The sequence below is a fragment of the Leuciscus leuciscus genome (assembly GCF_965113295.1).
Source record: "Leuciscus leuciscus genome assembly, chromosome: 12".
Lineage (NCBI taxonomy): Eukaryota > Metazoa > Chordata > Actinopteri > Cypriniformes > Leuciscidae > Leuciscus > Leuciscus leuciscus.
In genome coordinates, this window is record NC_138736.1 from 9683155 (window position 1) to 9971512 (window position 288358).

Sequence of the window (288358 nt, forward strand, 5' to 3'; positions counted from 1 at the left end):
CACCAGTCCTGTCTGTTTCATGGATCACCTGCCCCTGGTTTTTGTTTTTCTTGTTCACACACACAAGCACACATTTTTGTTGTCTGTCATTGTTTAATAAAAAATATTTTATTTGAAAACCTTCATTTGTATCAGCCATGCTTAAATTCGTTTTTAATCTGTTATAGTTTTGATAATGTGTATGGCCTTAATCTTAAAATAATATTCTTAGTCTTAACATGATCATGTTTCACGTTATGGTCCTGGGGGTGGCCACTTTCATCAGAAGAAGTGAGCTAGCTTCTAAGCGAATTCTGAACGGACCGCCACGGCAGACCTCTTTGCGTGATCACGAAGGTAGGCTAATGGCTGAATCAAAATTTATAAGCAAAATCACGGGAATCAATAGCCTAATACAGCCCAGTTGTGCTAAAATAAATATCATGAGACGTCCATCATCAGATGAATGATATGGAAAAGTTAAGCCGCTAAAGCTAGTGCTACTACCCATGCGAACATGAACACTAAGCTTTTCCCTCCAAAAATATAGCTTAAAACTTATCTCCAAATGCAAAACTGACATTAACAAAATGCAATAATGCAATAACAGCTGAAAAAGTACTTGGGTGTGTGTTTTATTTTATATTTACCGTTCAATAATGCAATCGCTGCTGTCTGTCCCATAGAAGAACATGACAGCCAGCGTACGTTTTGGAACTATTGGGGCTTACATGAACCACGTGACAGCCATAGCGGCGACATCAAAGAGTGTCGCAACTCTCTCTCTCTATGGCTCTGCAATTGCCTAGTTCGCCTATATGGACGCGCCGGCCCTGGGTCTAATGCGTTTTCCACTACCTCTGGAAGTGGTCAAAAGAGGACAATCTCAAAATGTTTTAGAACCTGTTTAAACGTGTATTTAGCGTCGTCCACTTGTGATCCAATTGACCAAAATGCATCTTAATACCAGGTGTAAACAAAGCCTTAAATATATTATGTGTTTTATTAGACAGGTGAGAAACTGTTTAGAAACCTTTATCGACAGAAAACGAATCAGCGCGAGGAGGCCTATATATATAATTAGCCGACAATACTATAATTAGCTGACCTCTGTCCCATGACAGTTTCCCAGCATCTCTCCTCCACCTCAACTCCTCACTCGTATCTGTTCTTATCCCAGCCAGGGAAACGGGGGAAGTACTCTGGGATAAGGCCACATTCTGAGCTCAGAGCCCTCCCCCAGACAGCACGCCAAATACGCATACTCTACTATTTGATTATGCAAGTGTGAACTCATGAAATAATGTTTTCATAACTCAATGGGAACATTAGTGCATTCTTTGAGCATATGTGACAGATTAAAATATGTATTTTATAAATCCCTAAATTGATTAATAAAATTGAAACATTGACAGCACTATAGTCACGCTATTTTGAATGTGTGTAAAAAGGTTTATAAAACGTAAATAATTAATTTGTATGTAATTTTGGGTTCATCTGCGATCTATTAGTTTGGCACAATCCATATGGGCACAATGCGACGTGCAATCGATTACCCTTGTCTTGTTGAACACTAGGGGGAGAACTCGCGGGGTTTTTCTATTCCACAAAAAGTTTGCAGTGGGGAAACATCAGCGAGTTTTGTGTTTAATCTTCTTCCCCTCTATTCAGGGGTTCGACACATATATTTGTTATCTGGGAGAACAGTAATGAAGAACGTCATCTTCTGCAATGTTGTGAGCAAGCTTGTGCTCTTTTGTCAGTACTGATTGTTGTGTTGCAGAGTATTGCACATTGGTTCAGCATACTTGACCCAATTTTTTATTTCTTCTTGTTAAAGAAACCACAGAAGGGGTCAAGGGGATCGAAACAAAAGCAGTCCTCTCAGTGTGTTTCCCTCAACCATTGACCCCCCTAAACCCCTATCAAATACCACAGAAACCTGAACTCGGCATCCTGGCAACAGCCAGAACTGTTTATTTGTGCTGAATTATAGACAAAGGGTGAAAATGTAGATGGAATGAAGCATGACGATAAAAGGAAGCCTTGCTTCTGTGAATGAAGGACGCCATCTTGTTCTACTGAGAGACTATAAAGGGCTCCTGAGTTGCTCAACTGTCACATTCATTTTATTAATAATGATCATGATGCCAGAAATAATACATAAATAAAAAGGCTGTCAAGTGAAATAGGTAGTTGATTAAAATGAAAAGCAGTGACAGCAACATAACATGCTACACTTCTAACATGCTACACTTCTAATATATATATATATATATATATATATATATATATATATATATATATATATATATATATATGTATGTATGTATGTGTGTGTGTGGCCTGGTAAACCCTACATTTTGGGGACATTTTTGGTCCCCATGAGGACATAAAACAAAATCGGTTAAATTTAGGGTAAAAAAAACAGGCAGCTGTGGTTGCCAGAAATTTACAGTAAAGAATACGGTAGCAACATTTTAGGTTTTACAGACTTAGCTTAAATATACAGTATATTTCATAATATGATAAAATGTTACTCTACTGATCTATTAAAGTACTAGTATCTGTTTCGTACCATTGTATAACACTAAAAACCACCAAATCACAGTAGTGATGAGAGTTACATGATGAATCAAAGCTCATCACAGCTTTCCCAAGAAGCTGTACAGTGTCATTTACACAAACACAAAACACCATCATGGTAACACACATTCAATTTAAAAAATGCTACATTAATATAACAACATTGAATGTAACATAAAACCCTAATGTACATAACTGATTAGAAAAAAACTAAGAAAAACTATAAAGAAACATTTATTTCAACAAAAATACATCAAATGTGAAGTGTCATGCTGGGAATTGTGGGAAATGTACGTTTTTTCACTGTAAATTATACAATGATGTTCTTTTTCACCTCCAAAAACTGTACATTTAACGGTATTTTACAATAAAATTACATTAAATGTACAGTTAGATCAATCATAGTTATTCACCGTATATAGTGAAGAAACTTTCTGTTAACCAATTAACAGTTTTTCACCGTTTTACTGTTAAAATCATGATAATTGTTTACAGTGAGCTTATAAATCAAGTATTTTGAATGTGTAAAAATTCAGAAAGTTTTCTGTGATGGGTAGGTTTAGGGGTAGGGTTAATGTAAGGAGATAGAATATACAGTTTGTACAGAATAAAATCATAATGTCAATAGAAAGTCCCTATGAAACGTAAAAACAACGTGTGTGTGTGTTCATCTTAATCAACTACCTATATATAAAATGTCATAAACAGCTATTAGATTTAAGGGATGATAAGGAAAGAGCGAATGTGCTGCGATTAAATTGTGTCACTTGTCTTTATCAATAATAAGATGGCAGTCTAGGAGATGCTCTGGAGATTCGCCAGCTGAATGAGTCACGGCCTGTCCACGCTCATGGAGGAAGGCGAGTAACACGGCTGTGATCTCGTTCCTGCAGATGGGGACTGTGACTCTGCCTGTTTGCTCCTGATAACACTGCTGGAATTGTTCCTTGCTTCACTCCCCCTCACATTTATCAAAAGCGAGTACAATGACATCCTTCAGTGCTGCTGCATGCTGAGGTGCTTTCATGGCTGTTGGCCATCAAACGAACATCCCCAGCACTCACACAAATATCAGTCTGGAAAATGTGATGGGTTTACATGAGACGACAACATTCTGACTAAAACGGTTGTTTTGTGATCATCACCAGCAAAATGATTGTAACACATTTTCATCTAAGTGTCTGCCATAGCTTTGCTATCATGCAAGGCGTTAGTTCAACACAGGTGTTCTGAGTGGTTCTTAGGCATGCTGGAAAATCCAGGATTGTTGGTCACTAGCAGGTATGTTTTCCATGCTGAGTAAAGCATGGGATGCTGGTTTGCTGGTCCCCAGTATGGGAATCTGGAGTGCTGGTGGACCAACAACACCAGCTCAGATGACTATGCTGGTCAACCAGCTAGACCAGCCTGGACCGACATGGAATTCATGCTGGTTAAAGGCCCGTTCACACCAAGAACGATAACTATAAAGATTACTATAAAGATAACTATTAGTGTCCACACCTCTATGGTTCACACCAGTGGACGATATTGTTCTGTTTATTACGTGCATGCTTGTCTGCCGCTTTAAACGCTCAAGCTTATTACAGCAGGATAGATTCTGATTGGCTGTCAATAATGTTTTTTATCGTTCATCCGCTGGATAAAATCATTCTGAAAGTGATTCCAACGATATTGTTTCTCTGTGTCGTTATCGTTATAGCTGTGGTGTGAACTCTGCTATTCTTTAACATTGAGAAAGATTTTTAGAACTATATCTTTATCGTTATCTTTATAGTTATCGTCCTTGGTGTGAATGAGCCTTAATGCTGGAGTTTTCAGCAGGGGGGTGTTACTACATCCAGATGCTATAGGGCATTCCCAGCTAACAAAAAAATGTTCTAAGAACGTTTTACTAACATTCCCATGAAAATGTTATTTCTGAATGTTCTCTGAATGTTCAAAATGTCCAGGTTTTTTAATGTTTAAACAAAGGGAACTGTCATGTCTTGTTTTGGTTCATGTTTCATGTCAGTAATGTAATTCCCTTTCCCTCATGTAATCCTGCCCTGAACTACCCTCTTGTGTCATGTTGTCATGAGTTAATTGTCTATCATGTGTGTCTTGTTTAGTGATTATGTATTTAAGCCCTCATGTTTGCCATGTGTCTTTGTCAAGCATTGTTTGTGTAACCACTGTTTGGTAATGTTCACGATCATGTTCATGGTCTACCAAGCCAAGTCTATGTTTTTTTTATGTGTTGATCATGCTTTGGATCATCTGAATAAACTGAACTTGGGTTCTATGGACTCCCTTTACAGGAACATTCCATTTCATCATTCTGCAAGCATTTTGGGGACGTTACTTTTGAATATCCTCTGAACATTTTGAAACAAGTTGTAACATTTAAGGGGGCGGCACAGTGGCTCAGTGGTTAGCACTGTTGCCTCACAGCAAGAAGGTCCCCGGCTGAGCCAGGAGCCACTTTCTGTGAGGCGTTTGCATGTTCTCCCTGTGTCAGCTTGGGTTTCCTCCAGGTATGTTGGTTTAGGTGAATTGGACAGTCAAAAATTGCCCCTGTGATGGACTGGCCATCTGTCCAGGGTGCTTTTCCCTGCCTTTGGCCTAAGAAACTGGGATAGGCTCCAGCCTTATGACTTGGAAAGGTATAGAAAGAGAGAGAGAGAGTTACATTTAAACAATATCCTATAACTAAATATCTATTTCCTATAACTATATCCTGAAAACTAAACCATCTCCCTCTTTGGTTCATGCAATTAAAATAAATATATCACAACTTTTTCCGCTAAGCATGTTTATTTCATGACACGGCTGTTAGCAGAAGAGTTCCCTACCCTGGGGTGAGAAATGAATAAAACATGATGGAGAAGAGAGAGATCTAGTCAGCAATCTGAAAGAGACTGGCACAGATAGTCACCTTGTCTGGTTTCCCTGTCCTCCATTTCACCTCCCCGTGTTTCCGCTGCATCTCCCGCCGGCTCCTTTCCACTCCGCGTGTGTTTAATATTTTACGATGACAACGGGGACGATCAGTCGATATGAAAGCCTGTTTGCTATACGTTTAGGACAACAAAGTCACTTCATTATACCTCACAAAATAGCACATACTTTATTGCAATATTACTGCCTAGCTTATATTTCTTTGCATTGGTGACATTTGTATTGGCCTTGCTCATATGAGCGAGACAGTCCTTGTCTGTCCTTTATAAACTCACAGCATCTGGCTTTTATAACAGAATTTGTGTGCTAAAATTATACCGTTGAATAGCGTGTTGTTTAGCTAAATCAATGCCCATTATTTCTCCCATCATAGGCATAAGCCCCCATGCACTGAGGAGACCGCAGGGCGATGTTTGTGTGTTATCAAAGGCTGACTCAAGGGCTCTGCTTCAGTGTGCAGAGGTAGCAATAAAACTCTCTGTCTGTGCGTTGTGTCACAGCTGAATGCTTTAACAGAGACTCACCCACACATCTGAAATGCTCAGCACTTTGTCAAGGACATCCAGTCTTTCTTCCCATTTTCTCCACATGCTTTAGCCTTTTTTAGAGCACCAGAAGGTCTTAACACTATGACAAGATATAGAAACAAATGGAGTGACCTTTTTAATAACCCTCATGAGTCATGACTCTCTCCCACTGTTATTTAAAAATATTGTTTTTCCAGGCTGTTAAACTCCTAAAAACATGAAGTTATAGCCGTAAAGAAACAGTTCACCATTTTGTTCAGTTTTCTGTATGGGAAAGAGGGACCAGCACAATCTTAAAAATTTTAGTTGGAAGTTTGAAAGAACACAAGGGTGAGTGAATAGAGTGGCGCATGAATGACGTCACTTTGTAGGCCAAAACGCAGAGGCGAGATACAGTAGCATTTTAGCATTTCCGGTTCCATCGTCTCAAAGTCGAAGCAAACCAAAGTTTTTGGTTAAATGGCTTATATAAGGCCAATGGTGAACACAAGCTCAATACACTTTCACGTTTTATTCTATGACATTAAATACATCAGTATTACCCCACTCATGATTTTTTAAAGTTGTTACGTGCCTTGAAAAATCCGTAAGCTTAGTGATGGTGACGTTGAAGTTGTGGGACTGTGATGTAGTTCGTTTATAAACTAACTTTAGCTTTTTACTTCTGGTGATTGCATTTAGGCTTCAAAATTCATAAAAGTTGTGTTCATCTGTGAAAATTATTGTGATGGACAAAATGTAAAAGTATTAGAAACGTTTGTTGATCACAGAGCACAGAGGGAAAATCCTATTGGGTTTTTGTCGAGGGAACCAGTGTGATGCTAACTGCCGGTTGGCCTTCAAAGTGACGTCATACCTGCACCACTCTATGATGAAATAATTTTCATTTTTGTGTGACTGTTCCTTTAAGAAACATGTTGTACTCTTAGAGGGATAGTTCACCCAAAAAATTTACTTCTGTCATCATTTACTCACCCGATTTAAATCCGTTTAAAAATATTAAAAAGGTCATTGCAACATCAATTCTTTTAAACAAAAGTTTAAATCTCACATTTGACTTTTCCCCTCAGAATTGCGAGTTTATAACACAATTAGGAGCCATTAAAAGAGATTCCATGAAAAATTAAGTTAAAAAGTTATAATATAAAGTGTAATTCCAAAATAAATTAATAAATAAAGTTAAAAATCTAAATATAGAAATTAAAAACTCCAAACCTGTATGACTTTCTTCTGTGAAACATAAAAGACATTTCATGAAGAATTGTAACCAATGTATTCAGCTGGATTCAGTCATAATTAATATTTTTTTATTTGAATAAACCAGTTAGTATAAATGTTAACACAAAAAGCACATTTTAGGAAACTTAATTTATCACAAAGTAGAGATATATTGAGAAAGCAGAGCTCCTTCTGAAGGTTCCCAGCCTAACATGCAATATTGACCTTGAATATGTAAATAGATACGAATGAATATCGCTGATAAAGAGCTTGATTTATAGATCTGCTGAGCGGAGACTGTGTTTTGTGCATTCACACCAGCACCTGGACACAGTTTGATGAAATGCAGCTAGACTCAGGTTAAGTACAAATCTAAAGGGCATGGCGGTGAGCCAGCTAACTGACTCTACCAATGAGAGTGCTTGGTTTTCTAGTCCACGCTGCAAGGGTAATCAAGAGAACGGGCATGACAAAACCAACCGTTGTTGCCATTACTTACAGGATCTGTCACAGTAAATCATTCTGACTCTATACTGTCAACTGCCAGGTGCAAAGACGCGCATTCATGATTCACACTGAGCAGAAAAGTCTTTGATATGCAGATCACTGCTTGTCACATGTGGCTTTTGTCTCGGCTATATGGCTTGTCTTGAGCTTAATATGACGTTCTCCAAGCCGAGTGCTTGATGCAGACAGTGAGATAAATAAATAAACAAATGCAGTCAAAAATATGTCAACAAAAGCAATCATATATATATAGTAGTCAACATTTGAAGTGGATCAAAATCTTTTATCAAAGTTATACATGAATTTTGACAATTTTGTACATTCATTTTTATACATGAATTAGGACAACTTTTTTGATCCACTTCAAATGTTGTCTACTGTATATACTGTATTATGCAGCTCTTATTCTGATCGGCAATTGAATAATTGAATGCAGTCAAATATTTTTTTTTAAAAGACCTCTAAACTGAGCATCTCAAATTTATTTTGATACATTAACCCTTACATAAAAATATAATTCAAGATGTTATAGGCCTATATAATAAGAAAGGAGATGTTTTGCCTGTCTGTATTTGATCATCTCATAACATGTTAAGTGTTTAGTGTATATAGGTTACAGGTTTAGTGTATATAGGTTACAGAGAGAATTGTCTGTTGAAGACTCCTTATATGCCCATTCCACATAAAAGCTGCTGCATTCAGTCTTCAGACCATTACAATGTGTTTGACTTTGACACAAACAATTCTCTCTAAGCTACTGTTGGATTTAAATTCCAATCAAGTGGCACCCCTGACAGAAAACTACTTCATTTCACAAGTTTAAATTGGCAGCTCTGCTGCCTTTCTTCCGCTCTGGCGGGTCTCAGTTGGCAGAGCGGCAACATGATCCGAATATTTACACATGCCAGCAAATGGATCATCTGAGGCTGCTTTTCCCTCCTTTGTATGTGTGTTTGTGTATATATATATGTATATCTGTGCAGGATTCTTCATGTGTTATTCATGCATAACCTTGAAGGAGATAAAAGGCCATTAATAAAGCACCAGACAGCCAGTGTGCAACTTATGCTTTCCTAAACTAAACACAGGTGCATTAGTGTTGACATGGTCTCGCTCTGTCAATCTGAAATGTTTGCACTTAATGAAGTGGACGAAATTGCTATTTCAACTTGGGTCAATGACAAATAAGAATGTCTAAAATAGGAAGGTCTTCAAAATAAATTATGAATATCGGACATGATGGCTTTCTTGTCACATGATGACACATTCCTGCATGTTAGTTACACCCAACTGGCAATTAATTTGAAAGAAGTCTCTTATGCTCTGCAAGACTGCATTTATTTGATAAAAAAAAAACAAAAAAAAAACAATATTGCAATTAAAAATATCCATGTTCTATTTTAATATATTTTGTGATGATACCATGATACATGATTTTTCTTGATGAAAATCAAGTTTAAAAGAAAAGCATTTATTTGAAACTGAAATCTTTATGAAAATTATAAATGTCTTTACTGTCACATCAATTTAATCCATCATTGCTGCATAAAATTTTATTTTTAAAGAAAAAACCTTTCTGACTCCAAACCTTTGAACAATAGTGTAAATACAGTATAATATATGAATAATATAATAAAAGTCAGTTTAATGCAATTCAAGTTGATCCAAGTTGATTGTAGCAACTCTTTTTTACAGTGTAATATTTAATATTACTACTAGTAGTATATTACAACTAATAATTTACAAAACTGCATATTAAGAAATAATAATGAAATACTAGTATTACAAAGTACTTTTCCCTATGAATTCTGGCCAATTTATACAATTATTTTTCTTAGGAGATATTTTATTTTTGACTTTATGCCTTACAAAAATAAATATCTGCATGAATTTTATTTCAGAAATTAAAAACATGTTCATTATAGAAGAGATGCATTCAAGTCATTGTCTATATAAGTTGCATTTTTAATGTTTCTGAAAATAAATAAATACATCCAGTCACAAAAAAAGAGTATTCTTTCCATTGCACATATCCATTTATTTGCACATAGAGTAAGCGTTTAGGTCTTTTAATCAGAAACGTACACATCATTATTGACTCAGTGTTTTCCTTAGAAGAAGATGAGATGAGAAATGATTTCACAGGAAGCCACTGTAAGATGATGTAATGTTCCCAGAGCGTGATGGTCCCGTCCCGTCTCTGATGTGGACAGTGCAGCAGTTCCACTGGCTGCAACACAAGACACGAGCGGGAGTGAGAGGCAGCTCCCATGTCCTGTGTTGCAGCCCCTGGCCCAGCCACAGCTCACCTTCATCTCGACCACTTCTGCTGCCTAACTGCAAAAAAAGATAAAGAGGCACAGATTAAGTATAAAGGACAGAGAAATTGAGGGGGAGAGATATAGAATGGCGTGTATGTGAGAAGGAGAGAAAAAGAGAGAAAGAACGCTTCCGTGTCTTGAATACCACATCAATCCCAAACACTGAAAATAACTTCCCTGTTTCATCTCGTGTCGGACTAGCCCTGCCTCTCACACGCGCGTGCCCACGCCAGGGGAACGCAGACACTCTGGCCCATATTGCTTAAAGTGAGGTTAATGACATTGTAAGGCACCTTCCAGCAAAGACAGAGAATCTCTCGAGAGTCTTCCTCATATATCGAGCAAAGTCAGAGCAAACCGTTTCCATTTTTATCACAGGTATGTAAATCCCAGAGGAAGATGAAACAGAATGGCTGCTGGTGACAAATTTGTAATTCACAACACACAGATTATGCTTTGAATGCTTTGAAAAAGTGATCAAATTTTTTTAAAAATTCCATGTTTATATCGTGTTGTTTATATATACCATGGTATTCTTTGAAGTATATTGAAGTACCATGATCATTTATTACCTTTCATGTTGTGTGTAATGTAGCTGTTTGTGAATGTAAAAGTTCTGTAAAGTTTTAAAGATCCTCCTAAAAGAAAGAAGCGATTGCAAACAAGTCGCCAGCGATTCCAGTCTCACTTCCTGTTACGCACCTACGTGACAGTGTAACAAATTTGCATAATGCAGCCTATGGTCTTCATTGGCTCCAAATGAACAACGTCTACTTTGACCCGCTGAGCTGAGGCCTGGTTTGTGTTGTTGGGAAGACGTTGTTTTCAGTGCTGCGAATCCACTTTGCATGCACTTCCAAAGGATGGGGACTCGGGCTCAAATTGATATGGAAAAAAATTATGCCATCGTTACTGTTCGTATCACTGGCTATTCAAGCGCTGAGGAAGACCTGGAGCTGAAATTCAGATTTGTTTAGTTTCCAACAAAATGCTTTTTGGTAAACAGTCGACCAATCACAACAGACTGGGCCGTCTGACCAATCAGAGCAGAGTATGCTCGCGGAAAGGTGGGGTTTAGAGAGACTGAATCTTTGAACAAACAATTTTTAGACTCTTTGTGAAATTAGGTGATGTGCAATGTATAAAGTTTTAAAAATTGTTTTACCTTGGATCCATGTAAATCTATTGTAGGAGACCTCCAAAACAAAATTAGGAACCTTTAAAATAGCATAATAGGGACACTTTAAATTAACAGTTCACCCAAAAATTACATTTTTGTCATATTTGCTACATGGAAAACAGCTGCATGAACATCTTAAAAACTATAAAATAAAAAAATAATAATGATAATCTTGTTGGTATTAAGCTTTGATGGGTTTGAAATGACATGAAAGGGAATAAATAATGACAGAACATTATTTTTTGGGTGAACTGTTGAATTTAATTCTCTCGCCTTTATATTCCAAATTACAGCATACTTATTTCTCCCTCCCATTAAGGTGAAAGACGGCAATCAGTGAAATCTCGCAGCTCCTAGTGTGAAATTGGGTCCAACCTACTTCTGGAACTGCTGGGAGACGCACTACATGACACTTTAGCAGTCACTCCAAGGACGACCCGGCAAGGTGAACCGAAAGAAGAGCTGGTAGGAAAAACGTACGTGCTGACAAAATGGTGAAATTCAGTCTGGACCCGATCAGATAATGCGGACCTGAGAGTTTGGATGTGCTCTGTGATACGTGGTCTGGCATTGTAGAGGGAAAAGGACTCTAAAAAAGAAAAAGAGATGGTGCTTGAGTTAATCTGAGTGTGAATTACGGCACACAGGAAATAGGAAATGTCAAAAAGTGAATTAGTGATTTGAAATCATACTTTTGTCACACCATAAAGCAGAGTTATTTTAAGAAAAAGTAGGCCATCTATTTAAGCATTTATTCCTATGCTTACCTGAATTGCTTTTTATCAGTGCCTCAATGAAATGGATTTAAATGGGTCTTCGTGGTTTGCTGAGGGAGCTGCGGGCGATTAATGAAAATTGTAATTAAAGAATTGATGTAAGCTAATTAGAACCACTTACACAATGGCGGCACAGAATGAAACACATACGTGTTCAGCCTTGTAAATGCCTATTGTCTGCTTCAAAGACCACAATGGTGTACTGTACGCACCAAAACAATAGCCAAATCCCACAGAGAAGCGTTTAGGACGGAATCAATGTGAATGACTGTGCAGAGACGTGCTTTAAAGACCCTTTCCTGTATTATAAAGCTGATGTGGAGCTGTGCCCCGAAAGTGTGGGCAATGACCTTGGGGTCAGTATGAGGGTCCATTGTGCTTGGTTCCACAACACAGTTCTTCCTGTGTGCGAAACAATGGAGGTCCAGTTTTCAACAAGCCCACTGCAATCCACAGCCCAACAAACATCCTTCTTCTGTACCAGGCTCAGCCATCCTGCAATGTCTAGTGACAGGAACTGTACTTCTATCAGATCTATGAACAATCGGGCCAGGGGAAGCATATAGGGGTCGTCTGGGGAGAACACGGGGAGCCACTCGGCACACATTCTGTTTTAATCATAGTAAAAAGGGGCTTATTTAATCGATTTGATCACAGAAGCTCAATGAAACGCTGAGAAATGACACACTGCAACACAATGTGTCGGAACACTTTGTCAGATCTTGCTTTGCTTGTTTAGCTGATATGAATTGTGATCAAGTTTAGATTGGGAAAATAAGCATATTTGGCACCATAGTTCTTTCATCTTATTTCTGTAGAGCCAAGCTGACATCTGTATTCGCTACAAACTGATTATGCTGGACAACCTCATATGATTCGAGAAGGGTTGAAACCGATTTTGATGCAGTTTAATAGGTTTCGCTTGCTGCGGCGTATACCGTAAAATTAATTTCCTTCCTCAGCAATATACTAGTGGTTTTGAAGAGTCTACTTGAGTAAAAGGAAAATAAAAACAATATCATGAGTGTTGTTTCCCTTTTCAGAAGCCCATTACACCTCTCATAACACCCATAGAGCTGCTAAGATGTGCAGTTTTCTCTTCACTATCACAGTATAGCACTCTTTTCCCTTGAGATACACATTAGAAGAACTTCTTCACAAACAAATTGGTTCAGAGGTCAAGGCAACAGCAACATTTTGTTAAATGGTTAAGCACTCACAATTGTTTTAAGACAAAAACCTCCAGGAATGTTTGATTATATATAAATTTAAAACTTAATCAAATAAAGAATAAATCATCTCATAAACCAAGGTTATTCAGAAGAGATGGTGTAATAAAGCACATTGTCACGGGTGGTTGCAGGCAAACAAAAGAGCGTGTTAACAAAGGAGGAACTTAAATACTGACACAATTAAAGGTAATTAATGATACACCGCTGAAACAAACTAACTCATAATGACGGTGACCATGGAAACAAAGGAGTGGCGGGAAAATCAAACAAAGGAAGACATGTGACAAAGGAAAACAAACTGAGGGTACATTTATACGACAACGATATTAAAACTGAAAAATTGAGTTGTCCGCGTACAGACGTCATTGTCAAAATGACACACGGATCCGCGAAAACGACTAAAAACGCTGTTTTCTGACGACAGGCCATTAGATGGCGATGCAACACTATAGATTGAACATGTAATATGCATGTGCATGAAGTCATCGTTTTCCAAGATTCACGTTTTTTGTTGTTTACACAGAGACCATTTTCAAAAACTTGCAATTTGAAACCCGTTTTCAAAAGTTTGCGTTTTCAGGCACCCAAAACGCCGTTGTCGTGTAATTGAACGGCCAAAACGCAGTTTTAGTTGAAAACGGCGTTTTGTAAACAGCCCCTTAATGTCCATGAAACCTAAAGCAAACTGAACATGACTGTGACACACATATCCTCCAGTTGCGTTCCCTTTTCAATCCTTTCTCTCTTTTTGAGTCCTGTCTGCTTTCTTTTTCATGAAAAAATCAACTTTAACTGATTTCAATATTAAATATTAATTTTTCTTGTGAGTTTTATGTTACATTTTGAATGTAGCTATACTGTTTATTGCATAATTTTAGTGTTGTGTATAAACCTGATGATGTGTTTGTGTTTGTGGCTAACAGCCAGAAGCACCACGGCTCTTTTTACAGTGAACCTCTGGCAAACACAGCTACTGGGAGAGTTTTTTTTTTTTTTTTTTTTACAGTCTTATAATAATTTTCTTCAGAAAAAGTCTGTTCCAAAAACTATTCTAGAAAGAAATGATCTTTCCACACTAACTTTAATGCTGACATCTATTTTTGTCCTGCTGACAGATTGGAGAATCAAATTTCAATATGGATGGCTTAATGAATTGTTTATACTATATTTTCTTCATTGTCAAATGTAAGTGAGGAAGGAAAATCACTATGTTAAAAATAGAGGTTTTTTAAAATGTTTCTGCATGATATGACAAGTAAAACGGTGCCAATTCACTCCCTGCTTTCATATCCATCTGTCATTTGCGCCGCCGCAAATGTGTGCCTATGCTTTACATCTACATTTGGGTGCAGTGACAGAACTATAAGAGGACTGCAAGTTTTAACCGAGTGGCTCACACGGACCTCTGCACCTCCATTTGCAGGTCTCAGCAGAATCAGAGTTGGTGTTGCATTACATATTCGTTGAGAGACTCACTCAGCTCTCTGCCTCCTATAAGCCAGTTTAGCGTTTCCAGTATGCTGACAGCACACTTCATCCCCCTCAAGACTTTGGACCTGTGAAAGGGGAAAAGGCTTTATTCGCCAACACAAGCGGGTTCCTTCACTTAAAAAGGCACGGTTGATCGAGCCAGAACAACATTGGGGGCGGCACAAACCCTCTTGCATATAGTTTCGCATTCAATGACACTGACATGCAACATTTTAAGCTCCAATAAGCAAAGTCAAGAATGTCCCTGCCAAATCTCTGCATCATATGCAAATAACATGTTCAAGGACAGCAGGATAATCATGAAGTAAATACATAAATCTAATGTATATCTATTCTGGGTTGAAGTGAATTGAGAAATTAAGCTACAAAAGGAACCATTTTGCTGCAAATTAATGGAAAACGTTTGCTTGTTGCAGCCATTTACATAAATAACAGCCATTGCTTGTTACAAACACTCAGAAAGAATAATTTAAGAAATGGTGGTGGTGATAATAACACGCGGATGTTCGCAAGAGGAAAATAACCTGCAGTTTGTGGCAAAACAAATAAAATGTTTAGTAACGATAAAAAGTGCACCTACCTGCAGCTGGAGTTCAGCGACACGCGCTCTTCTGAAAGGTGACGCACTGGTAACGCGCGCGCTGAAGTGAGCGCTCGCGGTCATCCTCCTCCGTCCTCCTCTAAAAACGTGAGCTCAATCAGTACCTTGTACTCTTCACGGTCACGTTTTCAGATGCCTCGTTCACAACACAAGTCTCATTTTATTTGTTCAGGCAGTGACAGAGGCAGAGCGCGCGCCTACACCCCTCCGCCTCTCTGGCCGCGCGCCCGCTGAGAGTGAACGTGAACTGCTTTCTCCGCTGCCTTAAATATCCATTTGATCGACGCAGCGCCTCGGGCATCGAGTCCGTGTGATGATGAGTTCCTCTCTGTCATCTGCGAGAAGAGACGCAGCGAACGGTCCAGGAGGAGTCCGTTCTTGTGTAATGCTAAATGGGGTATTTAAGTCCCTCGACAGTAATTGCGGGGAAAACAAACAATTAGTCTTGCTTTCTCTCCAAACTGAATCTTGAAATCTTAAATCTTCTATCTTAGTTTATTTTTTGACAAATGATAATCATATTGCTAATGGCAACAAGCATGATATAGTATATTATAATATAAGCATATTATATTATATTATATTATATTATATTATATTATATTATATTATATTATAGCTATTATATTATTATATTATATAGGCTAATACATGATATAATAATATAATAGTATTATAGTAGGCTAGCTATAATATAATATAATATGCCTATAATATAATATATTATATCATGCTTGTTGCCATTTATATTTTTATATATATATATATATATATATATATATATATATATATATATATATATATATATATATGTGTGTGTGTATATATATATATATATATATAATTGGTCATAAATGCAGAATAATAATAAATAAGAATGAATTATTATAATGGGTTACTATTAATATCATATTATATTATTATTATGATTAAAATAATTTATTATTATTATTATTATTATTATAAGATCTTGACCTTGATATGTCCATGTAATCTAAAAAATATATAGTTTACTGAAATGATTTTATTGATACTGAATTTTGATGTTATTATATATTCTTGCAACTAAATAGACTATAGCTTTGGCAGACAAAGGTAACACTTTATTTTTCAGTTTTCATGTTACATGTTACAGGTAGCCTACTAACCTAGTAATTACAGTAAATTATGTATAATTACATGCAACTAACCCTCAGCCAAATCCTAATCCTACCCTAGCCCTACATGTTGTTAATTAATATCCTCAGTACTTAAATATAGGCTAATTACACTGTAACAATGACACCTTAAAATAAAGTCGGACCCTTTATTTTAAGGTGACGTAGTTGTAGGCCTACTTACTGAATAATATTAATTAACTACATGTAGGCTACTAACTACAGAGTTACGGTTATATAAGGTTTGGTTTAGGGTTAGTTAGGCCTACTTGTAATTATTCATAAAGTGTTTCTATATTTACATACATTTATATATATATATATAGGCCTATATATATATATAGGCCTATATATATATATATATATATATATATATATAGCCTATATATTAGGCTATTGAACCTATGATGGTCTGCAGTAGAAAAATCCTGAACACGATGAACACTAAAACGATAGAGTGCTGGTGTTGATGTAAATTGAAAATGTATAGCACTGGATTAAATAGCCTACACTCCCTTAGCAATAGCTACAGTGTAAGTAAACAACATTGCATCTTGTTATTAGGGCTTTATTGGAGCAGTAAATCACAGATGACCAGTGCACTGTAGGCTACGCGTCGCAAAAAAAAAAAAAAAAAAAAAAAAAAAAAAAAAACTCGCACTCCCAGAATTCCTCACACGCATTGCGGCATTGTGGGTAATTTTAAAGTAAAGACCTAAAGACTCGGGTGTTTCCTGTAGTCACGCTGGACCGAGAAAACATAATAAAAAATCCACATTCTTTTATTATACACCACAATTATATAATAAGTTAGCATTTGTAATACGTTTGGACGCTGGACTGTTATCAAAAATGGTTGGCTGTAAAAGCAAACGCGATGACAAAAAAACGAGGTTTTTAATCAAGGCTTCTCTTCTTTACAAAGACATTTGCCCCGAACAGTCGCGCTTTTTCATGTAAGTATTATGTAAATTTCTCATGCAAGTTCAGTTTTCATCAACTGTTCATATTTATACGTGGACACATGCTGTACTGTAAATGCTCCTCCTCGCCATGCTTTCTACTGTAATATCATGAAGTCACCAGAAGATGGCAGGCTACTCCTCATTTTCAATTCACAACGCACTGTTACAATTAAAGACATTTATATTAGAGATATTAGTTTTTATGACCATTGCATTACCGATTATTTTTATGTCAGATAACTGATAAGCAGAACCGTTTTTTCTGCTTTTTTGAAAATGTATAATGAAGTACAGCAATACAAATATAATATGCATGATCATCAGTATTTCAGTGACAGTAATAGCAAATAGCAATACAAGTCATTCTTGCTTTTTTAGAAATTAATAATAATAATAATTATTATTATTATTTATGCAACGTTGTTTTGCAATCTTAATGCTAACTGAAATGTATTTATGTATATTTTTTAAACCTAAAACGATACACTTTTCTAACTTTAGAATAAACAGTTGCTGATTAAAAGCACAGTTTATGCAGACATTGCAAAAATTGCAGTACCTGTGAGTGTGAACCCCATTATTTCCTGTTGAATAGTTGCATTAATATCATTGTTGGATAATTGTTCTATACTAAAGAATGACTCCATATTGAGAATTATAGTTGCTTTCTATGTGATTTCTTCAGTGAATGTTCAGTAAACCTTGTGGTATAGTTCAGAGTGTAAAAATGTTAGTGATGTGTTCAAAAGCACAAGTGCAGTCCAAGTCATCTTATTTTCATATTTGTGGATATAATTGCAATTGAAATGCACCATCAAGGTGATGAAATAAACACGTGCGCTCAAATCTCATCAGCTAAACAGTGTGTTAGTCATTTTAGAGTTTTTGTTCGGTGTGTAAAAGGTTAATCCCACGTGTAGCATCATAAACATCTGTTCTTTTAATATTGAAAGTGGATGGAGAATGTCTGATCTTTATTGAAAAATCCATATTGATTAACCAACACATAAATGCAACCTCAAATTCTTTTATCTGTGTTTTAGTCTAACAATCAAATAAAACGTCATCTTGAACAGTGCTACCGTTTCAGTTATAATAAGTGTAAATAATTTGTGTTATCAATATAGATTCCTTTTTTTTAACCTTTTTAACCCTTCTGTGTAACAGAAGCTAGGAAACTAATGATGAAAAGTCAAATAAAAATGAGCCCGGGAAAGATTTTCTGAAGATTCTTGCTTTATTTAAATATCTCAAGCTGCTGTGAATCACCTGGTTTATTGGCTAGTACTGACTGTGTTCTCACAGCAGAGTGAGTAAAGATAAATGACGCTAGCCTTGTGTTGTGGCATGTTTTTCTGAGATTAAATGTCTCCCATGTGCAGGGTCAGCATGCATGTTTTGAGTGTTAGTCGGCTTGTTGTGGTCGTCGAGTTCAGGGTACATCTGCACTGACTCACGACGTGCATGTACGTGAGTTACTGGAATCTGTTGTCTGAAAGTATGCGTGCCATGATGATGAGATATGTTCTTATTTATAAACCACTTGAGTTAAGCCCTTTTGAATGTAAGGTTCACTCTCAGTATCTTCCACTGGTGTGTTCGTAAGCCACGGGCTTTTGCAGCCTGGCTCGTCGATAGGGATAAGCTGTGTCTGCCAGAGTTATCAGTGGACTGTAATGGGGGCATTATTCTCTTTCTTGATTTTTATCACAGGTGATTTAGTTAGAGTAAGGTTTAGTTTTTGTTGATATAATCGTGCTGAGACAGTTCATTAATTGAAAAGGTTCTTTATCTTGGTTCTGAGAGCACTTAAAAGAAGCTGCATTATTAATAGGTAAATTATTTTTATTAGATTACCACAGAAAGAAGTCATGTTGTGATATTACATGCCAATGGCAGTGCTAGGTGGATTTTACTTTTTTTAATTCAAAAGGCAAATATAAAAATAAAAGAATGAAAATAGTCAAATCAAACAAAACTCTGAAATAATAATAATAGCCTAATTATAAAACAAATGAATAAAAGTAGTGCTGTGTGTGTGTGTGTGTGTGTGTGTGTGTGTGTGTGTGTGTGTGTGTGTGTGTGTGTGTGTGTGTCAGTCAAAAAATGTAAATGAAGCAAAACAATCTTTTGGAAATAAACAGGCTTACATGCAATTAAATAAAGCACTGAAATAAAACAAATAAATAAACATACAAATATTTTTTTCTTAAAAAATATCAGAAAAGCTTTAAAATTAAACAAAATAATAAAAACAAATAAATGAAAATAAAATAAAAGTCAAACGAAACTTTCAAATGAAAGAAAACAAACAATTAAATAAAAGGACTATTTGTTGTTTTGTTCTTATAGTAGAAAAACAATTAAATAATTCAAAATAAACAAGCTTTAATGCAATTAAACAAAGCAATGGAATTAAACAAAAATAAATAAGCAAATAAATATGTCTCAGAAAATGTCAGAAAAGCTTTAAAATAAACAAATAATTGCCGGGTGGATGTTTCCAAATTCTGCACATGTACAACTTTCAGTTAAAAAAAGCCAATAAAGAAATTAAAATAATAAAATTAAACATAAACAATGTAACAAACAAACCCAAAAGTTAAACCCTTAAGAATCCATTTATTTAAAAAGGGAAAAAGGGAAAATCCATTTAAGCCTGGACACAATCGACAGAGAATGTTTGTGACACAAATGAATGTGTCCCTGTTTGCAATGTGTGTTTGGAGGACATTTATCAGACTTCATGGCAGGCAGGAATTATTTCCCTCACACTTCATCACTACCCAGATAACAGCTCTATGTGTTCTCACTGAACAAGAGGTCTGCCCCGGCTCTATGGCATGCTGTGAAACATCCACTGTGGCATTACAAACAGTTGTGCATGGGACATTGGATGATTACAATAATAATACAAAAAAACCCTGCTTCCCTTAACATGCACGTGCCACACAATAACAAGAGGCAGCTTTTAGCAATGTGAACTAATTTTAGACAGGATTATGAAGCTTATATAAATGAGATAGGAAGAACAGCACCATGTCCAAAAATAGGATGTACACTCACAAAGTCTCAGGGGAAATTAAAGCCCCCGGGGAAGTCATGGCCACTGACAGCCTGTGTGTACAGCACTTTGACCTGAGTATTTGTGTTTTAAGGAAAACTCCTGAAAATACATATGTGGCGGGATATTGAATATTGTACCAGATAGCAACATTGGGTCAGAAGATTTTTTTGTTGTTGTTCATTCATAGTCTGTTGCAGAGATTTCACTTTGCATGTTAGAATCAATAGACCTTAAAGCCCCGCCCCTTTTTCTGTCTTCCGGATTATATTTCCACAGCATGAAGGTAAGAACTTACTGATTTATGAACCGCTCATTTTAAAGGAAGTTCACTTAAAAATAAAAATTCGGTCATCATTTACTCACCCTCAAGTTGTTTCAAACCTGTATGAATTTCTTTCTTCTGCTTTCTATTTTTGAAGAATGTCGGTAACCAAACTGTTGATGGACCCCATCGACTTCCATAGTATTTTTTTCCTACTATGGAAGTCAATGGGGTCCATCAACTGTCTGGTTACCGACATTCTTCAAAATGGAAAGCAGAAGAAAGAAATTCATACAGGTTTGAAACAACTTGAGGGTGAGTAAATGATGACCGAATATCTTTTTTTTTTTTAAGAGAACTATTCTTTAAAATCTTCCCGGTTTTGACACACTACTGACATTTGTTATGAAATCCGCTTCAAACATTACAATGCTCATGGTTACTTTAGTTAACTCTACAATAAGTAAATCTGCTTCATCACCAGCTAATAACTCTTCGACAGCGATGCCATAGAAATATACAGAGCTACAGCAAAAACGGAAGTTGAAACACTACATTTTAAAGATGGCTGCGTGCTTGTTTCTCTGGCGCATAAGGTCTATAAAATATAAAAAACTGGATTAGGGTGCAAGACCTCTACCAAGCTCATAAATTATGCATAAACTGCCATATTCCAGGCTAACTCTTTTAAAGTCTGAGATTTAAAGACTAAACTCTTTTACTGCTTTTTTTATTACAGGAGAAGGCATCAGAGCAACGGTAAGTTATGGCTTTGTTCTTTATATTAATAGACTTGTATGTCATTGTAAAGAGCTTTTAATGTACTCCCAAAGTCTATATAAGACCTTGTAGGCAACAGAACAGAAAGTTGGTTTTGAAAAGGAACGGTATCCCAAGTTAAACCCAGTAAGTCCAACCACATTTCCTGATGTAAAACATGAACCCATTTCTATGGCCTTCACAGACCTCAAAGGCCCGACAGCAGGGTAGGATGACCACATATTGGAAAAGCTGCTTTCCAAAGTCCAAAATGCCAAACTGTCCTCAGAATAGAGCATAGCATCACCTGTTTTATTTTAACCAGTTGCCATGTTAAAAACCCCATCTATGTTTCTCCCACCGTTCCAGCCGCTGCCCTGCCGGAGTCTGTGATCTGCCCCTTCTGTTTCCAGTGGCGACAACTGGGAAATTATCACGTGCGTCTGCGGCCCAAACGGAAGCCCACTGCGAGGATCAGGAAACTTCTGAAGAGGGATTCGGCGGGAAAGAGACTCAGCGCAGAACAGACTGTAGTCCTCCGAAAGTTTAAAAGGGCCTCCAATGCTCTGGTGAGGTCAAGTCCACATGTTTTATGTCCTCTTGAGTTCAGTATGTTTGCTGTCTCTATTTCTACTTTTCTGCCCTTTCCTGAGTGTTTTAAGAACAGGTGCTTGAGATTAGATTATTAGAGTTATAGAAATCAGAAAGAACAAACACCATGTTGCCATATGTGTATGCCACTGTTCAAAAGATTAGGGTCAGTAAGATGTTTTGAGAGAAATTAAAACTTTCATTCAGCAAGGATGCATTCAATTGATCAAAAGAGACAGTAAAGACATTTATAATGTTATGTAAGATTTATATTTCAAATAAATGCTGTTCTTTTGAACTTTCACGGTTTAAATAATAAATGAATATCACAGAAATAAATTACTTTTTAAAATATATTCAAATTAGTGCTGATAAGTCGTGATTAATCGATTCTAAAATGAAAGTTTGTGTTTAAATAATGTGTATATATAAGATTATATTTATATATTTGTGTGTATATATATGTAAATATACATATGTTTGTGCACACACACACACACACATATATTATGTATATATATATATATATATATATATATATATATATTATATAAACATATTTTGAACAGATTAATCGGTTTTACAACACTAATTCAAATAGAAAATAGTTATTTCTAATTGTAATAATTTTACAATATTACTGTAATTTCTATATTTTGATCAAATAAATGGAGCCTAAGTGAGCATAAGAGACTCCTTTCAAATGCATAAAAAAATCTCACAGACTCCAAACTTTTAACCAGTAATGTATTAATAGTAAAAAAAACTTTCAATAGTGGGCAAGAACACATCATAAATATACATTTAAAATATGCAACAAGCGTTTCTGAATTATAGAAACATTTTATGTGCAAGCTTAGCATTTTTGCTTTTTTTTTTTTTATAGGATAGTGGCAAAGAGAAAGGGAAGTATGGTTGAAAAAGGAGGCACAGAATTGGGACATGACCCAGGTCAGATTCAAACTGGGCTCTTCATGAGCCTGCAGCTCTTATGCATCCTGACCACAGTCCACTCTGGAATAGAAACTCAATAATAGAAAGGTAAAAGGTAATGCAAGTTTCAGACATAACTTAGAATAGTACAAGCTAGAACAGGGAGAGATTAAGAAACAGTGGAAGCATAGGCGAAGACATTTCTTTCTTTCTTTCTTTCTTTCTTTCTTTCTTTCTTTCTTTCTTTCTTTCTTTCTTTCTTTCTTTCTTTCTTTCTTTCTTTCTTTCTTTCTTTCTTTCTTTCTTTCTTTCTTTCTTTCTTTTCAGCAGGATATAGTTAAGTGCTGATGGAAGAGATGAGTTTTCAGCTGTTTCCTGAAGATTGTCAGGGATTCTGCGTTCCGGATAGGTTTGGGAAGATCATTTTGTGATCATTCTGTGTGTCTGCGTATACCTGTATATCTCTTTTTGTCTGCTCCTTTTTTGGGTGACACAGCCAGGATCGTTGATGTGGCTCTAAAAGTAGTTCCCATTGATTTTGGTTTATGGCCTATATGAGTGCACTTTACTGCTGATGCACACTTGGAAGACTGAATTCAACACTTTAAAATGTTTGGAAATTTCGCAAGGAGTATTTTTAAAGTTGTGGTTACAGACTATCACGTTAATTATCATTCATCTGGCAGAAAGACATTAATCAGACACTGAAAAGCTTCTTTTATAGTGATTTGTTTAGCGTCAGATGACTTCGATTTGAAACCAAGGAAGATGATTTAGAGCAGTAAAGTTCTCATTTTCTGAAGCTCTTCTGAAGTGTGGCTGGATCAGTGTGTGATTGGAGGTGTTTCTTTTTAAAAAGTGGTTATTTGTAGAAGTATTTAACCCTTAAAAGGTCACGGATGTTATGGAGGTGTACGTGCTGGTGCACACGGATGCATATCTCATGGTTCTGTGGGTGGAGTGGTTGGCGTTAGACTGCTAGATTCTGCATACATTGCTGGCATTTGTTTCTCTGCAGGAGAGGAAGATTTTGGCTTGACGAATAATGAACTTGATAGGGAGACAATGTCAGGAGAGTTCATTTATATTAACCGTTTCGTATTTTCCCACTGTACGGTAAAGAGGACAGAGTTAGCTTTGAGGGTCAGAGCATTTAGGGAACTTTCTAAGCAAAATTCTCTTTAGTGGAGGTCATGAAGATCATCTTTCTCTGTTTGTCTGCCTTGAATAGATGATGTCAGATTGAATAGAACATAAATTTAGCATCATTGTCACTATTAATAAGATCCTTCAAAAAAATAGTCAAAAGGTTGATGCTTGAAATTCATTTGCTGTGTATCCCAAAAAAGGATTACAAGGATCCTTCTTCACCGTCTCTTTGCATTAGACACATTTTACTGCTGCTGTCTGTCTTGTCAATCGTGTTGTATTATGAATGAGTGAGTGTGTATGTGTGTGTGTGTGTGTGTGGGGGGGGGGGGGGGGTCTCTTTGAACTTTTGAATTAGTCAGAGCCACACAGTCTCTTGCAGTGAAATGCTTGACATGCTGTGGCTAATGACAGCTCTGCCAGGTCTTTAGAAAGTTATTTCAAGTATCCTTTTATATATTTGTTGGCTAGTTGGATTAATGCACGTTTCATCTTCCCAAACACATGCAGTATAGCACACAGTTCACTAGCGTATTTTTAAGCAGTAAGACTCATTTTGGCACATATTACACCATGCAATAGTTTTTGATTACAGAAACCCTTGTTGCATACTGTATGGATGACCTATTATGTTTTTTGTTTGTTTTTAATTTTCAACTTTCTTTAGTGTGTAATGTTGCTGTTTAAGCTTGAAAAATATCTGCAAAGTTCCAAAGCACAAAGTCCCTCCTAAAGGATTTATTCTCTAAATCAGTAAACACTGATTCTGAAATCCCTGAAACACATTGATTGTAGTCTTGAGTTTTACTCCCTCATTTAAATAATTCCTGCTCATGGCATGCACAAAAAAGGGGATGAGGCCTGGTGTTGAAACTCACGGTTATGATGAGGGTCGTGACATTTCTGAAACACGCTTGAAGTGGTTGACCAATCACAACACACTAGTCCAGAAAACTAATCAGGGCACATTGTTCAGTTCAGTTCATTTCCGTTCAGTTCCTTTCAGTTCATTTCATTTAATTTCAGTTCAGTTTATTTCTTAAGCACATTTAATAACAGCAACAAGGCTGGCCAAAGTGCTGTACAATACAAAATAAAAAGACCATAAGATAACATATAAAAGGAAACTAAGAAGAACAAAACAAGCCAATGAAGACTAGATTTGAATGCAGATAGAAGCAGTGCTAATGTGGTTTGGAAGGCTGTTCCATAAGTGGGACCAGCCACAGAAAAAGCTCTTTCATGAAATTTGAAGTAAGTTTTGATCTTCAGACCTTAGGCTTCGTGAGGGATTACAGGGGTGTAGTAAATTAGACATATATCTTGGCATTTGATTATGTAAAGATTTATAGACAAGTAATAGGATTTTAAACTCAATTCTATAATTAACTGGCAACCAATGTAGATCTTTCAGAAGGGGAATGACATGCGTAAATATTTTACGTCCTTTCAGAAATCGTGCAGCTGCATTTTGAACCACTTGTAAATGAGAAATTTGAGACTTTGATATAATAGATGGATTTGCAATAATCCAGCCTTGTCATAAAAGCATGGATTGCAACTCCCAGAGACTTCTCGGATAGAAAAGACTTAATTTTACCAAGCAAGCGGAGATGAAAGAAACGAGAACCAATCACAGAGCTAATATTGAACTGTCAAACTGTCAAACTCCACACCCAAATTCCTCACAGAAGAAGAAACAAAAGGTTATAGATATTTAAGTTACTTCCTGGAGAAACAGAGGGTTTTTATCTGCATTAAAAAAAAATCCTCATCCAAACAGGCAAATAGGGGACATTGGAAGTAGTTCACCACCTGAGCGTCTTTGCCAAAAGATTATATGGCATGCTATTTTCAACATTCCATGATTTGTGATGCACTAATTGCATTTTTATGTCCTATATTTAGAATAGATAGATAGATAGATTTGTATGCAGCACCTGCGTTTCTAGTTCCTTTGTTGTTGTCACTTTTGAGTTGGAAAGTTTCCATACCTCCATCAGAAAGCTCAAATGTTGCATGTGCATCTTTCAACATTTGGGGAAGCATCTGTGCCAGCAACCTTGGCTTTTTCCAGCCTGTGTTTGATGCAGGTTATGCTTTGTGCATGTGACATCCTGTTTCCCCTCAGGGAAAGAATCAGCAATGCAGATTTTCCATGTTTGGTCAAGGGGGATGGGCGTATCGCAGATCGATCGCCATGGAAAGCAGATGGGTCTCCACATATCAATAGCTGAACACACACACATATTACTTGGCCAGGCTTGCATATCAAGGGCAGCTGTGGCATCTAGAATCTCAGCAGGAAGGTCAGAGCCGACAGTCTAGCCCGGCTTGTGGCTGCTGGGTTGAGGGTATTTCAGGAGCCTGGACTAATAATAGAACACAAAAAGCCCATCTGCTGGACTGATGTGTGTGTGTGTGTGTGTATGAGGCAAAGTGTCAGTAAATATTTAGAAGTTTAGGGATAGCTCTGTGAAAAGCTCAGTTAAACAGCTTGTCTATGACATTAATGAAACATCAACATGTAGATTGCAGAAAAAGGTTATGTATCCTGCATACATATATACTGTATGTATGTATATATGCAGGATACATAACCTTTTTCTGCAATCTACATGTTGATGTTTCATAATATACAGTACTGTGCAAAAGGCATGTTACTATCCCCCCCCAAAAAAATGGTTTTAAGTCAGTTATTTATATCTTTTGCTGTAGTGTGTCAGTAGGAAATATCAGTTTACATTTCCAAACACTTAGAACTGTATAATATATATTTCAGTTTTAATAATCATTATCCATAATGTATAGGTTATCTGTGACTGAAAAGTCTGAGACCACATTCAAAATCTTATATTAAACCTCAAAAGTAACATATATATATATATAAAAATTACACACACACACACATTTTATATAAAAAGTCGCAATTGCCTATTTTTTTTATTCTGTGGCAGAAACAAGCTTCCATAATGACTTCCTTTCTTCTGTGGAACACTAAAAAACATATTTTGAAGAGTGTTGGTAACCAAGAGTTTCATTTGTTTTTGTTTATTTTTACTGTCTGAGGTATGAATCAAAAATATTTCTTTGGTAATTTTAGTTGCCTCTGTTGGAAACATGTTTTTTTAGTTTTTTAGTCACATTCTGTATGTCTTGTTTTAGTTGCTGGTTTGTTGGTGTACCTTTCAGGCTTCTTAACTAGCTTATCCAGCAATAATTCCTTAATCTACAGGCTCCACCAACTCCTAAGCTGGCCTCTACAGCAGAATCATTTAACCCAGAACTTTCATTTTAGAAACATGGGAATAGATACTGGTTATGAATGACATCTCTGCTTTGTCTATATCTCTCATCTCCCTCTGATTCAATCCTTCTCTTTAACAGTGTTTATCCCAAGGATTCATTCCCAGCCTGGCTGTGTCGGATGTCTCTTTTTTGAGCATTGTGTTTATGACCCTGTTAAATGGGCAGATTTTGATCCTGGGGAATGATCTATTTTGGGATTGAGCTGTATGACGGAGATTAAAGGATGCGTTATGTCTGCTGTCTTTATATGGAAAACTGCTCAACTTTTAAAGCAGTGGTTAACTAGTATTTGGTGTTTTCTTTTTTAGCCGTAATCTTGCTATCATATTCTCCTAAAGCTCTTTGCATGGTTAGTGTGGTCAGTGTTTTAGTCTAATGCAAAAACATTGATTTATATATTTATTTAGCCTCGTAAGATGAAAAGATAAAATAGACTTTTGTGGCACATTTGAGTTTTAATGCTGAATTTTTTTTTTTATTGAAGTACAAATGAAAAGATTTCTCATACAAACCATCTGTACTTAGTCCACAGTTCCCATTCAAGATGTGCAGTACTAAATGTACAGAAGAATTAAAAGGAGAATTGTTTTCTTTATTGATAATAATTGTGTTACTTTTTAAAGACTTGGTTCAAGTTTCTGAGGAATTCCATTAAGGATTGTTCGGATACTACAGAGCATTCTTTCAGTAACCAATGAGAGACAAGAGTCAGTTAGGTAGTCTCCTCCCCCGCTGCAGCTGATTGGCTCGTCTTGCTCTTTATATCTCCACACATGAAGGGTACTGTAGTAAACATAGCTGTTCTCACATACATACCTGGATCATCTCAAATCATCTACACTTCAGCTTAGCCACCTGTTACCTCAACAAACAATGGCAGCCTTTGTGTCGGTGAGTTCAATTTCCACACAGAAGAATGCAAGTTTCATCATGTGCAGTTAACATAAATTACAATAATGCAACAATGTAACCATATGTTCAGGATTTATGAATCAACCACTGAAAGGTTTTTCTTGTGTATACTACCATTCAAAAGTATGGGGTCTGTAAGATTTTTTAATGTTTTGGAAAGTCTCTTATTTACTCCAAAACTGCATTTATTTGATCAAAATTACAGTAAAACTGTAATATTGTGAAATATTATTACAATTTTAACCACTGTATTATATTTAAAAATTTAACTGAAGTTTCAGTGTCACATGATGCTGATTTGTTGCTCAAGAAACATTTATTATTATCAATGTTGAAAACAGTTGTGCTGCTTGATATTTCTGTGGAAACTGATAATAATTTTTTTAAAGATTCTTTGATGAATAGAAAGTTCAAAAGAACAGTATTTTGAAAAGGAAATCTTTCGTAACATTATGAATGTCTTTACTGTAAATTTGAATCAATTTAATGCATCCTTGCTGAATAAAATAAATTGTACGTCAGTATACTGAAGTTTATAAAGTAGAAGATTGGAAATGCTAGGGGTTGGTCGGCTTAATTTAGTGCTGTCTCTGGCAGTTTCTGTCTGCGGATGGCCTGTGTGTGTAGTGTACTTTTGGCCTGTACCTTGCTGTATATAGAGCTCACGTTCATGTGCAATGTGTGAAATACCTGAGATAAGTGCTCACAAGTGCCTGCTAAACCTCGCAGACTCTCATGCTACAAAACCTGTTAGCACAACAGTATAACCATCTAAAAAAAACAAGATGTTTATTTTATACATTCGATTTAGTAACTTATTCATGTTAAAGCATTCATGTTGCAATATTGTTTGGGGTTCCAGTCAGCGTATGAAGATTGGGCAATCGACTTTTGTTTGTGAGACACTTGTCTATCAACATTATTAATGAATTAATTGTGCATATCAGTTGTTTTGCATTCCAATTGTAAGATCCACGAGTACATCTGATGTCAGACATCGTTTATCTTCTCTTCAGATTTTGTTTTGATAGATATTCTATTTTTCTATTACAAACAGGGTTTTGTGTATGTAGAGGATTTATATTTTAATCTATCCTTAATATGATAAAACATTTTATATACTCATTTTGTCATCAGGAAAAAAAGAAAAAAACTTATCATATTAGGCATTTTTAAAGTTGGGATATCCAGACATTTTCTCAGCAAAAAAAAAAAATATATATATATATATAATGTGTATGTACAGTATGTGTATGTATGTATGTGGAAACAGTAGGCTATGTGTATGTGTGTGTTTTTCAAATCATTTTGGCATGATTACTTAGGCAAAAACATATTTGATCATTTAACCATTATTTAACCAAGATACTTTGTTCTCTTAGATGGCAACGTGTTACACCTGTAATAAGATGTCCAGACAACCTGGAATGAACCGTGAGCTTTTGGCCACTCTGTCACAGAACCGAAGTACCCCAGGAAGTGCAGGCAAACAAAGAACTCCACAGTCTGTCAACAGGGCCACTCCAAAATCAGTAGCGGACAGAACACCAAGTGGCACACCAAGGTAAGCTACTCTTTGAACATTTATGCTGCAGGTCACAACTGCATCTCACAGAACTACTGAAACCATTTACTCAATGCTTTCTTCCCGCAGGTCAGTGTCTTCAAACACCAGCTCGACATCAAAGTCTGGCAGTGCAAAGTCGTCACCCTTCGCCCGCCTCAAAAAGATCCTTATGCTGGAAAACAAACATCAGAGTAAGAAAGGTGGTCTGAAGGACTTCCTCTCATCTCTCTGAAGACCTTCGGGATCGTTGAAAATGAAAGACTCTGGCCCACTTTGAAAGGAGCTACTGAAGTTCATGATGAGGATGATAATCACTTCTCCTCATGTGTTACAATGCCACCTAGTGGAGGAGTCATTATAGCCTGGTTTATATTGAGGGACTGGGTTAAATTGAACAAAACGTCTCATTTCCTTCTCTTAAGAATCTGTTTCTGGATCCTTCTGGACAAGTGGCATAAACATCTATTTTTGCAGGACAGTGTAACTTGTGCTACAGAACAATGCTGTGACTTTTTGTCGTTTTTTTTTAAATTTGCTATTATTTTCATGATACCACATATTGTTATTTTTTCAACAAGAAAGATAACTTTTATATATTGTGCGTTTAATGTTAATTTTGTACACTGAATTCACACATTTGAATCCACTGTTTGGATTACTGATATTAAAAGAAAGATATTGTCTTTACACTTGGCTTACACGTTGAATTAATTTTTATGCTTGAAAAAATTGTGTTGTGTTTACATTTGGTGGCATAGTTGCCTTCAGACTATATAGAAAAGACCAAAAATATGTCATAGTGGCTTCTTTTTTTCTGTCTCGATATATTTAAATTGTCTTGTTTGATCTTTGACAGAATTTTTTTTAAATAAAAAGTCAAATAATAAAGTTTGTGTGTTTATTTATTCCTCTTAAAAGAGATTAAAAGACCCATAATGTTTTTTCTAGGCCCCAAATTGTATTATAATAATTTTTAATTTGTATATTTTAAAAAAGCAACACAATTTGTGTCAAAAAATACTGTACTTGTAGAAAACTGGAATCACAAAATTAATTGTGGTTAAATCAACTTCTTAATATGTCAATCCTCCCAGTTTCTGTAAATAAAAAAAGTCATATCTTCATTTACTGTAACAGTGTGAGTACATAGAGTACTGGGCTTATTTTTCCAAATAATAGAAACTAAAAATAAGGTTCTTAAATGATATATTTGGTTTTTAGAAGTTTTATCTTTGACGCACTGTAGTTTTTTTTTTTAAATCTCAATGCACGTTTTAGGGGCCTTTTATTTTGAAAAAGCACTTTCACCCGGAAGTGGTCAAATAGACGCTCATATGTGCCTTTAGTTTACAATCATCATTACACTGAAGTATTAACTTTTTGAACATAAGATGTGATTATAGATATACCAGAAAATATCTCCAACGAATGTACAATGTCAGATCGCAAACGAAGCCGAGAGCATCACGAGGACAGACATGAACGAAAGAAACACAAGGAGTCAAAACAAGATGATGACAAATTCAAGAACCAAACCAGAAAACTGATTCAAGAGGTGCAGAAACTCAAGCATGTGGAGACTTTGTGAGTATTTGCATAACATCCGTTTGGTATTTATAATTCTTTTGTATAACTTAGAGTTTTTATTATCTGAACTGCTGTAGCATTCTGTTCCACTTTTGTCTTGCATATAACGTTATGTTATTACATTCTTTTTTATTTTTATTTTCAGCTATGAAAATCCTCCTCCTGGGTTAATCAAGGTTTGGTCATGGCTTGAAGTGTTACCATTAAATGCTGCGAATTTATCATGAGCTAGTTTGGTTGCACTTCATTTAAAGGTGCCATTGTTACAGTGTATTGTATACAATTAAGTACTCGGTAACATGAATTAACAATATGTATTTACTACAGAGTTAGGGTTTGGAATAGTTTCTGTTTTAGGGTTTTATACAATTATGCATAATATACTGTTATTAATACAGTAAGCAAGCACCTGTAATATATGTAACAAGGACACTGTAAAATAAAGTGTTACCTCTAGTCATCAGAGATTATGTAAAGGCATTAGAAATACGTTTTTGAGTGAGCATTTTGCAATACACGCATAACTGCTTTTGCAGGAAGATGATTACAAACCAGAGGACTGTATTCCTGATGACCCTGGTAATGAGGACGCCAGGAGCTTCTTGGCTCACGCTCCCACCAAAGGACTGTGGATGCCTCTGGGAAAAGAGGTGAAGGTCATGCAGTGTAAGCAAACTTTCAGATATACTTCGCTCTTAAAATAAAGATATATTTTTTTTGTGGTCTAATTTGAACTCCTGAATTTAATCGAGTAGGTGTTTCTTTTATGGAAGCTTCCTTCTGCCACGTAATAAAAAATAATAAAAGGTAATTGTGACTTTTTTTCCTCGCAATTCTAACTTTTTTTGCGATTCTGACTTTTTTCCCCTTACAATTCCAAGTTAATAGCTTGCGATTCTGACTTTTTCTTCTTCTCAGAATTGTGAAACATAGATTCAGATTTGGGAGAAAAAAGAATTATGATATAAAAACGTGAAATTTTTTAGGAAAAAATGTCAGAATTGAAAGACAAAGTCCCAATTAAAAAGTAATTGGGACTTTTTATCTCACAATTCTGACTTTTTTTCTTGAAATCATGAGTTATAAATTCAGACTTGTGAGAAATAAAGTACGAATTGCAAGATATAAATTCATAATTGTGAGATAAGTCATAATTGTGAGATATAAACTTGCAATTGGGAGATAAGTCATAATTGTGAGATATAAACTTGCAATTGTGAGAAAAGGTCAGAATTGTGAGAAACAGTTGCAATTACATTTATCTGACAGTTATGACTTTTTTCTTGCAGTTCCGAGTTTATATCTTACCATTCTGAGAAAAGTCAGAATTGTGAGTTATAAACTCGCAATTGTGAGAGAAAAAAAGTCTGAATTTCAAGTAATAAACTCAGAATTGCAAGAAAAAAAGTCAGAATTGCGAATTATAAACTTGCAATTGTGACAAAAAGTCAGATTTGAGAATTATAAACATGGAATTGCAAGATGAGACATAAGCTTTGAATTCTGAGAAAAAAAAGTCCCAACAAAACGTCAAAGTATCGTCATGTAATGTTTTCCACATGCTTTATTTTTCTCATAAAAAAAATAAAAAACATTATTAAACCCCATAGCAAAATCTCAAGGGAACCAGTGGCGAATTAATCTTCCGGATTTTGTCGTCATCCCTGCAGCACTCCATTGCGAGATAGTCACAATTGTGTTTATATCTCAGAATTTCGAGCTTATAACTCACAATTCATACTTTTCCCCCGTCAGAATTGTGAGATAAAAAGCCTTTATTTATTTTTTTATTACCTGGCGGAAACAAGCTTCCATAGTCTTTGACTGGTCGTGTATATAGAAAAGTTTTTGTGCAGTGTATAATTACATAACATGAGTTTGTGCTGTTTATTATAGTTATTTTTTTAATAGTAAATTGATGCCTGTTACTTTTAGCGACAAATGGTGTTTTAGATTTGACTGCGTGGATGAAGGTCATTGAGAAAACAAACTGTGTGTGTAGGCTGGAGATGTAAGAAGTACGGCCACAGAACAGGAGACAAAGAATGTCCGTTCTTCATTAAAGGCAACCAGAAACTGGAGCAGTTCAGAGTAGTAAGTGACACACACATGGCCTACTTTTTACACCGCTGCAGTTTAAGGGATTTATTTTAAACCATGTACAGTAACCTTGACTTAAAGCCTGATTAAAAACTTTGGCCTTACATATACAGGGTTTTTTAAGAACATTTTTAGAGATTGAAGTAGCAGATTACTGCTGATTATACAAAGTATTGATATATAACCAAGCTTCTTTTTTTCCCTTTTTTTTATCACATGCCATGTGGTTTTGATATATTTTTTTTATTGAATAAACATTAAAATGATACATGCACTTTCATTCAAATGCAAATATTAAACATTATACAACTATACATACAAAAATAAAAGTGCCAGGGAGGTAGTAATATAAAAATCTGAATAAAAGTACAGTTGGATATAAATATACCAAATAAATTATTTCTTATTCAAATAGTCTGTCTATGTACAGCTTATTTCAGGCGTCAAAACCATGAATTAAGAGTTTTTTATTAGTAAACTTGCATTTATGAATATGTAATTTGAATTTATGTCATCATGTGATTATGAGGTTTGGTCAATTGCACAGTTCGCTTGTGTCATTGTTTAGGTTTTCCATCCTTTCTCTGTCCATTAGAACTAAAACATAGTTTTTTTGTGTGTCCTTGTTTTTTCACAGTGTGTCTGTGCCTTTAAAACACGTATTACTGCACTTACGCACATGTTGCGGTTTTACTATTTTTAAATTATGCAATGTAGTTTTTAACTCCCACAACCTTCAATAACACAGCCACTTTGCAAAGCTCTGAAAGGTACACTCAGTATTATTTTCCTTATAAATAAATGAATAGTACTTTAAATAAATAAAATTAATTAATTATAAATGAATAGGCCTAATAAAAGTTGATTTATTTACATGGAGCGGTTTGCCTCATGGGGTCCAACATGTTGAAGTCACATGGTCAGCATAATATGAATGATCTCTGTATCCCCCTTATTATTGTCAGATGCTTTCGCTCGCACACAACCTAAACTTTTATTTTTGTGTGATGTTGCATCCACACCACTAGGTGTAAGTATAAGTCCACAATGTCTGCCATATTGACTGCACAACATAAAAAATGTACTATAACTGAAGCTATTAGTATAAAATATTTTACTTCCATTGCAAGTTTTTTTTTTTTATATGGTGAACCTTAACTGTTTAATGAATGTTCATACAATTCTTTCACAGGCACATGAGGATCCAATGTACGATATCATTCGAGAAAACAAACGCAATGAAAAGGAGACAAGGTACGTCAAGTTTTATAAATAGCTAAAATAAGCAATAAGGATAGACACAATTTACAATACAATATTCAAAAGTTTTTTTTTTATGTCTCTCGTGCTCACCAAGAATAGTTTAGTTGAATAGTTGTTTGATCAGTACAAACATTAATATTGTGAAATATTATTACAATTTAAAATAAAATATAAAATAACTGTTTTCTATTTTAATATATTAATGTAATTTATTCCTGTGATGCAAAGCTAAATTTTCAGCATCATTACTCCACTCTTCAGTGTCACATGATCCTTCAGAAATCATTCTAATATGCTGATTTGGCTCAAGAAACATTATTTTTGTGAAAACTAAAAAAAAAAAAAAAAAATCAGGATTCTTTGGTGAATGGAAAGTTCTAAAGAACAGCATTTATTTAAAATATAATATTTTGTAACATAATAAATGTCTTTAATGTAACTTTTGATCAATTTAATGCCTCTTACTAAGAAGAAAATCTTACTAACCCCAAACTTTTGAATGGTAGTGCGTGTCAATGAGATGAGGAGCTTTTAATAATGTTCAGCCTCTTCTGGATCTGCTTATTAATAAGTTATTTGGTATGTTGAGGTCTCTCAGAGGCCAGTGTTGATGAATTGTGTCAGTTTAACAAAAGAACCCTGTTGCAGACGATTACGTAACTCTTTACTCCACTGTGATTAACTTCTGTAATGTGGTGACAAGAGCTCCTGCTACATGGGAGTAATTAGAAACCGTTATGTGGGATGTAAACCCATTGTGGGCCGTTTTGACAGATTATTTTGTTCGTACATTGCTGAGCTCCACATTTATGCCACAGAACTGTTACTAAACATTCCCATGGGACTGGCAATTTGAATTTTTCAGCAGGATGTTGGAATACAAGGAGTAGCTTGTTAAAAAAAAGTTGAAAGTCAGAAATCAGCCACTGTAACATTGATGCAGACTTCACAGCATGTAGTGAATGAAAGCAAAGCTAAAACGGGGTTGTGCGGTTCTGTTAGAGGATGTGAACCCTCTGAACAGCGGTGATCTGATGAATTGTTAATAGTTTCAGGTCAGTGTGGCACAGGCTGTCAGAAGGTGCTTGTGTTTTCTGCTTCCTCTTATGTTGCCCAAATCAATAGCAATTGAATTTAGTTAAATTATTCTAAATAAATCCAATTGCTCAAAGGTGAAGTGTGTAATTTCTGTGCTTCTAGCGCCACCAAAAGGATTTTCAAATGTATAAATAAGTGTAAAATTAATGTTTTCTATACATTTTTGTAGGTTCTTATATATATAATATCAGTCTGATATTTCCTACTGACACACTACAGCAAAATATATAAATAACTGACTTTTTTACTGATAATTTTAACACGCCTAAGACTATATAAATCTTATATTTTACAATATTTAATATAATATTAAATATAAATATAATTTGTGTGTATTTGTGTGTAATATGTATATAAATATTTATTGAATATTATATATATATATATATATATATATATATATATATAATATACTTAATATTTATAATATGCTATGTATTTATACAAATATTTCATATATTTACACACATATTATATATATATATATGTACATTTTTTTTAAATATTTATATTTTATTTATATTTTTAATATTTAGATATACAGACACATACACACGTATGTTTATATATATATATACACACACACACACACACACACACATGTATGTGTATATATGTGTGTGTGTATAAATGTATATTAAATAATACTATTATAAATATGTTATAAATATTATTTGTAATATATATATTTTATAATATATTTATAATAATATTTAATATATATTTATCAATACACACACATGAAATTAATATTATTATTATAAGTGTGTTGTAAATATTATATATAAATATATATCATATGTAGTGTGTGTATATATATATATATATATATATATGCATGTATATATGTATGTATGTGTGTGTGTGTGTATATATATATATATATATATGTATGTATGTATAATATTAAATATTAATATTTTAATAAATAATTATTTTTAAACTGAATTTAATTTTACATTTTTAATCTGTAATAGGACTATTTTAAAGGAGATGCGTATATTTTTTCATGTTAAATGTTTTCATGAGGTCCATTATCTATAGTTTGATTATCTTTTTTGTCTGCGTATTACAAAATTGTGCATAGAAAATCATTTTGATGTGTCTTTTTTTCTCCTCACTGTAGGATCCAGCAGTTGAAACAGCTCCTTCAAGACACCACCTCCGACTCTGACTCCACCTCAACTTCTTCTGCCTCCTCGGATCACAACCGGAAGAAGAAGAAGAAGAAAAAGGAGAAGAAGAAGAAAGAAAAGAAGAAACACAAGAAGAAAAAGAAGAAGCACACGGCCAAGGATAGCGATGACTCAGACTGAAACAGGGGCCAGTGTCTGGGTGTCTCAGTGCTCATCATTAGAAGCTCTGCAATAGTGTATCAGCCCTATCAAGTATACACAGGAGGCTTCCCATCAGTTCTCCAGGCCATCTTCATATCTGCTTAATAATTCATGGATGCATTAATCCCCTCTGTCGCATGGAATGCTTAGGATAGGTGCATCTTTATCAGATTTCCAATAGCTGTTCCTTATCAGACTGTTTGTTCCTTGGGCTTATTGGACTGAAGTCTGAGGTGAACAGAGTTTCTGAATGTATGTTAATTTACATTTTGAGAATGCGTCATTGTGAAAAGAACTGACGAGAGCTTATGATACATGCCATCTGCTGTCATGAACAGTGACGTCCATAAATGTCATGCAAATAAATCAATGACTATTCAGCATTTACAGCTTCTTTTTATGGTAATCTGATATGTCCTAAAGAGATTTTGAGGATCTTGCAACTCAAATTACAAGTGTGAATTCACATCCTCTGTTTCCATCAGAGTGTTCGGGGCTTCTGCATCTGGCTGTAGTACGTAAGCGCAGCCAATTAGCACCTCTTGAATGGGTGACGGTGGTTTGCACATCATTCACATCACCGGAGAGGCTTATTGAGAGGGGAAAAGATGCTTTTCCTTTGATCTCGTCGCTGAAATCCGGAGTCCTGTGGTTGTCGTTGAAGTACATGTGCCATTTTGTATCAAGATAAATAATGCATCATATTTTATCAAAGGAGCTCTTCATAATGCTGATTCAATTTTGAGACTATTTAAACGTGCTTTTAAAAAAGAAAAGAAAACAATAATGAATTATTCTTAAATATTCATATTAATAACATATAAATCATCAAATCCACTTCAAAATACAGTCTTTGTCTGACTATCAGGGCTTTATTTGATTTTAAAGTCGTTAACTTGCGCTCATCTTCAGAATGAGTTTGTACTGGTAATAAAAGCATCATTCTCATGTTTCCTTTTTAGTTCCTCTCTTTTCATTGTGTCTCCCTTTGTTCTGATCTGGCCAGCGCCATTAGAAACGTTAGTATGTGAAATGTTCCCTTTTTATCAAGCCGTGAAGGTCACAAATGAGTTCCCCACTGTTTAAATATATTATACATTTTGGTTTACTCTGGAAAAGTGTTATTTAAAGTTCAATTGTGACAGAAAATTCCAGCACAACAATTTAGCCTACAAAAATATGTATTTTATTAAATACTACACAACTTCCTTACTCAAGAGACTTGTGAAGAGTTTTTATTATTTTTTACTCAAAAAATTGAGAAGATCAGAAGTGCAATTGTACCTTCACATTCCTGTTCATCAATTAATCCTGCGCTGTCTAACAATTTGACTAACTCTGAACCAGTTTCATCAGCGCAGCTGGCAGATATCGTCTCTAAAATGAATGGAGGTAGCTGCAGACTGGATATTCTCCCTACTCATCTTTTTAAATTTGTTTTTTCTACTGGGAGTTCTAGTCTAACAGCTATAATTAGCAGTTCCTTAATGAGTGGAGTAATACCAAACCGTTTCAAACATGCAATTGTTCATCCCTTGTTCAAAAAACCTAATTCGGATCATACAGTATATACCAACTATAGACCTATTTCTAAACTGCCTTTTATCTCCAAGATTTTAGAGAAAGTGGTCTACTCACAGCTATATTCATATTTGAATACTTTTGATATTTTAGACACATTCCAGTCGGGCTTTAGGACCTGTCACAGCACAGAAACTGCATTGCTCAAGGTCACTAATGATGATATATTATTATCGTTGGACTCAGGATCACATGTTGTTCTAGTTTTATCAGATCAAAGCGCTGCCTTCCATTCGATTGACCATGAGATTCTTCTCAACCGTCTGGAGTGGTGTCCAGGGTACAGCCCTTCAGTGGTTTGCCTCGTATTTTAAAGACAGGACAGTTGCTGTGAATCTGGGAGACTTCTTCCACATTGGCCCCTTTAGTTTGTGGTGTTCCTCAGGGGTCGATTTTCGGACCGTTGTTGTTCTCTCTGTATATGCTTCCTCTAAGCACTATTTTTGGGATGTATAGTATTGCGTACCATTGTTACCCCGACGATCTCCAGTTTTATTTTCCTGTGAGCTTAGATAAAACCTGTTCGCTGGACAAAGGAATGTTACAGTGATATTAAACTTTGGCTTTCTAGCAACTTTCTCCAATTAAATGAGAGTAAAACTGAGGTTTTGATTGTAGGTTCTCCCATCTCACCTAACTTTCCTGATCATTTAGGTTCCTTGTCCTTAAAGATTGAAGATCATGTAAAGAGTTTAGGGGTAATTATGGACTCATCACAAAATTTTAATAAACAGATTGGTGCCGTTGTTAAAGGTAACTTTTTTAACCTGAGATCAATCGCTAAAGTAAAGCATTTTCTAGTCAAGTCAAGTCACCTTTATTTATATAGCGCTTTTTACAATACAGGTTGCATCAAAGCAGCTTCACAGTGATAACATGAAAATAATACAACAAAGTTTGTTTCTAAAAGAAAATTGCGTCATCGTCCACCTTAAGTAAGGCAGATATATAATATTGTTGAATATTAAATGTCCCCAACTAAGCAAGCCAAAAGCCAAGGCAACAGTGGCAAGGAACCAAAACTCCATCAGGAGACAGAATGGAGAAAAAAAACCTTGGGAGAACCCAGGCTCAGTCGGGGACCAGTTCTCCTCTGGCCATTGAGCGAACAGTAGATTATGATCCAGACAGCATTACAGGTCAGAAGTCAGATTGGATCAGAACATTCAGAATATTTATCCAGTTCCATCTGATTGGAGGTCGGAGTCATCACGCCGGTATGGAGACGAGTTTGTTGAGGATCGGTGCCGATGGCTGTCGTGTCGATGAGGCCTTCACAGGGCTGATGAGGCAGGCACCTCAGGGATGTGTCATGGATGGGTCCAGGCGCAGGTCCACCATCTGATCTGGATATGGCCTGGATACGGCGGACTGCGGTAAACCTCGGATAAACAGAAAGACTAATATTAGTGTAAATGTCATCATTCTTATGATGTAACAAGTACATCAGGATTTATGGGAAGTGTTCCCGGTTCAGGCTGACCTAAACTATGCAGCCTAACATTGAATTATAGAAGTCTATAATGTATTATGTGTATGCTGGGCCAAAGAGATGTGTTTTTAGTCTAGATTTGAACTGACAGAGTGTGTCTGCTTCCCGGACAATGTTAGGAAGATTGTTCCAAAGTTTTGGTGCTAAATAGGAAAACGATCTACCGCCAGCAGTCGATTTTGATATTCTAAGTATTGTCAATTAGCTTTTCTATCCAGTAAGGATTTGGAAATTGTGGTTCACTTTTTTATCTCATCAAAGACTGACTATTGTAATTCTTTATATATTGGTCTCCCCCAGACTATGTTAGTTCTCAGGTCTTCAGATCAACGGCTTTTAGAGGTCCCTCGTTGTCATTTAAAATTGAAAGGAGATCATGCTTTTTCCGTGGTAGGTCCCAAACTCTGGAATAGTCTCCCATTCCACGTGAGGTCAACTCCATCAATTGCCACTTTTAAGTCTTATTTAAAAACGTATTTATTTTCTTTAGCTTTTGAATAAGTTATGTTTGTTTTGTAGTTTTTAATGTCATCAGTTTTGTAAAGCACTTTGGGGCAATGTCTGTTGTTTGAAAATGTGCTATATAAATTAAGTTGCTTGCTTGCTTACTTGAGTGAAAGTACAGATTCTACTGGTCAAATATTACTCCGTTACAAGTAAAAGTTGTAAGGACCAATTTTTACTTAAGTAAAAGTACAGAAGTACTAGTTTTTTAAAGTACTTAAGTAAAAAGTAAATATCAATGCATTGTTTTATTATTGTTGCATTGTTGTATGTAATACTTACAGTATTATGCCTCTGAATCTATGCCTACCTACCTACCCTCATGTCAATATAAAATGTATTTCTAGAACACAGTTCCAGTAGTGAGATTGAATAAGTGCACTCAATAATGTCCACAATGGTTCCCTCAAATAGTACCCTATTTAAAGTGTTTTGGCTTTTAGTATGAACATGTTAGCCAGCTTGGAGCTAGTGTGCTCCAAAACAATGACAAAATTCACATTTAGAAGATGAAAATCAGGTTGATGTCAGAATCCAACGTCACATTGACGTTAATCTCCCGTTAATGTGTGTGTGTGTGTGTGTTATTTACAGTAAAATAAATTTCCAAAACATTGCATTGTCATTTACACCAATGATGCAGAGTATGGGTTTGGTTTTCAGCAGTTTCATTTCCTGAAGATCTAGAGTTATTCATTTCGCAAAAATAAAAAATAAAAAATTCCAAAGAATGTCACAGCGTTCAGAGAAGAGCTGTTGCAGAGACTGACCCATGATGTGTATTTGCATAATGGTTTTTATAGAGAGAAAAACTAAAAGTAACATCACCTCTGCTGTCATGGACTGAAGCACAGTGGTATTGCATGTAGACTGGATTTTGGTTTACATAACGTTTTACATTATGTGCGTTTCTTAACAAAATTCTAGACATTCTTTAAAGGCTTTTAAAGAATTACATCCTCTCTCTAATCACCAAAATGGAGTAGGCAAATGATGTCAGCATGGGACGGTACATCACTTTGTGCGGGACAGATAATCAATCGGTGAGGACAGACATCTGATGGACAGATATTTACAAAATGCCAACTATGTCCTGAAGACAAATGGCCAGGCAATGATGTTCTGTTTTAATCATATTTTCTTATATAGACTTGCTGGCATTAATTCAAGCTTTTAAAATAAGGACATTTTTAGCTTTTTATGGAAGTCTCTATGTCTCTAACTATACTACGGTATGCACTTAAATCATGCCGAAAACTATTTTATATAAAGATGCAAAAGCAGACATCACAATCAATAGCCAATATCCACTAGACTAGATTGAAAAAGTACACTGATGCGCTTTTATCGGTCTTACTGTGCTGTTATTGGTGGATGACTGAAACAGCGGAGCCAATCAGCAGCCGGGAGGAGGAGGAAAGAGGAAGTGAAAACAACATCAGCACTATCATTCTAGTGCGCTAGAGAAAGGGAGGGAGCGCTCGCATGCAACAAACTCCCAAACATCAATCCCTGGAAGGAGGAAAAGTCGCCTCACCGCTTCAGGTTTGTACGTTTTATTACGCATTGCCCATTCCTCTGTTATCGGTGTGACCACAGGCCACTTCGTGCTGTTTCATTCTTGCTGGTTGAAGTTTAAGCGCTGTAGTGTGCAGTTGTGAGACATTCGTGATTCGAGGATAGCCCCTCTATTGAGCGCGAACAGACAGATCGCAGCGGGTGGAGAGTTTGACAGAGCTTAGTGCATGACTGACTGTGCTTTACTTCACTTCATGCGTACTTTATTCCACACACGTATTTAAACATGGACATGGGGTCAAAAGAGTGTTTCAAACAGTGGTTGTATTTTTACGATTGGTACAGTTTATGTCGACAAGGTGCATTAGAGAGTTCTGCACAATGACAACGACTTCTCTATTGTCTCTTTAGGGAAGACCAGCAATATAGACAAGCAAAAGCTTTAATGTTCTTTGATACTTATTTTATTTATTTAATGGAAGCCCCTCATGGACTTTGGAATGATACTTTGCTTGGCTTTGTATTGCACGCGACTGTGAGTGAAATAAATGTCCAGTTAAAGGGACAGATCACACAATTCTGTCATCTTGTACTCTATGGCGTTATTATAATGCATATTACTCGCCCTCATGTCGTTACAAACCCATACGACATTCTTTCTTCAGTTGAACACAAAAAGAGATGTGAGACAGAGGGACAGTCTCAGTCACCGTTTACTTACATTGTAGGCAAAAAATATGCAATGAAAGTGAATGGTGACTGAAGCTTGACAGTTTGTCTTTTGCCTAACATCTCCTTTTGTGTTCCACTAACGTGAATAAACGATGACAGATTTTACATTTTTGAACGAACGGTCCCTTTAAAATGTAAATGTATGAAAGGAAGTTGTGTGGCCTTTGTATTACTAAGATGACTCATACAAAAAATGGACAAAAAACATATCAAACAAAAACACTAGCCGACAGCAATACACAAAAAAACCAAAACAGAGATTCAGATATGAAGCATTTTATTAATATTATAGCCTATTTCATACTTGTTTTTATGCATTTTTGATAGTGCTTCATGCAGTCAACTTCAAAATGTAGTTATGCCCACATTTCCGTATTTCAAACATTCATAATATTCCCATATTTATCTTCTTCAAATTAAAGTAGCACACAGAATCTTAATTATGTTATAATGATTTCAGGATGGTGCTCATCCATAGAGATTCCCTTCTGTTTATTTTTTTTATTTTTTTTTTATCATTGTTGCCGTCCTAAATGAGACTTTTAATCTACCAACAACTCTTTACACACTGATATATTGTATTTATATATTGTGGTTTTTATTCTGAAGAGCTTTTTGAAGCGTGTCAAAATTGAGGAAGAAATGAGATCTGTAAGAAGTAGAGACTTCCATGCCCTCTGGGAAGTAAATAGTTCCTTGCTTTTCATTTGAAAAACTATCAGAAGCTTAACGTCTTCATCCTTTTCATGCATATATTTCCTTGACTTTGTAGTTGAGGGTATTTCTGATGCAGTCTTGTGGAGTCCAGATGAGAATGTGTTTTGTTGCAGTGACAGTCTTTATCCTCATGTCGTTGAGTCACTTTTGTGTCTTGAGGGAAGTGTGAGCTCAGCGTCTTGCCCCATTGGTCCTTTAGATCACATGCATGCGCTCTTGGTCAAACGTAAGCATGTTCAGTGTACGCTATGTGGCATGTAGCGTGTTTTCTGGGTCACAAATAATTGAGTCACATCCCAACATTAATGTCAAATGCATCTTTTTGGTTGTAGACATGATTCTGTCTGTTGGGTGCCACTGTGTAGATGTTAGTTTTTGTTATACACTCTTAAAATATCCTCCATGGAACCTTTCCATTGCACAAAATGTTCTTTACAGTGGAAAAAGGTCCTTTAGATAATTAGATTATTAAAATGTTCTTTGTTCGATGAAATATTTTTTTTGGGAACCTCTTCAGTGCCATTGAACCATTGTTTTTAAGTGAGAAATAGGACAGCATTTTCAGTGAGTAGAGCGTGAAAGGAGAAGTGCTGCGAGCCGGACTCGAACCCACAGAGCCCAAATGAGCACCATTGTGTAATGTGTCAGAGCTTGTACTGCTAAGCCTCAGCAGTTTGACTAATGTGTGCAATGCGTTCAAGTACTTATCCTATTTAAAATGTCTGCGACATAAACTCATGAGGGAAAGCATCTTAAGTCACATAAGAAATGCTTTTAGGCTTTTCATTGTTCTCAGTTCTGGGTTGGAGTCAGGGGGGTTTATCATTGTCTCTGTGTGCGGTAGAGGCAGTAACTAAGATCAGATGAGTTTTCTAAGAGAGTCAGAAGTTTACGGAGTCACTGTGTGAGCGGCTTATTGAAATTCATGTGCGGCATGCATATATAAATTACTTTCTGCCGTTTCTCAGTCTCTCACCTCTGAGTGCTACCTTGCCAATTTATGATGAGATCTTGACTGCAAGTGATTCTCTTTCACACTGTGAGGGGGGGAAGGGGAGGGGGGGGGAGGGAGGGGGAGGGGGGGGGGGGGGGTACATTCTTAACTGTTCCTTGTCTAATGTTCTCATCTCTGTCTTCTCTTATCTTCCTTACCACCAAAATAAGCAAAAAGTTTTGGCTTTTTCTTATTTTGGTGCCAAACATCTCTTCTACCAGCCGAGTGCATCTCCAGTGTGGTAATATAGAGAAACTATTGTACGTACCCATGCACATTTGTAAAAGGCAATTTCATCAGAGGTTGTTGTTATGTGAAAATTTTGTCATTTTGACAGAAAAAAATACTTGAATGATTAATGAAAGTACTTAAAAAAATACTATAATGCACGTATGGTTGGATTTATCCTTCATCAAAAGTAAGGAATAAAATTGGGGTTTATAAAGGCAGAAACTGACATGATATAAAATAATATGCAGACTAAAGAGCATGCAGGCAATTTTTAAAAAGTTTAGTAATTCAATTTATTGTTTTACTAAAAGTTTTTGCGGCTTTTAGCCCACGTCTGTTAGCTTTATTCGCTAAATGTTGCCAAAATAAATTGTTAGCAGACACGCACACACTACCATTCAAAAGTTTGGAGTCAGTGTGACTTTTAAATGTTTTTGAGAGAATTCTTTTTTTGTTCACAAAGGCTGTATTTATTTAATTGAAAAATACAGTAAAAACTGTAATATTGTGAAATGTTATTACAACTTAAAATAACGGTTTTCTATTTTAATGTATTTTTAAATGTAGTTTACTTTTTCAGTATTCTTGCTTGTACCATTATAAATATCTTTACTGTCACTCACTTTTAGTATCAGTTTAATGCGTCCCTGTTGAATAAACGTATTCGTTTAATTTCTTTCTTTCTTTCAAAAAATAAAATAAATTAGTCCATTTATCAACTCGACTCGACTTGACTCGCCTCGCCTCGTCTCGCTTTTTGCTCCGTTTTCCATTGCAGATAGTACCTCCACAATAGTACCTGGTCGTCATAGCGACGCCGCAGGAAACTGCCGTGACTTAATCTTCTACGCGACACCCACACACACAGGACAATGGAGGAAATCGAGCGTATGCTGTTTTTGGATGTTTTTGTTTTTGCTGTTTTTTATTCAGGATACTCCGTCTGGCGCGTGCAATGATGACGCAGTGAATAGTGACGATTCTCTCTGACCAATCAGCAGTCTGCCGTGTTTTCACGTCACATTTTAGTATCGCCTCAGCTCGCTCAGAACCTCGCCGGAGGTGATACGAAAAAAAGTACCTGGAAGCAGATACAGTTACAACTTTTACACAGTGGAAAACCAAACAAAGGCGAGTCGAGTCGAGGCGAGCTGGTACTGTGTAGTGGAAAAGCGCCATAAGGTCCGGTTCCACAGACAGGGCTTAGATTAAGCCAGGGTTATGCTTTGTTTCAATTAGGACATTTAGGTATCTTTTATAAAATTGCCTTAGAAAAAAGCATTACTGGTGAAACAAAACAGCTCAAACATGCATTTTAGTCTGGGACTAGGCTTAAAGGTAGGGTAGGTAATCCTTTTTCTAAAAAAAAAACATTCCAAATTTGTTTAAACTGTCTTTATATACCAATACATAATTAAAATGTAAGTACTCTGAAAAAGAAAATATAAAAATCGAGTGACTGTAGACCTTTTAATCTGCAATAAACACAGCTCATTATTTCCATTCACTCCACCCCCTCCCTTCTGAGCTCCTTCCAAAGCCACGCCCCCAAAACACATGAACGCGCGACGCCAAACGCTCAGGCTGGAACAAGACGCATTTATTACCTGAGACGAGTGGAGAGGAAGGAGCGCAGTACATACAGTGACATCATGTCAGAATCACATGTAATTAAATACCTAACTTTATCACTATGAATATAAACAAATAAGATTTCTAGCTAGCATATCGATAATGGTAAAGTTTCATTCGGTAACGAGCTATATTTATAAGGCAAAACTAAAAACAGGTTGCATTGATACACGTTTTTCCATTACCATCAGTTACACTGTGATGAAGATGAATTTCGTGTAAGATTCATAACATATACGGTGTTTTGCATGTAAGAGTTTCCATGATGAAAACATTGTTGACTCTAATGAAGACTAACGTACACTCCGAGTCCGGAGAAAAGTACCGCATTGTCGGCTCGAGGACAGGTCCGGGGTTGAGGGCGAAGCAGAGGAGGTCGTTCAAGAGTGCGGGCAGGGTCCGAGGAAGTAGTTTTTGCCTTGTTTGCCTTCGCTGACTGCATATGCAGGTGCTTTGAGCTGAATATTTCCGGGAACGGTGACATGTGATGAGTGCACGCAGGGCAGCGCGCGCAGTGGGGCTCGGGGCGGGCACGAGACATGAAGGCATCTGATTGGTTCTTTACATTCGCACCGAATGGGAGTGATTGGTCAGAGTTTTTACTGTCCTGCAGCTGCTACAGAGGTCTGATTTTTTTCATTCCTTTTTCTAAACACATAATGTATTGACTACTATCAGGATGGAAGGACCATTTCACCCAGTATAAAAAAAAGTATTTCTGAACAGGATTACCTACCCTACCTTTAAACCTGGTCTGTGAAACCGGGGGAATACTTTTGAACAGTAGTATATTTAAAATTCTCTTATTGAGTATTTCTCTTTCTGGAAAAATGTTGCTCTTGCACTTACATATAGTACAGTATACAAATTTTTGTCTAATAAAATCCTTTCTGGAATGAGACCTCCTGCTAACACCATCTGCCTGTTACTGTTGTTCCTTATGGATACAGATATCATCTGAAACCCCCGTTCGCCCCCAGCATTGCCTGCCTAGATCAATTTCCTGCTTTAGTAGATAATGTAGCAAGCAGTGCATTTAATTATTGCTTCTGGCATTACATTAATTAAAGAAGCAGACAGGTTTAAATGAAGGTGTTAAAGTCGCATAATACGTGTCGGTGGAAGTGTAAAGAGAATCTGTGATGCTGTCATAGCTTTTTGGGTTGAAGCTGTTCTGCTTACTTCCTTGCTTTGGATAAAACCAGTGGATGTGAGAGTAAAACCAGGTCATTAGAAAGCTTTGTTTTGACCACTTTCTTATATTCTGTAAAAATGGATCTAGTCCAGTCCCATGTCTGGACGTCCTCTGTGACTGGGTTGGGCCGGCGTCATCTCTAGACTGTGCCAGCAACACATTTTGAAGCTTTTCCTCGCACCTGTGCTCTTGAGAAGCCAGTGATCCTGTGGCGCCGCTTGTATGTACTAACATTTGGTTGAACTGGCCCGGCTGGTACTGATTTGGCACAGTCCGTTGTCTCTGAGCGGGCACAGATAGTCTTTGTGAGCCTCAGGTCATCGCAGCTGCACGCTCGTGATCGGTCCAGCTGTGTGCTCCAGCTGTGCTCTTGCCGTAAAAACTTTCTCTCTTGGAAAGCCGTGTGGCGGCTCACTCTCTATCCCTCTGGCGAGCATTTCAAACTGCATCATGGTGTTATCGTCACTTTGCCAAGACTTACTCCATTAAAAGAGCAAGAGGTTGGGATGACAATATTAACAGTGTTGACGTGTAGGGATCAACACAAATCCAGCTTTGATCCTCTCCACGTGGATCATGCGGCTTTAAAGTTGAGCACTAATGGCCCACATCTTGATCTACTTTGCCAGGACTTCATCTTGGGTTAAGATTTGTCTTTGTTGCTGTTGTGAGCTGTTGGATTTGCTGTGTTTGCTATAGCACTGAGTCACTGGCTCTCTGTAAACACATACAGACCTGAAGCATCATCTATGGAGTTTTGCTATTGTGTCAGCTCATGGGAATTCTGGGATCAAATAGGCAAGTGCAAATTCATGATTTTAAAGTCAATTAGTTTGCTGAGTAACTGGCATTGAGATGAGTGAGAATGGGTTGTTGATAATCTTTTCTTTTTTTTTTTTTGTCTGATCTATTAGTTTATTAAAAAATACATTAAAAGTACCATCCATAATGCCATACAATGACTTTCTACATTGACATTTTTGACATTTCTTCTATGATCAACATGTTTTTAATGTCTGAATTAAAAATAATCTAGATATTTTTGGGTGGCATAAAACATAATAATAGGGAAACAGCCTTTAAACTTTTTTTTCTTCATTATGTAACAATTTTATGTGAAAATGACTGTGGTGTAACTCCCCAAAGACTTAATGATATTTACAGTATAAATTAACCCTTTCCACGCCAGCGATTTAAACAAATAAATAAATAAAAATGACCATGCAGCCACCGCCAGGTTTTTCAAAAATAATTTTCACGAAATGTCATGGCCCCCAGAATATTTTGTTGTATGAATATTTGAACAGGCAATATATCAAAAGAATGAACAGACCTTCTTTCGACAGAAAAATTATCTTCTAGCTTCATGCATTCTTTTTCATCAACACTTGAATGGGGTAAGTTTAATAAAATAAAAAAAGCAACATTTTGAGCTAAAAGCTGAAAATCACATTTTTGTAAAAAAGCTACATCCAGATCGGATTCAGAATGATGATCAAAACATAAATGGAGTAGATCAAGTTCATCAACACCCCCAAAAGCTTCACAGTCCTATAGCTCGTCCTGGGCCGACTCAACATTTCATTCGGTAACATTAGGCAGTTCGCATGTGTTTTAATCAGGTGATTAAGTACTCCTTCAGAAGATGTGTCATAGCGCCTCCTACTGTATAATAGAGATAATACGGAAAGCTGGAAATTTCCTTCAATAGCGGGGAAGCGTTTTCTCACAAATGACGTACATTTCCGCCAATGGCGGGGAAAGAGTTAGTTGGTTAATAGAATGGGTAAAAAATAACTTTTACCTTGAAAAATATATTTAAACTTTTAAAGATAACTAAGATTTGTACACTCATATATTCAAGTTGTAAAGATAAGGTTATAACTTTTTACTTAATTATAATTTTTAATAATTTTATTATAATTATAATTACTTTTATGTGGTTATACACCACAAAAAAAAAATAAAAAAAAAATAGAATCACGATTTTTTTGTTTGTTTCAAACATATGATTCACCCACGATTCTGAAGACAACTAAACTAAATAACATGTAATTTAGAGGTGTTAACAAATAACATAATATAATATTTAAAAAATGGGTTGACAGGAGTGGGCAATTACATTGAAATGTCATGAAAATATATTCTGAACATATACATACCTGAATGTGTATGAAACCAACATGAAAACAATAGATTGACATTGACCCTCTAAGGAACGCATGCATTAATATGCCTCATTTCTATGACATATCTGTCTGCCAGATATGTAAATGTTGGACATATGGATGGGGAGAGGAAGTGGAAGTGAAAGTCTGGACGGGATGCTAAAGCATTGCACTATTGTCATGAAAGCTTGGTTTCTTTTTCTTTCTGTCTATCTCTTGTTCTCTCTCAGGTTTAGTGAGGTGGTCTAACAGCAGCACATGCCATTCCCAGAATGTTTGTTTGCATAAAGGGGAAAACACTGCACCCCCATTTTGCCTTTCTTCCAGTTGATGAGTGTCATTACGACTAATTACATCAAGCCCCAGTAGAGATGTTTGTGTTGGGTGTGTCAGACATGCGCTATATGAGTCGAGTGAATAGACTGTACGTTACTCTTTTATCCTTCACAAGGTTTCATTTAAAGACGGCTGATTCATCATAAAGATTTGCGTTTCGCCAAGAACAGTCTGTGTCTTTTGTGACAGTATCAGGCTGCATTTGGTTGCAATTTGAGTAGGGTGGACATAGACTAAATTTGTCATGGCTGTCTGGCTTTGACTTTAAGCTTTGTGGATAAAGATCTAGGATGCTGTAATGTGTTAGCAAGGATTTTGATTCTCTGTAGAAGTGCTTCTCTGAGATGATGAGACCCTTTTACTGTGTGATTGTGAATGTGCAGCAGTAAACAGCGGGTGTCTCTGTGTACACAAATGAAGCTGCTCTTTAGAGTTTGAGCATGCACTGCAGAAATTGAATTGAAGAGTGTACACTACAGTTTAAATACAGTCATATTTACACAGCTAGTGTGTTTTTACAGATATACAAGAAACTTTGTTGGTGCATTTTCTGGATTTTCAATTGCTTTGGGGATGATTTCTGTGGTGATACTTTGTCACTCTTAAATTTATTCCAGGGTGGACTGTAATTCAATGAAACAAAAGACATAACAAACTTTGTTCTGCTATTTATTTAAATAATTACACACTCTTAGTTTTATTCATCTGTTGAATGCCAGGTAATCACAGCATCAATTTTCATCACCCATTGCCCAGCAAACTTAATTTAATTGCCAAACCATTTTATTTATTTATTGTTTAATTTGAAATGATTAATATTAATCAGCATCACTGCATATTTTATTTTATTTTATTTTATTTTATTTTATTTTATTTTATTTTATTTTATTTTATTTTATTTTATTTTTTTTAATTTTTTTTTATTATTTTTTTTTATTATTTTTTTTATTTTTTTTATTTTTTATTTTTTTATTTTTTTTTATTTTTTTTTATTTTTTTTTATTTTTTTTTATTTTTTTTTATTTTTTTTTATTTTTTTTTATTTTATTTTTTTTTTAACTTTATTCAGTTAATCACAGGATCATTGACCACCCATTGCCCACCAATTGTAATATAAATTTAATTTATAATATTGTTGTCTTGTCAGTTAATTGCGGGATTAAATGCCCACCAATTTTTTTTTTTTACTTCTTATTTTTCTTTTCATTTAATTTAAAAATATGAAACTACTAGTAATACTACTACTATTATTTTTATTATTATACTAATAGTATAAAACTGTTGAATGCTTACGCCTCATTGGTTGACAATAGTTGACCTTGTCAGGAGTGCTTTTATTCTTAGTAATTCAATGGACCATCAGTAACTATGCATCTTGTACTCCAAGAATAATAACAAAAAGAAATGAACTTTTACCTGAAATCATCTAAATTTTGATTCATCATAGTGTGTCCCCCTCCCCTCCTCAGTGTGAAAGGCTCCAGCATTTTGTTGGTTAACCTGCATGCATCTGTGAATCTGATGGTGGGTGTCTTATCTAGTGCTATCCGTATGTGAGGATAAAGCGGGCAGCAGTGCTAGACCACTCCCTAGGGATAGTTCACCTAAAAATGAAAATTCTGTCATTTACTCACCCTAAAGTTGTTCAAGACCTGTATGAATTTATTTCTTCTGCTGAACACAAAAGAAGATATTTTGATGAATGTCGGTAACCAAACAGGTTGATGGACTCCATTGACTTCCATAGTATTTTTTTATTTTGTTTCCCATACTATGAGTAAACTGTTTGGTTATCGACATTCATCAATATATCTTCTTTGGTATTGAGCAGAAGAAAGAAATTCATACAGGTTTAGAACAACTAGAGGATGAGTAAATGATAGAATTTACATTTTTGGGTGAACTATCCCTTTAGTGCGCATAGAATAGTTATTTAGATTGTGGATGTCTAGAATTTCAGCCTAGGCATAACATACTGTAATTGTTGTCTAAATGCACTGGAGCTTGAAGTTTAGTGGTTTGCGCCTCCTGAATTTACAGCATACTGATCAAAATCTGAGGCTTGGGAAGAAGATATGCATGCACAGTTGCTGAATTTGGCCATACACTCCCGTCTGCAGGGCCTTAATCTGGAGAGACAAATGGCTGCTCTTTTTTTTTCCGAGGTGCTGGAATGTCTCCTCTGAAAACATTGTTGACCTGTGCTACTGTTCTGCTTGGAATGTTCTGCAGGTGGTTTTCTTCACTACTGTTCTGCTGTTTCTTTCTTTTTTCTCTCTCTCTCACTCTTCTCTGTATATCAATTTGTTTTACTCTCTGTCAGGCTGCTATGAACTCTGGCAGCCGGTGCATCTGTCTACTGACCACCTGCTGTAGACATTATCACAGAGTCTGACCCCTGACAGGCCTGTTTCTGTGAGGTGTGTGTGAGAGAAATCTACCTCTGTCCAGTATCATAATATAATATAATAAATGTAATAATTATTGAATCTACTGACAGACTTAGTTTTATTTCAACAGTCGCCTGAGACTTTTTATTGTTGCATTTTTGTCTGTGTTTGAATGATTGAAGTTGAGTCATGTTAGTGAAAAAAAAAGAAAAAAAGAAAAACACTCAACCAAAAACTGCACATCCGTCTTCAGCGGAGAGGAAGTCTGAGCTAAAGTCAGGTGAGCTGCTTCCTGTGTCGCCTACAGTGCACTGTCATCTATTTCCTGCACTAACGGACGTGTACAATGTTTTTCCAGAGATGAGTGTTATGTTCCTTCCTGTTCGAAGTTTGATCACATCATAATGAAATTCAAGAGGGTTATTACTCTCTCCATGGCCAGAACAGAACCCTGAGAATAACTTTTATCGCTGATGTAATGGATTTAATATGAACAATTGTGTAATAGAATCTTCAGGCATTTGAGTGGCAGACAGAGGAAGTTCATTTTCTGATGCTTATTGAAATTCATCTTAGACCGATAAGTGTCAATAACATGATGCTCTCTTTTTTGTCTGGATGTGGGTACATTTTTCAAAAATAAATTATTGTAATTCATACATACAATGACATGAATACACTTTTTCTATAAAATGCATTTTTTTAGTTTCTACATTTAAAATTAATTTAGAATATTATTTTTTTATTTTTTTAGTAAAAAGATCAGGATGATACAACCACTCTTTTACAACCACTGTTTTTGTTTTAGATCAGGGGTGTCCAAACTCAGCCCTGGAGTGGCACTGTCCTGCTGAGTTTAGCTCCAACTTGCCTCAACACACCTGCCAGGAAGTTTCTAGTAAGCCTAGTAAGACCTTGATTAGCTGGTTCAGGTGTGTTTAAGTGGGGTTGGAGCTAAACTTTGCAGGACAGTGTTGCTCCATGAGCAGGATTAGACATCCCAGTTTTTGTGTTATTTTAGTATATACAACCCAAAGTTGAAACTCAAGGAAGGAGGAGGCGGGAACCGGCGCACACTGCCGTAAATAAACATAACAAATGTAACTTGGTCCAAACATAACTTGGTCCTCACCTCCTCTTATCCTTCCTGGGTTCCTCCGTGGAACTCAAGACCGGTGTGTGGTGCCGGTGACGGTGTAGCTCATTAACGTTCGTCCCACCGGCCTCACTCCACTCCCATGGCTCTTGGCCACACCCTGCTTCTCGCCACATACAAAAAGCGAACAAAGAGTGATCCCTTTATCTTTTTACCCATGGTCCCTTGCCTATTGATTCCTAACCTACACCTGTACTGCTAGTGACAATGTAAATTCCACCCATGTATTTTAAAATAGATTTTTACTTTTCTTTATCATGGACATTCTTGTTTGTCATATTCCAAAACTCAAACAAAAAGGAAAAAACGGTAACCTTGCCTATAATAGATCTACATCAATTGAAGGACGTCCTGAGTAATGTAACCACCATGAAGAATAACAGCTCAAAGCAACCCCAATGAATGGGTAGAGCAGGGCTGAGGCCCAGAGATGAAAGCGCGTGTGGGCACACACACTCGTACACACACATAATGAAGGCTGGCATTGCGATGGGCGTTCCCAGTGAGGGCGGTTTGACTGAGAAGATCCTGAAAATGGACAGTGGAAAGGACTGTGTTTGGTCTTGGTCTGTGATGATGATGGGGGGATGGTTGGTGAAAGACCAGATACAGCTGGGCGTTAGTGCGGAGCAAGGGACAGCTGGCTTTGTGTATGTGTCTGTGTGTGTGTGTGTTAAGCACAGTGTCTCTTTGTTCCCCTCCCCATCCGCCTGGCACCGACCGGATCATTTAAGACCACAGCCGTTCATTGGCACCTCAGGTTCAGGAACAGCCTGGCGACTCTACAGAACGGCTGCACGCTACGGGGAAGATGCTTTGAAGGTTAGAAGGCCCAGCAGACAATAATCTATGCCAGCACTCCCACAGCCTACATTGTTTCCATAGCACGCTATTATTGCCCAAATTACAGTGTTTGGGATAATTATATATATATATATATATATATATATATATATATATATATATATATATATATATATGAATGATAATCCTTAGTTTGGAAGCTTAATCTTTACTGCCGCTGAATGATAGTTATTCGGGTTTGAGATCTTTAGAAAATCCAGCCTGTCATGGCTCAGTGCAGGTTAAGACATTGCTTTTGACCCTGAAACACTTTGTTTGTGTAACTTGGAGGGTTTATTTTCATTGCTCTCGAGTATATTTCTACCAGTGGTGGGATATTAGCGGAAAATTTCTCTCAAATTGTTGGGTAAAGCCATGTAGTTTTGTGCTGGGGATTACAGAGCGCGTCTCGTTTCTCGAAAAGACTTTCTGTACTTGTACTTAAATGGACCGTATATTTGAACCAGATCCTTGAAGTGGGGCGCGTAAAAATAGCATCAAATCAATCACGGAATGTTCTAGGTTCTTGCAGGTCTCAATTCAGGATAAATTAACCCATCAGGGATTGTGGTTACATGTTGCTCTATATTTTCAGTACGTAAGAACTAGAATCGCTGGTCTAAAATGGGTAGACCCGTAACCTCTTACACTGAGTTTAATATGTAATTTACTTTGTCATAGTGGCCTTGTTGGGTTTGCAGACTTATCCCTGCTAGATGTGCATGTGTGTTATTAGTGGGGCTTGCTAAGGCAATAATCACTATCCACTTTTCCCCTGTTGGACCAGAGCGTTCCGGGCGGGGCCAGTAGCCTCGGACCTCGAGCCACAAAAACCAAAATCAAGCTGCGTTTCCACTGGCGGACCAGTTGCCCCGCAGTAAAACACGCCCTTAACACTTAATCACGCCTTCATAGAACAACGTCACACAACCCCACTGTTTCACCAGCACAAGGAAGCTAGCGGAAAACTAACAAAGTGCACATCCAACATACTGAATCAAACCGCATAATATTATTTTACATATTTTACATAGAACATGCATACTTATTCAGTCGTGCCAGCTTTCAATGATTTGTGTTCACAGCAATGCACAAAAAAACTAAGTCAAAAGGCTTAAACATATAGAAAAGTACTATTACAATATCATATTTCATGTCACATTTCTTAAGAAAGAATATGCATTTCTATTAATTTTCCAGGAAATGATGCGATCTGAGGATGTTTGAGCGATCTCTCCTATCTCACTATACTGTTATCCCTTCAGTCAGAGCAATAGAGTGATACGAGTTAACCGGAGTATACATATTTTTGGGAGAAAGTAAATGAGTGTTGTCATTCAGACTAGATCATGGTATGCTGATGAATCAGACTGCAGATGTCAAGTATGCATACTTGCAGACCCCTCCAGCAGAGAGCCTGGGAACCCCCACATCATTAGCAAACTGACGGATGTCATTAATCTTTACGTCGTGTGATGGTTGCTCATGTTATGATACTGTGTGAAATGGAGCTGGTCCAGCTGCTGTTTATTTTCCATGTTGTCTGTGACTCCTGCTGTTATCCATGTCCTGAATTCACCGGTCGTCTGGTACATTACGCTGACTGCTCATAGCAGAATTCTCGTCATTCTCTGAGCAGAATAATCTAGAGCTGTTAAAGGTGCTCTAAGCGATGTTGGGTGACGTCACTTCTTGTTGATGTTCAAAGTATTGTCAAACAAAACGGAGGCTAGCTCGACCCTCCCTCCTCCCCTCCCTTCCGTGCTTCCTGAAACAGACATGAACCATTTAGAAAAACCAAACTGGATTTCCCCACCTGTCCAGCAAAAACAGAGCCACCAGAATTTCGGATTGGAAGCCCTTCTGCCGGCGGAGTTCTCGTCACCTTTTGAACGCTCTTTCGATGTAAATTCTGGACTTTGCACGTTCCTTCTCCTTTTCCCTATTCTTTGTTATTTGTTCATCGGAACGTCGTCTCTTTGGTCGTGTGTCGGCCATATCAAAATTCTCAAGAATATAACATTTTAACGTTAGTCGTTGTCTAGGACATCTCTCCTCTAGCTAACTTCCCTCTTCATGCTTCTCTCTCCTCCACTCCCCACACCCCCCTTCATGTGCACGTGCACTAACCACCCCCAACCCCCACCCCCACCCCCAAATCATTCTTTTCGGTTATTGGCTAGAACACTGTTTGTCGTGTCGTGGTCCAGGCTGGGCCAGTTTGTTTTTCTTGCCGTTTGTGGAGCCTGGGCTGTCTACAGAGATCGCGTTTTTTTTTACAGCGTGTTCAGGGGACAGGCAGCTAGCGGATTGTGAGGAGATGTTTGCTGTATGTGACAAAAAATGTTTTGGCCTAAAAAAACATGTGACATCGCTTAGAGCACCTTTAAGAGATGCGTCCTTCTCAGGTGTGAATCTCTGAATTCCTGCTCTGATGCATTATATATACACTTTCCCGTATCCCAGATTAATATACAGAGATTGTAGTTTTCGTCATGAAACGAAAGTAGCGAGAGATCTTTTTTTCCATATTGTGTTGTACATCCGTGTGAAACTTTTGGGAACGGAATATAAAATTTTGGCGTTTTTGCCTTTTTTTTCCGATTTTTAATATAGTATAGAGTAGACCGGAAGCGAAGTGAGAGAAAGAGAGGGGGACTGGATCGGGAGCTGTCATGCTACATACCCAGTTGCCCTATCGGCTTCAACCGTTAGCAAATTTAAAGGTTGGAAACATCATGGAAAATCATAGGAATTCATTGGTGGATTTTTTTTTATTTATTTTTTTACTTTGTTTATTAATGCTAATAGCAGAAGAATCGCACGTTTTTTACACAAAAGTTTGTGTTTGTAGAAGACTGGATTAGCCTAGTTTCTGGTGTTGTGATTTTCTTATAATAGTGAGGCAAGGTGTTTCTTATAATAGTGTAGCTCTAGCATTGTGTTTGCTCAGTCCTTTTCATCGACATGCTACACAGTACACACACAGTCTTTAAAATCATTTGTACAGAATGTTCAAGTTCATGTTGAAACCTGTCCAAATAATATCATCTTTTGTCCCGATTTTAGACTGGGTTTGTCCTCAACTGTCACTCTCATTGTGCAGATACTCAAGATGATCAAAGAATCATGACCAAACTGTTTGTAATGTTTCACTCATTCCAAGAGAGAAGAACGGCTGTGCTTATCTACGGCTGGCATGATGCATAATTGTCAGGTGTTTTTCTGTCAATTTTTTATTATTTTTTTGTTATTTTTATGAGTGGGAATTTGGAAGAAGGGATTTATGATCTCAACAGATGAGAATAGAGAGTTTTTGACATGACCCACCTCGACAGACACAAATAGAGCCATGATGATGGTGGATCCATCCTCACATTTATTTATGTGTCAGGGGAAACAAGTTCTTCCACTTCCCTTTTCTTTTGACTTGGAAACAAGTCTTTTGTTTTACTTCCACAATTGCTTAATCTCAGATATTGTGTTTTGGATGCCTGTTCTGGAAACTGTCCAAATGCATCGCAGATGCTAAGATACTATTACTAATTCTGTTGGGATTTAAACAAACCCTTAACCCTGAGGAATAAACTTTCATGTGTAACTTATCCCACACCGTTTGTGCGATATACATCAATGATGCCTTAGATTTAGGGGTAAGCTGAATAGTCCCAGTAAAAAATAAATAAATAAATTACATTTTCAAGTTGCTATGTGGTTTCTAGGGCGTACTATTTAATTGTTTATAGGTACCATGGCACTTTTGGCATTGTAATTTTTTATTAATATAAAATAATTATATGTAATGTAATCTAGTATAATACTATTGTTCAAAAGTTTGGGGTCGCTTATAAGTCATGCTCACCAAGGCTGCGTTTATTTGACCAAAATACAGTAAAAATAGTAATATTGTAAAATATTATTACAATTTAAAATAACTCTAAAATAAAACGTTATGTATTCCTGTGACGTCAAAGCTGAATTTTCAGCAGCCATTACTCCAGTCTTCAGTGTCACGTGATCCTTCAGAAATGATTCTAATATGCTGATTTGCTACATAACATAACATAACATAACATAACATAACATAACATAACATAACATAACATAACATAACATAACATAACATAACATAACATAACATAACATAACAAATGTCATGGTTGCACCATTACACATGTTGGTATTTAGTTTTAGAAGCATTGTTAAACAAGCTCTCCTTTACTCTGATTATCTAATGCTTGTTGTTCATTGAAGAGCATGTTTCATAACCCACGTGTTTGTGTAATTCAGCAGTTTATATATATAAATATAGCGCTCTCACTATTTCTGAAAGAACAGTTTATGAACAATGCCGCCCACTCCGTCCCACTCTATGGTAAGTGCTCCTGAGGGCAGCGCATCGCCTGCGTTTAACATTCATCAGTGGTTGTAACAGTTAGACTCTGCTGCTGCTAAATAAAGGTTTTGTGCTTATCCCTGGAGAGTCCCACACCTCTTCCATCTCCTCGGCCTGAGGCCATCTTTATGTGAGAGACTATACAAATGAACATGGTTCCCATGGTTTCCCAAACAGGGTCTATCTATCAGGGCTGGTGTCAAACGGTCAGAGACTGCCATTGTGTGATGCTTACAACAGCCAGGGGTCAGCGGCACATTTTCAGCATGGATTCGCCCATGGGCTGTTCCTCTTTCTGAGAAGAGAACTCATTCATGAGACATGTTCATTGATTGTATTCCATTAGCTCTTCCCCATTTAAGTGATCATTTTAAAGTTTTGTTTAGTTTCCTTTTTACTCATGTATTAAAGCTTTCATTGCTTTTATGTACTTTGTTTACATGTTCATGAATGATTTTCATGAGTAGATTAAGTACAAAAAAAGTTTACAATGCGATATTTGAAGGAATTTGATTATAGTTATTATTTATAAAGATTAATATTGCAAACAATAAGAAATGGACAATGAGTATGTGGTGAGAGGAATAAAAATTTAGTGGTGCTAACTTTTTACAGAATTTTAGGTAGGCCTATTAATCAAAACAAACCATTTTTTTTTAATTTGTTGACATCAAGATACATTTATGATCATATATTTGTGTGTGTGTGTGTGATAAATATTAATATTAATTATTCTAAAGATAAATTAATTTGTATAATTAACTCTTTCCCCTCCATCATTAGGGGCTTTCACACCGGAGGAACCTTTTCATAGTTCCTAGAACTAATGGCGGAAGTACGCGCTTTTTGACGTGTTCACACCACAGGAACTGAGAACGATTTTAGCTCTAGGAAAGCCTTTTTTTGGGGGACTAAATTAGCTTCTAGGGTCTAACCCAGCAGCACAATAGGAACTACCAGATTGGTCGAATGCACGTGAAACACCAGCACCCGCCATTTTTAAAAAGCCATGTACGCACAGTTTATAGTCTATATATTTACTCCATGAACTAACTCTATGAACATGGAAAACGGTGATAAATAGACCTATCAACCTTTACGCTAAGGAGAAAGTCAAATGCAACTTTGAGGGGACCAAGCGAAACATGATTATGTATTTCTGCTAAGCTAGCGACATTGGACATCAACCACATGGCAAACTCTAATACTTTTTCATATACGGTCTACTTTCTTTGTATAACAGCTCTATCTAATAACGTAGACAGGACTGTTAAACAGATCGTAAACTAATGAAGATGGAGAACGGTGTGCTCAGGCTCTGGCGTTCTCAGCACCGTCAAAATAAATGTCACAACAACAAGCGCAGCTTACGTCACTTCAGAATTTATACTGGTGGTGCGAATGCAACAAGGAAAATGGCCCTAGGGGAACATTTCGTTTTCGGGGAACCACCCTGGTGTGAAAGGGACTATTTATGACACAATGGTTCCTCGCCATTGACAAGTTTTTCTGGCAATCCGCATTTTCACTGTTATATGGTAGGAGGCGCTGTTACGGATTTTCTGAAATAGTACAGAATCCCCAGATCCAAAAACAAGCAAAGTAGAAAATCTGTGTAAATCAGGGCTGTGTTCGAAATCACCCCCTATTCCCTACATTAGTTCTCTAATATACTTCACTTGAAGAAGGGAATAAAAACGAGTGAGTGAATTCGGACACTGAGTCTGCCGGAAGAGCTGCTGCTTTTGCAGAGTTTTTGCTTGCTGTTTAAGAACTATTTGAAACTTAGCAAACTGTAGTAAGATGAAAAGTTATCTTGAGCTCTGTCATGGAAACTATGTATAAACCTTAATTAATCAATTTAATAATCAATTAAATAGGAATTTATACCTGTATGATATTATGTTGTACCCACATTGGACCAGCGGTTCGGTTGCGGGCACCATCTTCTGGTCAGACTCTGGGAATTCATCGGCTCGCGACTCTCACAGTGCATTATGGGTATTCTCTAGCCGTTGAGCGTACATGAGTTGTACACTCGTTATTGCGGTGCATTGTGGGATTGAATGAGTGCACTCGATAACGTCCACTATGATTTTGAACTCCACTACAAATGGCTCTCCCCTCAAATAGTGCCTGTTACGACCCTTCATGGTTTTAAAGTCTAGGAAGGTAGAAGGGGAACATTATGTCACCCGTCAACAATATTTACTATTAGAACACTGGAAAATGAATGAATTCAGGAAGCAGCAGAGCATTTGAACACATTTATTATGTGCAACTGGTCAAATGATCGCTCTCTATATATATATATATATATATATATATATATATATATATATATATATATAGATATAGATATATAGATATATATAGATATATATAGATAAAGAAACAATTAAAGTTGTTTACAATCAAAAGAAAGCAAACAAACCAGCAAATTATATTATCCCAAACCTGGGAGGGGAAAAGGGAATAACTGGACAGTGCCAACTCAAAAAAAAAAAGAATAAAACAAAAATAATCGTTCTATACCGTTTTAGACTAACCTAACTAATACAAAAGAAAAATGTAGAAAGGAAAAGTCTTCGACGTCCGAGACGTCGTATCCTTCCCTACTCTAACTACCAAACAAAAATACAACAAATGGCACATGCCCCTTAACCTAGTGTATTTAAACAGAAAATAAACATAAGTGCAATGTATGTCACGTGACATCTCTTACCTGTCCCTTTCCCTTTATCATTCCAAAAACACAGCGTTACCGCTCTCAAACATTAAGACAAGAAGAATAGGACGGCAAAACACACATAAACAGAGCTTGATAAATTCTCAACAAAAAAAAACAAGCAAAACCAAATCAAGCTTAACCGAAAAGAAATGCCAAGCGCACAAAGTCAAGTTCACAAACAAAAAGGGGGGGATTTCAGACACAGCCCAGAAAGAGCGGAAAGAAATTGTCGAAGACGACTGTACAAGCTTTGGAGTTGTTGATTGACGATGTATGTTTTGATAATCGTTCTGAATCGGATCCAGAAAAAGTCTTTGATTAAAATGTGATGTTCTCCGCCTTTTGTTTGAAATGTTTTTTTAAATAAATTTACCCACATTCAAGTGTTGATAAAAAATAATGAATGAAGCTAGAATGAAATGTTGTCGTTGTTTTTTTTTGTTAAAGCAGACTGTGTACAAAGTCATACAGCTAAATATTACGGGAGCCATGACATGACAAAAATGCTAAATAAAAATAAAATAAAATCCTGGCAGGGAAAGAGTGAAGTGCAAATATTAAAGTGCACAATAATTATAAAAAAAATTGAAAATTTGGATATATAGCTAGTACTGTATATATTGCAGGATACTGTTGTCACTCTGCTCCCACTACCCGGGTTCATACCTGTCATTATTTTTGCAATTCCGTTTATTGACACAAGAGGCACCGAAAACTGGCTGTGGTATTTGTGCACTTTGCTTCACTTGCAGTGAAATTTCCAGCCATCAGTATGAGATCCAAGTAGTGTTGGATGTTGAATTAATAACTGATGTTGCAATCCTGATGCAGAGCTTTTCCTCTTAAACTCTCTCTTAATCTCTCTGCTATGTCTGTTAGCCATCGATCAGATCCAAGAGCTGCACTGGCCAGGATCTTGTGGGGATGTTTGGGGAAATTGCTTGAATTTCTCTCATCCCATCCCATCATTACTAATTCATTTTAATTTAGCCAGAGAAACCAGTGTAATGAGGTGAGGGTTGATTTAAGAGTCCTTAAATGTTCCAGTTCACTTTGTGGGATGTGGTGTAGGGGGTGGGAGCTGGTCAACATGGTGATTTTTAGTGTTTGTGTGCATTGGCATGTGTGCACAAAGTGACTTACCAGAAGTGGTTCATGTTAGGGCACTAAGGCAATTCTTGTGGAAACTATAGTACACAAAATAATCACCTACAGTTTATTTGAATAATATCTATAGTTTGTCTAGTTGCTCATGATGACTTTACTTTTTGCAAAAAGTTTGACATTTTGGTTCAGTTTGAATCTGTATTTTTATTTTTTTCTAAAGTTTATTTTTAGTACTATTTTACATTGAACGGTAGGCTATAGTTTAATTCAATATAAACTATGGTTAAAAAGTTTGGGATCAGTAAGATGTATTATATTATATTATATTATATTATATTATATTATATTATATTATATTATATTATATTATATTATATTATATTATATTATATTATATTATATTATATTATATATTAATGAATACTTCTGTTCAGCAAAGACGTAAAAGTAAAGACATTTATAATGGTCTTTTTATTTTTTTTTTTTTTTTTTACTTTGTCCATCAAAGAATCCTGAAAACAAAACACGCATTGTAGTTTCCACAAATGTATTAAGCAGCACAATGTTTGTAACTAATAATTAGAAGAAACCAGCAAATCAGCATATATAATGATTTCTGAAGGATCATATGACACTGAAGACTGGAGTGATGATGCTGAAAATTCAGCTTTGCCATCACAGAAAAAAAGTAATTAAAAAATATATTCATTCAAAAATATATTTCATATTAATCAAGCGTAGCGTCAGTTCTGGCAGGACACATTAGTCAAGCTCGCATCAGCTGACTCTCAGCTGATCCACGTCTACCTATAGGAATACGACGCCTATCACTGTACACATACATAAGCTCCTTCAGTATTATCAGCAGCTATTGCGCTTCTCAGGAACAAATTACCCTTATCCATCCCCAGCTCCTCCTTGAATCAGAATAAATTCTTGAATTATGTTGTACTTAAAATCTTGATATCTGCATACATTCATGTTGGTTCTGTTCTATTTACCCTAAGGGGGGTTATTTCTGCTCTTATCCATGCTAGGCTGCTGGGAGTTCTTGCCCAGAACAGAACCATACCGCCAATCCAAACTGTATGCTAATTGTCAATCGTATTTGACGATAGTGGTCCTGACAGAATTACTGTTTTTATTGTATTTTTTTTATTATATAAATGCAGCCTTGGGGGGGCATAAGAGACTTCTTACAAAAACATTAAAAAAATCTTACCAACCCCAAACATTTTAATTGGTAGTGAATCTATTTTAAAATCTATCAGCTGATTATTAGAATTCAGTTTTTTTTGTTTTGGTTGCATAAAAAAAAAAAAAAATTGCAGTGTAATTGGGTTGCGAGAAAGACGTTTTTATTTGCAGGTAGATTTCTGGGTGTTTTCCTTTCTCTCAGTGTGGGAATGTGGTAACTGTGTCTCATGTATATTGACTGTCATGGGTCTGACCTGTTTAGAGAGTTTCACACTGGGTTGAGAAGTCTTTGAGCAGAAGGTCACACAGCCAGTGACTCTCCCCACCTCCATATCTGGGCTTGCGTCCACAAAGCCTTTTGTAGAGGCGAAAAGGTCTTTTTTTTTTAGATGCTCTAGTCTAGTCTTAGACCTGAAACAAGCCACTTCGCTTGACAATAAATGTCACCGTGACCAAACTCTCGGCTTACGCTGCATTATATTTAGACGTTAGTCATTCTCTCAGTGTTAACTCTAATATTCCAGGAAAGATTACTTATAACTACAGTTGGAAAATAGCATTATATCCTATTCACAGAATAATTTCATAGTGAGCTATTGGATTTCACATTGTTATTGGAATGGAAATGCAAAGAAGTAAAGTGAAGCTGCAAATTGATTTTCATGGTTTAAAAAGAGGGAAAAGGCATTAATGCGCATATCTTTTATAATCTTGCAGCATCTGTTACTGTCCTCTTTTAAAAGCTCTATTTCTCCATGTAGATTAAGGATGATTACAATTACTGCGGTAGTGTTTAGATGGGCGGCTGGGCTCTTTTCCCATCTGCACTGGTGCTTTTTAATTTGAATCTCTGTTGTATATCAAAAGATCTTTGAATGCTTCATTGATTTAATTGAAAAGTACTTTGCTATGCAGAATTTAGAAATGCATGCACAACACAACACAGGCATAAAAAAAAAAAAAAAGTGAGTTAAAGTTTGGAAGCAGCAAACCGGGTTAAATTACCAAAGTGAGATGAGCCTGAATAAATCCAGACCAAGTGTTTCCATGTGCAAAGGTGTTTGACAGCTCTGCTCATGAGTACCACCAGCCTGTGTCTGCTTTTGGCAAACTAACTCCCAAGGCTGGATTGGGTGACTTAATCAGGTTTGTCAGAGGCAGTACAGCGTGTAGGGGGTCTCTTTGCTCCTGGGGAGGGGTTTAGGTAGGAAGGGCTAATTGGAACACAGCGCATCATGCATGCATCTCCAAGGAGACAGCTGGCTCCTCGACCACCAAGACGGGAACATCGCTTCTAGGTCAATTGTGTTTGTTTCTCTAATCAGGAGACTTTTGATTTAAGGTGAGATGGGAAGTTTGTGTGCTTGTTTTTCACGGGTAACTATACATGGACTTGCGGACTATTTTTATGGTGCTTTTATTCATGACATTTTTGGAGCTTGACAGTATTGGGTTGTAATTTGCTTTTGTTGCGAAAGAGCAGCATGAACATTCCGGCAAAACCGTCAGTCATACAGGTTTAAACCAATAAGAAGGAGAGGAAATGATGCCTGAAGTTTCATCTTTAAAGTGTATTATTCTTTTACCAAACACTTTTGACAATCAAACAATTTGGCCAAAAGTAAATCATCCGTTTTTGGAGAGAAATGGTGGCGTTTAATTGGCTCTTCACCGATAGCACATTTTAACCCTGTCAGTGTCTACTTTGTGCAAGCATCTTAGATAAGCCAGAAGAGGTAAACATGTCGGCTGTGTGTGGACACTAGGGCTGCATCCGAAATCGCATACTTCCCTGCTATATAGTAGGTGAAAAACAGTATGTGACAAAAGGTCCAAAGTACACAAAATGACCTACTACTCCGGGGAGATTCTGAAGTGTGCATACGAAGGACACTTTACTATCCCATAAGGCCACTGGAAAGGATTTGTGAATGGCAGTGATGCGACGTAATTGGTGCTGGTAGGTCACATGATAATGACAACATGGCGAATGTAGTACTTTCAGATTACATTCATACTACACACATTCATACTATATAGAACATACTTTTTAGGGGTAGTGAAGTAATTAATTATAAAAAATAAGTACCTACTAAAGAAAGTATGCAATTTTTGGACGCAGCCTAGGGCTGGGTTGATGATATAATTTCTTGTATTGGTATTCATTTTGATGAACCAAGATCTTTTAGTCGAATTTGTTTTCGGTTGATGCGTGAACAACTTCTCTAAACATTACTTGTAGCACGCCTGCCACCCAATAATCAATTAAGCTTTATATTTTGTTCATTTTGATATGAAACAAAGTCTGAGCTTTCAAATTCTGTAAATTGTTCAATTTTGTCGCTCTTTAATGTGGTCAGAGCCAGTCATTGTCCATAACTTGTTAGTTTACAAGAAACGATGTCTCTAGAAAAGAGCATTTTGCTAAATATTTGCAATATATTACATTTTCATTATTTAATTGGAGTAGGAACATAATTATATAATTAAAAAAGTTGATATAAAAACATATGTGCAAATGTAAATGCTCGTTTTCGGCTGAATGAAACTTTGATTTCAGTTTTGTTGCATCATTACACTTTTAATAGGGAACATCTGAACACTTTGCACATTGTATTGAAAGTGGAGCTGCCATTCATTTATCACAGTAAAGGCCCCAAGAGGACACTGTTTAATTTTAGATGTGCTCATTTTCTGGAAAAATGTGTGGCTCTCTTTCTTCCTCCTCATTTGTCTCTCTCTCTCTCTCTAGCTGGTCTCAAAGACCCTGACCAATTTTACCAGTCAGTCTAAACAGCGATGGTTTGATGTACCCGACCACGCATGAATCTAGGCCAGACCCAGCATTTTTCATTGACCAGCTCTCCACTGATCTCTATTCATAGCTTGAGGGAACCCAGTGCCACTTCAACAGCTGTGAGAGCAGGGCCGGCCGGCCCTTAGGAGCCCACAATGGGTGGAACCGACATATGCTCCTTCTCGTTCACTAACATGAGCCAGTTTAGCCATCCTGAAGCTTTAATGGGAAACGAGATGTTAAGCAGTTCTTGAGTTTGCCACCCAGCTGCTGCTATTGCATCAGAAACAACAGAGCATGCTCCTTGAAATATGGTGAGAGGATGAGCAGATACGGGAAATGAGAGTAGCCGGCCCATGCTGTAATCAGCAGCCTTTGTGCTCGTTTCCTTTTTTAATCCTTTAAAATGTGCCATTGTGATAATTAGCACACTGATCATTAGAGCTATTTGTGAGTTGCACCAGGCATCAGTTTCCGGGAATGTCACTCTGCCCATGCAGCCAGTCATAATCTGAGCATGTTATTTTTCCACTTGATGGGTTGTTTTTTAATTTTGTTACCATGGCACTATGAGTCAGTGACAGTCGTGTCAACTTTGTTTATGTGGGCCGCACATGCATCACAGGGGGATCATTTGAAAAGACAAAGAAATTTCACACAGAAGTGGATTGCTTTGACACATTATTTGTACTCATCAAGATGCAGAAGTGTTTATTGAATGCCCAGCTGAGTTATTTGATATTACTGATATTATTTGTAATATTTTATTTTATTTTTTAATATTTTGTGTATATATATTTTTTTAAATAACCATATATATATATATATATATATATATATATATATACACAAAATATTAAAAATAAAATAAAATATTACAAATAATAATATTTTATTTTATTTTTAATATTTTGTGTATATATATATATATTTTTAAATAACCATATATATATATACACAAAATATTAAAAATAAAATAAAATATTACAAATAATATCAAATAACTCAGCTGGGCATTCAATAAACACTTCTGCATCTTGATGAGTACAAATAATGTGTCAAAGCAATCCACTTCTGTGTGAAATTTCTTTGTCTTTTCAAATGATTTGTCCCGTGAAAGTCGTTACTGTACAAAAACATCATAATAGTAGAAAAATAGGTTTCATAATCTTAACGTAAAGTATCATTTCTTTCTTTTTTTTTTTATATATATATAATTTTTTTTTAATAGAATTTTTTTTTTTATATATAATTATTATTTATTTTTTTAGGACCAGATTTCCACTTATTCTCATTACTGTAATGCAGAAAAAAAGAATATATATATATATATATATATATTTATATTTATATTTATAATCATGGTTTTAATCAGTATTCAGAAATCAAGCTAGTTTTATTCTGGAAAAAAGTTGGGTCAGGATGATTTTCATTACTGTATTAAAGGAATTTGTCTCAAAAATCTTTATAACAGTAATGAGAATTATGAATGAAAATTTGTCCCGTGAAAGTCGTTACTGTACAAAAACACCATAATAGTAGAAAAATAGGTTTCATAATCTTAACGTAAAGTATAATTTCTTTCATTTTCTTTTACACACATATGTATCATAAAAACTACTTCCTATCACCTAATGACCACACAGCTTTATTTTGACAGATTATTTGTCTTCTAAACACATGCACCAAATCATCGCTTTATCTCAAGCAATCAGTGCGTCTCCATATTTCCTGTTATTGTCCGACATGTTCAGATAAGCCGAGCCAGGACCCGTGTGGTCTGTTTCCTCCTCACGTCTTCAGTTGTGTTGCGTCTTTGAAATTTGCCGCCTTTTTGTGCAACTGTGGCCCAGCAGTTTCCTCTTCTCATGATGAACGCCTACTTCCTCCGTCTCTTTCACCTCTTTTTCTTTATCTCTCTGTCTTTCTCGCTGGTTAAGACAAAGTTTGTGTAAAGTCGTGCGATAAATACGGGCACAGTCTTTATTTTGAAGTCTTTTGTTTAATTATGCATCTCTGTGCGGAGACAGCATACTGTACTGCTGAAGAATAATCGGCTTAAAGAGCTGGAAACATTGACTTGTTCGACCAGCTTCTAGTTGCGGGGGTTTCCGGGTAAGTTTCTTTATGCTTTCGGATGAATCCGGGCCGCTTAGGGTGTGGCTTTGTCCACTGGGGTCAGCTCTGCGACCCCCCTAATATATCTTTACAGGTCTATGTGTGAACCAGGCTGCATTTTTCTTTTTGAAAATCTAAATGCAGTGTTGAAACTTTTCGTTTGGTCTGTTTGCTTCTTTGAGATGTCTCCATCTAGCAGACAAGGCAATTGGCCGGCTTAGACTTTCAGAATGTGCTTTTAAATTATATTCATATTTGATTTGAGATGTTTTTGACCTGTTGAGTGGCATTATCCACACTGTACTGCACTGTGTATACTAAATGCATTCATATTTTTAGTACAAACATATCTATTTTTTTTTTTTTTGTGGGTGAATGTTTGTATTAACATTATAACTTGAATCATTACAATTTCACTTGGGTAATTTTGTACTAGGAAGTGTAGTTTCCTTAGGTACTAGTGAGATTCAAATGCGAGGAGTTGGAGATGTGGAAACTGTTGCTTAGCTGTGACAGGATATCCTGGTTACTGAATGAGACTTAGAGGACCTGTTAGAGGACTTGTTTTTGACACTATAGACTCGTCTGCTGCGGCTCAAACTGAAAGAAAAGAGCACAGAATCTGTCTACACTAAAACTAAATATTTCCCTTTTTAACAGATCATTGTTAGTATTTAGGAGAGGAAACGGTTAGTTTGTGTAAAGTGTTTGATTGTAACATAAAATGCCTGTTTTATGTCAAAACATCATTCTTGGCTGATGTTCATCTCTCATTGTTTCCCAAACAGAGATTATACTATGAAAAAAGCACCTTTGTACTACCATATTGTTTTAGACATTGAATTATGGAATAACCATGGTTTTGGGCATGATTATGGTAATCATTCAAGTACCATGGTGTCAAAGTATCATTTTATTACCATGTAATACCATCACTGTAGTATTTTTGTAAGGGCATGTATTGGAAAAAAAAAAAAACTCTTCAAACTTTTCTTGTCTTAAATTGTACAAATCCCTCTCTAAGGCATTATTTAGACAGGCAGCAAAAACAACTCACATTTTCTTTAAAAAATATATACTTTTAGATGTACTTTAATACTTTTAGTATAAAAAAAAAAATGAAATCCAGTGATTAAAAATCCATGATGTGAATTCTGAATTAGTTTTCATTCATTGTTGTTGTTGTTGTTGTTATTATTATTAATATAATATTAAAATAATTATTTATTTATTCATTCATTTATTATTATTATTATTATTATTATTGCTGCTGCTACTACTACTACTACTACTACTACTACTACTACCAATAACAATTATTATAATCATTATAATCATTATAATTATTATAATTATATTATTATTAGTTATTACTACTACTACTACTACTACTACTACTACTACTACTACTACTACTAACAATTATTATAATCATTATAAACATTATAATCATTATAATTATATTATTATTAGTTATTACTACTACTACTACTACTACTACTAACAATTATTATAATCATTATAAACATTATAATCATTATAATTATATTATTATTATTATTATTACTACTACTACTACTACTACTACTACTACTACTACTAACAATTATTATAATCATTATAATTATATTATTATTATTATTAGTTATTACTACTACTACTACTACTACTACTACTACTACTACTAGTAACAATTATTATAATCATTATAAACATTATAATTATATTAATAATATAGCCAAATTCTTTATTTGATTTAATTTAATTTTGTATCTCAAGTCTGAATGGTCAGATCTGAGTAGTTTTGGTCTTTCAGGATATGACACGTATGTAACACAATGTGTGCAGTGTTGTCTGAAGCTGTGTCTGAATACACTCATTTTCACTCACACTTTCCTCATTTGAATAGTGAACGAGCCAGTGGTTTCGCACAATACATGCACGAATTCATGTGTAAAATGTCTATTGCGTATGTTCGTCATACTCTTGTGAGTTCAGCGCTGAGGGGAAGTGTCATGTTAGACGTGAGCAGAGTTCAAGTCTGCGATTTTCCCATTTTCTCCTTCCACACTGACATCTCCACTCCACTCAGAATGTCTCTTGGCACCATGCTGATATTTACATCATTACTATAGCAACCAATGGAAATACACCAGATATTAACTATGTATAGGCTATGTGTCTCAAAACGGGACGTGTCTTAGACTGAACCCACAGTTTTGTCTCTTCAGTCTCCACAAAGGATTTGTAGCAACATGGCACAGGTCAGACCTGCAGGGTAGAAATGAGAGCCGACTGGCTCAGTGAAAGAGAGCGAACGTGAGTAGCAATAACTCAGTAGCTGTCTCGCGTGTCTTTGTTTCTCAGCACAGATAAAGCTCGCTGCTCCTTTGTAGCGCCTGACGGTGTGGGCCCTCTGTGCTCTGGGACCCTTTGTAGAGGTGTCAGATGAATCACTGGAGGGCTCTTTTGAAATCTATACAGGACGTGGGCAATCCAGGGAAGGGAAACCTGGAGAAAGTGTGACCTTCTGAGAAGTCTTTCACTTTCTTCTCGCAACTGACAGACTGCAGCTGTTCAGATTGGTAATGTTGTTCTCTCTGCAGGAGTCAGGTCTTAACATTTAAACAGCACTGGGCATGTCACACTGACAACCACATGCTGTACCGTCCATGATACTCGGCATCTAATAAAGGTAGTCTTTGTTTGACCTCAAGGATGAACAGGCTGTTTTAGTTGGATCATGTACTAGTGTTTTCCTTTGGGTCATATGTTACATTACTGACCATTTTACAGTTCAGTTAGATCTTTACATAATGTCTGAGTACTACTAATGAAACATCATGTCGGCTGCTTGGTTTGTAATTATGCTTTAGAGTGGCCTGCAATTACTGCACTTGTTATTGCTAGAATTTGTCTCTAAGGCCCTGTTTCCACCTGATATTAAAGGGATAGTTCACTTTGAAATTTAATTTTGGTATGTTTTAGCTTACCTCAAGGGCATCCAAGATGTAGGTGTCAATTTTGATATTTTTAGGTCAAGCTGCGTCCAAATGATCTGAGAGCGCGGGCGGGTATAGATATATACACTAGATGTCGCATTGGCTACGGTTTCGCAGTAGCCAATGTATGCGACATCTAGTGTATATATCTATACCCGCCCGCGCTCTCAGATCATTTGGACGTGGCTGTGTTCAAGAGGTAAAAACGATATAGGCCTAAATACTGTTAGTTTTCTCACACAAACCGCTCGTTTCGTGTCTTAGGCCATCAATGTGTACTTACGATGGGGAATTGTTTAATTTGGACGACGGGGAATTGTTTTAATTTGGACTGTGCATGCTCTTTGAGACAGTGACCATCGACCTGCATTATATGACTGACAGACAAGAACGGTTTGACCTAAAAATATCAAAATTGAAACTACTGCGGAAAAAAAGACACCTACATCTTGGATGCCCTTGAGGTAAGCTAAAACATACCAAAATTTAGTTTCAAAGTGAACTATCCCTTTAAGATGTGTTTGTCGATCTGATCACAGGTGGATGATGCTAAATACAGGTGTAAATGGAGTCTAAAACATTTTGAGCTTGTCCACCTTCGACCACTTCCAGAGGTAGTCGAAAACGCATTCACCCGGATTGCTTTCGTAGTGTAGACGCTCATGTGGTGTTTGAACAGCCACAAAGACCAACTTCTGACTTGTTGCCATGGTTTGTCCAAAAACATGGTATTCCAAACGCATCCAAAATCATGGTATTGCCATGTTCCATGGGATTATCTTGAATTTAGGATATGTACCATTTCCTAAAACATTGTATTACCATGGCACATGTCCTAAAAACAGAAATACCATGGTACATGTCCTAGTCCTAAAGCATGGTATTGCCATGGTATGTGGGAATTGCCATAGTATATGTTCAAAAACATGTTATTGTCTTGGCACATCCTTGAAACATGGTATTGTAGTGGCATGTGTCCTAAACATGGTATTGCTATGGTACATGTCCTAGAACATGATAATAACATGGTACTACTGCTATTGAATATGTGGGTCCTTCCATGTCAACTTAACCAGAGCTATATATACATAATACATAAATGAAGAAAGCAGAAATATTAAATGCCAGCTGATTTTATTTTAAAGATGAATGTCTGAATAAGTAACGTTGAAACAGAAATGTATCTTGTTTCCCTCTATTAGAACATGCCTGGCCAAAATGTTCTTTTTGCAAGTTTTTTTTCAGCAATTGTAATTTTGACCCCAGTGTAAAAAATAGTTGATTATACATAGTAAATATTTATCTAAGATTTCAATATTTTCACTTTCATCACTATTTTTGTTTGTATTTCTGTAGATTTATACAATAAAAAAAATTACCTGCGGATATTTTAAAAATTTAGTTGATTTGACACCATGTCCAAAATCATTGTTGCATGTCTAGAAAACAATGTTATTTTAATGTGCAGTGTGAGAAAGACAATCTAGTGTAAAGTGTTCCTCAACTTCACGGTTACCCACAGTGAAGGTTGGAAGTTTCGCGGAAACTGTTGATTGATTAATTCGGCGGGTTTTACAGAAGGAAGTGGAATAGAAGAGCAGGCGATGCTGTGTGTGTGTGTGTGTGTGTGTGTGTGTGTGTGTCCCCATCAGAGAAACAGAGACATCTCTAGGCCTGCCTGTTTATCTGACGGGTCTATTAAGCTCTCTGAAGAAATCAAATCCCTTCTGTCAGTCTGTTTTCTTCCCGGTTTCTTTCATCAACATTATTGTGTAGGTTTAAGAAACCATGTCGATCAAAAATGTAAATTTGTTTCGCATCAATTGGGCTTTTGTTTTGTAGCACTTTTTGATAGACAAGAAATGTGAATGTTTTTAGCCTTACATCATGGCTGTTGCTTGTGTCCCGTGCACTGGCTTTGTGGTTGTATCCACATATCCAGCATTTCATGCTTTACTGTTATGTCAACATACAGTGTGGGATTAAACCACTTGTACTTGAATGTTGTAATAATATCTGCATGTGTTCTAACTTCTATTCTCTTGTAGTGCAGCCATACATGTGAAACCCAGAAAAAAAAAGAAAAAAAAGAAGAAAAAAGATACTTATTCTTAAAGCACTTTTATGACCCTATTTGTGTTTAAGTAGATGCTCAACACACTCTTTAAGGCATAGAAGGAATATTATCATTCAATCTTTCATTCTCATCTGTGAATTTTTTTTTTTTTTTTTTTTTTCACTGTGAAACACAAAAGAATATATACTTATGCTAAGCAAACCAGGACTAAATGCATAATTTTCTTTATATAATCGCTGTCTAGCAATTAAAATGGTTATGTTAATCGAATTATTTTCAAATTAATCGCACATCAAATTTTGCTGAGAAATCACCCCCAAAATCTAAAGTCATTATTGTGTTAAATGAGACGAGCATTAAAAAGACATTACAAAAAGAAGCTTTTGTTTGATTCAACATCAAATTTACATAATTTACACACAAACTTTTATAGGTTATAAATGGGCATGATTTTGTTCTTCATAATATTATCTTCTATGTTCTGCAAAAGAAAGTCATACAGGTTTGAAACAACATGAGGGTGAGTAAATGTAAATAAACTAAAAAATAAATATATTTTGGGCAAACTATCCCAAAATATGAAATAATTTGTTTAAATGAAATTAAACTCTAAATAAGATACTAAAACTGCCAGTAGGTGGCAGTAAATGTCTAAATGCACAAGTTATTGAGTCATTCATTCGTTCAAACGGCAGATTCATTCAGGAATTAAGTAAATAGGTGTGTTTGACTTGAAGTGGCGCTGCGCAGACCGATCGGCGAATGACATCAAAGTATCATGAGAGCAATTAGAGGACAGTCTGCTTTCGAGATGATTCTCGCGGTACTTCAGACCACTAAATACTACTAAAGAACTTCTAAGCAATGTAGTTCCTTATGACGAGAGGAACCAGGTATGCTTGAGTATTCTGTTCTTTTTATGGTGAACTCATGTCCTGTTTTGGGTTCGTTTAGATGTCTTTGGTCCGTGTTACGTTCATATTTCGGTCGAACTGCACCAGAGTTTGTTTGGAAGCAAAAAGGTGGGTCTCAGTCCGCTTGTTTGGTGCGCAGCGCACCATGGGTTCAGATGGAAACATTTACACTTGTTAAAATGAACCGCACTAACAGAGCAATCGCACCAGCAATCGTTTTAATCTAACCAAACCTGCCAAGTGTGAACATACCCTATTCATTTTTAGTATGCATTGTGGCGTGTTCGCACTTCGCAGTGTGATACAGACTCTACTGCAGTGGGAAGTAAAGAGTAGTTTGTGCTCTTGTGTAGAAAAGTTGCCTAGACTCTAGATTAAATGCAGCGTCTGTTTCTCTCAATTTATGTTTACAGTATCTCAAATCATATAAGAGCAATGGATTAAAAATTAAACTCAGTTTCAAATAGGAGTGCAGCTATTCTGTCCATTTGAACAACAGCTGAGAGCTTTACATAAAACCTGGTTATGAGATTTATTGACTTCTGTCAAATGAAATCATGCCATCTGTAATGGGGAAACTTCTTACAAGGAATGAAACATTTCCAAGCGAACCACCCTGGAAAGATGCAACTTCTGATGGAACAGCTGCCATAGCAACAGAGCCTGGGTAGTGTCTGTGGAGATTATTATGGGATGAGTCATGGCAGAGTGACATGGCAGCTTGTTTGAATGGGTTGAATGAATGCTTGTTTCACAGGCTGCGTGTGTTCTTGTTTTCTCTCCAAGAATCATCCCCATGCATTATGGAACGGGGGATTAAAAATGTAACTGGGTTTATCCACAAGGACCAAAGATGATCCGCACTGTCCCGACTGTCAGGAGTACTAAATAATTTACAAATTGCTTTTGTGTGGATGGATGTCACTTTCTCTTTATCGACTCGCCTAACCTTTTCTTTACTGTTTTATTGTGCTTCTACTGTACCTTTTATGAGACTTCAGACAATTATTTATCTTTAAATGCTTATGTTATTTAGTACATTTTGCTGGCAAGATACTTAAGGGAAATTGAGCTAGAATTAACATAGTTCAACTACCAGTTATAAAGAAAAAGCCTGTCTTTAAATGATTTGTTAATGTGCTTTAGAGAGAGAGATTTGCTTGTCACTGTCACTCACACTGATACTCTGTATTGCTGTCTGAAAATGGGCAAGAAAAGAAAATAGTCCACTCACTTCGGCCAATAGTATATCATGTCACTTGCTCTTTTGAAATAAAGAGTTCAGTATACTCTAATCACAATACAAAGCTCCCCTCAGCAATCCACCAAGACCAGAGAAACTAAACTGCAAAAATGAGCCATTTGTCAACATGTCAAGTTGTCATCATTATGATGTTACAACCATGAGCACATTAATATATGACAGTCTTTGTTTACATCAATGAATCAGCATCTTGGCCCACTGAACAACACTGTTGGCCTTTGAGGCAAGCCAATCATAACAGAAGTCTGTTACATATACTAGAAGTCTTAAAGGTACAGTTGCAAAAATGTCATGTTTAATTCTAAGAGTCAGAGATATTGTGTTAAGGTCCTGCATTAAAATATATATTTTTTAATTTTACATAAGAAGCAATTTAGTATGTTGTTGTTTGTTTGGATTGAAAATCACATTATGACCTACTATATATATATATATATGAAGAGTTCAGATGCAAAAGCCTCTAAATGCCATCTGAAATTTTCTTATAGAATGATCATTTTTATCAAGCTCGTATATTTAAGTTCAGTAATTCCACTTAAATGACAATTAATAGGTAATCTTCATTGCCATTTAAGTGAAATTATTGAATTTAAATATATGAGCTTGATAAAAATTATCATTCTATAAGAAAATTTCAGATGGCATTTAGAGGCTTTTGCATCTGAACTCTTCATATATACATATATATATATATATATATATATATATATATATATATGTATATATATATATATGTAATTAGTACTTTACTACAAGGCTATAACCATGACAAAGCAAACTTTAGTAGTGGATAAATTTAGCTTGTAGATGTGTCAATTTTTCACACTAAAACCACCAGGGTTTATTGAGATGAGTAGGTGCTATATACTGTATACACTGTCTGGTGTCAGTTGATCTCCATAGTTTTAGTTTAAAAGCAAAGTTCAGACCTAATATAATAAGTGTTTAAAAGACACAAGTATGTAGATCGTACTGCAGCAAATTGCAATTAAAATGTCAAGTATCAGACGTCACAAAGGAAGAATGTTCTTGTTCAGAGTGGATCTCTCACACGGCACCAGCCAAAGCTTTGCATTCCTGAAATTCATTTTCAAGGTTTTCCAGAAGAATTCCTCAGTGTCAGCTTTTGCGCAGTAGCAGCAAGTTATCCAGTGACAGAAAGAGCTCTCTGATCTGACCACGAGGTCAAACATGCTTTTTTACAAAATATGTGGAAGTCTGTTGAGTTGCTGTAACAGATAAGGTGGATGTTAAAAGATCATATATAATATTTATGACTATAAATGGTCATTTAAATTAATTGCACAGCAGAAATGTACTTAAGTGATAATTAAACTTTCACACTATTAATATAATTTAAAATAATATATTTTTTATTTGTATATGGAGTATAATCAGGAGAATGTTATATAATTGTTTACAATAAATGTGTGCTGTCTTATTCTTAAGCGATCTTGAGTGTTTATAGAATACAATTAGTCACAAAGCTGCAATCATTGGCTTTGTTAAAAGACAGCTGGAACCAAACCTAAAACATGGCTTCACACTTTTATCTGGGCTTTTAAATATTTTAAATACACAAATTTCAGCACACAACTATCAATGCCATTATATCTCTATATTGATAAAATGTATGATTTGCATGCAGTTTGTATAAAAAAAAAATGTTGAGCCGGAACTCTGTACTTTAAAAAACTGTAAAAATTCTGGTATTGTTACATTTTTAGACGCATTACCAAAGTACTGGTACTTTTGACATCCCTTATTGTACTAATCAGTTTTCTGAAAAAGAGATGTGTTTGATAAATTAGTATGCGTAATATGACCCCATGTCTCCCTCTACAGGCTTGGATGACAGCCAGGTATCAGTGAGCGGCCACATCCTCCATCAGCGCAGCCATGCCTCCCCCAGCAGACATCGTGAAGGTGGCCATCGAGTGGCCGGGGGCCTTCCCCAAACTTATGGAGATTGACCAGGTCAGTTCCTATAGCTGACTATATCTCCTTGTATATGCATGCTTGTATATCTTACAGAAGTGCATTCTTGTTTTTTTTTACCATTGTAAAAAAAGGTAAATTCTGTCAATATTTAACCCACTTCTTGTCGTTCTAAACCTGTTTCTTTCCATACAATGACATTTCATGACCACGGCTGTTGATATCAGAAAACAAAACACCAATAAGGGACAACCAGTCCCCAGTAATTGTTTGCTCCACAGAAGAATAAGTCGTAGGGGTTTGGAACAACATTGTGAATAAATAAAGACTATTCCTTTAACATGTGAGCGAAAATGCCCTGCAGTGCATGTGTGAATGAATGATGATGAATATGTGCTATAAAAACTATTGGGACTAACCTTGGATAAATCCCCCTAAAGTACTTTATTAATCATTCATCTTTATTCTGCAATTCTTTATTCATTCTTTGTTGCTTTTTTGTTTTCCCGACTTGACTCAACCAAATGTTTGCTCAAAAGTTGTAGAAACTGATGTGAATGCAGCAGTTTTATTGGGAATGAAGAATGTTTATTAGCCGTAAAGAAATAAGGTAAAATATCAGTTCTAAGACTGGAGGAAAAAAACAAACATTTTTCTTGTTTTGTTTTGTCTGCTGCAGAAAAAGCCTCTCTCAGCCATCATTAAAGAAGTGTGTGATGGGTAAGTAACAAACCAATTTTTTGTGCATTCATACCAAAGTTTGTGCAAACTTGACATTGAAATGGACAATTCACGTGATCCGTGCAAATCCGAGGGGAATGTATATCTGAAGGGAACTGTTTCGAAGGAATTTTCTTTTTATCTTACCTTTGTATGATGCCTAATATATCTTATTCAGAGCAGTGCCATAACAGGTATGAAAGCGAGGTTGTGAGGGATATTGTGTTTTCAATGGCATCCGCTGTGTAAGCTCCCAGATTACTTTGGCTTCTGAAATTTTTGCATTGTTTTTTTAGCAGAACAATCCAAAAACACATTAAATAACAGTACAACCCACTGAAGAGATGCATCTATCCCTCACAGCCTCGCTTTCATTCCCGTTAAAAATCTAAGATTTCATAGCGCTGCTCTATAAAGTAGTGTTCGATATCACTTCGCCAAATGATTTCAGTTATTTCAAAGGTCCTTACAGACTACAACAGCAAAAGAACCAAAACCCACAATGACACTGACCAAGCAAATAAATATAGTAATCAATAGGATAAAAATGTCAAATTACTTCCATGTTTTTTTGCCAAAAAATTTGGTTTTATGATGTACGGAAAGCACATACTCTCTTTCTCTCGCTCTCTCTCCCACTCAAACGCACACGCAATACAGTACAGACACACACTCTCATAGAAACGTGTTGTCAGCATTGCTCTGACCATTTTATCAGTAAGAGTTAGCAACTTAAAAGCTACATGACATTTCTCACTAAGGTAATGACAACGCTGTTCTTGAAGCAGATAAACGTACAGTTTCGCTATAAGTAGAGACAACTAATTTGACTTTTGAGAGACGCACCGACTAAGGTAATTACTCTTACGCTTAATCTCTCTCTCTCTCTCTCTCTCTCTCTCTCTCTCTCTCCCTCTCTCCCTCTCTCTCCCTCCCAATAACTGCATTAATAACTGCAGTCTGCTATCAGTGGCTTAAGTCTCCATTACTAGCTCTAAAATTACGTTTGGGAATCAGCAACGGAGGCTTGGGATTAGATGCGTAAGAAATTAGTCCTACACACAAGAGCGTTTAAGGACACAAACCTGACAAACATCTTGAAATACATCATCTAAACAATGTTTTGAGGTGTGGTAACCATAGTACAAACGGAATAATTGACTCCAGGTCATTGAATTATTGAAAGATTACGCACACCAGATGTGTAACGGCTTTACCTCCTAGAGTGTGCATTATTTTTCTAATAATTCAATGGCCCAGAGTCAATTATTCCTTTCATGATATATAGAATTTTCCGAAAACAGTTTCCACTGTTATTTCTAAGAAATCCTTTTTTTTGCCTGCCAAGAGTTTGCATTATGCTGATATTGTTTTTGTTACACAGCAACAAACATCACTGTATAGCAATCTCAGATGTTTATCTGAATCTTCTCTGACTAGATGGAACTTGCCAAACCCTGAAACCTATTCCCTGCAGAATGCTGACTCGACCAACTTCTACATCACCGAAAAGGTTCATTTCAAAATCTTGAAAAGAAGCTGTATTGCTAAGCTCATTCGTTTCTTATAACAATACCTCTTCTCCTCTTATTTTTCTTTTTCTTTTTAAACCCAGAATCGCAACAACATCAAAAACGGCTCCATTCTGCGGCTTACTACATCTGCTGTAAGTAGCACATTTGAGTTTACTGATGCCAGAAATACATACTGTATATAAAGGCTACATCAGCAGGAGGAACCTGCCTTTATCCTCTGAAGCCCTGTCCCATCCAGCTGGGGCCTGTAATCCTTCAAATGTGAGGGGTGAAAGGTTATATCACCAAAGCTTCCTAAAGTGTCAGGCAGCAGCTGAGAAACGGTCTTGCATGACCTGTCAATGCGTAAATGTGCCCAGCTGTCATTATTTTCACTTCTTTTCTCTCTGCCGGATACAGAAAATGTTGGGATTGGCTCTTTGTTATAAAAAAATACATTGTCGTTTTGGAAACCCATTACATTAGAATAGATCTTTCATTCAGAAACTGCTTTTCTTATGACCTATCTGAATTTGCAGCTTGGGGATGATGGTATTTAAAGCTGATGTCTGTGACATTTGAAACCGTCCCCTCCAGCATAATGACAGCAAGGGCTGTTTCTCTTCCTGTGATGTTTTGCACCAGCCACCATTGATATTTAACAGTCATCAGTCCTCTGTGTGGCTTCGATAGGTTTCATTGAAGAAAGCAATGGTGTTCATGATTAAGCGTATTATGATGCTGTGTTCAGTTTCATTGGTGCAATCACAGTGTTTTGTTTTTTAAGATGATCAAAGCATGCAAGTTGAGTTTGAAGGGAAGAAAGATGGAAACAGTTGCCCCAAAAAGTTTTTGGACTGATTCCACACTTTAGAAATATATGAATGTTATTGCATTAGATGCAAAATATCAAAACAATTGATCTGAAAACAAATAATGTTTTTGCTTTTCACAGAACTGACTATTTTTGTGGTTCAGGATATCTAGATATTCCACTTACATCAGAGGTGGCTTAAATCGAATTTTTTTACTGAATATTTACTGAATTTTAAAATCTGTGTCAGATCATTCAAACAGTTTGTCATTTTGACAAAAACATTAGAATTTTGCTTAGTTTAGAAACACTTCCATAGTAAAGGATGCTAATAAGGTATAGGAATGAAAATAAAATAAAGCATCCTCACAAGATTAGACATGGGAATATTGTTCATTAAATGGAGTGAACAGATCTGATAAAACGAAAGCATGTCAGAAAATGTACAACCCAATCTATCAAAGAGACTGATAATAGTTATTTGTAGCTAAATATAGTAGCTGCATGTAGTTTAATAATGGATAGTGAAACATATAATTAAAATCTTGTTGAATGTCGAAACCATAAAAAAAAAAAAAAATTGTTACTTGAAATAAAATAAACTTTAACTGAAATAAAATGAAATAAAACACTTCAACTTATTATATTTCAGCTAGTTGAAATAAAATAGTCAACATTTCTTGGCAACATTTCTCCTTTCTATTTGATTGACTAAAATAAACTATAAATGAAATAAAAAAAACTATATAGGCATATAAAAAAAAAAAAACTGACAAAAAAAACTTTAACTAAAATTGAAAAGAAAACATAAAATTTAAGAATAAAAACTAATTAAAATTATTACTAAAAACTATGATAGTATCACAGTTATACTTAAATAACTCTGGTTCTCAAATGCAGTGATATTCATAGATTTTTTTAAAAGTGTGTCTTAGTTTGCCTAAAAAATATTTTTAGGGCCATGACAAATGCGGAAATGTATACTAACTAAATTAGTTTTTAATTTATTTGATTATAACTTGCAGAATATTTTATAATTAGTAATCGTCGATATTGAACACACACTGACACGCTAAATACTGAATGAGGCAATCATTGTTGATTCAGCGAGACAGTGATTTAGAGAAGTATAGTCTCACCTTCTTCCTTGAGTTGTGTGACTGAAAGGCCTGACCTCTTACATGAGTATCCGTCACCCTCTCATTAACACGCCTCTTCTGTGGCCATGGTAACAGGCCCAGATGGCCCAGCAGCTGCACGAGCGCATCCAGTCGTCCAGCATGGACATGAAGCTGGACGCTCTGAAGGATCTGGCCAACTCTTCACGAGACATCACCTTTGCTCAGGAGTTCATCAACCTTGACGGCATCTCGCTGCTCACACAGATGGTGGAGAGCGGCACAGAGTAAGTAACTGTTTGTTCCTCTGGCTGCCTTTCCTCCTGTCTCTCTGTTTTCATTACAGTGCTCTTGATATCCACTCATTGGTTTGTTGCCTTAGCAGGGCTTAAGCAAATTTAAAACCCAAATAAAGACTTGGCCAGTGACTTGCACCGTACGCTGTCCATTCAAATGTCTCAGTGAGATTCTGAGATGTTGTTCAATAGGAGTCTTCAAATCCCAATGAACTAAAATAAAAGTTTGGGGTCAGTAAGATGTTTTTGTTAAAGTAAATAATAGTTTTATTCTGCAGGGATGCATTCAATTGATTAAAAGTGACAGAAATATTTTTTTAGTCAAGTCACCTTTGTTTAAATAGGACTTTATACAATACAGATTGCTTTACAGTCATAACAGGAAAATGATATATTTCAGCTGGTGTTTAGCTGAAGTCAGTTTTGTAACATTTATAAATGTTTTTACTATTTAAAATAAATGTTGTTTTGAACTCTCCATAAAATTGATCCTCATCCACAAAAATATTAAGCACTAAGCAGCAACCGATTTAACATACGATAATGATAAGAAATTAGCAAATAAAATAGAAAACAGTTATTTTAAATTGTAATAATATTTCACAATATTGCTGTTATTATTTTCATAAATAAATGTAGCCTTGGTGAGCATAAGGGACTTATAAAAATAAATACATAAAAACATACCGGCTCCAAACTTGTGAAAGCTAGTAGATTATTCTCAATGAGAACAAAAACACAATGATTTGGCATTGGTAATACACAGTGCCTTAAAACACAACACAGCGACTCGCCTTCAAACATAACGCAACATGCTGTAAAACACAAAACTTGTAACCCAACACAACAAAGTGTCCTCAATCACAACACAAATAACAATGTTCCCTCAAATACAAAATGTGCTTTTAATCACATAAGGACACAACAGTGTTCCCTCAAAAACAAGTGTCTTTAAACACAAAACAGCTTGCTCTCTGACACAATACAACACTGGCACGTTGTTGTCTTGTGTTTGAGGCTACAGTGTTGTGTCTGAGAGGGTGTGGTGTGGTGTTGTGTTTTCACACACTTTGTTGTGTTTGAGGCTACAATGTTGTGTCTGAGAGGGTGTGGTGTTGTGTTTTCACACACTTTGTTGTGTTCGAGGCTACAATGTTGTGTCTGAGAGGGTGTGGTGTTGTGTTTTCACACACTTTGTTGTGTTTGATGACTCTTTGAGAGCAAATGTTGACACTTGTAGTATTTTGTTTGAATCTGTCCAATACAACACAACTCAATCACATCAGAGCTGCATCGTCCAAATAAACTGAAGAATTTTTATATCACAGTGGTCTGTTAATAATAGATGAAGTGTATACATTTCACTCCCTCCTCCAGTCTCCTCTGCGATATAAAGCAGCCGCGTGACCTGACCATTTCAGTTGAAGGTTAAAGCGGAGATAGACTATCTGCTGAGCTGGCACTTTTTCAACTCCTATACGGACGGTCCCATGAGGAGGCCGAGCTCTGCCAGCAGACACAAACTGCCTAAGGAGAGAGAGAAACATGGAGGGAGAAAACTGGGACTAGAGAAACACACTTAGAGGCAGAGTCAAGGAATAATAATGTACTATAGAAAAACAAAGGCGGCTAGGAAGATACACTTTCAAGACAGCTGGAGGGTAGAAATTGTTTAAAAAAAAGACACGGTTGTCTGTCAAACTGGATGTCTCCTCTACGGCTGGTCAACTTCACAGGCCTGTCCTTTTGTTTTCCGTTACATGCTAACCTAATTATGCCTGTCCTTGCTCCATTTGTTAAGGTCATACTATTCCAATGGCTGTTTTCATGTAGTTGTGGAAGAACATTTATCTGAATTGCCGATACATTAATTTTCTTGCATGAGCAAAAGTGATTTCCCTCTGGTGCTCGGCCGGTTAAGGGAAATTATGCTGCCGTTGGGATGTTGGTTTTATTTCACTGAATCAATAGCTGCGTTTTTACTTATCGGAGCACTGCGCCACCAGCTGAGGTGTTTCAACATTTCGGTACGCTGAAGAGCTGACCATGGAAATGATTTCCATGGGTATGTTTTATATAAAGCAGCTCTGTGTCAACAGCTCCTGACCTCAAAGAGCCTATGTGTGGGTTTCTATGCAGTCCTTTCATACCGTTAAGAATCCAAGTGGACACGCACATGCACACAAGTACACACTGTTTCACATTCTTGCCGTGGATTCCCGTTAGCCGCTGACCAAGCAATGATTATTCAAAAGACTTAAGCATGACGGCACTCTTGAGGATACAGAGTGAGTACTCTTACATCATGGGGCATGAATGCAGCCGGTTGAAGAGTTAGTGGTGTAGTGGCTCCCTCTACTGGTCATGTGCCACAGTAGCACTCTGATTGAGGTTGTAGAAACCAGTTAAAGATTCAGAACGTAACTTTATGCTCCGTAAAATGTTTTGCATTTAAAACGAGTAGTACCACTGTTTTGATTTGCTAGAGAAATGTCAATTCAGAAATTGTTTTGGATGTCTTTATGCTTGTGCTATTAGTGAAGGTTTATGATATCAAACTATTATATTTGTCAGACACAAATATAAGCAGTTGATCATTATTATACCAGTTGATTATTAATCCTAAATTATTCCCAGCTAAGTGTACATATGTATTTTAGTCCTTGGATTGGCCAATGAAACAAACTGCATTAAAAAAAGGTCAGTTTAATAAATATTTTTTTTTTTTTTTACAATTGTAACCGTAGGAAAGTACATAATCAAAATTGGCACAGTTGCTCAATAAAATCCAACAGAAAGTTGAAAACAATAAAGTTTGTAGCTTCACATTTAGTGAAGCCAAGTCTAATTAAAAAGAAATGTATTATTTATTGTATTTATTGCATTAATATTTATTACTTTTAAGGTATTCATATACATACACACACACACATATACACACACACACATACATATACATGCACACACATATGTATATATGTGTGTGTGTGTGTGTATGATAAATATGTATGTGTGTATATGTATGTGTGTGTATGCATATATTAACAATTGTTTGTTTAAACAATTCCAGTTGTTTGGAAAAAAAAGAGATGATAAACCATGAATACATTTTAAATAAAGCAATACATTTATTTTTAATTTTAGTTTGCTTCACTTATTGTAACAGTACTTTGAAATCTGTAATTTTTATAAGCATTTACAAATGAGGCTATGTGTTTTCCCATAGTTGTGACCACTAACGTAAATGTAATATATTAAACTAATTATAGACCCTTTAAACATTATATCCACCAAATGTGATAAATGTGTCAGTTTTGTATTTTGGAGCTTTGACACCGACGTTATCTTCCAAGGGGGCAAACAGTCCACGTGAACGTATTTTCAAGACCGTCTGCACTTATATTTATAGTTGACAACTCTGCGTGAAATATATCAACAACCCCCTTTTTTCAGACCCTTCCATCTGTAAACACAAATTCCAATCGCAAATGTAACTTGTGAAATTAAATGCGTTTTAAAAGTACAGTGCAAGTCATTCGGTAAGAAATGACACGGCAAAAAAGGCAACATGCCTCATCTTTAATGATCATTCACGATGAGTAATATCTGTGGATTACAGCCCTGCTGCCAGGACCATGAGAGGAAACAAGAGCCACGTTTGAGTCATAGATAAAGGCAATATAATGCATGATGATTTGTAATGGATACTTTTGGGAATCCTTCACACTTGCTCATAACCACCACAGGGAGTTAAGCACACGTCGTGCATTAAATGCGTGTGTAGGCAGTATGCTTCTCCCACAGTTCTGCTTTGCATGCTTTGTGTCTCTCAGAAAGGTTTTTTAAATGTTCAGCTATTTTTTTATTTCCTCTCAACTCATGCTGCACTGGATGTTTAAGATATACTTTGTTTCAAACCTTGTGTAACAATGGGTTTTCCACAGATTTTCCTAATGTAAATGTCATAATGGGTTCATAAAGGAATATTTGGACCTTGACTATGTAAGTGTTTCTGTCTCCCTGACGTCCAAGTTTTTAAATCTTTTCAGACGGTATCAGAAACTACAGAAGATAATGAAGCCCTGGTAAGCTGGATAAACCCCCCTGTCACTTACCCTCTAATCTCTGGGCCGAGTCTCTGCATGATCGGGCTCTGGCCTCAGTGCTCAAAACCAATCAAAGCGATGGGAACACAACTGCTGCAGTCACTACCATTTTTCTGATGGTTTTGTTTGGATGATTAATTCCATGTAACCAAATCAGCTGTCTTTCTTTCTTTTGCATGTGGTATTGGGCAACATTGGTGCTTTTGGGGAAGCTCTGCACTAATCACTTTTGGGAAACATTTTCAAGTTTTTGTTTTGTTTTTTTGTTCCCCACTCATCGACAATAAACTGCGCTCACATTTCCATATAATTGTAACATCAACTATTCCTCTTAACTCTTAAACTTAATCAAAACACTGCTTGTTTTTTCAAAATCCTTTTGCCCAGGATCCCTCTAAAATTGATTGTCAACCAGAAACTACTTTACTCAACACTAAATATCCCCTTGTGATATTTGATCATCCCTCAGTGCCACTGTAGACTTTTTCTTTTTTTTTTGGTAGGGTTTTGCCCAATTCCAGCTGCAAATACTTCCTGCTCCCAGTGATACATTTATGATTTGCTGTTCAAACTAATGTATTTTGTTATTATGAGGTCTAACTTATGCTGTATTAACTCCCTGCTATATAAATACTCAACACCAAGCTAAGTGCAGGCTACTTAAAGGGTTAGTTCACCCAAAAATGAAAATTATCCCATAATTTACTCACCCTCAAGCCATCCTAGGTGTATATGACTTTCTTCTTTAATAATAATAATAATAATAATAGCTTTATAATGGGAGTGAATGGTAACTGAGATTTTGAAGCCCAAAAAAGCACATCCATCCATCATAAAAGTAATCCATATGGCTCCAGTGGGTCAATAAAGGTCTTCTGAAGCGAAGCGATGCATTTGTGTAAGAAAAATATCCATATTTATAACCTCACCTATCAACTTCACTTATTAGAACTTCAAAATCACTTGCTTCCGTACGCGAGTCGAGTTCCGGCCGAAGAGTGACCTCTGATCTGACGCATGATGTATTGACTTTATTAACCCCCTGGACCCGAATGGATTATTTTTTATGATGGATGGATGCGCTTTTTTGGGCTTCAAAAAATCTCAGTTACTATTCACTCCCATTGTAAAGCTTGGAAGAAAGAAGAAAGTCATATACATCTAGGATGGCTTGAGGGTGAGCAAATTATGGGATAATTTTCATTTTTGGGTGAACTAACCCTTTAAGTAATTCCTGTTTCATTTCTGCCTTTTATGTTCTGTTATTTAAAAAATGTTATGTGGATTTATGTTTTTGTAACTTCAGATTTCTTGGCCTGAAGTTTTTTTGATTTTTGATATTTTTTTTTTTTCTCATAAGCTGGCTTTTTTGTAACTTTTTGTTCCACCTGTATTTTCGTTATGAGAAATAATGAAAAGGCATGAACAGAGGTATTTGTGATGATAGGGGGCAGTGTTATCATTTAAAGCCAAAAATCGGTGAAAAAAGCTGTGGCACATAGGGTGCTTCTCAAACAGAAGGCATGTCCTTCCTAGTCCTTCTGAGGTTTGTAGGTAAAAGTCCTCCTTAGCATTAAAAGTTAGAATAAGACAGTCTAGTAAGTGCACATGGCTACATAAATGTTTCTATCCCTGGGGTCACAACAGGAAAATGCAATTAAAATAATTATTTTAAATGTATTGTATATTATAAAACTTTATATTCTATTATAATATATATCTATTAATGCAATGACAACCATCTGTGGTCTCCTAGTGGTTTACATTACGCACAGTTTAGCATTATATGATTAATTTACAACAAAACGTATGAAAACAATCGCTTTATCTCCAAAATATATATTTTTTTGTCTTGAGAAATTGGACAAGCTCAGTGCCGATTCATTTTCTGCCAATTCTTCATTGTAAATTGTAATGTGTGCAGAGGATTGTGGACTGAAGGACACGAAGGATCACTTGATGCATCCTTCAAAACAGGCCGAATGAAGGTCGCAAAACGAAGGTTGCCTTTAAAGGATCCTTTAAATTGAGACGTCCTTTGACGGAGCTTGATGACATGTCAGCCGAGATATGCAAACCTTACTAGGACGCAGCTTTCTGATTGAGAAGCACCCATAATGAGGATTATAATTAGTTTTTAGCTAGACAATAATTGATTTAAAATAGGTCTTTTTTAAATTATTTTTTTACTCTCAACTAAGTAATTAAGTCCCTGTCTTATTACTTAAAGGAATATTTGAGGTGTAATACAAATTACGCTATTATCAACAGCATCAGTGACATGGTAGTATGACTAGAAGTGATGTTATTGTTTACTAAAACTACTAAAAAACATTTTTGTTAACCGATATATAGCTAAAGTCAAATATAATTATAAGATGGAAAAGCTTAAGAATAGCTGAAATAAAGTTGAAGTACGAAAATGACTAAAACTGCAATCAAATAAATTAAAGCTATATAGATATATAAACTATGACAAAATAAAATGAAAGTTAATTCAGAATATTAATAAATACAATAATAGTAAAATAAATTATAAAATAACCTGCTGTTCCACAAAAGTAAGAAAGTAATTCAGGTTTGGAACAAATAATGGCATAATGTTCATCTCTGGATGAACTATTCCTTTAAGTTGTATTTAACCTACAATATTCATTTGAAGACTATAATATTCTATTGTGTGTCCATTCATCATTACTATAATGTCCCAAACAAACTGCTGCATGATACCACTGAACATTTCTGCTAGTGTAATGCTACTGCTGCTGTACCTGCTGCCCTTCTGAAGGACAGGGACATCAGCTCGGCTCACTCCATGTCCTCCAGCTTCTTCTCACTCACTCTCGCTCTGTAAGGCTGAAGCTTAGCTGTTCTTTCAGTGCAGGTGAGCGGTAGAGACGTGGCTAGTGGCTGTTGTCTTGTCTTTTATAGCTTTGGTGACCTGCTCTCCTTTACACTGACGGCCTTCGTGGAGCTCATGGACCATGGCATTGTCTCCTGGGACACCTTCTCCGTGGCCTTCATCAAGAAGGTGCGTGGTCTGTGTGGGTCCTAACGCCCCAATATAGTCATGGGGACACTATGCTGTCAAAAAAATCTCTATCCTTCGGATGAGACGTTAAACGAGGTCCTGACTATCTGTGGTCATTAAAAATCCCAGGATGTCCTTTGAAAATACAGTAGGGGTTTAACACTGGCATCATAGCCTTATTTGCCCATTGGCCTCTGTCCATTTATCATGGCCTCCTACTCATCTCCATATATACTGATTGGCTTCATCACTCTGTCTCTTCTTCACCAATAAGCTGGTATGTGGTGGGCGTTCTGGCACAAAATGGCTGCCGTCGCATCATCTAGGTGGATGCTGCACATTGGTGGTGTTTGAGGAGATTTCCCCCCATTCCATGTAAACGCTATATAAATGTAACAAATTATTATTATTATTATTATTTTAAAGTCACAAGGGAGTATAACTTATGTATTTTATGTCGTTGGATAAAAAGTAAAAACATCTTGAGCTTGTGATCTTCAGGCATTTAACCTGATGGAACCAGAAGTGCAATTAACATAATACATAAACATAAATGTACATTATAAAATAAATAAAATTCACTTAGTTGTCACTGAGTTGGGGCTTCAGCTGAATATAATGCTCTATTTTGATGGAACTCTAGCTTTTAAACATTTAAAATCCGCATTTCTGTGCATTCAATTCTTTTTAACTTGTCAATTCATCCTTAGATTGCCAGTTATGTGTGTAAATCTGCCATGGACACTGCTGTACTCCAGAGGTCTCTAGCCATCCTGGAATCAATGGTCCTCAACAGTCAAGATCTCTACCAGAAGGTGGCTCAAGAAATCACCATTGGCCAGCTCATCCCTCATCTGCAAGGGTATGGAGCAGGGATGATTGATATCTCTTTGGCATTGTAGTTCTCATATTGTATTCAGTTTATTTAAAGAAAAAGTTAATCCATTTATTCTTACCCATTTGTCATTTATTCTTCTCCATATAATGAAAGCATGACTGTCAGGCTCCAAAAATTACAAAAATGCACCATTATTAGTGCATACAGCCAAGTTTGAATATGCACATCCGGGCGTCAAGCTTTTGGGGCTTTACAACCCTTCGTTACTGTATGCTTTTTTTTGTAAATGATGATCATTTTTGGTGAACTATACCTTTAATTGTTGCTCTCTTCATTTTTTTTTCCCCTTCTCTCTCTGGCAACAGGACGGATCAGGACATTCAGACTTACACTATCGCAGTGATTAATGCGTTGTTCCTCAAAGCCCCTGAGGAGAAGAGACAGGTACAGCACACACAAACCCATTTTCTGCTTTTTCCATTTGTTTGTTGTTGTATAGACCAAATAATGATAGTTTCTTCGTCAGGCAAGACGTGAGAAAATGTCACCCGAATGTCTTCCATGTTTGTCTAAATTATTGTTCTAACAAGCCACAACTTTCAATAGTGTCATACAACATTATTTCATGACAACTCTCGATATTGAATGTTATTGAATATGGCATATATTAATGTAATTTGGTCTTGGCGGACTAGATCTGCTATGCTACTGCTTCTGCTAATGATAATTATTATTGCTGCAGCAGAGCAAATATGGACTTGCTACAGCTAATAGATACAGAGACACGTTTCTGTGAGCATGTAAGATATGCTGCTGCTGCATAAATAGACCATCCTGTAGTAGATCTAGGCAGGTGGAGCGGGGGAGGTGGAGCAAACACTGAACCAGACTATTTAAATGTTGAGCAAGCAATCTCATTGGCTGCAACATCAGCAGAGGCCCACCAGCTTGGGCCGTGCGGTAATGATGTGAGTGCTTGCAGATTGCATGTAAAGAACCTTTCAGCCTGCGCCCTCTAGTGGTTCATGACTGAACTAGATACATTTTGTCCGTCGTTCGGTATTATCTTGGGTAGCTCCGCACACTGAAATCTCATTTGTCCAAATTCTTACTCCACATCACTGCATGTTAAACATCAAATATATAGTGATTGGCTAACATTTTGTCACTTCATGCAGCATTTTGGTTTCAGTGCAAACATAAAAATTGCTAGACATTGGAAAATCGGTTTGGACAAAGTGTAAGAGGTGCTGTTTGTGTAGTCATGCAAGTATGTCACTTAATTTGGCATAATTTTGTTATTTTGTACCTGTATGTGTGTGAGTGTCCGTTTGTGTGTTCGTTTTTCACCTCAGATCATTTCCTTTTCCTTTCCTCCACCCTTATTAAATGCCTGTTATTCTTAATAGCCAACTGAGTGGAAAGACAACAATCCTTAAAGGCGTGGTCACATTTACAAAATTTCTGCGAGTTTTCGTGTGTAAAATCCAGTATTTTCAATAGGAATCCACACGATCATGAATTTTGTCTGTGAGCGAAAGATTTCGCCACACAGATTTTGACGCCACGTTAACTGTCAGAGAGCTGCTTAGTTAGAAGGTGACTTCTGTGTGATCTGTGCTTCATACATTGCTACACTATTGACAATAAACAATGGACCTTTTTTGGGCCGTGAAGCTAATGTGACCGCACCTTAATACTCCACTTTTCTTTTTTGTAATCAGTACTCACAATGATGTAGTTTTTTAATTTGATTAACTGAAGTGAAGGAAAAATATTTTGTGAAAAATCAAACGTTAATAGTTAAAGCTGTTGTAAGCAATGCTAACCACCTTGCTAACTTCCCTAAACTAAGCCACTGAATTAGATCGCCCCTCATTTCTACGACCATACGCCCGCTCTCCTAAGATACGTCGAAGTCCGGACGTTAGCAGAACCTGAACGTGCAAAATGATTGACAGACAGTCAGACAGCGACTCCCAGTGTTCTGATTGGCTAACACATGGTGCCTGTTTACAGAGCCCCGTGCTGTGTAGTTTCTCAGGACACCTATTTTTGTGATATTTGTCAGGCAGTTGGACATTTTTTGTGTAGTACTAAAAAAATTGCTTACAGCAGCTTTAAGTAAGTGAGTGACTTAGGAGTCACAGCGGGCTCATGTAACTGCCTCATATCCTAAATGTCAATTTACAGTTTCTCCAGGTCTGTTTTGCTGACCTCTCATTTCTGTGCTACTAACAAAATGCCTCTGCTTTCTCTCTCGCTTCTTTTCTCTTCTCTTTTTCTGTCTCATTCTCTCATTATTTCCTCCCCTTGCTGTGCTCGTAATGGTAGTTTGATGAGGAAAATGTGAACATCCTCGATTGTCCTCTAACAGTAAGTGCTCTCTAGTTAAGGTGAACCCTCTGTAGGTGATTTTAACTGATGTTTGACTGAGCTGTTTTGTATGTTTTGTAGAGCTATATTAAAGAGGTTATTGAAGATGTGTGTGTGAATGTGTGAGATTTAAGGTGACTCAATGTTTTGTTTGATTGTAGGAGATGGCTCACATTCTAGCACAGAAGCAACTGCGCTCAATCATCCTCAGTGTAAGTGCACAGTATGCATACTACAAAAATAGTACAAGTAGTATGGCAGTATGCCAATCTGAACATAAATATCTCTCTCTGGTTCTGTTTTCCTGTAATTGATGCAAAAAAACATACTGGTAAAGTAGTAATTTGTTGTTAGTATTTAGAAGTAGTATAGGTATTAGCAGTAATAATAATAATAATAGTAATAATATATTCTTTAACCCTAATCCTAAATGACTGGAAAAGTCATTATACCATCTCCACAGCAGTCAAACGTTCTCCATCTGTCTAACATTCTCTTTCTCTCTCTTTCTCATTTGTCAGAATGTGATCAGGAGTAACAAACCCATAAATGATGAGATGGCACACCAGCTCTATGTGCTACAAGTCTTGACCTTTAACCTTTTGGAGGACCGCATGATGACGAAGATGGACCCTCAAGACCAGGTGAAACTCTATCACTGAACAGTTTTTACAGATGTAGTCAGACAACGTTCAGCCCTGCTTATTATATTGTTGCTTGCCAAATAAACAAATGGACATTACATGATTTATCAGAGCTGTGCAATAATATGGTTTCATACCTGTGTTTATGAAGGCTCAGAGGGACATCATCTTCGAGCTGCGCAGGATTGCTTTTGACGTTGAGTGCGAGTCCAACAACAGCGGCAGCATTGAGAAGCGCAAGTCCATGTACACGCGAGACTACAAAAAACTGGGCTTTATTGTAAGTTTTCATACATTCCATTGTTATACTCTTTGCTAGCTCTAAATTGACAGAACTGGAAAAAGATCTAAATGTTTTTCACTGTAGTCCTCGCTCATTTAATAAAGTCTGTGGTGAAGATACATTTCAGTATGTGGGTGCAAGAAAAGTCTCATTTAGGTGCAATCTCCAAAAATGGAATAAAGCCTCAATCAAATAGCTGGATGAAGAAATTCATGAACAATGACCTGGAATTGTTTATCTGAAGCTGTTTGTCCCCAAATAACATCACTATAATTGCAGTTCAAAGCATTGTCTGAAGCCATTGAGGCTCGGCTAAGCTCAGAACATTCAGAGCTCTTTTATCAAATTTGTTTGACACATTTCACTGCAACAAAATATCCAGCGCTTTCTCCTTTGCACATCAAACAGGGCACCTCATCAGACATGCCCAGATGCCAGAGCATGCCTGTCAATCTGTCATATTTTGACACTGTATTATTTTTTTTTCTCATGTGAGTTTGTCAGCCAGGTTTCAAGCGGCGACATCAAGGCCTGGGCAATATGAAGGAAATATGTATTAATTATTATTTTGATGGCAAATATTCAGATGATTATTATTTCATGTTTTGCTAGTTTTTCCCTCAAACTGTAATGCTGAAAATATAATTTGTGATAAATAAAAATAAATAAATTAGTATATTCAATTAATATATCAATTAGTTTGCTGTTAGTGAGCTGTGCAGAATGTGTTAAGACAACAGTGTTGCTAATGAGGGCTGTGTTCCAACTCTCTCAGGGCATTGTCACGTTGATGGATGGGAAATTGGTCTCCAGTGCCCTCGCCACAGACGTGTTTTTAAGTACTGTGCGCTGCCAGTGGACTTTGCCTCTGGCTGACTGTGTTCAGAATGGAATATTAGCGTCTTGCATTCTCCATACTGTGCATTATATACTGTATGCTATGCACTGTATAACTTAAATAAACTACTGCTCAAAAGCTTAGGGTCGGTATATAACAATATAACAATATTTTGTAACATTTTAAATGTCTACTATTTCAAATAAATGCTGTTCTTTTGAATTTTGAATGATCATGGTTTCCTCAAGCAGTATGTATAAGTATAATAATATTATATAATAATAGGAAATATTTATTGAGCACCAAATCAGCATATTAGAATGATTTCTGAAGGATCATGAGATGCAGAAGACTGGAGTAATGACGCTGGAAATTCAGCTTTAAAGTAGAACACAGTAATTTCAAATTTCACAATATAAATGTTTTTACTATATTTTTGATTAAATAAATACAGTCTCGGTGAGCAGAAGTGACTTCTTTTAAAATCTGACCCCTTACCGAACTTTTGGCATCCCGCTGCTTCCATTGAATGGAAAAGAGTAGTGTGAACATCGTTCCAAATTGTTCTTTTTGTGTTCCATGGAAAAAAGAAAGTTAGTTTATAACAACATGACATCAGAGACTGTAAATTATAATTTTGGGATTAGCTATTCCTTTTGCTTCATTTAAAGTGCTATTAACTAATGATTTAAGAAGAGGGTGCAAAAAACATTGATGCTACTTGCAGTTCATTTGAAATGTAATATTGCATTGTGGGATACAGAATTTGGTTCTGGTTACATACTGATTTTTTTATTCCATACATGCAAAAATTGGCATTTTTGCACAGTACACATACTCCAAACTGTAAATCTACAAAGTTAGAATGCCCTTCCAAACGTTCCTTCTGTCTCTGTTTCACTGTCTGTGAGTAATCAACCATGTTTTTACTCTGTGGTTCCTCTATTCAGCGCCACAGACTCACCAGGGTCCATCCAAAAGCAAACACAGCATAATTGGCAAACCCTAAATCCAGTCAGGCAGCCACAGAGCCCTCATCCTCAAAGCCAGCCATCTCACATTCTCTGAAAAGCGCAGATTATTTTGAAGTAGACGGTCGAGCAGAGGGAGCCGATATCGCAGTCGTAGCATTTGCAGAGAGCTTGCTGGGCCTTTGTCATCCACCGGGGATATACAGGCCTGTTTCTGAATCACAGACTGGAACCAATGTAACACTTCTCTTATCTCGACTCAACTACTCAAAATGCAATACGAGACTCTGCGTGATTACGATGCGAGTCATGGAGTCAAGGCTAGTGTGTGTGTGTATCCTCTCGATCATGCTTGTGTTTGTGTGTGTTTGTGCAGAATCATGTGAATCCTGCGGTGGACTTCACTCAGATTCCTCCTGGGATGCTGGCTCTGGATAACATGCTCTATTTCGCCAGGCATCATCAGGATGCTTATATCAGGGTAAGACATGCTCACTTTACATAGGTGCGGAAACAATTTTCTTATTTTAAACGCATATTTATTTCTAATCTGTTTTATTTATAAACTGACTAGTGCTCAATTATCACCTCTAAAGCAAAGTGTTACCTCACCAATGCTGACCTGAGTCATGCATTTACATTAAGATTTTACTAATTTAAGACCTATTAAAATTATTAAGATTTTTGTTATACCAATTAATACATTTTAAGACTTTTTATGACCTTAAATATCATTAACTTGTTTTTTTAAGGACCTTCTAGAATTTTTTTTGTTGTTATTCGTACATGTGCTCTTAAATGCATTTTACAGTTTGCACCCATATTTTTAGTCGCAACTGATTGCACTTGCACTTTCGAGCCCTGTCTCCCCTAAAATCCATCATCCATCCCTCTATTCATACTCATAGACTCGGTAAGGAAAGTGAATTTGGGATTGAATGAGGACATTCCTTGTCTCCTCATATTACTCTTTAACTGAACTATTCCACTTCACTGCCCTCTGTAACAGCGTGCTGTGATTCTGCAGCTCATCGCTGTTTTCACACTCAAGCGATACCCTAAAATACACTCAGTACTCCATATACACCCCAGTGCCCAAACACTTAGCAGTATAAAGACCATTTTTGTGGGCCCCCCTCATCTGGGACTGACAGCAATTCCTCCCACACTGAAATACAGCTTAAAAACTTGCTTGGTGTTATTTTTGTTATTTCTAGCAATTAACAGTAAATAAACATCCAAATTAAAGAGAGAGTTCACCAAAAAATTTAAATCATGTACTCACTCTCATGTCGTTCTGAACCTGTAGGACTTTCTTGCTTCTGTCAAACAAAACAAGTTGTTTTCAAGAATTGTTTTGTCCGTACTTTGTCAGTGTGGTCCAAAACAACATAAAGAAAAATTAAGACTTTTTTTGGGGTGAACTATCCATTTAAATAGTCAAAATGTATAAATAAAATAAAAATAACTGTGTCAGAATGAGAAACAAGATTGTGTCTGGGGTTGCAAATTTAGCCTAAACTATTAGCTTACTTTAATCTATTACTCGGTAGGGTCTAGCATCATTCTGACCAAATGTTGGTTTGTAGTTATGGATGGATTAATGGATAAATGTGAATTTCCCATAAATTAAATATTAGTTTGATCATTTTTCTTATATTAACTCTTTCCCCCCCAGCGTTTCTTAAAGTTGCCAGCCAGCGCCAGCATTTTAGATAATTTTCACAAAACTTTCATTGCCCCCAGAATATTTAGTTGTATGAATATCTGAACATGCAATATATTAACAGAAAGAAAATAACATTTTCTTTAGAAAAAATACATGCATTCTTTTTTTTATTTTTTTTATTGAATGTGTATAACTTTTATTGAGGGGGAAAAAAGCAACATTTTGAACAAAAAGCTGAGAAAATCGCATTTTTGTCAAAGACTACTCGGATTCAGAGCGATGATCAAAACGTAGGCAGAGTAGATCGAGTCCATAAGTCCATCAACACCCCCCAAAAAACAGTAGCTGAAAAGTACCCAGTTGACTTACTATTTTCAGCGTGATTCTGAAGTGCACAGCTGATGGACACTTTACTATCCCATGAGGCCACAGGAGAGGATTTGTGAATGGCAGTGAAGCGACGCAACTGACGCTGTAGGTCATGTGGCAGCGATAATGGCGGATTTAATACGTCTGAATTTCATTAATAATACCTATATTTATAGTATATAGAAAGTACTTTTCTCAAAGTCTCAAAGTAAGTTCATATTCAAATGTAGTACCTACTCAAGACGGTATGCAATTTCAGACGCTGCTATGGATTGCCAGAAAATTCTATCAGTGGCGGGGAAGCATTGTGTCATAAATAACGGAAAATTCCGTCAATGGCGGGGAAAGAGTTAACTTGTTGTATAAAGGCGAGTGGCTACATAAAAAAGAATTACACGTTTTTTTTCATGGATGTCACAATTTTAATAAATATAAAAAAACAATTTAAATTGGGGAAATCATTGGTAACCAGGTTGCACACAAAAATGAAAAGTAATTTATGCAACTTTTTTCTACAAAGCATTTTGCTTTAACAAATTAAAAGACCAAATTGACATTGCTGCCCTTTAATTCTTTGTGTATATTACAGATTGTACTGGAAAACAGCAGTCGTGAGGATAAACACGAGTGTCCATTTGGTCGCAGTAGTATTGAACTGACGAAGATGCTGTGTGAGATTCTCAAAGTCGGAGAACTTCGTAAGTGTCTTCTTATTTACCATTGACACGTGCCAGATGTCTTTCAGTTTCTTTATTGAAAGAATCATTTTTGTCATTGTTTTGTCTTTGTCTTTATTCCGCACGTTGAGACTGAACATTTACAAGCAGTGAAGATAAAAGGCAACATTAGACTTTATAATTGTAGAGGAGTTCATAAATTAATGAAGTTAAGAGCCTAATGTCTGCCCTCTACCAGTGTCTGAGCTTTTAAGACTTGCTTTTATGTCTCAAGTTGAGGCTGCAACATGTTCAAGTTGACCTGAGCTAATGCATGAGGATTGAGTCTAGTCAGAGAGACAGAGAGAGAGACAGAGAGAGAGACAGAGAGAGAGACAGAGAGAGAGAGAGACAGAGAGAGAGACAGAGAGAGAGACAGAGAGAGAGACAGAGAGAGAGAGAGACAGAGAGAGAGAGAGAGAGAATATATGGAGGTGAACATTCTGCTTATCGATTCATGTGTGCGCATTTTGGTGTGGTTTTAAACCATTCAAGCGCAAGAAGAAGCGTAAGAACACAATTTGGGAATCTAATGGAAAATAAAACCATAAATCCACTCACTCTAAATACATTTATTTTCTAGTGATATTTTATTTGGATAAGAGTTTCTGCCCCCACATCCGTAAATTCTACCTCAGGGCCGGTATAAGACAAAGAGTCTCCTTTTCATCCTTCTCTGGAGTGGTTGAGAAATCACAAAGAATTGTAAATCCGTTGCTATATTCAGTCACGCACCATTTAATGTGGCACAGTTGGAGTGATCCATCACATTTATTAAGCACAATATTGAGAGAGTAATGAGCAGCCAGCAAAGCATTTTATTGTTTAAAAACTCCATTTGGTATTCTGATTCAAATTAGCAGAAAAGAGCACAACCTCACTGAGAGCTTTTGGGCGTTATTGAACGGTAAGTATATTCTCAGTGGAGATTGCTCCACCATCCTGTCATCGGAAACTTAATTAACTGAACTTGCTGAGAAAGCTTAATGTAACTCCTCATTTAAAAAGTAATGCGTGTCTTTTAAAGCAAGGGCTGTGGGAGGACACTGCTGTTTTAACTAGGAGAAGAACACTTTCACATAAGTGAAGTTCCCATTTGGCAGATACTTTTGTTCAAAGTAATTTATGATGCACTTACAGACTCAGGGTAGATTCTATGTTTGAGTTGACATGGCAGTGAAAGATGTAGAATTGCTTGTTTTGATTTTTGTGAATGTTAAAGGGATAGTTCACTTTGAAATAAAATTTTGGTATGTTTTAGCTTACCTCAAGGGCATCCAAGATGTAGGTGTCTTTTTCCGCAGTAGTTTCAATTTTGATATTTTGATATTGAACTGCAGTAGCCAAGGCGACATCTAGTGTATATATCTATACCCGCCCGCGCTCTCAGATCACTTGGACGTGGCTGTGTACAAGAGGTAACAACGATATAAATACTGTTCGTTTTCTCACACAAACCGCTCGTTTCGTGTCTTAGGCCATCAATGTCTACTTACGATGGGGAATTGTTTAATTTGGACGATGGGGAATTGTTTTAATTTGGACTCTGTGCATGCTCTTTGAGGCGGTGACCATAGACCTGCATTATATGACTGACAGACAAGAACGGTTTGACCTAAAAATATCAAAATTGAAACTACTGCGGAAAAAAAGACACCTACATCTTGGATGCCCTTGAGGTAAGCTAAAACATACCATAATTTAATTTCAAAGTGAACTATCCCTTTAAAGGGGCGCATATCTTTAACCACTATGCCATACTACTCACTATACTCTTCTCATTTGAAGTTTTATACAAATAGCAGATACTTATTTTGATGCATATGACTCACTTTGATGTCCTATCTTCAGCAGTGATGGGCCAGTTTGTGCACTCATCAATCCAGAAAGAGGTTTAAGCGATGTCACACCTTTGAAAGCTTTGGAGACCCCAATGGTCTTGCAGATGATTGCTAATTTTGTTTATGAGAGTTTCCCGACACTTGTTTTAGCTTTTAGGCTATCATATCCCTTCAATTATGCTGACACAGTACACTGTTGCGGGTAAACAATTATTCCTGAACCATCTCTCAATACCCTGTCAATTTGACCCTACCCATGATAGATTTTTTTAAATGGCATTTCCCACATCACATTTAAATATGTTTTATCTAGCTGTGGTATAAGAGTTTCTGTTCGACCAGCACTTCCTTCAGCAGTCATGAATTATTTATCAGGAATCCAGGTGTCCCTGCTTCACCTCCTCTCAGAGAAGTGTTGAAAGTTTTATAGCTGTCCATGTTTTTCCTGCAAAAGCTTTAATGGAATCTGCGGTGGTCAGACGCCATGCAATGGCTTCCAATTTCAGCCTTTAAAAAGGCGTATCTAATATTTATGAGGAGAATCAAAATGGCTACTGGCAGAAATGTCCTTGCTTATGGATTTATGGTGTTATTGTACTTTTACTGGGGGAAGAGAGTTTCCATCTTATGACTGAACTAACATACTAATGATGGCTCAGAACTGTGAATAATTTGGCCTATTATAGAGTTGAACTATAGGAACTATATTGAAAACTATATAGTAAATATATGCAAACCAGCACATTCATCATTTTTGTCAATAAAGATCTTACAAAAATCAATTTTACAATTACAGTAAACCATAAACATAGCAAAAATGTCTGGTGAATGCTGTTTTAACATCTCACCAGGGTTGTTTTAGCGATATTGATGTTGAGCAAATGCCCTAAAAATTTAATTTTACATTTATCTAAAGCCAACACCTAATCTATGAGGAGGAAGTATGAGGAATAATAATAATAATGATTCTTAGTTTATTTTATAATCTATTTACAATATTCTTCAAATAAAAAGTTTGGGCTCCGTACGATTTGTTTTGTGTGTTCACTGAGGCTAAATTTATTTGATTGAAAATACAAAAAATACAACAACAGTATTATTGCGAAATAGTATTGTAATTTAAAATAACTGTTTTCTACTTTAATATATTTTTTTAAAAGCTGAATTTTCAGCAGCCATTACTTAATCATTCTAATATGCTGATTTGGCGCAGAAGAAATATTAATATTATACATTTTGAAAACAGTTGTGCTATTTTTTTTGGAAACCATGATACATTTTTTCCCACCAGTATTTTTGGATGAATAGAAAGTTCAAAAGAAAAGCATTCATTTAAAATAAAAATCTTCTGTAACAGTTAATTTTTATCAATTTAAGGCATATTTGCTGAAGAAACGTATTCATTTCTTAAAAATACCTTTATAATCTTGAACCGAGATGTACTGGATATCAGACTTTGTATAAATCAATAAATATCAGAAAGAAATTGGGTACATTTTAATAATAATTATTTTTTAAAAACGTAAACATTATTACAGTTTTCTAAGATAAGTCATAATTCTTTTGTTCTATTTATCGCGCACATCAAATATGTCTTGACCACACATGTGCCATCAGGGATGAATTGCAAATTCAACTTTGTTTTCTATTATGATTTGTAAAACTATCACAATGAGCATGTCACAGTCAGATCCCCTGTGTTTGATCTTATTAATAAAACCACAAGCACCAGTGGTCCTCAGCGCCCTGCAGATAAAGTGTGGGTTAACAGCATCAGGAATAGGCTTGTCTGTAACTGTCCGTATTATCTCACACCTCCAAGATGATGTTCTTGACATCCCTGCTGCTCAATCATGAGCCCCCTACTGAGATATGGCACACTTTTAAGATGGGCACATGGTGCCATGCCTGGGCAAGCCTGTGTAATGCCTGAGGGATCAACTTTAAGTCTGTGGATGAAACCAGACCGCTCTTCTGTTCAGCTCTAGTTGCTACCAAAATGCAGCGGAAGATACAATGGGTAAAAAAAGTGCTCCTTTCTGCGTATTGACATGGAGCTCCCGCATGTCTTGTTAACCACTGAAGTGTATTTGTTTAGTGGGAAATGTTCTCCTAGGAACATCTTCTGCTTCAGTACTCACTGAGGCTCTTTTTTTCTCCCCTGTAGAGAAGTTAGTGGATATGGATGTCGGTTTTGACAGGCCGTACTATTGGAGTACTTCAGTTTAACTTCAGCTGAACTCTGTAATAAGACTGCTCATGGCACAACGCACAAATGCTGACAAAAATACACGCAGTGTGGGCAATTACATGGAGTGAACGATGGACGCTAGAGAGCTAAGTTGAGTTAAATATAAATTTACACTGCCTTTGAAGTGATCCCTGCGGCTGATTCATATTATAAGGTCCCATTAGCAGCTCAAAGAGGTTCAAAAGAACCATTTGCATGCAGTATTTTATCTAGTTGAAGTCAATAATAGTTGAAAACAGGGGTCTTGAATCTTTTTGAGGCCGAAGACCACTTTGTGAATGGAGAGCTGGTGCAGAGAACCCATTGTATTGGGTGTTGCTTTGTAAGCCTGGCCTATAATAATGTGTAGAGTACCATATCAGTGTGTTTACATACTTTGTTTTGATGTTTACATTACAATGTATTCATTTAAGTTAAAATGCACATCATTGATATTCTAATGGCTCTGCAATGTGGAAGGGACAATGAAAAACATTAATTTAGCTTTTAAAATGAATATTATTATAAAATGAACTTAAAGGCATAGTTAATCCAAACATTTTATTCTTTCATTCTTTTTATCACTTTCATGTGATTTTAAACCGGTGTTATATTTATTCTTTAGTGGAACACAAAAGAAGATTATTTGAAAAAAAAATGTGTCCATATAGTGAAAGTCAGTGGGGTCCAAAACAACATTGAACCCCATTGCATTTCATTGAATCGACAAAAAATGACACAATGATTTTTTTAATGTCGTACATACTTTATATTTTATACCCTAACCCTACCCATAAACTCAACCCTCACAGAAAACTTTCTGCATTTTTACATATTCAAAAAACATAATTTAGTATGATTTATAAGCAGTTTTCTTCATTGGGACCAAAACATGAGTGTGATATGTGGTTCAGGTATTCCCTACATTTTGTTCCACAAGGATAGTAATACCAGAAATCTTTGACCTTGACAAAACCACATATCACACTCTCACATGCACAATTTCTAAAATACCTTTTAAAAATCAAAATTTTCAAATCAAATTTTTCAAAATATCTATAAAGTCAATTTTACAATTACAGTACACCATGAACATAGCAAAAATGTCTGGTGAATGCTGTTTTAACATCTCACCGGGGTTGTTTTAGCGATATTGATGTTGCGCAAATGCCCTAAAAATAAGATTTTACATTTATCTAAAGCCAACGTGAGTTGAATTTGAAATGTAAAACAATGGATCAAACTCATAATCCTAAGTATGAGGAATAATAATAATAATAATAATAATAATAATAATGATTCTTAGATTATTTTATAATCTATATACATACACTACTCTTCAAATAAAAAGTTTGGGCTCCGTACAATTTTTTTTGTGTGTTCACTGAGGCTACATTTATTTGATTGAAAATACAAAAAACAAAAAAAACAGTAATATTGCGAAATAGTATTGTAATTTAAAATAACTGTTTTCTACTTTAATAATTTTTTTTAAAAGCTGAATTTTCAGCAGCCATTACTTAATCATTCTAATATGCTGATTTGCCGCTGAAGAAACATTTTTATTATTATCAATGTTGAAAACAGTTGTGCTATTTTTGTGGAAACCATGATACATTTTTTCCCCCAGTATTTTTTGATTAATAGAAAGTTCAAAAGATAAGCATTCATAAAAATCTTTATGAATTACAAGTAGTCTGCTAGTCTGCTTTGAATTACAAATTTTTCTAAATATCTATAAAGTCATACTTGTTTGGCTGAACTATTTATATTTAACTAATTTTGATTTAAATCCAGCAATAATAGGTGAACCTGCATTATTGCTGTAGATTCCCTGTAGAAGTTAAGCTTAAAGTTTTCCAATCTTGGAGACGACAGTTGGATGGTTAATTTCTGAACACTGTAATGTCAGACTGCTAGGAGGACTTTTCAGGATAGAATGAATGGATAATAATGAATAAAAAAAAAGAAGAAGATAAAACTGTGCCATTGGTGTGGTCAAGTTTTCTCATGCAAAATAGATGAGTGAACAGATGCAGCTACTGTCAGCATCTAACCCACATTCTAACACAGAGGTGCAGGTCCAGGAGAACATCTGCTGTGCTTATATTACATAGCAAAATAGATCCTGTGGCGTATGTAGATAAACATGACTAGCATCTATTTCATCACACTCAAAGGAAATCAATAGTCTGTGTATAAGTGTACGTGTGTATGTATGACAGTTTGTGGATTGACGAGCATTTATGATAGTGGATTGACATGCGTGTATTATAATTTGTTGACGTGTATTATAGTTTGTGGATTGAAGTGTTTATGAATGTTTGTGGATAAATGTTTGAGTATGAGATAAGTGAACAGATTGGTGGCGGTCTCATCTGCCATGCATCGTCAGTTGTTTGCATCATGTTGGCAAACCTGCCCCAAGTAAAACTGCTCCTTGATCTCCCTCAATTCTCCTGCCTCAATTCTCCTGCTTAAAGCCAACATTTGCTTAACAATGATTTAAAGTGATACATTTAAAAATATAAATTCTGTTATCATTCACTGACATATTGTTCCAAAACTGTATGACTGACCTTGTTGTACACAAAAAGAGAAATTTTGAAGAATGTAATTTTGGTTGATTGTAAATACTTTTTAGCACGTCTTTTTTTTTGTGTGTGTAATTCTAAAAATATATATTTTTTAAAACAATTCTGTGCAATCTTAACTGATTTTTATAAAGTAAACATGAGAATAACTTTTATATTGTTAGTAATAGTTCAAGATGAACACTTACTGGACTGAAGCAACTTTGTTATACTTGACTATCCATGCATCCACTTTTAGAAAAATCATGTTAAAATGTGATTACTAATTATGATACATCAGGGGAATGTTTATTTGTACATTGAATTGCATTGCATTATATGTTTTGCCCCCACACAATAAAGACTACATAGTTTTGATCATTAAACTAAGCTTTTAAATTTCATCTTACTAAGACATATTATTGGGAAATATAGAGAGACAACTGATATTTATATTTTTGCAAGTAGTCTGCTATACTGTTATAATAATCTCGTTAATATACATTACAAACCATCAGAATTGATTTCATCTTACTTTTTGGTCATATACATATCAGCAACAGCACCAAATTGTATATTTTTGCTCAGTTTGATCCTTAAAAATTAGGGTGTTTTTTCCTCCTAGAGTACGAGCTCCATATTTTCTTAACTTATGCTGTATGAGCCATAAAAGCCTGATATATCAGAGATGATCAAAAAAAAGAAGAAATAATTCTGACTACTATTCCATATGTCAGGCATTACAGGGTTAAAAGTAAATGCCCAGTCTTAAGAAGTCATTTGATAGTTGCTTTTTGGCCTAGTATAGCTTTCCAGATTTTTTTTAAAACTTGATTTCCCTCTGGAGATGTCACAGGGTGTACTTTGCCTAATGGCAATGATTATTTCATTCTCCATGTCTTGAAGAGTGTTCCCTCTGCATTGAAGAGCCAGGGTGGCATCTATCACTGTACATTCGTCAGTTCATCACAGCTCTTGCCTCGAAGATGACCTCTCGCAGCTGTCATCTCATCTTGACATCTCATTGTTCATTGTGTGATATTTGAATATCATCCTTGGGGCTTTCAGCCTTGTACTCGCTTGTTTAGTTTGTTTGTTGTTTTCTTCCCCTAAGATGCATCTTGTCTTCCATAATTATCTGTGGCAGAACATCAAGAAGTGAGATGATCATGTCAGATTTGGAGAGGTGGAGGGGTGGCCAAGGCATCTGCCAGTCCTATAATCCTATGACCTCTGTGTAGATGCACAAGGATATGGACATATGGGTGAAATTTCTGGGCAGATTCCCAGTATGTCGGAAGATCATATGTCTTATATAAAGACCACCCAGACAAGTCTCTGCAGAGCCTGTACTCTAGAGGATAAGGCTTCCTAGCTCAAGTTGTGGAAGCTCTTAGTGATGACCTCCAGATTCTCAAAGATGAACCATTGTTCAATCATCAAACTACTCAGAGTTCAGTCTACCTCATGCAACTTGTATGAACTAGCTACATGTGTCCTCCACAGCAGTGTCTTATCCAGAGTTCAGATCCCGTCTTGTCCTTTTTGTTGACCTGCTGTAGATGATTCACTTCTGCATATTGTGGCTCGTCATTTGCCTTGAGGGATCAGCAGATTGCCACACCATTACATCACTTCTCTATAAGCAATACACACGTAGAAGTCGAATCATTATCATGAAGAGTTTGTTGCAGTTAGTCTTCCATGTCTTGAAAAGCCTGCACGTACTGTTGGGATTGATGATTATATTAAATGATAGGAATTAAAAGTAACAATATATTGATTCTAAAGTTACTTTTGTAAAGCCAATTGTAAAATCAATTGGCAAGGCCTATCATGCACCAGGGGTGTTGAAATGAATCGTTTCTACGATGCATCGCAATGCGAACGTGGACGATTCTGCATCGATGCAGTAGTAGACCATAATCGATTATAGCCTACTGACGTTTCTCTGACGTCACTCCACTCGTCACATACACGCTTGTCACGCTAGCATATAAAAGGCGAATGGAGGCAAAACACAAAAGTGAGTAAAGAAATGCACCCACTATTTTAACATTTACAGAGTGCGTGCGAGTAGCCTGTGTGTGTGCTTGTGTGCGAGTGCCTGTGTGTGTGAGCGTTATTGTAACTTAAGTGCACTACTAGACAGCTTGTGTTTATTAGTTCTAAATGCTCCTGTCGTCGGCTGTGTTCAGACGTTTTTTTTATATTTTTTTTACTACATTCAAGAAGTATACTTTCTTGGACCAGATAAAATCAAAAGGAGTTCATCAAATAAAAAGGGAGTTCTGCTTGTATTCTTTGACGAAAATGTAGCCATGTGCAGTGATATTTTGCAATGCATCGGGATTTCGAATCGAATTGAATCGAATCGTTGACATGATAATTGTCATCTAATTGAATTGTGAGACCAGTGACGATTCACACCACTATCATGCACTTAACATCAAATGTTGAAGGATTCTATGAGAAAAGCCATGAGAGGAATCATAACTTCTTCTGCATTGAATGCGGGTATGATGCTGATTCATAGCTGGCTCATGGAGGGAGTACAGGAGGTCAGATGTGACTGTGCTGACGGATTAAGGGCATGAGACAGGTTTTAACACTTTTCTGACAGCCCCTCTGCTTACCCAGCTAACCAGTTGACATGTTGAATTGTAAGCTATTTACACTGCAGCTTTGCACTGTGCTGTGGTTGTTAGCCGGAGAGCATAAAGCCCATGTTAATACTCACACCATGCACATAATATCTTTGCCTCCGTTGTTATGTCAGTCACGAGAAACTGACTAATATGATATAATGATGTTACATGATGTAATCATGCTTTTGAGTGTGGACATAATGTATACAAGGTCTATAATAGCTGCACAAACATTTCCATGCATCTTAAGGGCTGTTGTTCATCAGGTGCAGGATCCCCAGAAGTATGTGACTGAATTCTGTCATTTTTGCTGATTTGCAAATGCCATGTGACTAATCACATTGAAGCTGCATTAAAATGAAATGAAATTCATTGTTGTTAAAATATTAAAATATAATAGATATATTGTCAAAATATTGTATATATATTTTCACCCCTAATGATCCCCTAGAGTATAATGGTGTATATTTGCAGAAAGTCTCTTGACTTCTGGATAAATAGGAAAGGATTGTGTTAATCACACTGCTTTGAAGATTAAAGGTCAGGAAGATCTTTGAGGATCCTTTAGTAACAATATGAGAGAACATCCTGGATTAATAAGATTCCTCCATTCAGTGTGACTGCCAGCTAGACTTTAAGAGTTGCATCAGACTGTAAATTCTGCCCAAACCTGTGAACTCAGGGCTTAGGCGAGAGCCAAAGTGACTCTGACATTTCATTCCTCAGCAGGTGGGTGCTGATAGTGCTGCCCTCCCCTTCAACACACCCTTGAACTCCTCTGACTTCTGAAGGAGAAAGAAACTATTACAATGAATCAGTTGGAGCCATCCCAAAGGGCCAGGCTCTGTGGCTTGGGCAGTCTGGTGGATTGAGCCTCAGATTGACCGGTCAGATGACGTCACTCTCAATGAAAGCCCCATTGCGCCTTCAGGCATCATTCATTATGCTGTGAAGTTTCAATTTTGACCAAGCCAATGCAATTACTGGCCCTCTGCTGGGGCTTTGGCAGGTTCTCTGAAACTTCAATTCCCCTAAATGAGAATCTCAAATAGTGGCTCTCATTCAAAGCACCATTCCACTCGAGTAGTGTTTGTATTAAAGTGGCTTAGCTGACATAGGTGTGTGCTGCCTCAGGGTGAAAGCCTCAGTTTCATTTTCACCTTGACTGCTTCTGTTTATAAACACAATAATGGCACCTTCAGTTTTTATAGCGCTCACCCAGACTTTAATTTCCCACGCAGGCATTCTGATTTGATTCAGGATTTTTTTTATGAAGCACTAATCTCACACGATAGATCATCACAGAGCTCTCGTTCCATAATCCTGCTTTAGTAATATCCCGGGGGGAAATCTTTGAGGATCATTTATGAAGTGGCGAGATGAAGAGCAAGTCTCTCTCTTATCGTTCTTATGAGGGTAATCAGCCAACATCACATCCATCTATATGCCATCTTCATGTTGCTGTTACGTAATGTGTGATGCGCTTGTAAGCCTAGTAAGAGGCTAGTTGGAGTCAAGAACTCCAAGACTCGGACTAAGATTAGACCCCTTTGAGATCCGTCTGTCCAAAAAGAATTTTCATGAACTGAAAAAGAGAAATGCTGAATTTATTGACTGTAAAATGAGACCCAGATTTGAATTCATTTAGCAAATGCTTTTATTCAAAGTGACTGAGACATAAGGGATACAAAAAAGCGAAGATAAGAAGTTTCAGAATTGCTCAGAAAAGTACAAAAGTATGGGATACCATGAGACAAAAGAAAAAGAGGGTTTCTTTACAAGAAAGTTTTAAAGAGTAAGTGCCTTAACAGTTGTAAGTCAAGTGTTCACAGAAGAGTCTTTAGTCAGTCTTTTGGAGAGGAACTTGGGATCCAGCGGTTCTGTTGAGAAGATCCAGACCTGAGACTGGAAAGGCGGTGACGAAAGCCAATTGTTGTCACCTCGCGTCCCTGCACCCTGCACATTGTAAAGACTACTCCCAAGCTAAATAGCACATTGTTCTGCATCTACATGAGAGGAAATAACTCTCCATAACAGTAAATGGCAGTAGTCTATATGCATCTTTCAAAAAAGGAAATCGGAATAGCTAGGAATGTTAATATACAAAAAAGAGTGATCTCTCTATCACCAACTAGTGCCATCGGTGCAGAACACACTGCAAAAACTAGTCAGAGAAATGCTCAACTACAATATTAAAGACCAGACCAGACCAAGAATCTAAGTAATGAAATCCAGAGAAGGTCCAAGTTTGTGTGATCTTGAGAGATCCCAAGACCAAGGCCACAAAATCAAGACCCTAAATCTGGAGTTTAATGCAACACTAGTACAGCATGATGTCAATCTTTTTTTTCTGTTTCTTTTTTTGTGGGGATTGGAAGAGGTTCTTGACAATCTCAAAGGGTTTTTTGAATTTCTGAATTAAGACCACTGACTAGTTGGCAGGCGAATGCATTGAAAGAAAACACGGCTATAAAAATGCCATTTTTATCCAACTATTCACAGTCACTTCAAATGTGTAGGTGTCCTGAGAGCCAAGCGCATGCTTCTAATGCTTGAAAATAATCGTCTGCTCTGCCAAGAGGCTCTTTCAGAGAGATGTGTCGTGATGTAGCACCATTCGTTCCCAGCCATATCTGATGCATCAATGCATGAGAAGCCCACGTGAGGGCTGAAGCTGGCTAAGAAAGCAGACACGTGAGCCTCCTTAAAAGTTCATGTTCAAAGTCCCTGTTGGAGAGTCAGAAGTTCTCTTGAGACGGCTTTACCTGATAAATCAACTTTCCTCAGGTGGATTGGGGTGCAACATTTGACAATGAACAAAACGCTGACTTTGTCCCAATTGTTTGTTTACAGCCAGCGAGAACTGCCATGACTTCCACCCCATGTTTTTCACCCATGACCGCTCTTTTGAGGAGTTCTTCTGCATCTGTATCCAGCTACTCAACAAAACCTGGAAAGAGATGAGAGCCACTTCTGAAGACTTCAATAAGGTGAGAGCAGCCCTTTTGATTGAGTCCCTGCACCTGTGTCTAATTCTACATCAGTCTCCCTCTTCTAGTGGTCAACCAATATGGGTTTTGATTGGCCGATGCTAGGGTTGTCATGATACAAAAATTTCAGGAATCAATAACAATATCAGTAAAATTACAAGACCATAGCTAAATCTAGTATGCTACTGAACACAGCCCTTTAATTTGTTAGTGATATTTCACTTTTTATTTTTTTTTATTAAATTAGAACAATGGGTTAAGGATTTCTGTTATTATTTAGTTAAGAAAACGTAATTTTTTTCAAGTAATTATTCAAGAAATTTTTAAATAATAAATATTATAATAATCCAAATAGAACTATTTACAAGACTTAAAATAAAGATACAAATTAAGTATCATGCATTTTCATTTCAACATAATTGACACTGTGCATTTGATGGTTCACATGCAATTTTAATTTAAATGTAGAATTATATTACGATTATTATTTACTCAATTAAATTTTTTTTAAATGTTCTATTCCATGTGCATTGGCAGGTCTGTCAATAGATTTTAAAGTAGTTTATCAGCCAATCATGTCCTTATGAGATATTTAGTCTATCACTACTTCACACTACTAGGACTTTTGCAGGGGACGATGGTTGTTTCAAGCTCTTGGCAGAGATGATTTTTTTTTTTTTTTTTTGTAAAAATTTTTTTTACCTCTTGGTGGTTGAGATTTGCTAGGATGTTGTTTGTGTAATTATGATAATCACACAGCAAACTTGTAACCAATTTATAGCATAGGATAAAAGACCATCTTGTGTAAGGCTGTATATTTGAGCTTAATAAAGATTCATGGACATGAAAAGTCATTTTTAAAATATCTCCCTGGAGCATGTCTCCCTGGACACTGTGATTAAATTCATCATCCTTTGTTTTCTTACATGAGCAGCACATCTGAGAAAACTTACTCGCTTTTGCCCCTCGTCTGTATTCCTGCCTTATTATAAATAGACTTTCTGAATATAGAGATAAAACTGCTGTTTAATCTGGTGATCAGAACTCCCTATTCTTTTTTTTCTGACAGTTGTCTGGCAGTGTGCACACGTGGAAATCTTAAACTTTACTGGAGGGATGAAAAGTTGCTGTCGGTAGATTGATTTGTTTCAGGTTCTTTTAAAGGTAGCGAGAAGGCTGAGGTGGTGAAATGCACTAATCAAAACTTGTTTCATAGAATGACTTTTGCGTGAGTGGCCTGTGATTCTTGCCTGTGTTCCATCCAAATAAAAATCCACATAGCCATCAATTCTGAGATGCATTGAATAATAAGACCATCATCACGTCATCAGCAGAACGACAGCATGTGATTTCTCCCACTAAATATGAAGTTATGCCAGTAGGAGTTCGATAGTTAATCCTTTTTCTTTTCACAGAAAGAACACCTAAGTCTCAACATCCCTGGGCTGTGTTTACTTGTCGTGTGCGGACACAATCCTGATTGAACTGAAGAAGATTAGACCCACCTCTCCGCCCACCTTTGTGGGAGCTTAATACAGACTTAGAGGAATAACTCTCGGCTTCATTGTTCAGATGTCGCCTTCTTAAGCACACTTAACTTTGGCATTGTTTTAAAATTAAAGTATTATAGTGCCTTAAAAGTTTGAGATAGTTGTTAATTACATGGTGGTCTTGGATCCCTCCATAATATATAAATAACTCTTTAAGCCTCTACTACTATAGAATCGTCACTTTAATAAAGTAGTATAAACTTTATTACACCTCGTTGCTCCAGTTTAATATACGTTTATAAAATATACGTATATAAAGTTTATATAAACTTTGGGACATCTGCCTTTACATGCACATGAACTTGGGAATTTATGGGAATTTTTTACCATTCTTCTAGAAGTGCATTTGTGAGGTCAGGCACTGATGTTGGACGAGAAGGCCTGGCTCGCAGTCTCCGCTCTAATTGATCCCAGAGGTGTTCTATTGGGTTGAGGTCAGGACTCGCTCAAACTCGCTCATCCATGTCTTTATGGACCTTGCTTTGTGCACTGGTGCGCAGTCATGTTGGGCCATCCCCAAACTGTTCCCACAAAGTTGGGAGCATGAAATTGTCCAAAATGTCTTGGTGAACTATGCTAACTATGAACTAACTGGGAACTAAGTGGCCAAGCCCAACCCCTGAAAAATTACCCCACACCATTTTCCCCCCCTCCACCAAACTTTACAAGTTGGCACAATGCAGTCAGGCAAGTACAATTCTCTTGGCAACCGCCAAACACAGACTCGTCCATCGGATTGGCAGACAGAGAAGCGTGATTCGTCACTCCACATAACACGTCTCCACTGCTCTAGAGTCCAGTGGCGGTGTACTTTACACCGCTGCATCCAACGCTTTGCATTGCACTTGGTGATGTAAGGCTTGGATGCAGCTGTTCGGCCATGGAAACCCATTCCATGAAGCTTTCTATGCACTGTTCTTGAGCTAATCTGAAGGCCACACGAAGTTTGGAGGTTTGTAGCTATTGAGACTGCTGAAAGTTGGCGACTTCTACGCACAGTGCGCCTCAGCATGAACTGACACCGCTCTGTGATTTTTTACATGACCTACCACTTCATGGCTGAGTTGCTGTTGTTCTCAATTGCTTCCATCTTTGTTATAGTACCACTAACAGTTGACCGTGGAATATTTAGTAGTGAGGAAATGTACCTGTTTACCTGCAACCTATCTCCGTACCACGCTTGAATTCACTGAGCTCCCATTCTTTCACAAATGTTTGTAGAAGCTGTCTGCATGCCTAGGTGCTTGATTTTATACAACTGTGGCCATGGAAGTGATTGGAACACCTGAATTCAATGATTTGGAGGCGTTTCCCAATACTTTTGGCAATATAGTGTGTGTGGGTGTGGGTGTGTATATATGTGAAATAGTGAGGATGAAATAATAATACAAGGATAATACAATTTAATAAAATGTATGTATGCAACTGTCTTCAGGCCATACTTTATAGCATTTAAAGCACATTTTATATCAGAAATGTGCTTTTAATGCAAGCTAAAGGTTGGGCTATATGTAAGTTCTGGCGTCCCTGAATCTGTGGATGTTTTTGTGGCTTTTTTTTTGGCATGTGAGCTGATTTTATTTATTATATCCTCCATTTTGTGCTTTTGTCTTGGTGGGTCCAGTCAGACATGCGTTAAAATGATTATGAGGCTTCACTGTCACTATACAGCATTGATGGACCTCCACCATTTTCGGATGACTGCACCTCACCATCCTCTGCCTCTTCTCACAGACACACAACCATCTAATTTTTAAACGCACATGCTATTTTTCTCCTCCCCCACTCTCTCATCGTGATTGGCCTGTCACATCCTGTAAATATTGTCTGTCCATCTGTGTGTGTGTGTGTGTGAGAGAGAGAGAGAGAGAGAGAGAGAGAGAGAGAGAGAGAGGTGTGGAGACGAGAAGCAGGAGGCAGGTCTGCTCTCAGCGATGCTTTGAGGGCTAAAAAAAACTGACGGGCAATGGTTTGCCTGTTTCCATGGCAACCACATTCTAATTACTCCCTCTCCCGCTTCACAATAACATAGAGCAGCTATTGTGTGCGTGTGTGTTTTGGTTCATAAACAGCTGTCTTCTCCACCCAATCAGCTCTGACGAAGGCAGCTATGACACCTGACTTTAAAATGGCCACTTCGGTGCATCCAAGCACAGTAGTAGTGATGTAGTGACTCTGTTTAAGCTATAGCACAACCCCCACCCCTCCCCCTTCCAATCTCCCCCTCTCCCTTGTATACAAACCACGTGATCCTTATTGCCGGAACTCCATTGGCTGAAGCAGCCATGGCGTCTGGCCAATCAGGCTTAAGCGCTGAAATGGACATAAACTGAGCTGCTTGGAGATGCTTTCAGACTTCAGAGTGTTGATGGGCAGAAGAAATCAACCTTTGGCTAAAACATGGTCCGTTTTCATTAGCAGCACACACACACACAAACAACCCAGGAACCATCTGCCACCACTGTTTATTTTCCTTCTGGCGATCCTTTCGTCCCTGCACCTGGTCAGGGTTCGTCTCTGCTACACTGGGTTGGACCAGCGTGGATCCGCGCTCCCAAACATGGAGGTGACAATGGCATGTGAGTACTGCTTAAGAGATCGCGTCAGGTGCATGGAGGAAAACGGGTGTAGACTGAATGAAAAGGATGATGGGTCATTTGCAATTTTGCCTGGATGCTGACGGGAAACGAGAGATAAAGCAGGCGCACAGATGGAGATGGCTTTGTGTGAAGCTGCTTGTAGTAATCAGGTTAGAGGCAGATTTCAGCTAGCGATTAAAGAGGAAGCGATCCAGCGAACGCTCCAACCAGTACGCTCCTCCGTTGCCCATCCCCTCCTTGGGGTACTTGTTATGAATGAGCGCTTTAATGTGTTTTCTCCATCACTCCTTTCTCCGTAGCACATTGACCTCTGCTGTGTGGCTGTTCATTAAGTTTGAATTATTTGTGCATGTATCCCACGTGTACATAGGCGTGTTGTAAGATCAGCACATTTTTTGTTATTCTTTTTACAGGGAAGGCTTTTATTGAGGTTAATCCCTTTTGTATACAGCCTTGTCCTTTGTGAATTCTTTGTTAGTCCAATGTTCACAAGAATTACGTTTTGTGATTAAAAAAGACAAAAAATCTCCCAACACTTCTGAATTCTGTGATGGGCTGTCGCTAACGTTGATTGATTATGGTAATATCGCAGGCAGGATTTTTTTCAGCGCATAAATCTGCAAGATCTCATAAAGTGAATGATGTCTCGAGGTGTTGTTTGGTCGTGCTCAGCATCCGCACCCAAGCCTCCGGTCCACAATTCCCTACTTCCCCTTTGCAGAGCAAGATTTTTTTTTCTTTGTTTCTTCTTTTCTTTCTTCACTCTTTCCTTTGTTCCTTTCTTTCTATCTCTTCTTCTTTATTTCTTCACTTTTCCTTTCTTCCATTTTTCCCTTCTCTCTTTTGTTCTCCTTCTTCCTCTCTTCCGTCCTTTCCTCCTTCATGTCTTCCTTCCTGTCTGTCCTTCCGTTCTCATTTTCCCTTCCTTTCATACTTTTCTTTCTTAATTTCCTTCCTCTTTTCTCATTTCCTTTCCTTTCTTGCTTCCACCATTTCTTTCTTTTCACTTTTCACTTCACGTTTTGTCCTTTTCATACTCGCACACAAACACAGTGCTACTTTGCGCTATGAGCTGAGTCTCCTGGGACCTTAAGTGACCCTAATGCATTGCATTCTTTCAGCATGCTTCATGCTGGCCCTTGGAGAAAGAGTTACTCCTGTCAGTGGAGTGGATGTGTGGCTGGATCCTGAGAGAGTTGAGTGCCACCTGCTAGAGTACAACATTTTTGGGGGGCTTTTTCAAAATCCTGTGTTATGAAATGTTTCCTTGTCAGAGAGCACTTGCGTGTTTAGACTGTGTCCTCTTTAGACCTGCTCCACGTAGGATTCGAACCGGGGTCTCCGGCATTGGAGGCGGGCGCTAACAAGAGCACTAAGAGGCAAGGGGAGTGAGGTTTACATGCACAGCTCTTTCTGGCCTATACATTCGTCACAATGACCCCCCTAAACCTCACTTCAATCTGGGTCATGGCACCAAATGTAAACGGTCCTACACGTGCCGCTCTGGGCGGGATTCAAACTGGGGTCTCCGGCGTGGGAGGTGGGCGTGCTAACAAGGACGCTAAAGACCGCAACCGCTAGCGTGCCTCTTGAAGCCAGGGGAACTGAGGTTTACACGCACAGCACTTACTGGCCTACGTCTGTTAACATCTGCACTTGACCATGTATATGTATGTTCAAGTGTCTTTCTCTGTGTGGTCATCCTCAATACTGCAACAACTATTGGAGGCTACATACTTATGATACACCCTAAAACATTGACTATTCTGTGAGAATGTACTACTATTTAAAAAAGGCACCCCGAGACAATCCGTTTCAGACAGGGAGCACTCAAAGGAGCCTGACAGATGTCATCACTCTGCAGATGACTGCAGGTTGTATGGCCAGGTGTAGATACTCAATATCCTGTGACATAAGTAAGTGCCAGGCCATTCGTCTCAACACCCCAGCAAGAATCCAGCAACCTTCTGCACAACTAACACACCAGGTTCTCCAAAGTAAGGCCAGGTCTGAGATTTATGGAAGAGAGTGGCAGAGCCTACCCATAGCATCCTATTGCATGCAAGACTGCAGGTCTCTCTCTTGGCATGCATATGCATGCACAGGTGTTTTATACTTGTCTACTCCACTTGTTATTCATAGACTTACCCCCAGCATTTATGAAAAAATGACTTCAGACTGTACTGCATCTAAATTCATCACATGGTCTTTGCCATGGTGTTTCCGGCAAATAATTTTTCCGTTAATGATATCTATTTATTTTCTTTGAAGCAATGCCCATTTCTTTGATTTGAATCATTATTAACTGTTATAAAAATCATTATGGGGGAGGAAACCGCATAATTAGCATGCCAATTGTGGAATGGATAAATGTCCCTTTGCTTTTTCATGCCTGATTACCCCATTGGGTCCACGGTCCATAAAAAGCTAAATGAATGCGAAGAGGTATGAGTGCAAGATATGCTTCCCAGCCTGTACAGCAAATTTGTTTTTTGTTCCTTTCCAGTTCAGATTTGAAGTTTCTTACGAAGTTTATTAAACACTATTTGAATGATTGATAAGTTGTAAATGATAATTATGAATGGTTTCAGTTGTGGCAAAGACTTCTGTTGATGTGACTTCCTGGGCTAACTGAGCAGCTTTGTCTTTGGAGAACTGTGCCAATTGAAAGGTTTTGGGTTTGATCCTAACACAGTGTCCTAACCAAATGTGACGCGACATTGTGACATTAGAAGAAAGTTATCTTTGCTGTGTTAATCAGTTTTGGTCCTTACCAGCCTCGACCCTGTCATCAGAGGATTCTATTTTAGAAACAGTTTCTATTTCTGTAACATTGCGCCTGGAACAACAACATACAAACTATGACAATGAATATATCAGGTTCTGAGTATATACTTTAAGTTAAAAGGGTCTGTGTGAGTTTGAATATCATTTTGCATGACCTTTATAGCCATACTGAAAGCAGCAATGGATAATTTACCTCAGATCTCGAAAATAAATTAATGTTATAACCGTGAACTCAATGACCATGACAAAGATTGTATCAGTCTCTCAGTATTCATTTTAATCATGTTAAAGGGGTTTAAAATGTATCATTTAGATTATGTAGGCTACTTATTCATTTAATTGAGATTGCATTGCATTTGCAGACAGAGCCCTCCCACATGCTCTTCTGATTGGCTGATTGTGATTTTTGATGGATTTTGTAGTCATGTCATGTCTGGTGTGGACAGACAAATTGCTTGTCGCTGAAATTTTACTGCATCAGGTCTGGTTAGGACACAGTCCTAAAATTTTACTAAGACAATCCTGTGGCGCTCACCGATGTTCGCTTCAGCTTCACATGCAGAATGTTTTAATATGGCATTTCCTGTGTATATTAGTCATACAAAATGTCAGGATCATGAATAAAGATAATCCTCTTCTAGGCTTTGTTTACAGCAAAGCTGCTCATAACATTATATGTGATTTATCTTCCTAAATCAATAAAAAAAGTCTTCTGATGTAACTGAATTACGGCCCTTGCATAATTACAGGTAGGAAAAAAATATGACTATTAATAATGTGCTGGTATGTAAAACAGAGAGGCATACCTATGAATTTATGATGGATAGCTGCGCAAAGTTGTAATTAAAATTGGACGGGAGCGATAAATCTTGCCTGCCCTGATTGGAGGCACAGCAGTGCTTTGATTGGCTGTTTGAATGAGGGAAGTATGCAAACAGTTGCAAAAAAAAAGGTGCTGGTAAACCAACGAGTGGACCACTAAATGCTACTGGGGGTAATGTGCTCTTCAATTGTCATATATGGAATAACACTGTCCCATGTCATGGTGGTTTTTGTATTTTAAATTGTCGGTTTGTGTATAGGCCAGACAGACGGAGTGTAAAGTTAAAGAGTTTTACCTTTAACAAACACCACTTTCATAATGGATTGGTTTCTCAGTTGTATGTGTTTGTTTCTGTAGGTGGTTGTTGTGCACTGCTTATAATCTGACTGGATAAAACAGGAAAACCCAATGCACATGTATCACTATTTGTCTTACTGATGCATATGATAGCCTAGTTAACTACATTTGGTTTGTTTATCTGTTTCTCATTAACATTTGGCTTGTGTGTCATAGCTGTGTGTTTGGAATTGGTTTGGACCCAAAAGAACAAATTTGTTTTAAACTTTAATCATCCAGAAAATCCATTTGTTATCTTTTTTCAGTTGTTCAGCAGCCAGTTTATCAGATATCAAAATGTATAAAGGAATACAAATATATTTTACAGCACTTGTCCGTAAGGGCCCTAAAATCTAGATTTGCTTACTTCTGTTTCCTCAGTATAATCAAAAGCTTGTATACGGCAGTATACGAAAGCTTGTTGTGTTTTATGATATTATTGTATTTTATATTATATATCATATTACTTTGTCATTGCACAACTCTCTTCATGGCCTTTAATGGCGCTGGCATGATCCCACAAACCCACTCACTTTCCAAAGATGATTCAGAAATACTTTAATATTAAGATTAATCCCTCATTTGTTGTGCCTAAGGGAAGCAATAGATTTGTTCAATGCCATTATAGCTTTGACATTCAAATATATTAAATAATGCAGGCGCATTAGAGATTTATAATAATAGCTCTGATGTATCAATATAAATCAAAATATATAGTCCAGTGCAGAATAACAGCCTTGGTCTTAAGAGTGCTTTCAATTTTTGAACTCACAAGCGCACAAACATGCACAAATACACACACATTCATTCTTCTGTATGTCACTCTGTATTATCTGCTGGCTGACACACAGTGGGCGAGTGTGTTCTGTGCATTTAGATGCTCGAGAGAGGAGAGGCGAGAGAAAGACAATAAGCATGGCAGGGCAGATGAAGACTGACACACTTCCTGCTGAGGCTGTGACACACTTGCATGCGTTTGTCAAAAAAAAAAAAAAAAGGGTCCATTTCCGCTTTATTCATAAATATCACCGCCCACCACATCACCAGCTGGAATTCCACTGTTCCCCCATATCACCTCGTCCTCAAATAAAAGGTCTGCTTCTATTTCAGCCATCACGACTTGATTTAAAGAGGCTGATAAAAGGAAGAGAGAGAGCTTTGGATTAATTTTTTAACTGTGAAAAATCTGCAAATGTGCTCAGAAAATTGCTTCCATAAGGGATAAGGGATTGTTTCAAGTGGAGATGTTCGCTTCTTCGTCCCCCACCTGCAGCTGTCAAAACCCCCTCCCCTTTAAACCTTCCTGTGCAGTTTGAATAGAGCCGTATCGGTTTATTCCTCCAGCAATCACTCCGCTCATTCTTCAAGCACGGACATATCAGCCTAGTGATTTGGGAGGGGGCCTTGACCTTGGCCCAATCTTATCACTAATTAAACCTCATCTAATCCTGCTGTGCGAGCCAGCGGCACCTGCTTCTCTGGGTGACTGGGAGGGGATGCATGCGTGAATAGCTACTGGACTCGTTTCCAGCTTCCCAACTCATGCGTCGCTGTGCTCCCTAGTTAATCACAGCATATGATCTGTAGCCCAAGGCTCGGTGCGTACACCAACCCTCTGTTTGTGATTTCGGGATGTGCATTATTCAAGCATTACCAGAAAAGCTGTGGCTTTATTTCAGCTGGCCGTTTCTGTATCTGAGGATAAAGGAAAGTTGTTGTCTTGTGCTGCATATGGGTGAATTCTTGTCATAGTCCATTGCTGGCTATTGCTTCTGTTTATTTGTATTTGATTCTTCATCAAACTGTAATCTCCAAGATGGCTTTCATGACTGTTCTTGGCTGGCCTCCACTTATCTCCACATGAAGCGTTTCTTCCGAGCAACTTCTTAATACGTGCTCTTCAATGGTGGAACCAATACCTGTGAGAACAAAGCCTTGAAACTGTTATCATTGGTGTTCCACAAGGCTCAGTCTTGGGCCCGCTTTTTATTTTTTATTTACTGCCCCTTGGACATATTTTTTAGGAAGTATGATATTAATTTCCATTACTATGCTGACGACACCCAGCTTTACCTGTCTTCCATGCCTGGAGCTTAATAAGTTTGTGAATGCCTGTCCAGGTATTTGCCAGTAATGTGATTTTGCACAATATATTTAGTAAGAAGTTGCTAATAACATAAATGTATAGAATTATCTGTGTGTGTGTGTGCAGTTCAGGTATACCCTACAGATTGTCCCCACAAAGATGTCCGAAATCCGAAAACAGCTTATAAATATTACTAAGTGATGTTTTTTGAAAACCTAAAAAGGAAGAAAGTTTTCTGTGATGGATAGGTTTAGGGTTAGAGTTTAGGGATAGAATATTTATTTATATATTTTTTTCCTTGTCTATTCAGAAACCTTGTCAACAAAACAAATTTCATGCATGTAAGCATTAGGTTTTTAAGATCATGATCATAATAAAAGTTGTCCTTTTATGTCAGTTATACTGACCTTGTGCTGTCATTATCATAATTAGTTTCAAGTTTCAATCAACGGTCTGATCTTTTGTCTTTGTTTAATTCAAAAGCTGTACTAAAGTAAAAGCAAGATTTAAGAATGAGAAGTTTGTCTGCCTGAATGCATAAAATGATGTCCTAATGATGAAATCTGTGTTTGTGTACTATAGGTGATGCAGGTGGTGAAGGAACAGATCACTCGTGCTCTCACGATCAAGCCTAACTCTCTGGATCAGTTTAAAAGTCGTCTGCAAAATCTGAGCTATACTGAGATCCTCAAATTGCGCCAGTCCGAAAGGATGAACCAGGAGGATTTCCAATCCCGGCCCATCCTGTGAGTCACTGGAAACTCTTTAATTATCTGAAGCACCCAGTTTTGGTCCATACTGCACCTGTGTCCCACTCATGATTGAAAACAAGCCTTTAAATGGTTCATAACTAATTAAACTAAGAGGAGACTCCATTAAATAAATTACCCACTGCATTACAGTAGTGTCATTTGAGCTGGAATGTACAATCGCAGAGAACATTCGTTTGTGCGTACATCAACATGCAATATAACAGTGAAATGTAAATGTCCGTGTTGAACTTTCAGAGCTTGTTTGAACTGAAACGCTGGTAATATCACTCATGATTTCATGTTCTATCAATGTGAAATATATAACATGGTTCAGTCAGTTCACTATAACAGAAATATCAATTTTTCAGCTTGGCTTATGACTGTGTACACAAGGTTCCCACATTTTTTACCACTGATTTTTCCATTAGCTTTTTCTTTTCTTTTTTTTTTTTACATGATATTGAGGATGGTTACTTTTTAATCCCTAACTAAATTAAACATAAAAATGATCAAATCTAGAATCAAAACCAGATAAGCCAACTCATTACCAAAGAATGTGATCAAAATGTTATTTTCTCATAAATTATTTAGCTAATGCTCAGGGCATTGCTTAAATTACATTAGAGAAGTCTTTATGGCTAATTAATATTGCAAATTCTCAGCTTTCGATCTAAACACAGTCCATTTGGCAGTAGTATTAGCAAAACCTCAAGATAAAAGGAAGTTTGCCTGGCTCTTCCTGACTTGTGGTACAAAGAAATGTCTAAAGACCAAGTCTGTATATCACAATTATGTTTTTTGAGTCTTTCTTTGTGTAAACTGCCAGGAAAGTGGTGGATCAGTACTTTAAACTGCATTTGTCTGATGTTTCTCCAGGGAGCTTAGGGAGAAAATCCAGCCAGAGATCATGGAGTTGATCAAACAGCAACGCCTCAATCGCCTGTGTGAGGGCACCTGTTTCAGGAAGATCAGCAGCCGAAGGAGACAGGGTAAGAAAAACACCATGTCATGAGGCAACAAAGTGACACAACAAAACTAAAAACGATACAAGCTGCCTCTTTCTTGTTAATCCAAGTTTCTGTCCAAACCAGCAGCTATGAACAACACTACATTTTGTCTGTTGCTTGATTTTGTTTTCAGCATTTCCCACCCACACAGTACATTCATTGAGCAACAATCCTGCACCTCATGTATGTTATCCATTAAGCATTGGCAAGCCTGAGAGAGATTGCATGTGGTAGTAGAGAAACATAGGATATTGCATGACAAATCCCTCAAGGTTCTCTGAGGAGAACCATTAAAAGGATGCCGTTTGCTGAAGCAGCACAGAAATGAATGAAAATACATGTGTTTTTAGCATTAAAATAATTTCAATATGCCCTCATTTTTCTTACTGTGTCTCTGTGGTGTAATGCAGCATTTTTGGCTTCAGTTTCCCCTAAAAAAATTAGCTTGTCGCTGGATTTGTCTGGTTAGTACACAGTATAAGATTTATGATATCTCCCCTAAAATGAATGTGCTTTCAGCTGAAATGTCTTAATGCATCATTTCTGAGTGAGCAGAGCTTCACTAGCTTTTTATGCCCGTCTTAAGTGTGTGAATTGATTCACTTAATGGGGTTCTGCCTTTTTTGGGGGACCTCTACTGGGCTGCTTCTTATTCGAAAACAGAACTTTGGAATTACAGGAATTTACAGACACTTTCATTGGTCACAATTTATTTATTTATTTTTTGCACATTAGCAATCTCTTATTATAGTAACGTAATGTTAGAATGTCTTACATGATAGTTTTTATCCAACTATTTTACATAAACACTTTGAAATGTATACGTCTTATGAATAATTTTTTTAGGAGTGCTATTATTAAACCGACAGCATGATTTAGCAAGTGTGAAAAATAGCCTTTTCCGTTGCTGAGAGAGTGGAAGTATGGAGCCAATTTCAAACAAACGCTGAGTGGTGGGAGTGATAAAGCTTACGGCACAGATTGGAGAGTTGAAGGATCGTCAAATGTAATACCGCTTTTTACGCGGGCTGGCTGAAGAGGAGGGCTGTCTGCTGAGCTCAGAGGGAGGCTTTATCAGTTAGCCTGGATAATTTAACACTCTTCACACTTCTACCGGATTAGATCATTCTAAGACTAGACACCTTGTCTATATCTTGCTATGCATTCGTCTGCCTGCCTCTCTTTCTCCTTTCTCTATTCATTTGAGAATTGTCACACTTTTCCTTTTTTATTGACATAATTTTCTTCAATTATGAACCTCATTTGTGTGAATGAAAAAAAAAAAATGTTTTGTTCACAATCAACTATTATATTATCTGCCAAAGGCTTGAGACACTTAATATGACTTACATGGCACCCTCTCATAATTTGACTGACATATGCATTACACATTTGATAAGTCGATATTTTTCCAGTGGTTTTCCTTAATGAGACAAAGTTGAGCAGAGTTCAGCTTTATGCAGAAAAATGAAGCGGTGACTACTAATGAGAGTGCAGACATAGAAGCTCATGTGAACAAACAAACAAACAAAAAAATCCAGGGTGGGAATATTTGAATGTTGAAATTTTTTGCCCCAAACTCAAAGTATTCCAGTCAACTTGCATTCGTGGACTCAAAATTTGATTTGGTTATTTTCACTTCCACTGAAAATAACCAAATGGAATGGCGCTTGATCGATCTGTCCCAACTTATTTTCAAGTAGGAGGTTGGAGAATTCCAAGTTCCAAGGTGTCCAGAATGAAGGATTGGATACAGCAGTAAAGGAGGAATGCCTACTAGTAACCAATATTTCAGTGACTTATTCTTATCCGTGTGAATGCACCACATGATATAGCATTGAATAGTTACCTTTGCACGTGTCCACGTGTTTGTGGTATGTGGCAGTATACAGTTTTTTTCCCATTAGACACAGATAGGTCCTTAATATATTTAATTTATTATTGTTATAGTAACCTTCGTGATAATGTAATTTACTTTGAATCACATTGAATGTATTTGCTCCATGACATTCAGGTATGTTCTACTTCCTAATATAATCTTTAGAATGAGGTTCCCCACAGGAGCGAGGTACTAACCACATGAAGCCACCAAAATTCCCAAGATAGCCCAATGTCAGACTATTGCTTTTGTCCATGAACAACTAACCTTTTCAGCAAGCGTTTAAGGACTGCTCTTAAACGACAGATTGAAGCGCACCTGTGGATTTTCACTGTGACAGGTGCTACATTGACATTTGTATTTCCTATTGTTCCCCCATAGCAAAGCTCTCTTCTCATGGTGGACAAAATGAGCTGTCCAGTTTCCACCTTGAATCTTAAGTATTGCAGAAGTTGCCTGAGGCTGAGCTTTCTGAATAATATTAAAATGTAATTCTTCTTTGCCTTCAATTTACTGAAATATTTTAGATTTTTGTTCTCTTTTAGACAGTGAACAATCCTGCTTCTGGAAGCCCACCTTCCTTAAGAATCTAGCTCCAACCCTAGTTAAAAATCGTGAGCCAGCTAATCTTCAGAATTATAGGTTTACATTGGGAGCAGGTTGAGTTCAACTCTGAGAGATTTGAATGAATTGTTTTTGCTTTGTTAGGCGTTTGTTCACTTTAGATTGCCATACACTAGTTTGTACATCTTTGCATTTGATAGATGTTGATTGGGTTGCAGTGTCATCTTAAGGTCAAGGAGATCTTATTTTCTTAGTCCCAGATGTAGGTTTAAGTGCATGCATGATGCCTGAGGAAAGGGCACCACAGCACTAACATTCAAGGTTCTCTTAAATAAAAATAACTTCTTTCCGCATCCACATCGCTCCCTCTGTCTCATGACTTGTGTACTGTATGTCATCAATTAGAATATAAATTCAGGAAAGCCATGTACAAAGGAAGCCCCCTTTTCATCATACACGTGGCACTGCATGCATATTAAACCATTCTGCACATATCTCTTCTGACATCTCAGAATGGGCTCACAGATGGCTGTTGGCTACAATATCCATTGGTTGTTCATTGTACATTTGTAGTGGTGGATAAACGGCCCATTGAGCTGGTTTGTTGGTAAGCTGAAGTTATAGAAAGAGATCACCCTAGATCAAGCTGTTTCCAGCACACTCCTTATCTCTTTGGGTGAGTTTATGCAGCCTGTGAAGTACCACCCTGCAGGTCTTTCATCCCACTCTTTCATCCCACAATGTTTTTTAATCTGCCAAACTGCTATTCCCAGCTATTAGGATTTGGATTCAGGCGCCAGGGTTGAGTGCCAGCTATGGCCTTCTAGGCTAAATGTGAGCAGTCCTGGCAGTGATCACTTTTGTCTGCTTTTGGCATGGCACAGGAAGCCTCGGGAAGTGATTTGGGGGGAAAATTGCCTGTCACGGCTACCCAATCTGCAATGAAAAGCCAAAGAATATTAAGCATTGTACTAGAATGAAAGACTACTTGTTAGCATTACATTGTGGAAGACTGACCTACTGCTCTGCTTCTTTACAGACAAGTTCTGGTACTGTCGATTGTCGCCCAATCATAAAGTTCTCCACTACGGGGATCTGGAGGAGAGCCCTCAGGGAGAGGTACCCCATGATTCCCTACAGGACAAGCGTGAGTACAGCCTGCGTTCTGATCGTGGTGTAGTGGCTTCACTCTATAAAGATGGGATTAAGATGGCCACACCCTGTCTTATTAATTATTCTTTGTTCCCTATGGCAGTTCCTGTGGCTGACATCAAAGCTGTTGTCACTGGTAAAGACTGTCCACACATGAAGGAAAAGGGAGCTCTGAAGCAGAACAAGGTGAGCAAAAATTCTCTTGAATATCCAAAGATCAAATTTTCCTTTAATGCAGTGGTGTGTGGCTTGGTGACAAAGGATGCATTAGTTATGCCTTGTATCTTTGTGAGTAATGATACATCAGCTCACTTCAGTTTCAAAGTCACCCTTTCTTCTTCCCACAGAACAAAGCAGACGATGTCAAATTTATGCCACAACTGTAAAAAATGACTCCCTGTTGACCAAATTGATTAAACTTGAGGACAGGATATCAAGTATAGTTGGAACCTTCTGGCACAGCCAAAAGGATCACCTTAGTCCTGATGACACTGACTGTAAAATAACAATGTGTATCAACGTTGTTTTTTTTTGTACTTTCTTTAAGCAACATTTATCTTAATAGGAATTTGACTTGAATAGGAAAAAACACTTCCCTCACTAACTGCTGAAAAGAGATGGAATTCTGATTGTCTTGATAGGGCAGATTTGATTAAGGCTTAGAAGCACTGCACCAGTAATGCCTGTGGTAAACTTAACGTTTGCCGCAGAAGTACGTCCATTTCTCTGCTTTTTTCGTTGTCTTATTAACCATTCTAAGAAATTATTATTCTGAAGAATTTGAAGGATTCCACTTTGATCACATATTATTTTCATGGTTTAGAAGTATCTAGACCTGCTCCTGGATGACCACATTGCTGCAGAGTTTAGCTCCAACCTGCATGGAAGTTTCTAATAATCCTGAAGACCTTAATTAGCTTGTTTTATTAGAGTTAGAGCCACACTCTGCAGAAAGGCCCACCACTGTACTAGAGCAGTAATTCCCTAGTGGGACCCGGCCCCCGGGTTGAAAACCACTGCCCTAGAGCATTTAACTCTAGTGCAGTTAGGGCGTGTCCGAATCCACTTTTGCTAGTTTAACGACGGGAAAAATGGTCGGCGTGCCCGGCGCATGGTCTAAAAGGGTTATCTCTATTCTCTTAATGAGTAATGGGTGTGTTTTGGGCTTTACGTGCAATAAACCAATCAGAGTCTCATCTCCCATTCCCTTTAAATGCCAGTTGCACTCACACCATGGCGGATTCGCTATTTACATGACAGAATTTGATAGTGGGAAGACCGAACGCGTCTCCAGAGTGCAAACGGATCTGCTCGTGCGCAAAGTTAAAGTGTGCGAGCAGACCATCTACGGAATAAGCCGAACTCCACCATATCTTTATGTACAGTACAATAATAATCTTTTACATTGTAATCCTTTTATTTTTTATATTTGGCAGTTTTTCACATCCCTGCGTGTTTAATTTTTGTTTAGTTGTTTAGTTTTTGTCGGTCAATGGCACAGTCCATTTCAGTTGCCTCAAAATAGCAACGAGCCAACAATGTGACTGAACACACCTCGTTTTCAGACCAGCACGCCCCTGGGCGCACAGATGGGCGCACAGATGGGAACAAATGCATTTGCTATTTAAACAACGTGGCGCAGGACGTGAAAATGATAACTGCGTCAGGCTGAAACTAGCAAAAAACACTGTAGGCTTGTAAGTAACTGCTGTTTAGTCTTTTTTTTTTTCTGCTCTAGACAGGCTAAGGGGTCTGAAAAGTGTTGATAAGATCTAGGTATAGACATTTCAAATGTGCCATAGAAAGGATTAGATTGTTGGCCAATTGAACAAGGTGTCCTCTTCTTACTTGAATTGGTGACTTCGCTGGCTTGTCCATAATTTTGACAGGGTTGTTACCAAATGCAATTACTCCAAAAACGACATGTATTTTCTGTGTAGATTTGAGTCCATGAGACTGAAGTATCTTGTTAAGGTAAAGCATTGATGCACTTCCTACTGCTTTCTCTTGGTGCCCGACAGGAGAAGCCGGTATACAATCACACACACACACACACACACACACACACACACACACACACACACACACACACACACACACACACAACAGATTGGACCATCTGCTGTCGTAATATGTTCGGAGAGGATCTGCAAGTCACGCAATAGGAGGCACACAAACACAGCAGCCCCATTAGCATTTGACAGACGGTGTCAATTCTCTTTCCTTCTTTAGGAGGTGCTGGAGCTGGCTTTCTCTGTCCTCTACGAATCTGATGAGTATCTAAACTTCATTGCCCCTGACAAGCACGAGGTGAGCAACCAGCAACTGCAAGCTACAAAGTGGTGTAGCACACCTCCTTTGTGTGATTTGAATTTTGTGCATGCTGTGGTTTAATGCCATGTTTTCTGGCTGTTTTTCAGTACTGTGTGTGGACAGATGGGCTGAATGCACTGCTGGGGAAGGAGATGACCAGTGAGTTCACTCGCTCAGACATGGACACTCTTCTCAACATGGAAATGAAGCTCCGCCTCCTGGACCTGGAGAACATCCAGATCCCTGAAGTTCCTCCCCCAATCCCCAAAGAGCCAAGCAATTATGACTTTGTTTATGACTGCAATTAATCCCCTTTCACTGGACTGACTGATTTTTCGTAAATGCATACTGGAAGAAAGACTCTTTCCTGCTAAAACTTGGCTCTCTAGTACGCCTCATCACAATGGATTTGCTGAACTTAATGGACTTGGCTTGCAAGGCCTATGAACCATCTGGTCTGGTTGAAGAACCACCACAAACTGGTCCTCAGGTCCTAAACCACTCTAGTCCTGTCGTAGTAATTTCCAGACATCTCTTCAAACAGTTACATTCCTCAAGCAGCCCACCTCCACCTGCTCTGGCTTAAAAATGGTTGTGTCAAGAATTTTTGTCCCATCATAATTTCTGGCTGTTTCGGAGTGGGATGCTCCCTGTAGAGTGTGCAAAAAGTCTAGGGGATTGTGGCATGTAGCACTCACTGTAGTATGTTTCTCACTCTAACAAGCGGCAGCTATATTGCTAGCAAAGTCCAAGTTTGTTCTTTCTCCAAGTATCCCATTCATGCCTCTTATACTGTAGACTGTTAAATTAAATAGGCAGCTTCATGCAAGAGGTTGCCTTTTTTGTCTTAAACCATACCTGCTTTGTGCGTACTTTGTTATCATTGTCTGACTATAATGCAGGCGTGTAGATATAGCTCTTTCCTTCACTTGACATCAACCAGACTCATGGCAGACTGCTGTAACATTCCAAAGCAATATTGAGCTTCTGTTTTTGTAAGCTGGTATAAACTTTTGTGATATTCGTGATTGCTGCCAAGTAGTCAGTATTATACATTTCTGTGTGTTAAGGAATTTCATTTTTCAGGGCCGTCAAATTTCATTTGAACTTTCATGATTAATTTAATTTAAGATTGTGGGTATTATAATTGTTATGATTTATGGTTTTTCTCCCCTCATGTTTGTTAGAACGCAACATCCTGCTGTTTACATTAAAGATGGATTCCAGTTCAGTTTTTAGCATTTCTTTAATCATGCTGTCTTGCATACTTTATATAAGGAGTGACCAATCCTGCTCCTAGAGGGCTACCTACCTGAAGAGTTAAGTTTTGAGTTTAACTTGCTTTAGGAGTGTTTAATTAAGGCTGGAACTTTACTCTGCTGGAAGGTGGCCCTCCAGAAACAGGAATGGACTCCCCTCATTTGTACATATTATACTTCATACTTGCTTGTATTTTACATTTTTATTAATATATTCTGTATGAATTTGTGGGAACCACCTTTGATTAGTAGTGGTCTCCAGGGGCCTCATTTATAGAACGTGAATTTACTAAAATCCACGGCAACGTTAATTTTTATAAAAATATACGTCTTTGACGTAGAAAAGTGCTTACTGCCACGTCAGGTTCTAAGCAGATGCACACACTTTTCCTTGTGGCAGAGAGTTGGACTACTGCAGGTAAATGGAAATATAAGTAATTCTTGCCGCCACCATTCTCAAGTAAAGGATTTTTGACAAAAAACCTGTGTACATTTGTTCTCTGAATCACACGTTTGCACATTTGAGAAATGATCATAAGATCAAATCTAGGATGGTTTCTACGCAACATTTTATAAATGAGGCCCCACAAGAAGTGTAAACACTTACCTTTCATATTACACAACTAGGAACATAGATTACTGTACTACCCACAAACACAAAAAAACACTGGCCATCACAGCCTGAGCGACTCGGGGTGTTCCAGGAATGTCCTTCACAGCTCTGTGTGGTAATAACAGGGCCATCTTGGCAATAATCTGCTGGTCTGTGTAACTCTAGCATTTCTAGTGACTTCCTCCTACTCACTGCCACCTCAACCTCCTTTAAACCTGGTGGCTGTATTATGAATGCCAAGCCAGTAGTTGGCAAGGTCACTTTGTAAAGAATGTCCCCTTTGTCACCTTTTTCACAAATTCATATTTTTAGTTTACACAGAGACGATAATAATATCATTTTCAAAAACATGCACTTTGAATCCCGTTTTCAGTCCCCCAAAACGCCATTGTCGTGTGAATGAACAGCCAAAACACAAGAAGTTTTCCATTTTTAGTTGAAAAAGATGTGGCGTAAACAGCCCCTTAATCTAATGGCATTTCTTAATCGAATGGCAGATTTTGTACTAAGCACACCCTTCAACCGTAGATAAGAATTGTGTCTCTCTTACGGGGAGTTGCATACTGTTTAGGTAAATGTGTAGAAATGATGCAGAAAGATGATCTCTGCATTATTGAAAATATTTTTGTTAAATCCTACATTCCTGCTGCAAGAATCTTAATTTCATTGGCTATTGAGAAATGTTTGTTGTATGTTCAAAAGTTTTTAACTGTTCCAAACCTGGTTTTTGTAAGAAATCAATGCTTCTGTTCACAAAGTAGCATTTAAATTATCAAAACAAATGTCAAAACATTAATGCTACTTCTCAAAGTGTTCCATTTGAACATACTTCCCTAAATAGTAAGTGAAGAACAGTATGTGACGAGCACTATTTTCGGCGAGATTCTGAAGTGCGCACATGATGAGATGGTCCTCACTGCAGAACACAAAATCCAGGGGGAGGAGTTGGATCCGGATCCAACTCCTCCCACCTTACATGTACCTAAACCTACCCATCTCCACCCCCTGATCCCTAAACCCACCCCTAAACCTACCAATCTCCACCCCTTAGATCTGGATCCAACTCCGCCCCCTGGATCTCGTGTACTGCAGTGATGTGCTACTGCACATGATGGACAATTTATTATCCCATGAGGCCACGGGAGAGGATTTGTGAATGGCAGTGAAGTGACGCAACTGACGAATGTAGTCCGGATTACATTCATAGTACACACATTTATAATCTATACCTTTTTTAAGTTGGTCATGAAGTAATTAGCCTACTTATTCAAAACAACTACCTACTCAAAGAGTATGAAATTTCGGATGCAGCCTCTTTCTGCAGTCTTGATTCATACTTTAATCTCTTCAGAATTGGTTTTAAAAATGGCAACAATGAAATCTCTCGATCTAGAATTTTAATTGTACTGCTCTTTGCTGACAGATGAAGGCTATTCCATGATTGTGTACACTGTCTTTATATGAAAGTAAACTGGATTCATCCAGGACAAAAGGGAGAAGTGGAAGGCTCATCTTGTCAACAGGCCCTCATCTGGCAGATTTATTAAACGTAACGTTACCATGTAATATATCATGCAGAAAGTTCATCTGCAACACTAAAGACCCTCTGATAATTTGAAATTCTTTCCACAAGACCATAATTTTAAAAAAGCCACTAACTGACAAAAAAGGAGAACCATAAACATTTAGAACAATATGTTTGGGAACATCTTAAATGTGAGAAGTGGGTTGAAAGCTTACCTGGATATATTAAATCGCTGCTTGTCTATTTAAATAAAATAAAGAATGCCAGGGTTTGTAAATGGGCAGAGAACATATGTCAGTGGATAATTAGGGGAAGCCCATTTTGAAATAGATCTACAAGATCAGACCAAATAAGTTGGTATTAACATTTGACATTATGCTCATATATGTAAATATATATTTATACGTAAACATACTGACTAATGTAGAATTTCGTGTAATTGATAGATGGGGAAAAACTAACGTGGCCCGTACGGGGATCGAACCCGCGACCTTGGCGTTATTAGCACCACGCTCTAACCAACTGAGCTAACCGGCCTCACGTGCTGTGGAAAAGACGTCATAGTTTCTGAAAATTGTGGAGCTCACTGAAATACTGTAAGGGTTGTCACGTCACGTCACGCGGATAAAGGAGTGATTGCAGTGATTCAATTCACTGTCTTTACTATAGTGACGTATAATGGCTCTGAAATAGTGTTATTTGGGAATAGATCATACAAAAATTAAAACACAATTATTTACTCACCTTTATTTACTGGCGTTTTTTTCCGAAACCCATTTGACTTTGTCTTCGATGGATATAAAGATTATTAAGAATGTTCTTTCCATTAAATTCCAACAAGTGGTGGTGTCTAACGTTAGGCCTCAGGAAAATCACCGTAAAAGCAACTTTAAAGTTGTCCACATCACTCGTGCGGTGTATTCAAAGTCTTCTTATGTCCAATGACAGCTTTGTGCAAGGAACGGATCCAAATTTAAGTCGTTATTCGCTGATCATCAAAGCTCTCCGAGTCCAAGGTAAAAGTAGCGTTGGCGAATTTGAACGAATGAGTCATTAGAGAATCATTTCTTTTTAATGAATCGGTTCATTCGGAATAATCCAGTTGCTAAAGACAGTTCACTCATTCATGTAAAGCTACTCTATGACTTCTGAAGAATTGGCACACGGGTTTGCATCATTTTGAAGGACTCTTCAGTCATAGGCTATACTGTCATTTAAAAGACATTCTTCAAAATGTCGTCTTTTGTGTTCGACAGAAGAAAGCCATCAGGTTTGGAACAACAAGAGGGTGAATGAATGATAATTTACATTTATTGGTAAACCAGTCATTTAATTATGTAAGGTGCAGCTTTCCAAAAGAGCCTTATTTTAACCAAAAGCGACATTTAACAATGTTTTCCACATTATCTCCAGCTTGGGTTTTTGTTTCAAAGTCTGTTTTCAAAAATGAAATACAACCCTCCTCACACCAAAGGCAGATTTTTACTGTTTGCTTCAATAAGCAGCTTGAGAACTGATAATCTACTGAGGAGGAATAGTTCTAGATTTCCTAATTCTTTTGATAGTCCACAAGGCACCTGAACTGTTTATCCTTTATGTTAATGTTGTATTTGAAGTGTGTTGTACTCGTGTACTTGTGTGTTGTTCTTGTTAATATACAGTAGATGTATACTTGATGATACTGATGTGAATGTGATACTATCCTGAGAGTATAATAAAGGCTGGATCATCAACAGACTGAACTGATGCACCCTGCTAAGAGCAATTTTGCTTGTATCATTTTGTTTTTTCCCCCCACGATGCCAACAGTGTCTTATTCTATTCTAGTCCTATGATGTCACTTGTTTTCATTCTGTTTTGGCTAAGATATAGTTCAGTGGGCCTTAGCGTAAGCCCACAATACTAACAGCAGGGGCCAGAACAAAGGATGGCTATATTTACCTCAGCAGAAGCTGCTGCATCAGACTTTACATGTATAGGCCATGGTGCATCTTGCAGCAACTTCATTTGTGAGAGGAAAATCCAACTCACATGAGCACAAAACTGAGAATGTGCTAGGATAATCAAAGGTGCAGAGACAGAGTAGCTCAGGTATGGCCTAAGGGAGACTAAAGACAATGAAAAATTGAAAAATCAATTTAGGAGAACTCCGATCCTGGGGGTCTGCAGATGTCATTTATTCACAGAATTAGCTGGAGGCCTTTACGGTTGATAAAATAGAAGATTCTACTCTTATACATAGAGAAAGACACACAGGTCTTCGAACACAGATTGAAAAGTATCTATGCAGGACTTTTTTAACACACCAATTGGCTTTTGGATAGTAGGAATATACTGCCACCAACTGGTTATGGTAAGTATCCCATGATATTGATGCTAGAGAAACAGCAACAACATTGTCACATAAAAACACTAACTAGCATTCAAATGAATTATTTATCTTTTTTCGATATACACCATTTTCAGTTATACTGAGGCATGTGCAATGTATCTGAGGCCCTGAAGAAATTAAACAGCCATCTTAATTCCAAGAAGAATTGTCATTTATTAAAAAGTTCATTAATTACATATTTAATATATACACACATTTGTTTTCTTTACATTATATTGCCTACAGCAGCTAAGCAAATTTAGCAAGCACATTACTTGATAAACTTCAAAATTAATTTTTAAATTATTTGTTCAGTTCTACTGAAATCAAGTCACGTTTTTGATACATCCCTCTAATTAACATTAAAACATTGAAAGTATGAAAGCATTTGCTCTTGAGGAGAAAAGTAGAAAAGCCCAGAATGTGTGATACAAACCGAGTCGATCGTATCACACAAAAATTCACCTTCTAATGCCCTGAGCTGTATTAATTTATGCGAGGCTCTCATTAAGCCAAGGTCACCCGCTGACCTGCTTTTAATGAAGCAGTTCTCTGAGACTTGCCTTCCTTGGATGCTCCGAAAGACTCATATCTGCATAACGGAAGGAGAAAACCAACACAAATAAGTGATTCAGCAATACAGTGGTGTGAATTGTGTAATTGAAATGTGTACAAACAGTGCACTCACAGTTCAGTGTATCTCCTCCAGTCTTCTCTGCTGACAGATGCTCTAGTGTTAGCCAAAGCGGTGGTCAGGTGAGTTTGGCATATGAGAGAGCCAGGCTTACTGGGGCCAGTCTGCACCAGAGAGGATTCATCCTATGAACACAAAAGAGCAGCAGATCTCATCTACTGAGCAGCTACACACTCTAACACACCCTTCTGTCTGGATGGATGGATGGGAAAACTATATAGAAAGAATAATGGATGGACAGGAAATCTATATAGGTAGAATCATAAATGGAAAGATGGATGGATGAGAAAACTTTATAGATAGAATCATAAATGGACAGATGGATGATGGATGGGAAAACTATATAGATAGAATCATAAATGGATGGATATATGGATGGACGGGAAAACTATATAGGATGGATGGATGGAAAACTAGAGGGATATAGCAATGGATAGGAAAATAGATGGATGGATGGGAAAACTATAGATAGAATCATGGATGGATGGATGGGAAAACTATAGATAGAATCATAAATGGATGGATGGATGGGAAAACTATAGATAGAATCATAAATGGACAAATGGATGATGGATGGGAAAACTATATAGATAGAATCATAAATGGATGGATATATGGATGGACGGGAAAACTATATAGGATGGATGGATGGATGGATGGAAAACTAGAGGGATATAGCAATGGATAGGAAAATAGATGGATGGATAGAATGATGGATGGGAAAACTATAGATAGAATCATGGATGGATGGATGGGAAAACTACATAGAATCATAAATGGATGGATGGATGCATGGGAAAACTATATAGATACAATCATAAATGGATGGATGGATGGGAAAACTAGAGGGATATAGCAATGGATGGGATCATGGAAAAACTCACTGAATGGATGGATTGATGGGAAAGTAGGGGAAAATTAGATGGATGGAGGAATGAATGGGAAAACTAGATAGAATGATGAATGGATAAATGGATGATGTTTTTGTTTTTATACCCATCCATCCATCATCCATAGATGGATGATGTATGAGGAAGGCAACTGACCGTGTTTTTGCGGTAACTGTTCTTAACGGTGCTGACTTCTGCTCGGAGGCGTTCCGACTGCTCATGGGTCAGTTCCTGAAAGCCCTCTTGCAGACAGGACATAAAAAAGGGGGCATGACAGGAGCTTGGATCCCTCATTGATGCCCCTGTCAGGTCGGGGGCAGTCGAATTGGCTCCAGACAGGTTCTGAGAATTCTGGGAGCAGAACAGAATGTGAGAGTCTCATAAGAAGCTCACAAGTATTAAATTATCATAGTAGTTGGAATGACATATAATCAATTATTTTGAAATATAACATTTGTAAATTTAGAGTCTCACCAATTCAGATAGAGACTGGTTATCCAGTTCAGACTCAAAGGAGCTGCCAAAGTAAAGGCGCCAGATGTTGTGACGTGGGTCCTCAGGTGGGAGTTCACTGGGGTCCAGCAGAACCATAGAGTGCTCCAGCCCTGCGTCCCCCTCTCCAGCTGAGTCATCTGACCCGCTGCTATGGTTCAGGAAGATCAGGGACGAGAGGCTGACATCACTGTCTGACCCTGAGCCCAGATCCTATAAAACAGCAGAGAGTCTGATTCACACACAAGCTGTAAATGTAGCACTGATGTACTGACTACTTTTGATATCATTTCTAAATCCAGTGTAGTTGCAGACTGACATGTCGACAAGGTCAATTATTGAACATTTTGAAATGATCAGCGTTGATCACTTGGACAATTGTATATTGTATTTATATAAATATTTTGAGTGAATTTTGTGTACATGTTAATTTCAACACAAATGAGCATGTCTTGATTGTATATGACACAACTCATATGTATTTCAACTATCACAGAAATAAATTACATTTTAAAATATATTAGAAACAGTTATTTTAACTGTAATTTGTACGAATATTTCGCAATATTACAGTTTTTACTGTATTTTTGATCAAATAAATGTAGACTTGGTAAGCAAGAGTCTTCAAAAACATCAAAGAAAATATTGAACATTAGTGTATATGTTGATCATTGGCCACTGGTCTTTAGATATAAACCCATGTAGGTCAACCACTGATCATGTGGTTAGAGTGATATATGTATGGGTCAATGTTTGAGTTTGTGTGTAACACACATGCAGAAGGTTGGGCCCCAGGCTGCTATGGATGGCCTCTAGCTGAGCGTTATAGAGCAGGGCCTTCAGGTCGGCTCCAGTGAACAGCTCTGTTGCCACAGCAATCTGCTCCAAGTCCACATCTGCAGCCAGCGGCACAGAATGAGTCAAAGCCCTCAGGATCTCCAGCCGTGCCTCCTGAAGGACAGATATGTATCAGTGAATTAATAGAGAAGATCTTTTAGGTGTGAAACCGATGTGTGCCAGACAACATGCTGACCCGATCAGGAGGAGGGCAATAGAGAGACTTGTCCAGTCGCCCAGGTCTCAAGAGAGCAGGATCAATCAGGTCAGGACGACTGGTGGCAGCCAACACATACACCCCTGGAAATAAAAAAACTCAAGTCACATAATTGGCTTTGCTCTACAGTCTCAGTCTTGGTGTTTTTGTGGCAAAACAAATTGTTTTTTAAATTTAGAATTAGATGGTAGCAAGATATCTTATCTAAGTTACTGATTTTGATGATGTTGCTACAGTATAAGCAATAACCACAGCAGAATTAAAGCATGAAACAAACTTCGCACAAGTGTCCTTGAATGAACACTACATGCTAACATGAGGCACTTGGGTAGTTGACATACAATTTCAAGCAGTTTCAACAGTGTAATGATGGTGTGCTACTGTATACAATAATTTTTTCCCAGTTGTAATATAATTATACAGTTTTTATTAGAATACCTTTTATGTTTTTAAAAATTAATTTGTCACACTACAGGACTACTGAGCAAAAGACTGATTTAAAATGTTGAAAAATTCGGTGACTTTACCATTACATACACTACCATTCAAAAGTTAGGGGTCAGTATGAGAAAAAAAGAAATGAATAATTTTATTCAGCAAGGATGCATTAAATTGATCAAGTGACAGTAAAGACATTTATAATGTTACATAAGATTTCTATTTCAAATAAATACTTTTGCACTTTCTATTCATCAAAGAGTCCTGAAAAAAATATTAAGCAGCACTTTTTTCAACTTTGAGAAAATTAGAAATGATTCATGAGTACCAAAATCAGCTTATTAGAATGATTTCTGAAGGATCATGTGACACTGAAGACTGGAGTAATGATGCTGAAAATTCAGCTCTGACATCAGATGAATGAATTACATTTTAACCTATATTAAAATAAATAAATAAATATTTTAAATTGTCAAATATTTTACAATATGACTGTTGTTACTGTTATTTTTGACTAAATAAATGCAGCCTTAATGCAAGAGAATTCTTTCAAAAAGATAATCTTACCAACCCCAGACTTTTGAACGGTAGTGTATATATAAACCTTAACCTAAAATCTGCTTTAAAAAAAAAAAAAAAAGCCATGGACATTTTATTTGTCAACTAACTGGGACCATGAAGCTGGTCAAAACGGAACAACCTCAGGTTGAACCCAGGTAAAAGTGTGAGCATTTGATCTTGATGTACCTGTCAGTCCTTCCACTCCATCCAGCTGAGTAAGTAGCTGATTAACCACACGGTCAGTGACCCCTGTGTTGTCATGGCCTCTTCGAGGGGCCAGAGAGTCAAACTCGTCAAAGAACAGTATGCACGGCTTAGCTTGTTGAGCCCTGCAGCAACACAGGCACACATTTGGTGATGACTTCAGTAAACTGCTACTATATTTCATATAGAAGAGCATTCAGACAGACCTCTGAAACACATCTCTAACAGCCTGCTCACTGGCACCAATATACTTGCTGAGGAGTTCGGGACCCTGGAGAAACACATAGGACATCGCAATACATCAGGACATTCAAATTTGATGTCAATACACATACTGTACACTTTCCCTTACCTTGATGCTGATGAAGTTCATGCCGCTCTCTTTGGCCACAGCTCCAGCTAGTAAAGTCTTGCCTGTACCAGGAGCGCCAAAGAGCAGCACACCAGAGCACTGACGCATGGGAAGACTGGAGAAGAGCAGCGGGTACTGGACACAACATGATTTAAACTATTATACTTGGTGTCTCGAATAACATTGAAAATATGACCTGAGCAGTGTTATTTTAGTATTGATGATATACTGTTTCAGTTTTTGTTCATTTTAGATTTTAGATTTAAATTTTCTGTTTTAACTTTAATTTTTGGGTAACACTTTATTTTACAGTGTCATTGTTACATAATGTTACATGTAGTTACTATAGGAATGACTATAAATTATGCATAATTACATGAAACTAACCCTAAAACCAAATCAAACCCTAATCCTAACCCTTTAGTAAGTACATGTAGTTACTTAATATTACTCATTCCTTATCAAATGTATAATTACAGTGTAACAACTGCACCTTAAAATAAAGTGTAACCAATTTTTGTCTATATAGTTTTTATTAATTTTAATTTACTAGTTTTACGTTTATTAAGATTGTTATTTTAGTGTTTGAAGTAAAACTAAATGAAAAAGAGAAACGTTTCCTTGGCATCTAGTTATTTAAAAACATTTTTTATTTCAGTTAGCGTTTATTTCGTTTTTATGGCTTTAGTATAAGTTAATGATAATGACACTGATTTGAGAACAGATAGACCAGTATTATCATCCTGACTTGTTAGGAACACAAGCACTCACAAAAAAATACTTTTACAGCAGAGCAAAACTCAAAATATTTTGATTCAAATCAATTCCATGAAAAAAATGTTAAAGTCAGTTCAGTTAGACACTTTTTAACACACTCTTTAACACAGATTTGTAAGCAGTCTAGTTGATTCACCAAATAGTCTTGCACATGAACTGGATTTTTTTATTTAGAAAAGCTGGTCTTACTGAAATGTCCACACACTGAAATTGAACCCCCAAAATGTATTTATAAACAGCGCAACGTTTCGACCAGTCAGGTCTTCATGAGGCACAAGCTACAATTTGAGCTGTAATTTCAGTGTTATTTTTATTTATTTATTGTTATCTTTTTGAACTGCACCTGAGCCAGATTTGGGTTTTAGATGTGCCCATCTTTTTTGTATTTTGATTCTTACACTGAAATGGACATTTTGTGCACAACAGCTACCATACCTTAGCTGGCAGCAGTATGATGTCCATCAGGAGCTGACGTGCCTGATGAAGTCCCCCAATGCGCTCCATGCCGGCCCCGGTGGGAGCCTGCAGCTGAGCCCCCCAGAGGGAGGGTGGGGTGAAGCCCTGAAGGGCCTGTCTGAAGTCCTTATAGCTCAAATCTGTACAACCAGAAAACTTAGATTTCAGAAAAACAGCTGAATCACAGAAATATATGAAATTAGATTTAGCACTGGCCTTCAGAGTTGCCATTGTTTCTGCTGTGTAGAGTGTTGGCATGGATGGCCCTCTCGAGCAGCAGGTTCAGGTCTCGTGGCATGAAGCCCTCGGTTTCTTTGGCAACACTGTCCAGGTCAAGAGTAGTTTGACAGTCCAGGAAGTTCTTTTTGACTGTCAAAGACCTCAGAATCTCAACCCTTTGAGCCTACAAAGAGAAAACATCCTTTTACAGTCATTTTCTTTTCTTTAAAAAAAAACACATGCAGGGATAAAACTAAAATAAAACTGAAATTCAACTAAAGATATACTTAAGTATATTTGATTGTGCTAAAGTGGAACTATTGCAAGTATACTTCGGGTACAAATATCTTGCATTTAAAGACTGATATTATATCATACTATCCTTACTAATAGTGATATTAAAACACATTTTAGGCTTAATATTTTTTAAAAAGTGCATTGTGCAATGAAGAAGTACCCCAAATAAAGTTTAATTATAATGTTTATATCATTAAATCTCAAGCGATATGTCAGTAAATATGTTAATGGTTTGTAGTATACTTTTTTTTCACTACGGTAGTCTTGAGTAGTCAGACTTTTTACTATAGGTATAAAGACTCGTCCACACTGTAGCTTGTTCTGGCAGGGATTCAATAACAGGAACATCACAAACTTTAGCAAATTCAGTGACTTTCTCATCTAAAAATGCCACCTTTGAAGTCCAAATGTTTTTGTTATATTGCGGTAGGACTGCATGATTAATCTAAATAAAACTGAAATCGTGATATGGCTAAGTATAAAAATTAAGAAATTAAGACAGTCATAAATATAAGTATTATAATTTTAAAAAGTTTCAAATTATTGTTATTATCATTATTATTGTGGTTGCTGAATATAATTATCATATATATAATTACTATAGTCATGTTGATATATAATCACAAAATTTTGGGCCAAGTTGTGCAGCCCTGGCACAGTAACAATCACAATTGCAATTTTTCCTTAGATTTTTTACCCAAATCATGTAGTCCTAGACTGCATTTTCATGAACCCACCTGATCTGGTGTTTGGATCTTGCAGAAGCTTTGGAAGAAGTGTGAACCCTGCACCGCAGTCAGAGTCTGATGAAGGGAATGTTCACTCTGTGCTGTGACCATCAGAGCTATGAGACTGGAGCGCACCACCATCTCATCCACCAAATCCCTCAGACCTGAGGAGAACACGCAAAGTAAAGACATCCATCAGATGATTCCTCACAGAGATTCATGTAGTGCCAGGCACGTCCGTTATGATGTCTTACTCTGTGCAATGTGCTGCCGCAGTACGGCCTCTGGCCCATGCTCGTGCTCAGGTGAGGTCGCAGCACCAGTCACGTGATCCAAGTCATCCAGCAGGATCACTGAAGGTTGTCTCCAAACTGCCTGCTCGAAAACCTCTTCCAACCTCTGTCTGATATTGTCTGCTCTCTTACCTAACAAATTCATTCATAATATTGAGAAATATGATTGATAAAAGACAAAAATGTAATTAAGTTGGAATCCACATCAAAACAGGTCAGCCTAATATTCTTGCCTACCTTTTAGTGTTTTGCAGTCCACAACTTGAATGTGGACGTCCAGCTCTTCACTGGCCTTTCGACACAGCGCTCTAGATAGAGAAGATTTTCCACTGCCCTGTGGAGAAAAGCAAGACATTTATCACATACATCCTCTTTTATTTTTTACCATACAAGTCAACACATATCCTTGATTGTTATCTGGATTTCCAAACAAAGTCACAAAATTTGACATCTTTTACATCTACATCTTTTAATGTAGAATTTCAAACTTTCTACTTAGAACGCCACCTGAAGTCAGACTAACAACATGCAGAGATGTTTAACCCTGAATTCTGATGCAAATGTACACTACCATTCAAAAGTTTGAAGTCAGTATTTTTTTTTTAAGACATTAATGCTTTTATTCAGTAAGGATGCATTAAATTGTAAATACAAATGACAGTAAATACAGTACATTTATGTATGTTACAAAAGATTTCTATTTGAAATAAATGCTGTTCTTTTAAAATATTCATCAAAGAATCCAATTTTTTTTTAATAATAATCATCACATTTCCACAAAAATATTAAATAGCAACTGTTTTCAATGTTGATAATAATCAGAAATGTTATTAGAGCAGCAAATCAGCATATTAGAATGATTTCTGAAGGATCATGTGACACTTGAGTAAGACTGGAGTAATGATGCTGAAAATTCAGCTTTGCCCTCATAGGAATAAATAACATTTTAAAATATATTAACATAGAAAACAGTTATTTTAAATTGCAATAGTATTTCACAACATTACTGTTTTTACTGTATTTTAGATCAAATAAATGCAGCCTTGTTGAGCAAAGACACTTATTTTAAAAACATAAAAAAAACATTACAGACCGCAAACTTTTGAACAGTAGGAAACCTGACCGGTATGATCTAAATTAATATTCTCGGTTGATAATCGCATACCTGCAAAAATAATTACTTGCATAATATTAAGTACAAATATCCCACATTGTACTTTGAAAGGGCCATAGCATAAGCGTGAAGGTTACCTTTGCACCTGTGATGAGCAGAGCTCCACTCCTCAGTCCACATCCTGTGGAGACCAGCTCACGTGACAGAGAACCTCCCATTAGAGCATGAGAGATGTGCTCGAAAGCAGACCTGCTGATGTCCTCTACCCCACTGAGAAAACAGATTCAACAGTCACATACAACAAAGACTCAACAGAAAGTAAATTCTGTTTGCTATGGATAATAAAAAATACATTGATATTAGAGCTGAACGATTCTGGGTAAATTGAGAATCACAATTTAAATTTTTATTTTTAAATAGAGATTGCGATTCTCCCACGATTCTGAACAGACAACTAAACAAAATAACATGTCATTTACTAGAGGTTCTGACAAAATCTAAATTGCTGCAGTCAATTTAAAAACGTTGAATTAATTAGTCTGAATTGAATGAATGATTCAATGACTCACTCATAAACACTTCACTTGTTCCATGACTGGTTGAATCAGCGTTTTTGAATGAATCTCTTTTAGCGAATGATTCAATGACAAATACATTTTTTTAACATTAACTCTTGCGATGTAATTGATCAGTGTTTTGCTCTATTTTGTCTACCATAGACATCAGTGTTTATATCCGAACTATAAACTTTAATCCCATCACTTCTGCAATAATTTGTAACACAGAAATATGATACTGTGTGGTTGAAAAGACTATTTGTGAAGCTGCTTCATACCTATGCCTTCTCTGGGTCAGTGGCGACGGCAATGCAGATCTGAATATTCTGGTGTGATGTTGTCAAAGGTTTAATAGACATTGTTGTGATTTAGAAATCAGATCACATGGGTGTTTGAATCGAGATCTTTTAGCGAAGAATCGTGCAGCTCTAATTGATATTTCCTCGTTTTAAAAAGAATACGAGCATACCCAAGAGAGCTGAGGGAGGGAAAGCCAAGATACAGATCTTCCTTATCATCATCAGCACCACTGTGGTCAGAATATTGTGGCTCTCTGACAATCTAAACAGAGATTGAGCTGGTTTGTTGAGCATGCATGAGAAGGAAAATTAATTTCCAAAAACGATATGTCTTTATACCTGCACGTCTGTTTTCTTTAGTAAACTGGATGATAGAAAGAACATCTCATTATTTTGCTGTTGCTCTGGTTTTAGCACAGTCAAGACAAACTCTTCTTTTCCTGAGAAGAGAAAAACACAGAATAGTCTGTAATAATTGTAAAATGATACTGTACATTTTTATGGTTCTTCCTCACACCTTCAGCACAGGGTAAGAGAATGACATTAGTGCGTCCGGTCAGACAGGTCAAAGGTTGATGGCTCTGAGCATGCAGCCAGTTGAGGAATGCAGACTGAATATCTTCTTCTTTTTCACTTTCTGCCTGCAGACAAAAAAGGGAATAACTTTACAATACAATATTTTCATTAATTGACAACATAAAGCACTAGTCTGAAAGAAAATATTACCAACGGTAGTAATGGTCGAACCATGACTGCTTCTGCTACTCTTGGCAATGATTTTAAAGGCTGAATCCTCACCGCCGAGTGAGGTTCAATCTTCAAATGCCTTTGCAGCACTTTTGGGATCTACAACAACAACAAATATTTAACACGATTTTTACTAGGGATGCACAATATATCTGTACTATATCGGTTATTAGCTTATATTAGTTTTTTTTCATGTGTTTGTATTGGTTGGATACAATATAACGAATATTTCTATTAGAGATGCACCGATTACAATTTTCTGGGCCGATTACGATTTACGATTTTTCATTAAGTTTGACCTGCCGATACCGATTTTAGCCGATTCCGATTTCATTTTTTCTAACCACTTTACAGCACACACAAATATTTATTTTATATCTTTTCTGTAATAGAACATTTTACAATTTGCATAGTACATATTTTTTTGAACAGATAAACGCTATAAAATAGAACTATATAAATTACTCCAGGTGTGGGTAATTCACACACATCTAAAGTGCAGTGTTATGGAAGAACCATTTCCTTTTCAATATCCAATAATTTTTTTATACATGTATTTAGCAAACTAAACGTCTGTATGAAAACAGGGAATGGCGATAAAATAATATATAAATAAAAAATTAAATAAATATAGCCTTGCAGTATAAAGATATTTCTCAAAGCACACACACACAGGCCTATTGCAATCACTTGTACAAACTGAATAATAAAACAAGTTTAAATGGGTACATTTTCTATAAATATTAGTCTTCGTTTTCTTTTCTGACATTGCCTACTCCAGTTCTTGTTAAAACACGCACATTCTGTGCATTTTGGGCACTTTTTGTGAAGCCCTATTTAGGCTATTTTGTCCATCAAAAGTGTGCTTTCCATTTAAAACACGCGCTTCACTGCTCGCGACGCTCCTGCTTGACGCTCACGCGCTGCTCCTGCTCCCGTTGTGAATGCACTCATTGAATAACATGCACGGCGAAAAAAAATATGCGCTTGCGGTCTGAACGGACGTAATTCACGAGGTTTCCTACATGTGTGTTCCGTGTGCACGTGTGATGCTGATGTTGCGCAATGTTAATCATGCGGCGCCCGAGTGCATTTTACCGGCATAACATCGGTATTTGTCAGACTGACCGGCCGGACGCTGGTCACGGCCGATCACGTGAAAATCGGCCAATTCCGATCACCAGCCGATCAATCGGTGCATCTCTAATTTCTATGAAACTTTATAACTGAACTGAAACTGTAATAACTTACCCAAACCTTCCCAGAGTAAATTTCTTCACATTTATGGAATTTCTGGTCTTCCTGCAGCCTTTTCATATTGTGACAAAGCATCCTGACCACAACGGCGTTCTCCTTACATTCCTCTGCGTCGTTCCCTTTGTGAGGTCCATCTCTGATTTTCTTCTTCTCCATGGCCTGCTTGATTTTCTCCCTGAGTTCTTTAGGAGAAAGGATCTTTGAAAGTCTACCGTATGTTAAGGCAGACTGCCCTGGATTCCAGTTCTCTTGTTCTTGCAGGTTCCATGGCAGTATATGGACATCTCCATGACATGAGCCTAAATGGCTGACAGAGCTAGGAGGAGTTCCACATGTTCTGAGGATACAGTCATTCAGGATGGTGGGAATTGTGGGAACTGTGAGATTCTCCTTTGCAGTCTCAAATCCTCTTGTAAACAAGTATCTAAACAAGCTTTTCAGATCAGCTATACCTCCCCAATGGCCTTCATTCTGACTCTCCAGATGATCACTGAGGGGTTGGACGATTGAGCTGGAGGAAGACGTGACATCAACATTCTGGTGTTGTAGATGCTGACTTGGCTCTACTGATGGAGTTTGGTGGAGTTTTTCATTTCCTGAATGTAGTTTTGGAGAGACAACGAGCTCAGTGAACTGCTCCAGTCGGCCATAAGGAACAGATGGAGATAGGGATGCTAAAAAAATATAAGAATCATTAGTGTACAAGAATCATTTCATACCCAATGACAACTTCGATATGACAGATGTTTAAAATAGGGCAGACTGACCTATCCTGATATAGATGACAGTGTGCTGGTCCACCCATACAGGGAACACACCGTCACTGAAGACCACTCGGATCTGATCCAGGAGTCGCTGTTCCAGAACAATGCTGTGCAGCTCCTGGAACAAAGTTTAATCAAATTTTCGACTGAAAAGGCATTCACAACCCATTTTACTTGATCTAATGTATTTGTATAAAGTAAAAAAAAGGTGTTCAATGAAAATACATTTTATTGACTGGGTCATGAAATGTGAGTGTTTCATACCAAAATTGAGCCAGATGCGAATGTTTGCAGTGGATTGTGAATGACCAACTTTGTTGTTCTTTTAGAATGATAAACACTGATGAATCGTGCACATTAAGACCAGTAATGTGTATCATGAAAGAAAATTGCATCCATTTAGATTTCAAGTGGGCTTTGAAAGATGTGTCATTTCGATTTATATGCATTATAATGGGCATATACCACTATATATCAACTAAACATCTCCTTGGGACTGAAGACAGAGATAAATGATACCACTGTGGCCTCACCAGGATCTCCCAGTCATCTGGAGACAGAGGCTCTACGAACACCTGCTGCACTGACTGCACCTGATGACATGGCCGCAGATACCCCTAAAACACATCACAACCATGTTACATGTATCTATATCAGTGCTTCTCAACCGTTTTGACTCCAAGGCCCCTTATTGTCCACAGCAATATTCAAAGGCCTCATGACTTTTATAGTTGTTCATGATTTAATTGATAAGGATTAAGGATAAGCAGCATTTATAATAATATTTTTACTCAAAATGTATACCTGTTAAAATATTTTAGAGCTTGGCATAACTAGAAAAATGTATATTCACAAAATGCATAAAAAATGCCAATGGAGTTAATTAATATGACTTTTCCCAGTCTGGAAATAACACTTTTAAAATGAGGCATATATCTAGGTTTTTTCCATACAAAACTGAAATAAAATATGAAATATCTTCAATTTTAGTTATTTTATTTTAATTCTTGTTTTGTCTTATTTTAAATCCTTTTGAGGCCCACTTGTATGCCCCGGTCCCTTGGTTGAGAACAACTTATCTACTACAGCCATGCTCCATCAGATCACTTCACAGTCATGCAACAACACATCTTAACCAGTGGCAAACCTGTTCTCCCTCCTTAAGCCCAAGTTTCTCTCCCAGCTGTCTGCTGATCTCAACTCTGTCCTCTGGACCTGAAGACCTGATCCAGCTGAGGAACACGGGTGCAGAAACACCCCATGACAGCTCCAGGATCTGGTTCTGACATCACATTGGAATGGAATGGAAATTGTTTTATTTGAAACAGGGACAATGCACAAATAAACATTAAACTTGTTAAACAAGAGAATATGTCTTGGGCCAGGTTATAGCAACAATTGCTAATTTCCACCTGTAGTCCCTGGGCAGGTATATGACAAAAAAAAAAAAAAAAAGATTTTAAAATAGAAATTTCACAGGATTATGGATTATGTGCATTGTAATTACAAACAAACAGGTTTGCAAAAAAACAGAAACAGGGAGGCCATCAGCCCATTTACTCTCTGTCTCCTCCCTCCCCAGCAAACACACTTAAACAGTTCAGTAGCATCTTAGGCACATTAAAGTACAATCCAACTCTAGACACTCATTCACACACATGCACACACACACGCGCACACACACACACACACACACACACACACACACACACACACACACACGCACACACACGCACGCACACGCACACGCACACGCACACAGATACATTATCTCAAAGATGTGTACAAACTTGCTTACTTAGCAACCAACTCTTTGTTAGGCATGAGAAAGTGTGAGAATCTGTACATAAGATATGTTCCGTGGGAAGGGTATTCCACTGCCTCATGGCCACACATGAGAAGGAGGAACTCCCAAATTGAGTTTTACGTTGTGGGAAGCTACACTCACAGTGACACTTCTAGTTGTTCGCACTGTATTTTCGGAGCAGAGTGTTACAAACTTTTTCAGAGGAGGAGCAGTAGCACTATATATGATTTTATGTAGCAAAGACACATTTGAGTGTTTTATTAGATTATCAAGACTAAATATATCATATTTGACGAGTATTTGACAGTGATGATAATGACGTGTTTTTTTGTCATGGATCTTGAGACAGTTTTTATACAAAGATTCTAAAGGTTTTATGACTGTTTTACATGCCTGAGACCAGGATGTAATGCAGTGCAAAAGGTGGGGGATGATCATTGCATTTAAATAACTACTGGATGCTTCAGTGGTGAGAGAGTTTCTTATGTATCTAAAATGTACTAAATTAAATTTCAATTTGTTGCACAATTTTTTAACATGACCTTTAAAGCTAAGTGTCGAATCTAGAGTTACCCCCAAAATATTTAAATGTATCTACATGTTTTATATATTGGCCATTTACTAAAATTTCCGGATAAGTTTTAAGTATAGACCAGTTTGTAAAGAACATAGTTACAGTTTTTTCAACATTTAATGTGAGGCATGAGTCATGTAACCAGTCACTGACCTTGCTCATGACACTTGATCATTTTTTGGCTATGTCTGTTGCACTTCTCCCATGGGTATATTATAATACTGGTCATCAGCATACATACCAATATTTATGCCCTTGCAGACCGAACGCAGGTCATTAATATATAAGCAAAAAAGCAGTGGCCCTAGAATTGACCCCTGTGGTACTCCCACAGTAGAGACCAGAGACGTAGACAATGTGCCATTTATTTGCACACATTGTTTTCGATTTATCAAGTAGGATTTTATCCAATTTTGGACATTTGTGGAGATGTCGTATTTGGCGGGTTTGTGTATCAGTACCTCATGGCTAACTGTATCAAAGGCTTTGCGTAAATCTAAGAAGACTGCTCCCACCACTCCTCCTTGATCTAAGCTAGTTTTAATCTCCTCAAGGAAGTAGCAGCATGCAGTTTCAGTGGAATGTTTTTTTCCTGAAACCAAATTGCATAGGATGGAAAAAGGACTTAGAGTCCAGAATGTGCTAGTTGTTCTGCCACAACCTTTTCGATAACCTTTGATGCAGCTGGGAGAATACTGATGGGTCGTAGTTAGAGACCACTTGAGTATCCCCAGATTTATGCACAGGGGTGACAATGGCAGGCTTAAGTACACTAGGAAAGATGTTTTCGTTAAAAGACTTGTTTATAATCATCACTAGAGATATCATAATATATGTCTTGTGTTGTTTGAGAAAAGCTGCATCACAACCATATCATTAATGATCATTAATGATACATGACTCCCAAAACATTCAGAACTTTACATATGATGGAAGGTAAACATACAGTACAGTGGCGGACTATAGCATGTATATTATTATAAAGCAACTAGCTAGACACGAACCTCATGAAGACAGAGATGAGTGGCGAAGTTTGATGACAGGTGAAGAAAGCAGTTCTTGGAGTTATTGAAGACCAGAGTGACAGGTTGAATCCCTTGGCTTCCCAACATTGCCTGCAAAGCTGCAGAAACCTCGCTCCTACTACAAAATTATACCTTATTGAAGTTAATCTGTGGTATTAAAGTCAGCATGCTAGAACTGTCAACATGAATTGCATGTCAGACATTAAAAGCCCACGGAGTGTGTCGATCAGTCGTGAAAGCGTCGTTTGAACGAACAGTTTCGATTAGCTGCGTCTGGCAGTATTGCCAGATTTCACTGGAAAACTAGCGATTTACCCCATCAAAAATGATTCTGAAAATAATCCCCCAAAAAACGTAACCCACGACTATCTATTTTTCTAAGTGACTTTATTAATAAAGAAGCGGCAACACTCTTGCAACTGGACATTGATTTCAAAATAATTGCATTTACTCAGAAATTTCGATGAATAAATAATTAGGATCAAAATAAAACACTGTTTTTAAGGTACTTTGTAAACTACTGGTTTAAGTTAGTGTAAATTACTGGTTATATATTCTGCCATTTTATCCCATTATATCAAAATATCGAAAGCTCTAGGTTACTAAGACTTTTATTTTGAAATGTTACATCCCGGATGTGTTGTGTTCAGTGTCTGTGTTCCCATTGAATCCATGCGTGTGACTTGCAGTCAGATCAATTGAACTGAAAAAAACCCCCACTGGTTTCTATGAGTTGAAAACCGCAATTCAGTCCTTGCTTTAAAATAAGTAAACCTGATGGACACGAATAATGTATTTATCGTTTAGATAATTTTTTGCACATATTTTATTGCTCTGAATATTAGTTAATTTTGACATGGAGGAAGTGGAGACAGCAGAGGAGCTGTTAGCCAAACAGCAACGCAAGGAAAAGAAAGACCTGCAAGGTAAGAAGACATGTCACGATTACATCTATAAATATTATAAGACTAATTTCTCAGAAATTTCCCTTTGAAATGCCTCAAAATGCATTGCATGACACTGTTTGGGTTAAGAAACGAAACATAAAAGTACACAATACTAAATATAGATGTATTTTTCATGTCATAGCTAAAATACAAACTATGAAAAATGCTGTTCCCAAAAATGATAAGAAGAGGAGGAAACAGCTGACAGAAGACATAGCCAAACTAGAGACTGAACTTGATCAAAAACACGAAAATGAGCTCAAACATCTTCAGAACTCTTCCTCGGTAAGTAAAAATGTTGTTAGAAGATGTTAAAACACCCTATTAGAAACCAGACACATCATCTAGACACATATGACTGCAGCTCACTCATTCTGATATCATGGATTGTTCCAAGGTGGAGGAGGTTTCAAATGCATTGGAATCTGTGAGTTTGGCAAATAATGAGGAAAAAACGGATCCAAGCAAGCCAAGTCGGACATCTAAAGCCCAGAAGAAGCGGGTGAGTTATTTTAATCATATAAGGTGACTGTACTTGCTTCTATTTTGAAAACACTGAAAATTCTTGGTGTTTTCTTTAGGACAAAAAGGCTGCTCTTGAGAAGGAGCGGGAGGTCCGGATTGCTGAAGCGGAAGTGGAGAATCTCACAGGCTCCCGTCATCAGGAGGGGCTGAAGCTGAGGCAGAAGCTGATGGAGAAGCACCTGCAGATCAAAGAGATCTCTTCTGACGGTCACTGCATGTACCGCGCTGTGGAGGATCAGCTGACGGAGAGAAGCACCACCCTCAGTCTCAAAGAGCTTCGGGCTCAAACAGCTCAGTACATGAGGAGCCACGCAGACGACTTCCTCCCGTTCCTCACTGACCCCAATTCAGGAGACATGTACACTGCAGGTGAATGCCAGACTCTGTGCCATACACATCGATAGATAGATTGTAACAATATTTAAATTTTTTACTATTTCTATTAAAAATAACTTTTCTATTTGAATATATTTTAAAATGTAATTTATTCATGTTATGTGAATTCTCAGCCTCATAACTCCAGTCACATGATCCTTCAGAAATCATTCTCATATTAAAATTTGGTGTTAAAGAAACATTTCTGATTATCCATGTAGCAAATAGCTGTGCTGCTTTTTTTTGTTTTGGTTTCTTTGATGAATAGAAAGTTATTTTGAAACCAAAATATTTTGTAATATTACAAAAAGAATTTGTGCCACTTTTGATTTCTGACACAATTTAAATGGTTAGTTCAACCAAAAATTCTGTCAGTAATTACTTTCCCTCATGTCATTTAAAACACCCAAGACATTCGTTCATCTTCGGAACACTAATGAAGATCTTTGTGTGTCATAAAGCTAAATGCTTGTTGTTACATGCTATGAATGGATTCTCTTGTTAACTGTAGATACATTTTTTACTTTAGATGAGTTTGAGAAATACTGCAATGATGTTGCAGACACGGCTGCTTGGGGTGGACAGTTAGAGGTAAGAATACCAGCCATTTATTCCAACAACAAACATTAAAAAGTCATAATCCATAATTTGCCTATTTTATTTCATATATTTTTATATTTTCTCCATGACAGTTAAAAGCCCTTTCACAGGTCCTCCAGCTACCGATAGAAGTCATTCAGGCAGAATCCCCCACTATTATTATTGGTGAAGAATATGACAAGCCACCAATCACATTAATGTAAGTTGTATTTTTATATATTTAAAATTATAAATACATAATGCCAAAATACATAAATGCAATCTCTACTGCTCGACTAAAGTTTGTTTCACTGTCTCTTTCAGTTATATGCGGCATGCTTATGGACTTGGTGAGCACTACAACTCTGTGGAGCCTTTGAAAGATTTGGCAAATGAGGAAGAGGGCTGACCCAGTCACTGACACACATTAGGATATGCATCTGTGCATAGTTACCCCGTAGAAATGGACCTTCTGGAGTTTGATTCCATTTTGCTAGGATGAGTGGAATTAAGGTGTTTCAGTCAGGATGCTCATAGAAGATGCTGAAATAACACATGCTGATGGTGACTTCAGTTGCACTGGACAAGTTTAATGAAATAGTCCATGCTTCACAGTGTTATTTATGAATAAACTGCTATGTGATTTGTGTTAATCATGGAAAGCTGCATATCTGCAAGGCATTTGCTCTAAGAGGTGCTGGATCATGGTCATGCTTACGTCATTGAATAAAAAGAACAGAACTTTCTATCAACGTCAACAAGCTTTTGTCTTAAAGGAGAAGTTCACTTTTAAAATGAAAATTCTGTCATCATATACTCACCCTCATGTTGTTTCAAAGCTGTATGAATTTCTTTCTTATGCTGAACAGAAAGGAAGATATTTAGAAGAATATCAGTAACCAGACAGTTTTTGGGTCCCAATGACTTCCATAGTATATTTTTTTCCTACTATGGAAGTCATTGGGACCCAAAAACTGTCTGGTTACTGATATTCTTCTAGATATCTTCCTTTCTGTTCAGCATAAGAAAGAAATTCATACAGCTTTGAAACAACATGAGGGTGAGTATATGATGACAGAATTTTCATTTTAAAAGTGAACTTCTCCTTTAACGGCACATTAGACAAATACAGTCTCCCTCTTTAAAATGGGGATTTTGGCCAACAGAAAAAAACCATTAGTGCCTGGTTTCACAGACAAGGTTTAAGACTAGTCCCAGACTAAAATGCATCTGTATTAACTGAAAGCAACTTGCACTAAGACATATCTTAAAATATGTCAGTGCCATTGTTTTGTCTCAAGATGCACACAGGTAATGTTTTTTTCTAAAGCACTTTTATAAAAGCTACTTAAATGTCCTAATTGAACTCAGGCCTAATCCTGGCTAAATCTAAACCCTGTCTGTGAAACCAGGCTTAGAGGTTAGACTGTATCCAACCATCAAAATCACATCTGAACTTCACAAGATCACATCACAACTTCATAATAATTTAGACATACTAATATTTTAAGTAAAAAAGCTTTTTCTGATAACAAAAATGTAAATTTTAATGACAAAATTTTTATATTTAGCTGTGTTTGCACATGTCTCTACATGATTTCCCCCATTTAAAAAAAAATAATGTAAAATCATGAAGAAATAACATTACTTGGAAACTTTCAAAAGCATGATGAAATGTCATTCCGTTAAATTTTGTTTAATGTTTACTGCTAAAATAAAAAATGCAGTAATGCTATCACACAAATTATGGATTTAACAGTCTTTAGACTTTTAGGTTGTACAAATCGCAAAGCCCATAGAAAATTAGTAAAAAATAAAAATGCCATCTTTGACCATCAAGATTTTCTGAAGGTTGACAACCTTTCACTGAGCATTTGCTGAAAGACAAAATGCGTTTTAAAACATTGAATGTCCTATATTTGGTATAATATTCAAAAATCTTGCTCATTTTCTGTGAGGCGCCAATGACAGCATGCCATACTCATATTAGGCCGTCAGGCGGCGCCAGTGGCTTCAGACAAGTTGCGTTGCATCTCCATAGAAACGTTGGGAAAGTCAAATCAAATGGCTAATGATTCAGTTATCAGAGCTTTAAAAACGAAATCAAAGTCGCTTAATTTGAGTTCCAGGAAAATTACATATCTTCCAGAAGTTTTTGCGAAGCTGCCATGGATTTCTGTATTAAAGTTGAATAATAATTATCTGTCGAGTCTGCCGTCTGAACTGATGTGTTTACAGAAGGTGAGTTCAGACACTTCTGTACAACAGCAATGATTCATTTAACAATAATATATCATTATTCTATGACAGAGCCCAAAAAATATGTTCATAACTTACCATTTTAGTAAAGTTTTCACTCATAATTGTGAGTGAGTCAATGCAATACTGTAGACGTTTAACCAACAATAAAACATTGTAATTAAAAAGACCATGACAACTTAATTATTGCAAAGCCAAAATCTAACGTTAGTATTTTAATCTAGATCATGTAATTCGTTGTAATGTTTTCATAGTTTGTACTGTACATTTATTAAGTTGACAGAGCTCAATCTGGGAAATAATGGCATGGCAAGGCAAGGCAAGTTTATTTATATAGCACATTTCATACACAATGGCAATTCAAAGTGCTTTACATAGAAGAAATTAAAATAATGAAAAGAAATAAGAATAATTAAAACAGTTTAGAAAAATAAAATAAAATACAGTATTTTTAAAAAATAAAAAAAGAATATTATTATAGATCTTTCCTTCAAAGGATTCCCTTAAGACTTAAATCTTTCAACCTTCTTTTAACCTTCAATCTTCTTACGACTTCCATCTATCAACTTTCCTTTAACTTTCTTTTCTCCCTCATTTACTCACACGTTCTTTTCACTTTCTTTAGCATTTTAGCACATTAATCTAGATCATGTCATTCGTTGTAATGTTTTCATAGTTTGTACTGTACATTTATTAAGTTGACAGAGCTCAATCTGGGAAATAATGTTCTTGAGGAGATTCCATCCGTGTTAAAACACCTCTGTTGTCTAAATAAACTTTATTTATATGGGAACAAAATCAGCCATTTGTCACCAGAGGTGCTGGGTAAGTTCAAACTCTTATTCAGGTTTATCGTAATTAGTTTATTGAACTGGGTTTTAGTATGTGTTATATATATTTTCAGAAGGCCTACCAAACCTCGAGCTTCTCAATTTGAACCACAATAGAATCAAAGTCATTCCCGCAGAAATTAAAAAGTAAGATGAATCAAGTTCACACACACACACACACACACACACACACACACACACACACACACACACACACACACACACACACACACACACACACACACACACACACACACACACACACACACACACTTTGCTAATTGATTATCATACATGCTATCTGGTTTTTAAAAAATGTCTTGTTTATTTGCAGACTGTGTAGTCTAAAGAGCATCAGTGTCACAGACAATCATTTGCAGCAGATTCCAGCTGAACTGGGCTTGATGAAGAGTTTGACTGAGATTAACTTCACTAATAATAAACTGACTCAAATACCACAGCAGCTATACAATTTATCACAGCTGAGGAAGCTGTTCTTGGCCCGAAACAACCTGACAGAACTACCAGAGGCAAGAGTGACGATTATCATCATACTTAACCCATTCGTATGTCTATTAGATTAATATGTGTCCATTCTTTGCTTAGGGGGCTCTTGGTTTGAAAAATCTGAAGATCTTAGATGTTGCGGGAAATTTTTTATCTGTGTTTCCAGTTGGTGTAAGTTATTTGGACAAAGTGCCAGCCATTTATGTTTTTGCTATTTATAATAATTTTGTCAATGTAAATGTATTTAGTTTTTAAATAAGCTGTATGATGCTAAATGCTAATTAGTAGGACCTCAGCCTCCCCTAAATAGCTACACAATTAACTTTATTGTTAACTTTGTATATATATTTTACTGATGTTTTTCTCTTTAATGTTTAGTTTCAGTTTTTCACATTGGATGAACTGTTCTTCGAAGGAAACAGTTTAGTTCAGTTCACACTGATGGAGTCCATTCAAGAGAAAGAAGTCCTCACATTAAAAGTAACATTCTATTATTTCACACTTGTTGCCCTTGTTGCGACCACCACCCTCGCACATTGACAGGGGAATATCCAATCTGTCCGATTACATGGCAGACGCAAATGCATGTATTCGATTAATTTCAGATTTATTTCCACATATGAATGAGGCCTGAAACTGATTGAGAATATTGAAATTCATGTGCTTTTTTCCTGCTTGCACGTTCGTTGATCATATCCGATCTGTGCCAAATGGGAGAAAAAAATCGGAATTGGGTCACTTGAACCATGTATTGTAAATGCGGCCTTAGTTAACTATAATAACCCTGGTGCCTTGTATGTGATTTCTTCCATTTTTTTCAAGAAAATCATTCAAATGAAATAAAAACTGTTCTTTTTTTAACCATAACATTTCCATACTGGTGTTGATTGTAGTTTAATGTGTTCAGGAACTCTCAGCCAGGCTCATCCTCCAGGAGAGCACTAACAATTTCTCAGTGGTGTCCAGAGCTCTGCCAATGTACCCAGATCTGCAGGACATGCTGTCTCATTGGGGCCAGTGTGACCTTTGCTCACAGCCCTTCCTCACCACCTGGCTGGAGTGTGTGCAGTTCATCAACACCAAGAAGGTACAGCATCAGTTCATTCTGCATATCACTTTACCAGAACACTTCAGTACCTGTGGCAATAAATGCAAAGAAAGTGGCGCTGTTGTAAAGACTGGCAGGATGTGCTTCACTCATATATGCATTTCATATGCATCAGGCGCATAAACGACATTTCTAATCAACAGATTAACAAGGTCACAGTTTAACTTAACTTTAACCAACAATGGCAATGTGTTATTTTCTTCTACTCTTTTTTTCTGCATGATCCACATTGCATGTCAATAAAGTGCAAGAGAATATTAGACTATCCTTTAGTAATTTGAGTTTGTTCTATTGTCTTTGAACAGCACATGGGGATGAAAAGCTCACAGTCTGTTCCAGTGAGAGTTTTGCTGTGCTCTTACGACTGCTTCAACAGAGATGACCACCAATACTATGGGCTTGCGTGATTATAAATGAAAAATGTATCATTTAATTTCCCCCAATGACTGATCATGATCTAAATCTCTTTATTATAAAGAATACATTTTTATGTTTTTGCAATACACCAGCAGATGGCAACATTTGATCACTGATGTTTTGACATTTTGATCTGGCTGTCAGATTGATATCTACTGTAGTGAATCAATCCAGTAATTTTATATATATATATATATATATATATAATAATGCACATCAGTATCCTTCTGTATTAGATTAAAATGTCATACACTTATTTTTCCTTTATCCTTTACATTTTAAAAAAAGATTTTTTTCATTACAGTAAAATGAAATAATCGATTTTATTCATTTTTAAGTGTACAATTTGACTTCTATTATAGTCATTATACATTTCCTCCTGAGTTGATTTTTTAAGTAATCTGAAGCACTCCGCCACAGGCTATTCCCAATTTTGATCTTTTTTCCATTAGTATTTTTGACCTTTCTATAGTCTAGCTTTACGCTTGCCATTATAATTCCCTACAATGAATGCACTCCATACCTCTGTTTGGTCCAATGGCATCTGTTCTAACCTGAGAGGAAACTTCATCTCTCCAAATTAATTTCTCATGCAGGCCTCCTGAGCTCAGAGCAGAGTCTACCGAGTTGGGCCTGATGAATAATGCAGCAGGTTTAATTGCAAAGCCAGAAACTAATGACTTAGGACTGGTTAACAGCAGGGGAACCATACATCTCTGCAAACTGAATGAAAAATCAGTTCAGAAAAAAAGAAGGGGGGAGAAAACGCTAATTGATGAATAATTAAGCTTGAGCTACAGGGCATAATTGTGACATTTTGTTTCAATCAATTTAGAAGTGCGGGGGAAAGTGCACTTAGGAAACTAATGGTGACTGTGTGGATGTCCACTGAAAAGTGCCACGAGACTCAGTCATTTATTATACAGCCCTCAGTCAAGCTCAGCCATTATTCTAGAGCAGTTGCCTCAATTTCCAAGTGATTGTGCACTTGGAGGGCGTCAATGCGCCTCACAAATGGTATATGGACTCCCCGTGAAAGGAGGAGAGGAGATAGTGTAAACAAGTCTGTTTCAGTCTGATGTTACTAAATTACTTTCTTTGAGGCAAATGAACCAACAAGCAGAAAGCTGTCAGGAGAGCCGGCCGCTCGGCCATGATAAGACTGTATTGTTTTCAGACATCAGCAAAATCAATCAACCAAAAGACAAGACTCAATATAACACTTCCCGAACCATCCCCTGTATTACGATCACAACTGTCTTTGTAAATCATCAAGAGTACATACAGATCTTTTGTTCATTGTTTGGCACATTGAGTCACATATACTCAAAAACGTGAATGACATTTGTTAGACCATCAATATTCCTAACTCAACTAGCCTTGGATTGTTATCTGAACCAACAATTCCATATTGAAGGAAGTTGCTGATTTCTTTCTGATTTCAGGCTCTCAACATGCATGACTAAATTAAGCAGTTACCATTAAAAAATGATTGTGTAGCTGTTGCTTTTTTCATGCCATTTAATCACAACAAGAGTGATGTTATCCAAATGTATGGCACGACGTCATAGGCAATCACAGCTATGCTGATATTCAGAACAGTAATTCAGTGTGATATGGATTTTATACAACAGTTCAACAAACAAGTTAAAGTTGAGTAAAGGTGCTATCACATTTACGGTTGTACGGCAAATTTTTGATTGCGAAATCCAGTCATTTCTATAGACCTTATGTAGCCCCCCTGCCCCTTTTCAGCACTGCTCTGTCTTCTGGTTTGTATTTCCACAGCATGAAGGTAAGATCTTACAGATTAATGAATGAACCGCTCGTTTTAAAATCTGACACTTGTTAAGACATCCGCTTCAAAGATAATGCTCATGATAACTTTCATTAACTCTACAATAAGTAAATCCACTTCACCAGCTAATTACTCTTCAAGTCTTTGACAGCGATGCCATAGAAATATACAAAGCTACTTCAAACACAAGATTCTAAAGATGGCTGTGCGCTTGTTTCTCTGGCGCTTGTACAGTAGGTCATGCTGGCTTAAATATAACATTACATAGAATAGGAAAACACCCCACTGGACTTTGCACCTGCTGCAATTCACAAGAGACGGTAAAACATATTCTATTAGATTGCAAAAGATATGAGGAAGAAATAATGGAGTTAGAGATGCAAATTTAAAAACAAAACATGACACTGGAGAATTTGCTGGGGAAAACATTTGGGAAAATGCACAGTCTCCTAATAAATGATCTGAAAAATACTGGGATAGTGAGAGGATTTAGTAGGAACATCTAGTTTATATTTATTTATTTATAATTATTACTATCAGTAGGTGGACGTAATGTGCCTTTAAGTTGGTTTGCCAACCGCCATTAAAACCAAAAGTTGTTGTTTCTCTGGAACATTGGACCAACAGAAGCTATTTTGTTTGAAAGCTACTTCTGTGTGAACGGCACTTAAAGGGATAGTTCACTTTGAAATTCATTTTTGGTATGTTTTAGCTTACCTCAAGGGCATCCAAGATGTAGGTGTCTTTTTTTCCACGGTAGTTTCAATTTTGATATTTTTAGGTCAAACCGTTCTTGTCTGTCAGTCATATAATGCAGGTCTATGGTCAAGGTCTCAAAACACAAGCACAGAGTCCAAATTAAAACAATTCCCCGTCGTCCAAATGAAACAATTCCCCATCGTAAGTACACATTGATGGCCTGAGACACGAAACGAGCGGTTTGTGTGAGAAAACGAACAGTATTTATATAGTTTTTAGCTCTTATACGCAGCCACGTCCAAGTGATCTGAGGGCGCTCGCGCATCCTGGTGTGTGACGTGTACGCAGACTGGTGCATAGATATATATACACTAGATGTCGCTTTGTCTACGGCAGTTCATTGGAACGAATGTCTTTAAGGTGACATCTAGTGTATATATCTATGCACCAGTCTGCGTACACGTCAGATCAGATCACTCGGACATGTCTGCGTATAAGAGGTAAAAACGATATAAATACTGTTCGTTTTCTCACACAAACTGCTCGTTTCGTGTCTTAGGCCATCAATGTGTACTTACGATGGGGAATTGTTTAATTTGGACGACGGGGAATTGTTTTAATTTGGACTCTGTGCTTGTGTTTTGAGACCGTGACCATAGACCTGCATTATATGACTGACAGACAAGAACGGTTTGACCTAAAAATATCAAAATTGAAACTACCGCGGAAAAAAAGACACCTACATCTTGGATGCCCTTGAGGTAAGCTAAAACATACCAAAAATGAATTTCAAAGTGAACTATCCCTTTAATACATTGCTACACCGACACAATAGAACATAGACCTTTTTGCCCACGAAATTTCGTTAATGTGACAGCAACTTACTAACTTGTTAGAAAATATATTTCTGTTTAGCTTGCCTACTTGTGCTCTTCCAACGAAGTTCCAAGCGAAGCGACAGCAGAATTAAATATTGCATGTCCGTGTAACACATTTCTAATTTCTGAATTAATCAGTGTTTTGAAAAAATCCTTGAGTGAATGATTCAGTGACTCACTCACTTGACGCCAGCTACAGGGGTACCGAGAAAGACAGACGCAGGCAAACATGGTGTGGTCGACAGATGCACACTTTCTCCTTCGCTGTGGTAATTATAAAAAGGTGGGAGAGAATCACTTCTATAAACTCTCAAACCTCATGTTTTCCAGTTCTTCAGAAATGGATAAAATACAGATGTTACTCTGGGAAGACCCTTTAATGTTTTTTGTGTGTGTGTGTGTGTGTGTGTGTGTGTGTGGCAATGTGTCAAGCTCATATTTTACATAATTTGGCAATTATTAAGGTAATTATTGAGAGAACTGAACTCAATGCAACAACATATTTTTATAGTGCATATTGTAAGATTAAAAATACATATAGGCCAGAGGGGTTTTTGTTAATTTGTTTGTGTTCATTTACATTTGTGTGTACATTAGGAAGCACACCAGCCTGAGTATTTCTTTGTGAGTCTAGACAGAAACAGTCTGCCTTTGTGGCAGAGCCCAGTGGCAGCCATTACTCAGTGCACTGGAAACAAATGGTGCACCAGTCTCCTCCATCTCTGTAGCTGGATTGTGAGCGCCCGAGGACAGCTTTGAGGCCACCAGAGCAGAGTTTACCGCATGATCTGTGGCCTTTGCATTACAGGCAGATCACCGCTCCATTTTAGAAAGAGAGGGAGCATCTGAAATGAAACATGCATTATTCCAGAGAGCAGATGTTGGGGTCCTGGAGCAGCAGGACCGCCTCGGGCCCTGTCTGGTGTCAGCGTGTGTGTGTTTGCGGATGTGTATATGTGCGTGAGCAGCTCTCTTCTGTCAGACCACTTTGTTAAAACGGAGCCCAGCCTTTCCTCTTGTTTTGCTAACCTCGGTTCACACAAACACTCCACTGTTGTTTTCATACATCACCGATGTGGGAATGTCACGACACGTCTGGTGTGCCCAGTCCCCTATTTGTGGGCATTTGTGCCGCCTGAATAGAGAGAATGTGTTTGATTGACATTAATAGCAATGCAGAATATCTGTCATTGGAGAAAATATCACACAGTGGGTGACGTTGTGGAGAACTGAGAGCATTATGCCTCTACACTCTAAAATGTATGCCATATGTTAATTAGGAAGTCTACACTCATATAATTACTGAAAGGGAATATTGCCTATGGTGAGAATATCTCGCTGCCACCTCATGGGGAACGTAAAGGAAGATAAAGTAGGTGTGCATAAATTTTAATTTACTAGCCTTGAATCGGGAAGAGTAATGTTGGCAAATTCACTCAGGATGATCTATTGGAAAGCCGGAGCTTTATTACATTTCTCCTTTGTCAGACTATTTAAGCTCCTATCAAGCCTCTACACACAAACATGAGCACATTAAGAATGCTTCAGTAGCTACGTTACAGATTAGATCTCTTTAATTGGGTTTCGTTTGACCCGTTTCAGAGATTTCTCCGTAATGCATCATGGCATCACTTATAATGTAAAATAGGGTTTTGCACATAGTGATAGATAACATATTCAGTTTATTTACCTGCATACATTTACTATATCGAGCTTACAGCCAAACCAGATTTTATTGCACCATATTGCTTTCATAATCTCTTACACGCAAGTAACCGGAATGAGATTGCTTTGATTGTGCTTTTGCCCGAGGCATCCCTGCTCATCTCTCCTACCCGTGCCCAGTCTCCCGGGTCCAGCTTTATACCCCTGAACGTCCTTGTGCGCTGCTCAGAAATTGTTTTATTGTAAGAATATGTATTAAAAGAGTGAAAAGAGACTTATATATTTGTTTATCTTTTTTTTTTAAACTCACCTTGTTTTTTATGTCACCTTGCCTCACAGAAAAGCACAAAAAGGGGGTTAATGGCATATTAAACAACAGCCCTTGTAAAAACAAAAGAAGTACACTTAAAAAGAGTACTTATTAATCATTAGGCCTACTTTATTAGAATATACTTAAGTGCAAGCTGAATGTAATGTTTTCAGAAACTTAAATGGGTTTTAAACTTAAGAGTTTTCATGTATTAATCATCTTTTTATTGCCAATGTGAGAACAACGGAACTTTAAAAATGAGACCTTCCCAGAATCCCTGACTTCCTAGGTTGTGTATGTAAGCCTGGCTGTAGAATGCTCTTTATGTGAAGGACTCTAGCCGTTTTTGCCGGGAAGATCAAAAGGATGTGACCTTATAAGACACATCATATGATACAGTGATAATATGATAATAATGCAGAAAGAGCTATTCTGTAATGTCAATGTGTCATGCAAAGAAAAGAAGTTAATTCAAACTATATTGTCATATAGCCAGATCTATAGTCTATCATTTCTAATATACTTTATAATAAAACTATCATAACAGATTTTAACTTCTCTGTCGACCTGATGTGAATTGCAGTTTTTGATTCACATCGCTATGATCAGATGCTGTCATCATTCATTTAAAGTGATGGCTTTATATATTTTATTTCTTGGCAAATCTGAATATTTTACATAATTGCATTCTGTAATGACCACATCATTACTTATATACATCAATGCTTGTCATTCATTTCTCCGATATGTCAAATAAATCCCTAGGGAGAATATGCCTACCCCTCTGAATATGACTGGTGGGTCGATTTTCAGTCCTTCAACCAGACCTGTTATCTTCTGTGTTCAAGTATTAAAATTAGCATCATTGATTGGTGTATTGGACTGCTTCTGAGAAGGGGAAAAACAGCTACTCAATACCACGCAGTGAACCACTGTCAAGCTACGAAGAGCACTCTCCAATCAGGGAAATCTATTGTCTGGCATCTTATGCTGAACGAGGGCTCTCCTATTGAGCTGCTGGCATGGCACCAAGGCGTTGTCAACATGATGGTTCCACAATCAATCTGCCACACTCCTTCTAGGCGCCAGTAGGGGCCACTGTGTCTCTCTGGTAAACGTCTCGACAGCGCTCAGGATTGAAAAGCGTTGAAGCAGAGCCTGTGAAAGCATCTATGAGGATGAGAATACCACACTAAACAAAATGGCTGAGGAGGACTGGAGATGTGCCAAAATGTAACCAGAAAATAATCAGGAACACTGACAATAGGATACTGCTTTAGCCCAAAAAGTGTCAAGCTTTGTAGATTCACACGTTTATAATTGTTCCCAAATCAAAGCCAAAACTTGGGGTTTAAAGAAAATGTGCATCCAATGTTTCATATTATTCCACTGCAACATTTTTCTTTTGATATATTGATTTCCTTAAAAGAAAAAAGACAGCATCCCAGCCATGTAAGCCTTTGTTTTTCTGCCTCGGCTCAGAACATATGAAAGTAAGTGTTAGACAGAGTGAAGCGCAGAGGCTTTGAGGTGAAGATGAGGCTTGTACCATCATTGGCCCTCTTCTCATTAGCTGGAGCGCCACAGAAAGACCCATTCGCTGTGGCAGTTTTGGGTCATTCGCCCCTTTTTCCAAGTGTAAAAACACCTCATGTTGTTAAGAGCAAGAAAACAGAAGAAGCAAAAAAACTTCAAAGAGCAAATAAGCTTTAATCTTGTTTCGTGCTCTTTGAGAGTTTCAGTAGTCACAATAATGACTGTAGACTATCCATAGGGGAATTATAAACCTGGGCCTTTTTCATACTTTTGAGAGGCTTTGTTTTTCTCGGAAAGTCGGTTTTCAAGTTTTGTAATTTGAGACGAACTACAGCGGATGCACTGAACCAAACAATCCTTTGATGCGCCTTGGTTGAAAGAAAAAGAAAAGAAAAAAAAGGTCAGCAAATTGTGAGCACAGACACTGAGGATGATATGAGCATTGGTTCTCTTCTAAAAGTCTTGCTATTTAAAGTAGACATGAAATCAAAACTGAAGACTTTAAACATTGTGCATAATTCTCAGTGCACATTATTCAAAACAATTCAAAATGTTGTCTTTGTAATCTTTTTATTACATAATGACTTGCTCCACCTCTGAATTTTTGGGGTTATTTATTGGTCACTTAAGCCCAATTCCACATGTCTATTTAGGCTATTTAGGCACTGCTTTAATGCTTATTAACATTAATGTGATAAACTATATGGTAGCAGCAAATAACGATAGATTTCGAAAAGAAGTGTTACCTCTGGGGAGCGTCATGATGCTCTTGAGGATGAACTTGACCTCCTCAAAGGTGGATGTCAGTGGTGTTTCAGGATGAAAGTAGTCCTCCAAGCCCTATTTTTTTCTCTCCTTGAAAATCCTTCATCTGGAAATATGTCTCATTAAAGTCAAAGCTAACAAAAAGTTCCATGGCAAGAGGTCTATATAATTATCAGGTACGTTTACTCACACTTATGTGCACCAAAAACTTTTTTTTTTAAAGATTTTTTGCTTGTCATCATGTAATATTCTTCTTCAAAGAATCATTGTCAATAGATCTAAAAAATCTTATTCTGTCACATTTTGTAAAATACATGACATAAAATTTGTTGCAAATGCTTTTGACTTTTACACTTATATAAGTTCCTTTAAAAAAATGTGTGTAAAAATAGCACTACATTTGTTATAAATGTTTCCTTTGCTTGTGAAGTGTTTGTATGTCATTTTTGCCAGTCTGCAGCATAATGTCTTGACCATCTGAGAGTAGGTGCCGTCTACTGTCTGTGTCTCAGTAATATGGGTCTGTTTTCCCCATTACTCGCTGATGGCTCACATGGCCCGAGGAGCATGCTCAATGTGAGAGGCAGCTGACACCAGCACGACCCAGGTAGAGGCATCTGCACACAGGATTTTTCTGGAACATGCCGCGCCTGTGGCATTCTACCTCCACTGGATCAACATCTGTTTCATATGGAGGGACAGGAGCAATGTCCTTGAGGAATATGTCCGCTGTGTTCATTAATCTCTCTCTCTCGCTCTTTATTGCAGTAACTCTCCACCACAGCATCAGTCATTGCCCTGTCATATGTTACATTTACCCTATCACATTGCCATATGTCTGGCTCATATGTCCACTCATGATTAGACTTAAAATGACAACAGGATTTTGACTACACGCATAACAGATCTATTAAAGGGGACCTATTATGTTTTTTATATTTTCAACTTTCTATAGTGTTTTGCAGTTTGAGCATGAAAACGTCTGCAAAGGGAGTTATTCCAATGCTATCTTTGAGGTATAGTGGCTAATTCGTACGACCTCACTAATACGAAGTCGTACGATTTGTCTAAACCCCAGTGATGGGTAAGTTTAGGGGCGGGGTCAGGGGTAGGTCATTCATACGAATTGGGCAACTCGTAAAATATGTATGATTTAGCAAAAATCGTACGAGTGCGGTCGTATGAATTAGTACGAATGAACCACCACATAAAATACATACGAAGTGCTGTGAGATCGGGTTGGTTATTCTCTATATCAGTTAGCACTGTTATTGAACTCCCTGAAACACCTCAATTATAGTTTTCAGTTTTCTTCCCGGAGTGAACACATACGATATTCCTCATTTAAATCATTTTTGCCCAAGGCATACACAAAAAAAAGGCGAGGCCTGGTTGAGAAGTGTAAGAGGTGCGTTAGAAGTGTGTTGAAACCAAGCGGCAACCTCCCTGTCTCTCTCTTGAAACCAACATGGAAGTGAATTAAACGGCAATTCATCAACTGGCCGCTTGAGGCTGGCTGCAAAAGTGAGTCAAATCTGCATCTCCCCCATGTTGAAATGACCAAATTTACAGCAGAAAAAAAACATGTTTACAGCCTGGAGTAAAAAGTGGCTTTGGTCTATACAGCTAATTTTGCCCTTCATGACAACTGTGAGGTGGGGGGGATTTTTACACCCACTTTAGGCTTCAGAAACCTACGGGTGACGTCACAGACACTACGTCCATAATTTTTTACAGTCTATGGTTGAAACTCACGGTTATAATAAGGGATGTGACATCTCTGAAACAAACTCGAAGCAGTTAACCAATCACTACACACTGGTCCAGCTGACCAATCAGAGCACACAGCCATGTTGGAAGGAGGGGCTTTATAGAGACAGGAACTAAACAGAGCGTTACTAACAGACTGGGAAGAGAGGTGCTGCAACAATGTAAAATCTGTGAAAAATAATGTGTGTTTTGAACATTCAAGAATGAAAACCTATTCTAGCAGAGTAGACCCACCCCCCATCCCCCCCACCCCAAAAGTTATTTTTTGTTTTCAATAATTCTGAATATAGAAAATGAATATTATGAATCTATTAGATGTTATGGTCCTGGTCTAGTGCAGCGTATGGAAAGGCTGAGTTTGCTCCAGCAGGTGTGTTTGAGGAAGGGAAAGCGCTCCGAATGCTGGTGTCGAGCGGCACTGCAGCCGTATGTGCTGGAACACAGCCAGCCTAATTGAAGCACCTGGCTTAAGTCAACCTCCTCAACCCAGCCATTAATGCTACCGCTCTGGTAATGCAAGGAACATTTCTAAAATGAGACGATGAAGACTGTGACCCATTGAGACTGATATTCAGACTGTCTAGTTAGGAACTAGTAGCTAAAAGAAATTCCAGTGAGATGAACTGGCCATATTTTTGAAGGCATAATATTAAAGAGAACTGATGATTACACATCTCTCATGATTACACCACACCACATTAGAATAGACGGGTCCTTTTTTCAATACTTTTTGTCACTTTAATTTATTACTTATCAACAGATGACATAATTATATACCATGACTTAATGTGACGTGCTCACCAGTAGGTCACTGCTCCGACATGGATTAATTGGAAACTTTTTGACTAATGAATCATTTGAATAATTTTTGCATTATTAGCCTGTCCTGAACAGTGGAGGGTTGAGCACCACTGAAGTGGTTTTGAAGTTCCTTCTTTAACAGCCAAAACATGCACTACAATTGAATACGTTCTTTGATGTATAACAGCATACTAAAGGTTGTGATGTGATTAATGATAGTAGGCCTACTCATGTTTTGTTTATGATTACAGCAGGTTATTTCAGATAATGTAGTTCTTGCACTGCAAAAGAAAATAGAAATCTTAGTAAAAAGAAAATGAAATGATCCCATTTGCAAATGTTTTTCTTGTTTTAAGCACTTGCGTCGCTTCATAAAATTGAAGTTAATCCACTGGTGTCACATGGATTACTTTATTGATGTCTTTACTACCTTTCTGGGGCTTGAAAGTGGTAGTTGCGTAGGCTGTCAATGGAGGGACAGAAAGCCCTCAAATTTTCTCAGAAATATCTTAATTTGTGTTTCGAAGATGAACGAAAGTCTTACGGGTTTGGAAGGACATGAGGGTGAGTAATTAATGACAGAATTTTCATTTTGGGGTGAACTAACCCTTTAAAGGGGTGGTTCGGGATTTTTGACATCGGACCTCATTTTTAAGTCAGCCTGGTTGTTATTCATCAGTGGAGTAAGTTTGATTTCTAACATTATTCACTCAACGGACATATACATCGATAGTCTAGTGTTATAATTGATTTGCGTTTGGTGCACTGTGGAGTGGGTAAAACGTTTTTTAATGGCTGGCTAACACATATACCATTGACTCGCGCTAGCCTAGCATCGGCTAACTATCCAAATATAAGGACTGGATAATTTTTTTTTTTAAAATGTCTCCACTGATGAAACAACCAGGCTGACTTAAAAATGAGGTCCGATGTCAAAAATCCCGAACCACCCCTTTAATATGTTGCACAATTTTTGTTTTAAGAAAAATGTTAAAGTGTATGTATTTATTTATTTTTATTAGTATTTTGTGTTTATTTAATTATTATTTATTTTATTTGTATTAATTATTATATATATATATTTTTAAATGTACAAACTACTCCACTACTCTACTTTTTCTTTTAATTTTTAAAAATGTACTGGAAGAGTAAATAAAAAAGTTCAGAAAGTGTTTCTTTTTGTCAGATGCTGCAGGGTCAATAAAGTCAAGTTTCAATGTGTGAAAAATGATCCTTATTCTAATCATCTCCATACAGCTGTCTTGAAATGCCAACTCGATGTGTGCCATGCAAATGATCAGCTGAAAATGATGCATTCAAGCCAGTCAAGGTGGCAGAAACCTCCTCGGCACATCCGAATAAATCACTCTCGCCGAGACAGACGAAAGACCGTCTGTAAATATTTATCTGGAATCTATATAATTAAACGGGCAAATGTCTTATGTCAAATGTGTCAGGTTCTTCGCACAGCTGAATAATACAGTTGAACAGCTTGGTCAAACATTTGTTTTAGATCTGGGTGGCATCAGTCATTGTAGATGGATGGCTGGGACAGAGGGTGAGGAAATCTCACTGCTGAGCCCAGCGACTCACTGCTGGAGGGAAGTGCAGGGTATGAAAAACAAAGATGTATAATGCTGAAGAAATTATAGAGGGTAGTAAATCTGCATGATTAAGGCAAGCATGACATTGAATGTGAGGGTGCAGCTACGATTCGCCCGAGGGGAGAGAACGGAACATGGTTTTGTTGGCACATAGAGTCTAATTTACATGGGCTAGTGTCACACATTTATCTTGTATCCGTAGGGCAAATGCTGAATACAGCTGCAGACCTAGATGCCTACAGGTATGTAGTAAGTATGCCACAGTATGTTCTGCATCCCTTCTTCACCAATGGGAATACAGCTTTTGATCTGTTACAATATCTCAAACATGCGATGAGAAATGATGATTACATTTTTATAATCCCTGACCTAAAAGTTGCGATGAAACATAACATCTTTTCTTTCGTAACGTGACGTATCCAAGAGTAATGGAATATTATGACATTTTGATAAAAAATTACAGGGGCAATTTATTTGACATTTGACGTTTTAATGAAACATATATAACATGCAGAGCGAATTTTCATTTCATGGCGACTTTAAGTATTAAATAATTTTTCTATCCAATCAGATGATTTCAACCAAAATGAAACAGAAATCTAATTAGATAGTTCCCATAATTCTCAACAAAAAAGCCATATCCATAGGCCATATGGGGTCTTTATTATTGGATTTTTTATTTTTATTTCAGTTTGTCCTTTTACAGCATTTTCACGTTTAATGCAGCTGATTTTTTAAAACTGGAAAAATTTTAAATTTTTTGTTAATTTGTAATGAAGTAATGAGTACCAGTTTTCCAATTTCACCTAGGTTCTACTTTTATTTCAGTTGAACGAAAACTGATTTAATAACATTTTTGTTTTGGTTAATGATAACACTGCCACTAAGCAGCCACTCTAGGATTGTTCCAATGAGTTCTGCACCAGTACCACTCACATTTCCATTAGAAAATGTAAAAATTCAGTAGTTTTTGCCTCTCTGAGGTTTTGGAGGATGAGATCATCCATCAATGTGCGTGAAGGTGAAGATGAAAGAGCCGTGGCATGCGAGACTGGCTCTGTCTCATGAGGGGTAAGAGGTGTCATCTCTGCCACTGGATTGATCAAGATGAGTGTGAATAGGGCGACACAGTGCCAATCTTGACATCTCTTGCTCATCTGCTCTCGATAATCTTGCAGCTTGAAATTTATCCCCCCCCCCCTTTTTTTAGAGGACCAAAGCTCAGATGCATATTTCAGTGTGATTTCAAATCATCTGAGGGTCTTGGGTGGGATTCCCATGTGAAGATAAGGTGCCTTTTAAGTCTCAACGCTATAAAAAAAATAATTTACTGAAAAATCAATTCCACATTTTGAGGCATCGGCCATCCATATAGATTCCCATTCCAACAGGGGCCACTTTTATCACATCTCATCAAAGTGTGACTGAGGGAGGCGAATTATTCGCTTCCCGGAGACTCTATAGGAATCTGAGCAATGACGCTTGTCAGCATGAAATATGATTTGGGGGCTTGATAAGCAGACTTTGAGAGCTTGCTAATCTTAAATGCGGCAGATGCATGATTGCTGCATTTCGCATTGAGACCCGAACAGCGTTTACCTGCAATGCTGTTTTGTTTCGTGTGTTTATGATGCTTTCTCTCCATCCTTACTCCATAGAGCACCTGCTGGGTCCTTGCGCTCTCTCACCCCTCCCTCTGTGGCCTGTGAGAGATGGATGGCTCGTCTCTCTCCCGGGCCCACGTCCAGGTGTGGAACAGCTGGGGAAGACCGTGGTGGGGGGACGGCAGAGATGAGGATGGGGGGAGAGCGCGGCAGGAGCTATAAATTGCGCAGGAACTCTGGGTACTTAACACCGGCGTGTCTCTCTAGCACTATTAATCATGCGCAGGAGCTCAGGTGTGTCCTGTCACTCCTCTGGCCGTCAGCTGCACTTATTCACCTCCAATCCTTCTCTTGCTTTTTCTCTCTTCTACGTTAGCTCTCTTTTGCTCTATATTTCTCATTTGCCACCCTCCTCCTTTCGCTCCTCATGCCGTTACTCTGTGTGTTCAGTAGGGAGAGGGATGGGGGTGGGGAGGCCAGACGGAGCCTCACTGATTTATGACCTCTCTCTGGTTGTTTATTTGGTGGAATGAAAGGCACATCACCAGCTTCGCCACACTGAATTTCTCACATCCTCCATTTCCTCAGTGATCAGTGCAGTCGTGTGTGTGAGAGAGGAAACTTGAATAAGCATCCGACGAGGATATAAGACAGACCAATTCACTCTACTTTTGAAGTAGACCCCAGGTTGACTTGCTCTCAAATTCAACCCAACAATCTATCCACCTATTTGCTCGACTATCGAATTTCCCTACAAAGCCACAGCAATGGTTGCACATCTCTGAGCATCATACAGCAGTGGTGCTTAGTTGCTGAATGAATCAGCCTTTTTTTTAACAAATTGATTGTATTAATGATTTCATGTGTCACACATTAAAACTGGTTTCTGTTTTTGAAGGAATCGTTTGGGTGAATGATTCAATGACACATTCAGTATGGCTGTGTTCGAAATCTTTTAGAGAGAACAGTCATTTGTAGTGGTGTCTGAAACCAAAGTGGACGTTATCGAGTGCACATCCATCCATTTTCCGTAATATCAAACATGCAAAAAAGCATTTAATTAAGGTTTGTACATTTTCAATGAAAGGGTACAAGATAAATGTTTTCATTACTACTGAAGCTGCCAGTTTGCAAAGTTTAAAATGATTATTAAACAGCGAGCACAAACTATGCAAAAGCGGCAGCCCTTCCGACAGACTCAGTGTCCGAATTCACTCACTTGTTTTCATTCACTCCTTCAAGTGGGCTATATTAGTGGAGTAATGTAGGGAATAATGAATGAGGGTTTAGTGGCGATTTTGAACAACAGCCAAAGAATTGTTTCATACCTAAATGATTCAGTGTTTTTGAAAAAAATCTTTTGAATGAACAATTCAATGACTCACTCATAAAGACAGTCACTTGTCAACACCCTGGAATAAAGGCCTGTTCACAAGTTAACTATAAAGTTTCAATAATCGTTCTAATTTTATGAATGAGAACAGCAAAATTCACACCGAAGCTATAACAGCAACAACACAGGAATCATATCAGAACAAAAAAATTAATTTCAGCTGATGAATGATAAAAACATTGACAGTCAATCAGAGTTCACCCAAATTTAAGAGCTCAAGCGTTTAAATCGTCAGATGGCATAACCAGAGCACACTTATAATAAACAGAATATTATCGTGTGCTGATGTGGGAGCTAAAATAGTTATCGTTCTTGGTGTGAAAGCTGTAAAGAGTCACTTCAGCAGTGTTGGAATGCCGCAGAACTAACTGTTTGTATAATAAATACGATAATTGTAACTGTATTCAAATCATATAAAAATATAATTTAAATTAATAAGCGAAGTAATAAATGCTTACTTCAAATATTACAAAAAAACTTACATTTGGCTCCAAAAGAGGAGGACACATATGTCGGGCAGCACCTGACCCAGCTGCTCCGCTGTTTCGCCTCTTGCTGGCAAACTGAAAGTCACATTTATTTGGAGCCATTTATCAACATAATAAGCACTTGGAGAAACACAGTGTAAGGCATCTCTGTTTACTCTGAAACTTGCCCGCTGTGATCTCTTTAGCAGTGTTTCTCAAAACAGTTTACAAAACAGATTACAAAAATGGATCAGCTGGCTGCAATATTTCCGACGATGGCAGCCTGGATCGTGTTGGTGTGATATCTCACATGAGAAATCCTCTGTGGAAGACTATATTAGCAGAATGATGGATAACACACAGTCCCACTGTGAATTCAGACGTTTCTAGTGCCAAAATCCTGGTGGGGAACTATGATGATTCAACTGCCCCAAAGTTGATCGAAACATTACTTCCAACATTTCTTCATTTTACATCGATTCTTCATCAAGGTCATAAGATGGGCCACGTGCCTGTTTTACAGCTGCATTAGTTTCAAGCCTAGCCAACTGACAGTGTGCAGAGCACATCCAGTGAGGTCTGAAAGTTGTGGGTTCCATATGCCTCCTAAAGTTTTATTGTGCAGTAGGCTGGCTCTCGTAAACACAAAGTTTGTATTTAAGTCAGCAAGTGCTGCCCTGTGTGCTTAGAGCAAGCTGTTCCTGTGAAGAGGGGGCTCGGGAGCCATGAAAAGCATCAATCACGCTTTAAACACACAGTGGGTAGCAGTCGGCCTGGGTCCTCACTCTACTCTCATTAGCCATCAGTCATCTCAGCTGGGTAAGACCCACAGCTCTGGGCTTCTGACGGTGTGCACGTCGGCACTTTTCTCTCAAACCAGCCCCAGTTTAGTTTCAGGGGGACTGCAGGTGATTCTCCTGTGCTGTCTCATCTCTGCATTTCTAGAGGTGCATTTCCACTCGACTGCGGTCTTTTGTGTCTTTGTTAGCGCTCCTGCCTCCCATGCCTGAAACGGCAGTTCGAATCCCGCTCGGAGTGGTGCAATTAGAACCGGAGGGGTTACATTGGTGCCCTGACCCAGATGAGAGTGAGGTTAAGGGGGATGAATAAAGGAGGCCAGCTAGTAAAGAGCTGTGCAAGTAAACCTCACTCCCCTAGCTTTAAGAGGCGCACTGGCGACTGATTCTAGAGGCTGCAGTCTTTGGCATCCTTGTTAGTGTGCCCGCCTCCCATGCCGGTGATGCTGGTTTGAATCCTGCTCGGAGCGGGTGCAAGTAGGACCAGTTACATTGGTGCCGTGACCCGGGTGGGAGTGAGGTTCAGGGGGTGAGTGTATTGGAGGTCAGCTAGTAAAGAGCTGGTCTGGTCTCAAGAGGCACACTGGCGAAGCTGCGGTCTTTAGCGTCTTTGTTAGCACGCCCACCTCTCACGCCGGATACGGCAGTTCGAATCCCGCTTGGAGCGGTGCAAGTAGAGCCGGAGGGGTTACATTTTCATATGTAACACCCCCTTAGAAGTATGCTCGGGCATATGGGTTAACCCTAGACTGATTACTGTTTATTTTTTATTTCAATATATTCCATACAATCTCTCAGTATTTACTGCAGTACACAAAAGTGTTCATGCGGTAAATCTGAATCACAATAAAATAAATAAATGGATTCATTAATTCGAAGCGCGTCCTCACGAGCTGCACATAAACAAACATTTGTGATGTCTTAACTTTTTAAATGACTTAATTGCAGCAAATTGTGTTATAAAAAAAACAATACAGCACAACCAGTAGTCCGCTTTACAAGTTAAATAACGGGCTCTTAAAGTCAGCATGAAACATAAGTTGCGATTGTCTTTTCTTCCCTATTGTGACATACATCTGAGTGAAACGGCATCTCAGACAAGAAAGAATTTAGGGAGAGACTTAATTTTGTCCATTGGGAATAGATTGGATCATTGTGGTTTGCTATTGCTGTGATCTCATGTGAGTGGCAGGTTGTCCCGCCTTCTAGCCAGTGAACGCATCATCAGGGAAGAGATGATGCTGCAAGACATATAAAAAAAAAAAAGTTAATTCCTTTATAAATACAGCAATATTCCATTAAAAAATAAGGATGTTCAATTTTGATTTCATGGTGACTTTAAGAATTATTTGTTGTGAATCATAACAAATGTCTCCCATGAGTCAGTTCTTTTAACAAATCAATCAGATAGACTCATGAACTGGTCTGACGAATCCTTCACTGAACGAACTGACTGAATGCATCACATATGTTCTGGATCAACAGCTGACTCACTCACTGAACTGCAAGTTATCATTCCTCTCCCTGGTAGCAAATTACATCACAACAAATGACAGTTATAAGCCGCTTCTTTTAACAAAATATTTTAATAGATTTGCAAGTTTAAATCGGTCAGATGAATCATTCACTGAACAAACTTCATGGTCTGTGAAACTTAAATCAGTATCACTGTTCATATCTTAAAAACACGCTCACACAGTATATATACTGTGTATATTAACCTCTGAGACGCCTAAATAAGAAATTGTTTGATTTTGCTTTACTGACTTGTACACATACCTTCCCGTAGATTTATAACCTAGATTTACAATTTATTTACTCAACCTAGATCCTAGATTTACACGTTTGAAACCAGGGTTTATATGTCCACTAAGAATAATGGATTACACATTTTCTCGGTGTAGCAGATGAGAAAGAGCAGTGTTGTTTTATTTTCCACAGGATAAATATAGGCTTGAGCTCTTCGGCCCCTGGAGATAAACGATAGATATCTTTCTGTTCTTTTTTTTCGTTCTTTTTTTGCCCTGTTCATCAGCAGGGTGCCGAGGAACCATTAGCTGACATTTAAGCAGTGCTTTTGTCACTGCCAAGCAGCCTCTCTCTCTCTCTTTCTTACTCCCTCATCTTCAGCTAGGATGATGGAGGGTCGGCTACATGCATCATTCAGGCCTGGGTGGAGATGCAGTACTCCACTTCCTTAATAATGTCATTTTGCTTGAATGGTATTAACAGATTATCCAGGCCTGGGGGCAGTGAGGCATGTGCTGGAGAAAGATAACCTTGTGTTCTGTAATTTAATCAAAAATGTTTTCTCCATAGAGTCACTTTGCCCACACCATAACAGGCCTAATATGCTCTCGTACCCCCTAGTTGTATTCCTCTGTGGTTGCAGAGCACACAAAAAAAAAAACCTATTACAAGAGAGTTTCGCGAAGATTCCTCAACGAGGTGTTTCGAATCACTCAGCGCCTCATCCGTGGACATGGGACTATAAACAGGCTTAGATGAAATCAGATTTAAATCCTCAAATTTAGCTCGGCTGCATATCAAAGAGACACTTTCGCCTGACTCTCAAAAGGCAGAGCGTTATTTTCTCCTCCGTCACTGTGGGCCTACAGTAATATTCCTCGCCGCATATCGGGTTCAAAAAAAGCACGGTGAAATTTTGCGACACAGTTTGATTTAGAGGCAAAAAATGTAAACCATTTAAAGGCGAACTCTTTATGGAGTTTAATCCTGCGTTCCATCCCTGGAAGCCGAATTTATATCCTGCATTAGCTCGTCGGAGTATTGCTCTTTTCCTCGCACGAGCGTTTTGGGGGCAGACGGAGGCCCTATCGCTCACGAGCACATGCACACACAGGCATTATGGGCTTATCTCATCTCGCGCAGCCCGCGCTAGGCCGCGACTCGGTCCTCCGGGCTACTTTACTAATAACCTTTTCCTTATCAGGCACTCTGCACCTCTGCCTGTGATCAAAGACCCAATTAATGGAGCGGGGAAAGGTGAAGCATTCAAATAATAGAGACAGCTGTTTTTCTCTGTTTGAGAGAATCCATTTGTATTGTTATCGGCAGAGAACAGTTCTCCGGACCTCGCTTAATTGAGGGTCTGTCAATTCTCGCCACTTGATAAAAAACGCGAGTTGAAACGCTAAAGGTGGTAAATGGCAGGAATATCAGTGTTTCAACTTATCCTTAGCTTTATGATCTCTTAAATGGTAATAAAAGCAGATAAGCGGCGTAAGAGGTTCACAAAAGCGTAGACCTCTTGGAAGAGTCGTGTGATTCTCTGAAGGTTTTGTAATGGCTAAGCGATCGCAGGGTTCATTTTGGCGTGGCTTGGGGGGCGGACGCATTTATAAAGCCTTTCGGCCGGGACGAAGGTAATTGCTGGACTAAATGTGTTGCCTTGTCAATGTTGCTGACACATTGCAGGACAAAGTGGGCTGAATATTTCACATTTTAACATTTCAACATTAGGTAAAATGTAAAACGGGGGACATGGGAATTAAGTGACACTTTAAATATAGACCTTCCACACTAATAGCTTCCCTTCAGAGAGCATTTACTCTTCAGTTCACAAGGCTACTTATGTTGGGGATAGCAGGCATTTCAAACGGCCTTTCAAAGGATAATTTCACTTCAAGCTTTTCTCGGTTCAAGTATACGTACATACCAAAACACAATTTACTCAACCTTTAACAGTACGTCTCTTACTTGCAGTATAGCTTTAGTTTTGGAGACATTTGTTGTAAAAAAAAAAAAAAAAAAAAAGGCCATTTGAACTGAGTTTAGAAATGCTTAGAAGTCTTTAATTCCCAGACCTTTTGACCAATAACCATGACTTTTCAAGTCACTCCAAATCATTTTTGGTAAATCATAATTATGACATAAAAAAGTCATAATTATGATAAAAAGGCAAAATGAAGAGATACTAAGATGTAATTATGAGATAAAATGTCAATGACAAGAAATTATGAGAAAAATTACATAAGTAATAATTATGACAAAAACAACTATAGGAAAAAAGTACAAAATTATGATGATAATTTGAATTGAATTGAAATTATGACAAAAACAATTATTTTACAAATTAAATTTTTTGTAAATACTCAATACTTAATTTTGACTTTTCATGTCACAATTATGTTTAACAAAGTTAAAAGTTATATCTTAATTTTGACTTTTCATGTCCTAATTATGATTTACATAACCGTGGGAACCCTGTAAAAAAAAAAAAAAATCTATGCTTTCATTATTACTTAGGTGTATCTCTATTCTAGTCTCTACTCCTCTGAACAAGCTTGGAACTTCTCATGTTACCGCATCTTTAGGATGAACCACTTTGTGGTATTTCTTATTTTCTAAATTGCTAAATGAATAAACGTTAATGTAAACGATGCATTCAAGCAGAATGCGCATTCTGTTCTGTAAACATGCAACAGGTACAAAGTACTTTAAACAAAGAGAAAAAAATAAACCCACAGCCTCCAATGCAGGTATGAACATATTTATTACACAGTAAAGAGTACAACAATACCAGAATCATACTGCAAAGATTCACAGACTGACAGACCATTTACTACAGCCCCCAAAAATGAGAGAATAAAATAAAGAAAACAGATTAAACAAGAAACCACAGTTCTGACATAGTAGACTCAAAAACCCTAGAGTATACTGAAACGGTGTGACGAGAGACCACACCCTCCCAGCCCACCTGTAACCTGTGGTTCATGTTTCCGTTAAGTATTGCACAACAACTTTCATGAGTTTTTTTTTTTTCTTTTTTTTTTTCACAATAAAGATTTTCGAAGAACCCTATGACTGCCCGTCCTGAACCCACCCCACCAATTCATTTCACTAAGTTTCCACGGTCCCTTTATTATCCCAAAAGTTTTATTAACTTTACAAACTGGAGGAAAAACAAAACAAAACGTAAGAACACCTGGCAAAAAAGGCATGCGCAAATTCACCAGCCGTTACTTTTCGCTCACGTTTGGTGCGAATCCCCAATAACACGAACCTAAATGACACTGAGCGGCCAAGCGTGTCTCACAACAGAAGACATAAACGGGGAAAAAGAGGGTGCAGGATAAGAGGAGGGCAATTGGAATATATCACATTTCTCATCTTTGACCATTTATTGAATAGTGTATATCAAATGGAGTCGACACATTTTTTAACTCTGAGCTGACTCAAAGTGATTTGTATGTGTGACAAACTTAAAATGAAATTTTTTTTTTTTTTGTTTGTTTTTTTGTTACGTATTCTATTTATTACGTTTTTTTTTTTTTTTTTTTCATGAGGTCTGCATTGTTACCAAGTAGTGATATGGTTTGCAGCTATATGAGCTTTTAACTTTGGGTTTAAGTCCTGTTCTCATGTGCCCATTTGGTTTGACTAGACCAGTGTCCGCTCGGCGACTGGTGCTCCTAACGTGCTGTCAGAGGTAGAGTGAGACTTTTTGCCACCGAGGAAAAAAGGTTGTAGCAAAACAGACGTACTAGAGTGGGAAGGAGGAGTTTCTTAATGCTTTGTCCGTGCTTAGTTTATTCAGGTCACCCTGATTGAAGATACTACACTAACTGTATGTATTTTTCAAAAATAGTACATTAGTGTTTCAAGACAGCTTAGCTGACAGGTTCTCTGGAGATGTGTACAGGTGTCTTACACCTTTGTTTTTTGGATTAGTTAACCGTAGCATGCCGGAGGAGGCCGGGAGTGCATCCAGGGCCAGCCCCTCCTCCAAAGAGGTCAAGTGCACAGCGTTTAGCACCATGGTTTGGCGGGGCGTGAAACATCAGAGTGCAGCTAAGTGCTGGTTTAGACCCCTCTTCCTCTTAAGCCATTGGCGAGGTTGTTTCGTTTAGTTTTAGTTTCTCACATGGCTTTTTATCTTGAGCTGAAACACTTAAAGGTTTGGTTATGCGCCGTTCGTGAACGAGAAGAGCTTCGCTTCGGTCGGGCAGGTAGCCGTTTGGGGTGACGTTCTTATGACAGATCCGTTTCGAGGAATGATACGGAAAGAAAAAGGACGACAATGAAACGGTTGTGAAAACCTAGCCCTGGAGGATCTAGATATGGGATCCACCTTTTCAGTTATTGCTCAATCATTCAGACCGCCTCATCCACACATGAAACCCTCTTTTCTTAGGACCTGCTACATGGTTTTGAGTGGCTCCTCCTCCCTACGATCTGAACAGGGCTGGTCTTGGCTCTGGACAGGGGAGAGTTAAAGGTTTTCGAATGGAAACATTGCTCAATGTGGCTTCCCCTGATAAACACGTCGAGAAAACAAAAATGCATTTAAGTGAGTCTCTTTTGTCATGTTTAAATCTTGGATAAAATCAGGTTTTGGTCCTTCATGTCTGTCTTTGGCTGTCTTCCATGTTAATTCTTTTGTAATACTGTGTATCCTGGTGCTCTGCAGTGTTAAAGCTGTCTGTTTTTCACCTCTGCATTTGGAAAGTTAGTTTCTTAGTGTCTTTTTTGTATTTTTTTTTCTTTTTTGTAGAAAACAAAAACAACATATACCATAGCGTTCAGTATGCATGTGCATGCACTGTCCTTAACTATTCAAAGCAAAATGTTTAGGAAAAAAATGTTAACAAAAGCAGATTGTGATACTTCTGTTTAGTCTTTTTTCCATTTTCTTTTTGCTCTTTTTTCATAATTTTTTTCTCCATTTTTTTTAACAAGAAAAGAAAAATCACAGATATGTAACGAAGCACTCCAAAGATAACCTATGAAGTGAGGCTCCCTATGAAAAAAAATAAAAAAACTGCCAAAAGAAGCATGCCGAGAGAAACCGTGACAGTGCAAATACATTTATGTACGTCCCATGTACAAAAACATTTATGTTAGCATTCCATGTAACATGCTAGTTCTCAGAAAAAACATCTGAATGAGACTGAAGTAGCAGCTCTGAGAGATAGCGTTTGTCTTTCGAGGACAATGGGAAAAGGGTTTTTTTTCTTTAGAGAACTACAAGGGGACTAGCACAAACACATACAAATAGAAAAGCAGCTTGCAAGAAAGAGGGAGAGAGCGAGAGAGACAGAGAAAAAAGAGAAAGTATGTTCTTCCTTTTTGCACCTAGAAAGACTAAAAAGTTGTGACCGTGGTTTAAACTATTAATGCGTCGTCACAATTGTCCAGCACATGTACAATAAATAACCATTGGAGACGGCACAGGACACAAGTGTTTAACACAATGAGATCTAGAAGGGCAAAAAGAAGCAGAACGAGGACTGATGGCGAGAGATAGGCAGGACAGGAGAGGGCTCTGGACTGGTTCCAATAGCCAGTGATTTATGGGTTATTTCTCAGCCCTTTTTTTCCCCAGCGGCTGTCACAGTGAGGTTCTGACAGTCCTGCTCTGGTGGGCCGATGACTTCACTTCCTGTTTTGGGAGCTGATGGGAGTGCATTTGGGATCAGGGCTCAGAGTGCATCCTTCATTACGCTGTGTAGTACTCAACATCCAGCACGGGCCCTCCTCGCCCCTACATTCCTCAGTGAAACAGCTTTTTATTTCTCGAACCATTGACCTGGATATTATCTTGCAGAAGAGGGACGAACATCTGCGTTCCTTCACAATCTGCTGCACATCTGCAGAGTTCAACGTACGAGCCAGAAAAGCCATCCGCCGTCTACTCCACCACGTCTGACACAGATGCCCTTCACGGCATGTTTTTTCCCCCTCAACATTTCGTTGTCTTCTTTACAAGGAACGCTGTCCTAATAATATTCAGAGTCTCTGCTTACATCAGCTATGAAATATTTCCTTGGTTTTTGTTATTTAAAGTGTCTTTTAATGAGGTCAAATAGTTTCATATCCCAGCTACTGGATAAAGAGCTTTGAGAACAGAACGGAGGAGGAAAAAAAAAACGACAAAAAAACAAAATGAAGAGGAGGTCAAATACACTCATCAAGAGGTCCCAGCTGTCTACTCCATTTGTCTTCTTATTTACAAGAATGCAAGAGAGCCACAACATCAATAAACGACATTACCAGCAGTAATCGATAATAGCTGTAGTAACAATAAAGAACAATGAGAATTTCAAACAAAGAATATCTTTGCGTTCTCTATCATGGCAAGTCAATATGACCCGAAATGGACCTCCTGTGGGTGATCGCCCTAAGTACAGTCTTCTTTCTTTGTTAGTGCGCTAGCTTTAGCATTTTGGAGCGAGCGAGTGAGGCAGGTGAGTCAGTCCCCAGTCTGCTGAGGCTTCAGGAAGGGTCCGCTTGGACTCTAGCGCGGCGTGTTCTCTATGGTGGAGGGCGTGCCGGGTGTGGCCGAGCGGGGAGTGGCGGCGGACGGCGTGTCCGCTGGGCTCCCGGCTCCGCTGCTGGGGGTGGCTGAGGAGCTGACGGTGGCCGGGGTCTCGCTTTGCTGCTGTGCCTGCAGAGTCTGGCCACATACGTGGTGGTGCTTTTCCCAGTCCTTGTGCTGGCAGAAGGAACCGCAGTAACGCGCTGTGTTGCAGCCGCTGCAGGTCTCGCTCGCCTTGCGCCCACAATTCCAGCAGCTCTGCATGGGAAAAGAGGGAAGGTTTAAACTTAGTGCTGGGCGGTTTGACCAAAAATTTATATTTATAAAATGTATAGTATATGACGGCCTTTATTTTTTATGATGACTGGGTGTTAACCACAGTTTCTACTAATTGAGAGAGGAAATACTGCATTAGATTGACTTAGAATGCCCTATTATACTGTCATGAGTGAATATTGTAGAAAATAATCCACACTCCAGGCTCCACAAAATGATGCTGTTTACAAAGAGGAGGCGCTTTAGGAGCGGCAGAAATAGCGGTTTCCCTGGTAACGGCTGTACACAAAGCAGCGCAGCGCTCATAAACGCTGCTTTATCAGGAAAGATAAAGTAAGATTAAATGAAAATGACATCGAAACTTTTCTAAAGACAGTCAGTTCCCTTCAAAGATACATTTATATAAAAACACCCACGCCGCGTTTTGACTTTGAAACGTGCAGTGCTCATGTTTATTCGATGATGTCAAAGCCTTTTGGAAAATCTATTTGTGGCGGGCAGTGTTGATATTGTGAACCAATGTACGGGAAACTCTGTAATATAATTTGACAGCTATTAATTATAGTTTAACCTATCCATCTTCACCATCACACATAGTAACACATACAGCTGTGCATCACCACAGTGCAAAAGTGAACACACCCCAAAGGGACCCTCTCGCGTTGCGCTGCGTTCCGAACGTTGTTTAAGCGACATACACCAGTATTGCGGTATATGAAAAATTCATATCACAACAAAAATAAACACCGGTATTCGGTATGAACCGGTATACCACCCAGCACTATTTAAACTGTAATATATTCAAAAAATTATATTTCTTTCCATGGGTATTATCCCAATTAGGAAATAATAGATGCACAGACCTTTGAGAAAAGTGTGCGAAAGTCTCGGCTCATTAGCAGCAAACATTTCCCATTTGAATTTAAGTGTAAATAGAGAATTCTATTCTCTTTATTTTTCTTTGGATCTCCCTGCTTTGAAAACATGGAAATAATGAGCTGGCTGGGGGAAAAAACCCAGTCATTTTACCCAGTTCCACATGGCGCTATGTGAGGACACATTTGTAACAGGTTAACTACAAAACGCTCAAAGATCACACAGAAACTCAGGTTACCACTGTGGCCTCGTTGTGTTTGTCTCCGGGCCAAATAAGAGCAATTATCACAAAGTCTCGAATGTGTCCCAGAGACGAGAAGCCGGAGTTATAAACGGCTACGGACGCAATCCTCCGGAGAGACGTGCATAAACATGGCTCGTGCAATTAAACTCAGATGCGTGCCGCCTTTCTCTGCTAACTGATTAAACGAGCCGTACCCCCGCTGTGCACAGACACTCGGCGCTCCCTTCCCAATTTCCCGCATCCAAATCAGTACCACCTTAACTGTCCACATGTTTCATTTAGTGGAGGAAACGCACCGCTCTGCCTGAGGTGATAAATGCAATGTTATATTCCTCGGCTCTGCGTGACACCAGCCTGCATGAGGAATTATCTGGGACACACTTTTCTCTTCCCCCTGTGCTTTTCATATGATATCTACTGTATGTTTCCCTACAGATTTCCATACTAAGGAGATCAAATGTAAGTCATGGAAATAAAACAACCCAACCAAGTAAATCAGGCATGTACAAATCATTTAAAATATAAGAAAATCCCCTAGATAATATCTAATGCAAAATTTAATAAATTATGGAATATATTACCATCCCAATGAATCATTGTGCAGTATGTGAATGCTGCAGCTGTTCGCTAATATAATAATGTGCGGTAGGCGTACAAGCTGTTACCTCACTAGAGTCCTCCTGCTGGTTGATGACTGACAGCGCGTCCTCCGCCGCTTGCCTCTTGGCCTCGGCCACCGTGCGCTCCATCTTGGCTCGCTCTGTGCTGATCATCTCGTGTGCCTTGCGCTCAGCTTCTGACACAGCTTTCTGCAGCTCAGACATAGCCTGCCTCTTCACCTCATTCACAGCCTCTTCTGAAAGAAAGAGCACAGTGCTTTACAGTGTCCATAGCACAGCAACAGAAACCCAAAAAATTGTGTAGAATGAATAACTGATGTATGGATAACATATAATCTGCAGCTCTGCTATGTGCAGAAAATCGGACAAACTTAAAATTAAATGTTTTTTTATTGAAGTCGAATATTATTTTAAATGTCTTAATCAACCTGTCTACATTGTGTTACATCAAGTACATTTTAAGGGTCAGACTAGGGCTGGACGATTTTGGCTAAAATCATAATCGCAATTAATCAAACAAGTTACCTCGATTACGATTATTGAACGATTATTTAAAAAAAAATTCCTATGTCACTGGCAAGGCTTATACTGTACGATCGCGGTTATTTTTTCTAATGAAAGAGTTAGGGATGTCCCGATACCACTTTTTCACTTCCGATACGATACCGATGCCGCAGCTTTGGCTATTTGCCGATACCGATATCAATCCGATATCTTTATTTTATTCTTGAACTAATACTACTAATAATAAAATATATGGAAGCACTTTCCTCAATTAGCCACATAAAAACATCTCACTCAAATGGAGAACAAATACTTCTCCAGTATATCCACAACAACAGTTGATAATGAAAGACTGCCACCCTTTATTCAAAAGGCCTTGAGATATGTTTGGTAACCTGAATGAATTTAAAATTAATTTGCTATATTTCAGATCAATATATTTGTTTCCTTAAAATTTAAATTAACTTTAACTTCTCATCTGAAATATAAATAATTTATTTCTGTATAAAATAATACTACCATTAAAAACATTTGATTTGATTTTTTAATCAATGTAGAATGTGTAACTTAAAAATAAAAAGATTAGTGCTCTGTTTTAGGACAAGAAATGAAAACCAATGCAATATGATGAATGTCCAAAAGATGAGATCATTTTTGCTTTTTGATAATTTGATTTTTAAAAAATGTACACAGTGTGTGTGTGTGATTTTGGTTGGGTGACAGTTGTAGGTTACAGTTTGACAAGAGTTTACAGTTTGACAAAAGCACAATGTTTTACACAAATATAAGTAGGCTGAACACTTTGCAGTTTTAATGATGTCCTGTATGAATAAATTGACGTTGATGTTATAATGACGAATGTTGTTTTTATGTTTCCACTGTTCGATCGCGCCCGTGCCTCTCTCTCTCTGACACACACATTCCAGCATTGCAATCTTGACATCGCAGCCTGTTCATTATGCTGCGTTCACAGCAAACACGAATAGAGCGTCAAATTCGCGTCTAGTTCTACGCTTAAACATTTTGAATCCATTCGCGCGTCCAAAGCGAATAGGAGTCGGACGCGCGTAAGCGAGCGTTTGAAGCGAAATAGACGCGCGTTCAGGGACGGGGCGGAGTCAAGTGACTACACACGCGGTAATATGTTTTAAGGGGAAAGTACACACACAGTAGGTGGAAATATTAATAGGATTAAAAAACCGAAATAACCGACTTCAGGTTACGTAAAAATTACGTCGGTTACAGGCTCTGAATTTCGGTTTCGATTACTTTTCGATTAATCATCCAGCCCTAGGTCAGACTAAGTAGAAATAGCTCATTAAGTTAAACAACTGCACATGTTGAACTGTTGACATGACATCTCACAGCTAAAGATTATGCCTTCTAAAATACTAGGGGTGTAACAATATATTGTGTCACAATATATCGCAATACAAAAATGCAACAATATGTATCGTGGATAGTGACAATCTGTATCAAGTGTCACCATTGTCCTGTGCATTGGGTTAACAGCATCAAGTCCAAGCCTATTCATTTCCACCCCCAATGTAATACCAAATTTAGCATTTTAATCAACAGTAAATTTTTTGTTAACCTTTTACCATACTTCTTAAAGTATCGCAATAATATTGTATCATGAGTTCAGTATCGTGATATGTATCGAATCGTGACATGAGAGTATCGTTACACCGCTATAAAATACACGTACCTAAAAATTCTAATTAATAGATACAAATTCTAATTTAAAAACAATAGTATCTGACATTTTGTATTCATTCAAAGTAACTCAGCTAATTAGTGTTCATTTTGAAAACTATTTTTTATGTTGTTTAATTGATCCTATTGGTTTGTTTTGTTCAAAAGCAGCTGAGAGATTAATCTGGGGATTAATTAGAAACATCAATTTTTATTTGAATGTGCTCAGATGACTTTCTGTGTTTGCTGAATACAAATAAACAAGAATGGAATGCTTTTCTTTAGCCTCAAACCAAAGACTCTACTGTAGTGCACAAGACAGATTACAGGTAATCCTTGATATTTTTCCCTATGAAGTATAAATGTATTTCCTTGAACTCGCACTTTATCTCTACTTTTACATTGTTATCCCATTAACCGTAAATACTTCTGGCAGGAAAACTCATCTCAAGAGCAGACTAGGGATTTTTTGTGTTTGTTTGTTTTCATTGTTCAAGGCTGCAGCCTGACTAATTGCATATGCAAATCGGGCAATTTATATTTAAATTATGCATTTCAATTGCGCCCCCAAAGGACCATGCAGATCAGGATATGGCACTGTGTGAGAAAAGGGTTTGAATATTCATCACCTACTGTACACAGTCTTTCTAAAGAAAAAGGCATTCACCTCTTACGTTTGTCAAGACCGCTTTAAGGCAGTTCTGACTCTTAACTCTTAAAGGGTTAGTTCTTGAGGGTGAGTAAATCATAGGGTAATTTTAATTTTTGGGTGAACTATCCCTCTAAGCCAGCAAGTTTCACGGCCCCTAGAATTTTTTGTTGTATGACAATCTGAACATGCAATATTTCAAAAGAAAGAAAGAACAGATCATCTGCTTTTAAAGAAAAGAAAATTAACGCAAGTAAATCCCAAAACACACCCATTACTCATTATGAGAATAGGGACAACCCTTTTAGACCACGACCATTTTTCCCGTCTTTAAACTAGCAAAAGTGGATTCGGACATGCCCTAAGTGAACTTGCGCCGTGCGCTTAAGACCATGCGCTTAGATCGTTAAAATAGGGCCCCACGTCTGGATCGGATTCAGAACGATGATCAAAACATAGATGGTATTGATCGCTTCCATCAACACCTCCAAAGCTTCACAGTCCTATACCTCGTCCTGGGTCGACATTTCATTCTGTAACATTAGGCAGTTTTGATTTATATGCTGTTTAATGTTGATGATTGCTTTATTTTTTTTTTACATACGCATCTGCTTACATATGCTATCGCTTGTTTCTGCTTCTTCTTCACATGTCTTTTGATCTGAAGATTCTGTACTCTTTCAGAAGATGTCTAATAGTGCCCCCTACCACATAACAGTGAAAACACGGAAAGCCGTACATTTTCGTCAATGGCGGGAAAGCGGTGTCTCATAAATGGCGGGAAATCCCATCAATGGCGGGGAAAGAGTTAAAAACTGTTAGCTTGTGTTAGGTTGCGTAACCATCACTAGAGGCGTACAATAGCTTAGAAAAATACTATTCTTAAGGAGTTTTAATAGACTAAACTGTCATGCCAGTCTCTTGTTTTGCAGAAATGGATGGCTGTGGTTAAGCAGACCCCAGTCTTAAATATGAAGGATTATAGAGCCAGGGACATTTTCATCAAGACTGGACTGAATTGTAAAACCATGGTGGTTTGGTGCACAGAGTCGTCCTCTTGATGGGCTGAGGTCACGGAAAATGCACCACATTCCCTGATATGTTTTACTGCATCTATACTTCACTATTCAGATGGAATTTCAATCTGCGGTGATTTGTTTAGGGTGTTACTACCGCCGTTGTGTTTCAAAGGCAGTGTGTTAGCTGAAATGAGCGGTCTTAGAGCGTCTTTTGTAATGTCATTTTCATGGCAAAGTTTGTTTGCTTTTATAAAGCCTTTGGTAAGACCACACAGTGAAGACAAACTGCTTTAGCAGATGCGTCTGTCGTGTATTAGAGAGCCGAAGCCAAGGTAAACAATCTGCTATTACAGAACCCATCACTTGTCATATTTCACACAGATCAACTGCTCTTTAAACAAAGCCTTTTAATATCTTTATCCGTCTTTTAACCAGCTCCTCTGCTGTGATAAAACAGAGTGCCGTGGAAAGCTGAGATCCTGTTGCACAGCTAATGGCAAGAGTGCTGAAGTGCTGTAAAGGCTGGGAGCACTTATGTGTCCTGTTCAGCCAGAGCAATAAAAGAGCTTTATGATCTGACATCACTGTTGGAATGTGTAGAGGTGCTTCCAGTGAAAGCCAATCACTGAACTGCCCAACACACGACTCAGGGACATCACAGGAGTCAAACAAAATGCCACAAAAACAGACAGACATTTCAAAATGCACTCTTGAGCTCCAAGACCTTCTTTTGAACATTTTTGTTAATGTTGGTTTTAAATGTAAATGCATGATAACAAAACCTTTTAATTTTTAATAAAATGCTATTTTTTAATAGAATATATATATATTTTTCTATATTTATTGACACAAGTGTGCATGAAAGGAAAACAATTATATGTTTATTTTCAAAAGCATTAAAGGAATTTAATGTAAAAAAAAATAAATTACTATATTTTATCATTTATTCACTTATTTATAAATGTAGGTTAATTTATTGTACTTTTTTTTATTTGTGCATTACTATTTTTATGATTTTGTCTAGAGCTGAAACTGCAATTATATGTACCTCATTTGTTGTGCATTAAATTTCCCCGCAGATTTTTTCCCCCCTGAGTTTGGTGTGAAATCGACCAGGTTTCTACCTGACTGCAGTTCTGCATACAGATAACTAACTCACTGACTGATTGAATTTCAGAGAGCTTTTAAATCACAGACAGGCTTTGAAAGAGCTCTGTGTGAATAATTTAGCTTTGATTTTCCACCTGTGCTTATGAGAAATGTGTACATGTTTAAAAAAAGTGACAAAGACAGCATGCTAACCGGCTTTCTTCCAGATTTCTTCAGGTACATATCCAGACACTGGCCTGTGAAGGAGCTCCCTATGGATATCTGTAAAAGAGAAAACAAAGGACACTTCATTTACAATGAACTCAATAGACAGCAATTTTTCCCAGTCAAAATAACAGATAAATTACCATATTGTCATCAAGACAATTGGTAAATCAACTGTAAATCTGTTCTTTTTAAAAGTCAGACATATCAAATAGATGTAGGAAATAGGACGTGATGCTTTCTGGGTGATACAGACGTCTCAGACACACATCTTGTGCTGAATATGTGTTACCTAAAGCATTGCTTTCTTGGCTGGCGGGGCTCTGCTGTCGGGACTGACTGCTGCTGGTGCTGCTGGTCTTCTTAAGGTCTTCAGCATCACTGTAACGACGGATCCAGTAGTTGAGCTCCTCCCGGTCGGCCTCCTGACACCTCCGCAACACCGTCAGTGAGCGACGTGTCTTCTCCACCATATCCATGATGCAGTTCAGGAGCTGTCGGGGAGATACAGGCAGAGTGTTACCAACACAACATCTTCTCTAAATAGAATTGACCAAATTTAGATATAAAAATATAATGTTAAAAAGCTTACATTGAACACTGACTCACACATCTTTATGTTTGAAGTCATTAAAACACTGATACCAACCACTGAGAAAAAGTTAATGCTTGGTGGTTGTTCTTTTTTTTCTTTCTTTTTTTTTTTTAGCTCAGGAGACATTACAACTTAAAGGGTTAGTTTACCTTTTTTTATTTATTTTGTCATTAATTACTCATCCTCATGTTGATTCAAACCCATAAGACTTTTGTTCAACTTCAGGAACACTAATGAAGATCTTTTTGATGAAATTTGAGATTTTTCTGTCCCTCCATTGACAGCTACGCAACTACCACTTTGATGCTTCAAAAAGTTAATAAAGACTGTATTATTGTAAAACTAATTCATATGAATTGAGCGGTTAAGTCCAAATTTTCTGAAGAGAGACAATCGCTTTATATGATGAAGATATATGTGGGAAATGGAAGCTCAAGCATGGTCGCTTGACGTGTGAGAACCAATGAGGTTCATTCTTGTGTTACGCAGCAATGTTTGAGCTTCTGCAAGAACCAATAAGGTTTGTTCTCACACATCAAGCAGGTTCGGGTGAGCTTCTGTTAATGTTCACTGATCAATGTTTATGTGAATAAAAGCCTAAATTAAATCTGTTCATTATATAAAGCGATCGAGTCTCTTCAGAAAATTTGGTCTAAACCGCTTGGTTGATATGGATTAGTTTTACAATCTCTTTATGAACTTTTTGAAGCGTCAAAGTGGTAGTTGCGTAGCCGTCAATGAAGGGCAAGTAATTGATCTAATTTTTTTAAAATTTTTGGGTGAACTATCCCTTTAAATAACAACTGTCTCATATGTTTCTCCTGAAACTCTTTAGAAACAAATAAGCAATTGTTCACAAAATTTTGATCATGGAATAACTTAAAAAAGTTTGCATTCATGTTAAACCAGACTTCAGGGTCTTGCTCATTTTGTGAAAGATATGAGAAACAGAAGAATCACCATTTGAGCTCAATATAATCTCATTGCTGTCTAGAAGTGCTTTTGTGATCAAGCAAAAACAAAACAAACAAACATGCAAACACACAGAAATGACTAGCAAACACACTTCTCATGTTCTCTCATTCTCATTCTCTCACACACATACACTTTGGATAGTAATAAAAAATGTTATTACTTTTCTTACATGGTCAAGGTGCTTCCACTCTTCTGCCCATTCTCTGTCTGTGAGCCTGTGATCTATGACTTCCTCCTGGCGTGTGCTGCCGTGCATCCCTGTCACAGAACGAGAGAAAGAGAGAAAGCGAGTGTTAAACGTGTTACTATTTGGGCCTTGGTTTTCCATTTCTCTTGCTTGCCCTCAGCGGCATGTCGTGCCCGTCTGTTTCACAGCCATAGCTCACCCGCTTCCTGACATCCTCCATCGCTCACACACTCTTCATTCCTCACATGCTCTCATCCCTCACTCCGCTCTCCCGTGCTGCCTGCAGGCACACTCTCTCCCTCTCTCCACACCGCACCAGAGCTGCCAGACTCATGCATATCTTGTGCATATATCACCGGCTAACATGCTTGAGTATTTTTAGCACATTTAAACCTGATATGGCGAGTTGGCTTTATGTGAATTTTAAAAGAGTTTATGTTCCTGATCCAACTGAGCCTCGCCTGGTTTAACTTCTAAGAGTCTGAACGGCATGCAGTGGACTTTTGAGGATTTGAGGCATTGGCAAACTCAGCCTAAGAGAATAGGGCTCATATTGTTTATATTGTCAATTAATTTGAGAAATTTATTTTAAATAATAAATGCACATTTTATTATTTTCTCAAATGGAGATATATATATATATATATATATGGTTTGTAAATTATCATTATTTTATTATTCTTACTATGTATTTAATTTACAGTTTAATAAGCACATTTTCCTCAAAAAAAAGCACTATTAAAGGCCATAAACTGAATTTGAGCCTCATTTTATTTGAAACTTGTTTTTTACCCTCAAAATTTATAGGCCTCTCACATGAAAATGGAATATTTTATTCATAAAGTTTGAGGATTGGAGGCAATGGTGACAGCAGCCGTGGAGAAGGTGGCTTAAATTGCATGTCTCAAGTTCAAACAATCTTTCACAGCACAGTAACGCTCTTATTAATGACTGTCCCCAGATGCTGCTGTAATCTGCCCTCTCTTACCCAGAGGCCGAGGGCGGTCGCGGAGCTCGCGGTGGTTTGGGTGGCGGTAGGAATCTCTGTAGTGGTGTGCGATGGCCATGTCGTCCAGACGGTAGTGCTGTGGAGGGGGCGGGGTGGGGTGTGGCAGGCCGTTGGGCGGGTAGGACAGCCCGTTGGAGGGGCTGAAACGCTGGCCGGGACTGATAGTGCAGGGCCTCTTGTTGGGGTGCTCGGGATGGAGCGGCTCCCGCTCAAAGCCGTTCTCTTTGGTTCTGGAATAAGAAAGAAGATTCCAGAGTGAGGAGTAAGAAAGAAGTAGAAGTGTTGCACTGACGTTATACTAATGTAGAAGTGTTGCACTGATGTTGGATGGATGGATGGATGGATGGATGAATAGACAGACAGAGACCTTTTCTTTCCTCTTCTACACAACTGGGCCCGTATTCATAAAGAATCTTAATGCAAAGAGTAGCTCCTAGTGACAAAATTCTAAGAAAATTCTTAGAAATGTGGGCGTTTACTCTTAAAATTAAAGAAAAAATCCTAGTAAGGATTTAAAGACGAAGAGGGAGAAGAAATGTGTTGCAGACAATGAATAACAGTGAGTTAATAAGACGCTATAGATTAGATCGTGCAGGGATCATGTTTGTGACAGATCTTATCAGAGACACGCTAATATCTCCGATACAGCGCATATGCCATAGCGCCAGAAATGAAAGTAATCACTACATTATGCTATTTGGCAACTGGGAAAATTCCATGTTTGATACATTAAAACCAACATTCAAACCACCACTTAAATAGACATGCCAGCAATCAGTGTAATTGGCTTAGAATGATAAAAATTGTTCCACTCTTTCCAATCAAATACCTTATAGGAAATTAACAGCATGGTAAATAAAAATTAAAAGGATTTATATACACATATATAATGTGTGTGTGTGTGAGTGTGTGTGTGTGTGTGTGAGAACGGTCAAATAGGAAAAATTACGCATGTAATTTCAAAGTGAAGGCTTAGAATAGACCCTATACTTAAAATCACTTTTTTTTCCCTTCTTGGACAACCAACCAATCACAGTCGTCAAAAGATTGTGTCATACATAGCAACGGGGTCAACCCCGCCTCCTTACTAAGATGAAAGTTTTTGTCTTTTCCTTACTCAGAGTTGCTCTCAGATCAGTCCCGAATTGCTCTTAAGCTAAGACTCCTACGTAAAAGTTTTTAAGCTAAATTAAGAGTTTTCTGAGAGGATTCTTAGAATCTTTATGAATACGGGCCCTGGATGTCTTTCCATGTCAGGGACAATGTTGACTCACTAGTTTGTTTTTGTTTTTACCACTCCAACGAGACAGACACTGTCTGACATTGAGATGTCTTCTGAGGACAGTGTGTTCCTTCATGTAATGTACTTTCCTATGATGTTAGTCGAGGGAGAATGTGAAACTGCTCCTGAGGCATTAAGAGTCTGTCATCTAATAATGTGCTAAGTAGAAAAGCAGCCACTATGCCTCCGTTGAGCACTTTGTTGTCCGTAAAAGGAGGTCTTGACAGAGCACACAAGGACCATAAGAGATGTGCACTTACAGGACTCACTCAGCGCACCTAAACCCTGGTCCTTTCACATTGCTCTGCCCTTCACTTTCATGTGTCACGGGTCCAGGTGTTCACAGATGCTGGTACTTCTGTGAGTCACAGTGTGTGTGTGTGTGTGTGTGTCGTGAGGCGGTCGTCCCTCGGTTACCTCTGAAAGAGACTGAATTTCCTAATGAGCTGCTTTTATGAGCTGCTAATGCGCATCCATCACCGTCCATATGCTCCTCAAAGCAACCTCTCTCCTCCACCCACACCTCCAAAACACAGCTGCATTTATTTTACCCCAGTCTCATACATTTTATTACCAATTCTAATTCTATCCATTCTTCATGAACTTGTGTCTCTGATTCAGGTACTGAATGTGATTTTCATGTGATTCTCCATGTTGTTTTTTTTACCATCTACAAAACATGTATTTTTGGATTTCTTTTTTTCATTTATTTATTTATTATTATAATTTTTTTTATCAAACAAATGAAGCATTGGTGAGCAAAAGGGACTTCTTTAAAAAAAAATGTTACCGACCCACAACTTTCTTTTTTTTTACGGTAGTGTATTCAAGTAAGATAGTCCTTGGGTGTAAGCATTTTAAAATCCAAGTTTGTGACACTCTTTTGTGGATCACTGAAAGCTGTGAACTGAATTTGAACCTCATTTTGAAAACACCATTTTATTTCTTTTCAAATATATAGGGGTCGTGCAGCACAATGGAATATTTTATTCAAATAAGTCTGCGTGCTAAGACTGCATTGTGGGATGCGCTCCTCTCCGTAGCTGTAGTTTCCTGATTCCTTTGATATTAATCAGACTGAAGTGACCGTATATTGTACTCCGTGATTAAGGACAGCATAGCTCTCTTTCAAATTCCAATATTGCTTTTCTCTCTCTTGCACCTCCTCATTCTGAGCGTGGAGAGTCGAGTCGAGCCGAGCCGAGCTAAGCAGAAACAGAAGCGCTTAGCCAGCCGTATCTGAGCTGAGTCTCATCTGTATGTGTTATCAGCCATGTCCCTAGGCTCACCTAGCCATACATTAGAGCTCACGCAAAAATGCAGGTATTACATAAAAAAAAAAGATAGAGGGAAAGAGAAAAAGAGAGCTGTACATTCTTTTCTAATATCCACAGGGACCTGAGCTGATATGTATTCATATAAGATAGCCTATTAAAAAAGTATCTTCACTTAAAAGTGGAAATAATTCTGAGCTCCTGGGAGTGAAGTGAACTGATACATAAAATATTTTTTATCTTTTCTCTCAGTCCACAGTCAGTAGATTTTCTTTACAGTGCTAATTCTCACTCATGTCCATCTCAACAGGAAGTCTCCAAAGAATCTACCTGCATTCTCCAGATGTGTCTGGTTTCTCAAGGTTCTGCTCCATTTAAGGACGAGAATCCAAATGACGCATGACAATATAGACACTCATAACCTCCAGCAACATTTCTACATCTCTCCAGCTGTTTTACAAGCATGTATTCCTAGTCTATATATTTAGGTGCCTAAAGTCCACTCACTACCAAACAAACGCGCTATTAAACATTTATCAATAACAAAAAATAACAAAAAATTAAATACTATGAGCTCTAAGAAAGTAAGAAAAGGCCCACTGACCTGAGGTCAACGTGAGAAAGTTTGCATTGTCATAACTACTTACTTTCATTGATTGTGTGTTTTTATTCCTTGCAAACCAAAAATATTTGGTTTTGTGTGATAAATTGAACATTATGTTTGTGAATTCTGATTTCAATTCTGACAGAAAATTGTCAGAATGACTTCTGTTAGCCCTGGAAACATTAATTAGTTTGTTGTAAATTTTCTGTCTTTTGATAAAGAATAATAGAAATAATTTTTTTCTAAAACTGTGTAAATTATAGAAAATTATAAATTGTATTTTTGTCTCAAAGCAAATAAAATTGTATATTTCTTAAAACATAGTGTGACTGGCTAAATACCAACAAAACTACAAGACTGATTGAGGATGTCAATTTACAGTTCAGCTCACCTGTCAGGCGTTCTTCTCTTGCCATTCTCATTGACATCCATCAAGAGTTCAGAAGAGTCGACGGGTGACGTGGTGCTTGTGTCCAGCAGGAGCTGCTCATGTTGGGCGAGATACTGAGCCGGGTTCTGCTTGGCCAGCCGTGCACAGTGCACCAACTCCCTCTGCAGTAGCGGCAGGTTGGCCTGTAGGGGGAGATAGCGGTCAGGTTGTGCTGAGCAGATGTGACACTATGAAGCTGTCCACAGCCAGAGGCTCTAAACACCGTTTTTTGTTTACTCATTATTATCATTACAGGTACATTCTTCCAAAATAAAGACACTCTCTCGTGCCGTTTCGAGCAGCACTCTATTGTGACCTGAAACATGCATTAGTGCCCTGGGCCTTCGATATGAGCAATAATGGTCAACACAGAAAGTGACATCTTCAAAGCAGATGGTTTGGAGGTTGGGGGGGGGGCAACGTTCGCTTTCTTTCTGTCTCATTTCCTCTGCATCTCCGTCATGATTACTAGCTGGCTTGGCTTTCTCCGAAAGCACTCGGAGGCCTCGCCACTTCAAAGACACACGGAGGAGCATTTTCACGGCAGATGAAAGGTTTTTGTGAATCCCCATCCAGCAACAGTTGGACTATTGCAGCATCTAAACAGCACAAGGTGTTAGTTGGAGGATGATGTCTATTTTCTTTCTTTCTTGCTTTCTTTCTCTCTGGCCTGTGACTCTGATCTAAGACTATAATCAAACATATTTTCAGCTCTGGAATATTTTTCAGTGTTCTCTCACAGTGTGCCTTTTCAGTGATGTAATGGCTAAAATTAGGAGTAGTGCGTTGATTGAATATTGAACGAAGCACAATGAAAGCATAGACTTTAAAGGAAGCATGGCAAAAAAATTAGCCGTTGGTAATGATACAGATAAAATCATGATACAGGTAAATAAATAAAAGTTATTTTGATTCATTTTAATTATGATAATGATTGGGATTGTTTATAAAGGACCTCTTGGTTGCCAGCTGTATGAGGTAATGGTCTGTTAGTAGTTTATGGTGATAATTACCAGAGGCAGTGAAATTGCTTTGACCCTAAATGACCTTAGACTTTTATTAAATGGAGGTCCTCATAGTTAGTGGCAGTTCACATATAGCAGGTGCTCACGGTAATTCATGTACACTGTAACAAAATAACATTTCTCAATATTTTCCCCTTGCTTTCCAGTATGAATATATACACATTCTTGTATCAAGATACATTTGCTTGAGGAGCAAAATGACAAAAGAAATAAAGTTTTCTGTTTAAAAAATAAATTAAAAAAATACAAAAAATAAGTGATTTTTCCCTTAGAATTATTAATTTTTTAAATCCCATTTGCAGATTTTTTAAAGTATAACCTAAAGTATAAATTCTAAACCAAGACCTAATATCATTTATATTTTAAAGAAAGTTAAGATATTGAACAAGACAAAATAGTGAGGAAGAAAATCATTTTTGCAGTGTATTTCCAGCCAATGAATGAGAAAAGCTTACTCTTCAGAAAACGTTAATGCAAGAGTCTAATTTTCGTTGAGTGCAACTCTATATAAAAGCATTTTGGATAATGACGGTAAAAACTATTTTATCAACATGTATTTTTTATTAAACAATCCTGTAGCTTTATAAGCATGCGATGATTTGACGTTTGCTCCGATTATGTCTGAGTGTGTTCTCCAGCTCCTGTGTGGTCCATTAGCACACAGCTATTTGGAAACCAGCATATCAAACACAAGCCACAAAGCAGTTTGCCGTGTATATGTAATCCTCACTTCCTCTGCACTGATAGCATGTGGTGAAGCGCCGACTATGTCACGCTGAGTACGTCTCTGAGCAATGAGGCACAGAGCCGCAGAGGAACACATGTGCTTACAGGCTTTATGGAGACTGCTGAACGAAACAACGGCTAAATATTACAAATTTATCTGATGAGGAATCCATTTGGAGAAATCATAAACAAAAGCCATCAGCACAAAGGCCGTCAGCTGGCGTCAAATTCGGATTATATCATTAGCGTGATGCACGCTGCCCTTCCTGTAAACACTTCCCCGCAAAACCCAACTCTGACGGGAGGGTCGCTAGACAACATTAGCCTAATGAAAAAATGCTGCTAATGCACATTGTTGCAGCTGCGCTTCTGCACGCTTATAAAAGCCCCTGTTCCCACAGCCATATGGTATTTGTCATTAAAGGCTCCTTTGAGGAAAACCACTAAAATTAGACGAGAGGGAGAGAGGGAGCGAGAAAAAAAACACAAGTTGCATCTTTGATACCACCCCTCCTGACTGGATGATACAGTAACCATATGGTGTGGAGTTGTGTGAAAGCGAACGAGTCAGGGAAGTGTCACTGTATGCTTCTCTGCATCCGTCAGCGACCGGCGCAACCCCTAATGGGACCAATTTCTGCACGACAGAGCCAGCCAGGACAAGCAGTGGACAAGATGAAATGCCTTCGAACAGCACGCCGCGAGAACAGAGGCCGCATCAAACCGACGGACCCCTTTCCATCATCATCTAATGGAGTAAACAACACAGATTTGATGCATCTCCACTGGTCGCTTATTTTATTATTATGGAAAGGAAGAGGGAGGAAAGCAGAGCGCGAGAGAAAGATGGGAGGAACAGGGGGAGGGGGTGAAGGTTAGACAAAGAGGGAGGGGAACGGGTAGGTTGGTGCGTAATAGCTGTCACTTACTAGCAGATGAAAACGAATGGCGAACGATTGAGGGTGGATGGATACAGCAGTCACCATATGGATCAAAGCTCATGAGAATTTAATCTCTATCAAGCGCTGATGTCTATTTGCTACATATGTCATAAATTAACAAATTATACATTCGCTCCGCAGGCTACAATCACTTTAATCTCGAACATGATAATGCGATACAAAAATGTGTCATGTGTAATTCAAATACTTCCCTTAGTCGAAAGAATAATATGCAGAGTGTTTATTTGAACGGTTCGTGTTAAGTGCTCCAACATAAACAGGCCCAGAGACACATTTAACTGTAATGAAATAAGGGCCGTAGTGACAAATGGGCGGCAGAGAGGGCAAAGGTTGATATTCTCCCAGACAACAGATCGTCTTACTGTGGTAATGGTTTCAGATGTGCCCTGCCCTACGAAACTCAGCGTGTGAGAAAAGCGACAGTCGAACAAGGGCGTCAATCGACACGTATGAATAAATAGAGACATTGTGCTGTGGGACGGTCCCGTATGGTGCTGTTACACTGAGTAATGCGAGTTCACATCATGTATTTCCAAAGAGAAATTAAAAAATAGGTCCCAGTGACCAAGAAACCTGATGCCTCTTTGCTCATGAGGAAACCATGTATCCATTCAGGCCATTTAAAAGTGAGGGATAAAAAAAAATAAAAAAAACAACAGCAGGGAGAATTATGTACATCTGTGCCTCAGTTGTTTAAATGTTTTCCAGATTTCTTGCTTGTGCAATACCTTCAGAAACGGGATGACAAAAGGTCGGAGTGGGAAGTTGGTCGCTTCTTGCAGTTTGGAGTGGAATTCCTCAATGGTTAGAGTGGAGTTCTGCAGGGAGAGAGGAAAAAAGACGGTGCACGCATGAATACATGTGGAAAACATTATGTGATAATATTACTTATTGGAGGCAAAACTATATCCTGCTGAAGATTGAATGATTTGAAGACTGTAATGGGAGGCATATGGATGGCTGTGGTGAAAGGCCTCATATGGGGAAGTTTGATCTGGTGGCTTTTACATGTGCACGCGCTGACCGCATCATCATTGCATCAACAAACACAAATACGTAGGCAAACACAACTACAGATGCAGTATTACACCATACAGCTTGCTCTGCGAGATAAAACATGGCATAAACATCATAACACACACAGAGGATATGCAGCTTTAAAAAAACGGGTCTTGTTCCCTACCGAACTGACATATATCTTATCCCTGTTAAACTTGGCAGTGTAAAAAAAAAAAAAAAAAGAGAAATGACTAATTTCTATCCCTCCTGCTCTCTGCTCTATCATCTTTTAACAGACTGATAGGACTGATAGGACACCATTTTCAATTTTCTAGACGTTATTTCCAAGAGAGCTAGCGGAAGGAAAGATGGGTAGCAGAGCGGGGAGTCATACATTTGAGAAAAATACACAGGCTTTTTTTTTTTTCTCCCCTCTTTTCCCAGACCTGAATTTTGTTACATTAAGCTTACATCTGTTCGGCCAGATTGCAGCGGCCTGTTTTGACAGCCAGAAAGCCTCCTGAGCTTTTCTCCAGCATCGGCGGCGCTAATTAAGTGTGTCACTCTTTTCAATAAGGCAGAGTGGGGAGCGAATTAAAAAGAGCCATGGAAGCCAAGGGGACACAAGGAAGCCTCTGCGTGTAGACACAGCGAAAAATAAACAAATGCCCGCCGAAAAAAAGAGCTTTCCTTTGGAATGGCTAATTAAAGCAGCCCTCCTCTAGTACAGGCAGCTATTTCACCATTGTTTAGTCCATAACTACATATTAATGAAAAAAATACTGTGGCACAGCTTATGGTGCACATCTAGTCAAGTGGATATTTTTTTTCCTCACAGTTATGTTGCTGTCCTTAGCAACAGATGTGTTTCATTTGATTAATCTCTGTTGGACAAGCCTTTATTTCCTATGATGAAAGGCAAATAAGACTTGGTGGCATAACCTTTTTGGTGACAAAAAAGCTAAACAAATAATTTTCGACTGTCCGTAAATTTTCAGGAGACAAAATGATCACTAGTAACCGTTTTATTTCTTAAAGACTTTTTGTCGCAATATACACTGTTGAAAATCCTCATTGAGGTCATGATGAAATAAAAGTAGTGGCAGATCTTTTCTTTTATTGTGACGTACATCCAAGTGTAATGGCTTATTGGAAAAAATGTAATTAGGGCACAGTTCAATTCATAAGTAGTTGATTGAGTTTTGAGATGTGGGCATTGCACTCATAAACAGAGGCAGATGAACATGAGCTTGCAGGGGCAGAGTTTAAGCAAAATACATCCCAAATACATGATTGGCATACATCACCACAGAAATGTTGTTTCACTGTAAGATCGAGTAAAAATAAAACAAATTCATGGATGAATCATTCACAATAAGATCAATAACATGCATTTACGCAATAGATTGGGTGAATTTAAATTTCATGCCGACTTTAGCCACCGAGTGTGTGATTTCAGACTTACCACAAGTCCTAACACCAGCGTACGCACTCGTTCTCCAATCTCAGGTGAGATGTCATTGCCAAACTGCTGCAGTGTCGTGAGGAAGCGTTTGAGTTTGCTGAGCTGCCTTGCACCACAGGCCGGCGGCAGCTGTTGATTGGCCAGTGAGGATGAAGATGACGATGAAGGCCCATTGCTGAAGCCATTGGGTGGAGATGGAGCTCCGTTCAGTGCAGTGGGAGAGTGACTGGTGCCATTCGTTACTGAAAAACAGAAACATATTATTTCCACATGCCACAAAGAGATCGTTGGCATTTATTTTTAACCAAAGCGTATTGAATGATCTAGACCCAAAAGATTCATATTAAACACTGCCAGGAACATTCCTCAAAAAGAAGCTGCAAGAGGATCCTTTGTCAAAAATGACATTGGTGTATGAACGCCTGTGACTGACGGTGCTTGAATGAGGCTCTTGTGACAGTGGAACATTTGTTTTGAATCAGCCACGGAAGCTTTGAGAAGGAAGCAGTGCGTTCTTGCTTCCATACATCAGACATATTAAGTCCAGAGGAGGAGAAGACATGTGGTCGAGTGCCCCCCCGTGCCACGATGAGAAACATACGCGGCGGAGGGATGCAGCTTGGAATCAACGTCTCTCTAATGAGATTAGGCTGCGTGATAGCCTCGTTTGCCTGGCCTCCTTCCAACAGAACAGAAACGAGATACTTGAGCTGCATCTGGTAACAATTACATGGAGGGGAAATCAAAGCGCTTGCTTTGTTAAACCTTCAGAATGTATAATTAGAGTCTGCCTTTAAAAAGGCTCCGGATTGCTTCAGACCCGGCTTGCTTTTTGTCTCTTTTTTTCATAAGCGCTAATTGCAGAGTCCAACTGATCTGTTTTTAGGGATGTAACATCAGAGAGAGGAATGTGTTACTGCTGTTGACGGCACACCACTGCTCAATTACACTGACATGGTGCTGGGAGGCTGCGGCACGGATGGCTTTGATAGTGAGCCACTCCAGCACTCCCCTGAGCTGCCATGTGTGATGCTCTTTGTGGCATCAGCCAGCGGGCAGATGCAAAAATCTGCAGGTCAGAAGACGAGGGGAACTCATGTCAGCTGTAATAAGGGGAGTGCAAAACTACATATTCTTTAAAAGATCATATGAATGGCTAGTCAACAAGTTGGCCTTAGAGCCTTGTATAATTTTACCACTTTACTTTTCAAATCTTTGTTCTGTGTTCTGTTTTTCTTGTTTCTGCATTTGTTTTGTATTGTCATTTTTTTCTACTTTTTTGTAACATTGAGCATTAGAAAGGAGTTACATAAATAAAACATATTAGCAGTAGTAAATGCATTAATTTGGACAATTTAAGTTGTCTTTCCACTATCTCTGACATTTGTGTATGATTATCGCATGTAAAGAATGATATTTCACAGCAAAAATATTGGAAATTCTCACCTCACACTCAGAGTTTTGATTAGAATACATTACGTCCAATCAAGTAGTTGCATATTGTCTAACCGTAAAAGTAGTGCTGTCAACTAATTTATGCACCCAAAGCACAAATCAAGATTCTACATATGCATATGATAGGAATTCCAAAGCTCCCGTACTTCTCTCCATTGGACACAAACCCAACTTATTTAGTATTTATTGACTATTGCTGTAAGAACATCTCCTTTAAACTAACTAGTCAACAATTCTGACATATCGCAAACTGTAAAATGTGGGAAAATGAAAACGGAAGTCCAAATATCATTATATTAAAATGAAATAATGCATCTCTATAAACGCCCTCTCCGTAAACCAAATGCAAAAAATCTGTACTGCAATGGTCTGCCTAGGCTGACTTGGTTAAAAGAGTTTGAATGCTGGAAATTTACTTAGGTATGCACACTTTTCAAGAAAGAACAGAATTGGATTCAGTATAAAAGGTTTGCTATGAAAATATATGTGACCATGAGGTGGTCAATATATGTGACTACGAATGTACGTAGTACTTTCAGATAACATTCATACTACACACATTAATACTATATAGAGCATACTTTTTTTAGTGGTCTTGAAGTAATTGTTCAAAATAAGTACCTACAGTACTCAAGAGAGTATGCGATTCTGGACGCAGACCTTTTGTACAAGTACTCACATGCAGTTGGGGTGAAAGAGCTGGTCCTGGGAGCTCCCTGTGTGGTGGGGGGAGGAGGCATGGTGGGCGGAGTTAACCTGGACTGTGTTTTCACATCAGCAGGTGAGTCGGGCATGGTGGAGCGCTTCTCAGTACGATCTGAAAAATAAAAAGTGGAACAGTTCTTGTGAGACCTCAATGATATCCCAACAGCTGCCTCTCCACAGCACCTGAGCTCCTGTAAGATATACACACATAGCTACATACACGATACATGCCTTTAGAGAGTTCATAGATAGTAACACCAGTCAAATTCCAGCTGTCATCCCCATTTCCCTAATGATCAAAGACACCGGCAATACTCTCATTAAAACGTTTCAGAAATCTGGAGGAACCCCACAGAGATCTCTAGCATCAACAGACATGTAATGTCTAAAGTACCCTGTTCTTCTAGATTAAAAAGTCAGTCAACCCATTCTACACTCGACTATGGTTAAGAATAATAGAAATAAGTATATTTTACACTGTATAATTGCTTGCATGTGCCAAACTCACAGTCACAATGCTCAGGTGTTATCATGTGTTGCTATGTGGTTACTAGGGTTTGTGAGTGGTTTCTAGATCATTGCTAGGTGGTTCAACTTCACATTTATTTTGTGTCAGTTAGTTGCCAAGGCATCCAAAAATAAAAATTCTGACTGCTTAGAAAAAAAATAGCATGCCTCAATAAACCGCATAATTTGCAGTATCATTCATGTCTTTAAGAATTTGAACAAACCCATAGCTCTGAGTATGCTCATAGCTCCTTAAAATGTGAATTTTATAGGAGTTTTTGCACCGGAGGAACCTTTTCATAGTTCCTATAACTATTTGCGGAAGTACTCAGTGTGTTCGCACTGGAAATGGGAACAACTTTAGCTATAGGAACTCCTTTTTGGGGATTAGCTCCTACTTAAGAGTAGGGTCTAACCTAGCACAATAGGAACTACCAGTGACACAAGTGTGCGTTGATTGGCCGAACGCACACGAAACACCAGCACCCGCCATTTAAAAAAAACACACACAGTTTATAGTCTTATTTACTTCACGAACATGGAAAACAGTGATAGATGGACCAACGCTGAAGTCCAGTGACTTCTAAACTATAAGACTTATCTGCATCTCTCTGTTTTGACAAAGAGGTCATTGGTATAGATGGAGAGGTCTGTAAGATGTTACTCATCTGTAACACTTTCTTCAAATTTGGTCTAACGCAGTGTCCTGCCTACTTCTCTATAATTGCTTAAAGCGTCAGTGCTGCTATTGTTAACTAAAACAAAAATTATAAAAAATAGTATTCCTTCATTGAAATAATGCTGAAATCTTTTTTTTATATTAAATGTAGGTGTAGGTGTACTATTAAATGTATTATAGGTGCTGAAATGACTACAACCAAAACTAAAATAATCTAAGAAAAATGACAAAAGCACATAACAAAATTACTAAAACTTAAAACTAAATTAAAATGAAAACTGAAAATATATAAATAAAAGCTATGAGTAGCAACACTGATGGGTTTTATGGCATGTGAACATGCTTTTTTTGTTCTTCAAAACCTTAGATATGACCGCACACAACATGACATCTAGATAGTGTTTACTTCAGAAGGTCATGACTAAAGCTGCGGTCACATGTCCTTTAGTTGCTATAGCAGTGAACCTTAAAAGTCTGCTTATCTATCAGACTTATGATAGCAAATTCATTCTCATTTTAGTTGTTTTACAATATCAGCATCTGTACTGACTCATCAGAACTCTCATACTCTCTCTTTCTTACATTTAGACAGACATGTACGTGCGCATTGTACCAGCTGTGGGAACATTGTGTGTCAGGGCGAGCAGACGCCCTACGTCTGGGACATGTAGCCTGACTTTCCTGATTACAACTGTCCTGTGTGTCCCCTAGACTCTGATAACAGCAGGGGCTCCTGTCTTTCCAATTTTCTTTCTCTAACCGCTCACTTTTCAGCACTTCTTACTCCACAGAAGAATATTAAATACAGCCTGTTAAAGGGGTGGTATAATGCCCTTTGCATAAGATGTAAAATAAGTCTTTGATGTCCCCAGAGTGTGTATGTGTAGTTTTAGCTCAAAATACCCAACAGATATTTTTTATTGCATGTTAAAATTTTCACTTTTTGAGGGTGAGCAAAAACACACTGTTTTTGTCTGTGCCTTTAAATGCAAATGAGCTGCTGCTCCCCGCACAGAGGGCGGAGCTTCAACAGCTTGTGTCCTTTTACCTCACACAGACATACACTGAAAATTTCAAAAACTTTTAGCCTTTTATGTTCAATCCAGAGTCAGACAAAGATGGAGAGACTCAAGAAGAAGTGACAACATGTAGAATGCAACAGGACATTTCTGAATGGTTAGTTGATGAATTTATGTAGCTTATGTGATCAATCTTCTAGTCATTGATTAGCATATTCTGTCATGATAATCTATAAAATATGTTCCCAGGGAACCCAGGGGTTTATGTACATTTTAGGGTTTATGTCACTACCCCAGGAGGAATGTCGTGTAGTCCCTACCAGCCGTTTGTTGTAGTCCTTAAAAAGCAATTTCTTTAAAAGAAAAAAAAGTCTCCCTTTGCTTTGAACTTTGAGCATTGTAACTTTGCAGATGTTGTTTATGCTCACAAACAGCAACATTACACACTAACTAAAGTTAGAAAAGTGAAATCATAATCAACCACCCCTTTAATAACGCCTATACATCCCTTTAAAAATGTTTCACAGCTAGAGATATCGGCTATTGTCTTACTGGCTATGTACACATTGCAGAATAATCTAAAAAGAAAGGTGGGTGCACTTAGACAACCATAGTCTGACCAGGAAAGCAGAAGAGATAAAAAGGGTGGGAATTTCAGCTACGAATGGCTCCCATTCCATAGGCACCTCTAGGGCTGTATGTGTGCGCCAGAACCTAAACATATGTGTCAGGCTTAATCTGCCCCATACTTGCTCCCCATGCACTCTCAATCCTTTCCCAAATTCATAAAAAGTCACTTGTGCTAAAAACAAAGCTCAAGCGTTATACATTACACGGGGACAGATCTATTTTTCCCAGCCTGAGCTAACCTTTTATGACAAAATAATAAGCAGGGGTCTTTATTCCATGCCTACACCTGTGCAGATAAACAGTTCTGTATCTGTATTGTCAAAAAATAAATAAATAAAATGAAAAAGAAAATAATATAAAGAATGAAGAGATGATGGACAGACTACTTAGAAAAACCAATGCTGGTAATGAAACATAATTATTTCTAATAAGGCAACTCTGCATTCGGCCTATGATATTCATTAAAAACACAATGATAGAAATGAAAGATTCTTGAGTCAGTGAAAGGGACAAGGCAAAGCAAAGTGGCTTGATTCAACATTCAAATCTCAGTATGGGGTTAGTTATTACCTTTAAATGTTAACAACGTGGCAAGTCCAGGCACTATAATTTATGAGAGCCACCGTACAAGTCTGAAATGAATAAAATAGCCCAAGCTCTAGTGCGAAATCTATTCTAAACCAATATGCCTGTCAGATTATTATAATTGGAAAATATCATATGAAATTGTGAAAAAATATATATTAATTGTCCAAGACAGATAAGGTCTACGGGAAAGGCTTTTATTCGGCTTTGGTCTCAGAAGCAGCCCAGGGCAACCTAAAAAGCAGCTTGTGGATCTACATGTGTAATTGAGGATTAACATCTGGGTCAAAGTTGGGATTGGATTGGGAATCGGGAAAAGAGAAACAACCCTGAGACATCTAAACCTCATCCTCTCTCCTTACCTGTCGAACAGAAATGGATGATAGGAGGTATAGAATAGGCAGTAATCTGCGTGCACACTTTTATGTGCATGTTCACAAGCATGCCGACCTGCACGCTAAGATTCTGACCCCTTGGAAGACACAGGAAGGAAGAAGAAATATGAAAAAGTGGTGTAAATGTGGAACGTCGTCCATTAGTCAGCACAACATATCCATTAGCCTAAGTTTCATATTTCCTTCACTATTTTCTGCTGAAATATTACACATCAGACAACTTAAAAGCATTGCACTTCCTATAGTATGTGTCACGCCGTGTTTGAGTGAAATAATAATCACCATAATACATCTCACTTTTATACTGGCAGGATGGATGAATTCCACATCAAGTACAATCAATGATTGTAAAAACCCATCTGAAGAAAAGGAAAAAAGCATATTCAGATGAAAGTGTTCTCTACTATTTATATTATAATCTCACTATTTCCATTAGACTAAGAGTGTTGGAATAAAATCTAGGTGTTACATACATAATATGGAATGCAATGCAGGGTGCATATGCACAATCTTTATATATTTGATCTCCTATTAGTCAAAGCTAAAAGGATAGGCAATAAAAATGCATTGTACAAGAGCAGCATTAAACCCACCGAAAAGTGGTTGACTGCGCAAATATGCTGTGGGAAAAAAGAGATGCATAACTCAATTCAAATGAGTTCCCTCTTGGAGTGGAAAAGAAGCAATTTTGCATTTTAAACAGGCTCAAAAACATACCAGAGTGCACATCTATCCTGCCTTGATTTCATAAAGTTAATCTGTGCAGAGTTAACGCACAGAGTGCATTTGTTTGGCAGTTACCTGGCTTTTCAAAACGGGAAATTGGCAGACGAGCGGCACAGATGAATATTAGGCGGGCCACCACGGATATTGATGCAGCAAGAGATTTAATGTGGCTCCCAGGAAGGACGATGAAGTGCTTTCCATTTTCCTGTTCGCCAAGGTCTTTTATTGCTTTTCAAAAGAGCTCTCGAGTAATATGGATCGCCATTAAACGGCACACCAAACTGAGCATTAGAAAGCACAGACTCGCTCATCTTCACTCCACGCCTGGTCATTTTTCATGACCCGACAGTGGCAGTGAATATCTTGCTAGGACGTGTCTAGGTTCTCCTAGCCGTTCTCCTTATATCTTTGTGCTTATATCACTAATTTGCATGCATAAACAACTACCAGAAGTCAAAGAGGAATTGCAAATGTTCACACTATTTTTAAGAGACCACTATTAAAGACCAGCATGATTTGGTGCAGAACTGAGTCACATCCTTCAGGGTCCGTTAGCCAGTTCGCCATGATGTAAACAGTCAGCTGTGCATGCTGTCTATTTCTACAGTCTTCTATGAAGGTGAATAAAAGAGCAACTCTTGGCAATTTAAAGCATTTCTAAGTATTTATATTGAATAATAATAATAATAATAAACATGTCTGAACAAATTACACTACATATGTCTTCTGTAAACACAGAATTATGGTTTACACATTTTCTTTACCTTTTTGAGTACAAAACAACTCTGTTTCATGGATATTATATAATCTGCACATAAAATTACACAGAAATACAAAAAGTACATTTCTGGTTTAAAATATTATGAACTTCAAGCTAATTTAAAGCCTGTACTTTTGTATTCTATCAATCAATATCAGTCTTCTTTTATCCATCAGTCTGTTCTGCTCCTTTCATACATGCACCCTGTATAAGATCCTTTCTTCTGATAACATGACCAGAAAAATCAGAGAAAAATCATATGTTTGACACACACAGCTCGACTTACATGTCTCTTACATCATCACTCACTGCACAAGTGGAAATGTTCGGCTCATTCCAGGGTGGGTAAAACAGCTATCTGTGTACACATCCACTATGTGAGGAAAAAGGAGGTCACGAATCATCTCATTCATTTTCTTGTTGCATATTAGAAACCCTAGGATGTTTTTTTGAAGCAGACCTCCCCATGTGCAAACACGTGATGAATTTAAAATCATAATCACATAGCCGCATCTCCACTTTTGTGTCACTGTGAAAACGGTAAAGCTGAAACTACATTCATCCTCCCACACGCCTGCTAAACTTGCTTATTCACTTAGCGACTTAGTTTAGAAGCTTTGTGAAACCTAATCTGCTGTGATGATTCAGCCTTATATTTCTGTAGTGCCTAAAGCAATGCATAAATCCCCACAGTTGTGTTTGCAGGAAGTTCAGGGAGGATTTCTCTCAATTGGAAAATTGTTTTTTTCTCTGAGAAAAGCTGTGACCAGTAATGTGTGGCATGACGTGCAAAAGCCACAGGAAGCCAATCAGCCGCATACTAATGCTGACAAGACGGCTGCTTTTAGTGGACTCGTGCTCATCAGATCAGGTTCACAAGGTGAGGGAGGCAAAGATAGAGAGCACCTTTCACAGGAGACATCTCGTGGGACAGATAGTGCCTTGAAAGGAGATGACGAAGGTGGCATTACAACCAGCTGCTGCGCTTTAGATCCACCGTGCATTAAAGATGATGCAGTCAGTAATGTGGTGAGAACGAGAGAGAGAGAGAGCGAGAACATCGACTCTTTGGATAATTGTAATTCAGACGACGTCTCAGGTATCCGAGGCCGAGGGTGAACTGGGAGAGCGCGTTGTGCGTCGGTATGAATACATTATGAACTTGTGCACGCCGATGCACCATGCAATCATCTCCGCCAGATGGAACGGCGCACAGAGCGTGGCCCATCAAACCCTGCCAGCTTGACAGGGAAGATGTATGGATGCCCCCACCTTCCTGGAACTCATTCCCATCACTTATTCCGCTCATTCTCCCTGCAACAAAGCCTGTCCCTTTGGATCTCCTTCTTCCTCTCCGTCTCATTCCCTCTCTCCCCGAGCCCTCACTTTTCAAGGCTTCTCCCCAGGCGCAGTTGTTTTCATGAGCCCCACTTGGCCGGCGCCAGGTGGTGTGCCAACGTTCCATTCCATCCCATCAAATGACGCGCGCTGAAGGGACCTGCATCAGTCTGTGCTCACTCAAGAGTTACCAACCCACCCAACCACCAACCGTAGCACACGGCAACCTGTGCACTCCGATATTTAAAGAGATTGTACTCTTCCGTCCGGCTCATTCCTCAGCACACCCAACCGAGATGTTATTTCTGGATTACAACAGACATATGAATCATTCCTCCTCTTAAACGCACCATAAATGCCATCATCAGTTACCGATGGCAGTAACCTTTAAAAGAAAGTGATTTCACACTATAGCTACCCACTTTGATGCCAGTCGTGCTGGCTTAAGTGGACACTGACGAGTGGGCACTGTTAGTTTTACAGTGTGGCTATAATGTGAGATAATGTGTTCCTGGAGCATTTCTGCAGTAAATAGGATGGGCCTGGAGCCATCTGCTGATCCATTTCAAAATATGGTCTTGCGTCAAAGGGAAAAAAAAGGACTGACCAATAAAACAGATGCAGCGTTTATATTGGAAGTCACTGTTTTTTCCTTTCGTCCTCTTCTTCAAAATGAATTTATCTTAACGTCTGTTTTAACCATCTGTTGAAATAAGGCCCCGTTGGCATGAAGCGCAGAGGAAGAAAACAAGTGTAGAGGAACAATAAAAGTGATTCACGGTTGCTGTTACGCATCCGTTGAAATCGCTGAGATTTGTGTGGTATCTTGTTGCCAGACTTTAAAAAAAAATGAGGAAAAGGATAATTCCTTAAAGGCTGTGAGAGTGTAAGACCTCACAGGGGAACTCGCATAAAAAACACTTGTAATCTCCTCTCGTGCCTCATCTACAAACAATCATAATTGAAATAGGAATAATGGAGGTTTTGCATTTACACGACGAGCCCGACTGCAATTTTCAGCATCTTTTGAACAAACAGTAAATAATTATTTACTGACTTCTTATCTAGAGAGGCAGAATTAGAGCATTTTTCAATAAAAGGCCTTTCATACTGAGATTAGTGCTCTCAAACGCTAGTATGAAGCCCGTCCAACTCTCAAGTCAATGACTCACTCAGCTTCCTGGCATGATCAGATGCCAGCTGAAAAGTGGGGAGAAAGAGAGAGAAACAGAGAAAGATGGCACATGCAATATGGCTCAGCACCTAGACACATGGCTTTAACTGGCTATCCACCAACACTGCTGTGTTTTTCACTGTGTCCCTCATTAGCAGCGTGTAGGTTAAAGTCACACACATCCTCAAGGGATTTACGCTTGGTCCACAAGCAACACTTGAGACGTTGAAGCCAGAAAAAGTAGACGTTCAAAACTTGTGATAGACCGATATATATATATGTATATATACATATTGACTGGTATTTGGCTATTTTGAGATTATAACTGTCCCTGCTTGGCGGATTATCAGAAGTGGTACTTTCTGCTTGCGTCTGTTCCAGAATCTACAGTCAGCCTTATCGGCATTTCGTTTTTGAGTGTTTTTGTGTAACCGGAAGAATGTTTAGACTTGACCTCTTCCTTACACTTTTTAATCAAAAGACAAAACCTTAATAATCCTCTAGAGATTCAGAAGAGATCTCAAGAATGTCTCAAACTGTGCTAAGATTTGTCAAGATACCAAAGCTGTGATGAAAAAGCTTTCAATTTGAAGCCAAACATTTCTCATCAGATTCTACTGTGATTAGATCATTAGATCAGATTTTTCATCACAGTCTTTGGTATACTGGCAAATCTGAGCACAGTTTGAGACATTGTTGAGATCTTTAAATCTCTAGAAGACTATTAAGGTTTTATTAATTTTGAGAAGAGAAAAACACAGAAAGATTTCATTTGCTTTTCATTTAATATTATCTAGCAGACCTAATTGCAATGTGCAAGAGACCTTACAGTATATTCCTTTGGGAAATACACTGCCAATTAAAAGTTTGGACACATTTTAGAATTAGTCATCAAAACTATGAAATTACACTTTTTTATAAAACTATGAAATAAATCTTAGTTTTGTAAAGAAACTTATATGTAAATGCATAAATGTAAATGTATTTATTTACAAAACTAACTTCAAACATTGAAGCATATACGCTTTTAGATTAAAAGTGTTTTTTAAGATCTCGAGAAACATAAACTTTGTGTCCAAAGCTTTGACTGGTCATATAAGTGGCCATATCATTTCTTGCAATTTAAATAGTACGCTGCCATTAAATAATACTATGAATATCTCAGCAACAGATCGGCCACCGAATAACCTGTCGATCAACAACATGCAACTACTGACAACCTAGCGGAAGTCTAGATTGAAAGAGCCCAGAGAACTTCATGAGGTTCCCTGGAAGTTTTCAAAATGCTAAGAAACATACGTCAGATGTTTCATCCATATCCGTATACAGCTCCCGTCCTCTCCTGCAGTTCAAACAGACTGCAATTACCTCTGCACTCTGCTCATTGCCCTCAGTACCACTCAAACCTGCAAATTGTAGGCCTCTATCCACTTATTCACTTTATTCATTTCAGCCACTTATTCTCACTGGCTGTGGCAGCTAAGAACGGACGTCTCTCCACGCTTGGCAACAAAAAGCGTGGCAAAGTCTCTGATGCTAGGACGAGTCGAGCCCACGGCGGTGGATGCCAAATCAATTTTCGACAGATAATAAAGAGGCTCATGTTTTACATTAACAAAACGCTATTTTACTACACTCAAAAATGTGAGCTAATAATATATTGCTCTCGCTAACTGAAAACACAGCTACGTGATAAAAGAATAACTGACAGGCACAGAGGAGGAGGAGGAGGAGGGGGGGAGAGATTGTAAGAAAAAAGAAAGACCCTGGCGGCAGAATGACGGTTTATTTCTGCTGGGACCTCTGTCTGCAAGTGTTTTGAAAATATCACATGACAGAAGCCATGTGTTCAAAATTAGAGTGAGTTAAGTCCGCTGTGCAGAAAAATATGTCGACAATTTATGAAACGCAGTCCTGGATGGAGATTTACTAAGTAGAAACAGATTCAGAAAACAACTACCCCCCCACCCCCGCCCAATTACTGCACGCGCACACACACACACACACATGCACAAACTGTCTCCTTCTCGATCTCTCCCTCCCTCCCTCCTTCTCCTCCTCTTTCCCTCCATGAGACCTTAAAAATGGTTCGAGTCACATCTGGCAGGCAGGAGACGCAGGAGATGGTGGAGTATGACCTAACGTCAGGGCACTTCCACCCTGAGCGCTTTTCTGTGTGTGTGCGCATGATTGTGGCACTGGCCACAGTTTGCTAATGGCTTTCAGTACAAGGAACTGAGGCGTAGCTCCAGGCAATGACTGCCCCTGAACCGATTGGCTGCCATCACTGAGTGGCTTCTTAATGACTAAATACACTCTGGAGAGGCTGTCTTTAATGCTCAAACTTCGGTCAAAAGCCTTGTTGCCATAAAAAAAATAAAAAAATAAAAAAAATCGGGAAATTGCATGGGAAACATGCATGGGAAAAACAGTGTCTCTAACAAAACAGTAACAAAGCTAGAGGAAGAGAAGAGATATGCTACTTGTTTTCATATTACCTAAGAGAACAACCTTCTCTACATTTACATCAAAATAGTGCAAGTAAAATAAAGTACTGACAAAAAAAAAACGGACAAAGTACATACAATTTTTTACAAAACACTGTCTCTATCAAAAAATCTACAAGACTACAGGACGAGAGACTTGTTTCCATACTGCTTTTTTTTTTTTTTTTTAAAGTACCTCAATGCACCATCAATATATGTCAAACTGACAAAGTGTTACATATATATCATTAAAAACACCTTGACTGACAAAAATACAGGCATTTAGGCCCTTAAAAAAAAGAAATTAGCGTTTTTTCACACGGCTGGGGTATTTTTCCAATTGTTTTCAATAGGAGCGCCACGTTTTTTTAAACGCCATGACTGAACAATCAACTGAACAAGGCACTGAGCGGTTTTTTCACGCTGAAGCGCTGAGCGCCCGCCGTTTTTTACTGGTCGCTGAGAGTTGAAGAATGTTCAACTTTGGGTAAAACGCAGCGCTCATCACTGTCACTTTTTACCCAAACGTCCAATCACAGTGGCGGAGGGGCGGGACTAATACCACACCGACCAACCGCCACATTCTGCTTGTACAACATCAACAGATGACAACAACAAGCATAATAATGGAACAAAATTATTTAAAACAAGAGCCAGAGAAAATACGTTACATTGTATCGACAATTTAACATAGAATCAACACAGAAACAAAATATGTGTGAAATGAGATACTAGTAACACTTTCGCAGATATTCCGTATCATAAAAGCAAAGCGTCTCAACTGAAAAAATGTCCTTACTGTTGTTTTCATACTTTCCAATACAATAGATTAGCCCACAAGCAAAATATTAAACAGTATTTAAAAAAAATATTGCATGACACTTTTGTGCACAAAAAAGCCACAAAACTACAGATGCTTAGCCTTGTTTCTATACTTCCCACGGAAACATTTTCTTTTGTTACAGAAGCAGAACTAAGAAAATGCATTGAAAACATAATATGAAAACTGCTCCTTGTTGGAGTAGCATAACTTGCAGCTGAAATACTGCAAAGTGAAAACTAAGAAATGTTATTAAACGTATACTGTACATAAACCCTGTAGGTAAGAAAAGAGCTACAAAAATACAGGGACTTAGTCATGTTTCTGTATTACCCAATAGAATGACCTTTCTCTAATTAAAGTAGCATATTCTTGCGAACTGAGAACATGCGTTATAAACAAACTGTACGAAAACACTCTCGCTAACAAAAAAAGCTATAAAACTACAAGCAGAGAGGAAGGAGCCAAGCTCTGCTCAGCACTGAGAGCTTCAGTCCCTGCCACAGATGGACGGCACTGTGTTTGGCACTCTGCCAGCGAGTGAACAGATTGTCTGTGGCGGCGGCCTGGAGGAACGGTAGCTCCAGTGCAGATGGGTGTCCGAAATAACCCAGTGTCAGTTCTGCTCAAGTGTCCCTGACCTGGCACACGCGCCTGCTTACAGCTGCTTCCTCCAGAGCTTCCCAGAACAATTCTACACATGCACACACTATTCACAAACACACTGTACACAAAGGCCAATGTTAACAAACACGTTTTAAGTGCTGCAACGTTCGGTAAGGAAACAACCCGAAAAAGACTCTTTTAAAATAAATACTTTTGCTCCATATTGTTCCACAGTTGAACTGAGCCAAATACACAGCCAACAATGTTACACTTGGAAGTTTAAACACAAACAGAAAGAGAATGGAGGCTGGGTAGATGGAGAGGGGGAGTCAGAGAGGTGGGCACCAGACGGGTTGGCTGGCAGAGAGGTAGTGGCCATGGCACACAGGAGAGCAGCAGTGCCAACAGAGCTTGTCTCACAACACCATCTGTGAAGAGCAGCACTGAGATCTCCCTGCAGCCTGCATACACACAGCACGCCAGCTGCCCTCTGCAACTCTCCTCTCTCATTTTCTTTCGTTCAGTCTGCTTTCTTCACTTTCATGCTCCTGCACTGTGATTTTACTGTTTCTATAGCAAATCTCTGATCTTCCTGAACAGGGCTCAAAAATAAGGATGTGAGCGACATTAAGCCCAGTTGATGTACTGTCAGGCCATTGCTGTATTGGTTCTACATCTTACATTTCTTAGGCTTGTATTTGAGATTTCATGTGTTGAGAACATAAACGTTTGAATTTCAGTGATAAATGAAATGTTGCAAATTGTGTTGATTTAAATCAGTGACCAAGGTAAAGTTATAAGGCTAGCATAGAGAATGACTTTAAGATAGTCTTGGAAGCCTTCTAAAAAGCACAAAATGTGTGTTTTTAAATAAATATGATCATTTTATAGGATTGGCAAATTAAAAACATTATGCACCGAAAACGTAATATTTAATGGAAATAAAAAGTGAACTACTGACCTTATTATTGAGCCCTGTATTATTCCCCCTGTTATATCTTCTTATGTTTATTGTTTACCAACATTCCCTTGCACAAGCAGACATAAAATTCATCTAAGCTAATCAAAAAAGGCATCAACTGCATGTAAAAAAAAAAAAACTCTTTCTCCAAAAACTCGATCAATAAATGCATTAGTTTTAACAAAAAAATATAAAGAACAGCGTCAAATTCATAAGGTTGTTTCTTCCAGATGCATTCAAAAAGGCAATATCAGCAGTAGAAGTTGCCTTAAATAGGCTAATTCTATATTTTACAAAATATTTACATTCAAAAATGCACATGCACAATTTCCCACCGACAGTCAAAACAATCAAAGCTTCCCAATCTCACCTGGCATCATAGATGGAGGCAATCTTATCAAATAATCCAGGGTATTTTTTCTATTTCTACCAGGTTCCCTGTAACCAAAGTCTCTTTGCGTCTTTCTGTGCTCTGCGAGGGGCACGGGGGTTGGCACAGGACCCCAAGGCCGGTACACCAGGTCCAAACGGGAGAGTGGAGCAGCCTGTACTCCTGCTTTCAGAGCCTTAGAGGGACAGATGGAGACCTGCCTCTCGTTCTGCTCTGCTTCCAGGGATGCCCTGCACTAACAAGGGCACGTGTGGCCGCTGGGGCCTCGCGCTATCCTGCACACGCTTGCTCCCTGAGCCCGCAGACTGAGACAATGACAGCTAGAGCGCACGCAAATGCGAGCACACACGCTCCCCGCCTCCTCCGCTGACCCCTCCCAACTGATGTGCAGCAGCCACACAAAACACAGCACGCGTATGAGAGAGGAGGGGGAGGGGGGGGAGAGGGGGGGGGGGGGGGGTTAGAGAGATAGATAGATAATAGATAATATATAATAGATAGATAAGATAGATAGATAGATAGATAGATAGATAGATATACAAAAGTAAGACAGAAAGATAGATTTGTGCTGTGAATCTGTCTTCTCATATGCTCTGAATTAAGTGCAGTCTTGCAAAAACAACCCTCTTCTGGTCAACTGGCCAATCTGAGTTCATTCACATCTGCTTCTGCTTAACCAGATTCACTTCATACTTTACTACTACATTCATAAGCAGATGAAAAATATAGATCTGAGGTGAACAGCGTGTTTGCTGATGTTTGTGAAGTCCAGACAATCAGATTCACTTATCAACCTTCTGATTCATCCGTCTAAAAATGTACTGTGTTGATGCTTAAATGCTTTAGATCCATCCAAAATACCAGCAAACTACCTGCATCAATCAGCCCCATCCACCATTTTTTCTTTTTGCAAGCCGTGGCAGGAACAACCTCATTAGAACCAAGAAAAATCAATTTGGAGAGTCCAAACAAAGGCATGCATCTGCCTCTACTGCTGTGTTTTAAGTCTCTAGAGTGGCGCTCTTCCCCCTCTCCCCCCACCCCTCGCACACGTTCTTTTTCTGCTCTCTTTCTCAGATTTGCCGTTTCTCTCTCTCCCCTCCCAGACTGCCATCACTGCATGTGATTAACATATGTCTGGGCTTTCAGCCCCTGTCAGCTTGAAGGCATTTCTCCCAGCCGCCTTAAACAGCAGATGAGCTCCATGTGGAGGAAACACTCAGGAGAGAGAGAGAGAGAGAGGAGAGAGAGAGAGAGAGAGAGAGAGAGAGAGAGAGAGAGAGAGAGAGAGAGAGAGAGAGAGAGAGGAGAGAGAGAGAGAGAGAGAGAGAGAGAGAGGAGAGAGAGAGAGAGGAGAGAGAGAGAGATAGAGAGAGAGGAGAGAGAAGAGAGAGAGAGAGAGAGAGAGAGAGAGAGAGAGAGATAGAGAGAGAGAGAGAGAGAGAGAGAGAGAGAGAAGAGAGAGAGAGAGAGAGAGAGAGAGAGAGATTTGTTCTTCTTGCACGTTTAGTGGCGGATCTACTCTTTTTGCACCTCCAACCTGTCTCTCCACTGTGGGGGTTGGACAGAATGTGACTTTGAGATAAACAGCACCGGCGAAGAAATATTTCAATCCCAATAGCAGTGAGATTCGCCACCCCAACTGTCTCAGAGTTGGGTAATAATACAGTATGGATAATTGTACCTTAAATGTTCAATCACCAGCAAAAACAGAATGACTTTTCTGAAAATTCTTACTGGCATAGCGTCAAACAATAGCGTTTTAATTGCCAGCGGTTGCATTCACTTGTAAATTACGAACATTACCAAATCTCCAACAATGCCAGAATTCCTCATTTGCTTTATCCTGCAGCTACAGTATAAAGTAAAATGCAGTGCAGTTATCATAAAGTCATAAAAGGCAAATTGTGCAACAAGGTATAAGAAGGAATTACACTGCTATACAGACAGAAACGCATTCAAACTTTGTGATTGACGCTTACAGCAGCTCTTTCAGAAAATGCAAACATAATCGAACAATTCTAGGATGATCACTTACCATGAGGTAAAAAACAATACTTTGCTGCATTTATATCCTGCAATGAGAAAATGTCCTTTCGACTTAATTTTTGTCAGCACTTACACACCTTCATGTCCACTCAGCACAAAGACAGATTCATCAATTCCCCTAGCCTCTGAACGAGTACATTTCTCAAAATTCGCTACATCTATGATTTTATTGAGAGGCAATATAGCAAACTAAATATTCAGGCTTTTCTGTGGGTCCCTTCCGTCCCCTCCCTCCCCTTAAACCAATTTGACAGCCCTTTCAGAGCCGGTAGGAAGAGAATATATTTCCAGCCCAGCTTTAAGAGTTGGCTGCATTAACAGACTGAAAGAGCAGGAACGAGACAATGCGAAATGAGGAAACTGTGAGCTGAAGGGATTCCACTTCTTTCGCGTTCCAAGGACCAATAGCGCCAGTTTTTTTGTGACTGGCTTAAGAGCTTCTTAAAAAGCCAGAGAGCATACAGATACCTCAACAGCAGAGTCTTTTCCTGCGAAGGTCCCAACTGGGAAAGCGGGAACGAGTTGCACACATGCAGTGTTCCCACACGTTCAGACCCTTGACCTGTGCTGCAGGCCAGGTTACATAGGGGGAACATGTTTTTAGTGGTCTGCTGATGCTGAAAAAAGATGCCCAAATAAGCTTTTTTTTTTATAGTCTACTTCTCGACTTAACCCAAAGGACTTTATCTTCCACACAGCTGGAAGTCATTAGAGCTCTCTTATGATCTGCTCATACGCAGGGTGGCTGAGCTGGAGAGGCTGCAATGAGACAGAAAAAGAGAAAGCAGAGGAAGGGAGGAACTGTGGAAAGAAAGACGCTCATTAGATCAGCCAGTATGATGTTGTCTCTCAGAGGAAACCCCAAAGGGCACGACCGAGGGTACGAATCACAGTGTAAATGTTTCTCAGCCACAACAGACAGCAGAAACCACATGAAGGGCTCCTTGCAGAAGCAAAACACTGGATACAAGAAGCAAACACAGCAAAAAAAAAAAAAAAGTACTCAGCTAACATCATATATAAACTGTGATAGGAATGCTTGTGTTTCATCTCATGCAGATCTGCTACAAATATGAAGACCCAAACGGTTGGAAATGCCTCTGTTGATCTAGTGCGGTCAATTCACACTTATTTTAATATAAAGCCTCAGAAAATTGTCTACATAATGCAGGGAATATTATTATGAATGGATGACCTATGCAGCAATCCCATAAATAATCCCAATCCCAATAACCCTCTCATTTCCTGTCAACCTAAACAGCACTATATGATAAAGGCAAAAAGCAATAAACAAAACATTAACAGTGATACTTTTTTTTATAGTGATGCACCGAGATTTCTGCAACCAAAATAATTGGTTGAAATACATTTGGAGGAGCCCAGTGAACCAGTGACGTTTCATAAGGACTTCTCTGATGATGCGTTTTGCACACAACATGGATAAGCTACAACAAGTACACACTTTCCTGTAACCACAAATTATGATAGAGTAGCAATGTACTGTAGAACCGCAGACATTTGCCAAAAACTTTACTATAACTTTCAATTTAGCACCTGAAAAAACAACACCCAGAACAGCATAAATTACCCAGTTACCTTAAATCAATTACCAAAACTTTATTTTTAGTTTCTTTTTCCAGCTAAATGGAAACTTTATTTTCAGTTTCGTAACTAAATTATTTCTGTGCATCACTATTGGTTTCTGTATGAATCTTGTGTGAATGAAGGCACCATAGCTTTCTTAGCCACCTTAGTGTTGAGGGTCTGCATGAAAAAATACGAGAAAAAGCCAAAGCAAGCATGTGTGTGTGTTTGTGTGTGCGTGTCCAGTCCTGAGCCATCTGTCCGTTCTGCTGTCCCTAAGTCCCAGAGCAAGCTGTGGCAGAGGGCCGGGGCCAGATCTGTGTTCCACAGCTATTCATGATTTTCCCACTCCACCTTTTCAGCATGACTGTGGCACACAGTGCACGCCAATCAAGTTGAACAACTGTCACCAGGTCCAAAGAGACCCTCCCTCCTCGTCCCCTGTGACGGCAGAATAATCCCGCTCTCCAGTCTTTATAATGTGTGCAAGTATCATCTGAATGTGGGGCTCACACTAGAAAGCGAAACAGGCAGTTGTGCTGATTCATGAAAAGCATGTCGTCAGTAACAAATCAGCCCCCTCATTCAGACCCGAGCCAGACTCTGCTCTCAGCCCAGTCATAGACACTTGCACCGTTTGACAGCTGAGTCGCTCTTTCTCATTGCGGAAAACATACCATGTTTCATTAGGCGATGAAATACATTTCTTTTGTCTGTATAATAACAGAGAAAGGGACGTGAAGGTAGAGATGCCTATAAGGCTCATCCTTTAGTGTTTACACACTAGGTGGTGCTATTAATACATACTTCAAAAATTACATTTTCACACATACACGCACACACAACACAATACAGTGTGACAGATTCATTGTGTCTGGTTCTGCATTTAGGTAACAAACAAAAACACCTACGTCTCATTTCTAAATCCTGATCACGAGCCGTTCGTTTTTCAGAGGCGAGTCCAGATGCGCACTGACAGATTCACCAGCAAATGCTGAAGAGAAAAAAAAAAAAGAGGTTTCTGCTTTAGAACGTTTTTGTCAACTTTTTCGAAAGTGAGGATACCAGCTGTCCCAGCTTATGTTTAGATTATGTAATGCAAACATATTGTGGAAAGAGGATAGAAACAGCACAATGCAGCCTCTTCTCAGTTCTGATTTTACTTTCAGTATCCTCATGAGTGACTAACACAAAAAGAGAGAGAGCAAAACAAAACAAGAGGAATCTGTCAGTGGGACCGGAGCTGCCTGAGCGAGAGATCGAGCCCAACAGGAACCAGTCATTCCTGGCCCAGCCCTTTTCCACACAATGGCCTTTAGAATGGAAGGAACCATGGGCCCGACAGAGATAGCCCACTGTCAGGAACCAGGACGGACAGGGCCCGCCCGGCCTTCCCGGGCAGGATGTCGCTGCTGCGGGACTGCGCGGCCCCGATATCCTACGTTCACACATTCTTCCCCCACCGGCAAGCCGGGATGTTTTGCTCCTCAGGTAATTAGAGTCGGAAGCCCTGAGGGCAGGCGAGCTCATGGCCTGACCTCCACTGTCCTGGTCGAGAGGTTGGTCCCGCTATCAGGCTTCCGCAAGCCACGGCTGGGGCATCAACAAGCTGCCGCTATCCGCCTCACTCTTGCCCTTCTTGAGGAACACCCAGCAGGCAGAAACTACGCAGATTTCCACAAAAATCGAATGCTCGTCATTCAGTAAGTCCTTTGTTCTTAGAGATTGTTCACCCAAAAGTGAAACTTGTCATAATTTCCTCACCCTCTTGTCTTTCTGTCTTCTAAACAATACTAAGTCCCTCGAAAAGGGGATGAGGTATGGATTTCATATATGCCCACACTCTATACTCACAGGTTATGATAAAACACTCTCCAGCATCCTCATGAAATATTCACTAGCCCCAGTAAAGGTGAGAACAGATAGAGCTGTGTTTCTGTGGCACACTGACCCCGGGTGTCCCGGGCAGACCCCGAGCATCCCTCTGGTCAGCACTGCTCTACTTCAGCACACCTCCGACCACATAGTACCGCCAGCAGCCCGCTGCAGTTGCCATGACAACGGGCACTGCAGATATGTTGTGAGGTGAGCAGCCTGTCAACTTGCAGAGGTGCTTTTGTGTGTGTAGTACATGCTAAATAAAGTCACCGCCACTACTACAAAGAGGGAAAAAAAAGAGAAAGAAACAGATACAGAGGACATAAAAAGAGAAACTCATTGCTATTATTAAAATATACGGTGATCAGCGCAGCAGTGGATGAGTTATGCTCGACCTCGCTTGAATCAAAACAGTATCATGTCACAGCCGTAAAACTAAATCAGTCCTCTGGCATATGTGTGCTATTAACATCACTTGTCCATTGCTCAGAAAGCCTCTTAGCTACTAAATCAAACCCACAGATGGCATGAAGTCTGAGACGGGAGAGGAAAAGCATTGAAGGAAAGAGGGGGCTAAACAACTGCTACACTCGGTTCAGGGTTTACATTCCTCTATCAGCCAAGAAAAGCCAGGGACATAACAGCCTCACCACCTGAAAAAAGAATTGCAAATAATTTGTTTTGTTAAAAAAAAAAAAATTCTCGTTCCCAAAGAACATCAGCAATTTACCGTCGTTTTTTTCTTATTGTGATATTTCCTACCAAATCTACCAACAGCCATATTTATGGATAAAGGATATTTTGTCCTTTTAAATATTATTACAGATGTAAACAAATTTTGTGTATATCTAATATGTTATGATTAAATTACATTTATCTTTATCATGATGAAGAAGATATCAATATCTCTCTGGACACAAATTTTTTATTTATACTTATTTAAATTTTAAAATGTAATCAACATTAGCTACAGACAAAGTCTGAAAAGAGCGGCATGCACAGAGGCAGACATCTTTGAAAAAGTAATATCTGCGAGAATGAGGACAGGAGTTAATCGAACTCTATAGCCTCCAGCTACATGCTTCTACTACAAATGCAACATTTCTACCACAAATGTTCAGTTCTACTGAAATATTGTGCATTGGTTTGCACCATCACGCTAATAAAAAATACATGAATCTGTAAAGTTATGTTGCTCTGTATAATAAGTTACCCATTACATTACAGCCTGCATTATCCATGAACGAGGCGATCTGATTATAACATTATTCCACAGCCCATCATAAATAAAGCTAGTGATTATTGGCGAACAAGCACAGCTTGCAAGAGTGAATCAAATCTGCACATTAAAACATGATACTATGTGATGCTTCTGGATGTGCCGCTGTACAGACCATCTCCTCCCGTTTCATTCCTCCCTCACTTCTTCCTGCTTCTATAGTTTGTGGCATCTGGCACAGTGACTCTACGTTTGTTCAATCGCTCTGAGCTCCACTCTCAATCTTCCCTCTCTCTGGTCTCTTACAGGGTTGCCTGATCTCCTCCTCCCTCTGGTTTCCTCTGCCACGTCCAGACTGGTCCTGCTCGGTGCTGATATAGTCCTGGCCCGCAGCCCTTCCCATCAATCTCCAGCCTGTGGCATCTTTGAACACAGGAAGGCCCCACCCTGACAAATGCCTGTGAAAACTTTATTCCATCCAGTCCTTCTCTCTTAATCTTTGCCGTTCCTTGTGTCCTACGGTCAGTTGTGGCCCTGGCCCCGTCTTTCCCATCCGTTTTGCTCTGTGCCGTCCGATTCCGTCAGATCAATGCCTCGCTCTCGCTGTATCCAATAATCATGTAGATCTGGACTTCTAGTCCGCTCTGAATCCGTTTTACTGTCCACTCTTCATCGACTCTCTGCGTTACCCATAATCCACTCTTTGGCTTAACTCCATTTTCATCTCATCATGTCTGATAGCATATTCCCAGAGGCCCTCTGGTTGTGTTAGAGAAAAAAAAAAAAATCACTTTTCTTTTCATGGTTCCAAATAACCCGCCACCCTCCCTTCACGATCGACACCCGCCTCCGTCACCCCCTTCCCCCCTCCCAGAATGTGGATAAATAATTGAAAACAAGTGCAGGGATTTGCCAGACTGTAAGCTTCCTTTCATATGTTAATTACTCACAAACAGTTGTTTTGAATAAAGGCATTCTCCTCTCTCCTCCTCCTCTTCGGGCTCCAAATCCTGCGTAAAGAAAAACGTGGTGCCAATCGCAGATAAATCCAACTTTCTGTTTATAGCATTAATCCATCTTGTGCACACACACACACACACACACACACACATCCAGGCGCCTCCAGCGCTCAGCTGATGCAAGGGGCCTTTTAAGAGAATCGTGTTTGGCGCGGAGCGACAGGGAGCACCAGACGGGAGCCAAAAGTGAGATCTGAATAAGCATGCTGTGAGTGTGCACGCTCTCTAATCAGCCGCCGACTTTTCCGTTTACACTGTCATTAAAAGCAATAGCCTGAGGCCGTGCATGACAAATCATCTCTTTGGCAATAAGTGCTCGGGGAGGCTGCGTCCAGAAGGACCCCCTTGTCAGTGACGAGCGCTGTCTTCCACGCTTCCATGCTGTGCACAATGATGGTGGCGTGAAATCACCCCAGGATATATCTGGATACCGAATTAAAAATAGAAACGGATCACAATGGTCGATTAGTTGTCTAAGAACTGACTAGATGATTTGGGAGGTAATCTTTTTCTATTAGCCTAGTTATTTTAGCATTCGTACTGTACTTTCATTTGCATGCTGCGCTTTAATTGTTTGATAAACTGTGCTTTAAACTGTTTGCACTGTAAGTTCCATCGGGTCAAGTGAACCTAAAACCAGCCTAATTGTAAAGTCCTTTTTAAAGGGATAGATATGTCCCCCCAATTACATGAAAAACGTAAACTTACAAAAGTCAAATAAGTTTAAGTTGAAATACTAAAACTAAAACTGAAATAAAAAACGAATTAAAGCAATATAGAAATATTATATATATATATATATATATATATATATATATATATATAAAAAAAGACAAAAGTACATAAAACGAACACGTAACAAAATGAATAAAACCAAAACCAAAATGAAAACTGAAAATCTTAATAAATACTGTAACAATATCACATAAATAACATGTTAATATCTTTAGCGTATTTTATTCCAAAATAAGAAAGTCATAGAGGTTTTTTTACATGAGAGTAAATGATGACAGTATCTAAAAATCTTGGGTGAACCATCTCTTTATAATCAATTACTCAACTAGTCATTCAGACAATCCTCCGACAAGTCAACTTAAAAATATATCGTTTTGCACATCGCTAACAAAAATACCGCAGGGGTAGCTGTAGGTAGCTATACATGGGTGAGCATTCAGACCGTAACCTGGCCAACGCAAATTCTAGATGCGATTAGGTCTCTGGAGGATGAAAATGTTCGGAATTAAGTGTCTCAGGGTGAATGAAACCATGACAAGCTCCTAATCCCTCTATTGAGATGGCACGCTACACTGCGCACAACTCCAACACAATCTAACCATCAATGTGGCTTCAACCACACATAACGCTGTGCCATATCGTACGCACAAACCCCCTTCATATGAGTGTAGCAGCATCTCCCATATGGTGCCGGGAGGAGGAGGGGCAGGAGGGAGACGTTGAGAGAGACAGAAAGAAAGAACAGTTAAAATTTGCAAACATAAAATTACAGCTGCACCATTAGATTTGATCCCAGTGCAGCTGTGAAATATTATGTGGACAATTTAATACTGCCAAAGAGGAAATAGCAGATTAAGATCATATCTTTGCATCGCTGCCAAAGTGTGCGCTTGTTTCTGAGCCCATGCTTCGGAGGAGGGGATAGGTTCGTAACAGACGCATCTCCTTTCACGTCTCTCTCGCTTTCTCTGTTGGTAAGGTATGCAGGGAGGTGCAGACAGGGCTGTGCTTAGAGGGATGAGCCATTCACGTTTCACTCAGGCAGCCCTAAATGCCCTGCGAGCCAGTAATTTGTCCAGTCACCGGGGGAACATTAAAACCAGACCAAAATAATTCTTTACAGTTATGGAAAAAGTGAAGAGAAGAAGAAAAACAGTCACATGCACACATCTTTCCCCTGAAAAGTTATTACATTTTGTCAATGGTATGGAGTAATGGCAATCATATGTGGAGCTGAACTCAGAGCAGTAGTCAAGGCTAGGCTAATCGCGCTAGCAGGACTGGGAACCCTTGACACATAACGGATACTTGTTACTGAAGTATAGCGTACAAAACCAGATGTTGATAAAGACACATTAAGACAGATGGGAGAACAATTACTGGCACACACAACTGTCCTGAAACAACTTAAAACATTTCTGACCTTATAAGGCAAGATGGATTTATAAGCTCTGCCATTTTATTGCTCCATGAGACCCCTTCCAATTCGGAAAGGGGTCTCGATTTTGCCATAGCTGCGCCATTCGCCGCACTTTGAGGCTATTTAAAACACTGGCGCTGAAGTGTATTTTGAAAGGAATAAATCAGAGAGAGACCACAGCGCAATGAAATACCACATAGTGCCATTCCAATCCATACGTACCCCTTTATATTCTTGGATACGTTGTTCAGAAACTTTTCATCCAAACTGAAAAAATATCCAAATATCACCACTTCATCGGGACTCATGCACACTCGTGCAATTACAAGTCTTAAAGTCAACATAAAATGGCATATGCAACATATGTGGAGTGCAGAATATCAAACAAGAAACCTCAAAAACATTTGAGTGGGACTCAAACAATGCCTAAATTGCTATTTACCTACTGGTTAACATAATTCAATAACCCGCATGGCCTTGGTGATGTCAGCAGGAAAGCAACATTGTCCCAGAGGCAGTCCAAGTTTTTACTTTTTGATGAAAGATTATTCCTTTGAAATAACATGCACTAATGAGTAACAATAAAACCAGGAATATTCATACAAATTTATTAACATTTTCATACTGTAAAACCAAATGCATCAATAGTCGATAAAATTGTCCACCCAAATACAAATTATCCGCTATTAGATGAAATTAGAGATGTTTAATTTATCAGTCGATATTGGATATTTGATTGTGCATGTTTCATCTTCATCTAACGTTCACTTAAAGTTAATCTTTAAAAATAATAATAATTTAATAAGACTGTTTAAAGTATTCCTTAACAAATCGCAAAATTAATATAAATTTGTTATACTGTACATTATAATGTTGTGATTGATTTTACTTTTTAGTGCATTACTTTTAATTTATTTAGACATAATAATACAGAATTCTAATATAAGCCATAACATGAAAATAATTGTCAGGAATTGGTGCATCCATCTCGTGTCCGTAGAGGCTGTGCCACACACACATAATCTGCACAAACTGAAGTGGCACGGCCATGGATCACTGCTCTCCTCTCCCGACCCCCTCAACTCAGACCCTATTGATCCATAATGAACCGCATAAATCATTTACCTGGACTCGATCTGCTTTGATAATCTTCTTCAATATCTTATTTCGGAGGAGTTTGAAATGTGACCGACATGTTGGAGGTCCGTGGCAGCCGAGACCAGTGCCCATCTGTGGGTTCATTCTGTGGTCATGTGCGTGCAATGGAGCCGTGTTGCTAATGGCGGAAGTTCTGAGTGACCAGGAATGGCTCCTGGCAGGGTGAATTCCTTCCCAGCTGTTTAAAAAAAACACACTCACATCCATACGGCCATAAACAGGATCTGAGACAAGGTTCATTCTCATTTCACAGCTTCTAAGAAGTCTGTATACAAGATTCCTATCAGAGGAACCTCGTTAGTCAGGAAACTTTGTACGGTCTTAGCTGCCATAGTTCAGCATGGAAAAATGCATTATATTTAAAAAAGCGATTGAGTAATAAAATGCATTACTGTCTTGTTCTTCAGTTTTTCATATAGTGCTATATTTTGTCTTTTGTGTTAAACGACTCCTTTAGACTCTTTCCAATGGCGATGATGGTAACATGGGGAGATAATGTCAAGTAATTCAGCCTAATTCTCTATTTGTTCTGCAGCTCCAAACACTTTTAATGTGCAAGGGGTGCCCCCTCCATTCATGGATAACAAAAGCTTAGATGCAACGACGTTTAACAAAATGACTCTTTTATGTGAAGCCGCATTGAAAACGAAGAGGTTCATCCACCGGGGCCCATGCTCCTCTTTACCTGCTCCCCCATGCTCTGTCTTCCTCTACTTCCACACTTCAGCCCCGTCTTATGAATCACCTCTTCTAGAAATAATTGACACAGAGCGTTTATCTCGAAGGCACCTGCTGATCGTTCAACTACAACACAATCTTCTAGTGTGCTACACCACAGAGCTTTTGTCCCACCACAGTGTCTGTGACACTAACTGCCAACAACAGGAAGCCCAAACTATAGCATCAATACAATTCGGACTAATTCAGAGACCACAACACACACACACACACACACACACAAAAACAAATCTTTTTTTTAAAGTCTGTATACTCCGTTTATGAAGAAGCTATTAAATCCCAGGTGTTATTTTCTCTAGCCGTGTAAGAATCTATAGACGTTATAATGAATGCACACCATATGGCATTGTGTGCTTTGGAAAATCACTGCATTACACAATTGCATACTACATTATTTTTCATTTATTCAGACCATACGAGCGTTGAGTACAATTCTACCGATCCATCTTGTTCTCGTCGTCTTTCTGCTCGCTTGCTCTCTCCTTTTCTCGGGAGCTCTAATTGACTGAGCGTGTCAATATGTGTAGTGAACACACAGGGGTCTACTGTCTCTGCCTATTGATCCATAGCTCTTGAAGGAGTTGAGCCTCTAGGCTCAAAACAAATCTTAATTACACTCCTCTTTACTGGGCCACAGAGGCTGCACTGGAGTGGGTGCCCTTTTCATAAATACATATCAGAATCCATAAATCAAAATTAATGGGCGTGAGCGGCCCATGAATCATACATTAGTGACTGAACAGATACAGCTGACAGATTCCCACTCTGATCCCATAAATTTCAGGAAAAAGGTAGTCCTTAATGCATCTGTGCTTCATGTAAACTGAGAATGCAGTAATAGCTGTAAGTAGGGCTGGGTATAGATACAGATTTCCCAAATTCAATTAGCTTTGGTTTGATTCAAATTTCGATTTGATTCCGATTCATTTGGGTGTATTTCAGACATAATGTATTTCTTTACAACAGCCCAGATGGTGGCTCATCTGATTTAGTCAGAATGATCTGATGTATAATGTTAGTATTTCTGTTTTGTGTCATGTGGAAAGCAAAATCTTGAATCTTATCTTTTGATTTGCATCAAGAAAACGAATCAAATAAGGTGAAGTGCCACTCATTTCTTAAGTAATTAAAGGTACACTGGAATCGATCAAATGAAAACATTTTTGCATCTAAGATGACTCCTGTATCGGCCATTGTAAAAAAAAAAATATATATATATTATTAAAAAAAATGCATTATCACATGGTTAATTAATTTATAAATATTTTTTGTTGTTTTTTAAATTTAAGCAAAATTACTATATTATGTTGTGACATGAAATGATAGTATGCAGGATTTTGGTCACACTGCCCAACCCTAGCAACTGTAAACGAAGCAAAAGGATAACTGAAAAGGATGTTTCTGATGTCTATTTGGCAGTTTGTCACTGACAAACACCCTTTTTTATAGAAGAGCTTTATAGACTTTCTGCAAGAGCCGAGTCCATCCCTTAGCAATTGTTACCTCATAAAAAGAAGTAAACCCTAATGAAGCCATTACACAGTCCATATTCTCCATCAATCATGCATTTACACTGATATGCCAAAGCGTAATGTTGGTCATGTGCCATTCTCACCTTCTCCTTGGCAAAAAGCAGCCCTTGAATCCACAGACAAAACCCAATTACAGATAACAATGTGCTAATCTCTGTTCCCAGGGAGCAGAGAGTCGGTCTGGAGAGAGATAGCGATGCCGCAAGGCTGAAACGCAGGCCAGATACAGCCTCTGTATGACAGGCCCTGTTTTTTTTGTCTCCTTCACTCCTTCCTGCTAAAGTCATGCTCCTTTCGATCACCCCCCTCCCCCTCCCAACCCCCTTGGACACTCACACATACACACACATCCTGACACCTTCACCACCCTGAATCTTTTACCCTTTTACAGCTAATCTTTAAATGTAAATTCTATGACGGGAAAATAGAGGAGGCACGAGCTAACAGGTTACATCTTCACTCCTGCACTGCTATCGTCTTCTGCATCGCTGAAAAGCACCTATTCAATAAGATTACCTTCTGGCAGAGTGCACGGCGACACACCGCGGCTTTGTATTCATTAAACACACATCCCCGGCTTATCTGAAATATAAAGGGGCTTGTCAGGATGGCACATTGTGTGTGTGTCTAAGGGGAAGGCAATGTGCATTAGGGCGATTACAATATCAGCCTGGTCCAGATGGAGGCAGGAAAATAAACAGAGGGGGAGAGAGAGCGTGAGAGAGAGACAGAGACAGAAGACAGAGAGGTAGTTTAGTGTGCGCGTGACTGCGTTTGTGTGTGTGAGTGAGTGCGGCTGATAGATGTGAGTGAAAGAGTATGTGTTGGAATAAGAGAGGAAGGAGATATAATAAAAGAGAAGTTAATTGGCAAGTGAATCTTGGATTAACAGAAAGAGAGAAAGAGAGAGTAAATGAGAGAGGAAGACAGATAGTGAGCAAGGCTGGGCAGCCTGGACACCTGTCAGCTGGAGCTGGGGTTTGTTTAGTTAACCCTGGTGTGGAACACAAAGACGGCTCAGGTTCAGATCGACCCCACTGCAAGTTCAGATCCAACTTTATAGGAATCCTTCAGTTGTTTTAAGACACCACAAAAGTATTTAGTTCTGCTATATATTCATCAGTTTCAAGGATTTGAATAATTCCCAGATCAGAAACATATGTTAATTATATATATATATATATATATATATATATATATATATATATATATATATATATATATTAAATTTAATATCTATTACATTTGTACTAATTAATATCTAATATCTAGGATGAAATTGTTTTGTAAAAAAGCCCCATGTAAATTCTTACACACCCCCCTTGACTTTATATTGCCTCGCTATATTGTACACTCCAGCCCTACGATACAATAAAAACCAATCATCCTCTTCTCTCACATTATGCTTTCATGTTTTATGAAATCCAATAACCACACGCTAAATTCCTCTCATTGAAAAATTTGTAGCCATTATGCCCCCTATCGATCCGAAGCAAAGATTCTGGGAGATGGCAGACGATTCTCAATCATTCATGGCCTGCTCTCCACAGAGACTCACATCGAGTCAAATCTAGAGCCCTCGCAAATAAGGGGTATTTCTCCCCCTGACAAATCCCAACATCTCACGTCGCTTATTTACTGCGCAAGATTGAGTGTGTCAGCAAGTCCAACAGTAGCCCTCAATGAATATAAAGAGCCTCATACATGATATAGCTCAATGGAAAGAGATGCGAGTGAAATACCGCTAATGCATTTTGGGAATGTTTCCCTTAAGAGCTGAAACATTAAGAGCGCATATAATGCACTCGGCTGATGTCGTGTAACTGAACTTGCTCGTTTTTCTTCTCTTTTGTTATTACAATTTTTATTCATCCAGAGAAATTATATGGGCTGTCAGATTAGGCTTTTTTGGACACTTTTTACAGTGTGTTTCTGTATCCTTATGCACAAAGAGCATGTTTTTGATTTAAATGTGCATGAAAGAGAAATTGTGAAGCAACGAGACATGCTGTGTATTTGTGCAAGTGTCTGGTGAGAATGTCTGCCAGTTTATGTATGGGGTTAATGACATCACTAATGAAATGAGTCACTGCAATGATAACACGCTCGGCTTTCAGCCAGAACGTCTGCTGTTCGTCATTTAAAATACATAGTAAGCACTTAACTACAAATGTTTTTACGCTGCTGTGTTTAAGGTAAATGAGAAGCACATTTATCAGTGGACGAACATTGTCTTTCATTATAAAAAATAATATTTTGCATTGTATGGTTAATTTCTAGTGATGCATGATGCATATTTATAGATAATTAATTCAGAATATATTTATTAAATAAAATATAAGCTTACGAGTAACCAATACGAGTAAACATCTCCCAGACATATTCGAAAATAATGGATGAGTATTTCCATATCTCTCTCTCTCACACACAGCTGTGCGTGTTGGTGTGGGCAGCCGAGTCATCTCTTCATTATGCTGTGGCAGTGTCTGGTTTCATGCGTTTGACCCGTGTGAGGCCAGTGGGAGTGGAGGAGAGGGAACAGGTGTGAGGCAGGCAGGCTGGTGGCTGTGCAGATGGCCTCAGCCAGAGGATGTTGCTGCCTGCAAATGCTGGCTTCAAACACAAACACACACACACACACACACACACACACACACACACACACACTGCTTATCGCTAACCGAACCCTAACCTCCAGCCACCATAGACCATGTTTGCCTTTAATCAAGGTACGTTCACTACCTGCACTGTCCCTTGGGCTATAGTTCGAATCTCATGTTGACAGGAGCAGGGGGCAATGACATTAATGAGTGGATGACCAAATCTTGCCATAGTTACATAGCCTCCATTTGACCAGCATAGCCTCCATTTTCTGAATCATACATAAAATCAATAAAGAATAACATATCTTCAAGAAACCAGTAGAGACGTCTTTAAGAAAATCAAATGTAAATCTACTTGAGATGGACAATCTATGATGAGAATGTGTACAAGACAACTGATTGTTTAAAAAAATGCATAAATCTGTGACATGAGCACCACGAGCTATGAGAACGAGCATCGTTCGTCAAAGAACAGGGTCTCCAAAGTCCCTATGGATTTTGTGTGTGTGTGTGTGTGTGTGTGTGTGTGTGTGTGTGTGTGTGTGTGTGTGTGTGTGTCTTAAATACACAAGGACTGCCTCTTAGAGCAATGGAAATAAAAATCTACCATTTAATTTTCATTTTAACCACCCAGCCTTAAACTTCAGAAACTCAACTTTTCAGTCAAGAGTGAGCTTAAGCGCTGAGAGTGGACTATTCACATCATGATGGATTTGAGAAGATGAGCTTGACAATTGTGACGGGAGAAGCTTTTAAAAAGCTGGCTCAGTCACAATTGATAAGCGCATCTTCTCAATCCATTGTGATGTCACAGTTGTCAATACAGCTTTTCAATCAAACTCATCTTGTCAAGTCACAAATGGATCTGTTCAATAAATTTGAAATCACAATTGTTAAAGACATTTTCTTAGCTTAATCTTAATCTGATGTGATATCACTCTTGTGAGATGCATTTTAATCCATGGCGACATCACAATTGTAAATTGATCTTCTCAAATTTTATCAATATTGTTAAAGACATCTTCTCAATAATTGTGATGTCACAATTAAACACAGCTTCTTAATCCAAAGTGATATCCCTATTGTCAAACGAGTCTTCTCACACTTGGTTTATCAACATTTTTAAATCCATTGTGGTGTCACAATTTTCTGCCTTTCTCACACCAGATGTTTAGCCTTCCTGTGTTTTTTAATCAAACATTTGATTTGATCAAATTTGCAGCGCGTGAGAATCTCGCAACAATCCTCAAGCTTATTAGAGCCCGTGTTTATAGACGGAGGTGATATTGCTTTCGGCCAACAGATGACATGCTGATCGACAGTTAATGTTTAACTGGTTGACTTCATTATTATGGATGATATTAAATGTGTGTAATAAAACATTCTTATGAAAAATAAAATGACGAATAATAAATATAAAAGCTGCATTAAAAGATGCATAAAGACCTACAGTGTTGTGTTGGATTTGTATGTAAGGCCATAAACTCCAAGATAATGAATTTACTGAGCACGTGAGATTGTAGACAGCACATATATTCTTAATATAGTAATACAATCTATAGCGCCATATAGTATTTTCCCCTCTTACACAATATGTTCCTTTAGTTCAATTCACATTATTTTGTAAAGCGCTTTTCAAAACGGGCAACATGTCGTTTTAAAGCAGCTTTACATAAAATGCATGTGTCTACATTACAAATAGTTACGGAAAAAATATAATGATCTCAAAACGAGCAAGATTTTTATTATGATATAAAATCCAGATGAAATTAATACGCGTAACATGAGCGTTGTTTATTTGTTGTTTACGAATAGAGTTAAACGCGATCAAACACTGTTAAACGTCAATTTTATTAAGATTTAGCCTTATACAGCGGTGAACAATTAGCCTATACTGTTGTAAGTGACCATTTAACTTTTTATGGGGAAATATGACAAACTGCATGTCAGTATTGTTGGTGATATACCCTTTACGTTGTGAATAATATTAAATAAAGCAATGTGGGCAAAACGAAACGAGTTATAACAATATTCTGCGAAAGAAAAATAAAGTGTTTGTCATTTACCCAAAACGCACAATAAAACATTCTAATAAAATTAATAAACGTGGCTAAAGTGCACAGACTAGTATTCATCTGAGATCACGAGAGAAACAAGATGAAGATAACTGCACGACTTACACTGAAAAGACGTAGAAATTCCCACCATGCGTAACGGCGTTGTGAGAGAAAAAATTAATTTCCTGTCCTCGACTCCGGTCGATATATTAGTGATGTTTGTTTCTCAGTCATAAACGTGTACTTCCCAAGACGAAGAAGAAAATGTGTCTGTCAAACTCCAGTGCACAGCTCTAGAACCGCTCCAGTGTGCTGAAGGGCAGTTGAGCTCGAGGCTCGGATGAAGCTCAACCTGACAAGCGGATGATGCTGTGTGTGTCTCGAGCTCAACTCATTTAGTGCGGCGTTTTCCTTCAACTGTCCGAGTGCATGAACACGAAACACGCGAAAACGTTTGATCCTGGTGTGCGACAAGAGTCAGAAATACTTCGAGAACAGCGAAGAAGTGATGAAAACGGCTTGTTCCGAAGAGCCTCTAACGCCCACCCGGCTGCTAGGAGAAGCTGTGGTACTTTGCCTCTAGTCGGCGAGCTTCGGCGGGAAACCCAGGTGCAGAGTGGGCGGGGCTTTCTCTGGCGGTGGGCGTGGCCTAACACAACAGGCATGGATATAAAATGTTTACAGGTTTATGGGATAAACAGCATATAGAGTGGGCCATATGAGATTATGAGATTATGAGAAAAGGATGGGATAATAATGGATAAGGCTTGTTGTGGTCTCTGTCACACAGCTTGCTGTAACTTTAAGCAAACACTTGCCTAGGGCCTGTTTACACCTGGTATGAACACCAAATACTAGTAGAGAGGCCATTTCCACTTTTGAGTTTTTTTTTTTTTTTAATTATGACAAAATTTAAACAAAGAAATAAAATCACACTGTGATATATTAGGTTGCAATTGTGAGATATAAAGAGGAATATAAAAAATTACTTTTTTACTCTGGTGGAAACTAGCTTCCAAAACATAGAAATTTAAAGGAAGTCATACGTGAAACGTGATATCAGACATACTATAAAGCCCATAGTATACTTTATATGCATACAATGCATGTTATGCAAATTTTGTCATCAGCACAGTACACACCTGAATTTTCTAACCAAGCGTAACAGTCTGTTACAAAACAAAGACATTTATCATTCATAACTTTTGGAGAGAAATAGCGCATAGACTGACAAAAGCACGCTAACGGTACTTGTAAAAAAAGAAGAAGTATACTTTGGGCTTAAATAATAAATGTTCTTCAGGACAGGTACTCTCAAAACGAAAGGAGACATGAAAACACATTGCAAAACAATGTTTCTCAGCTGTCCACTTGTGATCGGATCAACCGAGAATACCGAGATCTTACCAGGTGTAAACAGGGACATGGATATCCCCAACATCCCCCCCAAGCCAAAAAAAAGATAGACTTGTAGTCAATCCATATGAGTTTTTCAATGACCCCTTCTTCAACTTTTACATTTGGTCCCCCCTCAATCTGGAATATTTGGTTACATCCTTGGGCAAACACTTCCCCGACCATCTGGACTTCATCTCGGCCCGCCGAGCCAGGAAAAGCAGAAGCGCCGTTTACAGCCCGATGATAACAGCCTCTTTCACACAGACGCCGTTCATGAAGTTAATGCATCGCAGGCTCTCTCTCTCTCTCAAACCTTGCTTTTAACCCCAACCCGACCCATACGCTGTATGCTTCAAGTGAGATATGTATATTCTAGATGGGCTTATTTTGCAATAAGGTTCTGCAACAAGATTATGAAATCAGGCAGTTATACCATTAACTTGGCCACAGCCCAAAATGTGATGTCTTGTACTCATGTTAACAATGCTTTCCTCTTGATTCAGTTGCTCAATTGAGGATTTATTCATGTAATTGCAAGAATGAGCTTAATTCTGGCAATTTATTTCCTCATTTGAGTAGTTACGGTTTCTCAGAGATGATGAAAAGTCTGGAATTCTGACAAGGCTTCTCTCACCGGAGTTTGTGATGTGCAGGTTTGAGTCTTTGTTCCTCTCAGACAAAGACAACTCAGTGAGATGCCTCTCAATTTGGGAGCCCGCGAGCCGTCGGCTGAATGAAACACGCTTGTGTCAGATCAGCACAAACAGATCCGACCCTCTGTTATCACAAGGACTCAATCCGATCTTTTTTGTGCACAGCGTGCGTTAGAGAAAAGCTTCTTGTGGCAATCACAGGGCAACATCTTGACACCGGAGGCAAAAGGGATGGTGGTTTAGGAAACCTGCAGGGGCACGAGCGGGTGTCGTGTCCACTGATAACAGAACAAGAGACCAGGAAACACACAGTGCTGTTTTTGCCACTGGGGTTCCTGAAAGTTAGCCGCCCTGGGCGACGGGCCGCACACACACAGGATACCTCGCCTCTGCTGAGGGAAAAACATGCTGGGTCTGACACACACAAACGGCCACACAGGCTTCCTGCATTTCCCCACCTACCGGTCAGCCACCTGTGGCATGCATGCAAGCACGCTGAATCAAGCCACTGTCTGGGAACTCTAAGACAACAGTAAAAAAAAAAAAAGAAAAGATGCTAATGGTGTGTGTTGACATTGTGCAACTAATTTATATTTACTGATTAATTTAGCAGACACTTTTATACAAATGAGGAATACAACAAAGCAATTCATCTTAAGGAAGTAACTTGTATGAAGCTACCCTCCCTTTGACCCATTATGGTTGCAACACACATTTAGAAAGCACATCCTTAACAGCAAGAGAATTAACACCGTAAAGCCTGACATGAAATAATAGTAAAAAAAAAAATAAGCGTCATATTTTATATCTTTTTTACATCTTTTTTATATAGTATGATATTTGAAAATATAAAGCTCAAACTCATGGACAAAAAAAAAAAACAGTTTTATTCAGATGCCTAAACTGAGCAAAAATCTGCAATTTGTTGCAATTTTTTATTGATATGGGCAACCAGGGACTCACCGGACCTCAAAAAAAAAAAAAAAAAAAAAAAAAACGAAAAAAAAAAAATCCAAATGAGGATCTGCGAAAACTACTAAAAACCGTTGTATTATGCTGTGCCAGGCCAGTAGTTGGCGATGTCACTTTGTAAAGAAAAACTATGCACCTACAGACTGAACATGTAATACGCATGGGCATGGTCATCGTTTCAGAAATTAGCATTTTTGTAGTTTATAGAGAGATGATAAGGGTATCATTCTCAAAAACATGAATGAATGTTTGAACACTTTGAATCCCATTTTCAAAAGTTTTCCATTTTTTTTCAGGCCCCCAATATGCCGTTGTCATGTAAATGAACTGCCAAAACGCATAAAAAGTTTTCCGTTTTTAGTTGAAGGCGGTGATATAGTTTTATGATCAAAGCTCTGTAGTTTGTATTGTGGGGGGAAACATATAATGCAATGCAATACAATGATGATTGAGAGATGTACAAATAAAAAAAATATTTTCTCCATGTAGCATTTCTGCTGTGAACCCTTGAAAAAATAAATAAATATTTTTTTAAATGTAGGCATCTTCTTAGTCAATAAAGAGCACAAAACAAAATAACAGAATAAAAGTGGAGTGATGAAATATTGGATTTTTAAAACGTTTAAAACTCTAGAGTGCCTCATGCAGTTTAATCCTCCATTGGAGTTGCTATTATCCTTAATGGAAAATAACGTCAATATCAACTGAAAGTGCACACATACTTTTGTGTCCTATTTTCGCTCATTTAAAGTTTGCACATGTAACGGAGGCCAGCTAGTAGATGCTGTGCGTGTAAACCTCACTCCTCTGATCTCAATAAGTGCTCTAGCGACAGATTTTTTGTCTAAAGCTGCAGGCTTTAGCCTCCTTGTTAGAGCGCCTGATGCTCATGCCAGAGACCTGGGTTCGAGGCCGGCACAGAGCGGGGCGAGTAGGACCCGGGTGGAGGGGTTACACGCAACACTGTCCAATGTTTTGCAAAGCAAATTAAATTTATTATTGACAAGGATCTACAAGTTAACTCTACAGCTACAAAATTGTTTCTGCAAAAGTCATGACTTCAAAAGAGATTTTTTTTTCTTGCAAACAGAGAGTGCAGGATCTTTACGGCAGGCTGACGGTTCACTTGGCATATTATTGAATTCAAATTCCGTCTGGCAGCTCCTTTTTCCTGAGAGTGAAGGGGAAAATCTAAGTGGGAAGAAATTGACAAGCGCTTCTACCTCTGCGATAATGTAATTAGCGGGCCGTTCTCCAGAGCTTCACCTAATTCTCCAACCACGTTCTTGTCAGAAGGCTGCATATTACTAGATGATGTTTCACACCTTCCCTTTTCTCAACAAATCACACTTGCCTTTACATTTACTTTCTGTTTTTGTCTTTTTAAATCCCTCAGACAATTCCTCAGATAAATCAACCAACAGACCTCTCTTTGTGTAAATTCAAATATGGAGGGAAGCAATACAGTACAGTCCTGCTCTTGGGTATCTCATAAGGTGGCAGATATATAAGTCTCTCAATGCTGAAGTTTGGGGATCTGGGGGCGTCCTCTGGGTTCTGGGATCTGTACAGTTCTTTTTGAAGTGCACACATGTGAAAAACACATCTTAGTGCCTTCAACCAGCCCAGCTCCCAGCTCGGCAACAAAAGTTGACAGACAAGATATATGAAGTGTAATGTTGCCCTGACTGTCAGTCACAGATGTAAAAACACACATACACACTCACACACAGTCTTTCTGAACCCTGCTCCTTGAAATATGTCCTCGTCGTTGTGCCATGAGAATGAAAGACAGTGTATTGATTTGCCCAGACCTGTCTTGTTTCAACAACTGGAAGTGCTCTCAGTCAAATGGGTTTCCCACACATCACGAGAAGCCTGTCTGTGAAGCAGACAAATGAAGAAGCCAGAAAGAGAAAGCATAAACACACTCTGGCATACAGTACATATGAGGACACCCCATCCACACACACACACAGACATTAGACACACATGATTTAAGGAAGCTAAGGCCGCTTTTGGAATAGTGTTTGTTTGCATCGGGAGAAGACATCAACATACAAGAATCACCTCAGTGAAATGGGATTTAAACAAATATGTTTTTAACAAGGGAGAATTTTGAGCTTGTGTTTACAGGCTTGGCATACCTTAATTCACATAAACTAAACGAAGCAAATTGTTATGAGGTTCTCAACAGACACAAAACTTGGGGGTCAACATTGCAACCCATTTTAATTCTATAATTGACATATTTGAGAATGGAACAAGATATTTCAAGAGAAAAAAATAGACTTTATCCATAAATTCATTGTAACATGAAAAGTCGGTGTTACAGATTTGAAGAGAGGGGTTTAAAAAGGAGGGATTGGTGACAGAAGCTAAAAGAAAGTTAATACATTTTGAGCTATAATTCTAGTAAAATTTTGGCACTGTCCAACGGTTAGCATTGTCCAGTTAGCATCTTCCTCCTTTGACGGCCATTCAAAAGAATGTGCATTTTGCTGTAATAGTTTTGTCATAAATCGTGTATATGTTGCAAATATTTTATTTAGAATTTTACCAATTTGTTCTACTTTCTAAAGGCTCTTAAAAGTGTGAAATGGACTTACATTAATCCCTGTTTTCTGTCATTGATGCCCCAGTCCTTCAAGCCTAGTCACATGGTATTCATGGCTCAGGTTTGATTGGTTTGCATCCAGTGTGCCCACAACACAAAATGAGAAAATTTTGCCTTGTGCTGCAGTGCCAATGCATAGCTTTCTCCAGGTATTATAGACCTCCATGGTTCTAAAGGCTCCATGAGTCTGATTCTTATTCTAGTATTCCAAGTCACTTTGCTAAGAAAGCGTCTGCTAAGAACATAAATGGTAACTTAATACAAGCCTTTAGGCGGAACTTGCTTTGGCTGACTCTAACATGATGGTGGCTATGCACAGTAGCCATTGGAACAAATGAGCTCTGCAGACGATTTATATGTAGAGCACATCTGACTCTCAAACTGACTGCTGGAGTCTAGAGACTTCCCACACTCTACAATTAATGGAATAGTTCACCCAAAACTGAAAATACTCTCATTATTCGTTCATTCTTATGTGGTTCCTTACACGTTGGACTTTCTTTTCTTCCATGGAAAACTAAAGGTGAATTTTTTGAAGAATAGCCACTCTTGGCCACTCAGTATAATGAAAGTAAACAAGGACTGGGACTAGCAAACTTCAAAAAGCACCATAAAAATATAATTAAAGTGTCATAAAAAGTAGCCCAAATGAATTTCACACTATATCCCAAGTGTTCTGAAGTCATACGTTAGTTCTGTGTGAGGAAATAACTAAAATCCATTATTCTCTGATCATTTTTCAGTAGGCTGTTAACGGTTGAATCTGAACCATTTAGTCAGAGAACAAATTATTTCCATTATATTATAAAGAGTATCCAGGATATTTATCAAAAAGTGAACCATGACTGAAAGTCATTTAGGTTTGGGTCAACATGAGGGTGAGAAAACGATGCCTGAATTTTCATTTTTGGATGAACTCTCCCTTTAAACTTGCTATTATACTTTTTCCACTGGTAGACAGGATAAACCGAAAAAGAGAAGCAAAGAAAACAGAGACTTTGTTTGGGATGAGGAGAGCTGTCTCTGGCTGAGGAAAAGAGAAGAGAAAAGGAAAGGAGAGACCGACAGCAGAGGAGCGACACTGCCAAAGGTAGGCCTGATTGGCAGCATCACTTCTCACCATTCATCACACAGGAACTCCAGACTTCCCAAATCCTTCAGCAGATGGAGCGGCCACTCGGTTTAAACACCTGATATGAAGCCATCCGTCATGCTGTAATGCGGCAGTTGGGTCTGCAGCTGGGCCCTCGATACGGTGTGGGCTTGGAAAGTAGCCTGAGTGCACCCGTGATGGACTAGAGCCAGGCAGGCTGCACCGCACCACGCTCTCCCCTGATAGCATTCACAGCCCTCCACTGGACCATGGAACAGGTGGATGCGAGAGAGAGAGAGAGAGAGAGAGAGAGAGAGAGAGAGAGAGAGAGAGAGAGAGAGAGAGAGAGAGAGAGAGAGAGAGAGAGAGAGAGAGAGAGAGAGAGAGAGAGAGAGAGAGAGAGAGAGAGAGAGAGAGAGAGAGAAACGGAGTGACTTCATGCGTAGTAGAGTGGGGGGCAAGGTTGAGGCAGAGCGGTGGATAGAAAAATGCACACAACTTCCTGCGTTGAATACCAATGAATTGAGAACCCCAAGAGCTATACACCAACCCCACACAAATAAATAATCATTACTGTCCTTTAGTCAAGCACAGAAAAAGAACTGCAATTTATTTCAGCAAAATACCAGGCGCAGATGCTCTGTTCGAAAACCTAGTTAGCCGCCTACTGAGGCAGCATTTTAAGGCAACATATGTGAAAGCTGTTCAAAAAAAGGTAAGCAACTTAATTATGCAGCATTGGATACATATATATATACTTCTCTTCGGATGTTTGGGGCCTGTAAGATTTTTTATTTTATGTTTTTGATTTTAGTATATTTAAAAATGTCCATTTATTCCTGTAATGGCAAAGCATACATTTTCAGCAGCCATTATTACTCCAGTCTTTGGTGTCACATGGTCCTTCGGAAAACATTCTAATATGGTAATTTGGTGCTCAATAAATATTTATTAATATTATCAATGTTGAAAACAGTTGTGCTACCTAATATTTTGTAGAAACCACGAACAATCTTTAATATTATAAATGTCTTTGCTGTCTTTTTTTGATCAGTTTAATGCATCTTTGCAAAATAAAAGTAGTCATTGTTTTTTAAAAATGCAACGTCAAACTCTATTGAAATCTACTGCAATTTGAGTTCACCGCATTGTTCTCAAACTCTCACCATAAGATGCTCCATGATGGTTAGGATGCTCCCTTAGAAGGCAGCTGACTATGCTGGCAGTGAGTCAACTTTCTAGGTTTTGGAACAAAGCCAAGAAAGTATTTTTTTGTCGCTGTCTCTCTCTCTCTCTCTCTCTCTCTCTCTCTCTCTTACACACACACACACACACACACACACACACACACGGATTGTATAGTGGATCTCTCATTAGCTAGAGCTCTGCTGCAGGCTCTGTGGAAGCCTTGAGTCTGAGGACTAATTTGTCAACAAAAACAATTAGGGGGAATGATCCGTTACACTGGTTTTAATGAGTACAGTCAGGTCACAACACTAAAAGTGACAACGGAAAGGTCATCACAGCACCACTCAGATACCCACCCACACACACCCAACCATATCAGTCTGTGCTGAATGAGCTGCTTATGAAAACCGTAATTGTTCAATACTTAAACACAGCATGAACACGGATGTCTAAGCGTTCGTAAAGACACATTTTCAGCTATGAATTCAGCTAATAAAAAGAGTCAACACCGCTATCTGCAGTTTTTCATCACTGAGTTCACAAACATTTTATGTGAGGGTTTTGTTTATTTCTATGACCTTGGCGAGGCCTTAGTGGATATCTAATAGAGACAGTGGTTGCTGTAGCTATGGTAACCATGACTACCATTTGTGGAGGATTCTAACTTTTGTTTGATTTGAATGGGAATGTCTTTACCCAGTTAAGCTTGGCATTGCTTCAAGTATTCTGAGAGCAACAATGTCTACAAATCAAATGAGTGTCTTAACTACAGTTAATTAAAAACTCCAATTAAAAGCTTGTGTATTCCTACATGCACGGCAACCTTTTTGGTTAATGTGAATTGCTTCGAATAATAGCATATTTGATCAGCTTTGGTCTGCTTCTTTGAAAACAATATCATTAGTGTTTTAATCTATTACTGACGCATGTAGGCTAACAAACTTGTCTGAGCACATAACATCAAAGTGCCGATTGAAGTTGATCAATACTGCATTAATTACAGCGGCTGGCAAATTGGGTTCAGCCTGTGTAATTGTACAGATACCCTGTTTTTAATAATAATAAAAAAATCATGTTACATTAAAAGCGAATTTTGCTCTCAGAAATGAGGACACTTCCCCAGCTGCATTTTCCTCCCTGTCCTTGTCCCTCCATTATCAGATGTCAGGCTTTAACTATGTAGAAAAGAGCTTTTTTGTCACGGATCATTGCTTAACCTTTACAAATGCTTCATCTCCACCCCATCACAGACCTTTGTCGTCTGTCTGCTGTCTGATGGAGGAAATGGCTCACATTTGTGGACTCTCTACCTTCCCCCCACTTATATGAAATGCATTTGAAAGCAGGTGAAAAAGAGGGCAGATGGGCTGCAGGTAAGATACTGTATGCTACAAACTGTAGTAGTAGTCGCAGTTTTACGGGTGTTGTTTGTAGGCTGATGCTCAACAAAATGCTTTTTAAAAGCATATGATGGCTATGCTCAGAAAAGAACACCTTCCTATTGTGGCAGTATATAATTTCTACACATTAGATTTTCTGTATGCAAAAAATACATTGATATACCACAATGCCTCAACAGTCTGTCTCAACCTGACAGTCATTTTCCAGTGTGATGCATGAAATAGAAATAATATCAGTTGTGAATTCTAGCATCTTTCTTGACTAATCCTAACAAATTTGATCAGATTGCTAAATGTAAAAAATTGGATGAAAACCCCCAAATACCCAATACCAATTTTTATTTCCAAGATGATAACTGGATACCACATACCTCTTACTGAATTAACCAAAGCACCATACACTATACAAAGTGGTAACCTGCAACTCTTAACCTAAATAGCAGTTTATTTTTTATTTGATTTCTATCATGTACACTCAGAAGAGTTCAGCATGGTAATGGATATGACAACGTACTTGGTCTTGGCGGAATAGATCTGCTATGCTGCTGCTGAAGAGCAAGTACAGAGACTTGTTACTGCCAACATGTACTGCTGCTGCACAAATATATGAAATGACCTGTCGCAGATCTTTACAGGTGGAGGGTTTCAGAGGAACTTTGAACACACTTTGCAAACTGCTACAATAAACACTGACCAACTATTGAAATGTTGAACAGCAAGCTCATTGGCTGCAGATGCATCAGGAACCAATCAGCTAGTGCCATGTTTAACGGTGTAATTGTTAGCAGGTTGCGTTAAGGAACCATCAGCCTGTGCCATCTTAAGTTTCATGACAGAACTTGGTTCAGAGGTTGATTCAGTAATATCAAATTTTTTTAATAGAATAGAATTAGTTAATTTAGATGTTGCCATTTTTAAGTTATTTTTTCCAATGATAAACATAGCAAGGTCATATGATAAAAATATTGCATACTACCGTTTAAACTGCTTATTGTGCCATAAGGATTTCAGTTTCCCTTACCCGTTTTAAAACAGTAGGCAGTACACAGTGTTACCCCGCACATTCAGTAAGCATTAAGCTAGTATTCCATTCCAAACATATGGCATGGAAGTGAAAACACCTGTCCAACATCACAGTATATTTTAAACACACCATCATTTAAATGTTTGGTATTGTATTAATTGGACTGTGACTACAGTTATAAGTTTAATTTCTCAAGTTTGCTTTAAAAATCAAATTGCATTCATCCAATCAAAACGAAAGAAAAAATAGAAAGAGAAAAAGAGATCATAGTAGACAACAGGTAGAGATGATGGAGTGATAATGCTGTGAACAAAGTTGTACTGGGAGTGTGGCATGCTCAGGTTGTGTCAGTACGATAGTGTTGCAATTAAGGCATGGCTGATTTGTCTGATCAGGCATGTGAGCAGAGAGACTGGAGCTGTCAAAGACAGCCTGAGCAATTTATGGAGGTGCAGCCGCCTATGAAAGGAAATGTCATCAGAATCGGTGAAAAGCCATTATGTTAGAAGGGTGGAAACACTTTGAAGGTAATAATGCACTCGGTAATTAAATGAATATGAATGCCAATTGTCCATGCCACTTTGAGAGAGTCATTTTCACAAAGAGATCATTTTCTTATTGTCCAATCAATGGTGGAGGGTGGAAAAGACTGAAAAATGATCTCTTCACACCATCAAGTGATTCTCGTTGAGCGAGGACTTTCTGGTTGGTTGAGGGCCAAGGTTAAAATGACAATGCAAACACAACTCACATCTGACCATACCTATACAACCACATGTGGAGTATGTCAGACAATGCGGGAAAACATTGCTTTGCAGCACACGATGAATGAATTGATAGAGAACCATTCGGACTCTTATCAGATAGCTTTTATTCTCTGGTCTGGTGGCTCAGGCCATTTCATGCAGTGAGAGCTGTGCAATAGGGAGATAAGGAGAGAGCTTCTACAAAGAGCTCAATTTATGAATGCGGTCAATATCCGAGGCATGCAACACTTAGTCACATCATCATGCTTCTCCAGCTGGATGTTATCAGAGTCTGACTACGACAAAACACGAGAAAGAAAGAGGGAGCGTAGAGCGAGGAGAGAGAGAGATTGTATTAATGTGAACAGTACTCACAGTTGGACAATGCCACCCCCCCAGTGAGATAATTTCCTCTCAAAATTGCAATCAAAGCTGCCGAAACACTTCAGCAACAATATTAACTCAACGGCTCCTAGGGGGGAACTTTTTATCCCTCTGGTTTTTGCCAACCCATCCTTTCTTTTATTCTGTCGTGCAAAATTGCCCTGTTAATGTCATCAACATTGACGTTTAATCATAAATTTAAAGGATGCTGAACAGAGGGCGTTTTTTTATTTCGAGAACAATAAACGTCCTTCAAAGCCTCTTTGCACAAAAAAAAAAGAAGAACTTGAGCAGAAGTATTGAGCAGACCATCGAATCCTCATTCTGATCACATGAAAGATGTTAATTTATAACAGAAATTGTACATTTTGTATCAGTTATAAAAATAGCTGAACCTTTGTCTAGGCCCTAGGGCAAGGCATTCTGAATTGTAGGGTGCGTGAGGTTCATAACACAGTGTTTTCAAACTCACCAGAGGAATGTATTGCTCAGATGTTGCTCTTTTATAGCTAATCAGACTTAAGCTTTAAGTAAATGTTTTCACTAAAGGATTAAAAGATACAAACAGAAAGAAATGAGTTGTTGACATACAGACAGTATATAAAAGTATAGAAATTAATGTGATAGATAATTTGATCTTGAAAGAGTTTTTTGAGATACATTACGCTTTACTTTGCAATATTTGCAAATTTGGGTGACATATGTTCTGAAATGCACATGACTACTGAGGTCATTATCCATTTGCTTGCCATTTAATCTCATTGTTATATATGAGAAACAATTGAGATTTATTTATTTATTTATTTTTTACTTTAAAAGGACAGTCACACAACACGTTTCATTCCACTGACTTCCATTCATACACATGTAAATGTGGGAGATGGAAAAGCAATCTCATGCAAAGGAGTTTCACATATCGCTGTGTTTAAAGGTTCAAGTTTGGTGAAATTTGACCTGCAAATTTGTATCAATATCAGTATCAGTATCAATTTGTATCATTGTGATCAATAGCATATTGATACATCACAGCACAACCTCTTAGTTGAATTTAAAAAAGTACACACATTTTAAAGATGCAGGTTTGCAGCATTACAGAAATGTGTGGCAGATTGCACATTTTTATATTCAATGTTATTTGTATATGTTAAATTTACGATTTAAAAAAGGCACTTCAGTGCATGATCTTGGTATCAATCTTGTCCGTTGCAGTTTCTGAAGAAACTTTGCTCAAAGTCTAGTGTGACCTCGGCATGAGACAACGAAAAAAATGTTTACATTGAAAAACAGTTACAACAAGACATTGCAGTGAAAGTGGAACTTCATTTCAAACCTTTATGCAATGAAGTTTGGGCTGTTTTCATAAAAAAAAAATCTTAAAAATACTGCATTTATGGGGCCAAAGAATCAACCCAACAGTCACAGACACCAATCTAGCATTTGTTTACATAGAAGAACAAAATATTTACATGCAAAAAACCATTATTTTTTCCATACTGTACATTTATTGCAGCACCTCTATTCCCAGTCTGTCTGAAATGCTCTGATTGAGCCCCTCATTCTGAGGAACCGAGAGTGCTGTGATTGGCCATCCGACCCAGTGCAATGTGACTGGCCAAACACCTCAAGTGTGTCTAAGAAATGTAATGTCTCTCTTATCATAATCATGAGTTTCAGCTTCCAAAGCTTCTTAAGCAAATGTAAACACAAACTGTTAAAAATGTCATTGGTTTACAGTATCAGTTCAAGCCTGAGTCAGATTTTTAAAAAATGCAAATGGATCAGAACCAACATTGGAACACCACAACATGGTGACAACACTACAAAGTACTAAAGCCTTGCCTTCTTTCTTTACACATGCCTTTGGGCGTGCATTATACTATTATTTCAAACTAAGATGTAAACAAATCTGGACTTCAGTCGAAGCGTTTTATGCAGGTCTGGATCATTGTTCTCTGTTAGTTAGAATTCCTTTATTGAAGACTATGAGCTTTTTAACTTGCAGATCTTATACATGTACAATCAGATACACACTAAAGGAAACGGAAAACATTAAAAAGCATCTTTAACTAATTTTAACTTGAGTGCCGTTTTTTACTGTCATGCGCAAGATGCTGCAAAAGAGATGCGAGCACAACGGTCAAGATCATCCGTCTAGTGCATGTTTACATAGAAAAACAAAGCTAAAGCAGAACAGCAGAATGCAAAAACACATTTAGTGTGAACGGACCCCAACGACTGAGAGATTTCCATAATGTGACGTGCTTGTCTGGCTGTTTCCTCTGCAGTGGCACAAGTTGACACCAGGACTATTCCGTTATAGGAAAGAAGTCCTCAGACCCCGGAGTTTCAACTGCTCTATTTGTCATAATTACTTGATTGTGGGGAACGTCTAGGAAAGGTCTAATCAATCTGATTTAATTAAGTGCAGTCAGACAGTTGAAATGAGCAGAATGGAAGTAATAAGCACATTTAAATCTGCATATTTGAGCTCAACTAACAACGGCAATTCAAGGCACTTACCCATTTACCATTCTTTTGTCTCCAAAAAAAAAAAAAAAAAAAAAAAAAAACGTCTCTCACTTGCAATAAAGTGAAATTAGGGGCATTTTATTCACAAGATATATTAAAAACATATAATTTCAAATAGAAACTGATTTCAGTCTGATTCTTTTTGAAGGATATAAAGAAATAATGTTTCTTCTAATGTAACGTGCTATTATCTACTAAACTGAACTGCCCTGTTTTTCAAGGGCACAGGGAGGTCAGGCAAATTTGCAGCATTACAGCTGGAAATGGTGCAGGGAAAGCTTTGGGTTCTGGTGAAGCTAGGGAGGGGTGTAGACAACATGACAAACCAGAAGAGACAGAGGATCATTAGGTTTCCCTCAGGCCAAGCACAGGCACTCATGGAGAAAGGAAATGCTCACTAGCTCCTGAAAGAAAAGACAAGGTGACTTGTACAAAACTGTCCACTGTGTCCAGTGTATGACAGCCCCTCACACCAGCATCCGCCCCTCTGACATGGGCTTCAGCCAAAGGTGACATTGGGTGTATTCAAGGGGGAGTAGAGCTGATACACAGGCCTGTCAGTGCATTCCTGGACAACAACTTCAATATCTGCACGTGCTCCCATTTGATCAGTAACACTATATAAGTAGGGGTGGTGGTGGCGCAATGGATAAGACACATGCCTTTGGTGTGAGAGACCCGGGTTCGAATCCACTGTGAGACACCAATGTGTCCCTGAGCAAGACACTTAACCCCTAGTTGCTCCAGAGGCGTGCGACCTCTGACATATATAGCAATTGTAAGTCGCTTTGTATAAAAGCGTCAGCTAAATGAATAAATGTAAATGTAAATATAAATCTACATGTTGATACTAACCAAAAACAGAATCCCAGCGGGAACATTTTCAGAACTTTGGTTAACGTTTTGGCAAGGTTCTCTAATATTTAATAATGTTCTCAAAATAAAAATACAAATTATATTTCATTCATCATGTATAATTTCATTGTTTGCAAAATGATAAAATGGAATGTTCCCTTAACAAAGATTTTGAGACAACAACAGCGTCCTAATAAAGACATTTCTTCAAAGAAATCATTTTCTTGCTCATTAATGCTATTACTGGGTTTCGCATCTGATAATTGAAGTTAGCCTTCATGATATGTAGTGGAGTTTGGTAATGTGTTTTAGCAGATAGTAGGTGTTTCTTAACATCAACGCCCTGTCAGGATTTGAAGAGGCATTTAATAAAGCTGCATATGCCTTTTGTCTTGTCTCAGCCATGTGTTTACATGTGTCACTTTTAAAAAAAAGAACGGAAGATATATGTTCTTTGATGCATAATTCAAATAAAGAATGCCAACAAAGCACATATAGCTCAAGATCAAACGTTTCAGCGATCAGCCTTGTTCAGTGAATCATGATATGGGAGTTATAACTAATAATTAATTAAGAAGATACAAGCGAGTGCGGATCTTCCATTCTTTATTTGAAAGTATTGCAATTTCCACTGATATATGCACCTAAAAAAAAAAAAGAAAAAAAAAAGGGTCGAGCGCAGTTTTATCGCTTTTTATCTTTTACACATGTGTCAGCCAGCATCCTATAAGCCAGATTTAGTCTTGTATTTGAGTTAAAAATTTAAGCATGATGCTTAGCAATGATAAGCCTGAGGCAACTGATGCAGTTGATTTTCTTTTCATGCAACTGTAACGGCTTAAATACAAACTAGTGGTTGAGAAATATGAGTTTTTTAAGGGTCTAGAAAGCAGGGTGATCCTTTGATTATAGCAAATAAAATTAATTGAAATGAAGACTTACACTATATTAGCTCAAAATTCACTCATTTTTTAAAACAGGAGATGTTTCCTACCGTTGTTAAGGCTGTTGGGAGGGTTGTGCACCATTCAGAACTAAATGGAGAATGCTTTTTAAATTCTAATTAAATTCCAGTATTTCACCTGAGGTAGCAAACATGCAGAGGTGGACAGGGTATAAAATGTTCTACTCAAGTAAAAGTACCAATACTTCAATGAAATTTTACTTAAGTACAAGTAAAATTACCAGTCAAAAAATCAGGTTAAGTAACTTCAGTGTTTGAAGACAGGAAGGTTGCTGCTTGGTTGTAAAGGAATGAGATTTTCACAGTATGATAACCGTCTCAGAAAATATCACGGTTTACGGTATTAATAAATTATTAAATAAATAAACGGTATTAAATTATGATTGTCATTATTATAATCAGTTCAAATGAAAGTTAAATTAATGAAAACAGATTTTTTGGTTAAACATGCTTTTATTATTGCAAACTTTAAACCATTTGTTTGTTTTGTATATTTAAATTTCAGTAAAACATCTAAACAGTAAAACAATAATCAACTAAATTCAATAATTGATAATGAATTAGATTAACAACTTATTTTTTAACATTAATAATTTATTAAAATGTTTAAGAATAATATGAGTCCTATGAAATTTATTTTATTCAGAAAATTCATTTTCTTTTTATGATTTAATACAAATATTGTATCAAAAACGGTGGAAATCAAATGAATGTTTAAAATTTAATATTTTGAGAAGTAGGCCTACGTTTGAGCTGATTATATATTTATATATTTATTTATAGCAGTCTTTTGCGCTTTAATATTCACAGACCATGTCGGAATTTGATTTATTGCACAGCTCTACTTTCAAGTTATTCATCCATCCATTAGTTTGTGTAATTACATGACATCTGCATTCTAGGCTACTGTAAATTCCATTTTAAGGACTGGATTCCGGGATTCCCTCTGCATCATGGAAATCATTCGGCGGGGCATACCTTTATCTGCATGGATGGATGGTGTTTTATGAGCTTCCTCCTTTTGCAGCCACTTTGCGTCCACATTTTTTGCAAATTGGATATCTAGCCTATCCTCGAGGACAACCACGCATTTTTTCCACTTCCAAAGTATTCCCATACTGGCCGTTTCGCTTTCAGCTGGGTCTTCATAACTTTTTTTGCGCGTTTGTTCTCCCGCCCTTCAATTAATGCAGTAGTTTCCGGAGCGCTTCAAACAGTTCTTCCAAACAAGGCAGTCCAAGCTAACATTCAAAGTTTGCCAGGACAGATTTTACTTTTTCTTGTTTGGGTTACATGAATTTCAGTTAAATCTATTTTCATTTCTAATTCCTGTTTGCAGAGGTGGAAAGTAGGCTAACGAATTACATTTACTCGCGTTACGTAGGCTAATTGAGTAGTTTTGTGTGTGTGTGTGTAGGCTACTTCTAGTTTTTAATGTGGTTTATGTCTATTTGGTGATTTTTAATATGCTTTAAGACAAACCATGTGCAAATTCATAAGTCAACACAATTGCTGAGTATTTTCTCCTTAAAACTGCAGTGAACCAAAGACAGTCTCAAAAACGCCAATTGAAATCGCTGGTGTTTCTGACATCACAAACTACCTTGTAACCAATCAGGTCAATGTGTGATCATCAACGAGTGGATCTCTGAGCTGGTGTGAGTGAGTGGAGGCGGGGCTAATTTGCATATTCTTAGAACCGGGTATACTAAAAGAGGCAAGGTCAAGGGTGTAGAGTTGCATTTAAGCTATTTTTAAGGCATGAATATTTTTTTTTCAAGGAAAAAACATTTACATGAATTTTAAGGGATAAAATGATTAACTAGGGGGACTTTAAATTGAAAATCACAGAAAAAGATATTTGGAATAAGGGTCATATTTAAGAGGAATTACACCTCATTTTTGCCTGGTCGACAAGGACTGTCATGCAAAGAGGGGTCATATTGAGGATAACAATCCAGAGTTGACTGGGAGGTATGAGTGAAAGTGTGATGTATTGATTGTGTTTGACAGTTTTTGTTGTAAGAACTTAAGAGTCATGGGTTTCTTTCCATAAACCCTATATCCAGAAGGATACAACAAATCCCAGCTCCATAAAACAATTACAATTAAACCAAACACAAAGGCAACAATCTTCTCACTTATTTCTAAGAGAATTCTTTTAATGGATGATGAAATCTGATTAACAACATTTCTATAATTGACCATAAATAACTTCCTTCTACCAAAATCATAAAATATCCAATAACCTAAAGAGCTTGTTTCCTCCACCACAGGAGCTCACATTGACTCGCTCCTCCCTTCCAAAACCAGCCCAAGATGGATATGAGGTGATTACCCCCAAAGTCCTGCTGGGGAGGCCCAGCTCTGTGTGCTGCTTATTAAACATAAGTACCATGTAACCTCCCTGCACTAAATCAAGGGACATGTTATTGGTCCCCGGTGAGAACGCAGGGGTCAAAGGGTCCTGGAGATGGGTTGTGCTGTGCTGAGCTCATCCTGGGGAGACACCAGCTGACAGCTGCCACAAAACTCACTCACTCACACACACACAAACATTCATGCACCAACACACACTGATACACACACACACACACACACACACACACACACACACACACACACACACACACACACACACACACACACACACACACACACACACACACACACACACACACACACACACACACACACACACATCAGGAAGCCTGTCAGCATAAGGTGCACACTCCATGGCAAATGTGGCTCAATCAATACTCATTGGAATTGAGAGGATGAATAGAACAGTAATGAGGGAGAAGAATTGGGTGGAAGGCTCATTTCTCTCTCATCGAGCATTTTCCAGGGATTTCAAGCCTGTTTATGGTGGATAATAATGTAGGTTGAAATGAGGAATTGTTTTGCGTTATATTTTTACTTTTGCACTTTTTACTTCTCGCTTTGTTGTATTGAATGTCCTATAAGCCTATACACTTTTTTGGATAAACTTTGAAGCAAATGCAAAAGCAGATTTTAAATAAATATGTTTATAAAAATAATATAATAAAATAAATAAAATAAAACACACACCAACTTAAAAATGTAGGAAAGTGGTTGCACAATTTAGAGGAAATTGGATTATACCGTCTAGAGTCATTACTAAAATATCTGACCACAAAATGGCACAATTGACCAATCACTATCAGTTATTACAGATTTTTTTTGCCTGAAAGTTAATCAATAATTGAAACAAAGTCAGACACACATAAAAAACATAAGGCTCTGATATGTCATGTAGGGTAAAAAGTGCTAGTGCAAAATCAAATATATAATAAATATTTTCTATCCACAAAGTGATTTGTTTTGTCCTCTTTTAAACAATGATAAAACAAGATCATCTCTCCCTACTTTGAGGGCAAAACTCCCATGAACTCTGCCTATGCTGATAATAGAAACAAACTGGATTTTAATTCACAGCTTCAGTTATCGGAAAAATGCCAGTGCTGTACACCCTACGTACCTTTACCGTTCACACTCATTTCATTAACAATGAGTTCCCTGTCTGCACTGTCCCAGTCCACCAGGCCACTGCTTGTTATAATAATGGGCTTGGCTTGTAGCGTCTGAAGGAAAGGCATTAATATTTGAGAGCATTTAAACCCATTAGGCTGTTTGCGAGAGAGAGGCAAGCATGTTTTTAACTCTGTTGAGAGAGTATGTGGTAAGAGGTTATCATCTGCTAAGTAAATAAAGGAGCACACTGTATCTCTCATTCCTGTGATTCCTGGAAGCGGCTAAAATGTGGCGAGCAGGATCTGGTTGTAATGAGAGACTGACGCTCTTTATTAGACAGCAGTGCAGTGCTATTATCATTTCCTAAATGAATTATTCAAAATGAAGTATTGCCTCAGAGATGCTCCTTGCCTCGCCGTCTGTTCGTGAGGGTTTGCGAGTGTGTGTTTCCGAGGTCCTGAGATTAGCTTTTTCTTGGCCTCTAAGCGAGCACATCTGCAGTCAAGGCTTCACATCTGGTTCTCACATTTTCCCCTTGCGCTGCTGAGAGGGAGAAAAAGAGAAAAGAGAAAAGAGTAAAAGAGAGAGAGACGGAGACGAGCACTGAAGCAGCGAGAAACCAATCATTACACTTGAACAGAAGGGCGAATTCGGTTGTGTCATTTTTACGTATATTCACAAAGCAGTCACAATTTAGTTTAACCCTCAATTTGCCTTTTACATTTTTTTTGTTAGTTAAATGTTACTATAGTTTTCTAGTTTCATTTTATGGACATATACTGGTGTAATTTAATTTAAAATGTTTAACCATGTTCATTTTCTCATCATAGAGTTGTGTTATTGTCATCTAGTGCCATTTTAATGTTTGATGCACGTGGGTTACAAAGGTTTTATAGCTAAAAAAAAAAACTATTTTGTTTTATGAAAGGTATTTGTTTAATCATATTTTCTTTCCAGTTATGTTATGTTATGTTATGTTAAGTTTATATATATATATATATATATATAATTTAGATTCCTTGTGCACTAACAACACTGATTTAACCAGTCCGTATTAAAAATAAAAAAGCCATTCTTTTCAGTACAAACGTTTAATTTCTATGTAAATCACTCACCTTATGAACTATAAGGCACTACTTGACTGTCGCAATTAACGTTGCGCTATTATCGCCCACGGAAAGCAGGCAGTAAACAGAATTCCTTATTTTCTATCATGCTGATCATTCTATCAATTATATTCATGTGTGGTGTAGAAAAGCGCACCTTTGGTAATTGTAGCACTCAGATCTGAACCACAAGACTAGGAATTGTGCAGTGCAAATTGCATTTTTTGGGCATGTTTGCAGTGATACCTGCTAAATTAATTCTTGCTGAATTCCTCCAGAGTATCCTTTCCTTTGTTCCCACACCTCCCCCATTTCCTCCACCCTCCTTGTCTTTTTCTTCCTTTGTGTCCCCTCCCCATCTCACCTGGAATCAAAATCAGCCCGTTTTGTCATTACTTTGGCAAATCTTCCTCCGCTATGATTTATCAGTTAAAAAGTAAAGCATCTTCATATGGGTTGGCTGTTTAGCCAGGGAAAGCTTCCAGTTTCTATTCCACTCCTTACCCTCACAGCAGATGTTTTGAACTCCTTTAAGCACGGCCCGGCCCAGCCTGGATTCCGTGCTCCCTTCCAAGCTACGTTGACCCTGGCGACCCTGTAATTGGTGGAATAATTTGCCCTGGTTTACATAAACACTCCCTGAAAGGCCGATTCTGTGGAGCTCTCCCGGAGGCTGAGCTGCATCTCGGATACACGCAGTGGGAGAGTGATCGAGACTACAGGCCTCCAGTGACATACCGATACTCTCAGACTGATGCAATAACAACTGTGTCCATCAGCACACATGGCGTAATGGTCTTCAAGGAACATTACCGACAAAGAAAAAAGAGCCTGTTCTAATGAAACGCAGAATTTAGTTTCATGTTTTATGAGGTTTTGGATGCACTGATCGACTGGAGACACAATAGGCGCTCAAGAGGCTTGAGTGTGTTTGATGGCTAACACTGTTACATTTGGGCAAATGAAAAACTGAAGCATGGTTAGCATGCGCACAATCTCTTCTCGTAAAGATCCCATTATATCCCTTCATGAACCGTTTTTTATTTACGTTGTTGAGATATTGCCTATTGAGACATCACGTCTTTTTTAAACAACTATAAACAGCCTTTAGTTTACGTCAAAGCTGTGAACCAAAATGCATGATTGCTATTTGCTATCGCTAGCCATAAGCAGGCAGGATAAGCAACATTTTCATTCTATCAAGCATTTATAAGTCTAAGATGAGTACATTTTGTGTTCCATTAAATTTGAGTTCATACAACTCTTTCACAAGTGCCTTTTTCTTCATGTGCAAGTACTGCACACTTCCATTTATAACCCAGAGGATGATACTTGTATGGTTCAAAATGTCATACGGCTTTCATCCTTCAATGTCAAGAACGAACAACTCTAAAGTGTGCCCTGCTGTCCTGCCAGTGGCTACAATTACTAGCCAGCATTTAAACATGGATTAGCCGGTTGGATCTTTTGAACATGTGTTAACGTTTTAATCAATTTGATTCCATATTAGTTTTGACAAATTTCAGCAAATGGACGCAAGCGTTTGTGAAGCGTATACAGGCACGGCATACAAGGATAGAATGGGTTCCATGTGTAGACACGGGTCCTCGCCAGCACCTTGTTTGCTCTTTCTCTAATTGCAGCAGTTACATGTAAGAAAAAAAAAAGCCTGGCCGACTGAAAGCAATGACAGAAACATGGAAATTATTAGACTCTGGGAAAATAGAAATGGTCTCAAATCTTAGTTCAAACATTTTTATTCCCTGTGATATCTGTCATATATTTCTGGTGTACAACAAAACACACATATTTATCTTTCATATTAATGTATTTTAATCTGTGTGTGTATATATATATATATACACAATAAAAATAATACATAAAAAATATGATGCTAACGCCAATGGAAAATACACATATCTGTGCATAGCTGTGTTCTGTGTTTTATTTACCCCTCTCCCCTGTCAGGATTAAAAATGGATGACAAGACCACTCTCACTTCTCTATTACCTTTTTCTTGATTACCCTTTTCTTCTCGCCGTTGGATGGTCCAACCAGCCAGTTCATCAAATATTAAAGAACAGCAGTGTCTATTAATGCTGCCAGGGCAATTGAAATATGTGTGATGGATTTTTACTGAGGTAGTGCAGAATGTCTCTCTCAGTGGCCCCCTGGGATCCTGCTCCAGCTGTTTAATCCATAGCTCCATCACAAGCGTGTGAGGATGGGGTCGACCTCCACCAAATGTCTTCATTTCTCCCTGTACCTCCCCCCCCCTCCCCCCTCGGGATATTGGCTAACGAGGCCCTTTCGGTTATAACGTTGAAAGACTCATTCGGAGCAAAAACTCTCACAGGAAGGTCAGAGCCGATGTTGCCATGTTAGGGAGATGAGTGATTGATAGAAGTGCGTCTCGAGTCACGCCATTGGTTTTTCATCCACGTGTGCTCTGTAAAATCACATATGAATATTCCGTGCCGTTAGTGAGCCGGGCTAATGAGATGAGAGGTTTTTATGAGCGCTATAATGTCTCAAGGAGCATTTCATTTGATTGCTCTCTGATGTAACAGGATGCGGCAAATGAATGAATCATGGTCGCCTATGTGATGTTTATCAAACTGCGTGGATTCTAAGAATCATACAGGTAGGCTATACTATACGTTCTGTCAATCTTTGCTGATGATTCACACAGCAAGGTATGGCATGATCATCTGTTCACATATCCAGACTTCCTGTTGTGTTTCATTTTGAAACTCATAAATATTGTTGAAATTGTAGGTAGTACGTTCAAGGAAATTGTATCACTTAGCATTCAGACAAACTGGTAGGTAACATTTCTTTACTGAAAGTTAACTGCGGGTTTCTGGCTCTGGCTTTATTAAAGGGGACATATCATGAAAATCAGACTTTTTCTGTTTAAGTGCTATAATCAGGTCCCCGGAGCATCTACCAACCCAGAAAACATGATCAGTGACAACCCAGTAACTGTTTTGGTAAGCCTTTCTCTGCAAGCATGTAAAAAAATACTAACTTACTGGTTACTGTGAGTACTGCTACTGATTTTTTTTAATTTGTGGGTTTTGTTATTGCCGGAGTATCCGATGCTCCTGCCGGAGTATTTGATGCAAAAACGGCCCAAAAAGGGGCAACTTTGACTAGCTGTAATAAATGATCTGTTTTGAGCTGAAATTTTACAGGCAAATTCTGGGGATACCATAGATTTATATTACATCTTGTGAAAAGGGGCATAATATGTCACCTTTAAACTATTCTTGGCTCTGGGTGCGATGCGGATTGAACAAGGACAATTGATCATTAGACTAAATGACGGAGTGTCTCGGCCTTTCCAGGAAACTGATATGGAGTCACAGTTTCAGATGGTGACACTTCAATCATCTCAGAGCATGTTCTCGTGGTCCACTTCAATTCAAAGGATGTGAGGAGGGATATACTGACCGTAGACGATGGCGGCTCGGGCGTCGTGGCGTAATGCGGAAGGGCACTGCAATTAGCGCAGATTGATTTAGCACTGCCGCCGTGCCACCCACACTCGGGAGCAGAGGTGGCCAGCTGTGCATAGCATCAGGTTAATTATGGCCGCGTGTGCGTGCTAATAGAATTCCTCTTTCGCTGCGCGCCGCAGATGTGCGCACTAAATCACACACGGTATTAATTCCGCTCCTTCGTCCTCTCAGCCCAACCGAAGCCTCATAGAGCTCCGTGTCTCCCCCCGGGGTCATCCGTCCTATATGTGTGGAGGAGGGCAGACACAAACACACCTCATGCTCTCTAATCACAGGTGTGTGGATAGGAACATCACTCCTCTCCTTCATCTCACACTTTTCCCCAACAATTAAGACCCCATTTTAAATGTCATTAATCAGCGGGTTGCATGGCAAGATCCAATTCATATCTGTCAGATGCACTGGGCAGAAACTAATAGGGGAGCAATTACCTGAAAGGAACCCTACATGGCAGAGATGTCTATGACAGTGTGTTTTAGTACAATGAGCATACTGTATTGTATAGTTGTATAGACCAGTACCAGAATCCTGTTATTTGTGGGCCTCTGCCTCTCCCTCAAGAAAACACAATAGAAGTGAGCAAGAAACATCCACGGATACCAGAAGACTAAAACGGATCAAGATGTTTTTCCGAAAGGGAAAACAGCTGTGCTTCAGAGATTTGAATCCCGGCGCAAGTAGATAACACTCTTTCTTTGCCGTTCCCTGCAAAAGTAACAGATCTCTGAAAGGACAACTGCATTTGAGGGAGTCATCGGTGAAGTGTTAAAGTCGCAATGAAACAGAAGTAGTGACAGATCTTTTCATCTGTATGTGACACATCTGAGTGTAATGGAATGAAAAAAATTAGGGTGGGAACTGGATCTATGCATCGGTTGTTGACTGGATTTTGAGATGTGGGCGTTGCACTCGAAAGTGGAGGCAGAACAAGGCAACTTTGAAGGAACAGTGGTTTAATTGGAGAAGTCTGTCATTTCCCCACAAGGTCCATTTTGATTAAACATTATGTGGTCAAAACTTAAAAAGTAAAACCCACAAAATAGATGGGGAGAATTTTCATTCCATGCTTTAGTATTGAATAGCTACGCATGTTGCATACTGTGTCAGTGAACTCCTCAGATGAGCTGTGCGCTGGGAGTGATGAAATATAATACAGTGTTGAGAAAGGATCCCATTACAAATAAACAGGCAGCATGACTCAGGCCTCACACTGGTGAGTGCTGGTTTTCTTTGGAAAACAAATAAATAATCCTAAAGTTTCTTCCTCTCTTGGCAAGTACACAGATAGTAGTGAGTGGTTTTTATTAGTGTCACTGGAGAAACAGAAGAAAATGTTTCTCTTTATTTGTACAAGATGTGCCTGAAAAGAAAGGTTTGGTTAAAGGGGGTCAGCGTAGTTAAACGGATTTACAAACTGATGTTTTTTTGTAATACTATTTATCATTTGTTTTAATTTTTCCATTTGATTAAATTATTAAATTATTCTTAATTGAGACACCTTTTTCTAAACGTGGCTCATCCACCTTGAATGGATTTTATTTACCCAAGAGGTACTTTTGAGTATTTTAAGGCTATTGAAATATTTTTTTAAATGCGCGGTGATATTCGGCCTTCAGCTGGGTTTGTAGATACTTAGTTTGGTAGAACTTTTGTGCTGGTGATGTTTAATGATTTCAAAGCTTCATCCTTCACAGTTTTCTCCTCAGTGAGCACAATTGTCTACTCTAAAAGACCCGTCTTAATATATATAAAAACGGATAAATTCACAACAACATCCTCATTAAAATCGGCACTGATTCGTTTTGCTTAGCATTAGTTGAATTTAATAATAGAAAGTAAATTACAGTGATCCTTTGGAGGACGGACAGGTTAATGGTACTATGAAGAGTGGGAGTGGAAAATAGAAAAGCGAAAGAGGAAACAGATGAAAGGTCATTTGTACCACCTGTGGATGCTGGGCAAACAAATGGAGAGTGGACAGAGGCTGGACAGCTCTATCACACACACACACACACACACACACACACACACACACACACACACACACACACACACACACACACACACACACACACACACACACACACACACACACACACACACACACACAGACCTACCTTTTGTGCTGTGCAATAAAAAAAGATTTCAAAAGATTTCAATTTGAAATAAATGCTTCTTTTCTGTTCTTTCTACTTATCAAAGAGCAATGAAAATCATCACGGTTTCCACAACACATTAAGCAGCAAAAGTGTTTTAACACTGATAATAATTATCTTTAAAAATACTTTAATCATAATTAAGTTGAGTACCAAATCAGCATATTAGAATGATTTCTGAAGGATCATGTGACACTGAAGTTTGGAGTAATGTCAGCTTTGCCATCATAAGAATAAATAATGTTTTTCCTGCATTTGTGATCAAATAAATGTGTCCTTAATGAGAATAAGAGACTTCTTATTCAACCAAAACTGTGAATGGTATAGTCTGAATATGTTGTTCAATGAATTATGACTTGGTGACGTCAGCCGATCAATCGCTCATAATAAGGTCACAAATGAGTATTTAGGAAGCAAATTTGGCCAATTTGATTCCATGTTGATTTTAAAGCTAAAACAATTGCTTTTACTTAGATGAAATGAAAGCCAAATGATGTGATACAGTGTGTGTATTAATAAGAGGCTCACGTCCTCTACTGTGAACTTGACTTAATAATATCACAGTGCATTCTGTACATGTGAGTATGATGTTTCTTCCATATACATGCATAATATGCTCGTCTGCATGAGCCAACTGCTTCTCATATACAGCATAATGATTTATTGCATGTTTATCCATCAGCCTGTGCGTGTTTAGGCCATTTATGACATTCATTTGAGCTTTGTATTTATTTGCAGGTCAGGCCAGGTCAGTTCAGCCACTCAGTTTATAAAGGACAACACTGATCACAAAAGAAGGTTTATAGGAAGGAGCCTTGTAGATTCCAGTCGTTTTGTTAGTCCTACAGTGCAAGAGACAGAATGAGCAGAAAAGAATATCAAGGAGCCGTACGTTTCCCTGGCCTTGGGGGAGACGCTCCCCGCTTTGATCACATACCTCCAATCAGAGTGTTTCAGCAAAGCCACGGAGTCTACAGGACCTCAAACAGCTGCCAGACAATACAACCCTATTACCATGAAATACAAGTCAAATTCATGTAAGTCGCCAGGGTTACAAAGGCAAAAAGGTTTTGATAAAAGCGCTTCACACCAGGCTACGGAGTCTGAACAGCGTCTCCGTTTAGCCAGGAAACAAAATCAGTTGGAAAGGCTAAAGAAAACACGACATCAAAATTGAACAACACAAAAACATAATGCCTACTAAGATTGTGCCTTCTGATTTTGAGTGCAACAAAAAAAAAAAAAAAAATTGATGCATCTTTGATAAATGAAGTGGGAGACTCAGTGCAACTAAAAAATAATTTCCACTGACTTTTGGTCTGTGATTTTCAAGGCCTTGCTAATAAAATGGAATAGACATCATGCCTTCTAGTATATTCTGCATTACCAGATTCCCTTCCTGCTCTGGATTAAATTGTGATTCAGTGTGATTCCTCACTAAATAAATGCTGAATTCAGTATATACGGTAATATTATCAGATGTAAATATACATAAATATGTAGCCTAAATATAGAAGATTTCTTGTAAATCATAAATAGTAAGGAGCTTTTAGTAATACTGGAAGCACAGATTCCTGTTCTAAGATTCAATGTTTGGCTCTAAATTGTTAATATCTTTGAAAGGTTGATAGAAAAGCTGCAGTATGGTGAAAAGGAAAAGAAAAGCACAGTGTTTTTCTGCCACTATAGCAGTGAAGTCACAAATGCTTCAAATCAAAATCGCAATGACTCGACAGCCTGGCAATGCTTGTTCTACTGACAGGCCACAATTTTCGACTCAAAATCGCACCCTTCTACAAGGCGCATGAGGGCACTCCTCTCATTGGCTGATAGCTTCTACAGTAATACATTACAGTTGAAGATGGGCTAAGGTCTGCGTAAGCTGCCTTTTAGAATGGCAGCCACTTAGCCAGAAAGCTGGGGAATAATAAGCAGTCTTGATGGAAGAAGTGGCACGCATAACATTTGCTCAGCTAAACCATTTCAGCTGCGGTTTCTGGGCTTTTTTTTTTTTTTTTTACTTTGTCCTTTGAATGATATTACTGATAAGCAGTCTGATACATCTTGGCAAATGTGAGGATGTTAACAGAAAGGAAGAGGAAGACTTCCATGAGAACAAAGGTAAAAAATAAATAAAATAAAAACACTCAAATAATATAAAGGTAACATTTTACATAAAATACAACTTGAGTTCTAGTTTTGATTACTTCATTTTGATAAATGTAATTAATATACATAGGGGTTTCTTTGAATAAAACAATAATATAAAACAATAATAATATTATAATAACATGTATTTATTGTCCCAAAAATATCCCCTACATTACACAACCAGCATCCTGAACTATTAATGCAAGGAAGGATGGATCCATCAAAAAGTATATATGTCTAAAAATACATACAGTATGTAATTAAAAGGGATAGTTCACCCAAAAATGTACTCCCCCTCCAGATGTTCCAAAACTGTATTGGTATCTTTCTTCTGTTGAGCACAAAAGAAGATTTTTTAAAAGAATGTTGTTGGTAACCCGACAGTTGACAGCTCCCATTGACTTCCATAGTAAAAAATATTCTACTATGGAAGTCAATGGGTGCCGTCAACTGTTCGATTACCAACAACATTCTTTAAAATATCTTCTTTTGTGCTCAACAGAAGAAAGATACCAATACAGTTTTGGAACAACTTGAGGGTGAGTAAATGATGACGCAATTTTCATTTTTGGGTGAACTATCCCTTTAATACATTAATAACAGAACTCATTCTAAAATAACTATAATTTTTTTCATTCCTCCGTTTATTTTATTTATTAACTCCCTCAGCTTAGCATCAAAAGTACAGCAAAGAGAAAAAAAAGAAAAAAAAATACACAGTACACACACACACACACACACACACACACACACACACACACACACACACACACACACACACACACACACACACACACACACACACACACACACACACACACACACACACACACACACACACACACACACACACGCGCACACACACACAAAGATATGCAATTCATTAAATAGAGCTTAGCTCTGTAGACATAACCAAATAAACTTTTTTTATTATAATTTTTTATTGAATAATTAAAAGTAACAAAAATACACGCTTCCCATTTTGCTTGTAAGCCCCCTGGTACAACAGCAAGTTCTTTGTTTTATTTTTGTTTGTTTGTTTTAATAAACCACAGATTCTGTTCATAGATCTTAAGTTGTTTTTAACCCAGAATATCCCTTTATATGTTTTTAAACTTTGCATTGATGTTCACCCAAACCAATGTTGTACTTTGTGCAATTGTGAAGGAAGCAACATTTTCACAGTACCCAAGCAGAAGGGAAAATATAGCAGAGTGCATGAATAAACCTTAACCAGTGTGCATCTCCATTTAAGGCAGGCTAAGGAATTCATCAGCAAAGAGAACAATCTACGCCACAATCACTTTATTCAGAGGAAGTATACCTGCAGCTTTGTGCACGAGGTTGTCAAACACTTAAATGCCATGGAAACATTACAGCAGGTACCTTGATGACACATTCTTTAAAAACATCATGTCTACCCACATTCTCACAGAGCACTCTTTACTGATTCACACATACATACACACACACACACACCAGCTGCAGAACATATGGACCTTCAGGAAGAGAGAGAGAGTGCAGTCTAGGAGTGTGAACAGTAACATTTCAGCCTAGATTCAGCCGCAACCCCAAAAGAGATAGAGATAGAAGGGAAAAAAAGAGAACAGAAATAATACTCCATGCCTTCCTGTAAAACCTCTCCGATCAGGGCACACATGTTTGGCCTGGCACCAGCTCTCACAGCTATTTAAAGCAGCTTCTCTGCGTTTTTAGGCAGATAGCAACAGCCACTGACACAGATGTTGAAACAGGGATTTTTTTTTTCCCCTCGCGCTTTTGGTGCACCTGTGCACATTTAGTGCCAAATTCCTGTTGTGTCTAAATGGGAGGTCCAAACATTCCACCCGCTTAAAGCATGAAAGCAAATATCACATTATTACTTATTATGAGCAGGCTCTGGGGTGGGCGTTTTGGCTGCGGCCCAGTATCTGAATGATGAGTAGGGTTCATGAGCACTCACTCAGACACACACACACACACACACACACACATCAGAGACAGGGATTGTATATGCAGAGTATTCAAGAACACTTGACGTTTAACAAACTTCCAGTGCGTTTCAGTTTCAGCCCATTTATCTATCGGATAACATACAGGAGTGGAGGAGACCATGTTAACAACCATTCGTATCATTAAGGAAATAATAATAATAGAAAAAAACATTAAAACATTTTTTTTTTTAAGCAAACATCACTTTTGCTTGTATGTAGGGGTATGAAATTCTAACAAACCTCTAATATAAGTATTAAGCTTTGTCACGTATAACTCATCCGCCACTGTGTTATGGACATGAATGATACCTCGAATGAATGAATGAGGTATATATAGCGCATTTCCTATGAACTGCTGTACACCCAAAGCACTTTAAAATTATAAAACATCCACTTGCATGATGAGACAGCAGTCACAGCGACGCCAGTGTGCTATAGGTGGAGAGGAGAGAGAGAGATAGAGCCAATTCAGTGGATGGGGATTATTAGGAGGCCATGATTGATAAGGGCCAATGGAGGGAATGTGGCTGGGGATACACCTCTACTCTTTTACGAGAAGTGCCATGGGTGCCAAGTGCCAAATCATGCGGCTTATTGAGGAAAGGTGTGCTGTTACATTTCTAACTGATCGATTTCTGCCAGACGAAAAATGGGTATCAACTCATATATGACGCTGGACCACAAAACCAGTCACATGGGTACATTTTTTGAAATTTAGATTTATACATCATCTGAAAGTTGAATAAATACGCTGTCCATTTATGTATCGTTTGTTAGGATAGGACTATATTTGGCCATATTTGAAAATCTGGAGTTTTTTTTTTTTTTACAATTCATTACAGGCAGCTGGTTTAATGTAATGAGCATGTCAAAACCCAACTGTACAAGACATTCAGAGGGAATCAAGCCTGCACCAGGTTAAAGACTTTTCCCTCTACAGGGAAACACTGATCCACATTTTTCTGATAGACCAAACAACTAATCAATTAATCGAGGAAATATTCAACAGATTAATCGACTATGAAAATAACCCCAAATCCCTATCATTATGTTCAAGTGCATTGCATTGGAAGCCCTGGGTATAAGCCTCCCTCCCTCTCTATCTCTCTTAAATATTTTTGTTCTCTCTGTTTTGTCATTTAGTCAACTTTATAGATTTCAACCATATTATTCCTTCTTGAGTCTCTTTAACAAGAACTTCGATTAATGTATGAATTGAATAGTGATTTTGTGACCTATGATGAGGGAACAACCAGTGATACCCTTGGTAGTACCATCAAATGATAGCCTATAGCGATGTCATCAGGATACACATACGTAGGCAGTGGCCCACCTTACCGGGTGATCAAGTTGTGGTCCACCAGAATTGATAGTTTACCCACCTCTTTTTTTACCACTACACCACTGTATATCAGTATAGAGTGGTGCAGCGATGATGTATTTTTGAAGGCCAACCCAGAAGTTAGCATCACCCTGGTTCCATCGACAAAAAACAAATAGGATTTTTCTATTGGCTTTTGGATTATTGCCGAAAAAAAGGTCTGTGACTAACAAAATATTATGATTCTTAAATGCTTTGTTCATCATGATAATCACAAATGAACAACTTTTATGAATATTGAAGTGTGAAAACAATAGAAGTCAAAAGATAAACGTAGGCCATAAACGAACTACACCACGGTCACATGACTTCAACGTCACCAAACTCTTTCAGTCTTTGTTTAAAAACATTTAGATGAGTTTACCTGTTCGGCTGATGAAGTTTAATGTCCCAACAACCTCTGTAGTCCCATTTAGACAATTGTTAGCAACCGCCTTTTACAAGATGAGTAAAAGCTAAAAAAAAAAAAAAAAAAATGTATTACTTACCATTAAAAGTTACCATTAAAAATGATTACTGAAATTTTATATCATAGAATAAAATGTGAAAATATCTTGAGCTTGTGTTCACCACCGACCTTATTTCAAGCATATAAAAAAACTATATTGGTAAACGATAAATGATACCAATATATTGTGCATCCTTACATGCTTGCATAAATTATATATGGGATATTCTTGTCATTCAGTTTAGCAATTTAACACACGCACGCACGCACGCACGCACGCACGCACACACACACACACACACACACACACACACACACACACACACACTCTTATACACAGTATGCCACACATTTACACATACACAAAACACACGCGCACAGGCACCAGATGGACCTCCGAGCAATAAAGCAGAAAGAAAAAAATCCTTTGTTCTCCCAGCAGTGTATCTGCAAATCTATTAACATTGTCCCTTCTATCCTCCTTTCCTTCTCTCTCTCTCTCTCTGCGCAGATGTTACAGGCACATTCCATTACACCTACACGTCATTACACTTAATGGCTCGTTCAGATGAAAGCCGAGCGTGGACCTCATCTGTGACGGGACCCTAGAGCTGCATTTCCTGGTCCTTCTAACCATTCTCCCGTCCGCTCCTCAGACTTCCCACCTTAACTCCCAGATCAGGAAAGCGCCTAGGCTCCAAGAACTGGAATACAGGCAAATAATCCTAAAACATCAATGCCATTTGTCTTCTTTTTCCTCTCTAGTCTAAGCGATACATGAGTTTTATCTCTGACTCAAATATTCAAATCAAGTACTTTCATTATCTTTACCGTTATCGAAATATTCAATTTAAAGTGATAAGTACATTAGATAAAATCTAAATTCTGTCAATTTACTCATCTTCAAGTCATTCAAAACTTTCTTTCTTCTAAAGAACACTATTTTGAAGAATGTTTCAGCTGTTTTTGTCCATATTAGGAAAGTCAATGGGGTCAATAATGAACTGTTCAATCGCATCAATTCAGAAGACGTGGAATAAACTGAATTCATTGCATTCAAATGAATTTCAATACATTTTTGTGGAATTTATGATTTAATACAAATGCATTAAAAACTGTGGTAATCAAATAAAGGCAATACAATTTAAAATGTAATAATTGTTATAATTGTTATAAACTAAAACTTAGCCAAACAAAATGTTGCACAAGAGGTTTGCTTTTCAAATTAAAATATGGAAGAAAAAAAAGTTATAGATATTCCTTAAAAATAATTACATTTATAATTATGTTTAATTTGAGAGGTACATTCTGTACAATAATAATATATTTCTGGCATAATTTCTTTAAGTTCAACCAAGTGAAGACCTTTGAGTTACTGTGTGTTTAATATGCAGATAGCTTTTATCAAACGAAATGGTGAAATGCACGTGAAGTGAACTCCCAGAGCAGCTCTAAAGTTCATGTGGATGCTGAAAATACCAAGCATCACGCATGCTTGAGTATGTGTAGAAAGTAGACAAAACTGAGCCACTCATTCACACTTCATATTCATATTTTAATAGCAGTCTTCATGCCTTTTAATATTCACAGACACTAGTTCATTTCACGATTTGATTAATTGTACAGCCCTACTTTTGATTTAATCATCGAAATATTGTCAAATCCATTGACATTACATTTTATGCTGTAAATTCTATTTTTATGACCGGATTCCACGATTCTGTCCATGTTTTCCACATTGTGGAAACCATAGAGCCCTAGAACTGCGACGAGAATCAATGTTTATTCATTCTTTCACGTTCCAAAGCCAAACTTACAAGTGCTGTACCAACTCCTTCCAACAGCACAGGTGTCTCTAATGATGGTGTTGTGGCTTTTGAAGAGAGCTCAAGGTCTGAATACATTGAAGCATCTTTTTTGTTCTCTACATAGTGAACAAAGAATTAAGATTAGACGAGCAGGGACTCACTCCCACCTCAGGCTGCCGAGGCGTTTCCATCCATCTCTGCTCTGCTATCATCATATTAACATAGATGACAATCTGGCGAGAAGGTGCTGATCAAAGATAAATTTCACACCCTGGCTCAGCTTCCTCTAATTACGCCATCTGTGGCACGTTTCTTCATGCCACGCCGGGTGCAGATCTGTCAAACGCTGCGTATCAACGGGAATGCACCGGAGACTAATCACCCTCCAAACCTTGTGCTCACGGAGAGCTGCTCCCCCACCCCATTACGCTCCTCGGCAATGCAGACAATCCTGAACAGTCACCCCCACGCTGTTCCAGCAATGCAGTTATATTAGATGTTACTCCATTTTATTATTGACACATTACACTTGCATTCAAGTAAGTATAGAGCAAACAATTTCCAGAACCAATAAAACAGACTCATAAAACAACTTAACAGTATTCTCCACCATTAGGCATGAGTGCTGCACTGTTAAATGATATTAAATATGAATTGTAGGGCAGGTTTAGAGATGTTACAAAAGCTTAACGTACGTTTAGTTAACTTTCTTGCTGGGCAATAACCATGAAATTTAAGAAAAAGAATTCAAAAGTGAATGTTGAGTGAAAATTTTGGATTTTCACTGAAGCAAAAAGTGTGACAACTAGTCCTGGTCGCCCCTATACGCATGTCAAAATATAAAAAAAAAAATTAAATACAATATTAAAGCAAGCTACTACAGGAATCCATGTATTTTACATTTCCCCACAAATGTTAAAGTCCCTTTGAGAAGTGTAAAGGCCTATCAAACTAATTAGGAAGTATTGGCAAATAACTTTGAAAGTATTGAAACTCTAAATGGTGCAGGCTGATAGGTCCTCAATTTGGCAGCGATTGCATCATCATCTACATAGCACAGCTGATTGGTTACTGTTGCCCTCAACCTTCCCCAGCTCCACCAGTATGGATCTGCTATGGGGGGTTATTTCATGTATGTTACATGTGCAGCAGCATGTCTTACATACAATTCTCTGTACTTGCTCTGAAGCAGCAGCAGCGTAGCAGATCTATTCCACCAAGAACAAATACATTAACATTGCCATATCCATTACCATGCCAATCTCTCTGCAAGTTGTCATGATAGAAATATATATATGTGTGAATGCGTGTGTGTGTGTCCCAAGCCATGTAATGGGGATGGTTGGGGAAAAACCTGTAAAAACTACCCGTAAAAATCTTTACCAAGAAAATTCATGGACAGTCTCTCGCGTGTGGCAAGTGATGGCCATAGAATCACCAAGAGCCGGATACGACTGAAATGGTTATTAAATTACACATTTTGAATACATATTTCTTCTTTTGATGGCCACTGGTAAAGACATGCATTAAATTAGCAGTACAAATTTATCAAACTGTGACATTCTGATGTCTCAGAGAGATGTTTCCAGTAACATTTTTGTAAAATGTCTACAGCATTACTGTCACTAGCTATTATGTATTTTGCAACAAAGCCTCTTACAAATTTTGGTTAACAGAAGTATGCGCGCATGAGTTCACGGTCATTTCAAAACGGTTATGAACATAACCGGCGCTAGAGGTTTTTATTCTTTCAATGTGTTTAATTATTATTCTTTCTTTTTAATTTAGTAATACCATTCATAAACAAGCCTCTTCATCATGCCATCATGAAATCAGGGAAATAATTGGCTGGCTGCTTAAAAGATGCAATTATTGCAGTTACTTAGCAACTGAGAAATGAATCGATATGTCTTACAAGGACAAAAGGCCCTGTAGTGCAACCTTAAACACTTCTTGAATAACCAGGCAACAAAAGCAATGTCTGAACACATTTCTTGTGACTTTGAAGTGGTGCTGGGAATTCAGCCCTTGTTGGATGCAGACATGCAAGATAGAGTTTGTGTAACAACTCGCTTTTGGAATGTACATGTATTTTTCATCCATTTGATGAATACCAATAGATAATTTATAATACTGCATGAATAAATGATGAAAACATGAGACTACAAATCCTCACTCCATTTCGGAGGAAGACACTACATCAGATAGCATCTGCTGTGCATTTTATTGGGTACACTTAATACTACCCTCGCAGTCGGTGAAACCAGTCAGCAAAAAAACAAATAAGCACAGTGCATTCCTAGTAAGAGCCCTCTTCCAGAGCGTGCCCTGGTTAACCACAGCCCTGGCACTGAGAGAGCAGAGGAGCTTCCTCTTGCCACTGAGAGCCAATATAGAGTGGTACAACAGGGCTGTTGCCAGATGTTTGGGGAAGCTTTCCTTTTTTATCAGTGGCGCCGGCACAATGTGCCACTGTAGCGGAAAGACACAAATCATTAATCCCTGGCCCCTGGGAGCCACTGATGGTGTTCTGCGCTGTGATGGAGAAACAGTGCCAGCTCTTCTCCACCTCCCCGTTCCCTCCAGACGTCACCTCGCTACAGCCCCCCCCCCCCCCCCCCCCCCCTCCCCTCCCCCTCCCACCTCAAGTCCCGTGGCTGATGAAGTTGTCTCGACTGCACCGGCCCTTTCGCTGGCAATTATTGACTGCATTAGGCTAGCCAGGCAACGGGATGTGCTGCAACATTGAGCACAAGATTTGCCAGATCGATAAAACCCATGTGGGAACGGCCGAGTGACTGGATATGAGGCTAGAAGAAAGGACTTAACACGATTATGGTAACCAGCAGAGTGGGGCGCGACATATAGCTAAGAGGTTTTACTGAGCAGAAGTGTTTTATTTTATTCTATATTGACTTTTTATGTACATAAAGAGCTATAAGACAAGTGTTCCCTATATGTTATGACTCATGACTAATACACCACCATATAACGCCAATGAGCGGAGGTGCCATGTCAAGGCCCCCGATACATTCTGACATTTTAGACATTTTCTGTGCATCCTTTGTGGGGAAATCTGCAGAATTCAGTTGACTGGATCAGGGTTATTAACTAAAACTAAAACTAAAACTATTAAAAACATTTCTGTTAATTGAAATAATCATGAAATAAAATAAAACTTGAAAAACTTAATGAAAATTAGAAATGTCACCATGACAATAAACTGAAATAAGTTTAAGTTGAGACAGAAATTATTAACTGAATATAAATCCAAAATAAAAATAAAACACATAACAAAATTACACTGAAATTAACATGAAAACTAAAAATATACAAAATAAAGCGGATTCAAAATACTAATAAAAATACAATAAACTAAAATAACACTGAAATGGATTTTAACATGGAAAGAGATTACAGCCAATTTAATGTTAAGGCTGATAACAGATAAAAGGGTGATATAAAATTGTATAATATACATTTTTCAAATTATTTAAAAGTAACTTTAAGTCAGAGTTAGATGACTGCAAAAGTAATCTAAAATAGAGGAAATGAGCATTGCACAATTACATTTCAATCGGCCGATACTGATATATCAATGAGGACTATGACGAGATGAACAACAAGTAGCTTGCAATTTTAAAAGAATAATAATAAAATTAATTAATAATTCCACCAGAAAATGTTATTGGTTGTGCTTTAGCGATATGGTCAGAACAGACAATAAAACAAAACAAAACAAAACAAAACAAATAAAATAAAATATGATTGTGGGGCCTACATGAGAATCCTTACAGTGCAGGAGAGTACCGAAGGCTCACTCTTCATACAAATCAAACACAGTCCGCATGTCACACAGGTGGAGAGATAAAAAGAAAGATAACACCAAACAGACTTCATTTAACATTGTGTTGGATTATACATGAAATACATTGACATTTTAGGCCAACATTTCCTTTCCTTTCACGCATTGATCAGGTCAGGCTTTTCCTCTGAATGTGGTGAAGGTCAAAGGTTTCACACTGAGCCAAACCAAGGGAAGAAAGGAGGCAGAAGGAGGGCGGTGGAGGAGGAAGAGAGCATCTGTTTGTGATTATGGTGCAAATTCAAACCTGCTGATGAGTGTGAGGCGTGCAGTGCATCTCCTGGAGATATCCCAGATGGCCTGTGCCACCCTTTTCTATCTCCAGCCTGCTGGCACTGCCAGCTCACAGGGCACAGACTGCAGCTTTGGCACGCCGCTGATGCCCGGGACAAAAGAGGAACTTTCTAGAGGTCAATGTCAATGTGCTAAAGTCAGAGCTGCTTCTTCACTGAGCTGGCAAACCCACCCCTTATTCCTCACTCATTTTGTACTGGAACACTCAGCAAAATATTCAGCACACACAAACAGAACTTTTTCCACGAGGGACACTGTCTCACCTGCCTGTAGCTTTCTAGTAAACGTGAAGGCATTGATTAGTTTGTTCAGTTGTGTTTGATTAGGATTGGAGCTAAACAGTGGCCCTCCTGGACCGAAGCTACCCATCCCTGTTCTAGATTTAAGCATTTTTATGTCACGCAAATATAACTGAAGTTTTTGTTTAAATTAAAAAGTGTTATGAAACTCCAAGGACGTATGGACGTTTCAAGTCGAAGTGTGTATTTTTTTTCTCTATCCCAGCTGAACATGTTGAGTCCACTATAAGTAAACTATTTGTATGATGATTTATATGATGAAGTGAAAATGCAAACACTGTGTGACACAGCCCCATGAGCTCAACCAATGGTATAAAGTTATTTTTGTCCAATCAATGGAAGACCCCAGGGGGCGTGTCAGGAAAAACGTATGAAAAAGTAATTGAATAATAGTGAATAAAAGTAATTCAGTAATTGAATAATATAATTGAATAATTCAAACATAAAAATGTATGTTTGTAACTGACAATTAAAAAAAAGTTTTGCTTTCAATTGCTTTCCTTTATCCATTTGCCAGTCAAGTAAAAAATAAAAATAATCTACTGGATAATTCACTTGTAGAAGCAACCAATGAATTTGACTCAGTTTTAAAGGTGCTGTATTCAATTTTTTTGAATGTAGTAAAGCATAAAAATATCATAATATGTTTGCAGATATTTAGCAATCATACTAAGTTCACATACTTGTTTCTCCAAAAAACAATGCTTCAGCCAGTTATTCTACTTTGAAATTGGTGTTCCATGTCGGAATATCTGTTTTTGTTTTGGTCAGTGTGATCCTGCTATGATCCCTCCCACTGCCAATTTATCCAATAGTATTTTGTTGCCAGTTGGCAGAAAACACGGCGTACTGCAGCCATAGAAGCCAGCAAACCAACTAGGTTAGAGATCACAGATTCTACCCGACCTAAAAAGCCTCGGCATCCATCTAAAAACCTCTATGACCAGAGGCATATTAAATTACATGGTCAGGCTCATCGCCTTCAATTGTCAGCTACGCTCGATGTTGCGTGTCCTCAATCTGGCAACCCGCACAACCTGCACAGATCAACCAGAGCCTGACTTGATGCAATACATGCTGGATAGAAAGTTTGTCTGACTTATTGATTTAATTTTTTAAGAAACACTCCTACTACTCCATATAGAAAACAGTTCGGGAAAGCTACAAAGCATCAATTTAAACTAAACCAAGGTGATATTTTCTACCTCTTCCTCCTTCCCATTTCATTCAATCAGCTCTAGATTACATCATTAAACTTCTTGCCCCAATACCAACAGCCAAAGAATGCCACTCTCATACTTGGAACATCTTCGGAAGAACCTCTCAAACTTCAGTTTTGCAGAAGTTGGCGAGTGTAAAGTGAAGCCAGTAGAGAATGGGAGATAGAAAATGAATTGATACAGAAATTAAGACCGTATGAAAGATGTGCCAAAGGGTGAAGGACAGAATAAATTGAAATGGGCTGGTTTTCAAACTAAAGCTGGAAAACACTCAAACTCAGTAATCGTTCATTGTTTATGTCTGGCTCCTCCTTCTGGCATAGTGCTGACGCTTACAATGGAGGAACCTGAGAGAATAAGTATGGGATGATAAGGTCCAGAAAAATTGCTCTGTTTACCTCCTTCACTTCTGAATGTCCAAATAACCACAAAAAGAGGAAGATGAGGAAGAGAGGGAGGGAAGAACTACCAACTTCCTTTCAGATCTCCTCTTGCCCAAGATACTTGGCACTATGGTCCACATGCACCTGTTGAACTGGCGCCATCTGCCCATATAAGTGTTAGCGAGCACCATACTGGCCTTTTCTCCAACCAGAGAAAGAATTCAGAGTTTACCCTGGTGCTTTAATTCACTGTGAAAAGAGAAGAGAAAAATGACATATTGAGAAGATGAAAGAACCCATCAGATCCTGAGCTAACAGTGATCAAAGGGATGTTAAATTGCACGGTTCACATAGAAAGACTCGAGTCCATTAAAAAGAAAACGTTACGCCTACTATGAGGCATCGGTTTGAATCACTCATTTGCTCATAATTGATTTATGGCAATCATCTAAGTTTCAGGAAGAAAACAAAAAGTTGACTAAAAGATAAATTTAACCTCCATGAAGACGAACTGTCAAATGTAATTTTTCAGTCTCCTCAGGTATCCAGACCCCACAGAGGCAATTCCAGCAGGGGCCTGGTGTGTGACTTTAATTACATGTACCCTGTCCTCTTTTAATGCCTTTATTTTATTACTTTGATGTGATTTATTTTACAGAGCTTTGACATAATTCAGCTATAAAACTCTTTCTTATCGGTGAGTCACCCCACATGGCTGCATCTGAATTCAATTATCTCTCATCATCTCATGCTGTGAGCGAGCACTAACTCTGAGGCTATCACTAACTTTAACCTCTTTTTTTCCCATTTTGTTTTTGACTTCTAACTGAAGGTCAATTTCATATTAATCCATTCATGCTCGATCATTTTAGAGTATGTTAATGAGCAATAACAAAAGAACTGTAAGATAACTATTAAATGCGAGCCACTGATAAACATATGTGGCTCTTCAATAACAATCTTGCAGCTCAATTTGCCCAAATAAAATGTTCTCATCAAAGGCTTGTCAGTGTTAACAATTTTCAATACCAGTGCAAGTAATCATCATTACAATCCCCAACTCTGACTTGTTTGTTCAAGCTATAACGGGCACATTATAGCTGGCAAAGCTAAAAATATTGGTTACTTCCTGTAATAAGAAAAAGTGATTTTGTAAATTTGCAAAAATAAGGATATCAGAGAGTTTCAGATGAGTTGACAAACTCGTGTTTTTCACTTTTCTGTGATGCATCCCACACAGCTATTGCAAATTAAAATTGAATCACCAAGATAATGTTATAGCTTGCTAGCATAGGTGAGGTTTTATCGAGTTTGCAAAAATGACAACAAAGGTGTATTCATGAATTTATCAAAGTCCCCCAGCAGTCAATAATTGTATCCCTTAAAACTCACCTTTGATCATTAAAATGACATATTTAAAGTTTTTTTTCTCTGTGAAAATAGTTTCTTCGTGCCTTAGAATATATTGAATCTCTACACCTACACACTTGCTTCATTAAGTATATGCGGAACCATGAATATTCAAATTTGTCCCTGCCTCCTCTCAGTCCCACCAACTCTGACCATCTGATCCACTCGGTCAACTGTAGTTCCACTGGTAAGTGGAAATACTGGCTTAATTCAGCACTATATGTTTGAACCAGAATGCCTTTGGCTTAACTACTTTATCAAACAGCTAATAACGTTTTGCTAATGTTGCACAAACTATGTATCCGTTCACTATCTCAGAGTCAGACAGCAGCCTTATGAAAATCAGCATCCTTAGAAATGCTTTCAACATCATAGAAAGTTAGTGGAGAAAGGCATATAGTTTATCATTGTAATATTCATCGTATATACAAAATTCACCACCGCTTTATAGATATGTCCCTGATTTTTCCTGTCCCTTCTTAAAGGTGTTCTTGTGCTTACTGTGTAAGAGAGTTATATTACGTTTGTGGTTAGGACACGGTTTCAAACTGAGACCAAGAACCTTTTAGACTGTCTTTGGTACTGTCATGATTCCTGTCTTGTGTGGACTCTTGTTATTTCCTGTTCTGTACCATGTTTTGAAGTCCTTTGTAGTTTTTCTTGTTATTAGTCTTCCCAGGTGTTTCTAATTAGCCACGCCCCCTTGTTATCTTGTTTAGCTTGTTTGCCTGTGTATTTAAACCTCTGTGCTTCAGTTGTTGTTGTTAGTTGTTGTTGTTGCTGTTTATTGGTCCTGTCCTGAGTTCCGTTGTTTGCCCTGGATTACATTTGTTTTATTAAAGTAGTGCTTGCATGTGGATTCTCTCTCCGCTTCATTCCTGCCTCATTGTTACAGATACACTGCAGTTTTAAGGGGAATATATTCAGCAATGGTGTTGACTGATGAATTTGCACACGGTTTGTCCACATACATAATATATAAACAACAAAACAAATGTACCATTTTTTGTAGTGGGGCCAATGAGTGCAAGTAAAAATTTAAACTATTATTGTTGAACCTTCAATATGTACAATCCCACTAAACACAACTTAAACATTATGTCAAAATGCCAGTAAATTGGATGCACAGATTTGCTGATATACTTTCGCACAGTATTTACTAAAAGTTCACAAAAAAAAATTAACTAAAGCAAATCAAAAGAAAATATTAGGAAGTCAATTTACTGACAAGTGGATTCAGTTATAGGCCAATTCAGTATGCTCAAAAGGACCAAATAGTATATGATTATTTGCCATTTCACCAGGTTTCATATTACTAAGTTGAAAACATGGCTATGAACAATAGTATTTATTATTAACATTATATTATTTTGCAAAGAAAGAATTGTAACAAATATTATTATAATTTAGACATTGTTTAGACAATTAAATTAGATTTATGAAGTTATAATATAGAAATACAAATTATGCTGAAGAATGTTAAAGATAAAGCATTTAATAAAAATATAAACAAATCTGTTCATATGGTGTGGTGTGGCCAGTGAATAAAAGTAGAGACTGGAACTAAAAGAACAAAAATCTTATTTCTGAGCCCTCACTACATAAAGTCCCACTGCACACAAGCTAAACATTAGGTGAAAATATCTGAAAACGCATTTTGGTCCTACATGCTGTTTTGACAAAAAAAAAAAAAAAAAATTCTACATGCCATATTTTTTATTACCAATTACATTATTACAAGATTATATTATGTATGATGTCAAATGAACAGTGCTGCAATGCTGTTACAGCTTGCTGAAGCTGGAACACAGCAGCATATGGTAAAACTACACAACATTAGCCATTTTGGAGCATGTTCCTCCCCTGTGTCTGGATGGCAGAGTGCCTTGGTAAATAAAATATCATCAGAAATGACTTATTGACTCACTTATCGCAGACAATGTTCATTCTGGACTGCCAGTGAAGCAGTCACAGCATTTGAATGGAAAAATAAGCATATGTACACGCACAAACACACACACGTTTGTCAGCTCACAACGCGCTCGAGTGAAACACGCCATCACCGTGTTGCGTAAACATTAATAGTGACAAAATACAATCATTCTGGTGTTTTTATTTCTCGTTGTTCCCAATCTTGCTCAGTCCAGGATTCAGGAGCTGTTTACAAAGGTCACCTGTCTGCAAGTCTTCACAGTCCAACCTGTTTTCCCAGCATCTTTCTTCCCACCTGGAGCTGCGTGCCCCTCTCCACACTTCAGTGCCTAATTATATCCAAGACTTGTAAATGTATTCATATTCATGGAGGCACAGATGCTAAATTAACTGTGGCAGGGACACATCTCACTGTGCCGGCTTCGCAATCTGCTTCCTCTAGATATGGAGGGAGGGATGTGAAGGGGGGAGGAGGACAAGGGAGAGTGAAAACAAAGAGGCAAGATGAAGAAGAGGAGGAGGAGGAGGAGGAAAGGAGAAGTAGGAATGAGGGGGGTGGTGGTGGCAAGGCTGGTTATTGACTCCGAGTAGCAGTGTGGATCTGGGGGATAGAGGAACCGAGGAACGCCGGCCTATGACGAGTGACAAATCAAAAAGTCCCGCTGAAACTTCCCCATGATGCCTGAGCCCGTGGCACCATGCAATTCTCTCTCTCTCTCTCTCTCTCTCTCTCTCTCTCTCTCTCTCTCTCTCTCTCTCTCTCTCAAGCCAGGCAGATGGAGGGAGGTGCAGCAGTGCAGAGCGAACAGATGGCCGCTCCAAACTTGATATATGAAATTAATAACGTTTCTCAAATAGAATGCAGACACAGGAATACATTGCCTGAATTTTAATAACTGATGATTTTTTTTTCTTTCTCCTATGCATTTGCAAGTCAATGAGAGAAGCAAAGAAACAAATATGCAATATGTCAAATTTTGAGGACATTTTATATTCAAGTGTAAAATAGAGAGTGTAACAGAAAACATTAACATGGACAAAAGTAATGATGTTTTGATGTTGATGTACAAATTATGTTGTAATGTGTATTTCACACATTACACTAGAAATACATTAAGTATTAACCATTTATTCAGCAATATCATTTTAAATAGGTGACTGATATAGATTAATTGTAATCAGGTATTTTAAGGTATTCATCCGGAGCAAAAACAATAGGGATCCGTTAACATTATTAAACAAAATATAATTGGCTATGAACTAGTGCTCGGCCAGTACTATATATTTTTTTAATATCTAGAATGGCCAATATAAAATGTTATATTAACATGCAATTTAATGTCAGCTGAAATACTTTTACAATATTTACAACACAATATTTACTAAAACATAATACACTACTGTTCAAAAGTTTGGGGTCGTTAAGTTTTTTTTTTTTTATTAATGCTGAATTAGTAAATTTATTAAGAGCTATATCAAGTTTAGTATTATTTAACAAATTTTTATATTTAACTATATACATATACTGTATATATATGTATATGTATGTACAGTATATATATATATATATATATATATATATATATATATACATACACACATATATACATATACATACACACACACACACACACACACACACACATATATATACAGTATAAACACATATATATATACAGTATATATATATATATATATATATATATACACACACCCATGTGTGTGTGTGTGTGTGTGTGTGTGTGTGTGTGTGTGTGTGTGTGTGTGTGTGTGTGTGTGTGTGTGTGTGTGTGTGTGTGTGTGTGTGTGTGTGTGTGTGTGTGTGTGAGTGTGTAACTGTGTGCATGTAAACCTCACTTCCCTGGTGGCTTCAAGAGGTGCACTAGCGACTTTAATGTCCTTGTTAGTGCGTCCGCCTCCTGTGCCCTGGTTTGAATCCTGCTAGGAGCAGGTGCGAGGAGGACCAGTCATACAGGGTAAAAATAGTGATTTAGCTCTGTTGCACTTCCCTGCAACTTGTTACTGGAAATCTGCACTAAAATTTCTAATGAAAAATGCAGATAGGTTAGCAGCAGTGTCACTATGAACGTGTAGTTAGTTACTCCTCAACACTGTGACAAACCCTCTCAAGCTGACTCATGAATTTAACTTGCCTCAGTGTTTGGAGAGCATAAATAAGCGAGAATCATTCTGTTGAGATACAGAAGATAAGCAATCAAGTGCCACTCAGTGTGCCGTGCCAAGCGTTTTCAACACATTCAAACTACTGTGTCACGTTAAACCTTCTTGACACTCATCCAAGAATTCAGGGACGGTCTCAATTACTCAATATCTGCATCTGTTCTGGAAAGTCAGAGAGACTCTTAGCAGATGAAAGAGAGGAGATGCCGTAATTGAGAGCAGGCCGCACGCTGTGTGGGTTTAAGCAGATGTAATGCACTGGAGCAGAATTAGGTTAAAAGGCGGAGTGTTCGTTTTTACGGTCTCTGGTGGCCTCTGAGCCTGTTGCGAGTGCTTGTGACTGTATTATTAAACCCACTTCACACACTTCCATCCCATGTCGATGTCAGTATTGGAAAACAGCTTGGGAATGTCCCCTCTGGGTCATTCAGCACAATGCGTGACACAGGGGACTTCCTTCTAAACAGGGCACAGTGGGAACTGGTGCGATGGTCCGGCTTTCCCACTTCTACTCATTGTCATGGCAAAGACAAATGCCTATATTGGACAGGAGTTTTTTCCTCCCCTCTTGCCCATCTCAAAGACCACCAAGACTAAACATTAACAAGGTTGATCAGATTAATAAACTGGTCTCCTAGACTGGCCAAGCTGATTAAGCTGGTCTGTGTTGATGGTTTTAAAGAGGTTTTGTACATGTGAGCTGCTGAAAAAAAAACACATCTTAATCAAGCTGGTTTGCAAAAAAGCAGAAAAGGCTGGCTAAACCAGCTAAACATTATCTTGGTCAGGCTTAGCAACCTTTGCCAGGCTGGGAGAGCAGCTAGACCACTTTAAACCAGCTAAGATCAGAAAACAACCTTATGCTGTTTTAAGCCATTTTTTAGCAGCTGAAAAAATCCAAATAATATATCTTTTTTTTAGACACATTACTGCACCATAGTACGAAATGGGATTTTGGGAAAACTTGAAGGGGAAAAAAACCCTATTGGTGATTTGTTTGTGCCTTCAATAATTTATTTAAAATTCTGTACTAAAGAAAATGAAACGTACACCCTATGAATTTTACAACAGAAAAGCATCAATTCTTTTAATAACACGAACAACATGTCTACAGGAAAATGCGAAGCTTGTCTACATGGACTGCATTCGAATCAGAACAGTTGAGGATGGACCAATCCCTCAATCCTTAGTGTGGGAAACAAGGGAGCCTCTCATTTAAAAATTCATCCTCATACATCATTTATTTTGTTTTTCCTTTCAATTCCACATTATTTTGTTATATAGATGGAAAAATGAACTCACAACATTCTCACTTCCAAACACCATCTTAGAAACTACAGCCAAGAAATGAAGAGAAAAATCATGAAAAATAATGGTCCATTATCCCTTATGTTTCAGATGAGTGATCGACTTGAGCCCTTCACACATTCTCAGACTCCAGGAAGAGCTTTGCTCCCATCTTCCCCGAACCATTACTTCCCACATGCCATTATCAGTCATGGGCAATGCAGCAGCAGAAAGGTATGTCTCAATCCACAGGGTATAAGTTCCCCCAAAAACAGAAGGTAAAGTTGGCTCTCCGCTCCACACACAGAGAGTGTTACTTACTGGGTATTGTGGTGGTCATACTGTGTCCCGTATGGCAGTGTATTAACGAACAGCATGCAAACACCTTCTGTTGAAACATCTGCGACAGGCACATTTTTAGGCTGCCTTCCAAATCTGAAAAAAGGAAAAGAAAATGTTCTCGATCTGCTGCTTTCTGCTTTTGAAGGTGTGCAAAATATCTCTCTCGCATATGCGGCAGTTTCCCCCCCTTCTCTTTGGCCCCTCTATCCACTCTTCCTTCTTTGAAACCTTAATTCATCATATGAACCTAAAACAACTTCTCACAAGTAGTGGCCAAGGACAAGAACTAAAGCAAGTATTCAGAAAAATGTTCAGCAGACATTTTCTTTTTTTATGATTTTACAGACACAAACATTACACAGTCCTCAGGCTCAAATCTAAACCTAACTTAGTCCTGACTGAAATAATTCCCAATAATACTGTCTGAAGGCACTGGGTTTTTGTTCTGAATCATGAATGCAGCTCAGATCAAAAATGGCCCCATTTATTTCTTACAGTCTAAGGGCCCTTTCACACTGAGCACCAATAAACGGCGCAAATGTGCGATGCAATAATGCTTTTAAATTTAAACAATAGATCCCTATGGAGCTATTCACACCAGGCGCGTTCAATCGCAGCGCGACAAAGCGATAATTTTTTTTTTTTCAGTGTGCTGATTTTTCCCCACGTTGCCCCGCGATAAAAGAGCCGTTCAATTATATTTCAGCTTACCCGAGCCGCTGCACAAAAGTATGAGAGTGGTGGCGCTGTTTTGAAAACCTGTGTGAACACAGAAGAAAAATAATCCGGAAGAGAGAAGAGAATTATGGATGTTGAGTGTTATCATTGGTGTCTGAGAACAGACTTATTCTTACATGTTCTTTAAAGATTATCATTTCTATTCATTTCCCACTGAATTGTGTGATCTGAAGAGCTTTAAACAGTGTACAGCGCACTGTTTTCTTCCGTGCATGACTGTTATGAGCCAGAGAGCTACAGATGAAACATGAAGCTAAATAAAAACATTTTCGCGTTCAGTGTGAAAGCTCCATTTGTTGGCAATTCGTTTAGCTTTATCGTACCGCGCTCAGTGTGAAAGGGCCTTAAGTAGCGTGGAGAGATCTGAGGGTGTGTTCAAACTTGGCATGTTTGGTTCAATTTAAACGATCCCTGGTGTGATTGCTCTATCAGTGCGAATGCTACCATCTGAACCCTGGTGCACACCAAACAAGCGGAGCAAGACCACTGAAAAAATGGGTCTCTGTCTGCTTCCAAACAAACTCTGGTGCGGTTCGAAAGAAATATGAATGCAACACGGGCCAAAGACATGTAAACTAACCAAAAACAGGACCTCACAAGATGTGAGCCCAAAAAGGACAGAATGCTCAAGCATACCCCTGTTATTCATTATAGTCACGATGTTGCCCATTACAGTTCGGTACAGGCATCAGAACTAAGTCTCCTCACAGCAGATCTTCGTTTGTGTGTGTGACGGAGCAATTCCTGCCGCTGTTTTGACTCCTTTACACATTTTAAAAACCCTTCACGAGTTTTTTGGGATGTTCAGTAAGTTCCATCTCGAAATATATGTCATAAAAGCCAACCAATCAGGTTGTGAATGTATCCCTATGCCTTTAGGTTCTGTGTTAAAAATGCCAATGTGAATGCTAAGCGGACCAGGACTAAATTATAAAAAAATGTTTTTGTGGTCCGGACCAAACGAACCAAGCGAACACAAAGTGTGAACACCCTGATTTGAGGCTTTGGATTTATTGATTGAAATATTTGAACTTTTACATCTAGACCATATGTGACTGCTAGAGCGAATGTGGTGTATTCTAAGACAAAAATATGAGCGCAAAGTTATATGCACTGGTGGTCATTTGTTTAGTGTGAATATATACATTGATTATTCATTCAATTTAACATTGTGAATAAGCGTAGGGTAACGGTTGCTTCACAACCAGTTTGAAAGTTTGTGCAAAAGGCAATTGTATATGAATGTCGGATATAGAGGAAAATTGGCTTGAATTTGACATAAGAGCAATCAGTGGATAACAAAATGTTTGAATCAACAGTTAACTGAAATTAATGCATACCGTGACAGCTAGCCTAATACTTGCAAATCAAGACTTTGCATAATGCTTTTGTACAGCCAAAACACACCAGTTTCATCCTGTTGTCCTTCTCTATCCAAACACATTTTGGGACCATAACCCCAACCCAACAAATAAAGTTTCTGTCATTATTTACATCATCTGTTCACTAGATGGATAGTTAGACCAAACACTTACAGTACACACACTGACACGCAATGGTCATTTACATTCTTGGAGTGAAATAGCGTCGCTTCTAAGGTGGACATGTAATTGTTGGGTCGAATAGTGAAAAGGCACTGAACTCCTTGTTTGAAAAGCATACATATTGCCCTCACTTGGTCATCTCAAACAAAGAAAATCAAGTGATAATCTACTGCTTCCAAGATGTATTTACCTCCCACTACAGGCCTAGTCACATAGTCTGCCTGGGCGTCAATGAGTCAATGCTCTGTGAAGACACCACACAGTCACTCTGCACGCTTGTTTACCAGCACTTCCCATAACGCTGTCCTGATGCCTGCTGGCATAGCGAGTAGTATCAGAGAGGTAGAGATGGAAAAAGAGAAAGAGAAAAGTAGCCTGTAGTAATACCAAGTTACTTGAGCTGAATGCAGAAGCTGCCCCCAAGTTAAATGAAATTACTTGGGAAATATCTGAGACAGGCTGGGAAAAAAGTCCACATTGATTACATATGCAGATGTGACATCTGTGAACTTGACATTATTTCTGACAAAATTTTCTGGAAGCGCATTTTCGCAGACGCAAGCATTTTGAATGCCTCCAGTCCGCACCCATATAAAGCTTTTTTAGCAGAACGCCAAGCGCTCTCCCATGGCCCCGACTGCTTCACAGCTGAATATTTGCACTGCTCGCTGACCTATCGCATGAAGATGTTTTTTTTATCCAAAAGTTACATGACCTGTTTGATGCTGTGTACACAAGTCCTTGGCATGGCGGAACATAACTGGCCAAAGAGGCGCCTGTTGTAAAAATACACAATGAAGCTCGGCTGGAGCTCTGCTCACTCTCAAGCCATAACGTCATGCATTCCTTCTGTTTCGACTCATTTTCCAGCTTTTCGTGTTTGCCCCCGAACAAGTCTTATAAAAGACATCCAATGTCGGCCAATTATTTTTTACTTTGAAGGTCATAAATCAAAGCTGACTAATAAAACGAAGACAGCCAAGTATAATTTCATGTGTGACTCCAACTGGATTAAAATGAAACCAGATGGGCTGGTATACGGCCACTAAACATATCTGGATCGGCACAGTAAATGTCTGTGTTTTCCTTTTTGCACAAATTACTGCGGGGATTCGTAGTGCACTCTAAATCAAAGTCCAAGCTACGGTGAAGAGGGGCTCTCTCTCGCTCAACGCACAAAGGCATGAATGTTCTGGCTAGTCTCTGGATAGCTCTAGTGATCCCCAGTGTTTTAGGGTTAATGCAATTAGTTTTCTTCAACATTCAAATAGATTTTTACATCCTTCTTTCACTCTAAAAGACTGATTGGTTGAGTTACAGAGGATGGTGGAGCACTACAAAACTAAAAGCTTTACCCCTTAAGAAATGAATAGTACTTTTGAAGAAAATTGTTTAAAATCATCTCGGCACGAGAATGCTATTGGCGTTATTTGGCTAGTGCGACAAAATATCACCTTTATGAGTGTATAACTCACAGATTGATGTTAGAGCCAAAGGATGGCTTGAGAGTGTGGTCCTTTTAAACTAAGACGGCATACAAGAATGAAAATATAGAGGGATGGAAGAAGAGCAGAGACTATCAACTTTTCCACCTTCCTTTCTCGTCCAGGGATCCCACCAGCATGGCAGTCCTAAGCCTGATTTTCTCATTAAACCGTAAGATGGACTCAGTGAAACAAAGAGAGGGTTTTGTGGCTTTCCAGAGCTCACAGAATTTATGGTGGACGACCATAATATTTTCGTTTCCCACTACTTCGATCCACAGACTCAGAAAAAGGCTAAAATAACAGTGCTATCTGGATTTATTAAAAGCTGGGAAGGACATGGTCGCTTCACAAATGTTCTTTAAGACCGCCGAAGTCAAGAAGGCTTTCCAAGCATAATACAACTCCTCCATCTCACAGAGTCAGACTTGGACTACTTCATCAGCTGATGATTAAAAAAAGTTCAGAGGTGAAGGATCTGCACTCTGAGAAATTATTTAATAAATTGGAGCATGGTCTGATCTCTAAGGTTTAACACTCCCATCTATAGGAAAGCCTGTCATTTAGATTGGCAATGCCTCTTTTTCATCGTACTGTGGTTTTCCCTGTGCACTGAAAGGAACTAAATCACGGGAACTGAGATTTGGAATATACATTTCGCAATGTCACATTGTTTTACCATCATAATTCACCATATCGTTTTTTCCAACTAGCTAACCATTGTTTTTTCATGCCTTCACAACTATAGTATAATATTGCACACAATCTAGAACATACTGTAAAATATACATTGAATGGCTGCAGTACATTTAATGCAAGAAGTTAATAGAGAAGCATAGCTTGTAGAGATGCACCAATATTAAAATCATGGCTGATAATCAGCCTATACTTTTTTCCTGATTACAGAAAAATAGCAGATATTGAAACTATACTATTTTGTGTAAATTAATTCAAAATAAAATAAAATACAAATACAAATCAAGCATTTCAAATGCTACAAGTGAATTTTTATTTTACAGACATGAAAATGACCAAATCCTCAAATCCAGGCTCAATCCTGACTCTTGACTGAAATATTTCCCTACAATGCTGTCTGAAGGAATTGTGTTTTAGTTTCGAATCATGAGTGCAGTTCAAAAAAGTTTGATAATTATTCTCATATAATGGTTAATAACCAATAAATGGAAGATAGTCAAATTCTATACTATTTTGTCTAAATATATTCAATATAAAACAATAAATACTACAACCAAGCATTTAAAATGCACAATAAATTGTAATGTACAGTATGGAAAATGGATTTTAATTTTTGAGACATTTAACGGTGTTATAAGTGTTTTTAAAGATTAACTTTCAATGAGTAGTAGATGACAGCAAAGGTAATATAAATGTGAAAGTAGGGGAAATGAGACATGCACATTTGGATAGACCAATGTCGACCCATACAATAAATAAAAACGTTCTAATATCGGTCAACAATCGATCTGACGCATTGTGTAATTCTAGCTGTTTGGATATTTCTTCTCCACAAATGAAAACAGGTCTAAAGTGATTCTAAAGAGTATGCTTTCTAGGAGGAATAAAGAGTTCAGCTTGCCCAGAGGCACCAGAGACCAGACAGTGTGCAGACCGTAAGTAAACAAGCATGGGAAGATGTTGGGACTAGCGAGGGATCTGGACAAGGTACCAAGTAATATTTTGTGTCATGCAACGCAGTCTGTAGAAATATGCTTATGTATATGCATATGCTTTGGGAGACATCATGCAGCTGCAATCAGCTTTCATATTTTCATGACTGGTTTAAATGAGGAACCTCATGGGGACTGTTAATCAACTATAGAGGTTGGTTGAAAGAGAACCTATTCCCTTAGAGAACTGCACAGCTGAACCGTTGCTTTGACTAATTCAACGCCACATATTCTTTCTATCTGAAGTCGTCTATAGTCATTACTCAAACAGTTACCGCAATCTTGTTTTTTCACTTGTTTTATTACTTGGTTTTCAAATGAATCCCATCCTTGTCCAGATGCATACAAAGAATGTGAAACATAAAGGTATTCCCTGAGCAGCCTTATCGCACAAGGGCCCAGTGGAGACCCTGTCCTGACTTAATCTCTGTCCTCTTTAAAGTTGTCTGACAGGGCAAAAAACATTTGAGACAACAATCTCTAACAGGCCCGAAGCCAAAACAATGCATGTCATATGTTATTTTGGGTGGAAACTGTCAGTGAGCAGCAGGCATCACCTTGTAGACAAGTCATTTATCTTCAGCATTTTCACAGGGGGGCCTGGCTGGGGTCATAAGTTTCAAAGAGAGACACAAAAGAGTTCATTGGCCTGAGTGGAAAAAGAAGAAAGACAGAATGAATCTGCATCTTATCAGAGGGGTTGTGTAACAGAAAGCAGACCGCTGGTCAGCAACAAATTAGAACTGGGAGCTCCAGTCTCTCTCTGTCACAATGTAGTGACACAGTCCAGCCCTGTCGACAGTGCCTGTGCTCACAGCGGACAGTGATAGGGCAGGAATGCTCCATGGGGCGGCGTCCCGACACGCAGGCACTGGGAAAGTGTTCCTATCAATGTCTGGGGTCAGGGATAAGTTTGGGACTCCCACTTCATTTCACGCTTCAGAATGACCCTTATGTGATCCGACAGAAGGGCATATGCAAAGTCAAATGTTTAAAAATTGCAGGCAAAAATAGCCGCCTAATTAATTGTGCCACACAAATCCTGAAAAATTAAGCCAAAACGTTTTGATCGCCCCCAGGTGGCTGGATACAGTATAACTAATAAACCCCGCCCTCTTCATGTAATCTAATGGGACATGAGGCAAACTAAACAATTAAATTACGCTTCAAATAAAGCTTATTTTTCTTTTTTTCTGTCATTTTAGGTCGTTTTTATGACATTGATGTAAGTTTAAGTGTTACATTTTTTAATAAGTTTGGTTTTAGTAAGTTATTTTCATGTAATGAACTAAACAGCTGAGAAAGAAAGCACGTGTGTAACAATATATTGGATCCTTGCAGCTCTTAAAGTGACAGCTGCCTAATGTGTGCTTAATATTAATGAAACAACAAAAGACAGAGAAAATCACTCACTGCTCTTGACTGAACAACCTTTGCAGCTTTTATAAGAATATGAATATATTTAATTTGTACAGTGAAGACTAAGCAGTGATTTATTTTACAGTTGATTATTTCTGTTATTAAATAAACCGAATGTAGGTCTACCTGAAACATTGACAATGACATTAAAATGACACTTAGTTTTTATGTAATGCTAAAACACTGCTGTTCCCTTTCAGAAGTTGTAGGGATGCTTTCTTCAACATACATGTTTCACATTCTTGTTGTAATCACTATCGGTTTTTA

At 38.1% G+C, this 288358-nt stretch overlaps 7 protein-coding genes and 2 long non-coding RNA genes across 21 annotated transcripts; 5 read left to right on the plus strand and 4 right to left on the minus strand.

Moving 5' to 3' along the window:
• Window positions 1–4380: 4380 nt before the first annotated feature.
• Window positions 4381–8106, minus strand: LOC309510782. The gene is made up of 3 exons (XR_014210435.1): window positions 6030–8106; window positions 5483–5618; window positions 4381–5201 (listed from the first exon to the last, which is right to left on the minus strand). It is a non-coding gene; the product is annotated as an uncharacterized lncRNA (long non-coding RNA).
• Window positions 8107–17209: 9103 nt separating this feature from the next.
• rmp24 (ribonuclease MRP subunit p24) lies at window positions 17210–30917 on the plus strand. Its single transcript, XM_082187127.1, has 5 exons — window positions 17210–17471; window positions 21549–21568; window positions 21938–22137; window positions 29845–30026; window positions 30117–30917. The coding sequence occupies exons 1-5, from the start codon at window positions 17368–17370 to the stop codon at window positions 30259–30261; spliced, it is 651 nt and encodes a 216-aa protein (XP_082043253.1). The 5' UTR covers window positions 17210–17367; the 3' UTR covers window positions 30262–30917.
• Window positions 30918–31334: 417 nt separating this feature from the next.
• rp9 (RP9 pre-mRNA splicing factor) lies at window positions 31335–38368 on the plus strand. The gene is made up of 6 exons (XM_082185062.1): window positions 31335–31613; window positions 31762–31792; window positions 32153–32282; window positions 33619–33710; window positions 34909–34970; window positions 37204–38368. Exons 1-6 carry the CDS (start codon window positions 31465–31467, stop codon window positions 37391–37393), a joined length of 654 nt encoding a protein of 217 aa, XP_082041188.1. The 5' UTR covers window positions 31335–31464; the 3' UTR covers window positions 37394–38368.
• A 4043-nt stretch (window positions 38369–42411) lies between these two features.
• Window positions 42412–130109, plus strand: elmo1 (engulfment and cell motility 1 (ced-12 homolog, C. elegans)). Of its 4 annotated transcripts, none has more exons than XM_082187063.1 (22): window positions 42412–42536; window positions 78352–78483; window positions 79124–79164; window positions 80605–80677; window positions 80780–80830; window positions 82728–82897; window positions 86956–86991; window positions 89944–90043; window positions 90754–90905; window positions 91247–91325; window positions 93419–93469; window positions 93779–93901; window positions 94053–94181; window positions 96370–96474; window positions 98621–98729; window positions 110893–111029; window positions 121794–121957; window positions 122840–122952; window positions 126453–126560; window positions 126669–126751; window positions 128798–128875; window positions 128986–130109. In XM_082187063.1, exons 2-22 carry the CDS (start codon window positions 78406–78408, stop codon window positions 129184–129186), a joined length of 2181 nt encoding a protein of 726 aa, XP_082043189.1. In that variant the 5' UTR covers window positions 42412–42536; window positions 78352–78405; the 3' UTR covers window positions 129187–130109. The 4 variants fall into 4 exon arrangements, with proteins under 4 accessions (XP_082043189.1, XP_082043188.1, XP_082043190.1 ...); XM_082187062.1 differs by lacking the exon at window positions 42412–42536 and adding an exon at window positions 69003–69246; XM_082187064.1 differs by lacking the exons at window positions 42412–42536; window positions 86956–86991 and adding an exon at window positions 69003–69246.
• On the minus strand, window positions 129995–133787 carry LOC309511807. The gene is made up of 2 exons (XR_014210772.1): window positions 130939–133787; window positions 129995–130893 (listed from the first exon to the last, which is right to left on the minus strand). It is a non-coding gene; the product is annotated as an uncharacterized lncRNA (long non-coding RNA).
• A 1013-nt stretch (window positions 133788–134800) lies between these two features.
• On the minus strand, window positions 134801–150687 carry pex1 (peroxisomal biogenesis factor 1). The gene is made up of 24 exons (XM_082187034.1): window positions 150225–150687; window positions 147987–148121; window positions 147373–147456; window positions 146843–146957; window positions 146070–146749; window positions 144798–144917; window positions 144589–144712; window positions 144411–144511; window positions 144242–144333; window positions 143353–143485; window positions 142339–142435; window positions 142063–142233; window positions 141818–141972; window positions 140781–140967; window positions 140544–140704; window positions 139332–139466; window positions 139186–139250; window positions 138962–139104; window positions 137756–137859; window positions 137497–137673; window positions 136705–136935; window positions 136387–136581; window positions 135335–135465; window positions 134801–135238 (listed from the first exon to the last, which is right to left on the minus strand). The coding sequence occupies exons 1-24, from the start codon at window positions 150330–150332 to the stop codon at window positions 135154–135156; spliced, it is 3729 nt and encodes a 1242-aa protein (XP_082043160.1). The 5' UTR covers window positions 150333–150687; the 3' UTR covers window positions 134801–135153.
• A 201-nt stretch (window positions 150688–150888) lies between these two features.
• Window positions 150889–153417, plus strand: otud6b (OTU deubiquitinase 6B). The gene is made up of 7 exons (XM_082187115.1): window positions 150889–151171; window positions 151335–151477; window positions 151590–151694; window positions 151774–152086; window positions 152622–152683; window positions 152785–152891; window positions 152996–153417. Exons 1-7 carry the CDS (start codon window positions 151102–151104, stop codon window positions 153078–153080), a joined length of 885 nt encoding a protein of 294 aa, XP_082043241.1. The 5' UTR covers window positions 150889–151101; the 3' UTR covers window positions 153081–153417.
• Window positions 153418–154735: 1318 nt separating this feature from the next.
• On the plus strand, window positions 154736–157880 carry lrrc69 (leucine rich repeat containing 69; the record flags this gene model as incomplete). Its single annotated transcript, XM_082187112.1, has 8 exons — window positions 154736–154912; window positions 155629–155755; window positions 155835–155907; window positions 156095–156290; window positions 156367–156438; window positions 156646–156747; window positions 157175–157354; window positions 157681–157880. The coding sequence occupies 8 exons, from the start codon at window positions 154736–154738 to the stop codon at window positions 157780–157782; spliced, it is 1029 nt and encodes a 342-aa protein (XP_082043238.1). The 3' UTR covers window positions 157783–157880.
• A 20496-nt stretch (window positions 157881–178376) lies between these two features.
• Window positions 178377–234685, minus strand: runx1t1 (RUNX1 partner transcriptional co-repressor 1). 10 transcript variants are annotated; one of them, XM_082187082.1, is made up of 13 exons: window positions 234243–234685; window positions 223808–223867; window positions 223164–223616; window positions 203025–203162; window positions 200891–201132; window positions 199155–199244; window positions 195675–195856; window positions 192103–192353; window positions 191097–191185; window positions 189650–189851; window positions 189346–189414; window positions 184222–184412; window positions 178377–182418 (listed from the first exon to the last, which is right to left on the minus strand). In XM_082187082.1, the coding sequence occupies exons 3-13, from the start codon at window positions 223258–223260 to the stop codon at window positions 182140–182142; spliced, it is 1830 nt and encodes a 609-aa protein (XP_082043208.1). In that variant the 5' UTR covers window positions 223261–223616; window positions 223808–223867; window positions 234243–234685; the 3' UTR covers window positions 178377–182139. The 10 variants fall into 10 exon arrangements, with proteins under 10 accessions (XP_082043208.1, XP_082043207.1, XP_082043204.1 ...); XM_082187081.1 differs by having other exon boundaries at window positions 184222–184409; window positions 191088–191185; XM_082187078.1 differs by having other exon boundaries at window positions 191088–191185.
• Between the last annotated feature and the right edge of the window lie 53673 nt (window positions 234686–288358).

Bases quoted from the DNA above. Each gene is read 5' to 3' on its own strand.
- rmp24 (XM_082187127.1), top strand. From the start codon at position 17,368: ATGGTTGGCTGTAAAAGCAAACGCGATGACAAAAAAACGAGGTTTTTA. The intron at 17,472-21,548 runs GTAAGTATTATG...TTTTTATTACAG, and splicing joins GAACAGTCGCGCTTTTTCAT to GAGAAGGCATCAGAGCAACG. The intron at 22,138-29,844 runs GTGAGGTCAAGT...TTGTTCTCTTAG, and splicing joins AAAGGGCCTCCAATGCTCTG to ATGGCAACGTGTTACACCTG.
- rp9 (XM_082185062.1), top strand. From the start codon at position 31,465: ATGTCAGATCGCAAACGAAGCCGAGAGCATCACGAGGACAGACATGAA. The intron at 31,614-31,761 runs GTGAGTATTTGC...TTTTATTTTCAG, and splicing joins CTCAAGCATGTGGAGACTTT to CTATGAAAATCCTCCTCCTG. The intron at 32,283-33,618 runs GTAAGCAAACTT...CTGTGTGTGTAG, and splicing joins AGAGGTGAAGGTCATGCAGT to GCTGGAGATGTAAGAAGTAC.
- elmo1 (XM_082187063.1), top strand. From the start codon at position 78,406: ATGCCTCCCCCAGCAGACATCGTGAAGGTGGCCATCGAGTGGCCGGGG. The intron at 90,906-91,246 runs GTATGGAGCAGG...CTCTGGCAACAG, and splicing joins CTCATCCCTCATCTGCAAGG to GACGGATCAGGACATTCAGA. The intron at 96,475-98,620 runs GTAAGACATGCT...TGTATATTACAG, and splicing joins ATCAGGATGCTTATATCAGG to ATTGTACTGGAAAACAGCAG.
- pex1 (XM_082187034.1), bottom strand. From the start codon at position 150,332: ATGTTGGGAAGCCAAGGGATTCAACCTGTCACTCTGGTCTTCAATAAC. The intron at 144,512-144,588 runs GTGTGAGGAAGA...TTCTCTTCTCAG, and splicing joins TCTCTTACCCTGTGCTGAAG to GAAAAGAAGAGTTTGTCTTG. The intron at 142,234-142,338 runs GTAGGCAAGAAT...TGAATTTGTTAG, and splicing joins GGACTGCAAAACACTAAAAG to GTAAGAGAGCAGACAATATC.
- otud6b (XM_082187115.1), top strand. From the start codon at position 151,102: ATGGAGGAAGTGGAGACAGCAGAGGAGCTGTTAGCCAAACAGCAACGC. The intron at 151,695-151,773 runs GTGAGTTATTTT...TGTTTTCTTTAG, and splicing joins CTAAAGCCCAGAAGAAGCGG to GACAAAAAGGCTGCTCTTGA. The intron at 152,892-152,995 runs GTAAGTTGTATT...TGTCTCTTTCAG, and splicing joins AAGCCACCAATCACATTAAT to TTATATGCGGCATGCTTATG.
- runx1t1 (XM_082187080.1), bottom strand. From the start codon at position 223,260: ATGGGAAGGGCTGCGGGCCAGGACTATATCAGCACCGAGCAGGACCAG. The intron at 195,857-199,154 runs GTATTGCACAAG...CTCCCCCTACAG, and splicing joins TTGTCATCCCGTTTCTGAAG to GCCAACCTGCCGCTACTGCA. The intron at 191,186-192,102 runs GTAAGAGAGGGC...GTTCTGTGACAG, and splicing joins CGACCGCCCTCGGCCTCTGG to GGATGCACGGCAGCACACGC.